Below are 260,113 nucleotides of genomic sequence, written 5' to 3' on the forward strand. Positions count from 1 at the left end.
AGGAGTTCAAATGAAAACTATTAAATAAAATGATAACAGAGAATTATTCTTAGTTTTTCGATCATGAAAATTCATGATAGATACAACATCTAAAAGTTCAAGAGGGAGAGAGTTTTTTTTTTGGGTTAATTGCCGAAAAAACCATATACTTTTTCGATTTTTGTTTTTTTCCCATGAAAAAAAAATTGAACAGAAATCCATGAATTGGAAAATTAATTGCAATTTTCCCCCACGTCCATTTTCCGGCGATCTCCGATGGAGCTCCGATCCAACGTGGCTGCCACATAACCTTAATTTTCCACCTCACCTAAACCCAAGGTAGCCAGAGCTGACCAAAGCAGCCAGAGCTGCCTTGGTCAGCTCTGGCGTACTGGTCAGCTCTGGCTTCCTTGTCCGCTCTGGCGATGGACATCTACTCTGGCGAGTTGTCAGCTCTGTCATCTCTGGTGGCCTTGGTCAGCTCTGGCTGCCCAAGGTAGCCAGAGCTTACCAAAGCAGCCAGAGCACTGCTTTGGTCAGCTCTGGCTACCATTTTTTGAGCATTCTATTTTCAGATTTTTTATAAGAAATTAGTAATCGACACATTATGCTAAGATTTAATTTATTCTAGGCCCATATAAATCCTAAATAAATTCTACCAAATATTCTAGAAAATAATTTAATATTTTTCTATGAAAAAATCGGGGTGTTACATTTTTGCTCTGCATTAAGAACTACATTTCGAGCAGATTTTTGAGGGCATTCCATTTCCAGATTTTGAGCCATTAAAATCTACAAACCAATATTTTGGCACATTTTGCTCGACGAATTCGAGCTTCCAGTTAGGTTTTGGGACATTTTGCTCGACGAACCCTATGCTTAGACGAACCCTAAATCGACGAACCCTAAGCTTCAGATTTTGTAATTCAATTGTCAAAAAACCATAAAACGACGTCGTTTAATTAAAATTAAAACGGCGTCGTCTCGTTCAATTCCCGACGATGACACGTTGGAAATCCGATTGCCACCTCAGATTCAATTTGGGAAAAAAATGGACGCGGGGGAAAATTGCAATTAATTTTTCAATTCATGGATTTCTGTTCAGATTTTTTTTTTGTCATGGGAAAAAAATCAAAAATCGAAAAAGTACATGATTTTTTTGGTATATGATTTTTTCAGCAATTAACCTTTTTTTTTCCAAAAGCATTAAATCAATATTAAATTTATTAATTTTATACAATTATGCATTATTCTCATATTCTCACGAAAAATGTATTTATCACGATCACCACATTCTATATATGTATATGTATAGATGCATGACACTAGCTAGTGAGTGGTGATGCGTGCAGCGCAGGATTAATTATCCTAATCCAATGATGAGTTCGAAGGATTAATAAAGAGTAAGTTAGGTGGGAAGAGGCTTCGAGACTATAAAATACAGAGAATAAATAAATAAAATAATACTATTACTACTTTTTTGTGGCACTAAACTGATGCTAGTTGATCCTGACGAATGAATAACGAAAGCAGAAACTAATTTAAAGCTCTCATTTTTAGCTAAATTTTTTTTAAAGCTCTCATTCTAAAATATTCTCCTCATTTCCAACAGAATTCGGTGACCCCATTACGGATTTTTGTTTTGCAAATCACTCCTTTTATTTCTGATATAAATTTTTATTTAATTTGATAATTATATAATTATGAATCTATTATCTCAATCCTAAATAGATTGTTATTTGAGAGTGTAGAAAATAAATGACGATAAATGGAAAAAGATGTAGAATCGAGGTGAGATTTAGTCCCTTTCCGTAAGGCAAAAGTACTTCTGCTCTATGCTCGCGGATCTACAGTAATTGCCCCCAAGATACAACGGTTTAGAGAATGATAGACGAGTCCTTAGCACTAGAAGAGTTATCTGATCGAACGGCTTGATACTCGGGACTGATTATGTAAACTAAACTAATATGACAAGTTGATTATCTGAATTCGTTAGTGTATTTAACCTCATTCTGGAGGGCCCTATTTATAGTGTTCCAAGGGTTCATTGAACAAACGTGACTCTTCAGTTCGAAGAGGTGCACCCTTCTGGTTCGAAGAGGTGCACCCTTCTGGTTCGAAGAGATGTGTCTCTTCAGTCCGAAGGGTTGTACTGTTTGGGCAAACAGGTGGTCCGAACAGTGGCTATTTTTGGGCATTAATTACTCATTCAATTCTTTATAGATTTGAACAAGTAAATATACTAAATTAATCTACTCAACGTGTAGATTCTAAAAATACTTTTTAATTCCATTAATTACAAAGTAATTATGACATTAAATAAGCTATTTATTCCAACATATATATACCACAAAATGTAATAAATTAGTTGACATGTAATCGAACTTATAGTGTTCGTTCGGATGCTTTGATAAGGACTTTTTTTGTTTACGAAGTCGGTTTAAAAGTCAAAATGGCTAAACATTATATAGCTTCGACTTATTATTATTATTATTATTATTATTATTATTATTATTATTATTGCCAAAAAAAATACACGAAATTTTGAAAAAAATTGTAATTTTCACATGAACTTTTCAATTAAGCCAAAAAATACATAAATTTATATTTTTGTTGCAATTTTCACCCGAGTGTGACTTTCAGCAAATTAAATTAGAGCATAGTTGACAGTCGAAAGTTCACCTGATGTTGGTCTAACTTCTGATGATGAGGGGTATTTAGAGGTTGGAAGTCTAAGAAGGCAAAAATTAATATATTTGACTTAATTTCAACTGTCAACTAAACTCTAATTTCGTTGAAAGTCAAACTTAGATAAAAATTGCAACAAAAATATAAATTCATATACTCCCTCCGTCCTTGAAATAAGTTCCTATTTTTCCTTTTTGGGACGTCCCCCAAATAAGTTCATCTTTCTTTCTTTCCATTTTTGGACAACTACCCCACCACTAATAATACTTTATTTATTCTTACTTTTCACTTTTTAACTACTCACAATACTAATTATAACACTTTTTCATCTTTTCACCACTCCCAATACTAATTATAACATATTTTTATCCACTATCAATACACTTGACCAATTTTCCTTAAAACCCGTGCCGTCCCCAAAGAAGAACTTATTTTGGGGACGGAGTGAGTATTTTTTTTGCTTAATTGAAAGTTTCGGTGAAAAGTACCATTTTTTCAAAGTTCGTGTACTTTTTTGCCATAATCCCTTATTATTATTATTATTATTATTATTATTATTATTATTATTATTATTATTGGTGTGAAAAATATATTGGATATAGTGAAAAATTAATAATTGTCTATTCAACATATTTTCAATAAATTATAGTCAATTTTAAGTATTTTGAACATAATCCAGTGAAATATGAATTTTGTGAGTTCTAGGAGTTCAAGATCTACAAGAGTTATGAGATGCAATCCAGTTGTAAGAAGATATAGAATGAATGGAACAAATTCGTACCATCCATGTGAAAAATTGTTGTGTCAGTCGGAGGAATATATGGTCCACATCTACCTATTGGTACCATCCATTCTTGAAACATTAGAGATCCATTGAGCATATATGCAGCACAAATGGTACAAAATTTGTCATTTCACACTAATTGTACCAAGTGTACCAGCAGATACTTTTTTGGGGTTCTGTCGAACACTACAACACTAAAAATAGTCTTTAGTGACGACACTTCTTGTCACTATATGTACCAAATTTGTCACTATAAGTGCTTAGTGACGACTTTTGCGTTCGTCGTTGAGTTGAGACTATATGCACCGACACTAAAAGTATTAGTGACAACGACAAAATAACGTCACTACATATTGAAGTATATAGTGACAGTTGATCTTGTCACTGAAGATGATGATGTTGTGACAATAATTAGTCATCGCTATATTTCAATTTTATAGCCACGTTCAATGATCGTCACTGTGGTTCATTGTTTCAGTGACATGAATAATTTGTCATAAGAAATCACTTATGTAGTCACACATTTTAATTGACACTAAATTACTCGATATATAGTCACATTTCTTTATAGTCACTACAACTCCATCAATTAGTCACGTCTTTTTACTGTCACTATATAATTTGGTATGTAGTCGCATGTTTTTATCGTCACTAGAACCTTATCAATTAGTCACATTCTACATTTATCGCTAAAACAATTTGTATATAGTCGCATGTGGTTACCGTCACTAAAACGTCTCAATTTAGTCACATGATACAATCGTCACTACCACTGCTACACTATTTTGCAACGGTATATCGTATTGTCACTACATGCATATTTACAGTGACAACACTCAGTTCGTCACTGATACATAGTGACAATAATTATCGACAATAATAAAATTTGTCACTAATACATTATTTTGTGACAACGATTTTGTTTGTCGCTGAAAAGCTATTTCTAGTGACATAAATACGATCCTCACTCGTATTGTTGCCACTAAAAACTAACTCTTTTTTTGTAGTGGAACCAATCTTCAGGACCCCCCATAATGTGTGTCAAGAACATGTATTCACATGTACAGTCGGTGGTATCCGTTTAAAATCATTACAGATTTAGTTTTTGCAGTTTCGTTTTATTTTATAAGATTTGTACTTGTATTTATAGTTGGATTTGTTGTAAAATGAAGAAAATGAATAAAACATTACTTTGAAATTGTGTTATTTCAATTTATAATTATTTTGTGTTATTTCAATTTTTTGTCACGCAAGCAAATGGTACGAATATTTCATTTCGTAACATTCGTCCCAATGTATGTTTTTGTCAACTGTTGGAACATATGATACGAAATTACCTATTCGTACCATTCATTTCAAGTGTTGTCGTACCAAATGTTTGGATGAATGGTATGAATCAGGGATGGAGTTAGGGGGTCACTAGACCCTCTAGGGTTTTTAAAAAGAGTAGGGACATTTTTATAAGTATATTATAAAAAAAAAATAGAAAAATATGATTTTATCTCTACTGTTATCAAGTTAAGTTACTTTACATTGTGATTGACGTGCAAGCTTTAGTAGTGTATATATTTATATAATAGAGTGGAATTTGAAAATGGTCACTTTTGAATAATAAAAATAAAAATTGTCCGCTAGGGGACAAAAATAATTAAAAATTTTGTTACAATTACGATTTTACTCTTTACATAAAAAATTTAAAAACTATCCATTGATTTTTAGTTGTGAATTCGAGAGAGTGTAGTGGCCATTTTTCAGTTTTTTATATTATGGGTAAATTTATATTTTTGTATAAAAAATAGCTAACTTTTTTTATATAAGTGGATAATTTTTATTTTTATTAAAAAGAGTGGCCATTTTCATATATAGACTCTATAAAATAATAATTATTCATTATTTATTATAAGGCTCACTTATAAATAATAATTAAAGTGTATAATATAATTACTGACGCTCTAATATTTTGTTTGGATTCAAAATACAGAGCTCTCTGTGAAGTAAGGGCTCATTATGTGTTTTGCAGATCTTTAAGAATGTGTACTGCCTCCTAGGAAAGATACATAGTACACATCCTCATTATATTATACATTAAATTTATAATTGATTAAACTATCATAATTTTATATTCGTACCATAAATTAATATATTAAACCATCAAAATTTCATTCTACTATCATATTTTATATAAGTAACACATAATTTAATACATCTAACTAAACATAATACTAATAACTTATACAATAAAAAGTTAATTGATACAATATAAATTATATTAATTAAATACATCAAATTTTATAGTATCATTATAACTAAAATGCGATTTATTGGAAAATAAAGAAGAGAAAAACTAAAAGGAGGGAGGAATTTATATCATACTTTTTTTTTTTTTTTGATCGGGCAAAGTCATGTTAGATGTTATTAGTTAGTTCTCCATCCACTCCAAGAACCACCTTATCTCTCCATTCACCAAAATCCACCTTATATCACCAATCTCCAATTCGCTCCCAAGAGGGATCGAACCCGGGTCACTTCACTTAAGTGAGGACCCGGTGGCCAGTGGGCTAAGCCCCCTGGTTGAATTTATATCATACTATCAATTAAATAAGTTCGTAAGTAATAATGTGAAGTGAAAAAAAAAATAATAATAATAATAATAATGTGAAGTGAAATGTGCGTGAATATCTATTAGCGTATAATTTTTCGAGTAGTGATTTTCGGACACTGCAGTGTCCGGACACTACATGAAAAACCGGTTTTTTTTTAAGGTTTTTTGATTCAGTCGGTTTTTTGCTAATTTATGGTTTTACTAAAATATCCTTTCCTTATATTTTTCAACTACTTTTAATCTTATTCAAAATATATTTTATTAAAATTTTTATTTTATGTAAATTTCATTTTTTTTTGCCATTTTTTTTCCGAAAAATATATTTTATTTTTTAATTGTTTTTTTTTGTTTTTTTTCTTTTAAAATATTCTTTCCTTAAATTTCTCAACTACTTTTAATCTTATCATAAATATATTTTATTTACATTTTTATTTTACCTAAATTTCATTTTTTTTTGCCAATTTTTTCCCCTAAAATTATATTTTATTTTTAAATTGTTTTTTTTTCATTTTTTTTTCTTTTAAAATATTCTTTCCTTAAATTTATCAACTACTTTTAATCTTATGCTAAATATATTTTCTTTACATTTTTATTTTACCTAAATTTCATTTTTTTTTGCCAATTTTTTTTCCGAAAATTATATTTTATTTTTAAATTGTTTATTATTTTTTTTCAATTTTTTTTATTTTTATTTTATAATATTTTTTCCTTAAATTTATCAACTACTTTTAAATTTTATATTTTTTTCGAAATTAATATTTTAGTTGTTTTAAGAGTAAATTTTTATTTTTTTTTCAAAATTATGTTTTATTAATTTGTTTCCAGATTTTTTTTTATTATTATTTATTTCTTCGTAAGCGGCTTTACTAGCGATTTGTTGCCATGAAAAAAATCGCCCCCTCTAAGGAACAAGGGGGATTCGAACCTCTGACCTTCTTCTAATGTATATGATACTTTACCACATTGCCCTAATGTCGTGTACTTATGTTTATTTTAGCTCATTTTAGCTTTTTCATACATTCAATTTAATTCTTATGTTGATTATAAAAATATTACTCAATTTAACTATATTGTTGATTAGTGTTTTAAATCTGTAATTAATAAAGTATAAAATTGATAAAATAAGATAGAGAATGTAATAAAAGTGATAAAGTAGGAGAGAGAATGTAATAGTTATTACCCAAAAAGGAAACGTGTCAAGATTCGTGAGACAGCCCAAAAAGAAAAACGTGTCAAGATTCGTGAGACGGAGAGAGTATATGTTAAATGGTCTTGCAAGAGAAATCCAATCGTATAAATTTTTTTATTTTTTTCAAATTCAATAATTAATTTCAATACATTGCAAAATGCCATCGTATAATGCATTCTTTCTCATCCAAAAATATATTAAATAGTGTCGCGGCCGAAATCCAATTGTATGAATCATTTCACTTTATTTCATTTATTTATATATTATATTCACAAATTTAACTTAAATTAATTAATGACTCATAATTTTATAACAAATAGTTATATCGACTTCGTTAAACTATAGTATAGCAGTTCATTGTCTTATTGGCATATCACGTTTAATTGTTTTCAATAAAGCATTGTATTTCCCACAAGTATATGTTAAATAGTTTTATATGTTAATTTTATTTGCAAATTCACTAATTAATTTCAAATAATTTATTAACTTTATTTCATTGAATATAATTTTTTCGACTTCACAAAGTATATGGTACATAGTTTTCCAAACAAAATCCATTCGTTTGATTCATTTATTTTAATTTTCTTATCGTCACTCACACAGTAGTAGTTCATTTTCTTATTATTACATCACCTTTAATAAAGTATATGTTATTTATTTTTTCGATCTATTTCCCATCATATGATTCATAATGTAACTAATTTAGTTTAATCAATTAGTTCTACTTTATTTCATTGAGTATAATTATTTCGACATCATTATTTAAACTATAGTAGTTCATTTTCTTATTATCAAATTGACATCAATACTATATTATGATACATTTTCTTCAAGTATATGTTATATAGTTTCCCGAGCGATGTCTCATCGTATGATTCATTTTGTTTAAGTAAGATTTTTAATTACACAACATAATTCCATTGAGTAATATATTTATTCATTTATAATATATTTTATGCAATTTTATGTTTTTTAGGCTAAAACATATTCAATTGTTTTGACAAAATATACATTACTTAAAATATAATATATTATAGGCAATTTTATTTTTGGTAAAACAACTTCAATTGTTTATACAATATAAATATTCCTTCATTTATATAATATTTAATTTTATAATTTTCATCATTTATATTGCCCACATACATATTCCTTCATTTATAATATATTTAATATTATATATGTCTTCCTTTAATTGGCCAACATATATATTCTTTCATTTTTAATAAAATTTCCTTCATTACATATATATCTTATACAATTCAATTTATTTCATTTTTTTTTTCAAATTCACTAAATAATTCAACTTTATTTCATTGAATACACTTATTTCGACTTCATTAAAAGTAGTTGATCAATTTAAGGAAATAATATTTTAAAATAAAAAAAATAAATCGAAAAAGAATAAGAAACAATTTTAAAATAAAATATAATTTTCGGAAAAAAAAATTGGCAAAAAAAAATGAAATTTAGGTAAAATAAAAATGTAAAGAAAATATATTTAGCATAAGATTAAAAGTAGTTGATAAATTTAAGGAAAGAATATTTTAAAATAAAAATAAAAAAATGAAAAAAAAAATAATAAACAATTTAAAAATAAAATATAATTTTCGGAAAAAAAATTGGCAAAAAAAAAAACGAAGTTTAGGTAAAATAAAAATGTAAATAAAATATATGTAGGAAAAGATTAAAAGTAGTTGAGAAATTTAAGGAAAGAATATTTAAAAAAAAAACAAAAAAAAACAATTTAAAAATAAAATATATTTTTCGAAAAAAAAAAAAACGAAATTTACATAAAATAAAAAATTTAATAAAATAGAATAAGCTTAAAAGTAGTTGAAAAATATAAGGAAAGGATATTTTAGTAAAACCATAAATTAGCAAAAAACCGGCTGAATCAAAAAACCTTTAAAAAAACCGGTTTTTCATGAAGTGTCCGGACACCGCAGTGTCCGAAAATCTTTATTGTAATTTTTCATGTACAGATATATATACGATAGAATAGTAGTCCCTTTCATTAGGTGATTAAAGTCACGTGGTCCATAAAATTACCGACACCCAACCCATCAACCGCCAATACTTATTTGAATTCAGACACACAAATTTTCTAAATATCTTTGATTCGTTGACTTTGCTACACTCCCTACTATTATTATATACGCCACCAATTAAACCATTTCTTCCACAAATCATTGCCAATTATAGTATTATACTATGTGCAATTTTATTTTATTTTATTTTATTTTATTTTTTATTTTTAAAAAAATTACGATGAAGCTTGAACTCTAAACCTTATGATTTATAAATAAAAATTAGCACCGCAGCCGCTTAAATATTCCCTTAAAAACATTGCGTGCAATGTTCAATTTTGTAGAGCAATTTTTTAGAGGCCGCTTTGTATGATAACCATTTTTTAAAAACTTTAAACAATGATAAAATCTAGTCTTTTATGAACTTGCATCAACTATTTTGATATATTTAGGATGAACTTTCACATATCAAAATTGGGAGTACGGCTGCTTATATTATCATAATATTAATGTTGAGTCTCTCCCCCATAATTGGGAATTTACATATAAGCATGCATATTGCTATTTTCTCTTTACATGGCCAAAATACTCTATAATAATGATATTAGTTAAACAGTGTTTTATGTTTTAAACTTACAGTATTTTTCATAAAATATTTTGATTTTTTTAAAACACTGAATTTTCAAAAAAAAAAATCTCTCCATAAAATGCCCTGTTATACAAATTTTGGTGATGGAAAGATGATTTATTTCACCGGATGAAACATTTTGGAGACCGTCATTGCTGGAAAACCATATTAAGAATCACCATTGTTGGAAAACGCTGAAAGTTCGAGGGTTTTTGTCATCATTCCATCACCGAATTTTGTATAGCATGACATTTTATGGAACACGTTGAATGCTTGAGATTTTTAGGACAAAATGAAAGTTCGAGATATTTTATAGAAAACATTGAAAATTTGGGACATAATTAAAACACTATTAACCCTAATGATATTTCCATCATTTCTGAAACACATGTCTATTTGAGAATTACATGAATTTTAAGAAATTGATTTAATGTATTGTGAATGAAATAAGGGTCTTATTTTTATTTTTAGTAATAAAATTATAATTGAATATGTTGTGAGTGAAATTAAAGCGGAACCTACAATAATAAAACATATAATATTAAAAAATATAAATTAATGAGTTGTGTGGAATATATTTACCAAAAATAAAAATGAACATGCATTTCGAGAACAAAGAAGTTGCGATATATTTATCTTTTGAAAATGGTGTATTTGTTTAATTTATATCTCAATTAATGATGGAATTCTTTTCCTAATACTATACCTCACTCAGGTTAATACATAAGATGAGATTCGGTGTAAATTATTCTTATTTAATTAATTAGTTTGAGACTAATCTGATTCACAGATTTTGATTATTAAATTAATTATTGAGATTAGTTTTAACACAGTTTTCACATATGGATACATATGCATGCACTATGCAGTAATTCTTTCTTTGAATATAATGTTTTAATATATTACAATGACATGCACTTTATTTTATGACCATAATCATGGATATATATATAGGGTTAGATTCTATGGAGAACAACAAATATTCAAATAACAGAGAACATTGAACATGTCTGTAATTTCCTTTGAACGTTAAATGTTCATAACAGTCATTTCGTTGAACATGGCGTGAATAAATGCTGAATTTTTGGGGGTTATGGGATTCGATCCCATATATGTTCAACATAAAAATCCGTTGAACATGGCGTGAATGAATGTTAACCGTTAGATTAGATAAGATCAACGGCTGAGATTTGTTCTCTGTTCTTTGAATATTTAGTGTTTTTCATATATATATATATACATAGGGGCCGCTCCAATGAGACCCCCTAATTTTAGTGAGATCTAAGGCACGATCTGGTGCGTTTATTTTATCAATCCTATGGCTGATATTGTATCTGAAGGGTGATTTTTTTTTCGCAAGGTTCGAATCCTGGAGGGAGCAGAATATTTTAAATTTGTTATTCATCAGTATATACTGCATTGTTCATCAATATATACGGCCCTGTTCATCAGTATATATGTCTTATTCATTATGAATTTTTAAAATTTTATTTTTCATCAGTATATACATCTTGTTCATTAGATATACGTTTTGTTCATTAGTATTATATGTCTTATTCATTGTATTCATGTTACACGAAAAATAGGGGGTCTCACTGAAGCGCGCCCCTATATATATATATATTTCTAATTATTTTACATTTAGTTTGAAACTCTTTTACCATAGTTTTTCTTGTAAACATATAAAAACAGTGGATCTCTCTCATATTTTTTTAAGTCCACCAATATGAGTATAAAAAATTAAATCACTTTGAGTGTCAAAAGAAACAATGAGAATTACAAGCTATTGACAAAGAAACGATCATCTAGTTAAACATTACTAGTTAACAATCCACGACTTGTTTTTTGAATAAAACCATTTCATATTATTATTTTTTTATAAAATAAGATTTATCATACGATGCATTATTTTTAAAATTATAAGATAATTATTAAAGCTCATAAGCTTAGCCAAAAATTTATCTACCTTTTTTTTGACGGACTCTTCTTTTTGTAATTATTGTGTTTAACGGCTAAAATTTTTGTGCAATAGTGCTAGTTGTTATAAAAATTTTGAACAATTATATTTTATCTCTTTTTTGAGCAAAATTATATTTTATCTTTTTTTTTTGAAACCCAAAATTATATTTTATCTTCGTATGAAAGAAGAAAAACCCCGACAGAAAAACAAAATGCGACGACTAAGTTTGAAATAGAGTTATAAAACATAAAAATCTCCAATAAATCAATCAAATTGCCCTGTCGTTTCAAAGCTACCCAAAAGTGACTACTTATTTGTTTTATTTTAAATGTTAAATAGTGAAGCGCATTAATTTCATTATATTTTAACCGCCACCGTCACCTCCAAACAAATTAACATTTCACTCAATTAATCACCGAATAATTGAAAACCCAACGTGGCTTTAGTATATGCCATGTATTTCCTCCGTCCCACTATTTAAATCTCGTTTCTTTTCGGCACGGAGATTAAGGAGACTAAAATTAAGATTTAAATTGTGTTTTCAAAAAACTTAATGTTAGTTTAATTAAGGTAAGTGGAACCGCCTGCACCACCACCGCACCACCGCCGGTAAATCACCACCGCACCACCGCCTGTACCACCGCACCACCGCCGGTAAATCACCACAACCCCACCCAAATCGAGCTCATAAATCTGCAACCCACCCAAATCTAACTTAGAAATCAAACGATTTCCCCCAACCAAATCTGCAACCCAAATTAGGGGTTATGGTTTTGCAGAGGGTTAGGGGAGATCAGAGGTGAGAGGCGGGGGCGAAGGACAGATCCGGCGGGGGCGGTAGGTGAGGGCGAAGGGCGAAGGGCGGCTTCCTCCCTTGACAGATCCGGTGAAGGGCGAAGGACAGATCCGGCGGGGGCGGCAGGTGAGGGCGAAGGGCGAAGGGCGGCTTCCTCCCTTGACAGATCAGGCGGGGGCGAAGGATAGATCCGACGAAGGGCGAAGGACAGATCCGGCGGGGGCGGCAGGTGAGGGCGACCGGCGAAGGGCGGCTTCCTCCGACGACGAGCAGGGGAAAGGCAAGTGGAGGAGAAGACGGCTAGGGCGGTGAAGGTGGAGGAGAAGGCTTCCTCCGGCGACGAGCAGACGACGGCGGTGGAGACTCAGGCGCAGAGAGAGAGACGAGAGAAAGAGAGAGACGAGAGAGAAAGAGAGAGATAGAGAATAGAGGGGAAATCAATTAATTAAGGGTTTATTAGTTGAATAATTAGTGATCTCATTTAATGTTAAGCATCCCCTTATTATTTCCTTTTTAGGAAACGGGACATTATCGGTGGGACAACCCAAAAAGGAAAATGGGACTTGAATAGCGGGACGGAGGGAGTATATTTTTTTTGGATGGGGTAACTCTCAGCTCAGCCTCTCTCTAGATTTTTACTACTATATTATAATTACAACATCTTATTGTATTTTTCTTCTCATACTTTCACTTTTAATCCTTTTCAAATTTAATTTTTACTGACATTATTATGAACCTCATTTTTCACCAATTTTCAACTCTCTCTCTATATTTATAAAAGTTTTATTTAAATTTTATATTATTTTTATTATTTATAAAAAAATCCATTGAGAATTCAACAGTAAAAAAAATCTCTCACAAAGCATCATTTTGACATAAGAAGAAAAAAGAATGGAAAAAATTACGAAAAAAATAAATTGAAAACAAAGAAATTCCCCGAAAGAGAGAAAAGAAAAGAAAAGAGTAATAGTAATAGAAATTTTCAATTGGAGCTCAATTTTGAGATATGAACACTAAAGCATGTTCTAACATATAAGGATTTACTTTCTCTGTCCCGTTTATCTTGTCTTATTTTCTTTTTTTGGTTGTCTAATTGATCTTGTTCTTTTTCTATATTTGGTAATGATTTTACACTACAAACAATATGGTTCCACACTGTTACACACTTTTACTACACTAATTATACTCTCATTAATAATCGTACCCAAAAGAAATGGAATAAATCTAATGGGACAAAGGGAGTATATATCAAATATGTGAATAACAAGCCATCTTTCTCGCACTCTCTTTAATATCGTTGTTCTCGTCGTCTGCTGGAACAAATGTCTTATAAGTACATTTATGATTGAAATGTGGAAAATAATTCGTTACATTGGCCACAAACACAATATTTTATTAAAATTGAAATAATAAGTAAAATTGTGAGCTAGTTGTTGAAAGCCTTCAATTAAATTAATAATAATAAAAAAAATCAATTTATCAACTTAGATAGCAACTAATACTCCCTTCGTCCCACTGGAAAATGGAATACATTAGTTTTGACCAAATATGTAGGAGGCTTTTCTGTTTCAAAAAAATGTAAAGGGGGTTTTAATTAATCAAACGAATGGATTTAATTAAGGAATAATTAGGGTGTTTAAAATGTTAGAACCGGGTACACGATCGAGATATTACAAAATAAATATTTTGAGATATTACAACTCAAAATAATTGAAAATATTACAAAGAAAATAATTTGAGAAATTACAACTCAAATAATTTTATACAAGTGAAATATACTGTATAAATAAATTATACGTATAGACTAAGTCGAGTCGAGATAAATCTCTTCCCGCAAGAAGATTATCGCCCCGGTAGTGCTCTTCGGTTTAGGCGTATCTTCCCCAAAGGTAAAACGACTTCGTCTCGTCGGATGTAGCACCACAATCCGGCGAGCTCCGGCGAACTGAATAGGATCAAGAACTGAGCACAAGTGTTATGCAGAGAGTGTGAGTGTATATGGCAGAATGCAGAATATATGTTAGTGTTTTTTTGCAAGCTCTCCAGAGGCCTATTTATAGGCATGTGGTAAGTATGAATTCAAGACCTTGAATTCTACTCCGACGGCTGGAAGCCGTAAATGTTGAAGATGATGGCCGGTGGGCGCAGTCATTGAAGAAACTCAGCTGCAAAATTGAAGTTGCCATGCAGAAGTCGTAGCTGGCGTGCTTCTTTACACTATTAATAAGTTGTTTTTAATCTATTTAGACAACCAAAGTTCAAGAGGTTTTGATAACTAAAACAAAACTAAATAAAGCAAGAAAAGTAAATAACAATAACATAAACTTAGTGAATAAATTGGGGAATGACTTGAATGAAAGTTATCCTAGGGACTAGATTTCGATAGATCGTAATGAACTTCAATCTAAATCAATTTAAATCTTGATATGGCCTACTTATCTAGGGCGATCTCCCCACTAGTTATAGCCCCCTCCCGGACGACTAAAACAGTAGATTACGGGTCATAATTGCCGTCCCCGGTCAATTTCTAACCTATAACTCCCAAGAGCACAAAGGATCAACAAGCCCTCACCCAACTCTCAACCTCCCGGTTTATTGAGATGATATGTATCAAACTCCTAATCTATTGTAATTATCCTCTCCCGATTCAAATCACAAATTAGAAATGCACAAAAGGTGGCCAACCAATCATACAAGAGATAAATCTAGGACTTGAAAAGACAACAATAAGCACAATCAAGATATATATTGAACAAAGAAATCAATCCATTACAAATCCATCTAATCTAATCCCTAAGATAAGAGATTTTAGCCAAGCATATTCATAATAAAAGCAAATCTCAAGTCATAAGAAAACATAAATAAAGATATAGAGAGATAGAGATTCATAGACAAATCCTATAATCTTGATCTTCAATCATGTAGTCTTGATGAGCTCCTTTCCAAGTCTTCCCCTTCTTTATTTGATTTTGGTGTTGTTTTTGTGTGTGAAAGAGAGAAAAATGGTAGAGATGAAGGCTAGGGTTTGGAATTGGAGTGTTGGGGAAGATGAAGTGGGTGTGTGTGGTGAATGATATGAGAAAAGAGGGGAAAAATGGAGTTTTGGGCTAAAAATCACGTCTGGGCCCACCAAAAGGCGGATCCCCGCCTCTTCCCCGCGGTCACGGCATGAACCGCGGTTGAAAACGCGGCTGGAAGCAGGGGAGGCCGCGGTCATGGGCCGCGGCCGCGGCTCGGACCGCGGGTGACTGTAAAAAACATTCTGGACTGCTCTGGAGCAGAGGCCCGCGGTCGGGCCCGTGGCCGCGGCCCGGACCGCGGGTTACTGGGCAATTTTGGAGCAGAGGCCCGCGGTCGGGCCCGTGGCCGCGGCCCGGACCGCGGGTTCCTGGGCTTTATGCGCAGTCCGCTTGTTCGGCTCCGTTCTCCCTCGTCCGGACTCGGATTTGGTCACCGTTTGCGCTCACGAATTCCTATCGATACGTACTTCGATCTCATGTCTTCAAAATCCTCCAATTAATCTTTGATTTTCCCTGAAATCACTCCAAAACTACACCAAGGAATCAAAATTCAACAAAACTCAAAATTGGGATACAAACACATATTAGCAATCAATTCATGGGGGAAAATGACAACAATTCATGCGATATTGAGGTACGAAAACCATGTTTGTCAACCCCCCAAACTTAAAGCGTTGTTTGTCCCCAAACAACAAAGAGAAGAGAAATAAAAGATAACAAACATGTGAGAATGGATTGGTGTCATTTCAAGGGCTTCAAATTTTTCAAAAATCTTTAAAAAGTGTATCACAAGTAGAAATGCATTCCAAGAAGTCACAAGTGATAATGAGTTCAACATTATAGCCTCCAAACTTGAATCCTCACAAATGTGGATGTTTCAATGATGCACTCAACTCTCAAGTGTTTAGATTGGACGTGTTTGCACTCAAATTGAATCATGTATGCAATCTACCATAGGCTTGCCATTTATCCTAACTCTCTATACTTCAATGTGTTATAAATAATGATCAACAAGGGCTTTCATAAGGTTGTAATGAGGGCTCTTTGGTGAGGTGAGGTGTTTTTTAGGCAAATGACTCATATCCCACAATCTAACAATCACAATGAACAATTCAAATTCACCATTTCTCTTTTCTAATCAATCAAAAACCAATATCCCCACATTTCTTCTTTTCACCCTTAGTGATACTTATCATGATATGATTCAAAAGGCAAATCACTCCCCTTTATGCTCTTTTATTCACATTCATTTTTATTTTTTTTTCTTTTTTTTTCTTTTTCTTTTTAAGCTCATAGGGAACTAGTGATTTTCACTCAATCAAAGCTTGATAAGCAATTTCAATCATTTCCCAAACATTTTTATCAAAGTAACCACTAACAATCTAAGTTCTACCCATCATTGGTTAATTCAAAGAAATGCTACAAGGCACAAAGAGGGTAAACTAGGATCATATGAGAATTTGGACACAATTTAAGTCAAGTGGCTAACAAGGATGGCCTTAAATCACTTCAATATTAACAACACATCTACTTTTATTTTCAAGAGAGGACTCATGGCAAGTTCTAGAGACCAACATACATGCTCAATTGATTTACACTCAAGAACAAAATGAGATTGTAATTGGATGACAATCAAGGGCTCAATTCTCACAAGCTCATTTTATTTGCAAGTTCTTGGAGGTAAAATATTTAGCTCATTTGTCACAAATTCAAACTCTACATGCAAAATCAACAAGTGAAACACAACAATTTATTTTCAAAAGCAACATTCATATCATAAGCCCATCACACACTTCATCCAACTCATGTTTTTTTCAACAATCAAGCTCAAACACAAAAGACAAGGAAAAGCTTAAAAAAAAAAAAAAAAAAAAAAAAACGAGACACAATCTCATTATTCGAAAACTAAACTAACTAAATAAATAAACAACGGATAAACGAGATAAGTAACCCATCTTCACCCTCCCCCCAAACTTATTTCACACAAAGGAGAAATAAGTTTGGATGAAGGATAAAATGGTTACTTGTCTCGTACTCACAAGCGAGGTGGAGGCTTAGGCGGTGGCCACTTCTCATCAAATTTGAATGCTCCATCTGTTGCCACCCAAAAATATGGTGGCTTTGCAATTCTTGAGACATCTTGGGCGTCATGGTAATCTCGTTCACCATCTAGAGTACCACCACACTCAAACAATTCCTTATTAGACAAATCAAAGTGAAAATCAAAAGATGAAGATAAATAAAAGTGAAAGAAGCAAGCATTCATAGAATCGCCCATGCCGAGGTAAGGATCGACAAAATTTTTGACTTTGCATTCTTTAAAGCTTGTGAAATCTTCATCTTTTTGGAATTGTAGAGGTTGTGTTGGAAAAGTTGGGCTCTCAACTTCAAGGGGTTTGGAGAATTGATCCTCATCTTCTTTATACTCTTCTTCAACTTCTTGAGGCTCTTCACTTAGCATCGGCATTGGTTCCTCATACAAGGTTCCATTCCGTAGGCTAATGGCCATGCACAAATCATCAATTCGCTTTTGATTTTCCATAGTGGTAGCCAAAGACCTCCTTTGCTCATCTAGCATAACCTCCGATTTTGCTAGACTTTTTTCTATCCAAGCTTGTGTAGTTAAGAAGCATTGTAGGAGATCGTCTTTCGAATTCGATTTCTCCACTTGATAGTATCGATTTCCCCCTTGGAAGCCTTCTTGAGTGGAATAAGAATTTTCATAATTCCAACTATTGAAATGGTCCTCATACTCCAATGGTGATTGCCACTCCATGGCATTGCACCCCATGTCATAGTACTCACCATAGGAAGGTGTTGGTTGGAACGCTTTTTGGATCATTGGTTGCCTACAATTTCTTTTGGCTTCCAAAACACGCAACTTAAGTTGCATCAACGCCAATTGTAGTTGGAGTTGCTCAACCAACTCATTCCTTCCATCATCCATTTTTGGTGCCGCTTTTACAGTTGTGGAGCAATTTTCTCTAACAAAAATAAATAAACATATAAATAAACAAACATAAAAACAATATCTAAATTAGATAAAAACAACTTTTCACAATATCAAAAGTAAAAACTCAACCAATCCCCGGCAACGGCGCCAAAAACTTGTTCGCTAATATTTTCACCACGCCGCAAGTATACGGTGTAGTTGCAATATAAGGGAAGCAAGGTCGTATTCCACAAGGATTGGTGAATTTAAACTTCTTTACACTATTAATAAGTTGTTTTTAATCTATTTAGACAACCAAAGTTCAAGAGGTGTTGATAACTAAAACAAAACTAAATAAAGCAAGAAAAGTAAATAACAATAACATAAACTTAGTGAATAAATTGGGGAATGACTTGAATGAAAGTTATCCTAGGGACTAGATTTCGATAGATCGTAATGAACTTCAATCTAAATCAATTTAAATCTTGATATGGCCTACTTATCTAGGGCGATCTCCCCACTAGTTATAGCCCCCTCCCGGACGACTAAAACAGTATATTACGGGTCATAATTGCCGTCCCCGGTCAATTTCTAACCTATAACTCCCAAGAGCACAAAGGATCAACAAGCCCTCACCCAACTCTCAACCTCCCGGTTTATTGAGATGATATGTATCAAACTCCTAATCTATTGTAATTATCCTCTCCCGATTCAAATCACAAATTAGAAATGCACAAAAGGTGGCCAACCAATCATACAAGAGATAAATCTAGGACTTGAAAAGACAACAATAAGCACAATCAAGATATATATTGAACAAAGAAATCAATCCATTACAAATCCATCTAATCTAATCCCTAAGATAAGAGATTTTAGCCAAGCATATTCATAATAAAAGCAAATCTCAAGTCATAAGAAAACATAAATAAAGATATAGAGAGATAGAGATTCATAGACAAATCCTATAATCTTGATCTTCAATCATGTAGTCTTGATGAGCTCCTTTCCAAGTCTTCCCCTTCTTTATTTGATTTTGGTGTTGTTTTTGTGTGTGAAAGAGAGAAAAATGGTAGAGATGAAGGCTAGGGTTTGGAATTGGAGTGTTGGGGAAGATGAAGTGGGTGTGTGTGGTGAATGATATGAGAAAAGAGGGGAAAAATGGAGTTTTGGGCTAAAAATCACGTCTGGGCCCACCAAAAGGCGGATCCCCGCCTCTTCCCCGCGGTCACGGCATGAACCGCGGTTGAAAACGCGGCTGGAAGCAGGGGAGGCCGCGGTCATGGGCCGCGGCCGCGGCTCGGACCGCGGGTGACTGTAAAAAACATTCTGGACTGCTCTGGAGCAGAGGCCCGCGGTCGGGCCCGTGGCCGCGGCCCGGACCGCGGGTTACTGGGCAATTTTGGAGCAGAGGCCCGCGGTCGGGCCCGTGGCCGCGGCCCGGACCGCGGGTTCCTGGGCTTTATGCGCAGTCCGCTTGTTCGGCTCCGTTCTCCCTCGTCCGGACTCGGATTTGGTCACCGTTTGCGCTCACGAATTCCTATCGATACGTACTTCGATCTCATGTCTTCAAAATCCTCCAATTAATCTTTGATTTTCCCTGAAATCACTCCAAAACTACACCAAGGAATCAAAATTCAACAAAACTCAAAATTGGGATACAAACACATATTAGCAATCAATTCATGGGGGAAAATGACAACAATTCATGCGATATTGAGGTACGAAAACCATGTTTGTCAGGTAACTCTCAGCTCAGCCTCTCTCTAGATTTTTACTACTATATTATAATTACAACATCTTATTGTATTTTTCTTCTCATACTTTCACTTTTAATCCTTTTCAAATTTAATTTTTACTGACATTATTATGAACCTCATTTTTCACCAATTTTCAACTCTCTCTCTATATTTATAAAAGTTTTATTTAAATTTTATATTATTTTTATTATTTATAAAAAAATCCATTGAGAATTCAACAGTAAAAAAAATCTCTCACAAAGCATCATTTTGACATAAGAAGAAAAAAGAATGGAAAAAATTACGAAAAAAATAAATTGAAAACAAAGAAATTCCCCGAAAGAGAGAAAAGAAAAGAAAAGAGTAATAGTAATAGAAATTTTCAATTGGAGCTCAATTTTGAGATATGAACACTAAAGCATGTTCTAACATATAAGGATTTACTTTCTCTGTCCCGTTTATCTTGTCTTATTTTCTTTTTTTGGTTGTCTAATTGATCTTGTTCTTTTTCTATATTTGGTAATGATTTTACACTACAAACAATATGGTTCCACACTGTTACACACTTTTACTACACTAATTATACTCTCATTAATAATCGTACCCAAAAGAAATGGAATAAATCTAATGGGACAAAGGGAGTATATATCAAATATGTGAATAACAAGCCATCTTTCTCGCACTCTCTTTAATATCGTTGTTCTCGTCGTCTGCTGGAACAAATGTCTTATAAGTACATTTATGATTGAAATGTGGAAAATAATTCGTTACATTGGCCACAAACACAATATTTTATTAAAATTGAAATAATAAGTAAAATTGTGAGCTAGTTGTTGAAAGCCTTCAATTAAATTAATAATAATAAAAAAAATCAATTTATCAACTTAGATAGCAACTAATACTCCCTTCGTCCCACTGGAAAATGGAATACATTAGTTTTGACCAAATATGTAGGAGGCTTTTCTGTTTCAAAAAAATGTAAAGGGGGTTTTAATTAATCAAACGAATGGATTTAATTAAGGAATAATTAGGGTGTTTAAAATGTTAGAACCGGGTACACGATCGAGATATTACAAAATAAATATTTTGAGATATTACAACTCAAAATAATTGAAAATATTACAAAGAAAATAATTTGAGAAATTACAACTCAAATAATTTTATACAAGTGAAATATACTGTATAAATAAATTATACGTATAGACTAAGTCGAGTCGAGATAAATCTCTTCCCGCAAGAAGATTATCGCCCCGGTAGTGCTCTTCGGTTTAGGCGTATCTTCCCCAAAGGTAAAACGACTTCGTCTCGTCGGATGTAGCACCACAATCCGGCGAGCTCCGGCGAACTGAATAGGATCAAGAACTGAGCACAAGTGTTATGCAGAGAGTGTGAGTGTATATGGCAGAATGCAGAATATATGTTAGTGTTTTTTTGCAAGCTCTCCAGAGGCCTATTTATAGGCATGTGGTAAGTATGAATTCAAGACCTTGAATTCTACTCCGACGGCTGGAAGCCGTAAATGTTGAAGATGATGGCCGGTGGGCGCAGTCATTGAAGAAACTCAGCTGCAAAATTGAAGTTGCCATGCAGAAGTCGTAGCTGGCGTGCTTCTTTACACTATTAATAAGTTGTTTTTAATCTATTTAGACAACCAAAGTTCAAGAGGTTTTGATAACTAAAACAAAACTAAATAAAGCAAGAAAAGTAAATAACAATAACATAAACTTAGTGAATAAATTGGGGAATGACTTGAATGAAAGTTATCCTAGGGACTAGATTTCGATAGATCGTAATGAACTTCAATCTAAATCAATTTAAATCTTGATATGGCCTACTTATCTAGGGCGATCTCCCCACTAGTTATAGCCCCCTCCCGGACGACTAAAACAGTAGATTACGGGTCATAATTGCCGTCCCCGGTCAATTTCTAACCTATAACTCCCAAGAGCACAAAGGATCAACAAGCCCTCACCCAACTCTCAACCTCCCGGTTTATTGAGATGATATGTATCAAACTCCTAATCTATTGTAATTATCCTCTCCCGATTCAAATCACAAATTAGAAATGCACAAAAGGTGGCCAACCAATCATACAAGAGATAAATCTAGGACTTGAAAAGACAACAATAAGCACAATCAAGATATATATTGAACAAAGAAATCAATCCATTACAAATCCATCTAATCTAATCCCTAAGATAAGAGATTTTAGCCAAGCATATTCATAATAAAAGCAAATCTCAAGTCATAAGAAAACATAAATAAAGATATAGAGAGATAGAGATTCATAGACAAATCCTATAATCTTGATCTTCAATCATGTAGTCTTGATGAGCTCCTTTCCAAGTCTTCCCCTTCTTTATTTGATTTTGGTGTTGTTTTTGTGTGTGAAAGAGAGAAAAATGGTAGAGATGAAGGCTAGGGTTTGGAATTGGAGTGTTGGGGAAGATGAAGTGGGTGTGTGTGGTGAATGATATGAGAAAAGAGGGGAAAAATGGAGTTTTGGGCTAAAAATCACGTCTGGGCCCACCAAAAGGCGGATCCCCGCCTCTTCCCCGCGGTCACGGCATGAACCGCGGTTGAAAACGCGGCTGGAAGCAGGGGAGGCCGCGGTCATGGGCCGCGGCCGCGGCTCGGACCGCGGGTGACTGTAAAAAACATTCTGGACTGCTCTGGAGCAGAGGCCCGCGGTCGGGCCCGTGGCCGCGGCCCGGACCGCGGGTTACTGGGCAATTTTGGAGCAGAGGCCCGCGGTCGGGCCCGTGGCCGCGGCCCGGACCGCGGGTTCCTGGGCTTTATGCGCAGTCCGCTTGTTCGGCTCCGTTCTCCCTCGTCCGGACTCGGATTTGGTCACCGTTTGCGCTCACGAATTCCTATCGATACGTACTTCGATCTCATGTCTTCAAAATCCTCCAATTAATCTTTGATTTTCCCTGAAATCACTCCAAAACTACACCAAGGAATCAAAATTCAACAAAACTCAAAATTGGGATACAAACACATATTAGCAATCAATTCATGGGGGAAAATGACAACAATTCATGCGATATTGAGGTACGAAAACCATGTTTGTCAACCCCCCAAACTTAAAGCGTTGTTTGTCCCCAAACAACAAAGAGAAGAGAAATAAAAGATAACAAACATGTGAGAATGGATTGGTGTCATTTCAAGGGCTTCAAATTTTTCAAAAATCTTTAAAAAGTGTATCACAAGTAGAAATGCATTCCAAGAAGTCACAAGTGATAATGAGTTCAACATTATAGCCTCCAAACTTGAATCCTCACAAATGTGGATGTTTCAATGATGCACTCAACTCTCAAGTGTTTAGATTGGACGTGTTTGCACTCAAATTGAATCATGTATGCAATCTACCATAGGCTTGCCATTTATCCTAACTCTCTATACTTCAATGTGTTATAAATAATGATCAACAAGGGCTTTCATAAGGTTGTAATGAGGGCTCTTTGGTGAGGTGAGGTGTTTTTAGGCAAATGACTCATATCCCACAATCTAACAATCACAATGAACAATTCAAATTCACCATTTCTCTTTTCTAATCAATCAAAAACCAATATCCCCACATTTCTTCTTTTCACCCTTAGTGATACTTATCATGATATGATTCAAAAGGCAAATCACTCCCCTTTATGCTCTTTTATTCACATTCATTTTTATTTTTTTTTCTTTTTTTTTCTTTTTCTTTTTAAGCTCATAGGGAACTAGTGATTTTCACTCAATCAAAGCTTGATAAGCAATTTCAATCATTTCCCAAACATTTTTATCAAAGTAACCACTAACAATCTAAGTTCTACCCATCATTGGTTAATTCAAAGAAATGCTACAAGGCACAAAGAGGGTAAACTAGGATCATATGAGAATTTGGACACAATTTAAGTCAAGTGGCTAACAAGGATGGCCTTAAATCACTTCAATATTAACAACACATCTACTTTTATTTTCAAGAGAGGACTCATGGCAAGTTCTAGAGACCAACATACATGCTCAATTGATTTACACTCAAGAACAAAATGAGATTGTAATTGGATGACAATCAAGGGCTCAATTCTCACAAGCTCATTTTATTTGCAAGTTCTTGGAGGTAAAATATTTAGCTCATTTGTCACAAATTCAAACTCTACATGCAAAATCAACAAGTGAAACACAACAATTTATTTTCAAAAGCAACATTCATATCATAAGCCCATCACACACTTCATCCAACTCATGTTTTTTTCAACAATCAAGCTCAAACACAAAAGACAAGGAAAAGCTTAAAAAAAAAAAAAAAAAAAAAAAAACGAGACACAATCTCATTATTCGAAAACTAAACTAACTAAATAAATAAACAACGGATAAACGAGATAAGTAACCCATCTTCACCCTCCCCCCAAACTTATTTCACACAAAGGAGAAATAAGTTTGGATGAAGGATAAAATGGTTACTTGTCTCGTACTCACAAGCGAGGTGGAGGCTTAGGCGGTGGCCACTTCTCATCAAATTTGAATGCTCCATCTGTTGCCACCCAAAAATATGGTGGCTTTGCAATTCTTGAGACATCTTGGGCGTCATGGTAATCTCGTTCACCATCTAGAGTACCACCACACTCAAACAATTCCTTATTAGACAAATCAAAGTGAAAATCAAAAGATGAAGATAAATAAAAGTGAAAGAAGCAAGCATTCATAGAATCGCCCATGCCGAGGTAAGGATCGACAAAATTTTTGACTTTGCATTCTTTAAAGCTTGTGAAATCTTCATCTTTTTGGAATTGTAGAGGTTGTGTTGGAAAAGTTGGGCTCTCAACTTCAAGGGGTTTGGAGAATTGATCCTCATCTTCTTTATACTCTTCTTCAACTTCTTGAGGCTCTTCACTTAGCATCGGCATTGGTTCCTCATACAAGGTTCCATTCCGTAGGCTAATGGCCATGCACAAATCATCAATTCGCTTTTGATTTTCCATAGTGGTAGCCAAAGACCTCCTTTGCTCATCTAGCATAACCTCCGATTTTGCTAGACTTTTTTCTATCCAAGCTTGTGTAGTTAAGAAGCATTGTAGGAGATCGTCTTTCGAATTCGATTTCTCCACTTGATAGTATCGATTTCCCCCTTGGAAGCCTTCTTGAGTGGAATAAGAATTTTCATAATTCCAACTATTGAAATGGTCCTCATACTCCAATGGTGATTGCCACTCCATGGCATTGCACCCCATGTCATAGTACTCACCATAGGAAGGTGTTGGTTGGAACGCTTTTTGGATCATTGGTTGCCTACAATTTCTTTTGGCTTCCAAAACACGCAACTTAAGTTGCATCAACGCCAATTGTAGTTGGAGTTGCTCAACCAACTCATTCCTTCCATCATCCATTTTTGGTGCCGCTTTTACAGTTGTGGAGCAATTTTCTCTAACAAAAATAAATAAACATATAAATAAACAAACATAAAAACAATATCTAAATTAGATAAAAACAACTTTTCACAATATCAAAAGTAAAAACTCAACCAATCCCCGGCAACGGCGCCAAAAACTTGTTCGCTAATATTTTCACCACGCCGCAAGTATACGGTGTAGTTGCAATATAAGGGAAGCAAGGTCGTATTCCACAAGGATTGGTGAATTTAAACTTCTTTACACTATTAATAAGTTGTTTTTAATCTATTTAGACAACCAAAGTTCAAGAGGTGTTGATAACTAAAACAAAACTAAATAAAGCAAGAAAAGTAAATAACAATAACATAAACTTAGTGAATAAATTGGGGAATGACTTGAATGAAAGTTATCCTAGGGACTAGATTTCGATAGATCGTAATGAACTTCAATCTAAATCAATTTAAATCTTGATATGGCCTACTTATCTAGGGCGATCTCCCCACTAGTTATAGCCCCCTCCCGGACGACTAAAACAGTATATTACGGGTCATAATTGCCGTCCCCGGTCAATTTCTAACCTATAACTCCCAAGAGCACAAAGGATCAACAAGCCCTCACCCAACTCTCAACCTCCCGGTTTATTGAGATGATATGTATCAAACTCCTAATCTATTGTAATTATCCTCTCCCGATTCAAATCACAAATTAGAAATGCACAAAAGGTGGCCAACCAATCATACAAGAGATAAATCTAGGACTTGAAAAGACAACAATAAGCACAATCAAGATATATATTGAACAAAGAAATCAATCCATTACAAATCCATCTAATCTAATCCCTAAGATAAGAGATTTTAGCCAAGCATATTCATAATAAAAGCAAATCTCAAGTCATAAGAAAACATAAATAAAGATATAGAGAGATAGAGATTCATAGACAAATCCTATAATCTTGATCTTCAATCATGTAGTCTTGATGAGCTCCTTTCCAAGTCTTCCCCTTCTTTATTTGATTTTGGTGTTGTTTTTGTGTGTGAAAGAGAGAAAAATGGTAGAGATGAAGGCTAGGGTTTGGAATTGGAGTGTTGGGGAAGATGAAGTGGGTGTGTGTGGTGAATGATATGAGAAAAGAGGGGAAAAATGGAGTTTTGGGCTAAAAATCACGTCTGGGCCCACCAAAAGGCGGATCCCCGCCTCTTCCCCGCGGTCACGGCATGAACCGCGGTTGAAAACGCGGCTGGAAGCAGGGGAGGCCGCGGTCATGGGCCGCGGCCGCGGCTCGGACCGCGGGTGACTGTAAAAAACATTCTGGACTGCTCTGGAGCAGAGGCCCGCGGTCGGGCCCGTGGCCGCGGCCCGGACCGCGGGTTACTGGGCAATTTTGGAGCAGAGGCCCGCGGTCGGGCCCGTGGCCGCGGCCCGGACCGCGGGTTCCTGGGCTTTATGCGCAGTCCGCTTGTTCGGCTCCGTTCTCCCTCGTCCGGACTCGGATTTGGTCACCGTTTGCGCTCACGAATTCCTATCGATACGTACTTCGATCTCATGTCTTCAAAATCCTCCAATTAATCTTTGATTTTCCCTGAAATCACTCCAAAACTACACCAAGGAATCAAAATTCAACAAAACTCAAAATTGGGATACAAACACATATTAGCAATCAATTCATGGGGGAAAATGACAACAATTCATGCGATATTGAGGTACGAAAACCATGTTTGTCAGGTAACTCTCAGCTCAGCCTCTCTCTAGATTTTTACTACTATATTATAATTACAACATCTTATTGTATTTTTCTTCTCATACTTTCACTTTTAATCCTTTTCAAATTTAATTTTTACTGACATTATTATGAACCTCATTTTTCACCAATTTTCAACTCTCTCTCTATATTTATAAAAGTTTTATTTAAATTTTATATTATTTTTATTATTTATAAAAAAATCCATTGAGAATTCAACAGTAAAAAAAATCTCTCACAAAGCATCATTTTGACATAAGAAGAAAAAAGAATGGAAAAAATTACGAAAAAAATAAATTGAAAACAAAGAAATTCCCCGAAAGAGAGAAAAGAAAAGAAAAGAGTAATAGTAATAGAAATTTTCAATTGGAGCTCAATTTTGAGATATGAACACTAAAGCATGTTCTAACATATAAGGATTTACTTTCTCTGTCCCGTTTATCTTGTCTTATTTTCTTTTTTTGGTTGTCTAATTGATCTTGTTCTTTTTCTATATTTGGTAATGATTTTACACTACAAACAATATGGTTCCACACTGTTACACACTTTTACTACACTAATTATACTCTCATTAATAATCGTACCCAAAAGAAATGGAATAAATCTAATGGGACAAAGGGAGTATATATCAAATATGTGAATAACAAGCCATCTTTCTCGCACTCTCTTTAATATCGTTGTTCTCGTCGTCTGCTGGAACAAATGTCTTATAAGTACATTTATGATTGAAATGTGGAAAATAATTCGTTACATTGGCCACAAACACAATATTTTATTAAAATTGAAATAATAAGTAAAATTGTGAGCTAGTTGTTGAAAGCCTTCAATTAAATTAATAATAATAAAAAAAATCAATTTATCAACTTAGATAGCAACTAATACTCCCTTCGTCCCACTGGAAAATGGAATACATTAGTTTTGACCAAATATGTAGGAGGCTTTTCTGTTTCAAAAAAATGTAAGGGGGGTTTTAATTAATCAAACGAATGGATTTAATTAAGGAATAATTAGGGTGTTTAAAATGTTAGAACCGGGTACACGATCGAGATATTACAAAATAAATATTTTGAGATATTACAACTCAAAATAATTGAAAATATTACAAAGAAAATAATTTGAGAAATTACAACTCAAATAATTTTATACAAGTGAAATATACTGTATAAATAAATTATACGTATAGACTAAGTCGAGTCGAGATAAATCTCTTCCCGCAAGAAGATTATCGCCCCGGTAGTGCTCTTCGGTTTAGGCGTATCTTCCCCAAAGGTAAAACGACTTCGTCTCGTCGGATGTAGCACCACAATCCGGCGAGCTCCGGCGAACTGAATAGGATCAAGAACTGAGCACAAGTGTTATGCAGAGAGTGTGAGTGTATATGGCAGAATGCAGAATATATGTTAGTGTTTTTTTGCAAGCTCTCCAGAGGCCTATTTATAGGCATGTGGTAAGTATGAATTCAAGACCTTGAATTCTACTCCGACGGCTGGAAGCCGTAAATGTTGAAGATGATGGCCGGTGGGCGCAGTCATTGAAGAAACTCAGCTGCAAAATTGAAGTTGCCATGCAGAAGTCGTAGCTGGCGTGCTTCTGCTGCTGCTTCTTCTGCTGCTGATGTGGGCTGGTGCTGGGCTTGGGAATTAAACAAACAGTTGGGCCAATAATAAATTTTGTTGGGCCAATAAATAAAAAGCCCAGTGGAGTTGGTCCAAAAAATAGTTTGGGCCCCAAACACCACCCCAAAGCACCAATTGCCAAGATCCAAGTCCTTGGCCGCGGCCCGCCCGTCCGGCGGCGACGTCGTCCGTCCGATCGATCGTCGTCGGCGGCGGCGCGCGTGTGTGTGTGCGCGCGAGGCTAGTACTTAGATCAAGCCCACAAGTCAATTTATTAACTCCATGTGCTTTGCTATTCTTATACATGAAAAACATCTCTATGTTTTCCAATGTGGGATAACATATATTTTTTCCTCTTCAACATCCAAACTTTGACATACAATATCTCACTCATCGGAAATCGGTTTTGAGACTTCAAGTATATCACGTTGATCTACTCGAGATGTAGATTAACATCCAATAATTATTTTAATTAAATAATAAATATTTAATTAAATAATAATTTTCAGATATGGCATAAAACCATATTTCCAAAACCATATTTCCAACAATCCCCCACATGAGTGAGAAATCAGTATGCGAAAGTATGCAAACACTTAGCTCAGTCCTCTTAAGATACAACATTGCATTTGGAAAGGTAGCTTGTGGCTTTGAACCTGCCATAGTCAATATTATCGAGTATACCGGCGGCCTAGTGGATTGTGTTCCTTGAACTAGTCCTCCTCGGTGTATACTTAGTCAACAATATTGACACAATATTGCTTCAATCCTTATTCGTTCTCACGTTTGTGTCCATTACAGGCCTTGGAACACCTCTTTGGATTCATAAGTGTTTCAATCGAAGCGGCCCCACTTCACACTTACATAGGTGACTCTTAACTCAAGTATCCTGCTATACTTGTCCTCTTCGAGGAGTTCTAGAGTCATTAAAAGTCAAAGACTTAACCTCACCACGTGCAGGTTTCCGAACACTCACTGTTCTACAAGGAATAGGCAATTCGAGTGTTCAACACACGGATTTTCATAGCTTAGTTGTCCCATTGAACCAAGTTCTTGGGATCCTCCAGTCATCATGGTTGGGTTGCCACTATGATTATCCTTAATTTGTGGACTTCAAACCCATTCCCCCTAACAGTTTATACATCTGATCTCGATGGATACTTTTTGTCAAAGGATCCGCTATGTTATCAATTGATCTTATATAATCAATTGAGATAACTCCACTAGTGATCAAATGTCTCACGGTATTATGACGTCGACGAATATGTCTCGACTTACCGTTATACAAATGGTTTTGTGCTCGTCCGATAGCAGCTTGACTATCACAATGAATTATTACGGACGACACAGGTTTCGACCAACATGGAATATCCTCGAGGAAATTTTTAAGCCACTCGGCTTCTTCACCAGCTTTATCCAAAGCTATGAATTCTGATTCCATGGTCGATCTAGCAATACATGTTTGCTTCTTGGATTTCCAAGACACAGCACCACCCCCCACAGTGAATACATAACCGCTCGTTGAAAACGAGTCTTTGGCATCAGATATCCAATTTGCATCACAGTACCCTTCAAGTACAGAGGGTTCCCTAGTATAATGAATCGCATAGTTTTGAGTATATTTCAAATATCTCAAAACCCTTTCAAGAGCTTTCCAATGTTCATTACTAGGGTTAGCTGTAAAGCTGCCCAACTTGTTGACCGAGCATGCTATATCGGGACGAGTGCAATTTGTTAGATACAACAAGCTCCCAATAATCTTCGCATATTCTATCGCGTCAACAGGTTCTCCCTTGTGTACACTCAAATGCACACTAGGTTCCCATGGTGTCTTAGCTATTGGCTTGTCAAAAGCGTTGAATTTCTTTAACACTTTCTCAACGTAGTGAGATTGTGTTATAGTAATACCATCAGGTCTTCTTAGAATTTTAATTCCAAGGATAACATCAGCTAAGCCCATATCTTTCATGCTAAAATTTTTACTTAGCATGCCTTTGGTTTCTTGAATCACTCGGGAATTACTTCCCATGATGAGCATGTCATCTACATAAAGACAAACAATAACATATCCGTTATTAGAATTCTTAATGTAGATACATTTATCGCACTCGTTGATTCTGAATCCATTTGACAACATTACACTGTCAAATTTTAAATGCCATTGAAGCGGTGCTTGCTTCAACCCATATAAAGACCTTTGAAGTTTGCATACTTTGTGCTCTTGCCCAGGTACTACAAACCCTTCAGGTTGCTTCATATATATTTCATCTTCCAACTCGCCATACAAGAACGCAGTTTTCACATCCATTTGGTGAATCTCGAGATTGTGCAAGGCAGCAATAGCGAGAAGCATCCGAATAGATGTTAGTCTGGTCACAGGTGAATAGGTATCGAAGAAATCGTACCCTTCTTTCTGCCTGAAACCTTGAACGACAAGTCGGGCTTTGTACTTATCTATAGTACTGATGTGTGTGATTTAGTTGTCTAGATTCGAGTTATTTATCGTGTGATTTTATTTGATATTACCCAAGTTGTTGGTATTTTGGGGCAGGAATTGCGTGGATGGAGAATGAAGATGGCAGATGTCGGGAGATGATGAAAATCGGGAATTTTGGATCAAGTTGAATGCTTTTGGAAGAGAATTAGAGATTGGGCTTGAAGTTATTTATTTTACATTTAATTGAGCCCAAAACTCTTATTTTAGTTTGGAACTTATATTTTAGGGGCCGAAGCCCATGTTGATTAAGAAGGCGGCGACTTTAGGGGTTTAATCCCTATATATATGCTTGTTTAGAGAAGGAGCCGCCACATTAGGATCATTAGATTAGGAATTAGTTTTATGTTGATTAGGTCAGCCGCTAGTTAAGTAGATATAAGTTAGGATTGGTTTTAATTCTTGAAAGCATACACGTTAATTAGCATTAGAGTTGTGCAAGTTTGACTTTGCCTTTTGCTTTTGGAACTTGGCGGCTTGATCAAGACTTGGAGCAGACGTGTTTTCGGTTAATTCAATTAGTAGTAATTTTATTTATTTTCGATTTCCGTTTATTTATTTTTTGTGTTTATGATTGCTTCAATTCCTTTGCTTATTTTTAGTTTAATTATGTGTAGCTAAATTTTTAATTCGGCGAGAATAATGAAGTATTGATTTAATAATCTGTGAGACCTAATTGAGCCTATAATTGATTTCTGTTGATTTCGATTTGTTCCTAGTGTTTAAAGATAATTCTGATTTTATTTAAGTCTGGCCAACTTAGGTTTAATTGGATTACAGTCAATTAGCACCTCCAATCCGTAATTGTTGGAATAGGGCTGATTAGTGATAAAGCTACCATGTTCGTAGTAGGAATAAATTGGTGGATTAATTATTACTAGCGTATCTAGGATAATTGGTCTAAACTGGGTTCCTTCATCTTAATGCTATTAGAATATTAAATCTAAGACTGGCGTATCCAGCTAGGTTATATTTTAATAAGGGAAATAGACAAGACTAGCGTATCTAGCTGTCTATCGACACAGTAAGTAGGAATTGGGGTATGTCAGTGCGTATCACGGTATCCTATAACTGGTTGGTTGATAGGGATTAATTAATCTTTGCGTCGATGAACAGAGTATTAAATTGATATGGATTTATTTGAGCCGAGTTACCTTTTTATTGATTTATTACAAGAGTTATTTTATTTGATTTAATTTGCTTTCTTAGTTAATTAATTTTTTCTATCACTTTAAGGCGTGGTGGCTACACCAAAAATTAGATCTTTAGGAATTTGATTGCAATTACCCGTTCTCTGTGGTTCGACCCTGCTTGTTGCTATACTAATGTAATTCTTGGTAAGATTGCAGGAATTATTTGGTGGAATACGACGTCCACCAAATTGGCGCCGTTGCCGGGGAACGGTGTTAATTAATTTCTTTTTCCTATTGATTCTATTTTTTTTCCTGTTGTTTTTGAGCAAGTTAAAAAAAAAAAAAAAAAAAAAAAAAAAAAAAAAAAAAAACACTCCAGGTTGTGGAAAGAAGTAAAGGAGAGGAAGCTGCCCGGACATAACCGTTTTTCATGGCTAATCTAAGTGCATTCGCTGTTGAAGATGATCTGTTTGCCCAAACGGATCCTGACTCTGAGGCAGAAACAGAAATCAAAGAGGATCCTGAATCTATTTTCATGACTGTGATTGATCCTTTGATTGATGATGCTGTTGAGAATTTCAGGGAAGAGGAGCTCGATCAAGTTATTTTCAGTGTGCTGAATGATGAGGATGCCAAAACAGAGGAGAATGATGCTATTCGAGAGATTATCATGCAGCTGTACTCCACGGACGAAATTCCAATTCGGCACCTATCGAGCAGGATGCCCAAATCGACCAGCACAGAACCGATTATGCCAGCTGTTGTGAAGCCATCGAAGGTAGACTTGAAAGAGGTAGGGTTTGAGTGTCATTTTGAAGATTCTGGAGAATTTGGGGTCAAATTGGACACTATGCTAAGTGTGGTGGAGTCAACAACAATTCTGGGATTTGATGGAGGATTTGACCTAGTCACAATTTCCCCCATCGTTTCCCTCTCAATTCCACCTCCTTCAAAACCCACTCCAGCCATCTCCACTCGCATATCTCCGCCTGAAACACCACCACTGCCGCGACCTACTCCAGAACCGCCGCCGCAGCCACATACCTCCAACCTCCATCTCCAACCTGCACCCACCGCTGCTCTCCAATTCCACAATCCAACACCTCCCTGTTCCCGCTGTCATATCTTTTCATTTGCATCTGGAAATCACCACCGCCAGTCTCCATTGCCGCCCTCTATCTCCACTAGCATCTCTCCTCCTGAAACACCGCCGCCGCCACGACCACCTCCAGAACCGCCGCCCTCCGCCCTCTGTCGGCATCTCCACAAGGAAGCGTGCACGGTGATATCCTTCTCTTGTGTTTGATTTTTCTTTTTGTTTATCTTTGTCTTGTTTATTGTCTTGTGTTTTTGTTAGTTTTTTGTGTGCTTCCCTTTTTTATGTTTTTTCTTGTTTGCTTGAGGGCAAGCAATGTCTAAGTGTGAGGAGGGGGATGCATCTTTGTTTTTGTGTGTCTATGTTGAGTTGTTGTTTTCTTGCATGTTAGCCAAGTGAGTGTTAGTTTGTTAGTTTTGTGTACGCATGCTGCCAAGTTGCACTTTGTAATGAAGTAGATGACTTGATACTTTTGGGGGATGCATCTTTGTTTTTGTGTGTCTATGTTGAGTTGTTGTTTTCTTGCATGTTAGCCAAGTGAGTGTTAGTTTGTTAGTTTTGTGTACGCATGCTGCCAAGTTGCACTTTGTAATGAAGTAGATGACTTGATACTTTTGGAATTGAAGAATTGTGATTTTTTTGGATGAATCTTTATTAGATGAAAATTGGGATGACAAATAAAGGCAATAAGTGAGTAAAAAACCACACATAAGTGAGATTTGAGCTTAATAGAGTAGAGCATTCTCTACTATATTCCCTTTTGAGTGATTTGATGTTCATGAGGTCGTGATATTAAGTGTGTCATATGTGACAAATGATAGAAGGCACTAGCTAGGAAAGCCCATTTGGCCTGCGTTTCATTGCCTACCCATACATTAACCCCTAGTGAGCCATTTTTGAAGCCTTGACCATTTTTGTTCTTACTAGTCACTAAATAATTAGACATGCATCACTGGGCCAAAGAGAGAGTCCAAAACAGGCCTTGGCTAATTATTTAGTGACTAGTAAGAACAAAAATGGTCAAGGCTTCAAAAATGGCTCACTAGGGGTTAATGTATGGGTAGGCAATGAAACGCAGGCCAAATGGGCTTTCCTAGCTAGTGCCTTCTATCATTTGTCACATATGACACACTTAATATCACGACCTCATGAACATCAAATCACTCAAAAGGGAATATAGTAGAGAGTGCTCTACTCTAGAGAAAGTTAAGCTGTGGTTACATATGCTGTTTGCCCAAACTGCTGTCTTGTGCTAGATGATAAGGGTCTGTGATCCGTTTGGCCAAACAGTGGCAGTGAATTCAGATGGGTTTGGGAGATGATTTGTGGGGATATTTTTGTAGATGATGATTGCATGTTGATTGGGGATATAGAAAAAAGAAGGGTGCTGCTGTTTAAAAAAAAATGAAAAAAAAAAAGAAATAAAAAAAAAAAGAAAAAAAGAAAAAAAAAAGAAAAAAAAAGGAAAACAAAATCGAAAAAAAAGAGAAAAAAAAAATGTTGCACCAATTTGAGTTGAGCATGTAGTATCATTATTATTGTTGGAGTTTTCCCCAAGATTAGTTGGTTGCTTTCTTTCTCTATGAACTTGAAATTGTGGATGATGATTTGGATTAGATGTGCACACTTTGATCTTCATTGCTTGAGCCTAGGAACCCCTTTAGATCCTTCCAATCTTATGAATGGTCCCTAGCCCCATTACGCCAAATGAACAAAGTCCTTTTTGAGTCACTATTTGACCGCGATATATCTTGATCGAGTGGATCTTTTCTTGTGTGTGTGTGAATTACCTCATATCTTATGGAGAAAATTGAGCGAATGAGTGAAACCGTGAGCTGTACTTGCTATTGCCTTATTTTGACTAATTTGATGATAGAGATGCGTTCTTGAGATTCTAAATTTTTCATTTTGAAGGTTGAGAGTTATTTATGAATTATTTAGTTCATCTTGGCAGTATAAGTTACAAGCTAGCAGTTGGCATTTACTTGGCTGTTGTGTTTTCGTGTCTCACTTCTTATCTTCCATATTTCTTTTTCCTTTTCGTGTGTTTTTGTGTTGAGTCGAGGGGAGGTCGTGTCTAGATAGTTTTTCCACTATTGAGTCTTTTCTTCACTTCATACTTGAGGGCAAGTATGATTCAAGTGTGAGGAGATTTGATGTGTGTGATTTAGTTGTCTAGATTCGAGTTATTTATCGTGTGATTTTATTTGATATTACCCAAGTTGTTGGTATTTTGGGGCAGGAATTGCGTGGATGGAGAATGAAGATGGCAGATGTCGGGAGATGATGAAAATCGGGAATTTTGGATCAAGTTGAATGCTTTTGGAAGAGAATTAGAGATTGGGCTTGAAGTTATTTATTTTACATTTAATTGAGCCCAAAACTCTTATTTTAGTTTGGAACTTATATTTTAGGGGCCGAAGCCCATGTTGATTAAGAAGGCGGCGACTTTAGGGGTTTAATCCCTATATATATGCTTGTTTAGAGAAGGAGCCGCCACATTAGGATCATTAGATTAGGAATTAGTTTTATGTTGATTAGGTCAGCCGCTAGTTAAGTAGATATAAGTTAGGATTGGTTTTAATTCTTGAAAGCATACACGTTAATTAGCATTAGAGTTGTGCAAGTTTGACTTTGCCTTTTGCTTTTGGAACTTGGCGGCTTGATCAAGACTTGGAGCAGACGTGTTTTCGGTTAATTCAATTAGTAGTAATTTTATTTATTTTCGATTTCCGTTTATTTATTTTTTGTGTTTATGATTGCTTCAATTCCTTTGCTTATTTTTAGTTTAATTATGTGTAGCTAAATTTTTAATTCGGCGAGAATAATGAAGTATTGATTTAATAATCTGTGAGACCTAATTGAGCCTATAATTGATTTCTGTTGATTTCGATTTGTTCCTAGTGTTTAAAGATAATTCTGATTTTATTTAAGTCTGGCCAACTTAGGTTTAATTGGATTACAGTCAATTAGCACCTCCAATCCGTAATTGTTGGAATAGGGCTGATTAGTGATAAAGCTACCATGTTCGTAGTAGGAATAAATTGGTGGATTAATTATTACTAGCGTATCTAGGATAATTGGTCTAAACTGGGTTCCTTCATCTTAATGCTATTAGAATATTAAATCTAAGACTGGCGTATCCAGCTAGGTTATATTTTAATAAGGGAAATAGACAAGACTAGCGTATCTAGCTGTCTATCGACACAGTAAGTAGGAATTGGGGTATGTCAGTGCGTATCACGGTATCCTATAACTGGTTGGTTGATAGGGATTAATTAATCTTTGCGTCGATGAACAGAGTATTAAATTGATATGGATTTATTTGAGCCGAGTTACCTTTTTATTGATTTATTACAAGAGTTATTTTATTTGATTTAATTTGCTTTCTTAGTTAATTAATTTTTTCTATCACTTTAAGGCGTGGTGGCTACACCAAAAATTAGATCTTTAGGAATTTGATTGCAATTACCCGTTCTCTGTGGTTCGACCCTGCTTGTTGCTATACTAATGTAATTCTTGGTAAGATTGCAGGAATTATTTGGTGGAATACGACGTCCACCAAGTACCATCAGATTTGTACTTCTTCTTTAGGATCCATTTGCATCCTAAAGCTTTACTTCCAGGTGGTAGATCCACTAACACCCAAGTATGATTCTGCATAATGGAATCAATCTCAATATCGATGGCTTCTTTCCAAAGAGCTGCATCTGAGCCAGACATAGCTTCTTTAATCGTCACCGGTTCGCCATCTAGCATCAAGACAACATAATCCGGTCCATAGACATTAGCTTTTCTAACTCGTTCCCCACGTCTCGGTTCTACATCCATAGGTTTAGACCTTGGTCTTTTCCTATTAGGTGGTACATGATTAGAACCCGTGGCATCATCTACTTGAGTAGAATTACTAGCTACTTCCATAGGTTTAGAACCTGTAGCATCACCATCAACTCCATCATTAGAGTTCGATGTACCTTTATCCTTGTTAGGATAGATATTTTCAAAGAATATAGCATTCCTTGATTCTATCGTTGTCCCAACATGTATATCAGGTATCTCCGATCTGTGCACTATAAAACGATAGGCACTGCTATTAAGTGCATGACCAATGAAGATACAATCCACCGTTTTAGGTCCTATTGTAACTTGCTTTGGTAAAGGCACTTCTACCTTGGCTAAACACCCCCACACTTTGAGGTATTTATACGAAGGTTTCCTTCCTTTCCATAGCTCATAGGGAGTTACATCTTTCCCTTTGAGTGGAATCTTGTTCAAGATATAGTTGGCCGTTAAGACAGCTTCCCCCCACATGTTCTGGGCTAATCCTGAACTAATCAACAAGGCATTCATCATCTCCTTAAGAGTTCGATTCTTGCGTTCAGCAACGCCGTTAGATTGTGGTGAATAAGGAGCCGTCGTTTGATGGATTATACCACTTTCGTTGCATAATTCAGCAAACGGAGCTACATATTCTCCACTTCTATCACTTCGAACCATCTTAATTCGACATCCAAGTTGATTCTCGGCTTCATTTTTGAAGTTTCTAAAAGCTTCAATAGCCTCATCTTTACTTTTCAATAAGTAAAGGTAACAATACTTTGTGCAATCGTCTATAAAGGTGATAAAGTACTTCTTGCCACCTCTAGTTTGCACGAACTTTAAATCACAAACATCGGTGTGAATAAGTTCCAATGGTTGAGTGCTCCTTTCTACCGATTTAAACGGTAACTTAGCCATTTTGGCTTCAACACAAACTTCACATTTTACTTGTGAGTTGTATTCATCAACTTTTAGTAAATTCATTTTTACTAATCTCTTTATAGCATTTAGATTAACATGTCCAAGTCTACAATGCCATAAATCTGAACACTCAATCAAGTAAGCAGAAGAGGTTGATGCATCTTTATTGATTTTAGCCTTGGCAGGCTTACAAGCTCTTACACCAAGTTTGAAAAGTCCTTCGGAGGCATAGCCTTTCCCTAGGAACTTTCCCCACTTGCGTATTACAACATAGTCAGATTTGAAAAACAATTCAAAATCCTTATTCGTAAGCCTAAAGCCCGAAATTAAATTCTTTCGGACAGTTGGAACGTGTAATACGTCTTTCAATGTGATCTCCACGCCCGACGTGAGTTGAAGAATCACATCTCCCATGCCAAGGACTTGGGATGTCCGCTCGCTAGCCTCCATTATCGTTTTGTTTTTCACTTCCTTGTAGTTGTGGAACAACTCACGATTTATGCATATATGGACGGTAGCGCCGGTATCCACGAACCAAGCGTTCGGGTTGTCCACATGATTCACCTCGGAGATCATGGCAGCAAAGTCATCGTGGTTCCAATCGTCGAAGTCCTTCTCGATGTTGTTCACGTTGCTCTTTGCCTTCTTCCGCTTTGGCTTGCGGCAATCCTTAGCCATGTGACCTTGTTTGTCACAATTAAAACACACACCATCAAACTTTGATGGTTGATGTCCGCCTTGCTTCCCTTTACCCTTATTATTAGGGTTAGGGCGACCACGTTTGTTGGAGGGACCGCCTTTCTCGGTGAGATTGGCCTTTGCCTCCATTGGAGCTTTTCCCTTTTGATCACGACTTCTCACGTGATCCTCCATTTGAAGCTTGGATATTAATATCGGCACGGACATCTCCGAGCGCTCATGCTTCAAAAGGTTTTGAAATTTCCTCCAACTAGGAGGTAATTTCTCTATGATGATTGCAACGAGCAATGCATCCGCCAAGGGCATCCCTTCGGCTTGAACCTCATGTGAAAGATTTTGGAACTCTTCCACTTGGTCCATCAATGGTCGGGAGTCGACCATTTTATATTCCAACCATTTGGCAACGACATACTTGGTAGTATTCGCCTTGTCCACTTGATACTTTAGATCAAGGGCCTCCCACAATTGTTTCGCGGTTTCATGAACCTTGAAAACACGGTAGAGCCGTTCGTCCAGAGACATGAGAACGGTGTTACGGCACAAGTAGTCACCGCGACACCAGTTCAAATATCCGGCACGAATTTCTTGGCTTGTCTCCCCTTCCCCTTCACTCGGGGTTGGAGGTTTATCCTCTATTAAGAATCCGGCAAACCCCACGGTTGTGAGGTAGAATAGCATCTTCTCTTGCCAATATTTAAAGTTCTTGCCTGAGAACGTTGATGGTTTCTCGGCAAGACCAATAGTTCTAGATGTTGACGATGAAGCCCCCGTTGATGCAAACGAGGAAAATATTGACGACGTGGTTGAACCGATGGTTGCAGAGGTGGTGGAGCCGTCCATATTGACGTCGGTGTGAGCCATTTCTCGAACGTGTATCAACGGCAGAGAAATAATCTTCTTGCGATTGTTAGAACCGGGTACACGATCGAGATTTTACAAAATAAATATTTTGAGATATTACAACTCAAAATAATTGAAAATATTACAAAGAAAATAATTTGAGAAATTACAACTCAAATAATTTTATACAAGTGAAATATACTGTATAAATAAATTATACGTATAGACTAAGTCGAGTCGAGATAAATCTCTTCCCGCAAGAAGATTATCGCCCCGGTAGTGCTCTTCGGTTTAGGCGTATCTTCCCCAAAGGTAAAACGAATTCGTCTCGTCGGATGTAGCACCACAATCCGGCGAGCTCCGACGAACTGAATAGGATCAAGAACTGAGCACAAGTGTTATGCAGAGAGTGTGAGTGTATATGGCAGAATGCAGAATATATGTTAGTGTCTTTTTGCAAGCTCTCCAGAGGCCTATTTATAGGCATGTGGTAAGTATGAATTCAAGACCTTGAATTCTACTCCGACGGCTGGAAGCCGTAAATGTTGAAGATGATGGCCGGTGGGCGCAGTCATTGAAGAAACTCAGCTGCAAAATTGAAGTTGCCATGCAGAAGTCGTAGCTGGCGTGCTTCTGCTGCTGCTGATGTGGGCTGGTGCTGGGCTTGGGAATTAAACAAACAGTTGGGCCAATAATAAATTTTGTTGGGCCCAGTGGAGTTGGTCCAAAAAATAGTTTGGGCCCCAAAGCACCAATTGCCAAGATCCAAGTCCTTGGCCGCGGCCCGCCCACCCGGCGGCGGCGGCGGCGTCCGTCCGATCGATCGATCGTCGTCGTCGGCGGCGGCGCGCGTGTGTGTGTGTGCGCGCGAGGCTAGTACTTAGATCAAGCCCACTAGCAAGCCCACAAGTCAATTTATCAACTCCATGTGCTTTGCTATTCTTATACATGAAAAACATCTCTATGTTTTCCAATGTGGGATAACATATATTTTTCCCTCTTCAACATCCAAACTTTGACATACAATATCTCACTCATCGGAAATCGGTTTTGAGACTTCAAGTATATCACGTTGATCTACTCGAGATGTAGATTAACATCCAATAATTATTTTAATTAAATAATAAATATTTAATTAAATAATAATTTTCAGATATGGCATAAAACCATATTTCCAAAACCATATTTCCAACATAAAATTGACTGTGGTGAGTCCATCAATAGCAATTAAAGTAAATATTAAAGTAAAATAAGGGTAAAATTGTCAATAAAGTGAAACTTGACTCTTTTTTCGTGGAAAAAAAAAGGAGAAATAGGAGGGAGTAAAATCTAATTTTTATTATAATTTAAAGGATGTGGGTAATTTTTGTTAACCTATTTTTTAAAGGTTTGAATTTTTGTTATAAGAAAATAAGAATAAAAATACATAAAAAGGACTTTTTCCATAATAAATAGGAGTAGCTTGTTCAAAGAAATTAAAAATCGATATGGCAAATTTTGAGGTAAAAGGGTTTTCAATCAAACCGCCCCAGAAATCAGAAACAATTGTCTGCAGAAATTTTGGCCACTTATCTGGCGACACGTCTGAACGCAAGCCAATCCAAGTCAAATTTATGTGAAATGAGATCCTAACCACCAATCAATAGTATAGTGTCCCATAAATAAAAATAATTTATTCTTCTACTACTCTCCGGCTTTACTCATGTAAGTTTAGTCTTTTTCCTTTTTTTTTTTGAGAAGCCAGGATAATTTATTAATCACAAGAACATGGGATATGGAAATGACCCACCACAAACGACGTATGTTCATTCCAAACATGAAGTGAATTAATATCTCTCGCGGCCTTTGCTAAACCATGAGCAATAGTATTCCGTTCCCTCTTCACATGACGTAGTCGTATTCCCGGAAGCACCGAGAGCTCGTGACGGCAGAAGTTAGCAATAATCCCCAACTCCAAAATATTACCATCAGCCGAAACAACCACATCATAAGCATTCTTACAGTCCGTTTCAACAAACCCATGCAAGAAAGAGTCTTTTTCCTTTTTATTGAAGTAAATTTACTTAGAGCACACTCATAAATTACAATTTAGAACTAGTTAAGAAGTTTTTTTCATGAAAAAGTTCAATATAATTATATGAATGAGGAGTCTTATGATATCCATATCCATGAGGACCATGATACATAACCTCACTATCCATATATTATGTGTGTTGACCAAGCGACAAAGTGATTAATATTTAAGGCTGAAGGTCTATGATGCGATCTTTAAACTTTTTTATTAATACTATATATATATATATATATATATATATATATATATATAAGATTTAACGATACAATAAGATGATAGTGTATTTTAAATAAACTTTGTTAATATGTCAATCACATATAAATATTCTATCCATTCACAAAAAATATTCTATTTTTATCATTTTGGGACGTCTAAAAAATTAATCCATTTTTATTTTTTATTTTTTTTATTACATGGTGAGTCCCTTTCTCTACTTACAATACAATTAATTATCATTATTGGCACTACTTTTTACCTCCACTCACAATACACTAAATTATTTTTATTAAAATATATATCGTTCATTTTTAGGATTATTTTTTATAGACGGGTGGAGTATAATATAAGGTAGACAATTCTTGAAAATAGCTCATTTCAAAAAAGAAAAGAAAAAAAAAAAACAACATAGAAATTTTCTTGGATTTCCTTCTAAGTTTAGATTTTTAAGCGACCACAGCTCTAACCTAAATTACTGCAAAATTCAAAATCGACATTTAAATATTCAAGCTAACAGGTTTCAATCAAAACATCCTAATCATATGAGTATTATCTGAATAAACGTCATGCAATACTGTATTAGTGTATACATTATTCGCTGCATACGACCTATGCATTTGAAGAGAATTAAAAAATACTTAATAATTAAAAAAAAAAAAAGGGAATGGGGCCGAATAATTTCGTGAATTGTGAAAAAGGAAAGGGAAAACATGATCCACGTGTCGGGGCATGATTTAACTTTATAATAAATAATTCGGGAAAAAGCCACGCTAATCTGTCACGTGTCGGTGAGGTGAGTCGTATTAAAATAAGTCGCGACTGCCATAACGGCTAAAGGCATCGCTTTAACTCAAACCCAACAAATTTTAGTTTTCTCTCTCTACTCTCTCTCTCTCTCACTCACACACTGTGTGTTTCCCTGCATGTTGATATACTCCTGTGGCTGCGTCTAGCTAGAAAAGGGAATAGTTCTGGCCGGGTTAAGGGTTTTCACTCGACTCGGCGGCGGAAACCGGCGGCGGAGGGTCAAGATTAAGGTCATGGAGTGGTGGCACAAAATCGTCTTCCCTGTTAGACGCGCTTGGTTTGCCGTCTCCGCCCGCGTCAAAGCCCGAAAAGATGGTGAAACTCCTCTCTCCCCCTTTTAGTTGCTTCGATTCTATTTGTTTATTGAGGTTTTCTGCAATTTAGAGTTGCAACATCATTATCCACTGTGTGTGTGTGTGTGAATGATTTGGTGTACTGGCGTAAGCGGGAGATTAAAAAGCAGAATTAGCTTTTTTCTGTTTTCACCGATTTACGAGTATTTATTACGAATTTGACAATTTTGATTTATCTCTTTCTTCTTCTTTTTACGCGTAGTTGGTAGGAGTTGCAGCTGCAGAGTTTCTAGTTTTATGATTGTTTTTGTTTTCTGATTTTATTTAATTTTTGCAATTTCGTTTACCGATTGATAGTTTTACCCCCTGTTTTCCTTTCTGTGTTTATATGAAGAAATTATGTGTAATTTAGGTTTTTACTGGATTAGATTGGAAATTTGGGTGACATTCCTTCTTTCCTTGTTTATGGAATTTATTATCTCTATGGAATTTACTAGTACTATAGAATAAAGCAAAAGACTTTGATTGGGGACCTCCTTGTTCTTCAAGGATATAGTTCATCTCTCTCGATAGATTCCTTCGGGCGTAGTATTTATCGTTCATTTGAACAATGTCGCATCCGAAATGGAATCCATACGAGGCTTTATTGAAGACCATCCGATTAACTCTGCTTCACTCACTCTAGGAAGATTCCTTGCTGCATTTACTAGTAAAAGGGCCACTTTTTCTCTTTTGCTTGTTTCTTTAGCTATCATTGGATGCCTCGGCAAAGAAGTCCGTTTTGCGAATCTAGAATGCAGATATAGGTCGCGTTGGAAAGAATTAAGAGGCGTAGACTTTGGTGTTTAGAAGGATTGGTTGATGTCACACTAACCGACTCTTGCTAATTGGGTGTAAAGGTCTCGTTGACATAGATGGGGCGCGTTTTGTTTAAGCTTTTACTAGTTGTGGCTGTTGTTGTTGCTCGGTGGAAGATGATGAAACTAGCACTAAGTAGAGGTCCCCGACCCCGAAACTTGTTTTATGCAACCAACATTAGCAGGTTATGCGAGTATATGATATAAACTAGTGATACTGTTTATAGCTATTTGATCAAAATGAAGTGTCTAGAATATATGAAAAGGATAGGTTCTTGATTTGGACACAATGTGGGTGAAGTGCTTTGCCTTGTTCTTGTCATCCACTCGTGGATTAGTGCACTCTTAGCCATTTAAAACGGCATTTTTGCGCACTAATCATAGGTTTTTGGAATATAGTTCCCTTTGGTTATTATATGTTATATGCTCATTATACCTAAAGATTCCACTTATAAGAAAACATTAAATTATGAGATATTGGCCCCCTTAATATGACAAGAGCTAAAGCAATGTCCCACTTTACTTTTCTTTTCTTTCTCTACTTCGCTTTCGTTGTCTGTTCTTTTCTTCAGGACTTCGTGGCACGAGGATCATCCGAGTGTGATGTAAGTTGTCTATCAACTCGTTGATGTTTGACATCGACCGAGTTGAAGTGGGGTTTGAAATTTGAGTAGGATAAGGTTATGGGGATACTAATGTAACCCGAAGAATCGGATTCTTTGGTTGGTTGTATCATGCACGCGCGCTAATGTTCGTGTTGCTTCAGTTGATAAACTCGAAGATCTTGTGGTGGTTTTGATGGTTTTCGCGTTGTTTTGGTTTAGGTGCGGGGCTTCTGAAGCTTCACGATGACATCCAGACTTGCGGGTACGAGGATGTGCAGATCATGTGGGAGATGTTGAAGAAGACGGAGACGGAGGTGATGGCAAACCACAGCAAGCGAAAGCGGTGGTTCGTGAGGAACTTTTCGTGGAGCGGGCACGGCGGAGCCGCTCGGACGCTGTCGATAAATCAAAGCCAATAAAGAGAGAGAAGGCAGCAATAGATATGGGTGCAGCAGCTGTTGCAAATAATGGTATCATCATCCCTTTTGATGTTTTACAGAAAATGTGCATCTACTTCACATTCACTTTCAGCTTGTAACGACTTCATTATTGCAGTGAAAGTCACTTGTAAATATGGCTTTGCCATCATCATCAATTACAGTGAAAAAAAGAAACATTCTCTTCACTCTCTCTCTCTCTATCTCTCTTTCTCTCTCATAAAATACATGATCCACTAATAAACATATAAAAACGATAAGATGGTGGGGTTGGACTGGGCTCCAAACAAATTGGGCCAGCTTATTTTATGGATTCATATGATGGGCCGGGTTGGATTATTTCAAATGTTGGGCGGCCCGGCCCGATCTAACTGGTGGAAAGACCGAGCAAGGCTTCCAAAAAGTTGACCATAAATGGGAGTCAAATAATCCATATTAATACTGAATTCAAAGAGTGATTCAATAATTCTAAAAAGAAAGTATCACAGTCGTCTCTTACAGAAATCGGTATTGAGTTTTCTTCATCCTAAATAAATGTAGCAAATAGATTTTTCGGAACTTGTATTGCATTATTTTATTTCCATATCAAAGAATGTAGAAATAAAACAGGGTTATTGGCTAAAAAATACACGAATTTTGGAAAAAGTTGTAATTTTCATCTTAACTTTCAATTAAGCTAAAAAAATACATAAATTTTATTTTTATTGTAATATTCACCCGAGTTTGATTTTCGGCGAAATTAGAGCTTAATTGGCAATCGAAAGTTCGCATGATATTGATCTAACTTCTGATGACGAGAAGTATTTAGAAGCTCGGATGTATAAGAATACAAAAATTAATATATTTAACTTAATTTCAACAGTCAACTAAGCTCTAATTTCGCAGAAAGTCAAAGTCAAATAAAAATTGCAACACAAATATAAATTCACATATTTTTTTTGGCTTAATTGAAAGTTCAGGTAAAAATTGCAATTTTTTCAAGGTTGGTGTATTGTTTTGGCCATCACCCCAAATAAAACACCATTTTGCTTGAAAAGAGAAGCTAAGAAGCAGAAGATGTACCTCAAAATTTAGGAATGCAGAATCTGTTATTCACTTATTTCACTCATCTTCTCTCTCTATCTCTCTCCTGCAATAAAGAAGAAAGATAATATTCACAATGAAGCTTCCTTCGAAATTCAAAGAAGAAGAATAGTGAAATCATCAAGACACAATGCAACAACAACGAAGCCACGTGCAAAACTAAAACAGAAACTAACATCACGTTTTTGTATTTGAACCAATACACATTTGGAAATCATCAGAATCTATAAACCAGAAACACTATGAACAAACGTGCATTTCCCAGATAATGCCAAGTAAAAATGGTGATTAACAAACTTTTCTAAAGCAAAAATTAGCATCTGAAAATAACTAAGGATTTGAAAGTAAGTTTTCTAGATGGCCAAACCTCAGTTCTTCTTTCCCTTCATTTCTTTAAAGAAATTAAGCTGCAAAAATACCTCCACACCTGTTGAACAGCTCGACTCGCATGAATATTATCATAACACAACGCTCCCCGGACCTGCAGAAGGGTTACATGAAGTAGCAACGAGAGAAGCGAGAAAAAAGAATTACCATATATTCCGAAGTTTTTAGGCAGTGAGCAGCATCTCTGTTGTTGCACAACCTGCAAAATACATGATACACAGAGAAACTGGATCGACGAAAAAGGTAAGACCTTACCATTTGAAGTAAACCTAAATTATTCCACCATAAGAAAAAGCAGTAAATGCAAATAGTGCAATGAATTATGGTAATATGCTTATCACAGAATGGAAGCAAGTGGTTAAACTGTATTGTTAATATTAAGATCCCAACCAATCTTGATGGTACATACACATGACTATTGCATCATGCAAGCCCCACCACTGTTTCCACTGAACTACACAAATTATTCCTGCAAAACTGTTCTAGAAATTTCTCACTGTAAATTACAGGACAAAGAAAGAAAGAAAGACAAAAAATGAACTGGGATAAAGCTAATCATACAACAGCGCAACCATATTCGTGCATTCACCTCATCACGGTGGTTGCTGATGATGGCTTCTTCGGATTCAAGAGAAGCCCTGAGCAGAGTGGAATCGAGATTCCCTGCTTCGGCCCTCTTCTTATCCTGGGCGCAGCCAAGAGGCCATGAATCGCAAGGGCCAGAAGATCGGCAGTGCAAAGCATGCCTTGAGATCCAGTGGGACCATTCACTCAATTATGAGCCAAAACAATGTGCTATTCTTCGAATGCATGTGTACATATCTTCTCCAGCAACAACGGCCAGTCTTCGCCAAGTTTCCGAGGATTCAGCTCCATGGCAACTCTGAAGTCCTGTAACGAAATGGGGCAGTGACTTCTTTGTTCTTGCACATCCATAGTCTTTCCACTATGAAATTGATGACCCGGTTTTACACCGTTTATGAGCTTCATATAACCGGGGGGCTTGTTGGTTTTACTCGTTGTTGACTCATGCCCCGATCTTGACCCTACAAGCTCGATGCATGACCTAATCAATCCTTTCATGTAAGCGTCTAAACCATGGTTCAATATGTTGGCAGAATCCACCGATACCCCTTCAAGACCCTGTATCAGAGCAATCTGCTCCATTCGTTCCCTTAATGTTAGACTGTCCAACAAAGCACCATTATTATACGAGCCAATGCATCTACGGCTACTCGATAGAGGCAGAGCTCTGTCAGGACATAACGGAACCCCAAGGGGGGCTCGAAGTGGACTCCTAGCAGAAGCCTCTTTCCCGTCATCTCTGACAACCAACTCAGTTTGGTCTTTGCTACATGAAGGAGCCGAGACATCCGGAGATCTCCTAACGATGGACATTTTAGCAGCATTTGGAACCAAGATCTCATTTTCGTTCCCTGATTGCTGCAGTGGCCTTCCCATATCAGGTGGATTTGAATCCCCATTCTCCAACACAACACTAGCCTTCCCATTAGGTCCAAGTGCACTACGACGACGAATGCCTGTCCTGACCTTTCGAGGTGAGAGAGGTAGCAGCATGCCACCACCTCCATTTGATAAACCGGGTGAAGCAGAAGCCTGAGCTACGTTGGCGTGGGACCCGTTTTGCAGGAAACCATCGGCGGATATATCCTTGCCACCAAGGTGTCTCAAAACATCATCCTTGTGATTGGCAGGCGGTGGTGTCTTTGCACTACAAGCATTTCTCAGTATCGAACGAATGAAGTGATTGTGAAGTGGAATATTCTCCCGACCAATAATTCTAAGACAAAGCTTATTGAACTCAACCTTACTCACTTTCAAACTCAAGAACCTATGGAGGAAATAGAAATATTGCTTTGACCCCTCTGGCCCAAGTTTCTTCACTAACTGAGCTTTCAATTCAGCAAGATTGATCCGCGAATGGTGATGTGGTGGTTGCATCTCTCTCTTTATTTCTCTCTCTCTCTCTCTCTCTCTCTCTCTCTCTCTCTCTCTCTCTCTCTCTCTCTCTCTCCACACTAAAAATCCATATAACAGAAACACACACTTGCACACAACCCTACAGCAACTTCAATCAGTTAGGGTTTTTTGCTGCTACATCTCCAAAAACCCAGTTTCAAGCATCTAATCCCTCTAAAAACAACCCTAAAACTGTCAAAGCTGTGGCTCATCTCCAACGCCTCAATTTACACACCACACTAATTTGAGGGCCGAGTCCAAGCCCTGAGATCTTAAACTTGCAATAAAAATGAGTCTCCCTCCAAAACCCCAAATTCAAGATATTTCTCAAATTCTTCAACACCAACGACGAAATTCACAATTACCATACAAACAAACCCTTTATTGAACTCGACCCTAAAAATCAGATACCTCCATGCAACTCCAAGTAAACCGCCCACAATTTCCACCTGTATTATACAAATTCAACAATAACCAAAATGCCACTCCCTCAATGAAAGATTCGAGCTTCAATTCCGAACTTCAAGCTCAGATTTTTACGCTCAAAATTCAAACTTGAACCCAAAAAATTGAATCAACTAAGCATAAAGATTCAAACTTTGACAAAAATTTGAGTTCAAGCCAACAAGAAAACAAATGGGCTGACCTTATTGAAGCTCCCCAAATTCAGATTCAACACAGGATATTAATCACATAACACCTCCAGCCTTAATTTCCTTCAATCTTTTTTTCTGTTAACTACTAACTCTGAAACCCATGTAGCTTCTCCCACCATTGCTTCAAATTCTTGCTTCGCATTCCCCAATTCACTCTCTTCAAATTCCTTGCAGAATGATTCTGAATCAGAAAATTGAGAAGACCCCCTTTCTTTGTTTTCCTCTCTGATCGCTCTCTTCTTCGATGCTCCCTTTCTCTCTCTTCGCCCTCTCTCTTTCTCTCTCTCTTTTCGATTTCTGTCTGTTTGAAAAGTAAAAATGTTTTTTGTGTAATTTCGTGGAGAGGTACAATCTTTGATGCACGGGATACAACTGATGGTTGTTGTACGTTGCGCTGAAGATATTGTATTTGGATCTGGCAGAGGGAATAACAGTTTGGCATTATAAATTTCTTCTTTTAGAAGGTTTTCGATGCCACGCGGAGGTCGGAGCTTGAACGCTACTCGCCTTATCATTGGTTAGTTTTGAGTGACGTGCTCTTATATTATTGCGCCGAGAAGAGACTCTCCTAAACTGCGAGTGTGAAATAATAACTCATGTGGATTTTTATACTTATTTTCCGATTAATCTTTGGGTAAGAAATGAGATTCTTCACATAAAATTTGAGAGGGAAGAACAAAATTCATTGTGCCGAGCACAAAATAGCTTCACAATCTTGATTCTAAATTTCACAACAACAAAAAAAAAGTACATATAAGATTAAATTTATTTCTAAAATACACTCCCTCACAATTTAACTCTCTCCGTTCCACCTAAGTTTATCCACATTTTTTCGACACGAGTTTTAAGAAACTATTGTTTTAAGTGTGTTTGGTATTAAAGTGAATAAATGATTAGATTTTTCCTTGATTGTTTTTATTTCATATAAGAAAATTGATAAAATCAGTTGGGACGGCCCAAAAAAAATATTGATCAAGTTAGTTGAGATAGAGGAAATATACTATTACGATGATGTTTACTTTGATGATCAATCTACCATTTATTTTAACTGATTATCTTATTTTTCAAATATTCGAACATATGTTTTGTCAAATGGATCGTATCACTCAAGAATACACAAACTACTGTTTTTTCTAGTTATGAGATGAGATAAAACAAGCAATTAATACAATTGTTTGTTATGATGAACAAGTAAATTTAGTGTTATTGTTTCTATATCACGTTTATAGAAAATAAAACATGTTAAAATTTGGATCCTTTTGAATTTATCCGATTGGAAATAGGATGAATTGCAGACCTTGCTTTGAGTGATGAAGCTCAAGTTGAATTCATATCTAACGTTAACAAGTGCATTCTTTATTTGTTTTATTATCAAAACTTAAGGATGAATGAGATGCATATGCATGGAGATATGATTACTACATAAGTTTATATACATTATTAAATTAAAACCAATGACTATTGACTATTGACTAGTAGCAAATATCATGTTTATTTACAACAAATATTTAAAATATTTACTATATAACTGCATTCTGAACAAATTCTTGATGAGCTCGATTTAGAGGGTATATAAGAATATCAGTAATGGCGAGCCAACATACCAGGTTCGGAAGTGGGCCCCTCCACGAGAGCCACTAGGCTCGGTATTGTCTGTGCACTGCACGCGCCTATTTCTCTCTCCTTTTAAACCGAATAAATTGAATCACTAGGGCGGTACTAGGTTTGATAATTATTTCTTTTTTTATATAAAAATAAATAATTATGGTGTACAATTGTGATATGATTAAGTGGTGTGTGTAGTTAAATAAATTTCATTGTTCTCATATTTGAGTGCCTTCAATTCTAGTTTCGTTGTATTTTCGACATGACCTATTCGAAATTTGTACATTGCTACTTTATTTCTTAGCGTCTGAAATCTCTATTTGTAAACTAAAAAAAAATCTCAATTTGTTAGAGTTACTTTTAAAATATAGTACTTAGTTTGCATGTCGTATTATTAGACATAAATGTTAAATCAAAGAAGCTTAAATTTTAGAATAAAGTTTATAATAATTGTCCAAAAACGAAGTTGGTATGAACTCGGACAAGCTTTACCAAACTTACTTTTTTTAGATATTACGCATAAGTTTACAAGTACGAATCTACAAGAAAAATAGGACAAACTATACACGCTAGTAAACTAATTTTCAAATATGATGAGGTACAAAAACGTCCTACACATTTTTGGTGATTTATATAGATAGATTCTAAAGTATGTCTTCACGTAAAAACTCCAAACCCGTATAATTGTTGTAATTAAGTGAATCTTAGAAAGGGTTGCAAATAAATCAAGCCCGTTCGCAAATTATTTGGAGCTCGGTTCGAAAAAAGCTCGCTCAATTTCGTTTAGAGAAGCCAATAAGACATAGTTCAAGTGGTAAAACTGAGGCACCAAAGACTCTTGTTTGTGAGAGGTCTTGAGATCCAATCTCGCATGCGTGCGTGCGAGTAATTTTTCCACTTTTGTGTGGGTAATGGTCCCGCCTACGTGCGAATAGTTTTTCCACCTTTGTGTGATGTAGGGGTTCTGCTTGCATGCGAGTTGCTTATTTGATTATATAATAGATACATCTTTTAATTAAAAAAAAATCGTTTATGGAAGTTCGATGAATAAATAAATCAAATTTGATCTTGGTAGTATTCGGCTCATTAAAAGTGATTTGGCTTGAAAAAATAGTATAAATTATTAATAGTTACAATTTATATTTATCTACTAAAATTGACAATAAATAATATATCTATTATTTTGAATGAAATAATTTATTTTTAAAATAAATTGATTAATATTTTAAATATAAATATAAATATAAATTTAAAAAATTCGTATAGACTCGATTAAGCTCATGAACCTCAAAGTATTCGATAAAGAAATTATGACAACACAACTATTCTGTTCGGTTGGATTGAATTGCAAACTATTGTATGCCCCTAATATTATTTAAGAGAAATAAAGTCCAAAACTTCAAATTAATGCTATAATAAGTACGTCTACAAATTGGAAGACTCTGCTGACGTCCCTAACAAATATTTTTCACGTTTCTAATACAATATTCTCATCCCCTTTTAATTACTCATATGTCAGCTAAATTAATAGTACTATCTCACAGTTGAATAACTCACTTTTGGCTTTTAAAACTCTACATCAATTATATATTAGAATGTATTTTTATTTTTATTTTTTGTTGAAAAAGTTATGATGGAAAAATGAGAGATCATAAAAATTTATCATTTTAAATATCTTTTTCTTTTTCTCCATTGTTTATAAAATAGAAATCTACTATTTCTCATTTTTTTTCTTTTTACTTCAAAAAGGAATAATATTATCTCTCTATTTTTTGTCTGATAATATAAAAAGATGGATGAGAAATAGTGAAATTCTCTTTTAGAAAATAAGGGAGAAAAGAGAAAAAATTCAATTTGATCATAGAATTTTACCATTCCAATTTCCAACCTATTTGTTTATTTATGGGTGGAATTGAGACCCACAACCGGAATATCTTTAATTTACTTGAATTAGAAAACTCTCAAACCAATTTATTGGAGGGTGTTTGGTTAAGTTCATATCAAAAAGCTTATAAATTATCAAAGTGTTTGGATATATAATTAGCTTATAAGTTAAAAAGAGAATTTTTAATTAGAGAGAAAAAATATTTGTTAGAGAGAGAAAATAAAATTAGAAGATATTATGATGAAAATAAAAAGTCATAGTTGAGTTATTTTTGTAAAATAAGTGTTGCTTATAAGAACTAGTACCTCCATTCGTGCGATGCACGATGAAGATCGAAATTAAATGATATTTTAAAATAAATAAATATAAATATTAAACATAATCAAAATATAAACAAATACAAAATATGTTCTAAGAATAAAATAAAATAATCCACAACAATTACTCCATAAAACCCAGATTTGAAAACGTATATATTGAACTTTGTATAAATGTAATTATAGTTATAGTTATTAAAAAAATAAATTATTTGATAATTAAAATTAGGGAAATTTGCACCAAAATACACAAACTTTGCCGAAAATCCATATTTGACGCGATGTTAGGATTTTACATTTTAATACACCAATTTAAGAAGTTGTTCAATTTTGACACATTTTTCAATTCCGGCGACCGGCATTCTGACGTGGACGCCGGAATGCCAATGTCGCAGCCACGTCACACACCCACTCTCTCTCACTCTCTACATGTCACCTCCCCCCCTCCCCCCCTCCCCCTCCCCAGAACCGCGTCGCACCACCGCCGCCGAGCCCAGCCTCCCGCCGTCAGCCACTTCCCCCTCCCCAGAACTGCGTCGCACCACCGCCGTCGAGCCCCACAGCCACAAACCCTCCCTCCCGCCGTCAGCCACTTCCCCCTCCCCAGAACAGCGGCGCACCCACCACCTCCACCAACCAAACCAACCTGATTTCCCACCACCACCGTCGATAGAGAGAGAGTGAGGGGAGGCAACTGGACAGCGGGGCTGTTCGGCGGAGAAAGCGATGGCGGCCTCAGCCTTTGAGGTCGACCGACGGTCCAGAGAGGGTGAGGTCGACGGCGGTGGTGGCCGATGGCTGTTGATGTTCGTCTGTCAAGGAGAAGGGCAGAGGCGAGGATGAGGGAGGCGGCGATGGCGGCGATCCGGCTGACTGCTGCTGTCGGCTGGAGCAGAGGGGGCGAGTCCGGCGGTAACCTCGCCGGAAATCGTAGGAGAAAGAGGGTTTAGGGATTTAGAGAGAGTGATTTGTGGATTTGGGGATTTTTGTGAGGGAGGAGATAAGGGGGACGAGCGAGAGAGCGAGAGTCGGGGGAAGGAAGGAAAGACAGAGAGAGCGGCGGCGGCACTCGCCGGCCGTCTGTCGACGGGAAATTGAGAGAAAAGGGGGAGAGTTTCATGAGTTACTTCATCTGGTTCGGTTTTGAGAATGAAATAACGGGATTTGAGTGAGTTTGATGAGGGGAAGAAGGTGGTGGTGGCAGCTGGTGGCGATTTCGCCGAGAATGGAAGGCGGCGGCGCCGGCAGGAGAGAAGAGGGAAGAGAGGTAGGGAGAAAGAGGGTGGAGGGCGGCGAGAGTGATGAGAGAGAAGGGGGAAGGTGACGTGTATAGAGAGAGAGAGAGTGGGGTGTGAGAGAGAGAGAGTGGAGTGTGTGTGTGTGTGTGACGTGGCTGCGACATTGGCATTCCGGCGTCCACGTCAGAATGCCGGTCGCCGGAATTGAAAAATGTGTCAAAATTGAACAACTTCTTAAATTGGTGTATTAAAATGTAAATTCCTAACTTCGCGTCAAATATGGATTTTCGGCAAAGTTTGTGTATTTAGGTGCAAATTTCCCTTAAAATTACACATACATGTCATAATAACTAAATAAATATTTTCATACACGAATATAACATAAAATATAAAATTTTAATGAAAAGAGAGAAAATAAAATATTTTAATTTTTTCATGATTTATTTATTTTAAATTCATTTATGATGATTTTTATATAATATTAAAGATATTTTCACGAACTTAAATTTAAGATGTATATTGAATAAGTATTTTTTTTCTATGAATCAAATTTGATGATGTTTAAATAAAATAAAAAATTGTAAAATAATTGATGGAAGAAGAGAGAGAAAAATTGGAGGGAAAAAACTCTTCCTTTATATATTATATAGATGAGAAAATAAATTAGGATAGGAAAATTATTTTTGGGATAGCTTATAACTTATAAGCTCTTTGAACTTATTTTTACAACTTATAAGCTCGTTAGGAGCTTATTTTGCTAATCATTTTGAAAGAGCTTATAAGTTGTTTTAAAGATCTTATAAGCTCAACCAAACACCCTCTCAGTGCGACATCAATTTGACTTTGTGAAATTAGAATTATGTGATTGTTTGAGGTGAAATTATGATGTTAAATAGATACAATATTATGAAATTGGCTTGTGGATTTTGTAGTTCAAGTCAATGAGATTCTAATAGTGATTTCAATTTCAACGATGGATGATCATATCGATTGGAATTGATGCGATGATAAAAGAAGGTTGCCTTTTTCTATTGATATACTAGGTTAACAACAATCATAATATAAGTATTAATTTGTAACTTTACATATATTAGGATATAATTGTGAAAAAAATTAAACATTAAAATATGAAACGAGAAATTCCCTTAAATTAAAGATGTGTAATTGCACCATTTATTTTGATATTTGGATTTTTTTTAATTACATCAACACAATTACACAAGTACTTCAATAATCGCTGATGACTTCTTCTTCTTCTTTTTCTTTTCTTTTTTTGCATTTTTTCCTTCCAAAATTATGATAAAGTTTTGATTTCAAAAACGTTTTATAAATTGTTAAATAATGGAGTATAATTTTTCAATTTATAACAAAATAAATATTTAGATTTTTTTTCAACAAACGGAAAGATGATGTGACATAATTATTTTGCATACGATAGTGTGTGCTCATCAAATATCACTAAAAGAACGATGTCATATGAATATTGAAGTCGAAAGTACACGATCAAAATATATTAAAACTATTTATTATGCTACAAAGCCTACAAATCATAAAATAAAATAGAATTATTACCACTATTCTATTTAGTCTATTTTATAGTAAAACGTACTTAAAAATAAGGTAAAAGTTTGTTACAATTAAACCCTACAATTTTCAGGTGAACTCAAAATCAACTGTGCAATAATGTGACCAAACTTTTTAATTGCAATTAATTATTTTGCCAAAGTAGTAGTGATCGTTACACTAAAAACTGCTGTCCAGTTCTTGCCCACTTGATTTTTGGTTCATCTCAGGAAGGTTTCTACTAAACCCTTACTTTTCGGCTCAACAATTCTTTATAGACACTGAAAAAAATCCATTCTTTCTCATACAAACGCTCTGCTCTGCAAATGGAAGCTTTTGAAGGTTACATTCATCCATTCCCACTTCAAAATTTTGATAATTTATGCATGATAACTATTTCTTGCCAGTAGAGTAACAAATTCTTTATATATTGAGTTATTTTTTGTCACAACTGGGATGCTGAAAAACAAATCTGGTTTCTCGAAAGGTTGCTTTTTTGGTAGATTAGTGAATATTTTTTTTACTACCAGTGGAATGTTGACAAAATTATTACTATAATTATAATTCTTTTCCTGTGGTGTCTTGAAATTGTGCTTGAATTTCTGTGTATGGCCTCTAGGTGAATTTATCTGTTAGGGAATCAAATAAAGATCAAATTTTTTAGGATTGTTGTTGAATGTTTGCAGTGGATGGAGGAGAAGAGCGTCTGTTAGGCTTGGTAGATGGGCAATCGGGTGATATGAAAATAGAGGTGAGGAATCTGAGCAAGGTTTCTGACAAGGATGTAAGAATACTGAACAAACTCAACCTAGACATCCCCAAAGGAGTGATCATGGGGGTGATGGGGCCGAGTGGCAGCGGGAAATCCACATTTCTCCGCGCCCTCAACCGCTTATGGGAGCCCGCCTCTGCCACCGTGTTTTTGGATGGTGTCGATATCTGCCAGCTTGATGTTCTCACTCTTCGTCGAAAAGTTGGTATGCTCTTCCAGCTTCCTGTGCTGTTTCAAGGTAAACATGTTTCTATGTTGTATGGTATAGCCTTTTCCTTCTTTGTTCATCTGCTTAAATGAGAATTGCTTAAGTTGGTAGTGAATTTGCTAGATGATCGTAAAAGTTGGTTAGTTTGTGTGCGTTTTCATCCGTTTCGATTACAGTCAAACTAAGGGCCAATAGAGATTGAGATGAGAGTTGTAATTGAGGTTTTGATGGTCATAACCAAAAGGGAAGTGAAAGTGAAGAATCAGAGTAAATTGGTTCTGAGGCATGCTTTGTGATACGTTTTCCACGTAGTTGTGGTAGCTCGTTTAACCGTCTCGCTCTGTTGCATATCGAGTGAATGGGGTGAACTTGTTGCAGGAACTGTTGCAGACAATGTGCGTTATGGACCACAGCTAAAAGGAAACAAACTAGACGATAATGAGGTCTACAAGTTATTGGCTCTTGCAGATCTCGACTCCTCTTTCTACAGCAAGTCCGGTGGAGAGCTGTCTGTTGGTCAAGCACAGAGGGTTGCTCTTGCAAGAACCTTGGCTAATGAACCGGAGGTGACCTCGAACGAGCCTCTTGTAACTCTCGAGTACATTGCGCTAGAAAAAAATATTCTGCAATCTAATCAGAAAATCTCCTTTGTACATGAAGGTTCTGCTTCTTGACGAGCCAACGAGTGCATTGGATCCGATATCGACTGAGAATATTGAAAATGCTCTGGTGAGGCTGAAGCAAGAACAGGAAATGACTATCATTATAGTGTCTCACAGCATCAAACAGATACAGCGGATTGCCGATGTGGTGTGCCTAGTTGTAGACGGGGAGATTGTCGAAATCTTGAAACCTGATCACCTCTCCGAGGCTAAGCATCCCATGGCACAAAGGTTTCTGCAGCTTAGTTCTTAAACTTTTGTATTTGTCACAGCAGTAAGCCACGAAAGGTTGTGCCTATAAACCTATGCAATATATAGATATAATTTGCCATTTTGATCATCTTTAGCCCAATTTTTATTTTGCCAATGTTGATTTTATATTCATAATTTAGGTAGAGGTATGAATTTGACAGTCTACATTGTTGAGAGAAGTTGATTATTGTGAATGCCATCAAGGGAAGAATTACAACTCTTTCAATGACTTATTCTAGTTGAGGGGCTCCCCACCTCATGACAGATCCGAACGACTCTAGAGAAAAACAGAGTCGTAAAAATTAACTTTTTGATACTGGTTGGTGTATCAAATTGTTGATGCTAGGTAAAGGGCGGATAACACCATTGTGAACACGACAGCAAGGCCGGAGTCGAGAGGTGAGGCCGCACTTTTCGGCTTACCTCCGCTTGGAGTTGCTTCTCCCGCTCCTGCCTCTGATACTGACCCCTCTGATACTGGCCCCTTTGCACCTGGACCCATAGCTGGACCAGGGGAGTTTGCTATCGTTGAGGCTGGGGATGCAGATGGCGTGGCGGAAACTGGTGGGACGGTTGAAGGTAAAGGGGCCTTGCTCGACGTTGGTGGTACTGCAGATTGAACAGGAGCAGTGCTTGTCTGTGGTGGGGTGGTAGATGGAAGGGGAGCAGCCTTGCTTGGTGTTGGTGGAGCTGTGGATGGGACGGCGGCTGCGCTTGGTGTTGGTGGAGCCATGGATGGGACCGTGGCTGCGGTTGGTGTTGGTGGAGCCATTGATGGGACAGGAGGCGAGCTTCCTTGTGCTTGTGGTGGCGCTGTTGGTAGATTAGCTGATGTAGTTGGCGGAGGGGTGGTCGACTGTGGTGGCGTTGTTGGTGGGGAAAGTGACGTGGTTGCCGGTGGGGTTGCGGTTGCGACGGGGGTGGTCGACTGTGGTGGCGTTGTTGGTGGGGAAAGTGACGTGGTTGCCGGTGGGATTGCGGTTGCGATGGGGGTGGCCGGAGGCGAGGTAGACGGCGGAGAGGAAGTTTTGGTGCCATCAATCCCCTGAGGTATGATTGCACCGCTCAATTGTAGTATTGAGATGTTGTAAGGCTGTAGGAAAACAGATTTGACGAGATTCGAGTTGAGTGGCGATCCGGGCATTGCTGAACCGAAGGCGAAGGTGCCGGGGGCCGGGCTAGCGACGCTGAGGAAGCCTTGCTGGCCTCGAGCGAGGCCGGTGGTCTGGAAGAGCGTGGTGATGAGGTTGCGGCTGGCCGCTTGAGTCTGCAGCCGGGGGGCATCATAGTAGTCTAGGAGCACATGAACGGCGAGGATGCTCCTGATGTGGTCGACCGGCTTCCCGGCGAGGGGGGAGAGGCTCCCGTTGTCGAGGACGAGGACGGTGATGGTGTTGCGGGCGTTGATGTCGGCGGCCAAGTTGGTCTGGGTGAGGTAGCTGTTGAAGGTGGCGAAGTCTGGATACTGGTTGAGGAGTTGAGTGATGTCGAAGGCGTTGGCGGTGTGGAGAGAGAGGAGGAGAGAGAAGAGGAGAGAGAGGGGGAGAGTCATCTTGAGAGAGGGAGAGAGAGATGAAGGTTGAATGGAAGTGATGAGTGAGAGAGAGGATGGAGATGGAGTGGTATTTGTATGAGTATGTGAGCATGTGTTTTGGTGGTTTGTAGGAGAAAGGCTCCCTCTCCTTAAATGGAGGAGAGGGTTGGTTGAGAAGGAAGAGGAAAGGTGGTGGTGTAAGAATCAGTATAACTACTCATTTCTTAAAATAGGTGCTACTAATTTTCTTGAATTTCTTTGTCCAAAAAAAAAAAAGATTCTTGAATTTCTTCACTTAGAAGAAGAGTAGTTATATATTTTCATATTTTCATATTTTGGCTACATATTTTCATTCCCTACTCATTTCTTAAAATAGGTGCTACATATTTTCATATTTTGGCTTCATCATTTTATTCAAATTTTAGTTTTTAACAAAATCTTCATTTTTTGTCGAAAAATAATACTCCGAAGGTATTGTTGGAGTATAAACTTCTATATTTTTGGAAGTTGACATGAGTTTAAAGTTCGATGGCTAATAATTTGATTGTTTGGAATCGGATGGAAAATCCGAAGGTATTGTTGGAAAGCTCTTGACATAATCTTTTTAATTATATTTATATTGTTGGGTTTTTTTATCGCTCGAAGTGAGTTGAAAAATGTGATGAGACTCTATATTTTTTTTCGACCACTTCTCGTGACCAAAACAGCAAAACCTAACAATATAAATATCATCATAAAAATATTGCCTAGAACTTTCTAACGGTACCTTCGGATTGCTCATTAGACTCCTGACAATCAAATTATTAGTTAGCAAACTTTTAGGCTCGGGTCAAATTTCAAATAATTTAAAATTTGTGTATTTTTTATTTGATTAAAAAATAAATTTGTATATAATTTGTGTATTTATACGGAATTAACCCAACTAATAATAATAAGTTACTTCTCTACACGGATTCCCTCTAGGCTATCCATGTTCTACAGGATTCGCATCATGGCTCTGACTCACTGTGTGATGATTTATGGGAGGTGTTTCAACATGCTAGAAGGAATGTAGTTCTTGAGTTTCTTTACGCTCGGCGTGATGCCAACAGAGCAGCTCATAAGCTGGCTCGTTTTGCTCTTTATTCTCATTATATAATGATCTGAAAATCGAGTTTTCCTTCGTAACTAGTACTTGATATTGGTCATTCCGATTTATCTTAATGAAAGTTCCCTTTTAATTTCAAAATAATAATAATAATAAGTTACTTGGCTTGACAAAAGTGCTTCCGAGCTCTTTGGTGAAGCTCGTTAACGAGTAAAGCTGGAGTGGCAAGCTCGTTAATTTAACTTGTTTACAAATATAAAATTATTGATCAAATGCAACTTATATATTGATATTTTAACTAATAATAAAGTATACTAGGGCCCTAATCAGCTTTATTCGTTATAAAGTTAATGAATTAATTTTAGTAATCCCATAATGTATATATAGTTTTCAGCTTAGAAATGTTATTGTTTGTTTTAAATCCTAACTTACAAATATTTACATATATCAAGAATTCAAGATCCATTTAGACTTTACCAAATAATTTCGCACATTTCTAAAAAAGAGAAATCATACATGGTTAATGTGGGCGATCCTTGGATATTATTTTGTGAATATTACGATTTTATTTGCCATTCTTAATTTATACACAAAATTTAAAAGATTACTTTATTTTGCCCTTACTAAATTCAAATTTTAATTTGAGATTAATTTGGAGATTTATATATAAGATTGTATGCATATTTTAAATTTGTTAGGAAAATACTATCATATTATTAAACAACTTTAAGATTTAAATCAAAATTTTATAAACTTATCCAATAGTTTTTAGATTCTTTTATCGAGATTTTATAAACAACCATTACAAAACAATATACTGCAAAATATAATACTTTTTCAATTTCTTGGGATTATATATATTTGTGTATGTATATAGTTTACACAAAAACTCCTGTGAAACTGGTTTTATGGTGAAACCGGCTTCACAATGACATTACTTCAACATACAAATGATACTTTAAAATGTTAAAGTATCATTTGTATGTTGAAGTAGTGTCATTGTGACGTCGATTTCACTATACAACCGGTCTATATTGTCCAAAAAAAGTATATTGTTCGAAGCAAAACTAGGCTCTTACAGTTGCCAACAAAGCATTATTTTATTACATATATGTTTATTGCATCCTTGCCAGCATGTGTTAGGAGGTAGAATTCCCATATTAGAAATCACACTGCAATTAATTTCCATTTCAAGAAGAAATTTGAGTTCTCCTCAAATCAGGAAAAATTGAGAAATTTAGATAGTATTATTGAGCTCAAGTTTGATCACTTTAACTTTAATACGAATATACTTTTTTTCAAGATGAACTTAAATTCCTTAATAATGGAGATAAAGTTTACTCTGCTTCAAATCAATTTCATTCTACCTAGAAGTCGATGATTTGCTTCCCATCACACTCCCTAGAATTTATTTTTTATTATTATTTTGTTTGGCTATGAAATAATGCAGTAAGTAACTAGAGGTGATGGCACTATTCTTGATATATGCATATGTGGAAATAGAAAATGAAACACAAGGTAAAATAGAGTGATTAATTATTGTCAATTCCATTCGTCAAGGAAAGAATTACAACTTTCAATGAGTTATTGTAGCTGAGGGGTTGGCCGCCTCATGAAATGATCCGACAAATATAGTTGCTCACAACTCTACAAAACAGAACTAACTAACACCTATCAAAAAATTTCACTCTTGTCTCAAAGTGTTGATGCTAGGTAAAGAGTGGACAGCGCCATTGTGCATACGACGGCGGCGCCGATTTCGAGAGCTGCGGCTGCACCCTTGAACGTAGGTTTGCCGGCAGCCGGCTCATCCGTCGTCGGAGTATCTTCAGCCGACGCAGCAGGGGCCGAGGCTGAGCCAGGGGCAGCAGATGGAGTGGCAGCCATGGTGGGGGCAGCAGCCTTGGTTGGGGGGGCTGATGTTGGTGGGGTGGCCTTGCTTGGTGTTGGTGGGGCCGTGGTGGACGGTGGTGGGGCCTGGCTCGACTGCCTTGGGGCCGGGGCCGTGGCCGTGGCGGGTGCTGGGGGCGGGGGAGTGGCCGTGGTTGTGGCGGGTGCTGGGGGCGGGGGCGGGGGCGTGGCCGTGGTTGTGGCGGGTGCCGGGGGCGGGGGGAGTGGATGTGTTTGTGGCGGGTGCTGGGGGTGGGGGCGGGGGCGTGGTGGCCGCGGGGGCCGAAGTTTTCGCGCCATCAATGCCTTGAGGAATGATGGCATTGCTGATTTGGAGGATTGAGATGTTGTAAGGCTCCGCTGCGACGGACTTGACCAGGCTCGACCCCTGGGTCGAGCCGGGCATGGCGGAGCCGAACGCGACGGTGTCCGCGCTCGGGTGCGTCACGTTCAAGAACCCTTGCTGCCCCACCGCGAGGCCGGTGGTCTGGAAGAAGGTGGTGGGGAGAGGCGAGGCGGCCGTGAGCTGCTGGAGCTTGGCGACGTCGTAGTAGTCGAGGAGGACGTGCACGCTGAGGATGTTCTTGATGACGTCGAGCGATTTGCTCGAGAGGGGGGCGAGGTTGGCGTTGTCGACGACGAGGACGGTGATCGTGTTCCGGCTGTTGATGGCGCTTGCTAGGTTGGTTTGGGTGAGGTAGCTGTTGAAGGTGCTGAAGTCAGGGTATTTGTTGAGGATTTGGGTGATGTCGTAGCCATTGCTACTATGGATCAAGAGGAAGAGAGAGAGGAGGAGAGAGAGGGTGACACTCATTTTCATGTTGTTTGTTTTGGTAGTGAGAGATAGATAGATAGATAGTGAGAGAGAGGATGATGAGTTGATGTTGAATGGAGAAGAGGTGATGAGTGTATTTATATGTGTAGTGAGTGAGTGAGGTGTGTGAATTGAGCACAAGTGTAGGTGGTTTGTAGGAGGAGGGCTTCCTCTCCTTAATTTGAGGAACTAAGGTTTATAACTGATTCTTAAAATAGGTTGTAAGTTTGTAACATTCAACTGCAGATGTTTGATCTACAATACTAATGTTTGTGACTTCAATTAGAAATCTTGATTTTGTCAAAATTTGTACATGTCTAAAAGCCATGATGAGTTACACGAATGTAATGATTATTGAATTATATTTGTCATTCTATTTCGCAAGTGATATTGATGATCGTATATTACTATAAGGGTTAATTGCCTACGATGCATGAATATTTAAAGTTTGGTTTTTAATCAAATTTATTTTTTTTTTGTCAAAAAATATATATAAATTTTTATGTTTTTAGAATTTGACCTGAACCCAAAGTTTGGTGATTAATAACTTAATTGTTCAGTCTTGTACCGTTGGAAAGCTCGTGACATTATCTTTCTGATACTTATATTATTGGGTTTTGATCACCGAAATTAATCGAAAAATAACATGAAAATTAATGTCACGACACTCAACATTTTTTCTTTTTTCAAACCACTTACAGTGACCAAAACCCAACAATATAATTATGAGTATCATTAGAAAGATAATATCAAGAGCCTTTCAACAGTAAATTCGAATTGTTCATTAGACTCCAAACAATCAAGTTATTAGCCAACGAATTTTTGAGCTTAGGTCAAATTCCAAATAATAAAAAATCCATGTATTTTATAACTAAAAACATAGATCCAATTAAAAACCAAAATATTATCCCTATATTTATAGACAATTAACCCTTATTATAACTAGCACTGCGTTCATAATGAAATAACAGTAAAATATCCTCAATTAGGCCACTAAGATAAACCAAATCATGTGAAATAAGACTTCAATATATCACAATTTAAATCTTCAATTTTTTTGTTTACCTCTCCCAATTCTATAGTCCCTTGATCTTGTATAGTATCCTCACCCTGTAGTTAACACTTTTATTTGTAAAATTAATTCCCCCCCCCCCCCCCCCCCCCAAAAAAAAAAAAAGGAAAAGAGAGTAGTATGCTACAGATTCAACTAGTATAGTATACAAACAAGAATTGTATGTGTGCATAATTCTGCAGTCTTGACATCTACAATGGCTTCAGGCCATGTCTCAGTGCAGCCTCCCACACAAGATCAATCTGATCGACGTCGATCGCCCCGACCTCGTGATGCTTCCACCCTTCAAGAAAATGTACAACTCCTCCTGCATGACAAGCATGCACCACACCTCTTCCCATTGTATACTTGAAAGACAAAAGAAAAAACAGTTTTTAGTGTTAGGGCAGTAGTAAAAGGTTCACGAATGATGTTTCATCTCGTGTTTTATGCGTTCGCAGGTGCGTACCTCGCATGATCCGAGGCCCTCGACATCATCTGGGAGCCTCATTGCTGCCAGCTTCCCATAAGTACAGTCTCTTCTAAAAGGGATGATGGGAGGAACTACAAACTGGTGGAAATGTGTTCCTGAAGGGGCCCAGTACTGCTCTCTGGGCGTCGTCCACTTCCCGATTATCCATGTCTGGAAGGTTCTAGAACGATCAGTACGCGCGCACAAGGTTGAATTTTATGTATAAATTCAAGAGCTGAGGTGGATCAGTAATCACCTTACAGTGCTGTGCTCCTTGATACTTAGTGACTTGAACCAAGTATTTTTGGCAGTCTAGTGGTGCCTCTTTCTGAATCTTGCTGAATCTCTCTGTCGACAGCGTCAGCATCTGCGTTTCAGACACATTTTTCAGTTCAAAGACGACGAAATTCTAGGATCAACAATGAGTTTATATGGTAAGAAGCAAATGGCCTCATCAGCTGATCTATGTACAAAAATGTGATTGTATATGTGATTGTGTAGTTACCAAGACTTTAACCTTGCGTCGAGCAAGGTAGAGAGCGATGGCTCTGCCGAGTTTAGAAGTAGCACCGGTTAGGAAAACTTCGTCTACATCACGAGGAATCTCATGTAGGATCACAGCAGCTGTGAGGGTGTTCCCATGTACCACTCTCACTCTGAGGTCGGGATGCTTGTTGGTAAAGAGCGTCCCGCCTCCATTAAGGCTCTCGTTCTATCAAAACAACAAACGCGTCATCCTCATTGTCGAGAGACGAGGCCGGAGTAAGGACATGGAAGAGACAAGGCTCACCTTATTTAGTGCAGCAAGGCTAATAACCTTAACTCCAAGCCTATCTGCTTTAAGGATAGCATCTTCTATCTGACTATTTATGCCTTTTGTGGCAAAAGGTAAGAAATACTGCCAAAAGAAAGGAAAAAACATTCAAAATTTTCCTTGTCTTTGCCAATCTTGGAATATGTGTATTATGGGACCAAAACGTACCTGAAAACCGAATCTTGGGACGATCCACGTCTCGTGCAGTTTGCCTCGAAGATGGTAAAGGCTGAACAAGAATGTTTTAGCCTTTGCCCACATCACAAGCATCACCAAATAGGTAAAAGGCCACATTGGAAATAAGAAGGGCTTTATACTGAAAGGCATTGAGCTGAATGATCGGAAAACGAATGGAGAGTGCAACGCTGACATAACATCAACGACGTGGGCAAGAAACACAAAATCTGCTACTCTGCTCTCTGAAAATTTCCATTTACTAAGTGTTAAGGAACTATTTCTGACAAGAACATTCATATATAAGAAAGAAACCTCACTTGTTCTTGAACTAATCTCTCGTTGGAGCTCCCACGATTGGGCGTTTGTCGTCTTCCATAACTTGTCGTAGAAGGGCATAAAGAGGCAGAAATTAGTTGCCATGTCCGTGTGGTGAAGACTGTGGTATCTGCAGTAAGAAGCAGGAAAATGGTATTTGATCAGACAAACAAGACTATGATGCTCGAAACAAAGGAAACACGAAAAAGAGGGCCTTACGTTGGTGTACGAATAATATGCTTGAGCAGTGGGAAATCAACAAACAAGTGACTGGGAAAAACTTCAACATTGCAGTGAGCCAAACACTGAAGAAAATCGAAGGCCAAAAGATAACTGTACATTAAGCTTATCGAGCCGTATCCAAAGTAGGTAGTTCCCAAGGTTGGGATTCCTACAACCACACAAAGCAGCAGATGTTCCAAGAATGTTGCATGTCCAGCTGCAGACAAGCACAGTTCAAAATTCTTGATGAATCGAAGTTAAAGGACACGAACAAGTTAGCTCGTCTCGTGTGGTTCCTAACCTGTGAAAGGGTGCAGAACTCTAGAGCTATGGTGGAGCCAATGATAGTGTTGGAACAAAGCAGGGGAATGTAACAACCTATGCAGCCAGTAATACAATGGTTCTGAAATTCCTATGTGGAGAATTAGACACCACAAAAAACCTCTCGAATCGAAGATGGGGAAATCGGATAAAGGTAAACTCAAATACACTAACGAAGCAACAATCAGTTGAAGCATCAAGAAATTGTCCCTGTTGCATGATCAACACAAACATCAAGATTCAAGATTCAAGTCCAAGAACCAATTTTTATTCGATTTTTTTGCGTAGAATTGAATTTTACCAATGCCATTCTGAATCAATTTGCTTGAATTCCAAGCCCTTTTGGTCGATTCTTCGATTTCGATTAAGGAAAAGCATGCTAGAATAGCTCCCCCAAAGTTGATGAACAAGGGCTCTAGCCCCAAACAAGATGAGAATATGCAAGCACCATGCCCCATTCTTGATCTCACCTCTATACATAGCGTAAAGGGCATTTGCAACTAATGGAGCATATAACACATACTGCTCAAGACAGATAAAAAAAAAAAACACAAACAATAAAATTCTTGAAAAATATTCATAAATAGACAAATTCTTGCAGAAATTTGAAGCTCTCACCTTTAAACTACCCAAGTTCTCCCACGGCCAAGAAAACAAAGAAGCTTCACTCCTGCATGGAACACTGCAATCTTTCTCACTCCCCATCTTCTCCTTTCTGAAATCAAAACATAAAAATTGAATCTTGGAGGGTTGTAATAAATGAATCTTGGACTATAAGAATGACAGCATCAATGTGAAATGTCATTCCACCTTTTTCTTGATCTTTTTGGCACTCCTCTCAAGCCTCAACGCTCTAGAGGCCTTGTACATTTATGCTGCGATATAATTCATTAATCAGTTGACAGCTGGGGGCGTTGGCACCCCCAAAATCAAAGAGAAATTTAATGGGGAGTGAGAAGAATATTGAGATGGTTGGCTGCCTAAGCTTTTATGGGAGTTCTAGTTAGTGGATTGCAGATTGTAGTTGAGAGATGTGGATGTGTTAGTTTGTCCTACACTATCACCTTTATATGACGGTTATTGCTTTAATTACCTTTTTTATATTCCCATTTCTTTACTGTCTCAAACTTTTGGCTTAGATTTTCTAGGATCAGCAACAACATTAAATAAATACCATGTCAGAAATCAATTCTTGAAATATACTAGGTGAGATACTTGCGATGTTGAAGCTCTTTTGTTCATAGATTTTGTGTGTGTAGCCTTGTAGGGTTGGGACCAGTTGCCTAGGAGTCATTGTGTCTTATCCGATTTCTTACCTAACAATCCCATGAACTTGGGATACTCGCTTTACATTAATTTTTTTAAATAAATTATAGAGATTTAAATTATACAAAACTTGAGTATAATCGTGTACGGTAAAATAGAATTGACCCGCTTTTAAATCCTAACTCGCATCCTGATCCAAACCTGCATCCTGTCCCAAATCGTGTAAATGCTACTATTCGGTTATAGAAATGACACTACCTATAATTGACATTATTCGGTCATATAAATGACATTGTAATATTTTAAAATGTTATAGTGTCATTTAAAATATTATAGTGCCAATTACAATAAGCGTTTTTTATATTTTTGAATAGTGTCAAGTATATACAGTGTTATTCATACGTAGTGTCATTTGTATAACAGAATAATGTCATTGTATAATCGAATAGTGTCATTTACATGATTTAGATTATGATGCGAGTTTGAATCAAAATGCAGGTCAGAGTCTGAATGCAGATCAACCGAATTATACGATACATCCAATTGTACTCAAGACCACCTCTTTAAATTAATAGTCCCACTTTATGTGGTGATTAAACCTTTTCTTTTTCTAGAATAACTTGAGATTGGAGGAGTCGGCAAGATGCTGAGCTATATATGCTCTAACTCATTTATTGCAATCAATTCTCTATTTTTTGTTCTCTAGAGTGATCATATGTTAGATCATTGTCACTATAAGACGATGAAGCGCAGTCTGTTGATAAGACGCTTCCCCTCCAACCAATAGGTCGGGGGTTCGAGTCACCTTAGGAGCTAGAGTGTGAGTGTGTTTTTTCCTTTCTTTGGTTGTAACAAATTAAAAAAAAAAAGATCATTGTCACTATAAAGATGGGTGATAAATAACTCTATAAACTTAAAGGTACGGTTAAGTTTTAAGTTTTGAACAACATCTATTTGATAAACCAAAAATACCATATACAAACATCCTAATATTACCTAGAATTAGAGTGATTCGATCCTTTATACAAAAATGAAAAAGTATATCAATGTCAATATTTTAATATTTTCTCATAAAATAACAACACTGCCACCCTTTGTTTATTTTGCTAGAAACCAAATGAATCTTATCTATATTTATAGCTATATGAAACTAGATTTGTTTATAAAATTTAGTTGGTGAATCCATAAATGTTTGATGGAGGGGGCTGAACTTGTTGCAATATGGAATTCGAAGGTATTTACACAGTGTTCAAGGCAATAGTCTATAAATCAAATGTTTTGGATACTTTGTATAGTTTGATTTTTATACTCAAGTGGAATCATAATGTAATTATGCTTATAGTTTTCTCACTTATTATAATAAATAGATTTGCTCTATTTCTTTTATTTCAACAATAGGTATATTGCAAGCACAGAAAGAGTCACCTTTACTTTCTTTAAGAAACATTATTTCATCTTATATAAAAATAAACTAATTTTTATTATTAATAGTTTACAATCTTATTTAAACTAAAGAATTAACTCAAATTCAAAATTTAAAATTAATATATATTAAACAATATTATACTCCATCTCTATCATCTTATTTCTTAAATGTTTTTATGTGCATATACTAGTAGCCAAAATGTAGAAGTGTTGACGACATATGTTGCACATGATTACGTGTACATGACATATACTTATAACCATGGCTTCCTCCATGCATTCTCATTCAACAAATAATATAAAACATATATTATATACATAATATAGTAATTCCATATATACCATCAATAATTTTTTTAGTATTCTCACTTCCGATCTTTCGATCCTCTCAACTAATTCAATCTAATTTAATACAAGACAACAACAAAATCTATCTATATCATGACAATTGATACTATCTTAACCATTTTCTGTTATACATCACCCTCACCATTTATAATTGAACTTAAAAAATATATATATAATTTAATTAAGATGTTACAGTTAGGCATAATTTACCAACTGATTTAAGAAAATAGAGCTCACTCACTCTTATTTATTTTGCTTTGGATTATTAGTAAAAAGTACCCAAATTTTGATTTCATATTCACTCTTTATCTCAAATTTATAAATATTAGTAGTATAAAAATAATTAAATTGAACTAATCTCCATTATTCGATTTGTAACTCCAAGTTAAAATTTTGACTAACTGAGAGTGACTTGTCTCGGCGGAAGCTGATTTAGCAATTGAAAATAGGGTTAATTGCATATTAATTACTTAACTTTAATCAAATTCTCATTTTGCACATGAACTTTAAATTCTTTATTAAAATTAATTTAACTATTAACTTTTTTTCATTTTGCATATTTATCCATTTGTTAACTAAATTTTAGGTATGAAACGATGTCATTTTCATCCAATTATACAATATGACGTCAATTTTATTTTTTCACATGGTCATATTTTTGTCACGCAAGCATATTCATGCCAAGCGAATATTATTTATGCCATGTCGCCTCGATGAAAAATGGGCGAATATGTAAATCATGTCAGCTCACTCAACACGTCATTTCGTTTAAGACGTCAGGTTTTAATTTTATTAAGAGAAAGACGTTTTGCGTAAGTGTTAAAATCTCATATGAAACGGAGATATTGGGAGAGCTAATATAGAGATTAAAAAAAAAATACTACAATTTTTTTAATTGTCAATTTTGGGTAGGACGCATCACTTTCAGTTGGCTGCAATTTTAATTCAAATTATAAACAAAAAAGGAAAGATAAGTCTAATTTTTTCTTTTATATACTTTTTATAAATTTAAACTACAAAAATAAATATAAAGTCAAAATTTAAGCTATTTCTTAAAAATAATACTATCCCTTTAATTTTATGCTATTTTATTTTCGGTGACGATTTTAGCGGTAGAAATTTAAATGCCACACAGTCGGTCTTCAGGTGTGGCAGAGGCAGAGAGCAGAACAGCCAAAATCAGTTTTGGGCGGCGGCTTTGGCACATTCTTACTTCAATTGATAATGTCGGAAATATGCAATTCTTTCTTGTTTTTTTTTATATATATATAAAAATTTATTTTAAAATATAAATTATTTTTATATTATTAATTTTATTTTAAATTATCATTTTTAAAAAATACATATACATACTATTATACCAATTATACCCTTGCATCCATCCTAAATTTGTGCCTTACATTTTTTATAAAGAAAATTACATAAATTCAAAGTGGTTTGTTTATTCAATTAGCAAGGCACAAGTAAGTTAAAAATGAAAAGAATAATTTTAAATAAATTATGTCGTTTCAAAAGTCACGTTAATTTTCTGGAGTCATAAAATTGACGGCATGTGCGGTTGATATAAAATACTTCCTCCGTTTACAAAATAATCCTAGTAAAAAACGGCAAAAATTTTAATAAAAATGATTATTGTATTATGAGCGAAGGAATGGTCCCACTAAAATGTGGTATTTATAATGATAATTAATTGTATTGTGAGTGAGAATATGGTCCAACATGTGATATATAGTTTCCAAAAATAAAAATGAACTAATTTTTGTGGACATCTCAAAATGACAAAAAAATGATTATTTTTTTGTGGACGGAGGGAGTAGATAATTCATAATTTAAAAAATATTTTTGATAGTTTATGATAAATTGATAGTGGAAAAGTAATTTAAGTTTATAATGATATTTTATTTTTGTTTTGTTATTAAAATTGAATTTTTGTCATGTGTGTGTGTGTTTTATTTTTTCATTTTCCATTTCATTATTTAAAAAATAATAGCAATAGATTATATATATGCTGGGCCAAAGATCAACAATCAGACGGTGGTACAAAAACAAAACAGAAATAAAGTCCTTGAAAAGTATAGAAGAGTTCATATATTACCAAAGATCAACAATGAAACGGTGGAAGAAAAACAAAAGATAAATAAAGTCCTTCAAAAATATAAAAGCTTTAATATATTGATGTCGAAAGTGGGACATGACAACATTAATTTTTAATAGAAAAATGTTTGAGAGCGAAGTTTCATGAGTCACATATTCTTACTATGGAAAAGGACATCCGACCGTCTAATCAATATCAAAATAAATGATGTACAAAAATTAAGTAATACTTACATCAAAAAGATAGCTAAGGGTACTAGCATGATATTTTTGACATTTCTTCATTTGAAATTCCAAAATTCAACTTTCATTAATCATTATCATTTACTAGTATCATTTACTTTTGATGAAAATTTTGAAATTCAACTTTTACTAGTATCATTTACTTTTGATGATTAGTGCGAGGAAACAAATGGGTACTAACTATTACTATCAACTAATAAGGTGGTTTTCATGTTTGATAATTAGTAGATAAAATTAGTAAAATTAATTTCTTCTTTATTAAGATAAATTAAATTTTTGGTATATTCTTATATCTTTGATATTTTCTATCATAAATTCATGGTGAAGCTTCACGCTCAGTGATTTTCGTAATAGGAGAGACTTTGGCGATAAGTCTGGAGTTGTTTGAAGTTATCAATATAAATAATTAAAATATGTTGTTTATAAAATATTCAGTCAAATAAGCTCATGCATGAGGAGCGAGGTATTGTAATATATTTGAGAAGTGAGAAATCCGCCATCACAATAATGTAAAAATTAGATTTGGATATTTTTTCCATGTAGTCTAAATTTGTATAATTATTAAATTTATTATGACATGCGCATTACACTGAAACACGTATTAATAATGATTGATAAAATAATTTTAGAGTATGCATGTGTTGGCCAAACGATAAGGAGTTAAGTCTATTGTTAAAGATTTTGGGTTGAAGTCGCTTGTGACGTGACCTTTAAATTTTTTTACTTAATATTGTTAATTTATATATAAAAAAAAAATTAGATGAGTGGGGATTAAAAGATTATGAATTTGAATACCTCCACCGCCCTCTAAAAGTCTAAGACCCATCCTAATGATCCTATATATATTATTAGTCCTAATAATTTGCAAAATTTTGGGTTTGGCTATTATTGATAGATTCTTGTAGTGGGGAGGTGTAGACTCTTAAATGCTAATCAGCTCCATTCATTGAGTTCAGGTCAATTTTATCGGATTATCGAATCATTCAAATTTAAATTAATCAAATTAAAAATTAAGTTGAAATTTTTTCGGAGTAATTGGATTGACCAACATTACGAGTCATAGTGGTGGTCAATCGACACAAGCATTATCTGGAGCTTATTAATTTTTGTTATTACCATTATTAAACTTGATATTATTATTATTATTATTATTATTATTATTATTATTATTATTATTATTATTATTATTATTATTATTATTATTATTATTATTATTATTATTATTAACCGAGCATTTCTGTATAGACCACTTGAAGTAATTACTACCAATGAGGTGTCAGTGTCGGCATATTAGAGGTAATTGTGGGTCAAAATATGTAGCCTAACACGAAGATTAGAAGATGGCCACATCTATAATAATTAATAAATAATAACCTACAAATAATATATATAACTCTATATTGAAGATAAATGCGTACTCAATCCAAATATTCAGTTTAGAATTTTGGAATACCTTTTTTTATTTATATTTAATTTATATTGTCTTCTTTTGCTTTCTATTTATTGTTTTGGGCAGATTTCTTTTTTAATTCTTCGAGAGAATTTGAATGCTCAGTAGTATTTTATTGGGGATATTTTGCCCAAAAGTACACAAAATTTTAATCATTTTTAGTTCTGCACTAGACTGTTAAATTGGAGTAACAGTTACTTTAAACTTTATCTCAATATGAAAAATTAACCTTAATACAAACTATCTGAATAACTCCATTGTAACATGACTATGTAAGATGAAATCATAAATTACATGCAGCTTCTAAAATATTCCTTCCTGTCTTATTTTATTGACCTATTAGAGGATTAAATTTATAGTATAAAAATATACAATATGTAGACTTGTATCTAATATAGTGTAAAATGGTTATAAAAAAAAAAAAGTCAAATTAGACAATTGAAAAAAATCAAATATTTTATCACACTTTAAATGATCTTATAAGCTCATAAACAACTTATAATTCTGTTTTAGAAAGCTCAATTATAAGCTCAGCAAATTACACCCTCTTACAAGATGTGTTAAAATCGATGTGTGAATTTAAATTCATAATTGAAGGACTCTTTTTTTCGGGAATATAATAAAGCATTGTTCAATATTTGATTAAGTATATACTCCTATTTCTTAATATATTTACAACTTTTTATTCCAGAAAAAAAAAATCAGCTTTTATGTTAAGTGATCGATCAATTATCAAGTTACTAATTACTTACTATGACACCATGATTAGCTGCATTAATATTTAATATTAATTGTTCTGGGTTTTTGTGTTTTGTTTATTTTTTATTACTCTCATTTTTATTTTGAGAGAGAACTCTTTTAAAAACCATGATATATAATTTCGTATGTAACTCAAGTACTATATATGTGAGTCACATGGTATATACTAATAAAACGAAACACTTTATATAACAGAATTTACGACAGAGATCCCTACTTGGAAGCAAGATGGAATCGTCATTGAATATCTCATTTAAGTTTGTTACACGTTTACTTCAAGCCAAATGTTAATATATATATATATATATATATATATATATATATATATATATATATAGGGGCGCTCCAGTGAGACCCCCTAATTTTAGTGAGATCTAGGGCACGATCTGGTGCGTTTATTTTATCAATTCTATAACTGATATTGTATCTGGAGGGTGATTTTTTTTCTCGCAGGGTTCGAATCCTGGAGGGAGCAGAATATTTTAAATTTTGTTATTCATCAATATATACTGCATTGTTCATCAGTATATACGGCTCTGTTCATCAATATATATGTCTTATTCATTACGAATTTTTTGATTTTTATTTTTCATCAGTATATACATCTTGTTCATTAGATATACGTTTTGTTCATTAGTATTATATGTCTTATTCATTGTACTCATGTTACACGAAAAATAGGGGGTCTCACTGGAGCGCGCCCCTATATATATATATATATATATATATATATATATAGAGTGAGTGATTAAAGTAAGAATCACTCAATAAAATAAGAACGAAGAATCATTTTCAGTCATTCGATCATTAAGATTTATGGTGGATGTATCATTTTGGTGAATGAATACAACATTTGGATTCGAATTCTGAAGAGAACAATTTTTTTATTTTTTTCGAATCAAATAAATTTAGCAACAGATGCATTAATTTTTACAACATATGCAATAATTTTAATGGTTAGCGCGTTCTTACAAAAAATTATAGTTTTCATTAAAACCACACCCTATATATGTACATAATTCAATTTCAATATTTAATAACTGCTTATGAATTGTGATAATGAAATTAATTAAGAAATTATAATTGCATTCAACTCAAAGAAAGAAAAAAGTTTTATAATTTCGTTCCTTTTGCATTCCATATATAGACACTAGTCATCAAAATTCTACATTTACTTCATTAATTTCCTATTTTCATTCCATGTCCTCGTTCATTCTATTACTATATTATCTAGTTTAATTTAATTCCTACCTAATAAATTATAGACTATGGGGGTTTGGGCCTTTTTCTTATTTTCTTATCAGTGATATATAGGCCAGGCTGTTGGGCTCATGTTTTGGGTAGTCCAATTTGTATCTTTAGCAATACACAAAACTTTTGTGATTATTGAATGACTTGCAGATATGGATAGCAGCTTATGAAAATAAAGTCCTAAAATATAGGAAAGTTTACGAAAAGAGTACATAAAATAAATCAAATCAAATCTACATAAATCATTACGAAACAAATTTTAAATTAACTGAAAAATCTGCCTGTCATCAGTTGAGTAATGAAAACTTTTTGTCACTGAAAGAGAGAGAGAGAGAGCTATTCTTCTAGCATCTCTCTTCACGGAATCTCATGCAGAGAAAGAGGGGAAAAAATTGAATCTAAATGGCACTACTAATAGCGTTTGTATAAATTATACAACCCTCACATAATGACATAATTAAGTTGCTTGACTATAACTAGGTTGTAAACGAGTTGAGTTGAGTAGAGTCGAATACTAGTAGGTTCAAATTCGGTTCGAGCGCGATTCAAATTTTTATCTTATTGATTGAATTTGGCTCGTCACTCAATTGCCTAGTTCAACTTGTGTGATATTCGATAATGTCGAATTCGAACTTGAGCTCGATTCGTTAGATATTCATATACATGATGTTCGAGATCTAACTCGTTAAAAATTTAGAAAAAAATTCTAAATTAATATATTACTCGAGCTCGAGCTCATTTAACGGTTTAAAGCTCGTGCACTAACTCGATTGAAAATCTGATTGAACGTTTGTGAACAGACTCGCAAACATGTACACGAACAATCAAATCCGAACATGTCCACGAACTCAACAAGGTGAACACTGTCAAGTTTGACCTCAGTTTGATAAAATTATCGAGTTTGACTCGTTTAGAATAGCTTGTGAGTAGCTTTAGTCATTTACAACCCTAACCACACTAAGTTGTAGATATAAAAATATAATTCTAAATATAATTTACTGACTTGTAAAGTTAAAAACTTAAATCTTTCAAAAATTTACAACATTAGAAATCACAGCTTACCAAAAAATATGATGATTGAAAGAAAAAAATGAGAAACATATGAAAATGTCTGAATATAAAAACAAAATCACTTTCAAGTTTCAAGTATGAAGTATGCCGAGGCTTGATTCCTCGATACTTAATTAGAGTCGAAAATTTGTATGTGTTATAATGCCAGTACAATAACGACACGATATAATAAGATAAGATACAACACAACAGATACAAATACATCACGAGCATGATGCGAACACACATGTTAAATGTTTCATCCATATAAGAGCATCCGCATTGGTGTTACATGATAGCTTACTTTATGAGGGGGGACCACATGGTGTAAAGAGACTGCATTGGGGTTACACGATAGCTTACATGATATTTGTTATGTTAATGGCGCGTGTTTCACACGCGCCTTTTATAAATGAACAAATGGGCTACACGATAGAACGTGTAGCCCTCGTGTAAGTTGCGCCCGCAACGCTTACACGATAGCAAACTTACACGAGTAAGCTGCTATCGTGTAGGCGTTGTGGATGCTCTAAGTCTCATACAAAATTCAAAAATAAAAGCATATTTCTCGAGTTGAAACTTCGGAATGATAAAACTACAATGCAAGACACATGTTTTCCAATTGAGTATTAGCCAGATTTTCAACACAGTAATTTTTGATGCAGGACACAATTACACAAGTTTATAAAATTTTAAAATAAATTTAATTAAATTACATCGTAGGTAAAGAAAAAAAATCAAAATTATAGTCATAGACTTAAATGAGTTGGGGAGACAAAATTGAATTAAAATATTAAGAAAAAAGATGCATGTCACGTGCAGCAGACGTGCCAAATTGAGTGTAAAATTGAATTGAAAAGCTCTAAAGATTTTGTTGCTGCACACTTTTTCGTTCCCTCAATTCCCCTCTCTCTCCTCTCTCGATCCATAGTGTGCTTCTAGGGTTTGGATATTTCTCAACAATTTAGTATTTTTCAGATTAAAATTGTTGATATGAAGCTCACCGTCAAAACTCTCAAAGGCAGCCACTTCCAAATTAGCGTTCATGCTACCGATACCGTCAGTAACATCTCTCTCTCTCTCTCTCAGACCTATCTATCTTCTCCGTATTTTAACTTACGTGAAAAAATTGCATATTTAGTGTTGAATTTTGTTTTATTTTGGAAATTATATTCTTAGTCTGCGTCTAGCTTGAGCACTAGCCCAATTTTTTCAATTCTTCTTTTTCCTTCTAAATTTTGAAATTATATTGGACAATGTGGACTAGTTTATGGACTTTTGTGGTTACTGGCTAAAGCAATTCAAGGGAAAGTAGTAGTCTTGATTCATTTTTTGTTAAATGCTAGGACATGTTAAAAATAGGAGTTGAAATTGTTGAAGGAATTCGAATTTGAGAGTATTTTCTAGAATTTTGATGTATATTGAATCCTTATGAGTTGTCTGTAGGAAAATTTTGGTGCATTTTTTGATGTACTATAAAGTTTTGAACTTTTTGTGGGCTTTGTTTCGGGATTTTAAATGACAAGGCACTCAGTAAAAATTGTGGTGGATGTGGATTTTTTTATTTATTTTTTACTTTGCTTAGATGGATCTGTTATTTCTATTTGATTACTGCATTTTCACTGTTTGAAGAATAGTTCAATGTCATGAAGGGTGTTCTGTTAACATCTGCCTCATTGTTTTCAACTGATCAAGGTCTGGATACTTTTCTATTCTAGATAATGGCTGTTAAGAAATGCATTGAAGATGTGCAAGGCAAAGATAATTATCCATGTGGTCAGCAGTTGTTGATTTATAACGGGAAAGTGTTGAAGGATGAAAGTACCTTAGCTGATAACAAGGTCTCCGAAGATGGCTTTCTTGTTGTCATGCTAAGCAAGGTAACCACTTTGACCTAGGATATTACAGTATGGTAATCATGCTACTAGGTTTTATGCTGATGTACGGATTGTAATGTACTACACTAACCGTGCTGGCTAGTTCTATGTACTTTCCTTGTTTTTGCAATCAACAGTGATTCTCGAAACAATGATCAAAGAGCCTCATTGAACACCTTGTTTATTTTTTCTTTTTTTTCTGCCAAATACAGAGCAAAAGTTTGAGTTCAAGTGCTTCAACTTCTTCTCAGGTGCAAATGTCGGAATGCACATGTTCCTTTTTCTTTGCCCTCTTTATTTTCTTGTTCATTATGTTTTGAGACATTTCACACTTAATTGTTCCTGCAGCCTGCTTCTACTGCTGCATCAGCTAGTAATCCGGCTGCACCAGCTAGTAATCCGGCTGCACCAGCTAGTACTCCGGCTGCACCAGCTAGTACTCCGGCTCCACCAGCTAGTAATCCATCTCCTGCAGCTGAAGCTCGACCATCTGTACTGTGAGTTGTAGTAGAACATCTGTATATGATGCATTACTAATGGTTATATATACCTATTTACGATGTTACTTTCATCATGTAGGGCTCCTAAGAGCACGGGACCAGCTTCTGTTGCTCCGTTAGCAAGGTATGGAACTTTTTTTGTTTGTGGTTCCACATGCTTGTGTAAGTTCTCAGGAGATTTGATAACATTGGTAATATTGATGTCACAGTGATCAATCTGGTTCGTACGAGGAAGCTGCTTCCAGTTTAGTTGTTTCTGATAATCTTGAGCAGACTATTCAACAACTGATTGATATGGGTGGTGGTAGTTGGGACAAAGAGACAGTGAGACGTGCTCTTCGAGCTGCATACAATAATCCAGAACGAGCCGTTGATTACTTGTATTCAGTATGGTTTGATTCATCTTCGTGTTTTACTTTTATCTACGGTGATTAGAATGGATATTGAATCTTTATTTTCCTCTATCAGGGAATCCCTGAGAACACAGAAGTTGATGTTCCATTGGCTCAACCTCCCGTTGATTCCATAGTTGCATCTGGTCCACCAGCTTTAGGAGGACCGAACTCCTCCCCGTTGAATTTGTTTCCTCAGGTTCTTCTTCATCCTGGTGCTGCTTCGTATTTCTTGTTTTTTCATGTTTCTTACCGTCCATCGGAAACTCTCCAGGAGACTATTTCTGGTGCTGGATCCCTCGGTTTCCTCAGGAACAATCAACAGGTGAGTTTTTTCCTGTACTTTGTTCATGGAACCTTTCAAATCTGCTGACACTCCTGAAATGCCTTTTGAGCTCCTATTTTTGAATATATTGTCTATTCCTCTTAGTCATCCTAAAATAATGAGCTATGTAACCAAAGTTTCTTTCATTGGGTCCAGTTTCAAGCACTGCGTTCACTGGTTCAAGCTAATCCACAAATTCTACAGGTTGTCATCGTGTGACTATATATTTGTCTGTGTTGATGGTTTCTTTTTCTTAGAGCTAAATCTGTTTTTTTTTTTTACAGCCCATGCTTCAGGAGCTCGGAAAGCAAAATCCTTCACTCCTGAGACTCATACAAGAAAACCATCAGGAGTTCCTCCAATTAATTAATGAACCCGTTGATGGTTCTGAAGGGTGAGTATTAAGATAGTGCTATATAGATCAGCATGCAGGATTTTGGTCACATAATATTCAAGTAAAATACCTTACTGCTTGACTTGTGTGCTTTGAGCTGTTTAATCTGTGAAATCCGGTACTAAGCTGCATTTAGTATTTTTTTTTTTTTTTTTGATGAAATTACATTATAAATAATACAAACCACACACACACCCCACCTAGTGGTTATTGTGGCCGAGAGTACTCGAACCTGTGACCTCTTGGACAACAGGCAACCACCCTAACCACTAGGTCATCCCAAGGGGACCAAATTTAGTATTTTTACTTTATCCTATGACATCATGAGCAGGGTTTCCAAATTTAAAACATTATTGTGCCCATCACCTCTCTCTTTTCCTCTCAAATTCTGCTTGACCTATGCTTCGAGCTATTTGTTCTGCCAAATTCGTTAATGCTGTGAGGTACTTGTGTTCATCACTTTCACTTTTCCTCTGCCATTGTGGATGGAGTTTCCTAAGCACTTCACTTTAGTTTTCCCCTCTCTCTCTCTCTCTCTCTCTCTCTCTCTTTCACGTGTCGATTTCCATTTTGTTGCAAGGTTTCCTTGCATCTAAAAGTTTATGCATTCTACAATTTCGAACATTATCTATATATGCCTCGTGTGTTGATGTGAACTACATTTCCTGATACATATGTATGTAGACCTCTGAGTAGCTTTCAAATGTTATAGGGATATATTTGATCAGGCTGAGCAGGACATGCCCCATGCCGTGAGTGTCACACCTGCGGAACAGGAGGCAATTGAAAGAGTACGAAACGTGCCAAATGCCCTGGTTCTTGTATATGCTTTATTTTGTGAATTATGTTTGCAGAGAGCAACACTAATTAACTAACATCATTTTTCTAGATGGAAGCCATGGGGTTTGATAGAGCTCTCGTGATCGAGGCATTTTTAGCTTGTGATCGCAACGAAGAACTAGCAGTGAACTACTTGTTGGAAAACGCTGGAGATTTTGAAGATTGACAGCGCTGACAGGTTTAGATTGACGATTTTTAAAGTTCAACACAACAAGGTTGAAAGAATTTTTCCTTGTTATACTCGTAACATTTTGAAAGATATATATGTTTGGTGTTGGTTGAGGGTGTGGATTGATAATTTATTGATGATGGTGATCAACTAAAGTTCGATTGTTTCTGCCTTTTATTAGCTTAGTATGTTTTGACAGTTTGAGAATGTTACAAATGAGAAAAATGGCCTAACACCTAATACAAGTAAATGAAGAAATTTTAAGTGATTGAAAATGCGCCTAAAGGGGCTTTATTTGTTTTGTAATGTTTTTTGGGGGCGCCAGAGAAAATGAGAAATCACCAGACTTTCTAATACTTCCATTCCATCTATATACTTTAGCCCAATACTTGGTGCTTATTTACAAACAAAATAAAATTCTGGAGCAACATTAAGCCAAGCCAAATTGTATCTTGTGAAATCTACTACACACTTGCATCAGACGCCTCGATTACTATGGTTCATCAGAATTCTCTGTCGGGGAAGAGAATTGGTGCGATGAGGGACCAGATGAACAAGGCAGCGGTAGCCCAACCAGTTACAATGCGAACCCAGACAGATGGCCAACCTACATCGACCAACTTCCCGCTCTCTCCAACTGACGTTGACCAACCTGTGAGCAGCATGGCGGAATACATGCTAGCCAGAGAGAAGATTAAGTGGAAAAATGAGTATGAGTATGTGACTGGCTTCGACTTCTCTTTCTCTTTCTCTTCGTACTGCTCGTCTGCCTTGTCTAATGGTAGCAAAGGCCTCCCAGAACCTATGCACGATGAAACCAAAACTGAACTTCAATTCAGGCAATTTCAATGAGGAAATATACATTCAATTCGTAGACATCGTGAGTTACCTTCTTGCCCCTAAACTAGTTAAGAAAAGAAAAAATAGGAGAGATCAAATAATATGCAAGAGAAAAGCATTAGAACATGTGTTTTGGCTGAAAGGGGAAAAAGGCATTTCCAAATAAAAAGCCTACTCGAATATGTAGAAGTTAAATTCTTTTTCTGGAAACATAGGTTTGTAGTGGAAAGTAACTCCAGTTTGACAGAAAGCATTATTTGAATGCTCCACCTAGTAGAAACCACTCGTAATTTCATAATGAATGAAAAACAAAATTAAAAATAACTGACCTGCACGTGGAGAGCTTGGAGGAGAAAGCAACATTGTAGAAGATCCTGCTCGGACAGCAGAATAAACAACAGATAAAACTGTTGTGAGCAGCCCAAGGGCAAGACTACTGGTTGAAACTGCTCTAGAATGCTTGTGAAGACCATTGCATTCGTAATCCCTAGGTTCACTGGCAAGTCCACTGTAGCAGAGGTACATGCAATATAAAGATATAACTGAAGATGGCAAAATGCTTCCACATACCTATGTTGCGTCAAAGAAATAAGATTAGAAATCTACTGAAAACAATAACCACAATAGACTACTATTTTTGTACTAACTTGAACAACAGAAAGAATTTGATGACTGAAGATGAGGAATATAGTAAGCATAAGGATGCAAGACAAGTTCATGAAGTTATATGGTGAAACCTTTCATATCAGCATGTGACGACATAATCTTCATACTCAAAAGCCAACATTGTTAATCCAATGTAAAGTAATGTTTCAAACAAAAGTAGCTTTTTTGAAAAGACAAATATAGGATATCTTATAAGCACTTCCATGTCTAACACCATTTCCCTGATATATATGAGGCCAACACAAGAGCCTGGATAATATGGCAAATGTCTAAAGTAAGGAGCAGATTTAGTGTCTATGACCAAATGCTAGAAGTATTAACAGTTTAACATCTTTCAGGAATAATGCAATTCCAGTAATAGTTTATGGTCACCATTTTGATTAATAGAGGATTGGTTTATGTAACTACAAACATAAAGTTCAGAAACTTACTGATGGATGCAATGTGACAATAGTAAACACAAAAACGAAGATCAAAGTTATCACAATGAAAAAGGTATTGAGTCCACAATCAACTCCGGATGGGGTAAAAAGATAGAAGAGCAGTGCAGAGAACAAAAAGGTTGCCACGTAGCAAACAAGTGAAACCACAAGCAATGCAGCAAACCTGCAAAAACACAGGAAACAGAAGTGAGGGGAAATAAATTGCTATATATATTTTCCTTTTAACTAACAAACCTCAAAGTCAATAAACAAAATGCATAACTCACCAAAATTGTTCACCATATCCAACCCATTTGTCATTCCATCCATGAACAAAATCGAGTAGAAGTACAACTTGAACAAGAAGGAACAATCCCGATCCAAACTTGGAAGTTGCCTCTGCATTTATAATTCAAAAACATACAATAATCAGGAAAATTATCACATCTAGACCAGCTATTATGTTGCTGGTTTCCTTACTTAGAATCTTAGACGTTACTAAGTCTAGTGATAAAGTGACTCAGCAGTGTTAATTGAGTCGGTGTCATTCGTTAGAAGAGAAACTATAACCATATCATTTCTCATCATTATAAACAGAAATTCCCTATTCAGTAGGACTGCTTCATCTTGTTCCTGTTCCTTCCACTTGTAGGTTGAATTCAAAAGAATTTAAGCAAGCTCATCAGGCAAAATAGAGACCAAGTTTATCAGCTCAAGTTTTTTAAACAATATTAAGTGAAAGGACCATCCAGATATTTAGCTCAATTCTAAACTCCAAATATCAATGTGAATACAAGGACAAGAGAACAATCTGGTTATCAAATTGTATTAAAACTTCAAATTCTGACGATGTCAAAGGAGATAGCAGAATGAAGGGAACATGATACAGAATTATTGGCTTCACACACATAAAACTTACCGTAGAAGCTCACGATCCCATTGGGGAGAAAGAACATCAGTATCACCAAAATGCACCAGCAAATGATTTTCATCATCCAACCCCCATGGTGCAAATTGTCCCGAGGATCCTTCTGGTTCTTCACACCAATCATAAAAATAGCAAGGATGGTGAAAAACAAGAAATTTCCCAAGCTCACTCTCAATACTGCATCTGTCTCAAACCATTCTCTATCTGGAGTTTGGTGAAAATGATTGATCCCTTCAAAAAGTTTACAACAGACTATCAGATCACACTGCATCACAAAAAGTAACAAAAAACTGCAACAATCACAGAAAATATATCCCTTATTCCTTGTCTCTACAAAAACCTTCAGAGTGTGTTTAGTTTATCTGTTAACCTTCCTTTGAGTCGGAATAGATTAACTCAAGTTTCTCAAGATAAAAGGCAATATCACATATAGCAACGCTACACCCATAACCCATTATATTGAGGAACTCCCTTATCATTTCCCTACAGAAGTACAACTACAACATCAAAACATGGAAATACTGGTTTTTACATATTAAGTTTTTCTACAATTCAAAGAATTTTTTTTTGCTTACGTGTGATTTGAAAACCCCCGACTGATTTGGCATAAAATCATATATCAACATCAACATATCAAGGGGGGGACAATGCACAGAGTCTCGAGTTTGAGTTTATAAAAATCAATGATACAAAACAAATTGAGCTCCCAAAATCCCATGATACAAAACAAACACTTACATGGGATCTTCTCCATGAGGGGAGCAGCCACCTCGCGGAGAATCCACGAAACAATCAGCGAAAGCGCGAAGAGACCGCAGTAGGCAATGCGAGCGGATCGCCGACTAATCCCTGACACGACCGTGCGGCACGCGTCGCAAGCACAGGCAGCGCAGCATGATGCCAGGCACGAAGCAGCCCACATCTTGCTTCTATGCGAGACCTCCGCGATCGATGATCAAACTGGTGTTGCAGATATAATTCAAACCCTACAGCTGCGGCCGAGTCAAATTGGACATGAATTCAATTCGTCAGCATCATTCGAAATACAACCACGCTCACGATTGTAAAACCCTAGCTAATTCAACCAAATTCGAAGCCTAACAGATAATTCAACAATTTTTTACTACCTGCAAATCGAGCACATGCTCTCTCTCTCTCTCTCTATCGCACACACACACACTGACACACGTATAGATGGTTCAATCATACCTTACTGGGCGAGGAGGAATGGAAGATTGAGAAAAGGCGTGTAAGCTGCAGAGAAGAATAATAGTCCTGATCAATTCTGGAATACCCCAAATTCATGTTTTCCATATATATTACATATGCACCCCTGTACTTTTATGTTATTTTGAGTTTACCCCAAAACGGATCCTTTTGCAAATGCACTAATTGGTTTGAGAGCATCCACGTTAGGTTTTGGGGTGACCTGATAGCTGACCTGATAGAGGGGAGACCACATTAGATTAAAGAGGCTGTGACATGATAGCTGACCTGATTTTTTTAGTTTTGATTTTTATATTTTTTTATTTAAATTTAATTGCACAAATTTAAATAACACAATTTACTTAAAATTAAACTTCATTAATTTTAAAATCCTAAAAATTATATTTTAAAAAAACCTAGACATATTTTAAAAATACTTAATTAAAATAACACAATTATTTAAAATAAAAATCGCATTAATTTAAATTACTAATATTTAAATATAAATTTAAAATTAAAAAATAGAAAAATACAAGCCCAAACATTTTTAGTTTTTCTTTTGCTATTCATTTAAAATAGAAGCCCACATAAAACCCTAAACTAATACTATAACCTAAACCTACCCATGTTCTTGCGTTCCATCTTCATCCTTCATCTTCCTTCAATGGCGCCGCAATAGGTATGTTCAGATTTTTTTTTCTTATATATATAATAGGCGCGTGTGGTGCACGCGTCTTCAACAAAGGAGATCAGGCCAAACCTACACTCGAGTCCCCCTTAGCTGCAGTGGGTGACCCAATCTTGTGGGTGACTCGAGTCCCCTCTATCGGGTCACTACTGTAGATGCTCTAAGCTCATCATGCCTCACTGGCCTCCTCGATGCAATCATGCAAGCATACAAGAGTATCGAAATTGATCGAGCTAAGGTTTAAATTTGAGCTTATTTTATTTGAGATATATTTTAGTTCACAAAAATTTGCGTACACCCGAGTCGTACCCGACCCGAATCCTGACTCAGATCCGACTTAATTGGACTATCCTACCCGAATATCAAGTGTTAATGTTATTTCGATATAATGTTAGTGTCATTTACATGTAGTGTTAGTGTCATTTCAATATAGTGTTAGTGTCATTTTACACGTAGTGTTAGTGTCATTCCAAAATCGTGTTAGTGTCATGTCAAAAAAAATATTTGAAGGCATAAATAACTCGATATTAGAGAAATTATAATGTAATAAGGATTATTTAACTGTAAATACACTAATTTTGGAGGTTTTTTAAAATTACACATAACTTTTATCATGTAACAAAAATATTCTATCTTTCAATTTTTCTAGTTTTCTTGTGATTTTAAATTTATTTGTTGAGTTGTCGGTCAGAAATACCAATGTACTTTATATATAAAAAATGTAAAAAGTTTGTAGATTTTAAAATAAGTTTAATATTTATGTACAAAAAAAATCCAAATTTTATGTATTTTGAGGCAAAGTGATAAGACATGATTGATAAAGGGTTAATTGTCAAAAAATCCACATACTTTTTGTTTTTGAGTTTTTTTTCATGACAAATTTTTTTTATTTGACAATACATGAATTGGAAAATTAAAAGGAAATTTCCCCCGCATTCAATTTCCGGCCACCGCCAAAATGACGCGGATCCAACGTGTCGAAAATTAGTCCAGGTGTTAAATTTAAAATATTACATAAAATCTTTTTTCCATTTGTACATCAATCTTAAGATCTAAAAACCCTAATTTTAGAAATAGGAGTCTGTAACCATGGATTTGCCTTGGGAAGCGAGTTGCACAAAATGCGGCGCCGCCCAGACGCGTGTCTTCGATCCGCTCTCTGATCTGACCGGTCAGATGCGCCGCCGAACTGTCGAAATCTCCTCCATCCAGTCATCGGGCCGTCGGAGACCACTTCATCCGTAGCCAAGAACCATCGCCTGCCGCTGCTATTTCACTATCATGTGAGAAATAGACCACCACCGGCTCCTTCCGCGTCGTTTGCCCGTCGAGCAGGCAGGGATTTACCAATTCATGTATTGTCAGGTAAATTTTTTTTGTCATGGAAAAAGACCAATAAATGGAAAAATATGTGGATTTTGTGGCAATTAATCCATTGATAAAATAATCAATCATAATCAAGTGTTTTATTTGCATGATTGAGTCGTGATTCGTGAAGATCTTACTTGCATTTAATAATCTAATTGAACAATTATTTATCACTTTTAAATTAGATGAATCATGTAATCATTTGTCCAATTCTATCAATTTTATTTATCTCATTCATCAAATTAAACACTCAAAAAAATTGATCGATAAATTATAGTATGTGATAGGCCCACCGCCCAAATCTCAAAATAGTTAAAAAAAAAGATTATGGGCATCTAACTAGGTTGCATTGCTCGTGAAGCTAATAAATAACTTTTAACATTTCCTCCAAAAAAACGAAAAAAAAAAAAATCCACAACTATTTCGAAAAGGTGATGTTATATGGCACTTGGCCAAAGAAAAAGTGAATTTATTTTCGATTAAAGGTGAAAATGAGCATAACTAAAATCGCAATTAAAATATCGAATCGAATAGTTTATCAGTTCCATCGATAACTATCGATAAATGAATTGATTTGGATCTAATCGTAAAAAGAAAATTTAAAATAGATTTGCAATACAACTTAGTATTATTTAAAAAGAATTAGTACATAATAATTTCTTAGTTAATACTTTGATCATTTCCTAAATTTGGATAATCTAATTACTCAAAAGAATCCATTGTTTATATTTGAGATCTAGAAAGTAACATTTACTCGAAAATAATCCCTAGTTTGAGATGTAGAAGCTGATAGTATTTATTAAATCTTGACCCTATACACTTTCAAGGGGTGGAATTAAGTGATATAGTCTTGCCCCCAACCCCATCACTATCAAAAGCTCAATCCCCCAACTTTCTAGAAGATAGAAGCCATGATTGGATAATAAACTTAATTAATACATCAAATGCCAAATCTATGATTGTTATGATTTTATTTAGCTGTTTGTTTCAACAAGGAACTGTATAATGACCTTTTTCATAAATATCGAGGAGTGTCGAATGTTATAATGACCATTTCAGAATAAGACGTAAAATAGTACTCCGTGGTACATATGTTTTTGAGGTGGTTTTGGGTACATTCAGCTGTATCGTATAATCGGGTTATACTTTCACTTAAACTTTAACCTGCAACTATGATTTGAACCCATATATTGACCCAACCTATATAAATAATATTACTTTGAGTACGAGTCAATCCAATTGTACGGTACATCCAGGTGTATCCAAATTTTTGTGTATTTTTTTAGTGAGTCAAGTTTCTTATTTTGCGATCTTTTATATCTAAATTTTTTATCTTCGCAATGACTCCAACTCTTAACTTGTTAGTTGAAGAGGAAGCATCTTACAAATTTAATTGCATTTTATTGTCGATCTTTATATTAATTTATCGTTACATATATTCAATTGTGGTCCACTGCTAATATGAATACGTGAGATCGGATATCATAGTTCGTACATGCAACTTTAAATATCTAAAATACACTAATATCATTACAAATAAAATACTGAATATCTAAAATACACCAATATCATAATTAGTACATACAATACAACGGCGCGACATCTAGCAGCAGATCTCCAGCAGCGGCGCGTCATCCAGCCGGCGCGACATCCAGCAGCAGATCTCCAGCAGCGGCGCGACCTCCAGCACCAGATCTCCAGCAACAGATCGGCGCCGGATATCCACACCATTGGCGCGACTTCCAGCAGCAGATCGTCGACGGAACACAGCAGACCTCGGGCGACCTCCAGCAGCAGATCGGCGCCAAACACAGCGGACCTCCAGCAGCAGACCGGCGCCGAACACAGCAGACCTCCAGCAGATCTCCGCCGGAAATCGGGATTTCCAATCTCGGTTTTTCTCTGCACTTGTCATCTCGGATCTACTCTTTCTGCTGTAGCGATAAAGATCTCCACTACTAGCAGACCTCCTGCAGCAGAACTCCAGCAGATCTCCGCCGGAAATCGGGATTTCCAATCTCGGATCTACTCTGCACTTGTCATCTCGGATCTACTCTGTTTGCTGTAGCGATAAAGGCGACGCCGCCGCCGATATTGCCGCTTGTGCTCTGGTTTCTATCCGAACTCGAGAACCTTCTCCGCGGCGACGACTCTCGACTGCTTGGTTCTTCTGTTTGGTTCTGTGCAGTTGGATTGAGCCGTTTTGAATTTTTATGCTGCCAAATTAACATTGGTGGTTTTAATGGAATGGAGAGAGGTGAGGAAAAGAAGGGTTGGCCAACCCTTTTCTGAGAGAATACCGGCAAGGTACCAAAGATATCCAAATCCTAGGAACACAAGCCTCAGTTCGAGAAGAACCTTCAATGGAACAGACGGTGGTAGATTTGGGCGGCAATCGACGGGGGGGAGTGGAATGGGAGGGATAAGGCGATCACCACTTTCTTCGTCAACAATTTGCCAGACGGTTGCAGCGCGGATTTCCTGAGAAGAAAGTTTGCCACGGTCTTGGAACCTACCGAAGTTGTTTGTCCAAAAAAGAGGGATTTGCGTGGGAAAGCTTTCGGTTTTGTTAGGTTCGGGGGGGTGAGTTTTCCCGATAAGTTACTTGCGGATCTGAACACGCTATGGATCGGCAGTTATAAAATCAGGGTATATAAACCAAGGTTTGAGCGAGAACTGAGGGCTGAAAGGCGGGAGGATTTGAAGCTTGAAGGAGTGGTTGATAAGGGTCAGGAGAAAGTTCGTGTTTTGGAGAGAGCGGATAGGAAAGCTGGAATTTCCTTCAAAGATATTCTCACGGGGAACGAAGGTAAGGAGACACGAGCAGAAGAAGTACTTCACTTCAAGCCAACGGAGGAGGAGAAAGCTTGGATACTTGGGGCGGTTACCGGTCATTTGAAAAATGAGTTCTTGTGGGAAGAGGTCAAAGACGAAATCATCGGAGAATGTTCGGGGAAATTGAAAGTTTCGACACTTGGAGGGAATCTCGTTCTCTTTCAGAGTGCATGCGGACATCCAATTGAAGAAATCCTTAAAGAGATGGACGAATGGTTTCAGTTCTGGTTCTTGTGGAGTAGGAAATGGAAGATCGGCGATGTTTCGCATCAAAGAGTGGTCTGGACCAAATGGGTGGGTGTGCCTTTACATGCATGGAATCCTCGTTTTTTCAACGATGCATGTGCTAGCTTTGGTGCGGTACGAAAAATTCATGAAGGCACCGCGACAAATGAAAAGTTCGATGAAGCCTTCATTCAGGTTGCCACGGGCCTCTATTCATGCGACAGAATTTTGGATTGCGTGATCGAGGGGACGTGTTTCAAAATTCGTGTCGAGGAGGTCCGAGATGCACCCAATCTCTGTGCCGGATGTAAGGCGGAGGAGGAGAGGACGGAATCGGACTCCGATTGGTCTTGGGAGGAGGACTCAACGGGGCCGGCAAATGCTATTATCGAGGATGACGACAAGCAATCTTACAACAGCGGCGGGGTTTCATTGTCCCAAGGAACAGTCTCTTCGCTTCCACCATCGCGTGAGGGGGGTAGAACAGAGGCTCTGATATCCAATGATGAAAATGCGGCGGAGGTTGTTTCGTGCGGGAAAAAGGTGCCTAAAGGGAATGTGGGTGGCAATGTCAGAGGAAGACCTGTTGGGCCGAAACAAAGGAGTCCCAGGTCAGGTCCAACCGAAGCCCAGTCCAGTAAAGAAGATGAAGGCCCACATCATCTAGAGAGTGGCCCAGGAAATCAGGAAGCATTTTTGGCCCAGCCCTTTCTTGACTCTTGCGGTTTAGTCTCCCAGAGCCACCAAACAAGTGGAAAATCAGCGTCTCTTTTTGAGGAAGAAGTCACAATGGGAAGGGAAAATGGATTCGCGGAAGGTCAGGTGGGAGAGAGTTCATCCTGTCAAGTTTTTGCCAAAGAAACGAGGCTTTCAGCCGAGTCTGGATCGGAGAAAGACAAAGAACGCGAGGGCCAACCACGACAGTCAGAAGGTGAGGAGAGAAGACTTTTTCTTCAGGAAATGACCGAGAAAGATATCGCTGGTAAAGCTCTCGAAAATAACAAAAAGAAAAAGAGCAAGAAATCGAAGAAGGTGTGCGAAACACAGGGAGAAAACAATGGTTGGGGAAACTTCATTGCGGATTTGGAAACCGAAAGTTTGGAAATCTGGAAATTAGGGAAAGCTTTGGGCCTTTCAAGCCAACTTACAGATCAGGAGATGGCCGCGCAAATTGAGGACCAAGAGGAAGGCAGAGTGAGGACAGAAGCTGGGAGTCAACCAAGTAAGTGTTCATGAATTTACTGTCATATAACATTCGGGGCCTTGGGAGTACTGGGAAATAGAAAGATGTTAGTGAGATTGTAAAAATGCAAAAGATTGACTTCTGTTGCCTTCAAGAAACAAAAATGACTGAGTTTGATTCATTGGTGTGTAACTCTTGGTGGGGTTTTGATAATTTTGATCTTGCGGTTCGGAATTCTGAAGGGCGGTCTGGTGGTTTGGTTAGTGCTTGGAATAAAAATGTTTTCCAAGCTTCTAGCAAATGGGACGTGAGCGGGGCTGTGGTGGTGAATGGAAAATGGGTTCAAGATGATGTTGGGTGTTGCATCATTAATGTCTATGCACCAGTTGGTTCGGAAGAGAAATCTAGACTTTGGGATGTTATCAAAAATATAGTGGAACAAAATGTCGATTGCGGTGTCTGTGTGATGGGGGATTTTAACGCGGTGCGGAAGCGGGGAGAAAGAGTCGGAAGTGGGGATTCTTATGGGGCAGCAGATGCAAGAACCTTCGACAGCTTCATCGGTGATAGCGGCCTTACAGAAATCAGATCTCAAGGGCGCAAATTTACGTGGTTTAAGCCGAATGGGATGTGTAAAAGTAAACTGGATAGGTTTTTGGTTAACAACGCGTGGCTGCGTCAATGGGAGGGGTCGATGGGACGTGGTCTGCAACGCACCATTTCGGATCATTGCCCTATTGTTTTGGTGTCAAAAGCAGAAGATTGGGGACCAAGGCCTTTCAGATTCCTCAATGTGTGGGTGTCACATCCGGAGTTTGAACAACAGGTTAGGAAAGTGTGGACAGCGGACGGAATGACGGGATGGAGATGCTTTGTGGTCAGTGAAAAATTGAAGAAATTGAAAACGGAACTGAAAGAATGGAATAAATCCACTTTTGGGAATATTGATGAGAAGATACAGGTTTTGAAGACTGAATTGCAAACTCTTGACCACAAAGATGAAGAGCATGGAATTGAGGAGTCCGAAATCATTCGAAGAAATGAAATCCAAGCGAATATTTTCCTACAGCTGAAAGACAAACAAAGGGTCTTGCAACAGCTTGCTAAGGTTCGGTGGCTCAAAAGCGGTGATCTTAACACGGGATTCTATCACCGAGCGATTCTTGGGAGAAGGAAAAAGAATGAAATCTTGGGATTATACTTTGGAAATCAGTGGGTGTCTAATCCAGGGGAGGTCAAATCCAAAGTTCGGGAACATTTCGAAGTATTCTTCAAAAAAAGGACACGGCTTCTGCCAAACCTCCCCAACGATTTCCTCAAGAAACAACTCTCTGATGAAGAGCGGAATTGGCTGTGCAGGGAGTTCGATTTGGAGGAGATTAAGGAAGCGGTGTGGAGCTGTGGTGGCGACAAGAGTCCTGGTCCAGATGGGTTCACGTTCTCCTTCTGGAAAAATGCATGGTCGACAGTCAAGGATGATCTTCTCCAAGTTCTGAAAGAGTTTTTCGAGAACGGGAGGATCCCCAAAGGAAGTAATACTTCGTTCATTGTTCTAATTCCGAAGAAGGAAGGGGCAGAGAAGATGGATGAGTTCAGACCGATCTCCCTGATCAATAGCTTATACAAAATCATTGCAAAAATCCTTGCAGGGAGGCTGAAAATGGTGATGGGGTCTATTATCTCGGACAAACAGTGCGCTTTTATCAAAGGACGGTTCATTCTTGATGGTGTGGTTATTCTCAACGAAGCAATTGCGGAAGCAAAGAAAAAGAAGAATGGTCGTATTTTCTTCAAGATCGACTTTGCTAAAGCTTACGACTCCGTTCAATGGGATTTCCTTGATGCTTTATTCGGTCTTATGAACTTCGATCAGAAATGGCGTAATTGGGTTAAGGGATGCCTCGACTCGGCGTCAGGCAGCGTGCTGGTGAACGGATCGTCCACAGGTGTCTTCAAAATGGAACGAGGTCTAAGGCAGGGGGATCCGTTGTCCCCTTTCCTCTTTTTAGTCATCGCCGAAGGGTTAAATGCCTTGATGGAGAGAGCTACTGATCTCCAGCTCGTGTCTCCGGCTGTTTTGGGGATGGATAAAATTTCTGTGTCACATCTTCAATATGCAGATGACACAATATTCCTGTTGGCAGCTAACGAGGGGAATGTGACTTTTATTAAAAGGATCCTTCTTCTCTTCCAATTCCTTTCAGGGCTCAAAATCAACTTCGACAAGAGCAACTTGATGGCAGTGGGTGTCGAAAATACGTGTTTAAGGAGGTGGGCAGGTTATCTCAACTGTAAGGAGGGATCTCTTCCTTTCAATTATCTCGGTATCAAGGTTGGGGGACGGATGAATAGCAGTGTGGAATGGAGTTGCGTGGTGGAAAAAGTGTTGAGGAAAATCAGAGGTTGGAAGAAGAAATCTCTTTCTTTGGCAGGGCGCATCGTTCTTGTGAAGTCGGTCCTTCAAGCCATCCCAGTGTTTCAATTGTCTTTTTCCTTCATTCCTAAATCGGTAATTCACGACCTCAACTCCGTTTTTGGAAAATTTTTGTGGGGGGGAAGTGGCGTGTCTAGGTCTATTGCTTGGTTCAAATGGAAAGACATGTGTGTCGACAAGCTTCAAGGGGGATTGGGCTTTCGAAACATTGAATGGTTTAACAAGGTCTTGGTGTTTAAATGGGTGTGGAGGTACTTGGTCGAGAGGGAGGCGTTGTGGGTTAGGGTGATTAATTCCTTGTACGGGGATTTGTCAAGAGGGGAGGGGGGGGAGTGGAGGGTGGAGAAAAGAGGCGGGATGAAGGGATGGTGGTCGAAAATTGTTGGGAGGGTGGGGAGGGAGGAAGAAAAGTGGTTTAGTGGCAATATTCAAAGGATTATGGGGAATGGTAGAGAGGTTAGTTTTTGGGGTGAGACGTGGGTGGGGAATAGCAACCTCAAGATCCTCTTCCCTAGACTTTTTAATCTTAGCCTCTTTAAAGATGGTAATGTGGAGGAGGCTGGGAAATGGACGGAGGAAGGGTGGGTGTGGGATCTCAAGTGGCGAAGGGAGCTGAGGGAGAGGGAGAAAGAGATGGAGGAAAATTTGCGGTCAGTCATTGGGGCGCTTTCTCCTTGCCCAGACCTCAAGGACGGCTGGAGCTGGAAGGACGCAGCGGGGGGAAATTTCTCGACTAAAGCGGCCTATGAGGAGTGCGCAAAGGCGGAAGGTGATCATTTTGGGAGACACATTGAAGCTAGCGCACAACTGTGGACGGCACCGACCCCTAACAAAGCCAGAGTGACAGCTTGGAGAAGCATTTGTAACAGGCTGCCAACATGCGAAAACCTTCTCAAAAGGAATGTCCTCATCCCGGCCGAAGAACAGTGGTGCAATGCGTGTGTGTGGAGGGAGGAAACAACTGAACATTCTTTTCTCCATTGTCCGAAAGTCGATCGCGTGTGGGACAAAATCAATCAATGGATCGGAATGAAAACGGCTAAACCACAAAAAGTCGAACATCATTTCATGTCTTTCATTGGAGGAGGAAGAGGTAAGAGAAACAAGAACTTCCTTAAAGCTCTTTGGATCGGGACTGTTTGGCTGATCTGGAAGTATAGGAATGAGAGTAGGTTTGAGAACAAGAATTGGGAGGTGTCCAATCTTGTTAATGAGGTCAAAGGGAGGCTTTGGAGCTGGAACAAAATCTTCCATGTGGTCGAGTCCAATGTTCCTTTTACCTTGTGGTGCTCTAACGAGTACGCACCACTTGTATGATGTTTTTGGTACTCCTGGTACCGTCCCAATTTTTTAATAGATTTTTAATTGATCAAAAAAAAAAAAAGTACATACAATACTAATATCGCAAATATTTATATATTTTTTAATTATTTTTGGTATGAAGTGAAACTTATTACTCCCTCCGTCCCCAAAATAAGTTTCTCTTTAGGGACGGCACCGATTTTAAGGAAAAGTGGTAAATTGTATTGATAGTGGAGAAAAATATGTTATAATTAGTATTGAGAGTGGTGAAAAGGTGAAAAAGTGTTATAATTAGTATTGAGAGTGTTGAAAAAGTGAAAAGTAAGAATAAATAAAGTATTATTAGTGGTGGGGTAGTTGTCCAAAAATGGAAAGAAAGAAATATGAACTTATTTGAGGGACGTCCCAAAAAGGAAAAAGATGAACTTATTTCAGGGACGGAGGGAGTATATATGAATGTATAATAGTTCCTTTCTTTTGGTGGAATCTACTTCATATTAAATACTTCATCTATCCCGTCTCACGAAATTAGTTCCTTTTTTTGGAATGTTCTAAAATATCATTTATTTTTAATAGAATTAATTGCATCAAAATACTCGAACTTTAGTCACTTTTCCATTTTATACATGAACTTTGCAAGTGTTTCAATTTTTCCTTTAAATTGAATTTCCCCCAATTTGATGTTGATGTGGATCTTATGTGGCAGCCGAAAGTGTGTCACTTATTTCACCATCCAACACACGAAATAACGTCATTTTAAAGGTAAACGACTTCGTTTTGTCTCAATTGACGAAATTAGGTTTAAATTTCAAAAGCCCCGATCTCTCAATCTTCAAGCCCTAAATCACATACCACATTTTGATGCGGATTACGAATTTGTGGCGAATTTGACGTGGATTTCTAGTCGGCCCATGATTTCCTCAAGCTCACTGTACCGCCTTTGAGGTATGTGATGAGATCTTCTTCGTGTTTGGGAGAAGAAGAAGATTACCGATCATGACGGCATGGTTGTTTGGGCGCAGGGAAAGCCGGAATTAGGTCTGATGCAGATACGTTGGACGTTCGTGAACAAGGACGAGAACTTGATGACTAGGCTGCAGAACATCAACATGTGCTTCCATTTTGAGGTGGAGCAGCATGTGAATGGCGTGTTGTTGAACTTCTTTAGGTTCAGCGTGTGGAGGATCAAGGCGTTGGAAGACTCTGCCTCCTTCACACTCAAACCCTTCCCATTCTCATCCCCTCGACAAATCGTACCACCGAAAACCTCAAATTCCTGCTTGATGTCAACTAATTCACATCCCAACGATTTGAAATCGACCACTTCTCCTCCCAAATCAGCGTCGAAATCGACCACTTCTGTTCGAAGTAAGAATTAGGGGTTTTTTAGATGACCACTCTCAAAACAACGTTGTTTTGTATTGCCACGTCAGCTACAATGACGTGTTACATACGCGTGACATCTACAATGACACGTTAGCTTTTCGACTGCCGAAATTCAATTTTAAGGAAAAAATGAAACACTTGCAAAGTTCATGATTAAAATTGTAAATTTCAAAGTTTATATGCAGAATGGAAAAATGACTATAGTTCGTGTATTTTGATGCAATTAACCCTTTTTAATTTGAATTGTCTTAAAATTATATTTTATTAACATAACTTTATTTAATATTTATGAAAATAATATATGAAATAATAAATAAGGAAAAAGTAAAATAATTACATAAAATATATTTGCAAAAAATATTAAATGTATTTTTTAATATATGTGAATACACGTAAAAGGATAATGGTATTTATGTTTGTTGGATTTCTATCAAGTTGCAAAAGATACATTTGTTAAGAAATGATTAAATAATCTAATAGAGTTGTATAACGAACTCCATAACTTAATGAAATAAATTACGTCACCCATAAAAACAATACATAATTTTCTCAATAATTTCGAACGAATATAGTACTTAATTAACGACCGTAAATATTATCTAATCGTAGAGGGAAAAAGAAAAAAAAAACAAAAAACAAAAGATAATGTGAAAACAAATCTTGGGATAGTAATAATTAGGCATTAAATATTGATTTTCTTTGCTAAGAAAAGGCATTAATTAGAGAAAGAAAATACTGCTATATAAATTTGTCTCATCCCTTTTCCCAACACATTTCTGGTTGTTTTGTTTCTCTCTCTCCACAGTTGGAAAGTGCGTAGCGCGTTCTCGCCGGCAACTCTCCTTATATCTAGCCGAGTCACAAGCGCCAAAGAAATGAATCACAAAATCACAGAAAAAAAAGTTGGTTGAATGATAGATACGCACAGAAACAAATTCAATCATTTGGGTTTGTAGAAAACCCGGGTCAGTAGCTTTCGGTTGGAGCTTCTTTTTTCTGCCCCTTTCCCCCTCTCGTCAGCAAGGTATGTTCTTGATTAATATTAGATCTGCCGCTATTCTTGCTTCTCGTGTGTGCGATTTTATTGATTTGGGTTGGGGAAAGTTGGCGCTAATCGTATTGTGTGTTTGATTGCGCGTTACTTTGGAGTTCATTGCGTTTAATTGTTTATGATTTAGCGGAAAGATAGGATTTTGTGATTAGGGCTTCGGATCGAGTTGAATTTCTGGGAGATTGATAATGCTGCTGTGTAATTGGTGGGATATGCGTGAATTTTTATCCTGAAATATCTAGCAGTCTGAGCTTTCTTGATTTGATCTGGCAAATGTAATGGGGGAAAGGAAGATTTTTATGGAATTTGAGGAGATTATTTGATCGAATGAAAGTTTGAGTCATATTGAGGGTTTTCTTTTGTTATTTCTTGATGCTTTATTGATCTGTTTATGCTGTAGTGTATTGCAACTTATGAAAGAAAAGGGAAAGGTTTGGTGAGATTAATGACATTCTCACCTTATAGTCTTGCTAGGTGTTAATTATTGTATTTAAGTTATGCCTACAACTCATTACTATACTGTACTTTCCCTTGGACTGCATTAATCTGAATTTAAGCATTATTACTTTAGTATCACCTATAATATGCAGCTACAAATCGAACTGTATACTTCATTTGTAGATAGTGTCGATAGTGGGTATGTGGTCGTGAACTCGTATCATCGGATAGTTGTGATAATTAATATTTTGTCCAGATTGGATTTAGGGCCTATTTCTGCACATGCCTATGTAGCTTTTGGCCTTTAATCTTGATTACATTGAATTAAAAGCATTGCTTAGTTATCCATCTTTGTTTGTGTTAAGTCTGGCAGTTGCTCTAGTTTCATTTATCTGTATTTGAAGTCCTTTTTGGTCTTTGATATGATCCTGCATTTTGAATGTCATATGCAGCTGATATACTTTACTTATGACACGAATAAAACACGTCGTGCAGGAATTTTGATTCTTGGTGCGCGAAGCAAATTCTAAAACATGGCTCTCGACAACATAATAACTTCACCTCATCGGAGGTCGCAGACACAGACTGCGTTCTCTCCACCTTCACCTAGAAAGCAACACTTGCGAGACACAGAATTGGGGAACTGCGCAACCCTTGTTCAGAGACATCGGTTTCTCCTGACTGCTCTTGCCCTCCTCGTAGTTCTGTGCATTATTTATCTTTACTTTGCTGTGACTCTTGGGGCTGCTGCCGATGCATGCTCCGACTTGGCGGGGGCTCAAAAGGCGTCGTGTCATCTTCAGTTGTCGAAAGCATCGGCAGCAAAGGGAAAACTAAAATTCCTTTAGCAAAATGACTATTTAACGCTACTTTGCCCTGTCTCCGGAGTTAGTGCCAAAATTGTTTGAAATACCCTAGGCTTATTTTATTCCTTGGCAAGCTCACTGATTTTTGGTGTATATGCTATGCACAAAGCAATTTGCTTTGTAAACAATTTTTCTATGTAACTTATACTTGTGAAATTTGTATTTCTAAATTTTCTTTTTAATTGTATTCAACCGATGATAGTATTTTATTTCTGCCCTTTGTTTCAGTTATCATTTTCATGCTTTTTAGCATTTGATAGCAAATTCTATTCATTTTGTATACAAGGAAAGCCATTGAACTCTTGAGGTAGACAATCATAAACAACAGAGTAAGCATATTTCCTATACTACACACAAGATGAATAGAACTCTTCTGCCATACTAATCAATCCATAATCACCCCCATGAGAAAGCATTTACATTTTTGTTTTCATGATTTATACAGAAATCCACAAAATATGTGACCACAAATCATGCACCCAAAGAGGGAAAGCATTCGGATTCGACTATACAAAAACACCATAGTTTCCAGAATTCATGCTCGGAATCAAAACAGCATAAGTGATTCATGCGGCAGAAAACAGGGGAAATGCAGAATCTGCGCTACAAAGCAGAAATGCGAACAGGTACCAATTTAGTACACACTACTAAAATTGTCGGTGTAGCAACTGCAAAGAATGCTATTAGACAAGTGGTAAGCTTTCTTTGTACATAAGCGCGCAGCATCGTGTTCATCCACGCGTGTAGCTGTAGATAGAGAAGCGATCTTCTATGAGCACAAGAGGTTGCAGAGGTCTTCAATCCTTGCGTGTGAGACATTTGCGTAGGGGAGCACCCTAAAATTGCCATTGATGGAGCAAGTCAGAGTCAACTGTGCCGAACTCATCATTGTCTGCAACATGCACAAAACAATAATCTATATCTCACATGCTGTTCTAGGAAGTTTAAAATGCAGGCTTGCTGAAATGAGAAGCAAAAATTCTGCCTTCTTCAGGTTACAAGCACAACATGGCTGTTAGTTTATCAGATATGATAAATATGAGTTTACTAGTCATTAACCAAAAACCACATAGATGATATAAACATGAATCTGAAATACCTTGAACTAACACTCTAACACTTCACTAGGAACTCCTGAACAGTAACACAACTCTGCGCTATGTGGTTTTTTGAGGAAATCTTGATAAATGTTAGTTTATCAGACGGATTATATGTTAGTTTAATAGTCATTAACCAAAAACAACATCGGTAATGTAAAAATGAGATATCTAATTTGAATTACATAGATAACTGCCACTATTAACACATTTTCACTAAGGCTCTTCTGAACTGTAAGACGGGATACTCATCTTGTGGTTTTTGAGGGAAACTGATAAGCTGAATTTGGTGGGAAACTATGAAGCAGTACTTGTTGGAAATACTAATCAGAGAGGTTTATCTTAATTTTTCGGTCATTAGCCTAAACTTGCTGCATCTACTTAAATCCCACTATGTAACATTTTCATTAAATACTCTTGAATAATTACATAACATACATCTGAAGTGGTTTTGGCAGGAAGACAGCCTTGATTCAACTCTGGTTTATATTATGTATAGATGTATAGATACCTGGCATTCCATTGTTTTGTCACTGCAGCTCCACCATCTAGAGGGGACACAATCAATGTACTTGCACCAGCCACAGTATTTGTTCAAATTCGTGTGTTGAAGAAGGGCCACAGCACTTCCTGCAACTCTGCATGAATAAGAGAATTATGATAAGATTTCACGTGAAGATGGTGCAGATACAAAGCAGCATGCTGGAAAGAATGGCATGGACTCACAGAAGACTGAGGACGACAAGAGAAACAATCCTTGAGGTTGGCCGGTCCAACTTCCTCTCAAGGTTGACGGAGGAGCACTTGACCTCATAATCAAATATACCTCTTTTGTTCTGGTGCAGTTTCCTCACTTGAGGCTTGAACAGGAGTATAAAACCAGCAATGAAGCCCGAGATAAATCCTCCAATGTTTGAAAAATTGTTGATTAGTGGCATCAGGCCAAGGATGAAGTTTAGCATTAAGATTGTAGCAAAAGCAATAAGAGTTGCAAACTGCACATTAGCAGAAGAATGCCATTAGTCTATGCTAAGATGTGATCAGTAAACAAATAAACGCAGATAAAACCATCTAGAACCTTTTTAGAGTAAACTTTCCAGTTTTGGATAAGCCCAGATAGTGTGGCACCAAGCAATCCAAATAATGCCCCGGAGGAAGCAACTGAAGGCCTATCTTGGAGAAATAGGGCAGCTACCAAACAACCTGTAAGAGCAGAAAGTATGTAGATAGCTCCAATCCTTACTGCAAAGCATAGAATGAGCAGAAGTAAATGAATAACTGCATCAAAACAAAAGTACAATTTTTAATTGAATGAGTTTGGTTGGAGAATTACATGGTCCAAACTCTTGCTCCAAGTGAATTCCAACAAAAATCATGCTAGAGAGACTGATGATAAGGTGGACAACGCCTGCATGCAAGCATGGACTTGTGAAAAGACGCCATAATTGATGATCATTTTCCAGATACCTCAGTCGAAGAGCCCCCATCGTGTCAAGCCTGTGGCAGGGAGCAAAATTTCCTCGGTTACTATACGTAAACTCACAACAAAAAACTGCAAGCAAATTTAAATCTTCAGCAGATATGACTTGTAGGCGAACCATGCATGATCACTGAACTACAAATTCTTACTAATAGTGGGTTGAGAAAAGAAAATCAACTACAATTTTCAAGGACCCACTATATGTAATGAGTAACTTAAGGATATTGGAACATAATTGTATAGCTGAGAACAATAAACCACGTTTACTTATACTCACATATGCCCTTTGCCAATACAATCACTGTTATGGAAATATTGATGGAAATGAATGGATCAGTGCCTATCAAAATATTTGAAAAGCTCATAACAAAAGACTGCAAGCAAACTTAGATCTATCCTTAATCTGATGGTGCCCAGTCATCAAACTTAAGCGATACGAAGAAAGGTGAATGATTATAGATGACATTTGGTAGGGTATATGAAGTTTTCTGAAAGTTGCTTGTTTAGAAGATGAAATCATTCCTCCAAACGATTGATCATTTATCAATTTATCAGACAACATATCCCAATTTTCCATAAAGTAAATAAATGAAACAGGACTAGCATAAGCCCCCCTTGAATTGGTTGATTCATTCAAGATGTTTTAACAAAGCACGAATAATGCATAAATCCTAACTCATTAATCTAAAAAACCAATCAAATAAACAAAAATTTCATTTGAACTTATCAGACAACATATCCCAATTTTATAAAGTAAATGAATGAAATAGTCCAGGACTAGTGTAAACTCCCAAGAATAAGATGTTTTAACAAAACCTACAAATCTCTACATCCCCTCAAAGCAGGATTAATGCATAAATCCCAACTCATTCATTCAGAAAAACCAATCAAAAAGCAACTTTTCAGGAAATTGAGAAACATCGATCAATTACGTAGCTTCAAATTTAACAAAATGTTATCTACCCAACACGCTAAGCAGATACGCAACAATTCAACATACTCTGAAAATCAATCCGTACAAAAAAGTAATGTGAACAAACAGACGCAAATCTCCTCTAGAGCACCTAAATCAACTCAATACACTACATTTCGAAAACTCAAATCGTGGAAACTCACGTAGAAGACGAGGGGCCGAGCAGGGGGTTCTCCGACAACGGCTGGAACGAGAACCTCCCGAGCTGGTCGAGCGCACATTGACCGTGAGAATTTCCCCAACAGTCATTCACGGCCATGGTTGCCGCGAAAGCGATCAAATGCAGGATCACGAACAGAGAGATGATCCATGTGCTCTCCTTCCTCTCGGAAATCCGCCTGAAAAAGGGGAATGGGGTTTTGTACTCTTTGAGCAACTCTTCCGTGCTGAGTTCAGTCGACATTCGCGCAAATGAGGGTGGAATCGACTTGATCTCCACGCAGGTTTGGAGCTTTGAGATCGGGCTCTCCGCCATCCGGAACTTGATTGAAGGGTTATGGGAGAAAGAGGGGTTTATTGAGAGAGAGAGAGAGAGAGATGAATGAATGTGGAGTTGTGGCGGTTACAGCTGTAGCTCGCCGAAGATGCTTCATATGGTTGCATATGGCGGGAAATAATCAAGCGTTTCAAATTATAGTTGGAGTCGTTTTGAGGTTTTACATTTTACATTTTACTACCTAAGTTCCTACATAATTTCATACAAGGGATGTCACCTAATGCCATTAAATTTTCTTTAATAGGTAGCTTGCTAATCTCAATCAATTTCAATTCGTGCAAAAATTTACAAGGTACAAAATTATTAAAAAATTCAAAGTTGTGATACCATTGCAACGTTTAAGAAGTTAAAATTAATTTACTAGAATACTAAAAATTGAGATTTAATTTACAATTAACCTTAAAGTGACGAAAGTTATCTACATATTATTGTGTTAATTTGGACATGCTTTGTTGTTGTTTTGTTTTGTTTTTAATATTTATATCCATGCAAGCATAACTGTTCATGTAATCATCGTGAGCAAGCATGACGTGCCCACCAATGATGTGACAATTTTAATTGAAATAAAATATGTCAACTCTCTTTCTTACGTGACATTGTCACACCAGTGATTAGGGATGTCAATGCAACCCGAAACCCGTGGGCCAACCCGAATAACCCGACAAAATTAGAGGGTTAGGGTTGAAAAATCGCAACCCGAAAAAACCTCCAGTCCGATTAGCCCGCACCCGACTAACCCGAAACCCGATAGGGCTAGCCCGAAAACCCGGTGGGCTGACGGAATTGTGACTGATGCATCCAGTTACAACTTCTGCTATGTTTAGATCTATGGTATTTGCTTAAATATATATAAGTAGCCTCATTAAAAAAAGTGAAATTAATTAGTTAGAATATGTGTGTGTGTGTGTGTGTGCAATCTCATTAAAAAAAGTGAAATTAATTACGAATTTTTTGTAGAAATTGATTATTAGTATCTCATTAGTTAGAAATTAATTATTAGTATCTCATTTTAAAGTGATACCATTTTTTTTTTTTTTCTGTCAATGAGACGTGAATGGCAAATCCACTAATTATTCAGTAATAATCCAGATTGATTCTAGTGCATTGATACATGTTAAATTTTACTATCTCATTTTAATATAATTTTGTTTATGTAATCTTGAATATCTTATATTTTTGCATTTCATGCTTTGCTATATAATTTATATCTTTAATATCTATGTATATTTTATACATTATACATTAGATCATTAGGAATAATAAAATACAAATGATAATTTTATTTTTACGCCTTTAACCTGATTAGCCCGATGAGCTAGCCCGAAACCCGAAAGTTTAGGGTTAGGGTTGAAGATTTACAACCCGAAAAAATCTTCAACCCGATTAGCCCGCACCCGACTAATCCGAAACCCGATAGGGCTAGCCCGAAAACCCGGTGGACTGGCCTGATTGACATTCCTACCAGTGATGGACACGTTATGCTTGCCCACGATGAATAGATGAACAATTCTGGCAATGCATAATAGTCTAGAAAAAGTAACATAGCAAAATAAGATATGGTTCATGGGATGTGCATCATTTAGCCTTGCACTAAGCCAGTTTTTTTGACATTAAACTTAATTTAGGGCTTTTAGGTTCAATGGGGCTCTACTGGCCGGCTCAAGCCTGGTCTAGCGAACCCCAGACTCAAGGAGGAGCTCGCAAAAGCGAGTCAGACGCGAAGGTTAAAATCGAAGGCGCGTGCTTGCACCACTAAAAAAAATTGAAGTTATTAGCGCTGCAAAGCCTGGTGGCTCGAGAAGAGGGGACCACTTAAGAACCTGAGATGGGGCTCGACGAGTGAACATGCCCTCGGAAAAAATCTCATGAGCCATTATTTATTTTAAAGTGTGCGTATATTGGCCTAATGATAGTGTGGCTAATGTCTGACACGATTCTTTGTATGAAATATGCATTCGTTATCTGAAACATGGTGTAAACTTAAACTGCACCATCAATTTGAAGTCACAATTCTACACATAGAATGACAAAATCCAAACAAAAAACAAAAAGAAATCTCATTAAACTATCTTGAGTTCTTTGAGCCAAACAGTGTGTAAGGGACATGGATCTTGTTTGCCTTGAGCAATCGCCTTCTCTGAGAGAGAATAGAACCATCCATTCCTCCATTTAAACTGCAACCACATATCTCCATAATCAAATTTTAGCATAACAATCAGTATCTGAATCAAGATATCTCCATACCTCTTTCACTGCTGTAGGGAAGTGAGCAACTGCACGCGAGTAAGCGCATAGCCTCTCCTCAATCGCGTCCTCAAAGACTAAACCTTTCTCCGCGGCTGCAGCTGCAGCGAGTTCACCTATAAGGCTTGATACCTGCAAGTATTGATAACCTCCGGATTAGCATACACCTTCGTGTTTTTCTTCCCATCACCGCTCATTACCAATGACGATGCCATTTCTTCCTATACTAGAGAATGATCATTATCTACCTCAGAACGATATTCCTTCTCCACAGCACCTACGGTCGCTCCAGGATGACGGGCTCCAACGAGCATGAAGGCACATATCCATATAAGCTTCTCAAGCATTTGTTTCTGGAATGCCTCTTTTTCAAGAACCTGAAAGAATTTTCTCAAGAAAAGAACTGAATCCATAAAAATAGACTGATGATCATCACACCATCCAAAAACGCATCGAACACTACAAAATCATCAAACCCCTCGGCTCTTACCTTGCAAGACAGGCCCCCAGCACGCAATCTCCCAGCAACAGCAGAAGCCCACTTCCCATACGCGGCAGTTAGTCCCTCTGGATTAGTGTCGGTTATCCCGTCCACAGGAGGTTCGCCAAGCTTTGACACAGCAAAATATGCCAGAACTTGATCAGCATCTCCGAGGCCTTTAGTTTCAAACCACGGCTCCAGCATTCCATTCTGGAAAAACACCAAATCTGCTACATTGTTAAGAATCATCACCATCAACTGATGAGCATTACAAATACCAATACAAACGCAAAAAGATGTTACTCTACACATTATACTCGATTGATCAATCTTTCTACATATCTTCCACTTAGATTGGATACTAAAATGGCCTCAAATGATTGCAATCTGCAAAATGTATATGGAAACAAAACATAGCAAAATACACACACACACACAGAAACTTGCAGTAATATCTTCTTCTGCTTGACTGATGGAAACTAGTTTTGTCAAACAACTAATGCAAAATCACAAGCCCTAGTTTACAAATAACACAAAATGCACATATACATACAGGTATTGTGTATAAGTATAATGCTGCTCCAGACCACTAATTTCAACAACAATGGCGGAGTTACACAAGTTAAGCACACTCTCAAGCTCAAATCACTTTCAAAGTCATAAGCAATACTCAGCATTAACCAGAACAAAACAACCACACAGAAAGTATAAATACCCCCCAAAATACAACATTTCGAAACACAAAATGGCCAAATCATACCGCTCCATCGAGATTTCGGAGTGGATTCAAGCACCGCATCTAGGTCATCATTGCGGGTGCAAACCAGAATCGGGCCGGCGAAATTTAGCGGCACGGGATCCCCTCTCTTAACTAGAACATCGTCGCCGCCGCCCATGTCTTGAAGGGCTCTCCCGACGCGGCCGCCGCCCACTATGACGGCGGGGACAACCTTCTCCGCCGTGGCCGCCATGGATGACGGGGACGTCGAAAGAGAAGCTCTGAGTTTGAAGCTGGAGCAGGTTCTTGAAGTGGATTTGGCGCAGTGGTGCAGAAATGAGGAGCTAAAGAGAGAGAGCGTGGTAGCCATGGATGATGTTGGAAGAGTGAGAAGAAGCCATGTCTGGATTGGAATTTTTGGTCTGGGGGTGATCGTTCGGGTCAAGAAGAGAGCCACTCGTTTCTCAGAACCATATCCGGATCGTTTTTCGGTTAGGTGCGGGTAGTGCCCGACCCGATATTTGTTTTTTTTTTTTTTTTAATTCTAATTTAAGAAACAAATCAAGGGAATTTTTGTTAGAAAGTAAAATAAAATTGAAGTATTAAAGTCTCTTTCTTTACAAATTACAATAGATTTTTAGTTCAAATCTCAATGATATTATTGTATGTGTTGTACTTTTTATTAAATATTTCTCCCTCCGTCCACGAAATAACTTCCTATCTTTCTTTTTTGGACGTCCACAAAAAAATTTCCTACCTATTTTTGGACTATTCCCCACAACTTATAATTACTAACTTTTCATTTTTTCACAACTCTCAATTAATTATAACACATTTTCACCACTTTCAATTAGGGCTGTAAATGAATAGAGCTACTCGCAAGCTATTCGAGATTCGGCTCGAAAAAAGCTCGTTCGGAACTCGATTCGATAATAAACGAGCCGAGCTCGAGTCTAATTTTGAGCTCGAAATTTTTATCGAGCCGAGCTCGAGCCTGACAGTGCTCGGCTCGTTGAGCTCGCAAACATGTTCGCGAGCTTGTTCACGAACCTTCAGTCGAGCCTTCAATCGAGCTAGTACACGAGCCTTAAACGAGTCGAACTCGAACTCGTGTAACATATTAATTAAGAAGATTTTCTTAAATTTATAATAAATTCGAGCCGAGCTCGAGCTCAAGCTCGAATTCGATATTGTCGAGTATCACTCGAGCCGAACTCGAACCGAGCCCGCGAGCTTAGTAAGTGGATGACGAGCCGAGCTCGATCATCAAGATAAAAGCTCGAATCGAGCTCGAGCCGAGCTCGAACACCATAATATTTAAACGAGCCGAGCTCGAGCCTGCTAGTATTCGGCTCGGCTCGTTTACAGCCCTACTTTCAATACACTCAACAACTTTTTCTCCACTTTCAATATACTCAACAACTTTTTTTCTTAAAACTCGTGTCACTTTCTTCAGGAAGTTCTTTCATGGACGGAGGGAGTATATGATTTAATTTATACTACTAATTTGATTGTTAGTTTAAATATAATTTAACTTGTACTAGTTTAATTAATTTATTGTAATATATAGTCAAATTTGTATCTTATATTTCAAAAGAAAAAATAATGCAACAAAGCCGATTTGCGAATTATTGTTGTTGTTGTTTTAAGGACATTGTTTTGCCCTTTTAAATTATAATTCAAATTATCATTATTTTGAAAGAAAAAAAAAATTGTTCCTATTTTAGAGAAAAACTTGACCGCATGATATGCAAGTCAATAATTAAGAATAAAATAAAATAAAATAAATTTGACCGCATAAATGCATAATAATGCCAAGTAATAAACAAAACTAGTTGAGATTTACATTTAGAATATGACGAAGAAAAGAACATTAATTTTATTATCACATTGAAGCAAAAATGAATTTCTACATATGAATCCATGTTTACAAACCAATAACCAAATAAAATCTTAAAACATTCCCAATCTCCATCTATAATTGAGATAGAGTGTACAAATAAACTAATTCATCCAATCACCTAAGTGTAGAAAATCGTTAAAAAAAACCTCACTTTCTTAATTATTCATTTCTTCTCCTCTTTCTTTCTTTCTCACCCTAGACCAAATAATGTACATTGATATCATCATCAATGATTAGGAAAAATAAACTATATATGTAACCAAAAAAAATCACTCGTCGAGGCCACATTGAAACATTGACAAGAAATCATAGTCACTGAATATGATGTCGTTTTCATCGGCATAGGTGCTCGAATCTTGAAAATCGAAGGATGTTTGTATGTCGTCGGGGAAGCTACTACGCGGCGGATTCGGCTCCATCATTTCTTTGAACTTGCTGGACTGCAAAAGGAGCCCTAACGCCTCGCCGCCGCTCCCGATGGGGAGCGGCGGAGACGCGGCGGCCTCGGCCTCGGCCGCGGTTGGGCTTTCCCGGGCTATGGGGCTATTATCATCCATGTTACAATTAATGTAACGGCTGAGGTCAAAATTGGTAACTGCATTATTTCCACGGTATTTTATTGCTGCCATGTCATATGCAGCTGCTGCTTCTTCTTGAGTGGCTGCATAAAAACAATTTGGAAAAAGGAAAAGGTCAGGGGCACTTTGGGAAATTCGGGTGGTTGGTTATATTGAATGAATTCAAGAATTTAATTTGCATGACAATTTTGGTGGGAGGGGGGAAAATTATGCCAGCAGACCTAGAGTAGTTGAGGGTTGGTAGTTTATACTTCCTAGCCAACCATATTTGTTTGCTTTTTATTTAATTATATTTATTGTACTTTTATTAACGTTGTTTAATATAATTCCAGTCACTATACACGGGTACAATATTATACAATAATAGACATATTGTCCTCAAACTATGCATATGCATGTCAGGATATCAATGGACATTATAATTTAATATTTTATATATTATATTGAAAACAAGTTGCATATTGTACTTTAGAACTTTCTATTATATAGGACAATTATATTTGGTTTATTAACGTAACAAGGTGTGATTTTAGTGAGAATTGTAATTTTTGTAAGAATTCAAGAATCATTAATCCGCTAAAATAATGCATACATCGTAGATTTATTGAAAATGATTATTACTTGAATTTCTCGCTAAGATGTGAATGGGTTATTGTAATCCACTTTCTTAGCTAATTAACTTATGGAAAATAAAGGACATATCATCTAAAGTTTGCTCATCAATAACAAACCAACTTATTAGATTTTTTTTTTGCATTTAAAATAATATGGTTGAAGAATTAAATAATTAGGCTACTTAAAGTATACGATAAATAGTACTTAAATTAAATGCAAGGATTTTGGCCTACCATATGTGCCAAGGTAGAGGTACTTGTTGCCAAACACCCTGCCAATACGAGCTTCCCATCTTCCATTATGATGATGCCTGTCCACACACAATATCTAATTCAAAATTTATTATCTAAAAAGATTCAATAAATTCGATCCACCAAATCATTAATTTTAAATAAAAACTATGAGATCGTAGCTCCACCAAGATAACTTCTCGAGGTTATTAATTACTAGTATTACATAGTAGTAGTATTTTACTATTATGGGGTAGAAAGCGTACAAGAATATTGAATGATATAAAATCCAATCATTGCCACAATTGGGTGTGCGGGATTTTCCCTAAATGGAATTAAATAGTAACAATTTTTGAAGACTTACATATATATACAATTTATTGATTAATTTTTATTTTTATTTTTTTGGATTGTTGTGTTACGTTACATGCTTCATTACCATCAAAGTATACTACATATATTTACTATTGTACCAAATTTTATTAAATAACATCATAAATATGCACATAAATTCATAATATGGAGTATTAATTAAAGTGGATAATAAGTGTAACAAAGAAATCCAACCGTAATATAAGAGCTATAATTCACTACGGAGCATTAAATCTCATTCCCGTACATAAATACCAAAGTTGGTGCTGTAATTTAGCATATATGTATCTTTTTCTTTCATATTTCAATATTAATATTTATATATAGAATTTCCTTCATTTGACATCAATGCCACATATAACAAATTAAACATCCATAAAATAAAATATTAGATCTTACAAAATAAATTAGATACATCACACATTTAATAGAATACAATCCAAAATTTGAACAACCACAAACTAAATTCCCCTTATATTAATCTTCCACATTTCAACATCCAAAAACTGTTGATTAAAAAAAAATCAAATTTTGAATGCGAAGAAAAAGGTTCCTATTTATTGAATTAGGTACATATATTTTGGGGATAATAACTCAAATAATACTCTTAATTCTTCTAATACGTACCTTGCTACGCCTCGGTATTTTGATACGCCACGAGAAAAACCACTGCTTTTTCTGCTATTTCATTTAAAAATAATAAACTTTAAAAAAAAATTAAAAATAATTATAATAATTATTACTAGTATCTAGCATTAATACCTTCTTAATGAACTTATGTATTCTTCCTTTGACTGCCCCTCCATTTCTTGAAGCTCTTTTTGATAGGTGGGCAGCTACACAAATAAGAAAATACTTATTTTTTATAATCAGAAACTTTATTAATTTTAATTATTATGTAATCTATAAAAATTATTTACTTACTGGGAAATTTAAAGTGGTGTCTTGCCCCCAATATTTCAGTGCAGCCAAGTCGTAAGCACGAGCTGCTGCTTCCTCGTCATTGTAGGCCCCTAAAATATTTTCATAAATTACAAGAAAAAATAAAATATTTTTATTGGATATTGGATAAGGTGAATTGGATAGAGCCAATGGAAATAAAAACAAATGCCACATCATCTACACTTTTTTTATTAATTTATATTTTGGAATTCACTTTTTTAATTTTATAGAGAAGCCAGGAAATACGTACCTAAATATACTGCATTTTAATAGCATCCCGCAACCATCACCATCGAAACAGACCAACAAATTCATTAGTAAGCATTGAGTTCACAATCGTGTCATAATTTGATAATTATAGTACTCCTCATTTTTATCACAATCAAATTCAAAATAATTAAATCGTATCTTCTATTTATGGTTTCTGATCTACATTAATTAGCAATATTAGAATACAATATTTAATTTTGGAAAAATAATAAGGGATTATTGAAAACGACTAATGTGAAACCTTGTCTTCCTTTTTTGTTTTGTGACTCATTCCAGCAATCCTTATCCCATAAATGAGCTTCAAAACGCCCTGTCCACCGGTGCCTGAAATCGTCATTTCACAAATTTAAATAAATAATTCTACAAATTACGAATTCCAAACATGCATGAAAAAAGCAGAGTCTCGTAATATCCGGCGCAATATTTACTATATATATATATATATATACACATTACCATAAATATATTATGATAAATTCTTATTGAAAATGTTTAATTGGTGGAATGCGTTGTCTCGTGATTAAAAATTTATGAGTTAATAATTCCAAAAAAATAAAAAAAAACCTCGTAACGCCTCTGTGAATGGAGCTGCGTTGTTGCGGAGACTCTCTAGGTGCACTTTTCCGCTTTCTCTTCCCGTCGCGGCGGTCATTGTCGGAAATCTCGGCGGCGGTGGCGGCGGCGAGGGGGCGATTCTTCTGCTTTGAGGACCGCGCCATGAAATTACAGTTTAATTGGAAGGGAGGTCGGCAATGGCGAATGAATGAGGGTAGGAAATGGCGGATTAGGGCGGAGGAAGGGTGGCGGATTCAACGGCGGCCGCGTTTATGTTGAGTGAGATTGTATCTAGCTGTGGGCTATATATATGTGTATCACACTTTCCCTATTTTATTGTTATTGTTTGTAATGTAAATTAATTTAATTTTTGGAAACAATTAATATCGGCTTCTAGTAAAATGTCCACTTTTTCAGTTCAAAATTTAATTCCCAGCTGCAATTTCTGATCCAGTAGTTTTCTGACTTTCTCTCTATTTTTTATAGGCCGCAAATTACACGCAAGATACCGTTGCGGATTCCTTTAATTTTTAATTGCTGGGCTACTCGTACCATTTAATTTAATTATTGTGATTATGGATGTACATTATCTTTTATTTCATTTCATAAACAACATTATATTATACTAGTATTGCAAGTACCCGTGTAATATATGAGAAACGTTTTATATTTATTTATGTATATATAATTGATATCAATTTAATTGTTATATTTATAAATATAATAAAAATATAATTTTAACTGAATATTATTGAGTTGCATATAAAAATAAATAAAAATTCACAATAATAAAATTAATATGATGACAAAGCAACAAAAAAGTTGAATAAAAAAATAGAATTATTCAAAAAGATGAGAGAGGATGGATAATTTCGTTAAGTTATACTCTTGGAATAAATATGAATTTTACATTTTAAATATAATATTTACATAAAATATATATCAAATTAAAATTCTTGTAGTAATGGATGAGTTATGATAAAAATCAAAGTTACTGCTATAAATGAGAACCAAATATCGTAAATGCATAATAACATAATTCATGTTGCATTTTACATCAGTTGTATCTGTATTTTTACATTTCACATATTCCTATATAATATAAAAAAATTAGTTGTTGTAATCGTACATCTATAGTTATAATATATTAAAAAGACATTTTCAATTATTAAATTATATTTTTTTTTCTTTTTATTTCCTATTTCTTTATCTTCTTCTTTTTTCTTTCTAAAATTATGAAATTCGACTAATTATAAATTATTTTATATGCATATCAAATTAAAGATCACGATAAGAGCTTCAATTTGATATATTTTATATAAGTATTTGATTTAAAATGTAAAAGTTATATTTATTTAAAGATTAAATTTGTTAAAACAAATCTCTCTCCTCTCTAATTTTTTAAAAATAAATATATTTTAAAATTATCTTTTTTTTTCTTTTCACTTTTTAACTTTATTTGCCATTTCATAAAAATAATTTTTATAATTGTGAATTCTTCTTTATTTTTTAATTTTTAAATATTTAACTCAAATATATTCAATTAAAATTATTATTATTTATTATATTTATAAATATCATAATTGAATTGGTATCAATTTTATATAAATAATAAAATTACAAAACCATTTCCAGAGTATTGCGCGGGGTGCAAATGCTAGCATATATGAAGATGAGAAAAATAAGAATGCAAATATAGCTATTGTAAAATACAATAGGAATTGTGTTATTATGCATTTACAAAATTTAGTTCTCATTTCTCACAATAACTTTGATTTTTATGTTAACCCAACCCCTTGTAGCAATCTTTATTTGATATGAATATCAATATTTTATTTTTTTAATGCATTCATTTTAACAAGGAATGAATCAATTTTTACATATGATAGATTAATTAATGATAATGATTCTTACGTTCTCACTAAAACTATATATATAGATATAGAGAATGGTTCCAATAAAATCCATCATATATGGTGAGATCTTAAATTGATTTATTAGTGTTGATTTAATGTATCCTATGGCTGATATTTATACAAAGTGGAAACTTTTTACATGTGATCGAATCTTGGAGGGAGCAAATTTTTTACTAATTTTTTAAATATTGTTATTCATTAGTCTCACGTCTCACGAAAAATAACAATCTCACTATAATCTAATATATATTTACTTTTTCACCAACAAACGAAAACAAAATGAAAAAAAAAATATGATGTGCTCCCTCCATCCCATTGATCTTGTCATGATTTCCTTTTTGGGTTTTCTCATTGATCTTGTCATGTTTCTATATTTGGTAGTGATTTTACACAATAAACAATATGACTCCACATCTTTACACACTTTTACTACACTAATTATACTTTCCTTAATAATCGTGCCTGAAAGAAATGAGACAAACCTAATGGGACTAAAAAAGTATAATAAGAGGGATAAATAAGAAATATAAATTAATTTTTGACATTTTAAATTATCATAATATAATTTTGACACTTTAAACTATCATAATTACGAGCTTCTGCGCCTGAATTTTGCTATATGGACAAACCTATATAAAAAGTCTATTGAATCGAATAATCCATTAAATTATCATTAAGGTAGCCGGAGCCCCAACACCAGCCCCTTTCACATTCTTATTCACACACGCGGCACGCCCTTTTAATTCTTTTAAATTGATGTTATTTTTTTTAAAATGTTAATATCAACTAATAACACATAATGATAATCATATATGTATTCATATGTAGGATATATAAGGTTTACATAAAAAATCCCATATAGTATAAATTACTCCCTCCGTCCCATTAAAGTTGGCCACATTTTCTTTTTGGGCGTCCCACTAAAGTTGGTTACTTTCATTTTTGGGTAAAAATTACACCAAATTAAACTCTATAATTAATCAACTAATCTACACCTAATTAAACCTATCTTCTACACTCAATTAAAATTTTCTAATTAAATCTAAATCACCTTTATTTAAAAACACACACACAAAACACACACTAACACACGCACACAGCCACCCCACCTCCCCCAGCGCCCCACCCCCTTCTCTCTTCTTCTCCGGCGGGTGCCACCCCCATGGTCGCCGCCGCCTCCTCTCGCCCCTCCGGTCGCCACCGTCGTGGTCTTCGCCGCGACCACCGCCGACCCTTTCCCTCTCCTGGCCTCTGCTCTCTCCCTCTCGCCCCACCTCTGACCTCCATGTCACCGGAAATAGGAAGAGCCGCGACTCCCTCCGGCGAGGCAGCCGTCGACCGGTCTCCATCTCCAGACACTTCCGCCTTCTGTCTTCTTCTCCGGCGGCACGCCGCCCCCATGGCCGCCGCCTCTCTGGCCTGCGCCGCGACCGCCGCCGCTTCTGTCTTCTTTCTCTCTCTCTGTAATTCCGGAGTCGCAAGCCCTAAGCCTCTTCCGAATTCCACCTGGTCTCTGTAATTCCAGAGTCGCGAGCCCTAGCCCTCTTCCGGGATCTGATTTTGCGATTTGAGATGCCCGGTGGTCGCGAGCCCTAGCCCTCTTCCGGGACCTGGTCTCTGTAATTCTTGAAGTTTTTTGCATGTTTTTGAGATGCCCGATGGTGGGATCTGGTTTGTGATTTGAGAAGGGGGCGAGGGGCGCCGGCAACGGTGGTGGTGGTTGTTTTCAGATTTGAGGGTGGTGCTCTTGAATCTGAGGGTGGTCGGTGGTGGTGGTGCTCCGGTCTCCGGTCGTCGGCGACGGCGACGGCGAGTTGCTGGCAGATTTACTAATTAAGCAAATAAACAAAAGTCATTTAAACATATGAAACCACTTAATTAACTCATAACAATATATTTTTTAATCTTCGTGCCGAAAAGAACGTGGCCAACTTTCTTGGGACGGAGGGAGTAAGAACTTAGATCTAATTAGACAAAAGTTGATGAGTTGCGCGAATTGAGAAATGAGCTTCATTTCTTGCGTTATTTTTAACATGGAATCAAAAATGGAATTTGAGTGAATTGACTTTTCGAATTCCAAGCCATGAATCACGAATTTTATTCAAAATGCGATTCACGCAAACGAAGTTATGTAGATAAGAAAAATAAAAATAAAAAGAATGAAGGAAACACTGCGGCCTAAATCACGAATTATGACAATTTTGTTAGGATTAATGATAGGAATTAGCTTTAAAAAAAGTGTGTAAACACAAATTTATGTATTTAATTTAATAAATATAAAATTGTGTACAACTTTAATATTTGTAGATCAAATATATTTGTGCGAGTTACCATCTCTGTTTGATCATTTGATTCTTCTCTTCAAGTTAATTCTTGGATGGTCTTTGAGCAGTCCTTAAGATTTGTTGGATAAATATGCCTCCGATCTTCTTGGACTAGATCTTTGAGCTTTATGACGTTGACGTGGAGGGTCTCCGCCTTGTTTCTGGAATAGACATGGGACTTTACTTGGGCGTAGAGTTTTGGAATGTTGATGCAGAGGGCCTACGCTTTGTTTCTGGATCGAACGTTGGGTTTGATTTGAGCTTTGGACTGCTTCCACAAAGAACACCTTGAACCTTAAGCTTTGAGCTTTATAACATTGATGCAGAGGGCCTGCGCCTTATTTCTGAATCGAACGTTGGGTTGACTTGAGCTTTGGGGTGCTTCCACAAAGAACGTCTTGAACCTTGAGCTTTGGGCTTTATAACATTGATGCAGAGGGCCTACGCTTTATTTATGGATCGAATGTTGTGTTGACTTGAGCTTTGGGCTACTTCGTCTTGAACCTCAATGGGACATCATGAATATTAGAGAGAAGTTCGTTGTAGAGAATTCTCCTTCAATTCTTGAGCTCTTGAATTGTAATTTGGTGTGTTTGGAACTGATATGGAGACCTTTAACACAACATGAATTACTAATTTGCATAATTCGTTCCAGTATAAATCGCGTCAGAACTTATAACAAATAATACGAAATAGCCTTCGCACAATTTATTCCAATGAGTCAATGAAGTATCAATATTTGAGACGAATGATACAAATAAATTATTTCGCACTATTCGTCCCAAAATTTGTCACCCTGCAACGTACCACATCACATTCAGTCGCCGTAGAAGATCACTAATGATTAAATTGGTACATTTGGCTCGTTCATCTTAAACAAATTATTTATAATTGAACCGACAACATTAAGTTTCTTTTTTCCCCTAAATTTTTTAACGCTAAATAACATTACGCTTCGAATATATCGGCTTTTGATAAAAACTAGTGTATCTCCCGCGCTATGCGCGGTGATTGTGATCTTAGACTCGCATAAATTGTGTATAGTCTTAGAAAAAGATTATACAAATTTTAATAAAAATGGTTAGTGTATTGCGAATGAATAAAGGATCACACTTGACGATGAAGCGCAGTCTGTTGGTAAGACGCTTCCCCTCCAACCAATAGGTCGGGGGTTCGAGTCACCCTAGGAGCTAGAGTGTGAGTGGTTTTCTCATTTCTTTGGTTGTAAAAAAATTAAAAAAAATAAATAAAGGATCACACTTAAAAAATAGTATAAATAATGGCAATTAATTATATTGTGAGTGAAGAAAAATATCCATCAGATCCATAATGTGATGCAAACTTTTCAAAACTATAATAAAATTAATTTTTGTGGACATCCTTAAATGACAAAATAGACTATTTTTGTGGGCGTAGAGAGTAATTATCAGTATAATCTAAAAAAATTAATTTTAATATCAAATTTATTATTTGCAAATTGATCTAATATTTTAATATAACCAATGTAATTTATGCAAAAATATAACATTTGTTTATATATAGGGCTGTAAACGAGCCGAGCCGAGCTGAATACAAGCAGGCTCGAGCTCGGCTCGTTTAAATATTCGGGTGTTCGAGCTCGGCTCGAGCTCGATTCGAGCTTTTATCTTGATGTTCGAGCTCGGCTCGTCACCCACTTACTAAGCTCGAGCTCGGTTCAAGTTCGGCTCGGGTGATGCTCGATAATGTCGAATTCGAGCTTGAGCTCGACTTCGGCTCGTTAGATGTTCGTATATATGATGTTCAATCTCGAATTTGTTATAAATTTAAGAAAATCTTCTTAATTAATATGTTATTCGAGTTCGAGTTCGACTCGTTTAAGGCTCGTGTACTAACTCGATTGAAGGCTCGACTGAAGGTTCGCGAACAGGCTCGTGAACATGTTCGTGAACAATCGAATTCGAACATGTTCGCGAGCTCAACGAGCCGAGCACTGTCAGGCTCGAGCTCGGCTCGATAAAAATTTCGAACTCGAAATTAGGCTCGAGCTCGGCTCGTTTATTATCGAATCGAGCTCTAAACGAGCTTTTTTCGAGCCGAATCTCGAATAGCTCGCGAGTAGCTCTGTTCATTTACAGCCCTATTTATATATAGATATAGTATCATTTATATAATAAGTTGCAAATGATATAAACCAGATTAAAAAAACTACTTTTGGATTTAAAATTATACTAATTAATAGTCAAATCAATTAATATATATACATAAGGAAAATATAAAAAATAAAAAATTATTTCATTCAAATAATATGTTGAAAATTATGCATAATCTGTAAATACACTTCAAATATTATAGTTAAAGGAATTTGATAGTGTATTCATCAATAATTAAATATTTAATACTCAATTAAATTAGCAAAAATATTATTTAGTATTGAATTAATTAGCTTATTTGGAGATATAACAGGCTAACAACATAGTAAAGAGGTTCAATTATTTAATATTTATACTTATATTTATTTATTTATTTATTTATCTTTTTGAAAGAGACAATAATTTTTTTCCCCACATTTAAGATTGGGTTTTTGCTGCCGAACTCATTTTGTTTCCCTTGAATGTTAATTAGGAAATTTCAATTGTTTTGTAGTACAATAGTAATTATCGGCAGTTTATGCATATAAACATTTTATTGTCAGTTTTTTTTTCCAATATTTTCGGCAATTGGAATTTAAAGTAGTGGGATTTTTTTTTTCCAATTTCAATTATGTCCTTCAAATTGAAAGAAATTACATTTACTTTGCTCTTTATATATATAAAGATATACACTACTAAAAGTATTTCATTTGGTTTAGCTTTGGTTAATTAATTTTTTAGGTGCGAAAAAAAATAAATAAATGAAAAATATTGCGTGGTGTAACCTGTCTAATGGGATATATACTTTTTTTTTGGACTAATGGGATATATACTTGAGACATGTTTTTGTAAAAATTAATTATTAAAACAAATAATTGGACATATAATTCAAGTTGAGTACATCATTAACTTATAATGTGTAGCTATTAATTAAAACTGATTTGTTGGCGGGATATAGCTATTAATACTATAATATATGAAAATGATTTCTCAAAACGTCAACTTTATTTAATTTAAAATCATAGCTACTCTAAGGAAAGCACAACCAAACTTACATATGGTAATCTTTATTTATTTGGGAAGGGGAGGGCAAGTAGGTCAAACTCATTATCCTAATCTCCACAATTAGAGGGATGCTATTCACTGGTCGGCCCATTCAATTTTGTCGGCCCACTCAATTTTGAATCAGTCCATTTAATTTCGAGTTATTTTCATTTTAAATTAATCGATTTTTTTATGTTTCAAACTAAATTATTTTGATTCTAACCTTTACTTACTATGTCAGAATTATAAATAGGGTTAAGTATCCATTTCACCCCTAACATGAAGGCCCTAGAATATTTAGCACCCTATGGACAGAGGTGGGAGTATTGTCTTGATCTCGCCGAAAGTGCTCTGCACTGTTCATCCAAAGTGCTCTGCACTGTTCATCCTTTCGCAAGAAAAGAGAAGCCCGACGCTGAAAATCGCATTTCGCCGCTGTTGGGTTCCCGCCCACTGCACGGCGCGCAGCTTTCGCATCTCGCCACCGCTGGGTTCATCTGCTATTAGAGTGAGAGAGAGGCTCTCGCTACAGGAGCAGCAAGGGTTTGGGAATTGGGTTTGCAGCAGCAGCCGCTGCTCCCTTCTCGTCAGCCCGTCGCTGCCGCCAGATCCGCGACGCCGACGACGTCGCGCGACCTGGCCTGACAAAGCCCGCTGCTATTCAGCACGCTGGAGAAGCCTGCGTCGAGGGGAGGCGTTTTCAGCAGGGAGAAGCGCCGCTCTCGCTGGACGGAATCCAGCCGGTCGCAGCTCGTAGGCGAGTCGGAGGTTACACCGGCGACCTCGATTCCAGCCCAAAATCCGCAACAGCTCTGGGCGGCGGCTCAGATCTGGTCCGTTTCAGATCTGGTTCTCTGGTTTCCGATCTGGTTTCAGTTCGTCAACGCCCGCTTGCCCAGACCCTACGCAGCATCTCCTCTGCTGGTCGATGGGTCTCCGTTCGCCGGCCGGAATTCATGACAAGGGGGCTCTCAACCTCCCTCCTATCTCCACAAACTTCGATCCTCCACGACCTCTAGACGCCTCTAAGAGGCACTCTCTTCAGCCGTTGCCCCTAGCCGCTGCTGTAAATACAAGCATCGCCACTTCGGCCGTTACTAGCGCCGCCGAAGCTGGTTTGCTGTTACAACTCGATGCTACTAAGATGCACTCTCTGCAGTCGACGCCTCATGCTGATACAGAAAAGCCTTCTGGAGGATTACACGACTCAGAACAGCTCATCCAGTCGTCCAGCGAACCTATCTCTTATGCCGCGAAAGTTCGGCCTACCATTATCAAGAAGCCGGATTTTCCTGCTTATGGCCTTCGTACCCTTCATTCGAAACGTGAGGGGGAGGTCGCTACTTTATCGATCCCGAAATCAGAGTATCAACAGCGTCTTGATGAATTCCAGTTTGCTTTGATCGGGAGGATGATCCTTCGCAAAGGCGACAAGCCGCGTTCGTTCGCGGATATTACGCTAGAGTTGCAGCGTATCTGGCAGTGCTCGGATTGCCAATTCATTCCTATGGCTAAGGGATTCTGGACTATCAAATTCAAGACGCTGGAAGCAAAAAAAAAGGCAAAAGGAAATGCGATCCTCCAGCTTTCAACGGGTCACATACGTCTTCGAGAATGGTGCCGATACTTTGATCCTTATAAAGAAACCTCATCTCTTGCGCAAGTGTGGGTAAGGGTGTATTACCTCCCGGTGGAATTATGGACTCCAGTTATCATTGCTAATATTGGTCGAGCCCTAGGACATCCGTTGCGTATTGACAACGTTTCTGCTAATGGCCAAGTGGGGCACTTCGCCAGGGTCCTTGTGGAAATCAATATGGCGCTGCCCCTTCTCAATTCAATGTACATCGATGATGGTAATAATTCTTTCTACATTGAATTTGGTTTCGAATCTTTGCCGTTGTTCTGTTCTCGTTGTAAAATCACTGGTCATTCCACGGACAAATGCCGGAGAGTTGCGAAAGCAAAAGGCAAGCAGAAGAATGAGGAAGCGGCTGATCAAGTTGAGGAGAATCATGAAAGAGCTACTAAGGTGGATCCCAAGCCTGCTTGGCAGCCTAAGGAACAGGTTAATAAACCTAATGTCAAGGATAGTGATCTTCAGCCGATTGGATTGGAAAAACGTTACGGCGTGTTTCATAAAGATGATGAGAAGGTGGCCGAAACAGATAGCGACAGGGTGGACGAAAACTTTGTTGTTGAGTCTCCCGATATGTCTCTAAATGATGTTGTGCCTAATTCTAGTAGTGGCATACCCACAGCCGCTATTACGACTTCAGCATCTCAGGAAGAGCCTGGCATCGATCGCACCCCTGAGTCTGGTGCTTCAATCGTCCCTCTGCATGATGACTCGACTCATGCAACTGTGCCTCTTGATCAGGTTCGCCCAGCCTCAGACGCAACAGTCGAGCTCACTGAAGCTCCTACGGCCAAGCGAGGTCGAGGGCGTCCTAAGGGCGCTACCAAGCAAGTCGGGAAAGGGGGGATTTCTGATACCTCTATAAAGCAAAGGTTACGACATCTTGCATCTATCTCCACTCCCGGGGATGCAGCTGGTCTTGCGATGACGGCGGTCTCTTCTCAACGTTGGGGGGACATCATGGATTCTGATATTCAAACGGTCTATCCTCAACGTTGGGGGGGCATCATGGATTCTGATATTCAAACGGTCTATCCTCAACGTTGGGGGGACATCATGGATTCTTATATTCATACGGAGGATGATGCTCTTGAATTTTGATTGTCATGGGGTTCCTGCTATGGAGCTCCTGCACATTTCTTGACTCTTTTTTTCCTCTCACGGTGTTTTTCCCTATGGGTCCTCGCCGTTATGGTTTCGTAGCCCGTTAGTTTGCGTATGTTGTGCCTTCAACGGGTTTTCTTTGTTACTTTCGTTTTTCTTTTTCTCAATAAAATTTCAATTCAACAACAACAACAACTATGGACAGAGGTGTGTCAACTAAGCCCCTGAAGTATCTAATTTTATCCAATTAAGCCCTCCGACTTAACGGGGAGCTAACACCGTTAATTTTTTAATTTTTTTAATTTGTTGGTGGTAGGACCCACACCTTCTTCTTCACCAAACTCACCGGAAACTTAAAAATTTATCACGGATGACGATGCCAAATACGGCTTCGAGCACAGCGAGATGTACCAGACCACCAACAAGGATATGATTTCCTGAACAATTCGATCACGAAGCAGCCGTCCAATTTCATAGACTCAACCACAATCTCACTGTCAAGCCCCTCAACTCCTCTTCCCAACCTCTCTCTATGGCTCCGTTTCACCAACTCCACCACAAGACGAGGACGAAGACGATGAAGAGCCCGCCATCGGTGACTGCCTCATCTACGAAGAGGGCATTTTCAACCGCCCATTTATTGAAAACACCAGAAATTCAAGGCGCTTCGGTGCTCACATCACCACCAATAAAGACGCCGATGTCTCGTCGGAAAACCTAATTCCGAATGAGTGGCTGGATGTCCAGAATGAATTGAACATCACGAAGAAGGAATGGTGGAAGATGGCGCAGGAATTGGAGTACGGCACGCGGGTGGAGAAGCGGAGGCGGGCTCTGATGCCTCTGAATTCGGAGGGATTTGAAAAAACGAGGCAAGATAAAATTGAACAAATAAGGCTGGAGAAATTTGAGAAAATTAAGCAGGAGAAGTTAAAGCAGTTGAGCCCCGTGGTGCCTGAGAATGAGACAAATGGAGAGGTTTCGGTCCTTGTCGACTTGCCAGATTTCGATGGTGTGCGAGTTGATGGCGTTTGATTCTGCCGAATCGTTGGCCATGACGGCGAGCTCGGTGGATTTGGATAGTGAATTGTTTTAGCGACGAGCATCAATTTCATGGAAATTTAGAGAGAGGAGTAGTTGGGAGATGGACTGGTAGAGGCAGAGCCAGAAGGAGAAGTGGGCGAACAAGGATAGGATTAGGTTTCCGACGTGTTTCCGGCGAATTTGGTGAAGTAGAAGGTGTGAGTCACATCACCAACAAAATAAAAAAATTAAAAAGTTAACGCTGTTAACTCTTCATTAAGTCGGAGGGCTTAATTAGAGAAAATTAGATACTTCAGGGGCTTAGTTGACACACCCCTGCCCATAGGGTGCTAAACGTTCTAGGGGCCTCTACCTTAGGGGTGCAATTGATACTTAACCATTATAAATATGAGTTGATAAAACACTCACATTATAATTAAAGAGAGTAAAAGAATTATTATTATTATTGTTGTCGTCGTTGTTGAAGACTTCTTGAGAGTAATGAAGTTAAAAATAAATATTGATTTAAAATCTTTATATATATAAAGAGCAAAGTAAATGTAATTTCTTTCAATTAGAAGGTTAATTTTGGAATTGACAAAAATAAATAACTAAAAGATAAATTGGACGTGAACTACTTTTTCCTTAAAAAAAGAAAAAAAAACTACCATTTAACTAACAAGCATTTAATAAATTGGACGTGGACTATAAAACTAACATAATGACTACATTTAAGTTATTTTGTTTTTCTTTTCTTAGTTTATAGATAGAATGCAATTTTCTATTTTCAACTAATTGTGTGTTAGACCAAATATGTAATACTATGTCTTGAATAAAACATCATAAATTGATCTTTGTGTAAAAATTAAATCTAAAATAAGGAAGTTATGATAATTGAAAATTATAATTCATATTTGTAAACATTGATATAAAAAAGTAATGACATTTTACTTGAAATTAAAAACCGTGCTCAATTTTAAAAATTGCCAAATTATGTGTTTTTATTTAGTTTATATCAAAAAATTATTAATAGCATATTATGTAACTATCACAAAATTGTACTACTATATATTACTGATAATTTATTTTAAGGCAGACTAATTCAATAATCTCATTTAATTAATTAAATTTTAAATTAATTTTTTAATTTACTAAAACTTGAATGAATATTAAAACTTGAATTCACAACCAATATTAAAATATGATATTTTTTATAAATAAAAATGAGATTGTGCACAAAAATAAATGATAGTACATTACATTTTAATTATGCAAATGACAATTTTAATAACAAAAAAAATATTTTGTTCGATTGATCGGAGTGGAAAGGAAATAAATGGGGGGAGGAATTGGGCAGGCTGTGCACAGTGCAAGCACACATTTGACCCTACCGCTTAATTCTTTGTGATTGAAAAATTTGCCAATATTAAATACTATAAATCTTCAAAAAAGTATATATACAATGCATGTATATTTTTTAAAAAAATCACATTTCATTATTACTTAATAAAAATAATATATTTACAAATTTTATATTTACTAATATAATAGTAAATTTACAATATATATAATATTTTTCGTGCATCGCACGGGAGGCGTACAAGTAAAGCTGTAAAAGAATGACATTTTGGACATGTTATAATTGCACCATTCAAATGTGTATCCTAAATTAAAGCTGTTAGCGCTAGCTTAAGCTGGCACGCAAGAAGGGATGCAGCGCTAGAGTGCCGCTTAGTATATATAAAAAGAGAAATAAATGTCAATAAAATCAATTTAAATGGTAATTTTTTAATTGTAAAAAATCTTAATAATTAATATTTAATTAGTGGTTAATTTATTTGTTTCAATCGGTTCCACTTACTTCTCAATCTATTTTTTGTTCACATTCAATATATAAAATATATTCCGTCTAAAAAAATACATAACACATATTTTCTTTTCTATTTATTTTATAACTTTATTATGAATATAATAATATACAAAATGCATCTTAAATTAAAGATCATAAAAATATCTTCAATTTGGTATATAATATATCAAAAATTAATCAAAATTAATCAAAAATAAAGAAGTTGTTATCATTTAAAGTTTAACCATATTCAAAAAATAAATATTTTCTAACTTTCCTTCAAATGTGTATCGCATTTAAATATCTTTCAAACTATTTTTAAATTTATATTTCTTCTTTCTTTTTATGAATTTGATTTATTTTTTTATCCTATTTTTTATATTTTTAAAATTACATTCACCGCGCATAGCGCGGGAGGTACACTAGTAATGATAATAATCAAAACAACATAGTTTTGTTGTTGCTTTAATTTAATTTGACACGTTAAAAATTCTAAAGAAGTAAATTTTTTATATATTTTTGACACGGTCTTTAAATTGATATTATCAATAACTATAATTTCAATTTGTCACGTTAATGTTACATCAGTTTCGATTTAGTAAAAAAAATTACTATAATAAATTCCAAACAAATTAAAATTTTCATACTATTATTTAACATTATTTACAATTTATATTAAAAACCAGAATTCATTCAAAAATGATATACTTAGATATCAATAATCATAATTAATTCTACCATTGGCGTGTCTCCCATCAAATATAAAAATATCCTAAATTTAGAAATCTTCAGTTCCATTTCCCACTTGTCCACTCCACCTAACTCAACAATTGCATAAACTGATAAACCCCATTTCAACAACCCAAAATCTTGAACCAAAATTCCCTAATAAGTCAATTTTGCTAGAATGCGCAACTGTTCCAACTCAAGAACAAGAACAGGAACCTGAGTTCAAGAATGGATCAAGAAGAGGGATTCCCGCCCCAAGCCCAGATAGAAAGAGGCGCAAAAAATGGAATCTTTGGCCTAATTCTGAGCCCTTTCAGCTGGTTGAAGAGGCTGAGCGATGAGCTGCACTGGAGCTTCGTTTTGGGCGTTGTTATCGTGTACGGAATCAATCAAGGGGTTGGGTTAGGGTTGAGCAAAGTGGGCACGCAGTACTACATGAAAGATGAGCAGAAATTGCAGCCCTCCGAAGCTCAGGTCTACCACGCCATGATTATGATGCCTTGGATTGTCAAGCCTCTCTGGGGCCTTCTCACGGATATTGTTCCCATCTGGGGGCGGCGCCGGCGGCCCTATTTCGTGTTTGCTGGTGAATGTGTAGTCGTAGAGTGATGTTTGGTCTTGATTTGTGTTTAGCTATGTGGATGAGTTGATGCATTGTCATGAAATGAATGAATGGGTGCTTGTGCTTATCCGTTTTCTTGATTTTATGATGTTGCTTGCCTGATAGTTTGTTATGTCTAACTGTAATTAGTTTAGGTTCTTTTGATATTGTTTTGAACTTGGAAATATTGTGCTAATTATGGGGGCATTATAGTGCAATGTGGAGTTTTTAGTTAGTTGCTAGATGTGTAGTGAAGATTGAGCTATTTGATGATGTGAAATTTTTTATAGCGTTATGTATCATGGCACAGTAAGGACTTTCTCACCCATAGAAGTGTGAAAAACGAGCCAGCCGCTGTAGTTTTTTCTCTGGCGTGAGGGTAGAAGATAATATAACATAGTTTCTTGAAATATTAGTAAGATCTTAGCTACAGTTCGTGGTTTATAATGAATAGCATTTATGCTCGAGGATAAAGAGCAATATTTCTCAAGTGGCTGCATGCATATCATGTTATGGACAACTAGTTTGTTATATAGTTTTTTAGCTGAAAGCATGTAACTTGTGACGAGCTTCTTGGCTGATTAGGCTCATGCAGCTAAGAATTGTGTATGCTAGTTGTTTAGCGACAACCTATCAAACAAGACCTAGGCAACACGCTATACCAACCAAGCGCAAGTGACACAGTTTATGAAGAGCTTCTTGCAGAGTACTCATGGAGGCTATATAAGATATGCATTTTTATTGAAAATTCAAGATGAAATTTTGTGCTTTTACAGACTTGCATTTATCAAGTTACAAATGGTTCATAGGTTTTCTAATACCTGTTTCCCCAATTTTCAAGCTCAATTCCGTTGTATTGAGAAATCTGGAGATGTATTTAGAAGCACCCAACAGAAAATTCTGAATAGCTGCCTTTTCTGGGAAGAGCATTCTATTTGTGAGATTTAGGGTGTTATAGACACACACTATAATGATAATAGTTAGGGTTATAACTGAGCTCCTCATGATTTCAGGCACAGTTGGCGTCATATCCATGATTATTCTATCACTCAAAAAGGACATGTACCTTGGATTGGCTTTGCTACTTCTAATATGTGGGAGTGCTGGTGCTGCAGTGGGTGATGTTACTATCGATGCCTGTGTTACCGAGAACAGCATTGCTCATCCTTCTCTTGCCGGAGAGATGCAGAGCTTGTGCGGATTGTGCTCTTCGGTGGGGCAGTTAATTGGATTCATAAGTAGTGGCTTTCTAGTCCATCGAATTGGATCCAAGGTTTGCTAGTACTATAACCATTTTTATTGTATTAAAAGATTTGTGCCTCATTGCTGTATACTGGGAATTTATGAGAAGTGTGACTGATAATTCCACAAATAGTGGAGACTATGATTAGTGATTTTGAAAACTTCAATTGATCCTTTCCGGAGAATTAGATGCTTATACTTAAAACTATCTTCGAGCTATTGCTTATTTACCTAACTCCTTATGTTTATTTGGTTCTGTGCTGATTATTTACAACGATTTTGCCTCGAAGGGTGCGTTAGGGGTCCTTAGCATTCCAGCTGCACTCGTGATTGTTGTGGGAATCATAATACAGGAGCCCGTGATCAGAAATGTTTCTTATAAGCGAGTAAGAAACTATTTGCCAAAGGTCATTCAGTTTATTTCTTGTGTGGAGATAACCTAGAAAATGCATTTCTGAATAGGTTAGTCAGAAGTTTCTGGATGCTGGTCGGGCCATGTGGATGGCTCTCAGATCCCCTGTTGTTTGGAAGCCATGTTTATACATGTACCTTTCACTAGCCGTCAGCCTGCACATACATGAAGGAATGTTTTATTGGTATACCGATGCTCCAAGTGGTCCTTCTTTTTCACAGGTACTTCTTTATTCTTCAACTTTTTAACCCGGATCACGGCGTCTGCAAAATTCTCAAACAGTATACTTACTATTCATCCTCAAATGCTCAAAAGCAATATCGTTTATGTAATTGGATTGTCATACTAGTTTAAAGAATAAGCTCAATCTTTCCCAATTGCAGGAGGCGGTTGGATCAATATCAGCTGTTGGTGCAATTGGCTCTCTTTTAGGTGTTCTGCTCTATCAAAATGCTTTTAGGAATCAACCTTTCCGCCGAGTGCTTCTGCTGGCACAGTTGCTATATGGTGCTTCAGGAATGCTAGACTTGATATTGGTTTTGCGTATAAATTTGATACTTGGGGTTCCGGATTATGTAGTCGTTGTATTTGATGCAGCCGTGAGTCACATGATTGGGCGTCTTAAATGGATGCCTCTTCTTGTGCTCAGTTCGAAGCTCTGTCCCGCTGGTATAGAAGGCACATTCTTTGCCTTGCTCATGTCAATCGACCATGTAGGTACCTTCTCGGCAGCTTGGGGTGGAGGCCTCTTGCTTCACGCTCTAAACGTTACAAGGACAACGTTTGATAATCTCTGGTTGGCCATACTGATAAGGAGCCTTTTTCGACTGCTCCCTATTGGGATTCTTTTCTTGATACCCAGTACAGATCCTAACGTGGCTATTCTTCCAACCGACATGTTGAGATCAAAGAGAGATGAGGGCTTATCTGAACCTAACAACACTGAAATGGAATCTCTCATCAGCAGGACTGATCATAGCTCACCACACTCATGTAAGTATTGGAGCCGGCTCTTTAAAAAAAAAGAATGTAAGTATTGAAGCTAAGCTTTCTGTTAGATTTTCTCTTGTTTTTCTTTCTGTTAGATTTTCCCTTGTTTTTTACTTGTGCAGAAGAAATAGATTGATCCATGGCCACTTGAGCACGCTTTTCTCTAGTCGAATACGGAAGAGGATAGATACACAAGCTGGAGAGTGGTGGCTGTAACTATCATCTGCTTAAATTTCATATCTCATAGCAGTTCCTTTAGCCTTCACCTTCTGTGAATTTTGCCAGATAACTTTGATTTTCATTTAGATATTAAGCGAGACGTCAGAAGCTCTAACATCGAGACATGCTTTATAGGCATAAAGAATTCGAGAATTCAGAGATTCCCCTTGAAAAATTTATTAACATCATTTGTGGTGAACATGCAGAAACAATTCCCTTTGTCATTTCATTTGTCTGTAACTGATGTACTTCTATGATTAATATATTACTACCTTTGTCCATTTCTGTGGAGTTTATGTGGTCTGGTCTGAGAATATCCCATCTTCATAATTTTTTTTGCCTAGTTTCTTTGATATCTCCCAGCAGGATTCTTTTCCTAAGATCAGAAAGGCTCGAAGATCGAGACGTCATGGAGGTGGGCCCGTAAAATTCCTTATGTTCGTATCATTCTATCTAGGTTCCCTCTTTTCTAGCAAACTTTCTGCTGCATAATGTTCAATTTCTTGTCATAATATGACATTACATCAGTGCTTAGATAGAAGAATTTGTCGTTTTATTTGTTTGTAGCTGATATAGTTTCCTATTATTGTTTTCGTATATGATGAAACATACGATACATATCCACACAAACAAGCATTATACATAGAAGTTCTTGATAATATATCATGTAGACCTTGTATGGAGTATTATGTTTGGACATTAAGCAAAAAATAAGACTAAATCAATCTTCATATATTCTATACCACTCCATACAACAAATTCAAATTGTGGAAATCAAACCTTTCTAGCTGTATGTGTCCATATTCATATGGCTTTGCCACTGAATTTTCTGAATCACAATCTCTCTCATTTCTGTGTCTAATTGAAGCTGCATACTTCCTTTGCAAATCCCACTTGCATCTGCTTGGTATCATATATGACTCTTGTGTTCCTCTGCTGATAATTCCCTATGATTCCAATCTCGTCTTCATAGGCGAGGCTCGTAAGTGCCAAGCACACCTGAGACGCGTCCCTCTTGACGAAGTAGAACATCCCGGTTACGTCCACACTCATCTCTGCATCTCCTTCAAACTGCATCTTAAGTGTAGGTATGTTGACCTCCTCATATGCTGACAGGTTGAAGCAGGTGTCGAGAATCGAAAAGCTCGGTGCAGAGGGGTAACCGGTGAACTGTCTTAAGAACTCAGCCTTCACAGATGTGTAGACAGACGGGGGCAGCCTCGTGATCACGGTCCCTGAGTCGATCAAGACCCCGTTTCCCCCAAAACTCAGGGACTGCAGAGGCACCCCTCCCACGGTAGCTCCTGTCATGTTCAGAATGTAGAAGCTGTACAGCTGAGGATTCGGAACGAGCCTCGTGTAAGAAATAGGAGTGGTGTTCTTGAAAACTGATGTATCGTTTCCTAGTATCAACGAACCCGATGTTCCGGAATCCGAATCGGGCAAACAGTAGGAGAAAACTGCACCAAATACATCACTAGTTTGAGAAATGAGTGAGAGATCACTCCTGCCTAGTCCCATTAGGCCAGAAGCTGCACCAAATAGACCCCTGTTGTTTCTCCCACATCCAAACACGAAGTCCTCGACCGGAGTTGTTCCAAGAGTGAGCCGGTCTCTGCCTAGCTCACCGCGGGTATATGATCCATCGCCATACGTAACTGCATAGTTGCATCTAGGTGCATTGCTCCCACATAACCCCGAGTTTCCTGTGTTGGACTGCAGAGTTTGGCAGGGCTGCGAGTTGCACTGCACCGACCTGTACGAGGGCGACACCAACGGGTTGAAGAGGGGCTCCGGCTGAGTGTAGCACAGCCTGCAGGGCTGGCATTGCACCCAAGAGAGGTCGCTCCCCGTGTCCACGATCACAGTTAAGTTTCGACTGCCTAATGTCACTGTCACAATGTAGTTTAGTGTCTGAAGCTTGATGCCCGAACTTATAGGAACACGAGCTTGTGATGATTCTACATGGCCGGAGACGATGTTCTTGATTCGCGATTGAATGGATTCAACTCGAACATCATCAAGAATCAGCCCTTTCTGGAGGTGCTTCCTGTGCCTCATTTCCAGTATGGTTGCACCACTCTCTGTTCAATGTTCATTACATAGAGAATTAACCTCAGTTTTTTGTCTATATTTTGAAGCTTATTGCTTTTGGTTCTTGAAATCACACACACACACACACACAAACACACACAGTAAACATTTTAGATACCTTATCTTCAACAACCTTAAACGAGTTTAATGATGCAGATTCCTAAACAGACATGCTTTCTTGCTTATATGCAGATTATTTGTACTCACTTGATTTGTGCAAGAAGCGGGGCGGGGCGGGCGCCGTTGGAAGCCGTTTGAGCGAGAGAAGCTCCTTCTCGGCAAGGCTCAAGACCCCATTGGAGCAACTGCAGGCAACGAGAATGAGGAGAAGCAGCATTGTTTTTTCCCCTCAGAGAGATAAGAGAAGGGTGAAAATGTGGAGAGGGAAAATGGGGTGAGAGAAGGGGTTTAGAGGGAGAAGAGATTCTTAGGAATTGGAGTTTGGCATGACAACAAAAGGAGGGGTTGGCTGACGACCCCACATTTGCATGAGAAATTATTGGGATTTCACGTGCAGAGACTTCAGGGGATAAATAAATAAAAACCAGAAAATAATCTTGATTTTTTGGGTATTGGTTTTGATGATGTTTGAATGGATATGGGCACTCTCGCCACCTTCACGGATTTTAACTGTCACCAACTTACTAACGAACACCAAAAGAGCTTTGCGTACATGCTTGTTCCTATCATTTTCTCACTATATATATTTACAACACACACACATACATATGTATATATATATGGGCCTAGGTTATAATGAGAATAACAAATCAGTTAGCATATAAGATTGAATAAGCTGTTTGTAATATATGAATAATCATAATTCAGTTTAGGGGCCGTTTGATTTGAAAGATTAGATAGCATTGATTAGATTAATTTTATACTCTCTTCGTCCCATCTCACTTGGCCTAGTTCTTTTCAACACGGTTATTAAGGAGAGTAAGATTGCAGTGTAAAGTATGTGGGCTCCATATCTATTATAGTGAAAATTTGTTACTCAAAAAGAAAACAGGCCAAGTTGCGTTGGACTGTCCAAAAAGGAAAGTAGGCCAAGTGAAGTGGGACGGAGAGAGTAATAACTTGTTCGGTTGGGTATGTACGGCCCGGTATTCAATCTCGGGACAATACCACGTAGGAATAGTCTTGGATTGTGAGTCATGGCTTATCCCTTATGATAAAATTAATCTCGAGCCAACTTAATCTCAAATAATCTCAGGTTTATTCTATCTCGACAATCAAACACCTCCTTAATTGGTGGAATTTTTGTCTTTTCTATGATTTGAACCCTGATTTGAGTGATTATTTGTTTATTCGTGCATTATAACCAATTTATTCATATCAATTATCATTCTCATTGGATCATTCCCCCCTCTCTCTATATATATGTGTATGTGTGTGTGTGATTGATAGTTGGTTTGATCAGAATCGATCACCTTCGACTTCCTTTCTATTTTACATTATACTATATGGGTGCGCTTTTTTTGATGGAAAAGGGTGGAGAATAATGTATATATATATCTATATAATATATAAAAAAAAGGGTTTTTTCGCTTCATTTTTTTCCTTTTTTTTCTCTCTTCTCCCATCAATTTTATTTTCATTATTTTTATCTCTATTTTTATATAATTTAATGTTTTTCTAAACATCGATTTGATTTATGAATAGATATTTAATATACATTTTATATATAAGTTCGTGACAAAATATTTAATATGGTATAAAAACATCAAAAATGAATTTAAAACAAATAAGTTATGAAAACTTTAAAATATTTTATTTTCTCTCATTCGCTAAAATTTTACAACTTTTTATTTATGTTTGTGTAAAAAAATATTTACTTATTTATTTTATGATGTGTAATACTCTATAAAAATAATGTGTAATGTTAATTTACATTATCAAATAATTTAATTTTTTAATAATTATAATTATCATTACATTTTATACAAAATTAAAAATTTACGTTTTAAATTCAAAATTTTATTGAGGAATTGGTGTTTATTTTATTTTTAAAATATCTTTTGCATTTATTTATATTAAAATTTTATTTAATTTTTATATTTATTTATTTAAACATATTATTTAATTTCGATATTCACCGTGCATAGCACGGATGGACGTACTAAGTTTGATAAATTTTCACTGTTTTTATACGTTCTTTATAGTAGATAATTTTTCTCGAAAATTATGAAAACAATTTAGGCAGCCCGAGAACATGGTAAAATTAAAAAATGTTGTAATTTATAATTAGTGAGTGTGTCATCATCATGCATAGTAATTGATTAACCTTCTTTGACACACTTACTTGCCTTTGGTGTTACTTTAAGCTTTTCTTGTTGTATACAGTCAACACTACTATTTGTTGTGTGATCTAAGAATGATGATTCTTCTGCACAACTTACTAAAATTTGAGACCAAATCAAGCATTCAACATTTATAAATATAGTAAAAAAAAAAATTCTCTTTTATTTTTGTTTTTCCAATCAATGGGGATATTCATAAGTGGGGATAAAGTATCTAGATTTTGGGTACGTTTGTAAAAATTGAGCTATACTCATTCGATTAAGAGATTCCTTTTATATGAATGCAATGTAATTATAGTATTTGATTTGAATTAATTGATCGGTGCAAAATCAACATACGTATTCAAATGTAGTTTTATTGAAAGCCTCCTAATTATCGAAGCTGCTTAATTTAAAAATGAACCTTCTAGTTTTGGTTATTCTTCGACATAAAATTTAACCATATATGTTCGACTTCTTATTTAATAAGTGCAATATACATATTTATATATTCATATGTTTTATTCAATCCCACTGTTATCACGTGGTTGTTTTGTCTACGTTATATATACATAAAGTATTTTTTTCAATTCATACACACTCTTCACAGAGTAATCTCTTTAAACGATTGAAACTCTTAATCTATATATTCCCTCCATCCACCAAAAATAGTCATAAAGGTGGATGACACGAGTTTTAATAAAAATGATTATGTATTGTGAGTGGAGAAAGAGATCCACTTAGAAAATAGTGTTTATAATGATAATTAATTGTTTTGTGCGTGGAGAATAGGACCTATCATGTGATAGATAATTTCTAAAAATGAAAAGAGACTCATTTTTGTGAACATCTCAAAATGACAAAAAAAAACTACTCCATTTTTTATGGACGGAGCTAGGAAGTATATTACTCAGCATGAACACGTAATATGACAATTCCAAAGTCTTTCTCGTTAGCTACCTTGGGGCTTTGATCGATAATTACCAATTAAGTTGCGCTTCATTCTCGTCTATATAAATTGTTGACCAACATTATATATTAATTACTATCCTTTTTCATTTCTAGCTCTCTAATCATTATGTCCAGGAAATAAAATTTATTTTAAGCTTATCCGATTTGCCAATGGAAAACAAAATTTATCATTATGACAAAATATATCATGGTGTACACTAATCCAAATATACACCTGAGAGAAGAATGGGCTTTGGACTTATTTTAAGCTCTCGAAGATTATAATATCTTATCTTGTAAAGATTAATTAAGTTTATTTTATTAGGAATACATTGAAAGATATTGGTTCGCGGATATAAAGATTAATTAAGTTTATTTTATTTATTTATTTTACCAATTTTTAAAGACTTGGCTTCGAGCCTTCAACTTCGCAAACATGATGTTTTTCAACTTAAAATTGACCTTTCAAGATAATAATAATAATAATAATAATAATAATAATAATAATAATAATAATAATAATAATAATAATAATAATAATAATAATAAGAATAAATAGTCCTATCTATTAAATATTGACGTAACTATCAGTTCCAATAAATTTCCAGCATCTCTAATCATATGGTCAAACTAAATACATGAAAGCTATATCCTATCTACCAGCTCTTAGAAACAGAAGTATGATACATTTAGGTCTATATCTTACTATTTTCAAGCAATAGTGCAATTTTTTTTATTGGATTAAAAAGATTAATATCGACCCCATTGGGCCTACCAATAAATTAATATGAAAACAACAACTTATGAGGGTTCAACGTATGAATACATGTTCAGAAATAAGATTAGATTATAGTGAGAATGAACTTATCCCATACTACGCAGCAAACGAGCTATAATAATAAATTTGTAACATTTGCTCGCAATGTAGTCACATTATAAAGTATGAACTAGGTCTTCTCACAACAAGTATTAATCTTTGTTTATATATGATGATTGTAATATGCAACTACTATTTAAAGTGTTACATTAGGTAAATTTTATTTTTATGCAATAATAACATGTGAACTACAGAAGAAAACTATATATAACCTACATTAAATAAATGTGATATGGTAGACTCAACTTATAATAAGATATTGATGGAATTCGGAATTAAAACTTTTTGCCACTAATATTTACTTTGAGGTGTATTTAATTATTTATCCTTGTGTAAGTGATATAACAAAGTGGGTCCAATTTAACTAATTGTTGGCATGCAATTCTTGAGTCATTATTTCCCACGAGAAATAAATAAATAAATAAAATTCGAGTCATTATCGGTTTGCTGGCTATGGACCACCCTTAGTTTTGAGCACTATGGATGTTCCCAACTTGTCAAAATATCCTTCTTCTTTCCCAACGATGGCCATATTTTGTTGGATTAATTTAAAGAAAAACAAAATCTACTTTGTTGGCTTATTTGGATAAAATCGATTCATATTATAAGTTTAATTGTTTAAACATGTTTAAACAAAATCTGATAAAAAAAATGTGAATAAATGGATTTCAATTATCACAAAATCATCACAAAAGTTAGGAATATCAATCCAGCCTGAAATTCGTGGGCTGATTCGGCTAACCCATCAAGTTGATAAGATTATGATGAAAAAATTTCAATCCAATAAAAATTACAACTTAAAAATTTCAATATTAGAAATATAAGAAAGTTATACTCATCATTTCACTTCTCTATATTTTTAATTCAATACTTAACGTAAAATATTTAGATGTAAAAATTAAAAAATTATAATTATTTAACAAAAATGTTGTATCTTTATATCTCTAAGAGTTGTATATTAATTTTTATGTAAGTCGTCGTTCAAATATTATTCATTTATGCATGCATTTGTTTATTACAAATATAATATTGTCAAGAGAAATATATTATTATATTTCTTAAATAAATTTTTGAGTCTGACTATCTCGAAACCCGAACATTTAGAATTAGGGTTGGAAATTTCTAACTTAAATTTTTTTCAATCCGATTAACTGCACTCGAATATCAATGCGATAACCTGATAGGACTAGCCCGAAACATGATGAATTGATCCGATTAACATCTCTAACAAGAGTATAGTGTCTTGTGCTAGCACGAATTTCTAAAATATGTATTTTATAATTTTTACAATGTGGGCTTAGCCCAATTTTGTGAGGTCTCGCCAATGGGCTGAATTTAGACCTTAGATTTGTATTTGACAAAATAATTAAATCTGTTGAACTCAATGAGATTAGGGAAATCACTCTTTATGGTGGTTTTGGTTTGAAGATTTTGCAATCAGTTTGATTTTTAATTAATAACATAAAAAAAAATGAAACAATAATAATTAAATCTGTTGGACTCAATGAGATTAATTTAATTCGATAGGGGATTTTTTGTATTTATTATTTTTCACTCTTTATGGGTCGTTTTGGTTTGAAGATTTTGCAATCAGTTTGATTTTTAATTAAGAACATAACAATAAAATGAAACAATAATATGATACTTTCAATATCTAGAAGTCAAACCATGACAAAAAAAAATAATTGAAAATTATAAATTTAAAATTTACAAGATCAATATATAATGTGCACGCCCATATCTACAACAAACAACTATAAATATTTAAAGTCTTTTATGACAAATATGATAAGACTTGATTACCAATTAAATGGATCTCAATTTGGTCAATCCATTCCGTTGAGACTTTTAACATGTTAAAGCTATTTTAGGTTTGTGGCAATCAAATTGAAACTTTTAAGAATTTGAAATTTTCAGTCAGAACCCTAAATTAAATCTTCAATTTTCAAGCTAGTCCGTAGGATCAAATATTTTATGAAAAAAATGCGTATAAATTTCCTTTATAATCATATTCTTGCAACAAAATAAATTGGCATGTATGAATTTCCTTTATAGATTTAAACAACAAAAAATTAAATTAAATCAATCAGACGAACCCACTCAAGTTCGGGCTAACTTTTATCAGATAAGGACTTTTTTATGTTCCGATCAATCAAGTTGAATTTTTTCTTTTGTACTGTAATTTTTAGACCCTACCCTATTTTTTCGGCCTATTCAAGCCAATTCAGATTTGGCCTAAAATTTGACGATGAAGCATTGTACGTTGGTAAGATACTTATCCTTTAACTAATAGATCCTCTAACTAATAGATCGGGGTTCGAATCACATACACCGCTGGGTTTATATCTTTTTTCCTTGGGTAATAACAAATTGAAAAAAAAAATTGCCTAAATATCTGACTAATTAAGATAACCATTAAATGTGGTTCCGATTTGAGCTGGACTCCCAATTATGATATCGATATAATATAACCAAAAGGGATAGATGCTCATATTTATGCATTGATATACTATTCCATTAGTAGAAGAAAATGAAATTTCCTTAGATGCTCTAAGCTTTCAAAATGTATTCCACAACTAGAATAAATAAACCCTTTTTTCTAGCTAGATGCTCATATATATTGTTTCAATAATGCATTCCAATAATATTTCAGACCAACATAAATAAGCTTTTCCTTCACAAATTCATACCCAACAAACTAACTATTGTCCCATCTCTCTTGAGGCACAAGCAAAATAATTCAAGTTTTAAGAACTATATATGTTTACTTAAGAGTAGTTACAACTACTTTAGAAATATTATCTTTGAAATATTCCAACTTTTATTAAACCGGATAGTTCAACAATGTTATTAATTTCAGTATGGCAGCACCCAACTTTTTATTTTTAATTATCTTTTCTGCAAATAACTCCAAAATTATTTGTTTGATAGTCAGAATTTGACTGAGAATAAAAGGAGGATATGCTTAAGAAGTAGGTACTTAACAAGGCAAATCCCATAATTAAAAAGTGAAATTATGTAAAAAAAATAGTAACACTTGATGTTCAATTCCAAATACTTGTTTTAACACGACGAAACACAATTCAATTGGTAAAATGGTTTCCCTTCAATTAATTGATCGGATTGATCGGGAGTTCGAATTATTCAGTGCATGTGTGTAAGCATAATGGGTGTGCAATTATGAAAAAAATAGCCTACTTTCTTTGACATACTCTCATATTAAAAATTTATAATTTGTTGTATAAATTCTATTAATCCGATATCTCAAAACTCTATAACAATTTTTTATTTATTTTAATAGTTATATCTAATTTCACTTTATATTTCACAGATAATTATGTGAATACGTAGAAACATATGAATTGGCTGCAGTTTACTCCTTCCGCCCAAAAAGATACATATACTATATTATCCATTTTTTATAGTGAAAAAGAGAAATGAGTAATTAAGGGTCAAATTCTATTTTGTAGGAAATGATGAAAAAGAAAATAAAGATTTGAAGGGTAAACATGTTCACCCCTCATTTTCCATGATAATTTTACAAGCAAAGAGAATTAGAGAATGCACCCTAAGAATTAAGAACATAAAACTAAATTTTACTTTTTAATTATTTTGTCTCAGTTTATTATAAGATTAATTACTTGTAACTTTTCGAACTTTCATTTTTCCGAATGTTTCCCACAATTCTATTTTTACGGCGGGAATATTAAAAACAAATTTTCAAGTGATGAATTACTATATAAATTTAGAAAAGTCGTGAAAAATATTTGAATTTTTTTTTGAAATTTCATAAATTTGAAGGTAATTAAACTTTATTATAAATATAATACTTTGTGAATGATATAAAATTTTAATTAAATAATTGATAAATGTGTTTTTAGTGGAGAAATGGGATCACTCTACCGAATTAGAAGCTTGAATTACAAAGGTAAATTAACCAAGGCAAATTACAGGATCACGCAATTTTTTGAAGATGTTTGACGTAAAATCAGTAATGATTGGGTCTAAAAATAGACAGCCGCCGGAATAATTTAATAAGTGTCCCACGCCGTTTAATTTTACACTAGCCGACAAAATTCACAATCATTATCCAAGCGAAGCGAGCATCCGCCTTATTTTCTTACGTGTCTCTTAACGCTACCAGATTCCTCCACGTGTCGTCCCGGCCAATCCCCACCGTTCCACTCACGACAACCGGCGGAAGCTTCAAGAAAAAACTCGCGGCCCCCACGCTTTATCCACTACCCTCACGTGACTCACACCACCACTTCACCCCAAATTACTCTTCTGCCCTTCACTTCACCCAATTCCCAATTTAATTCATCTTCTTTTACTGAATCAAATAAATTTAAGTGCAACACCAACTTAATATTTGTTGGAATTATTGTCGAAAAACACATAAAACACTTTTCTAATTTATATTATGACTTTTTTCAATCATAAAACACATGAAACTAAGATTAATTATAAATCGTCCCATGACAGGTAATGTCTCTCAAATCCAATCTGGCGTCACAGTGAGAAATCGCAAGTCGTGGAACTTGTTTAATTGAATTTGAGAAAAATTGTCATATTTCACCATGTTATTGATCTATTTGTTTGAACCTTTTAATCAATGAATTATTGGTATTGAATTTGGACGAAATTGCTGAGCTAACACACCCCCACACACACATTATTTTTGAATGTTTTATTTGTATAAAAGAGAGGCCATGTGAATCTTGTATACTCCTTTCGTCTCATGTATCCCGTGACACTTTTTTTTTGGCGTCTCATTCATATTGAGACATTTTTTTACTTGGCAAAATTTTTATCCTTTATTAACATTTTTAACTTTTTCACATACGTATTTTTTAATTTTCGTGTCCAAGAAAAATGTCCCAAGACTAAGGGAGTATATGTCTTTTTCTTATTAGAATATTTTTATATTTGAATTGTTACAATTGCAAAATGCTATGAGAATATATAGATTAATTTTTTTGAAGTTAGGAAAAGAACAGCGGAGGAGTTTGAATCCTAAACTTCATTATTCACTTGAATAAGTTATTAGGATATTTTAGTGAGTGTAATATAAAAGTTGATTATCGCTACACGACAAGATTTCATTAATTTATAGGTGTAGCCAAAAAGTCAATATAATTAAATGTTATTAATGTAATTTATTTATAGTATCTCGTTTTTTATATGCTGTGTACAGTAAAAATCAAGCATCGTTTCCAATATTAATCGACACACGAGGTAACTCGGGTTAGCACGTGCGAGGGGCACCGAAAACCCCGAAGCACGTAAAGGAGACACGTGTGAGTCGCCGCCCTCGAATAAAAATAAGTAATTCCAGTTCAACTCGCCCACCATTATTTCGATCTTCTTCTTCAGATAAATTATAAGAAATTAAAAAAAAAGAGCGAAAAATTTCCGTACAAAAATCCATTTTCCAGCCAGAGTCTCTTCGATCTGAAGATCCTATAAAATGGTGCAGTTGATGAAGAACGACGAATCAGCATCGCAGGGCGAGAAGACGGCGGCGCCGCCGGTGAAGATGGAGGTGGAGGATTCCTTGGAGGAAGAGCACGGCCCACTCCACAAGCGCCCCAAAGTACTCATCTCTTGTTGTTACAATTTTTAATTATTGCTACTCTGATTATTGTTGTGATTATTCTCTTCGAGTTGTAGAGCTTGTATGTAGATGGCTAGATGCGTGGTGTTCAGAAATCTAATCAAACACGAGGCGTGCAATAAATCACTCGTTTGATTTCCGGAATTCCGCTAAGAGTGTGACTGTGTGAGAATGTACTAATTTATCTGCCGAATGAATTTTACTTTGGATGTTATTAACATTTTAGGTTTACGACAATTTTAATTTGGTTTCCATTAGAGAGGCGGATGGCATCGGGAATTGTTTATTGATTAAAAAATCTCATATCTAAGCTAGTTAATTTTGGAGAAATAGAAATTACTGTTTTGATAAACCAGTGGAAGGTAATACTGCTTTGTCACGGCTAGATGAGTTGGAACTGATTGTTTGTTGCGATTATTTTGGAATAATTGGTAATTTCTTTGTTCATTGGAACGGTTATATAAAATTCAGATGCCATAATGGGTTATAATGGTTGCCTGTAACTCATTGCAGCAGCAGCAGCAGCAGAGTTTAGGAATGGATGGTTTCGGAGTGCCACCTTCGCAATACAATCCTCTTGATGAGCCAAGTCCCTTAGGTTTGCGACTGAGGAAAAGCCCATCACTGCTGGAGTTGATTCAAATGAAACTGTCCCACTCCTCTGTTCCTAAAGTCGGAAGTCAAAGTAATAGTAAAAAGGAATCCTCGAGAGCTGGTGGTGCATCTGGTGATAAGTTGAAAGCCTCGAATTTTCCTGGTTCAGTCCTGAGAATCGGGACCTGGGAGGTAAGTTTATTATTGCATGTGTGGAAAAAAAATTAATAACGCTAAATTTTAGTGTGATATTTATCATAATGTTTTGAATTTGCAGTATAAATCAAGATATGAAGGAGACCTGGTGGCAAAATGTTATTTTGCAAAGCATAAGCTGGTCTGGGAAGTTCTTGATGGGGGTCTGAAGAATAAAATTGAAATTCAGTGGTCTGATATTATGGCATTGAAGGCAAATTACAATGATGATGCTCCTGGATCTTTGGATGTTGTGGTAATAAACATCATCTTATGATGTAAATGTGTCTTTCACTTTGTTATGTTTTAGTGCATCTGCAATAAGCATTGCAGTGTGATGGTGTCCATAACACCCCTTCTTCTGTTCATTTGTCAGCTGGCACGGCAACCTCTTTTCTTTAGGGAAACTAATCCACAACCTAGGAAGCACACTCTTTGGCAAGCAACATCAGATTTTACTGGTGGACAAGCTAGTATATGCAGGTAAGCTAAGGCTTTTCCTGCTACCAAACAGCATGTTCAAACAAAGTTATCCAGTAACCCTCAACGGGTTTTTGAATATCCATTAATGAGTTCACTGTTCCAGTTGTTTCCATGCTCACTGGCTAGATATTGGTTTCCTTTGTGTATTTATCTCATGGATCACATTTTATGTTTCATCTAATTTTCTTAGGGAGTTTTATATTCGGGCTAGACATTTAGTGGGTTTCTCTGAAGATGTCCTGGACATGATTTCCTATGTGTAATTGGAGATGGTTGCATGACATCATATTTCATAAGATGTTTTCTTTATTATTATTATTAGATTTTCATTTCTTTCTGTTTTTTATTTCTTTGTTTCTCTCTCTCTCTCTCTCTCTCTCTCTATATATATATATATATATATATATATAGAAAAAATATTGGCTTAAAACTGTGTGTTACTTCTGAATTGAAAGACAGACTAATAGAGCTAAGGGCCATGAACAGCAGAAATGAGTAAACAATGATGTCAATATTTGTTTCCGAAGTGGCTAAACACGTTGTGATGTCCTACATGTCTTGGGAAGTGCGTAATCGACTTTTGAAACAAGTTAAATAAATTATTTTAGTAAAGCAATGATGAATGCTAAGTAGTTGCAAGCTGCTCTGCTATACAGTCTAGGCTCAGGGCTATAAAGGGTCTTGAAACCACCCCAAAGGTCTGGATGTTAGTCTAGATGTGGATTGGTTTCAATGTACTCTTCTCACAACTTAGCTGACTCATGTGAGCAAAACGGGGATGGATGTCAAGGAACTGTTGGTAGAGCTTATTGCGCCATCCTAGTACTATTATGATGTATTAGTAGCGTAGGGTGTTTCTAATCCACCTTAGGGTACTATCTCCTGAGACTAACTTCATAGGGAGAAACATGATGAGAAGTTGAGAATGTTGTGTCAAGAAAGGAGAATCATCAAAAGTTCCATTTCACTTGGGACAATATCAAAATAATATTTAGTGAGTTTGTATATAGGCATAACAAACTCATCTAAGGGGGTGTTTGGTTTGGATTATTTGAATTATTTAAATGTGTATTTGGATTGATTGATTGTGGTTTGGGATCAATTGAAGGATTGTGGCTAAAATGTAGAGAGAGCTACAGTAGAAAAGTTAGGGTTCTTTTTTTATAATCCCACAAAAATGTAAAAAACTGAGGACAAACAAAACCAATGATAATTTTAGTGTGTATTTTTGGATTTTTCATTATTATTTTGCATTGTGGACTGGAGGATGATTAAATAATCAACCCAACTTTTGGGTGATTAATAATCATCCATTTGGATGATTAGAGTGCGGGCTGAGTTATCCATCACGGGCTGAATCATACAAACCAAACATTTGATTGAGTTGGATTATTTTATCAATCATGCCTCAAGTCAAACTCCTCCCAATAGTGTGGATTGACCATTTTGGCAAAGCAAAAGTGGACCTATGCAGTTACTAGTGGAGGCTGTTGTTCCTATTGTATATGTGGTTCCTACCATTGTGGGCTTGGAGCGTTACACAACAACAAAAGATAATTACAGATAAAAAATGACTTATAAATAAAGATGACAATAAACCTATCCACCGTAAACTATAATCTTTGATAAGCAAAGATAGAAATGAATTTAATCTTCCCACTAATAACCTAGCCAATTGATAAGATGCAAAACTAAGAAACATAATTACTTATCCTTCTAAATGTTGTTCTTTCAGCATCTGAAAGAACGGGATGGCAACAAAGATTTTTTTTATCAACAAACCAGTTAAAATCAATTCCTTTGAGTTATTATTAATTTTGAAAAAAAAATATTGTCCGTTAATATTGGTCTTGTTATTGCTTGAGCTGATGGTGAAGATCTTGTTCTGGAATCCTTTCTATGGTGAACCAATTCTTCTTATGAGTTCTGTTTATTGAACTAATGCTCGTGCTTGTATGGTGGTTAATTCTAAGTCAATTTTCCAATTTATCTATGGGCATCTACTTTTCGCTTCTGTAGGATGGTGGCTTGAAATGAGTGTATATTTTGGTTTTCCATATTTATTGTTTCTAACTTCAGAATTTTCTCTCAGATTATAGCTTATTAGTGCCATGAAAACCTTGCCATACCACTGACCCGGTCTTTTTTGTTGCAGACAACACTTTTTGGAGTGCCCACAAGGCTTGCTCGGGAAACATTTTGAAAAACTCATTCAGTGTGATCCCCGCTTGAACTTTCTTAGTCAGCAAGGGGAAACAAAATTAGAATCTCCATATTTTGAACCCAGAATTCCCGTTTTCGACGATCAGAGTGAAAACAATAATGAATTTGATTTGAATAGGGAGGGAAGCCCTTCCTTCTTCAGCTTGCAGGATACTGCTTCACCATCAGGGCCTCAATCTTCATCCTCAAAGAATGATGTAGATGTTCTTGGCAGACATTCAGAATCTTACCCCCGTGAAACGCCATCTCCAAGCTCAGGTATGGTTATTACTTGAATGAAAGTGCTTTATTTTTTATTTTTACATATCTCTTACGAGTAAAGCTGAAACTGACTTGTTTGGAGTTAAATTGTTAATATACTCCTTCTGAGCCTTCTTGTCTGGTTGCGCTGTGTAAATGGGTTCATCTGTTGATTCTTTCATACATGCTGTACTTTTGTGCCAATGCGAATTGGCGAGCTTTTGGGGTATTAATTGATGAACTTTTTGTGTCCATTAGTAGTTTTAAGTTTGTTAAATATGAAACTGGACTTGTAATTTGTTCACTGCGATTTAGAATGCATTGACAAGTATACTTGAAGCTGGTGGCTACTAAAAAAGTTCATTATGTGAGTTCCCCAACTAAGTTGTGCATCTTGTGAGTGGCCATTCTATTACAAGTCTCCAATCAAAGCAATTATCCACATAGTGAACCTTTTGGTTAGCTCGAATAATGCGGCATCCGTGAGAATTTATCCTTTAGATATGATTGGCGACGCCAAGAGAATTGATAAGCTGTAAGAAAGTTAGTTGTCAGTTTTTTAGCAAACTGAACCATCTCCCTATACCTAATTAAACACCGATGAACCTGATGCTTTTCTAGCATTCTGTGCAGAGTGAAATGATCTGACCATTACCGTCTCTTTTTTAGTGGTACATATCTTCCCCTTGAGATAAACAAATGCCTAAAGGAACTATTTTGACATTCTGAGATCTTAGTTTGAGCCAGAAGTTTGTTTATTCAAAAAGCTTCTACTGGGGGTCTTTCATACCTTAAGGTGTAGTATCCTGGCATAGATTTCTCTCTTTGATGTATAATGGTGTCATGTCTATGAACCAAGTGAAAACATTTTATCTACCCATTGAAAAAATGTGGTAGTCTGGTATGGAATTGCTTGATTATGTCATTTTGTATTTGGGCCGGAGACTTGGCTGACATGGGGAATATGTGCAAAATTGGAAATTTTTTGTAATTTCTTTAGTTCCAGGCATCTGCATTGTCTTGTACCTTAATTGGCAATTATGGTTTACACAATTGTGCATACTGCTACCCCTTTTTCTTCTCTCTCTCTCTCTCTTGTTTGACTGATTAGTAGGGTTGCATTCTATTTTATGTTTTCAGGTTCTCCTTGTTGATATTTGGGGAATCTCTTTTTTTTTTTTTTTTTGGGGGGGGGGGGGGGGGTATATTCTTCTTCTTTTCTCCAGCTGGAAAACCTTGAAGTCACGGGTAGTGATGTGTAGCTTTAACTTGTCTCTGACTGCTATAACTGTGGGTATCATTTTGAAATTTTGTTATCCTGTATAATTATGCAATAATGGTGTGTACTCATGAGGTGGAATTAAAGATGACCTACCGTATTAAAAAAAATTGGAACTGTAGTTTCTGTGGAGTATGTTTATTTATGATTTGAGAATAAATACAGCTTTTGAGGTTCAGGTCCTTAATACTGATCCTATATATTTACGCAGCTATGGGAACACTGACAGTCGAGGATATCAAAAACAGCAGAATTGATCAACTGAAGGAATTCAGCAATTGGGATCAGATCAAGGCTCCTGGTCTCAACTCCTCTATGTCGATGAGCGACCTAGTGAGCCATCTCGAGAATAGGATATTAGAACAGGGTACATCTGACAATCCTACTCTCTCGAGTGAGGAATGGGAGAGCCTTCAAATCTTGGATGGCATAAAACGGTGCTTGTTTAGTGAAACTCAGCACTTGCCAGCCTCGGATGAGAAATCACTCATGTCCAGGGTCGATTCTCTTTGCTGCCTCCTTCAGAAAGATGCCCCAGCAGGTTCCAGCAGCGTGCAGCTTAAAAGGGACAACAACCTTAATCTGTCATTGATGCAAAAGGGAGATGAATCGAGTAGTGATGGCTCGCTGTCTACGGAAAAGAAGGCTGGAGTTGGTAACGTCCATAACGAGGAACCTGAAGATGTCTCTGGCCCCAACCAGGCGTCGTCCATGTCAAGGAAAGACTCGGTTGGAGAGCTGCTGCTTAATCTCCCTAGGATAGCTTCTCTACCACAGTTCTTGTTCAACATTTCTGAAGACTACGAAAACCAAGCTAGATGAGTCGGAGGCCGGGGGTGCGCGTGTCTGGGTAATTTGTACATGGGTGTAGTTGTATGTTTGGTGTCAACATTTGTGTAGTTTGAGGATTCGGAAATTAAGATTGATGATGAATCCTGTAATTATTTATGTTTTGAAGTTGGTATCATATTTCTGCTTTTGTTTCTTGTTATGATAATCATCCTGCTCAAAATCTGTACTTTGCTCATATCCTACTATGATACTCGTATACTGTAAGAACATTAAATCAATGTCCAATAAAATGTGTATGGTGGTAGGGGGTGTGGCTCTTCCTTCTGTATCATTTTGTTTTTTTCGTTGGGTGGTGGTTTTCATTTCTTTAATTATTTTCTTTAAATATAACTACCAAAGAATCAAGGTTTTTTTGGAATAAGCCAAGTTATCTTAAAATTTGTCTTTCCAATTAAATATTTGTACATATTATATAAATATATACTCCGTCTATATATATATATATATATATACACGTTCACAAAAAAACTTTGTATTCAATTTTTAGATTATACCCACTATTTATATATAGCATTTATTTTTATATTTTATATTTTCACTACTTTTAGTATTAATTATAATATTTTTTTCACCATTCTAATATACTCGACGACTTCTTCCTAATAAGTTTTTATCATGGACAAAGAGAGTATATGTTACGTCATATAAGTACATTTTATTATTATTATTAGGGGTAATGGCCTATAAATACTCAACTTTTTCAATTTTCTGGTTTTGCACCCCAAATTTAAAATCTGCCTATAAATATCTAAACTTTGTATCTTTTCTGATTTTGCACTCAACGAATTTTTACCCCCAAACCGTTGCTAACAAGGCAGTCGGATTCTAAATTCACATTGACAAAAAATTTATCTTTTTCATTATGTACTTCAAACTTCCCTCTCAATCCGACTGCTATGTCAGCAACGATTTATAGGTAAAAATTCATCGGGTGCAAAATCAGAAAGAATACAAAGTTCGGGTATTTATAGGCAAATTTTAAATTTGTGGTGCAAAACCAGAAAATGAAAAAATTTCGAGTATTGACAGACCAATGGCAATACTTATTATTATTATTATTATTATTATTATTATTATTATTATTATTATTATCTAGATTGATAGGTTTGCACAATATTTATTTTTCCTAACCAGAAAATAAAGACAATAACATTATGTGCTCCTCTTAATTTCAACGAAATAACATGTATAAAACATCATATAGAAAAACATTGTCCCAAGAATTGCTAAATTAACAACTTAGAACAAACTGTATACACATGGACAAATGTAGAGATACACATTCAACACTGGCAAATACCTCATCTCTCTTCACTCTTCAGTCTTACACCTTTTCTTTTCTTTTTTTGATAAAAGTCTTACACCTTTTCTATTAGTACAATATTTTCTTAAAACATATACAAAAGAACAGAGCACATATATATATATATGACCAAACAAAATAAAATAAAATTTATGAGTCTGCCTGTGTCTCTTGATCCTCTACTGCTTCATTCTCCTGCAACATGTCCATGAGCATCGTTATCTGGCTCTGCAGCATCGTGTTTTGTCTTTCCACGTCTGCCCGTTTGCTCCGTTCATCGAGCAGCTGCAGCTGTAGGTGCTCCAGGCATCGCGCGTCCTCTTCCAACTGCTCGTTCAGCCCATCAATTTCCCTATCCTGCACACATTGTACCAAACCAACTTTCATGTTCGGTCACTCAAGGTATGGAACGAGAGTCGAAGGCCTTAAATTTACTCGAGAACACCACCTTCCGGTTCATTTCCTGCACTGCGATCCTCCGCATGCTCTCCACAACATCCACGTTCACTAGCTTCCGCTTCTTCCCGATCAGCCACCCCTTTGGATAGCTCGCTGATTCGAAGTCCGGAGGCGGGAGTAGGGATTCTGCAGAAGGTCGTTTCCCGTTTGCGTTGATCACCGGTTCCAGTGGTTCGAATAGAGCCTTGCGTTTCTCTGAGAGGCTGTTCAGTTCTTCCTGCAGCTTGTCCTCTGCTGACAACTCGGGTTGTTTCTCCGGGGTTTTGTCACTACTCAAACCATCTAACGTCTCGTTTGTGTTCTTCACACTGCCTGTAGGGACAGTGATCATGAAGCATGAATCATAGGAGCAGTTCAGTTGATTAGTTCCCCTCAACGAGGGAAGGCTAGCGACGAAATTTATAAAATGCAATCCTTCAAATGCTCGATCCTATGTATTCACAATCCAATCCACGTACAAAGTAAACGCCCTACCAAAGCTCAGCCCTCTTTTCAAACAGAAATGAGTACATTATGTAGTCTAGAACTGAAGACAAGTTTGTATCAGAGACGAGATACGCTCCTAGTTTCAGCACCGTGTAAGCAAACGAGTTCCCCTAGTTTCCTATATGCTTTGCTAGAACAAAAGAGCAATAGATCAACTACTCTGTAAAAACCGTGTAAGCAAACGAGTTGCCCTAGACGTGGATAACTTGAAAGCACTATCATACTCCGCGACATAGTTTACAAACAAGAAAAGCAATCAAACAATGAATACAATTATACAAGACAATACGGATTCCACAAGTTTCCCTTTTTCTTCTTCTTCTTCTTCGTTGTGTTCCCTAGATTATCGGATAAGCTTCTCGAGTGCCCCATTGAAGAAACAGAGGTGATTGGCTGTGTGAAGAAAGGTGTTTTGGGTAAGGTGAAGTGGTTCAATCAGAAGGAGTGAAAGTAAAGCAACATTTACATGGGGTCGGATTCGGATGCGAACATCATCCATTGCAGACAAAATGGCTCATCATTGAGGAGGTTATAACTAATCACAAATATTTTGGTGAAAATTTCCATCTACTGATAACTGATTTCCATGTAAATGAAAAGTCTCAAGAAAGTCATAAAGTTTCCTTCATGTTGAATTTGGACTTGATCATTAAGCATATATTGATTGCTTCAAACAATATCTCTGTTCAAACTTGATCAACAAGCACTAATTGACTGCAGATTTGAGTGAATAAATATGTAAGGTGTTGCAACAGCTAATTCAAGAAGTCGCCGCTTGCTAAATTCTTCAGCTGATTTAGTCAAATCTAAAGAAATTGATCTCTCTCTCTCTCTCTCTCTCTCTCTCTCTCTCTCTCTTCAACAGGGCAAATAATTGAAGCAAGACTCCATCTTCAAGAACCCCAGAGCCCCAATTAAAATATGTAATCAAAAAATTATGCATGCAAATAAACAAGAAGAGATTAGAAGAAGACAATGCATTTTGACAGTAATTGAGCAACAAAACATGAAGCAGAAAATTCAAGAATAGGAGGAAAAGAGCAGAGGTGTTTACCAGCTAATCTTTTCCTAGATTTCCAGAGAACCGGAGCAGAAGAAACCGGAGAGAATAATCCGTTGAGACTTCCCCCCTTATTTGGCGCTGCTGCTTCTCCCATAACTCGAAGATCCACACACACAACAACACTAGTTTTTCAACAACTCAGCATCGGGATTTTCTTGCCCACAAAAATATTTCTGGCTGGTTTTCTTCGTACAGCAACTTTCAAGAAATGATGCAGGGAATTGTAGAGAGAGAGAGAGAGAGAGAGGGGTGAAATGGGATATTGTTTGACGGCATCATCAAAGGTTGTTTGGACGGTTGGGATTTGTCGCTTTGGTAGTTGCCTCGTTTCGTGTACCTCTTTCTTGTTTCGGTCCCATTTTTATTTTACAGAGTTTATTCACGTTTCCTTTTCTTTTTTTTAAACCCACATTTGCCATATAATTCAACCCTTAAATTGCCCCATTTATTATTGAATAATAAGTTCATGTATGGTAGTACTTCTAATTTTAAATAGTTAATATTTAAGTAATTTAAGATTATTTATGTATTGAGTATATTATAATCGGGGGTATCATACAATCGAGTTGATCCGTATTCATAATAATGTTATTTATATGGTTCGGGTCAGGATTTTGGTGTGAGTGCAATCCGATTGTACGGTACACCCGATTGTACCCAATACCAGCTCTATTATTAATCAAGAGGATTTGAGATTATATCCGTGTGTTGGTCAAGCGGTAGACCTTTCAATAATAATAATAATAATAATAATAATAATAATAATAATAATAATAATAATAATAATAATAATAATAATAATAATAATGATAAAGGAGTTTGAATCTACCATTACACGGTCTTTAAATTTCGTTATTTAATACTCTTTTAAAAAAAGAGTCTGGAACAAAAACAAAATTCTCTCTTTTTTACTATTTTAAAAAAAATAATTTTATTTTACCTCTGAGATAATTAATTTTAATGATACAATAATTACTTATCACTAATTATCGTATTACTTATTTTACTTTGGGGCATTGCCCGTAAATTCTCGAACTTTTTCTATTTTCTGATTTTGCATCCCAACTTTAAAATCTGCCTATAAATACTTGAAATTTATATTTTTCTTTTAATTTTGCACCCGACGAATTTTATCCCTAAATCGTTGTTGACATGACAGTCGAATTGAGAAAAAAAGTGTGAAGTGCATGATGAGGCTGATAAATTTATTATCAATATGGGATCTAGAACATGTAATTATAAATTTTGAGATGTCAATTTCTTTGCCATGTCAGCAACAATTTGTGAATAAAAATTCATCGGGTGCAAAATCAGAAAGAATACAAAATTGAGATATTTATAGACAGATTTTAAAGTTGGAATGCAAAACTATAAAATGAAAAAAATTCGAATATTTACAGGCCAATGTTCCTTTTACTTTAATAATCAATTTATTTTAAAACTTGAATACCAAACAAATCGGTAAACTATTTACGGCTGGAAAATTGAAGGAGTATATCCAACGGTTTATTCATTATCTTCCGTGGGGACTAAATTACTCTTTTGCCCTTGAAGAAACACAGAAATTTCTGATGTGTGATTAAAGAATTTTTATTGAGGATTAAATTATAGTTGGAGCTATGTTATAGGTGTTGGTTGGGGCTTCATGCAACCTCAAACTCATCAAACATTGAAACATGGCCTACTCACTTAATTGCCACGTCTTTTCTTGTAAGAAACTACTCCCATGCAACTTAAATTTATTTGGATCTTCAACCAAGCATCACAAAGAGCCACCACACCCACTACTCTCTACATAAATTTTATGGTTATAACAAATTTTAAATATAATTTATTAGATTAATAAATTGTAATTAAAACTTTATTTAGTTATTAATTACTAATACATAATCAAATCTTAAAACATAATTGTCACGTATGTGGCCTTCCAATGATTTTGATTGAACGCACAAATATCGTCGGTTTATAATACCTAGAGAAGTTAGTGGAAGAAATTGAGCGAAAACAAAATTTATTAACATACTTTAAAAAGGTTATTTTTAATTTTAAAATTAAGAGATAATTTTGTTATTATAATAAATTATTTTTTTTCTTTATCTTCTTATTTTTTTAATTTTTTTTCTTCTTCTAAAATTGTAAAATTCAATTAATTATAAAATATTTGATATGCATAGCAAATTGTCTAATTGCGTTTTCTTAAAACTAAATTTTAGTTGTTTTGTGGTTTATTTGTTATTTTATTGTAGCACCTTTAACTAGAGCTAATTGTTAAAATATGATCGTAATTTTAAGTGTTTTCAGAAAAAGGATTATATGTTTCGAAATTTAAAAATGAGGATTATATGTTATAGAATTTGAAAATGAGGACTATACCTTCCATTTTTTACATTTACACTCCTATTTTGGACAATGATAGAAGCTATATAGTCCTCATTTTAATGTGTTCAATAGGAGTGTAAATGTAAAAAATGGAAGCTATAGTCCTCATTTTCAAATTCTGTAACATATAATCCTCATTTTTAAATTCCACAACATATAGTTCTCTTTTTGAAAAACATTAAAAATTACAGTCCTATTTTAACAATTAGCTCCCCCTAACGATCACAATAAAAATCAAATAGGTCTTTAACACTCTATTTTGTGCAACTAAATAACTTATGTTCATAAATTGGGATAAATATATTCCCAACATTCACAAATTGGGACAACTAAATTCCTCGTCTAATAGCTGTGAACCTTAGAGTACCTATTTGATTTTTGCTACTTAACCTTAAAACAAAGGGGTTAATTAGGCTAAAAAATACACGAATTTTGATAAAAAAAAAAAAATTCAATTTTCACTTGAACTTTAAATTAAATAAAAAAAATACACGAATTTACATTTTAGTTGCAATTTTCACCTGAATTTGACTTTCGACGAAATTGAAACATAATTGGCAGTCGAAATTAAGTCAAATATATTAATTATCACCTTCAAAAACCTTCGAGCTTCTAAATACTCTTCATTATCAGAAGCTAGACCAATATCAAGTGAACTTTCGATTTCCAATTAAGCTCTAATTTCGCCGAAATTCAAACTCGTGTAAAAATTGCAACTAAAATATAACCTAATGTAGTTTTTGGTTTAATTAAAAGTTTAGGTGAAAATTACAATTTTTATCAAAGTTTGTGTATCTTTTAATCATAATCCCGAAAGTAAATAATAAATTTCAGTCTGTTGGTAAGACGCTTCTCCCCCAACCAATAGGTCGGGGGGTTCGAGTCACCCTAGAAGCTAGAGTGTGAGTGGATTTTTTCCTTTCTTCGGTTGTAGCAAAGTTTTTGAAATTTTTTTTTTTTTCAGAAAATCTTAGTCCATTCATCCAAGAAACATGTTCCCAATGGGAGTAAAGAAAATCAAGTTGTGTATTTGGTGAGTGAAAAAAGAAATCCACAAATTAGAAAAAAGTGATGATAGTTAATGAGATTATTTCTAAAAAGTGTGGATCCATTAATAGCAATATGTATGTAAATATATGAAAATTGTAAGAGTGATAGTGAAGTTATTTTCAAAAATGCACTAGGAAGATATTTTAATGGATGAATGCAACATATATTTCTTGTGGAAAAAAAATATATTTTCAATAAAATACAATAAAAATCTATTTTAGTTTTTTTAAAAGAAAAAAAATCTAAATTTAAATATAGTTTGTTCACCAAGTAAAAAAAATAGTTTTCATATTCGAACAAACTCGTTAATATTGGAATATTGTTCGATAAATAAAAGTCGAACTGGACTTAATAGTAAATGAATGAAATTTTAATATGACAATATTTGAGTGGGCTGAATATCACCCTTAGTCCCATGAAGAACAACTGTTTCAAAAGCCCAATAATCAAGCAATTGATAACCCAATACAAATTAATACGGGCCTAGTATTACTACAAACATTGAGAATACAATGGGCCATAAACAATTAGACAAAGTCAAATTCGAGAAGCTCAATTTAGCCTACAAATTAGAAATGGTTGATCCAATGATGTACTTCCTCCGTCCCGCGAATCTTGGGTCAATTCTTTTCGGCACAAAAATTAAGAAAATACTACTCCCTCCGTCCGCCAAGATTATGTAAAAATTACTATATTTGGCGTCCGCCAAGATTATGTCACTTTCCTTTTATGGCAATGGCCCCACCATCCTCTTTAATATTTTATCCTTACTAACACTATTTATTTACAAAAAACTCACTCAAAATTCAAAGATTAACCACACATTTCATAAAGTGGTGGGACCCTTTCTTCACTACATCAAAATCATCACCAATTTTATTAAATCCTGTGCCCAAGCAATTTTACATAATTTTGGCGGACGGAGGGAGTAGTATTTAGTGTGTTAAGTGTGGTAGGTAAAAAAATGAAAAGGTGAATAAAGTTTGTTTTTTTTTTTTTTTTTTTTAAAAGAAATGACTCAAGATTCATGGGACGACCGAAAAAGAAAAGTGACTCATGATTCGTGGGACGGTGGGAGTACCTTTTATTGAGAAGAGTTAACAATTACCCAATAAAACGATTTAGTCAACAATTGAATTAGATGTTAATATAGTAGTGATCGAATTTCATCATTGTTTTAAGACGTGGTCTTGGGTACAATGGGTGTATTGACAATTGGGTTGATTCGCACTCAGATCTTGACTCGCATCCTGATCCAAATTATGTAAATGATATTATTCGGTTATACAAATGTCATTGCCTGTAATTGACACTATTTTATTATACACATGGCACTGCGTATAAATGATACTATAACATTGTAAATGTTATTGTGTATAACTGATACTATTCAAAAATATAAATTACACTTCCTGTAATTGACACTATAAAATTATAAATGACATTATAATATTTTAAATGACATTTGACATTATAACATTTTAAAATATTACAATGTTATTTATATAACCGAATAATGTCAATTATAGGCAGTGTTATTTGTATAATCAAATATTGTCATTTACACGATTTGAGTCAGAATGTGAGTTCAAATCAGGATAAGAGTTAGGGTTTGAATGCAGGTCAATCCGATTGAACGATACACCATATTGTACCCAAATTTTTGAATTGTTTTAGTTTAAACGTGGGTTAACTTTTACAAAGTCAATCAATGCAAACTACATTGAAAATACTGAAAATTGAAAATGTAATTGGAAATTAAAATTAAACATGATGAAATAAAATAATATCGTAGTTTGCACGCCTGACCTTCAATTTCTTTATTCATAACTCTCCCAATTAAAACAATGTCATTTTAATTCTAAATATTAGTAGTAATTTCCCCATTTTGCAGGACTACTATCCGCACGCAAGTCAGATTAAACTCAAAATCAATCATAAAAATGAGTCTTTGTGTGTGCTTTAACTTTGCCACTTGAATTAAGCGTAATTACTCCCATTCAACCTTTATACTATGTTTATTGTACATATTTTGAAAATTCCCATTAATTTGTAACATAAATTTTAATTTAATTACGCTATATATTTATGGCAGCTGTTATCAAACAAGGTGAGTGCAGTATCTAGTGATAAATCTTTTTTTGGAGTAAATCTAGTGATAAACCTAATGTGGGGCATGGAGAAATTATTAAAGGTAACCCAAGACATAATTAATCCCACATATTAAAGTGTATTATGTTCCCCACTTTTCATATTGCTACATATTTTCTTGTCTGTTTCCCCATTCCTTATTTTAATACTAATTACTATAAATTATGTGTACATTTATATATGGATGATCATATGCTACACCTATTTGTGAGCAGCACTTACATGAAAGTCCATATATTTTTTATTCTATTATATTTTTTTTTCTTTTTAAAATCCCATAAACTACACAAACATTCAAATTTACAAATTACCTACAACTCAAAACTTATTTTTATTTTATTTTATTCCTCTCTTTAATGTTAAAGAGAGAAAAAATAAATCAAACTTTGAATTTTATACAATTTGTAAATTTGATGATTATGATATTAATTAATGTACTCGCAGTAAGTGCTTATATAAATTCTGTGTACGTCGCATATATAATGAAACCTAATGTCATATATAAGTATAATATACATATTAAGATATATGGTATGCTACCTACCTATTGTGAGCATTGTTCACGTTTAGTCCAGTACTTAAGTATTTTTGTTTTGTTTTGTATATTTATTTTGATTCTAATATATGAATTATTATTGACATCACTAATTTTATAAATTCATAAAAATCAAAGTTAGATTTATTCTTTTAATCAATTTATTTGAGGCAAAAGAGAAAAGGAATTACCATGCTTTAATTTTTAAGTAATTTATGAAATTAATATGCTTATTTTGCATATATTGTGGACCATATGCTTGCTAGTGCTAAATTATTTCTGTCCACATAGTGGTTTAACTCTTTATTATTTTACCATTCCACTTAATCATAGATCTCTATTATTTTAATTCAAATTGGTGGGTAAAAATCATGAAATCTAAGACATAAATACTTCTTTTTGTTGATAGCAACATTTTCCTGCCTGGCTCCCCACCACCAGGTAGATGGAGTACATAATGATATACTCCCTCCGTCCACCAAAAATATGCCACTTTACTTTCGGCACGGGTTTTAATAAAATGTGAGTGAAGTTGGTAGTGGAGTAAGGGTCCCACTTTAAATGTGAGTGGAATGGTGTGGACCCTACTACTAAAAATGGATGTGGCATATTTTTTGTGGACGGGCGAAAAAGGAAATTGTGACATATTTTTGGTGGACGGAGGGAGTATTACTTATAGCTTTATGTTCATTTTATTTCAAGACACTTTGTTATTTTATGTTTCTGGGCATATTATATGTATTGTTGAACGTCAATTTGTACATTAATATATAGATTAATAAAATAAAAAATCTTTCCCTATAAATTAATATACAGTATATCATGATTATAGCAAGGGAGTCGGTGTTGGTTCTTTTGATTAAAATATATTTATCGCTGTTCCACAAAACATATTGATCATTGCTTATTAAGAATGATCTTAATTAATTATCAATCAAATAAGAATATTATCCAAAGATGCCTTGATATAATGATGGACTAAGTGAATTTGTGGAACAGGTGTTAAGTTGTGAAGCAGTTTCTTACCTTTTTTACACGTTTTTATGTGAGCCATTAAATGCACAATGTATTGTTGACTACTAAATGTGGCATATTATCACTACCTTAATTACTTCACTTTACGAGAATTAAGACCAATCCAAACGTGTTTCACGTTTAAACCGTCAAGGTTGAAGCATGCATACAACCATATTAGCGGCGGAGGGGTATAATTTGAAAATATAATATTAGGAAAAATCTGAAATATATGAAAACACAAGTGGGAATGTAATTTGTGATTCTAACTCTATTGTTACTTTGTGGTCAATTTGGTAAGGTATAATTTGTGTCGGTTTGATGTTATTAGACTCAATGTTGGGACCAATGTTGATAACATCCGTGTTGTCAATATTGGGTGTAATGTTGATAATATTCATGGTGTCAATATTTCTGGACTTTATCCAACAATCCGGAGACTGCATTGACTCCATACTTTGACTCTCCATTGGTAATTGTATATATTAATTAATCTTTACATTCCTTTTATGTTTTATTATTATTTGGTTGTGGAATAAATGTTTTATGCTTGTTGACCACGTTTTCAATAAGTGGAAAGACAATTTTTCATGGTCCAAAGTAGTGGGGTGTTAGTTCCTACTTTTAAGGAGCCATGATCTTTCAACCAACATTTCAGATTGGTCGACTAGTAGTTTTTGAAGATGGATTGTAGCGGTTATAGGAAGGTTCTGGAAGTGGGAAGTGGATGAAACCAACCACGACATGAAGGCCTATAAAAGCAGCAAGAAGCTTCAATCATTCTTACGTTTTGGTAGTGCAAAATCAGAGACCTAACATTCACTCACAACCAACTCGTCATTTTCCTGCTGCAAACGTGACACCGGTTCTTCAAGGATTGTTATGACGAAGGAGACTTAGGCAGTCATTCTGTAAAGTCTATCTTTGTATCGACAGGAAGTCAAGAGCAAGAATTGAAGTGCAAGGCCATTGGAGCGTAGTAGGTTGTCTGCTTTGTCCGTCTAACTTTTGTTATTTAGCTGATTTGGATTCTGTGTTGTATCAACATTCTAGTGCAGAAAGTAGATAGGTTGATTTGTCTTAGACAGAAAAATCTGTAAAGATAGATCTCCAAGAAATCCAAATCTGTACTTTACTTTGTTGATTCAACATAGTATTTTTAGCCTTGAGGCACTTACGGGTTATTTATATAATCCGTGAAAAAGTATTCATGTGTGTTATTCATTTCCGCTGCGTGTTGGTTTCAATGTTATTAACATTCTATTGATAACATTCTTCCCAATATTACTCTTTTATTTGCACAGTTTTACTTTGTTGGTAATTTGAGGCACTAAACTCTTTGAGATGTAGCTAATTTGGAAAGTATGTAATTTGTGAATGAATTAATATCGATTTTTATATTAAATTAGTTTTACTTTTATAGGAAATGAAATTATTTTTTTTCAAAAAAAGTAGATGAGGATCTTCATGTCCCATTATTTATAATGTATTGAAATTATTTGATATATGAAAATATTATTATTATTATTATTATTATTATTATTATTATTATTGTTGTTGTTGTTGTTGTTGTTGCTCTTTTTTTTTTTTTCAAATAAGAAAGAACAAAAATATGAATTATACATTACAAATACTACATCCGTCCACCAATAGTATACCACTTTGAGTTTGACACAGTCACACAAATTTTAATCAAATTATTTATAAATGTATTTTTAATGAATAAAAGGTCTCGTTATGCATAAATAAGTGGTTGTGGTAAAAAAAAAATTTGAGACTGCGTCCTGAAAAAAGAAAATAATACTACTGTTTGTGGACGCTAAATCAGATAATTATTGTATGCTCTTAGTGGAGAGTAGTTTTGTTTTAACAAATCTCTCAACAAAGTATGTATATTGTTGTGTGTATGTTGGCTTAATGATAGAAGGTTAATGTTAAAGATCTGAGGTTTTGAGTTTGAGTCCTTCGTCGCGCGATTTTTAATATTTTTTTATTTATTTATGTAATTTATCACACATATATATATATATATATTATATATATAAGTACATTATTTGTGAGAACGTGAGAACCATCAAATCTAATGCATCCACTGTAAAAATTAATGCATTCGCTGTTAAAATTAATGCACTCAAAAAAAAAAATTGCTTCCTTCAGGATTCGAACCCAGGATCTGCATTAATCCAACAAGATGATGCATCCACCGTAGATCTTGATGATCGAATGGCTGAAATGATTCTCCGGTCTTTTTTTATTTAGTAGTTCTTTCTTGAACCTCTCCATATATATATATATATATATATATATATATATATATATATATATATATATATATATAGGGGAGGGCTAGAATAAAAACACTCTTAAGTGTATAAAATATAAATGATTTTCAGCCCTTAGATCATCAAGATCTACGATTGATTCGTAACCATGTTGGATGAATTCGTGGTCCTGAGTTCGAATCCCAAAGGTAACAAAAATTTATTTTTCGCAATTCGTAACTCTGTTGGATAAATTCATACGTGTTCTACATAAAATTCGTACATTAAGAAACGTTTATATTTTATACACTTAAGAGTGTTTTTATTCTAGCCCACCCCTATATATATATATATATATATATATATATATATATATATATAAAATGCATTAATAATCTTATAAATTATCTTGAAATTGTTCTGAAAAATCCAGAACTTGACGATTTCATTAGATACGAAGTTTTTACTTATAAATTAAAAAGAGCTAAACAAAGCTTTAAAGCCTTTGAAAAACAAGGTTCATATTTATCTGCTGCATAAATATTTGCTTAAATTAAGCAAATTTTATATATTCTCTGATAATATCAATTCCTAATTAGGAATTTTAGATACCACGCCTAGTGGTATCAGAGCCAAATTGGTGATAGTAGAGGAGAGAAGTAATATCTTCATTTTTCATAAGAAAATTTCTATCTAATTTATAAGTTGAAGTTTTTGATTGCTCTACACGAGCTTTGCTCCAAGTCAGGTACCGTAAAGCCTGTAAAGAAGAATAAATCAGTCTTTAAAACAAAATTTTCTAGTGGAAAAATAGAGTGGGAAAAACTCACTTATGACGATTTATCTGCAGAAATTACTACAGAAGGAATAATTCTTTGTAATGATATCAAGCTAAAACGGCAGCTTGAGTTACAAAAGAATGAGAATAAAAACATTATTGGAAATTTCCGTGAACAGATTGGACTACAATCTGAACAGTATTCTAAAAAGATAAAGAGAAAACATAAATTTAAAAATAAACAAAAATTTTATTCTATATATATATATATATATATATATATATATATAGGGCCGCTCCAATGAGACCCTCTAATTTTTGTGAGATCTAGGGCACGATCTGATGCGTTTATTTTATCAATCCTATGATTGATATTGTATCTGGAGGGTGATTTTTTTTCGCAGGGTTCGAATCCTGGAGAGAGCAGAATATTTTAAATTTTGTTATTCATCAGTATATGGTGCATTGTTCATCTGTATATACGGCCTTGTTCATCGGTATATATGTCTTATTCATTACGAATTTTTTAAATTTTATTTTTCATCAGTATATACATCTTGTTCGTTAGATATATACATCTTGTTTGTTAGATATACGTCTTGTTCATTAGTATTATATGTCTTATTCATTGTCCTCATGTTACACGAAAAATAGGGGATCTCATTGGAGCGCGCCCCTATATATATATATATATATATATATAGGGAGAGGTTCAAATAAGAACCACTAAATAAAATTAGAACGGAGAACCATTTTAAGCCATTCGATCATCAAGATCTACGGTGGATGCATCATCTTGGTGAATGAATGCAGATCCTGGGTTCGAATCCTGAAGGGAACAAAAATTTTATTATTTTCGGATGCATTAAATTTAATAGCGAATGCATTAATTTATATAGCAGATGCATTGATTTTAATGGTTCTTATGTTCTCACGATAAGTGTGGTTCTCATTATAACTGCACCACATATATATATATATATATATATATATATATGGTTGGGTTCCGGTGGATCCCTATGCTTATAATAGATCCGTAGATCTAAATCTAAACCACATATTTATGACATGTGGCGCATCAAGATGGTGACACGTGGCAAGACATTTCAAGGCAAAATCTGGAGAGGGGTAAAATTGGAATGTAATTTTCGAAATTCAAAAAAAAAAAAAATTATATTTTCTCAAAATAGGTATATTTTAGATGCATAAAGTTTCATACGAGAATGCATGAACTTTCATATAAAAATGCATAAAGTTTCATATAAATATGCATAAGATTTCACCCCACCCCAACCCCACCCCCCACACCCCAGAACCCCACCCCACCCCCTACCCCCCCACTCCCCCCCAAATTTTTTTTTTTTTTTAAAAACTGATTTTCTGACCACTGACCCACCCCTACCCCCACTCCCCCACCCACCCACCCACCCACCAATTTTTTTTTTTTTTTTATTTTCTCAAAAACTGATTTTCTGACCACTGACCCCCCCACTGACCCCCCCACCCCCCTCCCCCCAAAATTTTTTTTTTTTGAAAATCAGTTTTTAAAAAAATAAAAAAATAAAATTTTTTTTGGGGGGGTGGGGGTGGGGGTGGGTCGGTGGGGGGTGGGGGTGGGGGTGGGGGTGGGCCAGCAATTAGAAAATCAGTTTTTGAAAAAAAAAAAAAAATTTTGGGGGGTGGGGTGGGGGTGGGGGGTGGGTGGGGTGGGGGGCAGGGGTGGGGTGGCGAAACTACCAGATTTATTAAAATGAAATGCATTTTTTGTATAATTTAATGCATTTTTATGTGAAAACTTTATGCATTTTTGTTTGATTTTATATGCATGTGAAACATGCATATTTTTGGGGGTGGTAATGGGGAGGGTTGGGGGGTGGTGTGGGCTGGATTGGGGGGTGGTATGGGGTGGGGTGGTAAAAATACCAAAACTGGAAAAATTAAATGCATTTTTCTGTTCAAAGTTATGCATTTCATGTGAAAACTTTATGCATATTTGTGTGAAACTATATGCATCTAAAATATATCTATTTTGAGAAAATCTAAAAAAATATATATTTTTTTAATTATTAAATCCGAAAATTACATTCCAATTTTACCCCTCCAAATTTTGCCTTGGAATCCTTGCCACGTGTCACCATCTTGATGCGCCACATGTCATAAATGTGTGGTCAAGATTTGGATCTAGGGATCTATTATAAGCATTGGGATCTATATGATCCCATTCCTATATATATATATATATATATATATATATATATATATATATCTCGTTTGGCCAATCACGAAAGTGACCAATTATTAAAGCCGCCAATAGTGAGGTAAGTGCAACTTTATTTGAACGTAAGAATTTTGGTTTATGCTTTTTGATGTCTTCTATAAATACTCCTAATTAATAGTTATTAATCATATCATAATTGAACACTACTAAATATTACTCTAAGTTAGACAATGAGATCCTTGCTACTCATTTTTGTCAGCGCTCTTGTGATCAATGCTCAAGCCAGAATTTTAACAGGTAATAATCACCCCCCTCAACTTAAAATATGCATCAACTAATTTTTTTATCCTTTTTGTTTGCTAGTTTTCATTACAGAATAAATTTCCTAAAACCACGTACATAAAAAGGTATAAGTCATACATATTACATATATAGCTAGTTAGCCATGCCATAATTGAGATTTAGCGTACCACACTTAATATTTTACTTTCATTTTTTTATATATATATTTTCCTCAATTTCAACTTTCATATTTTAGTTTAATTTTGTGATTATTAGCTAGGGTTTATTCGATCTAATTAGAGTATATAATTATTTTTTATCTTTTAATTTCACTTTTATTAGCTAATAGTAAGTTGATAAATTCAAAATTATATATAGTATATAATTTTTTGTAATTTTAATTTTTTGAAATAAAAAATAAGTATAATTCATAGTATTATAATAAATTTTACTTTTATAACAAATATTATTAAAATAATAAATATAAAAATGAGACAAAGTAATACACGTAAAATGACACTGGATGTCATCCCAACTATAATTACATAACATACTAATTGTGAAGCAGAAAAACACGACCAACTCGATGAGATCAGTCGGAAACCGCCGACCGGAGTGGCGGACTACAGCCGCCCCGGGACTCCGCCGCCACCGGCTCCGAAGCCGGGGAAACCGACTCTTATTGAGATGATCACCACCAGATCAACGGTAAAAAATTATGGGAGGGATGAGCATGAGCTCGCGCCGCCGAGCCCCAAGGAAGCGCCGCCTACTCACCAAGTAACCGGCGGCGGAGCGGCGGCGGAAGGAAACTATGGGAAGGAGGGCGGTGAGCTGCCACCGCCGACTCCCCACCACGCACCGCCAGCTCATGACCAAGTGCCAGCTGGTGGTGGAGCGGCAGCGTCGGGAAATTATGGGAAGGAGGGCGGTCGGCTGCCACCACCGACTCCCCACCACGCACCACCAGCTCATGATCAAGTGCCAGCTGGTGGTGGAGTGGCGGCGTCGGGAAATTATGGGAAGGAGGGCGGTCAGCTGCCACCGCCGACTCCCCACCACGCGCCACCAACTCACCAAGTAAGTGGTGTCGGAGCGGCGGAGATGGAAAAGACATGGGCGTTGTTTGAGCTCTCAGCATCAGCTTAATTAATTAGCAGAAATTAATTACTATATGTATGTATATAGAGAGAGGAGCGTATATATGTTTGTTTAATTACTATATGCTTTTGTTATGTAAGATAAAAAAGTTGTAGCCTCATGAGCTTGTTTCTGCAATAAAAAGGAATATATTTTTGTTGTTTGGCGCCCCTAAATCTTAATTTACGCTTTTGTGTTTCTTCACAACAAATGAGATATTGAGGTTTTGTTCCAATTATCTGCGGTATATATTACATATACAACCAGGGGCGGAGCCAGACTTTTGATTCAGGGGGTCCAAAAAAAAATTTAAAAGAAAATTAATAATTAAATTACAAAATAAAATAAAATTAAATTTAAATGATAATCAATAACACAATTATAATATTATTTAAATTACAAAAAACACATTTTAACATATTTTCAAGCTTATATTCATTTTACGATGAATTTTGCAATAAAATTACTAAATATTGAATATTATATAGAGTGCAAATACATGATACAATCTCTTTCTAATTTGAAGAAATTTTTAATTGAAATGGTACGAAACGATGTCGTTTAGGCCTCACAAAAATGTCGTCGTCTTTACTAATCCACGTAAGCTCCAATTCGACACTCTAGCGATCGAAAAAAAATGGGGGACAAAATTGCAAAACTTGAAAAAATAATGATTTAATTCGCCACACTAAAAAGACGTTAAAATTGCAAATTTAAAATAGTCCGTTATTTTATTTTCCAAAATCCCATGAAATTTTGTAAGGCAAAATAACTTTCAATATAAAATTCAAAGAATAAATCTCTAGATTCTAATCCAAACATGATATGTATAAATTAATTACGTGTTTACTTATTCTAAACGTCTTAACTCTAAAGCTTACATATCAATTACAGTATAAAATAGCTCACCAAGATAATGATATTTATATATTTTTTATTTTTAATATAAAATTACAAAAATATCCTAGTATTTTTTAAAATCCCAGGGGGCCCAGTGACCCCCTGCCCCACCCCTAGCTCCGCCCCTGTATACAACCATATTAACATTACAATAGAACATAATTTTAATTCAGAATAAAAAATAAAATATAGTAGAACATAATTTCAATTTCATCTCTAGCGCTTAATTTATTATACAATAAAAAAAAGAATATTTCAAAAAATATCCTTTTAATTAGTCTATTCTTGATTAATAGGTGAAATTTATTGGAATTAATGAAAAATAAATACTACAAATAATAGTATAATCTAAAAATTAATTCTAGCTGGATATATTTGAGCTGAATATTGAAAAAAAAAAAGATGAAGAAGAATTCACAATAACAAAAATCAATTTATGAAAAGGAAAAAAAAAGGTTAGAAAATAAAAAAAATAATTAAAAAATTTAAATTTATTCACAAAAAGATGAGAGACGAGATAGATTTTTTTTTAACTTTTAATCTTTAAATAAATATAACTTTTAAATTTTATATCAAATATATTTTATCGTTATCATTAATTTGATATGCATATTAAATATTTTATAACTAGTCGAATTTGACAATTTTAGAAAGAAATAAAACAAAAAAATAAGATAAAGAAAAAAGAAATAAAAAGAAAAAAATATACTTTGTAAATAAACTTTCAATTTTATTATAACCATAAAATTGTCAATTTGAAATTGATTTCAATTTGAAATCTTGGCTTATTATTATAGTATAGATATTTGAATAAAAATAGCTCAATTGTATTAAACTCATATGATGTATTTCATCCGTTCGATTTTAATAGGCCGTGTTATTTTATTTGGACCTCCTATTTCGATAAGCCACTATTTAAAATAAAAAAAATTCAATATATAACAAATACTCCAACATAACTCATTATTTAATTACTTATATGTCATTGTGGCCCATAAATTATTATTCAGTCTTACCCGCAATTAGATTTCTCCTACTTGCTTTGATAAATATACCCTAAAAAATTACATTTACTTTAATATTTTATTATAAACTACTTGTTTCTTACCATCTGTTAGATATTCTTCAACAGACACTTACCTAAGCTTGTTCAAATCCAACGCTAGTCCTAATCAATGGCACCATGCATGATCATTTAGCCAGAAATCCATATTCCCCAATGGCACCATGCATGATCATGACATTACCAAATCAAGGAGCAAACCACCAAGCCTCGCCCTTGTCGAACACAATCAAAACAAAACAAGAAATCACCAACATCAAAAATCATAAAACTACGAGGTTGGGCTCGACACAAACACGAGCATACATAAACGCGCGCATTACAACTTCGAATCAAATTGTCATACTTTTTATGGACGGAGGGAATATGATTAAACAACTTGCATGTGAAACGCCTCCATATGCGGCTAATTGAGCAGCGTGATCTCAAGCAATCAACTCTCATCACTCTCCGTATCAACGACACAATGACACATATAAAATTATGGGACATTGGATCTCATCCCATAATAAGAAACGGTGGTTAGAGTGAGTCAGAGAGAAGGGAACAGTTGTGAAAGAGACATGATTGAAAAAGAGAATAACCAGAAGATTGTTTGTATATGCTAATTAAGATATTAGGTTGTTAATATTTAGTTAATTTTATGATGAATTAATTAAAGTTGCTTTTTTGGATTTCAAATTGTGCTTTTCTAGTCATCTCTAGAATTCTCCAGATAATGACTCTTATAGTTTCTCTACGTGCATTAATTATTCCACTTTATCTTTTCACTTTTCTAATGCACTAAGTAGGTGGTCTAGATGTCTCCTTTGAGTAGTATAAATATTTGAGTTATTTGTGTAATATGTAGATCTACGAGAAGTAATACAAGTCTCTCATTTTTCCACTTCTCCACAATTTTTTCTCATCTATATTTTTGAGGATTTCATTCTTGTCTTCGATTGTATTCTTGCACTGTTGGGTTGTTCGTTCTTGGGCCAACAGATTCATACACTGTTGTTTATCCAGTTTCTTCAAATTTATGTTCAATTATCTTGTTTTTGACATGAGATTGTGTTATAATTATGGCCTTAATAATCTATTAGGAACAGGGTAGTTGGTCTTACAGCCCATATATAAAGATTAATTGGGTTAATGCCCCAAACCTGAGGTCCTGAGTTTGAGTCATTCGTCGCACGGTCTTTGAATTTTTTTTATTTAATTATGTAATTTATATAAAAAAAAGATTATTTGGGATATTGTTTGCTTATATCAATCCATAATATATTGTTCTATGTTCTTAATTGAGTTCTAGCTAAGTGCTTTTACTTTTAGGGATTAGTCTAAATAGATAAAAATTAGGGTATGCATTTAGTTTTCGATTCAATTCTTTTGTTAAAATCAAATCAAATAAAAAAATTGAATTAGAATTACAAAAAGTATTTAAATATAATCAAATAAGCAACCCGCACGCAGACGGAACCTCTACACCACATAAAGGTGGGAAATAACCGCACGCAGGCGAGAGCACTACCCACACAAAAGTGAGAAAACTATACCATACCACATTTATATTTGATTTTAAAAAAATTAATCGAATGGAATTGATTGGGATTTTCAGAATTGAAACCGAACCAAATTGAAAAATCGAGATAATCTGAAAAAAACCAAAAAACCGATTCGTTTATCTAACAAGCTACATTGAATGAGCTTCTATCGAACCAAGATTCAATTAACACCCGAACATCTGGATTCATTAATTACAATCCTACTTATAAGTCCTTATACTATTATCATTAAGACTTTAATTAGTTGATTTTACGAACTTCTACAAAGGATATTTTCTCTGCTTGTAACCATGGCATTCAAAAACTCTAGGATTTTCTTTCTCATGTTATCGTGAGAACTGACAGTTTTTCTCGAGCTATATCATGGAGCTACATTGTTTCATTTTTGAAGCATGCAGGTTTAATCGACGTGCCTTTCTATGATGGCTGCTATATACTCCCTCCGTCCCTTAAACATTTTTTTAATGGGGTTTTAATAAAAGTTAGCTGTGTAATATTTGATAAGTGGAGAATGAGTCCTACAAAAAGTGAAGATTGTAAGAGTAATAGAACGTATAATTATTTCCAAAAGTAAGTTAGAAAGATGTTTGAAGATTGTAAGAGTAATAGAAAGTATAATTATTTCCAAAAGTAAGTTAGAAAGATGTTTGAAGATTGTAAGAGTAATAGAAAGTATAATTATTTCCAAAAGTAAGTTAGAAAGATGTTTACGGACCAAAATGAAAAAAGAGGAAGAAGTTTGAGGGACAAGACGGAGTAATTAAATATTTGAAGTTTGGTTGTTAAACATTCTTAATTATCAGAGAAAATGACAACAACCACTTTCAAAGAATAATTGAAATCACTTGAATGTTCATTAATTAAAAGACTAAAAGATAAAATCGAATCTGTTTCTGCTTCGTGCGTGCCTCATTGGCACATGACATAGCTGTTGCACACCGATTCGAACATATATTCAACCAAAAAAAATGTGTATATAATAAGATCCGACATCTCATTTTTCATTACGCCAAACAGATTTAAATAAAAACAAAAACTAAAACAAAACAAAAGAAATAATAAAAAAATATGCACATTGCACATTCGCGCAGCACCGAGAGATTTTGTATTTTTATATAATTATACAATATAAGACTATTTTGGCAATTATTTCCAAGAAATTAAAATCATTCTTTAATTTGCAGAGAATAATAGGTGCCTCAGCTCTATAATCAATCCGATAATATCCATGATCAATTAATAAATCAAAAATACACGCACGCATGCACAATGTTTATTGAGGTGGTCTCCCGTGAAACCGATTTCACGGTGAAATCAGTTTTGCGAATGACACTACTTCAACATACAAATGACACTTTAATATTTTCAATAACACCACTTCAACATGCAAATGAATGTTGAAGTAGTGTCATTGTAAAACCGGTTTCACCGGAGTTTTTGCGATGTTTATTGACATTACAACTTGTGGCGAATGCAAATTGTCATATTTTTTGGAGGAATGTCATAAAACAAGTTGTGAAACGCTTCCATATGCGGCTTGAGCAATGTGATTTGAAGCAACCAACCCCCATCACTCTCGGGATCAACGAGCAAGTAAGCCTTCCCTTCGTACTGAACCGCTGCCGGTCCGAAATAAACCGGCTTCCCCCACCCGAAATCCGGGTTGAAAGAGAACAGCCGCACCCAGCTCGTGATATCCAAATTAGGGCACCTCACGCTCTTATCGCTGCGGGAGGCGGTGCTCATACTTGGCGGCTGCACCTCCAAGTAGTCGATAGCCGACCTCAAATACTCGTCCTTCATTTGGGCCGCCGCCTCGTGGACTTTCTCCACCGCCAACTCCACCGGATTCGACACCAGTTCGCCGCACAGAGCAGTCGACGTGGTATAGAAGTTCACGTTGCCGAAGAAACCCGGCGGCAGGGGCGGCCGCAGCCTCGGACGCCCGTTCACCGAGAACTGCAGCTTGGTTTGTTGGCGTGGGGGGAGGCGGCGGGCTGCGCAGACGCAGCGCCACACGTGGCCGACGACCGCCTCGTACGTGGTGTAACCGGATTTGCATCTCTGCTTGAGGGCGTGGAGTTGGGCGGGAGTGAGTTTGAATGTTGAGTGTGATGTGTCGGTGTTGGGGAGAGGGGTTGTGAGCGGCGGCGAGGGCTGGAATTCGTCGTGGGGGAACCGGGGCCGCGGCGGGCAGCGTGCCGAGAGGAGGCGGCGGTCCAGCACCGGGGGGACAGCCGCAGCTGTTACGCCGTGGGTGGTGTCGGACCACGTGTTGATGAAACGGAGGGCGGAGGTCCCGTCGGAAATGTGGTGGTCGTTTGCAACGCCCAAGGAAATGCTACCGCATTTGAACCGAGTCAACTGCAAGAATAGTATCACACTCATAAAACTCGAGATGAGATCCTCCGTCCCATAATTTACTATATTCATTCTTAATTTCTCTATTTTATACTCTTTAAAGATGACTTATTAATTAACCTAAATAATCTATCATTAATTCAAATAAATATAAAAAAAATAATTATAAACTCAGTGAAGCTTTGTTAATTATAAGAAATTAAAATTAAAAATTATAATAAACACAACAATAAATTGTGGGACGACAAAACTCTTGTATTTATAAGGTTATTTCCACTTGTAGGAGAAGTGAGAAGAGGCGTACCTGCAGCAACAAAAGTGGGAAGGTGGAAGTCCCCCGGGAATAATCGACTTTAGGGACGAGAGAGAGGTCGGGGGCGTGGGCCGCGAAACCACCCAAGTCATCGACGGCGGCGTCGCACTCCGCCTCCACGAACAACACTCCCTCGGCGTTGCAGTTAATCTGGAGGCGCCCGTCATCCGCCTTCTCCAACCTCCCTGCATAGGGGTAGAAGTCAACCAGAACCCGCCCAAGCGCCGCCTTCAGCAAGCCAACGTCGAAGAAGTTGGCGGCGCCATTGGAACGGTACAAGTAGACGAAGCGGCTGTGGTAGTTAGCCGGCATTTGTAAGTCCAAATTCGACAGCCACAGACTCCCACTTGGCGTTTCTGCCATTGGCCTCACCATCGTCGATTCTTTCACATTCATCCTCATGTTGTGTGTGTGTGTGAGAGAGAGAGAGAGGGGAATTTCCTACCGTCCCACAACAGAAGAAACAAACCCTTATAAGGAAGTGTGGTTAGAGTGAGTGAGAGGGAAGGGAGTTGTTGTGAAAGAGACGTGATTGAAAAAAGATAATAAAGATTATATTCAATTATCTTGTTTTTAGCGTGGGATTATACTTCTTCATTCTATAAACACTAGTACACTCGCCCGTTCGATGCACTGCGAATATAGCTTTGCATCAAAATTAAACGATGTAGTGTGTGTATCGGCTAAGTGATTAGGGGTTAATGTCTAAAACTGAAAGTTTTGGGTTCGAGCCCCCTGTGGTGCGACCTTTAAATTTCTTTATTTAATCATATTAATTTATTAAAAAAAATTAAATGATGTATCAAATGAATAAAAAAACAAATATTAAATATAGTTAGAATATAAAGTAAATGTAAATTATTTTTTCTTAAAAAATTAAAATAATCTACATCAATTACTCAGTAAAGATCCTTAATTTTATTTTATAATTTTCAAAAGTATCGATCATTTTTAATTTTCTACCTATTTGATGGAAAACTTAGTTTTCTTCCCTAAAATTATAGAATAAACACATCATTCAAATTAAAAGAAACAAAGAAAAATAAAATAAAAAGTATTCACATCACAATATATATTAATTTTAAAATATGAGCTAATCATGCATAAAATAATTTTTTCTAAGTTAGCTCATTACCTATGTCATTTTATTAGAAAAACTTCAATTGATCAGTAGGAAAATAAATTATATTATTATAATTTTTAGAATACTAATAAAAGAATTGAATAATTATTTGATGCCAAAAAACAAATCTCAATAAAAATGAAATACATCATTTTGCTTTAGCTTTCTCCTTCAAACATACTTATTTAAATACATTTCTAAAATCATTTTTTTCCTAAAAAGGTATAATTTCAAAGTTCATAAAATTTTATTGATTATAATATTGAACATGGTATATAAGTGTATATTTATATTATTTGTAAACTATTTAAATTACTTATAATGGCAATTGACATCACACATTATTATTATATTGTAATTAAATACCTTCATTCACAATCATAAAACAAAATTATTTTTGAAATTCTATTTTTCATATAATCCCAGCTTGACATAAATATGATTGTGTGTAAAATAGATATAACGTCAGTTGGATGGAAACAACGTCGTTTCAGGCTGTTAGACAATTAAAAACCCTAAAATTATTTTAATTCCTATTTTTCGTTTTCTCCTAATCCTTATATCTAATCATATTTTTTTGCAGCAAAAAGAGTTTCTATCTATTACTTTGATTTCTTGGATTACTTCTTGTCATTTTCTCTCATCGGCTTCATTCATCTCACTTTCTCTCAATTTAATACTTCGATTCTTAATTTATTTAGTTAGATGCTAATTTTCAACGTAAATGACATTGTTTTAATATGCCCAAATTAATATTGTATTAGTAATCGATAAATATGGTACGTAGGATTTCATATAGTATTTCAGCACAAAATTTGACCAAAAAATAAGCGAGTATGCAAAATAAAAAAATATATAATAATTGGATAATTTTAATATATATTTCAAAATTGATGGGCAAAGGCCACTAAATTTATATACAATAGTAAACCAAAGAGAAAAAGTAAACGTTTGTTTAGTATTAAGGAGATGTGATATTTCCACAAAAGAATTAAGAATATCTTTATGTTATGCTTAATAAAATAATTCAACATATAAATATAATGTTTCAATGATATTTATTTTTTTTATCAAAAGAGAAGAGAGTAGAAACAGAATTTTGTAGTAGAGAAGGAGAGAGAAAAAATATTAATAATAACGACAACCTTAAAACAACCATATAAATAAGAAAAGACAAAAAATATGAAAATTTGATTAAAAAAAAGAGGAGAGAGAAAAAATAAACATCTTAAAATTTTAAAATATAATAATTTATTTATTTTAAATTCATATTTGATAATTTTTATACCAAATTAAAGATCTTGCATTTATCTTTAATTTAAGATATATATAATGAATATTTTTTTAAAATAAAATTTGACTTTTTTAAAAAAAATTACAAAAATATGAAAAAGAGAACATGAGAGAGAGAGAGAGAAAGTATGTATGGAAAATTAAAAGAAATCGTGTGATGAAAGAGGAGAGATGAGAGAGGAGAGAGAAAATATATGAGATTAGAATTTGTTGAATTTTGTAAATATCCTTAACATGATTCTTTAATTACCATTTTGCTACAATCCGTGTTTTCATATAATAAATAGATAGTCCTATATTTTTTTATTTTTGGGTGTGCATAAAAAATAGTCCTAATCTATTGATGGGTATTAGCCATCACACAATAGATTATCTTCTATATATTAACTTATTTACTTATTCTACCACTTGGTGGGATTCCCTCTCCACTCACATTATTATTATTAACACTACTTTTATGGTGAGACTCTTTCTCAACTCATAACATATTTAACTAATTTTATTAAAATCCATGCTACTCTCTTCTCTAGAACAATTTTTACATGACGGAGAGAGTATATGTTATAATTACAACCTTCATCTAGGAATTTAGCAATGGGGTCACTGGACCCCCCTGAATTTTTCCAAAATTTCTAGGGGTATTTTTGTCATTATATATATATATATAATAATTAAAAATAAAAAATATAGTTTCTATACTAATTTTTAACAGGAAATAATATAACACTCAATTCATAGTCTCTGAAAATTTTCTCATTCTTGTTTCTTCCCTCTCTCAATTGTTTGTAGTGTTAATTTGGCCATTTTTAGTTCTTGTCTAATACTTGTTTCCTTTAGAGCAAGCTTTACAATGCCTATTAATATTCAATTTGAGCTTGCATAATAATAATAATAATAATAATAATAATAATAATAATAATAATAATAATAATAATAATAATAATAATAATAATAATAATAATCAACAATTAATGGTCCTATTAAAAGTGTTGAACCTGAAGCATCACCAAGATTGCTTAGTACCTTACATCGAAAAGAATGTGTATTTATAAATATTACTAATGAAGCTATTATGGAGATGTTTCACAACATGAAAAATAGGATAGAAATATTATGTTTATTTTATTTTTTTGACTTGTTATGTAATTTTATACGATATTATAATTGTGTTAATAATGATTATTTATTTTTAATTTTAGTTTTATCGAGGAAAAAAAAATTTGGACCTCCCCTGTGTCGAAAGTCTGGCTCCGCCATATAAAAAGATTAATTGGGATATTGTTTGCTTATTGTAGTGGGCAAATTCCGTATAGCCTATTTAAATATATATTCGCGGCCCCAAACATTATATTAGGCCCAATCACAGAACTAAATCAATCTTAATTAATTTATCTCAACACTAGGTTGTCAGGCCCAGCGACTCAAACCCTAGAGAGGGCAACGACTTGAGGAAGAGGGCAAGAAGAGAAGAGGGACGTCAATCCCACGAATATCGGAACAACTAGGGTTTTAATAGGCGTGTCAGCTAAACCCTAGCCGTCAGAATACCACAATATAAACAAGTATCAAATAGGTCAACAGCCCGAGGATTGGTATTCGCAGCTACTCCACCTACTCACGCTCTCAACTCTCTTCACTTGTTCGATCTCTACGCCTCCACGCTCTCACATTCCGGATTGGGGCTTGCTTTGACCAGTCAGACAGACCAGCTAGACAGACCAGTCCGACCGACGAGATTCACTATCTCACCTTTGCTCTACTAATTTAATTATCTTTACGCTTTATATTCGTTTTTCTTGTCAATTAATCCGAATTGTTTGACTGACTTGAGCGTCGGAGGCCCTTCCATCGACACCTCCACCGGTGCTTCTAGAAGGGCTCTAATGTGTTTGTGGTTTCAGGTTGCTAGTGCCCGCCGACCCGGACGTACCCGACGTCCTATTCAAGTGATTGTTGGATCCATCCCTAACACTTATATCAATCAGTAATATATATATTGTTCAATGCCCTTAATTGAATTCTAAGTGCGTTTACTTTTTGGAATAATTAATCTAAAAAATAAGAATTAGGGATATGCATTTGATTTTCTTTCGATTTTTTGCTAAAATATATTAATGCAAATTAAATTTATATTTGGTTTAAATAAATATAAAAAAACAAACCAAACCGTATTGATTGAAAAATTTAGAATTAGAACCGAATCAAATCGAAAAATCGAAAAAAAAAATCGCTCTATTTTTCTAACAAGCTACATCGAATGATCTTATAATAATCTAGTCAAGATTCAAATAACTCGCGAATATCTTGATTCAACAAGTGTGATTATTGCCACCGATTGATTATGTTCCAAATATTAACAATGGGTATCACCGTATCAGGTCAAGATTCGCTTGATTAATTAAAAACAATAAAAAAAATTAGAATTAATGAAAACCGAATCAAAAGCTACGGGTATCAGATCAATATTCGCTCGATTATATTAACAGAAGTCAAATGTTGAAGGAGTTTATATTACGCGTAGTGAGGGGATATTGGACTTTAATTTTCAAATAAATAATACTCCCTCCGTCCCACTTAAGACGCAACATTGCTTTTGGGCACAAGATTTAAGGAGTTATATATTAAGGAGTGATAAAGTAGGAGAGAAGAAGTAATAAAGTGATAAAGTAAGAGAGAGAATGTAATAAGAAAATATTTAATTAGTGATAAAGTAAGAAAGAGAAAATAAAAAAGTGATAAAGCAGGAGAGAATGTAATAAGAAAATATTTAATTAGTGTTAGTTTTTGCCAAATAAAGAATGTAGCATCTTGATTGGGACGGCCCAAAAAGGAAAACGTTGCATCTTGGGTGGGACGGAGGGAGTATGGGATTAAACCAAGGGTGGTGCGTGCATATTTTCAAATGAATAAAGATAAAGAAGACGAGGATATTGCCAACGAGCCTAGCTCAAGTGGTAAAGTTGAAGTACCCAAAAAGACTCTCGTTTATGAAACGTCTTGGAGCAAGTTGGCTCACAAGGATTAGTTATTGAAAGGGTCAATTGCTGCATTAAGGCTGGTGGAGGGAGAAGTATCAAATTCATTCTAAGAGAAAATCGAATCTTGTCATTTTGCTTAATTAGTGAAAAAGAAAAGTAGTCGCATTTATGTATATATAAATAAAAAAAATAGTCAATTTTACCACAATATCTCTATCTCTTTCTGCTTCGTGCGTGCCTCAATTGGCATATGACATGCACCTGACCTAGCTATCATGCTCGCGTGGTCTGTGCTGGGTAAATACGTGCGTTCGTGCACACCCATTCAAACAGATTCAACCAAAAAAAATGTGTATATAATAAGATCCGCCATCTCATTTTTCATTACGCCAATATATATTTCGGATTTTGAATTTTGAAAGTATCAATCTGATCCGATCATAAAATTTGAAATTTTCATAAAATTCAATCCGAAAAAAAAATTCAAAAAATTCAAATTAAATTTTATATTTGGTTTGATTCGAATCAAATATTTGGATTTCATGTATTTTGCTCTTCTTACATTCTCTTAGCCTTGCCCCTGATGCTGCGCCTGCGCAAATGTGCTATGTGCATATTTTTTTATTTGTTTTGTTTTTATTTTTATTTAAATCTTGCGTAACAAAAAATGAGATGTTGATCGGATCTTAATATGGAGTCAGAAGGTTTTTTAGGAATAATTTATGGCTTGATAGCAAAAAGGGGAAGGAGAATATGTCACATATGAAATCCCCGTCAATTGTTAAAAGATTGCGTAGGGGCTGAGGAAAAATTATTCGATAGGGTGTGAAGTCTTTGCAAATCAAAATATCAACATTGACATTGTGATGGTGACAGATAGTATCAATGCGTAAAAACAATAAAACTTACTATGTTTAATTTAAGTTACTTAGGCTTGTCCCATTTCTTTTGGGCACGTTATTAAGAAGAGTATAATTAGTGTGAATTTTGGATTTAGTATAAAATCATTACCAAATATAAAAACAGGATAAGATCAATGAGACGAAGGAGTATTAGATATTATGAATTTTGGATTCATTTTTTCATGATTGTTTTCAATGGAGTTGAATAGTAGATGTTGGTTTTTCTTTGTAACATCAATAATTACTTTTAAATAAAAATCCATACAGTATAGTTCATATGGATTCATATTTAGAGGGTGTTTGGCTGAGCTTATAAGCTCCTCATGACAGCTTATAAGCTCATTCAAAGTGTTTGGCAAAATAAGCTCCTAACCAACTTATAAGCTCCTAAACAACTTATAAGCTCCAAGAGCTTATAAGCTCTCAAAAAAATAAGTTCCTCTACCCCAACTTATTTTTTTATATCTCATATGCAACAATCTTTTTACAAATATTTTTCAACTATAATTTATTATTTTCATCATATATCATTCAAGTTCATTTTTTTTCGATTTTCTCTCTGTAAAAAAATATTTTCTCTCTCTAGCTAAAAATTATCTTTCTAGCTTATAAGCTCAATTATCCAAACACTTTGACAACTTATAAGATCTTAAAAATTACATCTTATAAGCTCTTGAAACATCTTATAAGCTCCAAGAGCTTATAAGCTCTTTAAAATAAGCTTAGCCAAACGCCCTCTTAGTTTGTGTAATTTAGTGCGTATAAATGCTTTTGAAAAATAGAATGTGTCATATGGATTCGTAATGAGAATCTGAATTAGAATCTGAATCGTATAATTCATAGCTTATATCGTTAAAATTCAGAAAATATATGGCTGTAATCTATAGCCTCTAATTTAAGCAACAACATTTTAGGTAATAATTTATGAGGGAAAACGAATTCATGCATTTTCTAATTAAATTTAGAAATTTGTGCATAAAATTTATATATATAATTTGTACTCCCTCCGTCCCACGAATTTTGACATGTATTTTTTTTTGGGTCGTCCCACGAATCTTGACACATTTACTTTATCACTTTTATTACCTTCTATCTCTTACTTTATCACTTTTATTACATTCTCTCTCCTACTTTATCACGTTTATACTTTATTACCTACACACTTAAAACACTAATCTACAACTCCTTAATTCTCGTGTCGAAATCAAACGTGTCAAGATTCGTGGGACGGAGAGAGTAAGTAAAAGATGATGAACTTATAGTGTGTGTAAAATACGTTTGGTTGTGAATGGTGAAAAAATAAGAGCTAAAATATGACTTAAAAATAAAGCTAAAATATAATGTAATACTTCATACTGTTATGTATTCTTGTAGATAACACTATATACATAACGGATATTTATAAAAACTTTATCTATTAAAAAAAATGCTCATACATAGACGTTTTTCAAAATATCCGTTATATATGTAGTGTTATGCATGTGAGTTTTTCTAGTAGTGTCATAAACAACTTCTTTAGTGCTACTATAGTTGTCTCACTTACCATTTCGTGATACCCTAAAAACAGTGAGAAGAGACCTGGATCAGCGAAATTGGAAAAGTGGAAAATCCCCTGGAATAATCGACTTTAGGGACAAGGGAGAGGTCGGGGGTGCGGGCCCCGAAATCACCCAAGTCATCGACGGAGGCGTCACACTCCGCCACCACGAACAAGACAACGTCGAAGAAGTTGGTGGCCCCGTTGGAGCGGTACAAGTAGACGACGCGGCGTATCTGCCATTGGCCTCACCAACCTCGATTCTTTCACATTCATCCTTATTTTTTCTCAGAGAGAGAGCCATTGGCCTAACCAACTAACTGTTTGTATATGCTAATTAAGATAGGGCAAAGGTGCACATTGGTCTCTAAACTTGACACCCCTATAGCCTTTACACCCCAGGATCGGTCAAGGCGCGTTGACCTCCCTGAACTACTGAAACAAGGGTGCAAATAAGCCCCTCCGTTAAACGGCGCTCAAACGCCGTCTACTTTATTTTTTATTCTTATTTTTATTTTATTTTGTTCGATGAGCCCCACCAAATTCCGATAGGTTCTTCAAAATTTTTAAGATTCTGACTGGGTGTTCTTCCCCAAGGTTCTTCCCCAACCCGTCTTCACCGGAAAAGATTCCTTCATTTTTTCTAGTAGTCATGCCGCCACCAGTCAACCACCACACCCATCTCCAAATTCCTTTCTATCTATTTCTCTCAAGAGAGTCTCTCAGTTTCTTAGAAAAATCGAAAGTCTAGTACCCAAATCTGAAATCGTCAAAGAAAATCACCAAAACTCGAAACCCCAACACAGATCGTCTCTCTCTCTCTCACACACGATTGAACCCACACAAAACAAATCCCTCTTCTTCTCTCGACCCATTCTCAGTCAATCTCTTTTACCCTCTCGTTCATCTCCTGGCGAAACAGCCTCCGTTTGAATCCGACGCCACCGCCTGCGGTATCCGGTGGAGCTAGTGCCTCGCCGCTCTTTCTCACGTCCTCCATAATCTCTCTCTGGAATCACATGTTTAAGGCAGAGGGGTAAGCCCTGATTCTCACCCACCATGGACTACCGCTGCTGCCGTTGGAGTCCGACGAACGACCGCCGCCTGCGTTGCTGCTGTACTCGGAGTCCGACGAGGCAGCAAGGGTTTGAGCGCCGAAAAAAAAATTAATAATTAAAGCAGACGGCGTTTAAGGGGCCGTTTAACAGAGGGGTTTAAGTGCACCCTTCTTTCGAAAGTTCAGGGAGGTCAACGCGCCTTGACCGATCCTGGGGGGTAAAGGCTATAGGGGTGTCAAGTTCAGAGGCTAATGTGCACCTTTGCCCATTAAGATATTAGGTTGTTTATATTTAGTTAATTTATGTTCAATTATCTTGTTTTTGGCATGGGATTATGTTATAATTACGGCCTTAAATCTATTAGGAGTATGATTCTAGTTGGTCTTAAAGCCCATATATAAAGACTAGTAGAGATGACACGCATTCGCAAGTAAAAAGTAATTATTTTAATAAATAATTTTTTTATGAATATAAATTTATATTTTACTTTATATTAATATTTGTCATTTAATATATTTTTTTGAATCAATTATTGGATAATTTTCTAAAATTATAATATTATAAAACTCATAAAATTGAACAAAATCATCTAAATTTAATACTCACTCCGTCCCAGTATAAATGGCTCAAAACTTTTCGGTACGAGAACTAAGGAGAAATTGTAAATGAGTTGAAAGTGATAGGGTCTACACTTTTTTAAAGGTTAAAATTTTTCATTTATGAAAACATGCCACTTGTAGTGGGACAGCCCAAAATTGAATACATGTCACTTTTAGTGGGAAAGAGGGAAAATATTAAATTGACCAAAAATTTTAGAAATAGAATCGAACCTAATTGAAAAATCAAGATAATCCAAAAAAACTCAAACAACCAATTCATTTATCATAACAAATGCTATCATGGAGAAAGCAAGTCATCAGGTATAAGAGCAAACCCAATTCACCCTGAAGACAATAAATGAATCAAATAGGTGCAAGGGGCATAACTGTACCCCCAAATCTTTTTATTTATTTTTACTATATATATATACAAGAAAAAATAGTATTTTAATAATTATAATATCCACTTTAATTGTTTAACAGTTTATAGTTATTTGTTCTATTAGTTTGTGTTATTTTTGTTTTACTTTCCTTTCTAATCAATTAATTTTTAATATTGAATTTGAGTCGATCCTCAAGTTAAAGTAAATTATGAACTATTAATAATGAAATTAGTTTATTTTTTAGAAGATAAAACATTTTTTCAAAAAAAAAGAAGCATAGAAGTAGGTCTTTATGTGCTTTTAATGTACTTGTCATTCAATTAATGAAATTGCGAACAATTATTTACCATATTAATTGACTGATTCTAATTCTAAATCCATTAAAATTCTACTTGGATATAAAAAGAAACTGACGGAATGCTTAAAAAATATTGGCTCGGGGACTTCCGCCCCCGAACCCCCGTGTAGATATTTTCAAACGTTGTACTTCAATAAATTTCATACCCCCTAATAACAAATCTTGGATCCGCCACTGTAGAAATGGACCAACCAAAAAAATATAAATTTAAAAAGATAAAATTGCAACTTATTAGTTATATTTAATTATTATCTACTATTTTACTCAACAAAACATACACGCATAATAAAAAAAAATATGGAGCAAGTTGACTCACAACGATTAGCTGCATTAGGCTGGTGGAGGGACAGGGAGAAGTATCAAATTCATTCTAATTAAAAAGATAAAATAGAATATTATATTATTCATTTTTCTTAATTAAGTGGAAAAGAAAAGAAGTTGCATTTATCAAAATACATAAAAAAAATTACCGCAATACCTAGGGCTGTGAACAAACCAAGCTGCTCGCGAACTATTCGGAGCTCGGCTCGAAAAAAGCCCGTTCAAGTTCGTTTAAAGAAGCTCGATAAATAAACAAATCAAACTTGAGCTTAGTAGTATTTGGCTCGTTAGCTCGTGAACATGTTCGTCAAGTGATTCAGCTTGAAAAATATAAATTATTAGTAGATACAACTTATATTTATCCATTAAAATTAATAATAATTGTATTAAATCTCTAATTAATTTTGTTAGTTATAAGAAAATAATTATTATATTTATTATTTTGAATAAAATAATTTATTTTTAAAATAAAATAATCAATATTTTGAATATAAATATAAATTTAGAAAGTTCGTATAGGCTCGATTGGGCTCGTGAATTGCTCGTGAGCCTCAAAGTATTCGGTAAGTAAAGTTCAGGATTCGATTTGATACTAAACAAACCAAACTTGAGCACACCACTATTCGGTTCGGCTCAGTTCGATTACACCCCTACAATACCCCTTTCTGCATCGTTGCGTGCCTCATTGGCACATGACATGCACCCAGCTGTCATTGGCGCACCGACTATGAATTTTGAATTTATGATTAGATTTATACAAATTTTGTAACGCCCCGCTTTTCCCTAGCTAAATTTAGAGTAGATTTCAAACTTAGAATTTAAGATGATTCACGCCAAATAAAAGAAAATGAATTTACTTTAATTCCAACAAAAATAAATTTTGAAAGTTTATGTTATTTAAATTCTTGTGCATCTCATATTTATGTAAATTGAGTATTTAAACAGTTGCACTAGTATTTCAATTAGCAAACTTTAAAGGATTTTTACATATCCAAAATTTTCAATATTATAGAGATTTTAATTGAAGTCTTCAGTTATTTATGTGTGCTTGATTTAATTATTCACATTTCGAGCCTTAGTTTAAATTATTCTATGAGCACATGCTACCACTTGTCATCTATCATCATGTCTTCCCATGATCAGCATGCTTCCTCCCTCACCTTATATACGCCACCTACTCCTTGTCAAAATAAGCTGCTGCCATCATTATCATGATTTTTTTTCAACCCTTACCATCAACTACAGTGCACAAGCCATACAATTACAAATCTCACTCCAACAAATCAGATTTTTCTTCTATCTATAATCATTTTACTCATTCGTTGTGAAAGACCAAGCAACCAAAGCTCAACTTTAGTTTTTCCTCCACTAAATATTTCGAGCAGGCCAAGTTTGTGGTGCACCAGATTAACGAACCAGCAACTTCGTTCTAAAGGTTTTACTTCTTTAAAACATTCAAATTATGTATTCTAGTTACAACTATTTTCCCTCAATCATTGCTTTCAAATCAAAACTCCAATTGGAGACCCAACACACACCATTGCAGACATACATGTAGAGGCGCATAACTCACATAATTGTTCATACATCCATCACACCAGATCAAAACAAAATGCATACACGTTATATTGATGTCAAGTTACTGGCATGATAAGTACAATCTGTGTATGTATACGTATATGAAGCATGACTGTTTTAAAAGAAAGAGGAAAGGAGTTTTGAGTTTTGGTTTTGCTTGTTGTGTTTGTGTGTCTGCTGATGAGTTGAGTTGAGGGTGGAAGGAGGCAGATGCGGTCGGCGGCGGCTCATCGCTGCTGTCCGTCTGGTGGTGGTGGTGATTGGCCACTGTCACAGAGAGAGTGAGAGATGGGAGTCTCGGTCGGCGGCAGCCTCGCTGCTGCAGTCGCCGGAAGGCCGAGAGGAGAGGAGGCCGAACCTAGGGCTCCGACGGGCGGCTCCGGCTGCTGCTCGTCGGCGGGAGTCACAGAGAGAGTTCCGAGGGAGAGAAGAGGGCGGCGATGGTGGCGGCATGAAGCTGCTGCCGTCGGCCAAAGTTCAGCGGAGGGAGGCGGGGTACGGCGGTAGTGCCGCTGCTGCTCGGCCATGGCCGGAGGAGATTCGACGGAGCAGAGAGAGAGTTGGGAAATGGGGTGTCGGATCTGTTCAGCGAGAGGAAACGAGCGTCGGGTCTGCGGCGGACTCCGCTGCTTCGCCGGAGAGAGAGAGAGACCGCGTCGGCGGGTTTCGGCTGGAGATGAAGGGCACGATCGGCGACAGCCTGAGGGCTTTATTTACCACCGGAGTTTTGAGAGAGAGAGTCGGCGGACGGCGGCTGCGTGCTACCTCCGTCTATGTGTCCTGGTGTGTGTGTAGAAAGCCGAGGGTGGCGCGGCTTGTCGCTGCTGCTCCTCCGGCGAGCTCCACGGTGGGCGGCGTGAACGGAGAAAGGAAGAAGGGGGAGGGGGAGCGTGCTGCTGCGCGCAGCTTTGTGTGTGTGAGTATATGCGTGTGTTTGTGTGTGTGAGGGTGTTAAATGATGGGCTAGGTTTGGGCTTGGGGTGTTGGGCCGGGTTATTTCTTTATGTTGGGCTGAATTTCTATTTTTAACTGGTTGGGCTGATTTTTTATTTAGTAACTTGGGCTCAGTTTATTTAATTAAAACAGCTGGGCCTTGTTACTTGGATTGTGCAGATTTTTTTTTAGTAAATGGACTGCATTATTTTATTAAATGGACTATACTTATATTAATTAATTGAACTATTAAATAGTTTTATTTAAAGAATAATTTGCATAATAATAATATTATTATTATGTGCATATACGATTAAGCATGAGATGATTTGCATAATAATATTATATTATTATTATGTGCATATTTTAAGAAATTACTTACCATATGTTAAGTATGCATTTGCATCATGCAATAAAAGTATTTATGATTTAATTGGTTTTATTTATAAATCCAATTATTTAAGAAAATCGAGTATGGATATTGTTGGTGTCCTTAACTCAAGAATTTAGTTTTCAATTATTTATTTATTAAATTTTCAAAACCCGGCTAAGTGAATCATAGGATGATAAGCACTACACTATAACTTAATATTAGATTCAGGAGACCTATTAAGATTATAGATTTCTTGTAGGCTTTGTGGATCGTGAGGAGTAACACTGCTATACCGATTTAGAGTTAAGAATAAACGACAGGCATTGCCTAATCAGGTGGGCATTACTTTCATATATATCAAATGAGTTTAAATGTTACGTTTAAGCAAGTTATTTCATGACAAAATCTCTGAGTTAAAGTTATTTCAAGTATTGTCTTGCCATAAAATGTTTAAATTTTAGTATGATATCTATCTGCTTTGGCTTTGCCAATGATGCAATCGAATTCGGGTCCTGAGCAGTTGATAGCTATCCTGCCAGGGCTAGTGTACACCAGTGACCGTGAGTCATCTAGCGGGTTGGCCGGTCAAGTGACCGTGAGAGGTGGCCACCTCTCCGGCACAAAGTTCCAGATATGATAGATTACAAGAGAACTTAGTCTGCAGACGAACTTTAAGAATCACAAATGAACTTAGTAAGCTTGGGCCTTTTAGCGAAAAACTCCCTTGCTGTACTGTTTATGATGGCATGACAATTTACAGTTTTGAGCATGTATTTTTATACTTAGGCATACGTGCCCACTGAGTATTTTTATACTCAGCCCTGCATGTATTTCTAAATGTGCAGGTTGAGCAGCTGATGGAATGGAATGGTGTTGAGCATGTGTTCCTTTGATCATTTCAAGAAATGTAACCTTGAGTATACATCTTCATATGTATATCTCACACGTTTTCCGCTGCAAAATACTTTGATTAGGATAGCTCTATGTTATGAAGTTGGGATACATGTTATTGGGTAACCCACCTTAATCAGTTCTCATTTATGTATGTGTTTTATAAGTATCCAAATAATCATATATGATCCTAGCATTTTATCTATGAGTGACATCTCCATATACTTTAATGTTAAGTAATTGTCCATTTCCATTTTTTATTGTTCACCCTAAGTCATAACCCCGGTTAACCCGTCATTGGGATAGTGGGCTGTGACAAATTTAGAATGTGTATTCACAAATTTTATGTATGTATATTTAAAGCATTCTAAAAGAGGGTGTTTGGCTAAGCTTATAAACTCTTGGAGCTTATAAGATGCATTTAATTAAGAGCTTATAAGATTTAGTTTCTTAAAAACTTATAAGTTGTCAAAATGTTTGGGTAATTGAGCTTATAAGAAAAAATCTTTGTTATTGAGAGAAAATCAAAGAAAAATGAAATTAGAATCATATATGAGAAAAATAAAAAATCATAGTTGAGTTATTATAAAATGAGTGTTCATTACAAGATAATGAAAAAATAAGTTGGGGGAAATGAATTTATCTTTTGGGGAGCTTATAATTAAGTTCTTAATTAGAGCTTATTTTTACAGCTTATAAGCTATTTAGGAACTTATTTTTCCAAACACTTTGAAGGAGCTTATAAGCTGTTTTAAAGAGCTTAATTATAAGGTCAGCCAAACACCCTCTAAATATATTTTTTGCCTTCTTTATATAGCTTCAATACATATATAATTTTTTTCATTTAATCAAGCTTATATATAAATTTTATATGTATATTATTATATCTACAAATTTATTTAATATCAAGAAAATAAAATGATCCCCGCGCATATTGCGTGGGTGATATACTAGTAATAAATAATAATAAACGGCTGCCACGCTTCTTATTTTATTTATACGTTTGTGTTCTTAACTGTATTGTTAAAGTTAAACTATTCCATGGCCATGCCCATGTGGGGATACTAAATCGTTATAATATACCAAGAATCACGCAGTGGCAGATCCAGTTAAGAACGTGGGGTGCAGCTGCATCATATTCCCAATTTGAAAATCGTGAATCTGCACGGTCTGTGATATGATATATGTATAATACTTTATGTAATAATGGAGCGTGGTGCATAAATTATGTATTGCTTTATATAATTAATAGATTTCATGGGATCTGGCATTGACAATTTGCAGGCTAATTCTCTTTTTTCAATCTCAACTACTTCCTTCTCTCTCACTCACTCTAACCACCCTTCTTCTTTATATGGGTTTGTTTCCTAGGTTGTGGGACGTAGGAAATTCCCCTCTCTCTCTCACACACACACACACAACATGAGGATGAATGTGAAAGAATCGACGATGGTGAGGCCAATGGCAGAAACTCCAAGTGGAAGTCTGTGGCTGTCGAATTTGGACTTACAAATGCCGGCTACCTACCACAGTCGCTTCGTCAACTTGTACCGCTCCAATGGCGCCGCCAACTTCTTTGACGTTGGCTTGCTGAAGGCGGCGCTTGGGCGGGTTCTGGTTGACTTCTACCCATATGCAGGGAGGCTGGAGAAGGCGGATAACGGGCGCATCCAGATTAACTGCAACGCCGAGGGAGTGTTGTTCGTGGAGGCGGAGTGCGACGCCACCGTCGATGACTTGGGTGGTTTCGCGGCCCGCGTCCCCGACCTCTCTCTCGTCCCTAAAGTCGATTATTCTTGGGGGACTTCCACCTTCCCACTTTTGTTGCTGCAGGTATGTTTGAATATTTTTATCCTTTTCTTATACTCCCTCCGTCCATGAAAAAACTTCCTATTTTTCTATTTCGGGACGTCCACGAAAGAACTTCCTACTTTTTCCTATTTTGGGACAATACCCCACCACTTAAAAAATATTCCCATTTTAAGACAATTCCCACCACTCAAATAACATTAATTAAAACAACACAATAAATTATTAATACTTTTTCACAATTCCCAATACACTTTACAATTTTTTCTCCACTCTCAATACACTATACAACATTTTATTAAAACCCGTGCCACTCCCTCCTAGGAAGTTCTTTCATGGACGGAGGGAGTATAATCAAATAAGCAACTCGCACATGTTTCACAAAAAGAAAAAGCAATTTGTACGCTGGTGGAACCTCTACTCACACAAATGTGAGAAAACTATCCGCACTCAGACGGGTTTGAACCCAAGACCTCTCACAAAGGAAAGTTTTTCTTGCAGTTGACACGGTTCAAATGTGGTAGCATTTCCTTGGGCTTTGCAAACGACCACCACGTTTCTGACGGGATGTCCGTCCTCCATTTCATCAAAACGTGGTCCGACGCCACCCGCGGCGTAACCGCTGCTGCCATCCCCCCACTCCTCGACCGCCGCCTCCTCTCGGCTCGCTGCCCGCCGCAGCCCCAGTTCCCCCACGACGAATACCAGCCCCTGCCGACGCTCATAACCCCTCTCCCCAGCACCGACACGTCACACTCAACGTTCAAACTCACCCCCGCCCACCTCCGCGCCCTCAAGCAGAGATGCAAATCCCGTTACACCATGTACGAAGTGGTCACCGGCCACGTGTGGCGCTGCGTCTGCGCGGCCCGCGGCCTCGCCCCGGACCAAGAAACCAGGCTGCAATCCTCGGTGGACGGGCGCCCGAGGCTGAGGCCGCCCCTGCCTTCCGGTTTCTTCGGCAACGTGATCTTCTACACGACGTCGACCGCTCTGTGCGGCGAGCTGGTGTCGAATCCGGTGGATTTCGCGGCGGGGAAAGTCCACGCGTCGGTGGCCCGAATGAACGACGAGTATTTGAGGTCGGCTGTTGATTACTTGGAGGTGCAGCTGCCGAATATCCCCCAAACTGCCCGCAGAGACAACACCATGAGGTGCCCTAATTTTGATATCACGAGCTGGGCGCGGCTGCCCTCATTCGAAGCGGATTTCGGGTGGGGGAAGCCGGTTTATGTGGGGCCGGCGGCGGCTCCGTATGAAGGGAAGTGCTTTTTGTTCGTTGGTGCGGAGAGTGATGGGAGTTGGTTGCTTGAGATCACGCTGCTGAAGCCGCACATGGAGGCGTTTCAGAAATTATTTTATGATATTCCCTCCGTCCATGAAAATTATGACACTTTCATTTGGCCGAGGTTGTAATATTCGGCACCGAAGAAGATGGTTGGGGTCTGCGCGCGTTTGTGTTTTATTTGAAATAAACATTATTGACTGCTCGAATGTGTGACAATAAAGTTAATTAATACGGATCATGTGTTATTTTATTAAGATGGTTAATGCATTATGCATGCGTGTACGGTCGAATATTCTATTTATTGATGTTTAGAGTAGGGCTGGGAATTTCGGGATCGGGTAATCGGGTACCCGATACCCGACCCGAAAAAATCGGGTATCGGGTACCCTATACCCGAAAAATTAGGGGTCGGGGTCGGGTTCGGATAGTTAGGGTGTAAAAAAATCGGGTATCGGGTATACCCGAAATACCCGAATTAATTGACTTAAAAGGCAATTCGGCACAGCTGTAATCCACTTCCCTTGTTGAATCCCTTCGGCCTTCCCAATCCCATTTCCCAAGTTCCAATTTCGCAAACCCCAAATCCAATTTCGCAAACCAATTTCGCAAACCCCAAATCCCAAATTCCAATTTCCAATTGAAATCCAATTTCGCAAACCCCAAATCCCAAATTCGGACACGCACGCCTCCGTACCTGAGCGGCGACCCCGTCGCCGGTCTCCCCCACCTGACCACCGCGCAGCAGCAGTCTCGAGTCGCCTCCGCGCAGCAGCAGCAGCAGTCTCCAGTCGCCGGCGCCGCTTCCTAGCTCCGACAGCAGGCGTTATGTTCGATTCGCCCCTCTGCACCCATCGACGGCCACCACCAGAATCAACCCCCAGTGTTCCGCTGCCCTCCCTTCCACCGCGACGCCGTCGAGAGGTTTTCGTGCCACCGTCCCCTCCGGCATGTTCTTTTCTAGATCTGCCTCTTCTCCCATAGCAACAGCGTCGCGCCGCCTCCGAGCTCCGAGCCTCCGACCATCGTCCTCTGCCTCTTCTCCCACCCCTACATTTCTGGATCTGGAAGCATTTTGATTTTTGGGCATCCAATTCATTAACAGCTCGGGTAAATTCGGGTACCCGAATACCCGAGTCGGGTATTAGGGTACCCGATTTAGTAATCGGGTTCGGGATCGGGTACTATTTTTCACTGATTTTCGGGTTCGGGTACCCGATTTTTTCGGGTAGGGTACCCGAACCCGACCCGATTCCCACCCCTAGTTTAGAGCTAGGCAGCACCTATTCTGTTCAAAATTATGTAGTAAAAGGAAATTTTATTCGCATAAATAAAAACATGGAAATAGTAGCTATTGTAATCTAAATATTCTTATTTGGTATAATAGTGTATTTTATATTGTTACATATTTTTTTACACGATTTTATAAAATCGTGCAATAGTCGTGAAAAGTATGTAATTATAGTATTTTACATTATTACACACTTTTTATTGAGTGAAAATTTAAAATGTCATATTCATTAAGTTAGTACATGAAAAATGTTCTCTTTTATAAACATAAGCATTATATGCCCTATTCTTTAAATACCATTTGATGTTGATGGATTTACTTGGATTTTTGTGAAAGTCTTACATACATTTGACCGATATCGTTGACTTTTATGACTGATAGCTGTCAAATCGGTCAAATGTGTAAAACTTTCACAAAAAAAACAAGCAAACCCATAAATATCAAGAGGTAAAATAGGTTCTTCACATAATTTAATTGGGCATAAAATGCTTAAATTTATAAAGTAGGGCATTTTTCATATACACCTTAAGTAGGGTATTTTTTCCTATTAACACCTTTTTACATTGTTATACTTTTGCCAAATTAGCGTTTGATAATAATTGCGAAAACAGTGCAAAAGTATTCATCATTCTTGTTGAAAATATAAACAAAGTCAGAAATAGCAGAAAAACAAACTCAGAAATAGCAGCAAATTCAGTCAAAAGTTAACCAAAATCCCTGAAGATCGGCTACCTTGTATGACTTTGTAGCTCTTCAAAACGTACACTTATACTATAAATCAGAGGATGATTGTAATGAGAAACATCAAGAAATACAATAACAATCATTTGCTTCTCTTTATCTTTCTCTATGCATTATGATAATACCATGTTTTAACATGGTATCAGAGCAAGTTCAATCCTAGGAACTCAGAAACAAATCATCATCGTTCATAATCCCAAACCAAAACCTTTCTTAGCCAATTCACCAAATCAAGGCAGCCTCTGTTCTTCATTTCCTGAAAAAAAAAAATGCCAGGAGAGATTGAAACCATAAACCAAACAGATTCAAATAACCCAAATCCAAACAGAATCCACAGAATGGGTCGAAGAGACCCAAATCCAATCAACTGCAATGAAGAAGGGATTAATAAGCACCGAAAATTAATCGGAAATTGCCGATTATTTCAGTTCCTCCCTGGATTAGATGGCAGATATGATAAACTTTGTCGGGACATTCTCAAGAAAGTTCCCGTTACCTCAGTCGAGTCGGCGTTCTCAAAAGTGAAAAGGGAGGCCGCCCGACTACAAAACTTGCAGCCGGCAACCAATCGCTCCGACATCGATGCCTCATCATCGGGAGGGGTCGGAGCCGGACTCGCCGCCACCCACCGCCCTACTCAGCGGCCTGAGGTCCAACCGCCACACACCGCCGCCGGTCCAGGCAACACACCGGAGTGGTGGGAAAACAATTCCAAGGTTGCGAAAGGGAAAATGGCGGACGGAAGTGGAGGAAATTCGGAACAGATCGGAGCAATACCGACTGGATCGGCAGTGGCCGAGAACCGACCGGCGTGGGCCGCAAGAGCGGCGGCCATGGCTGTCGACCGACTGGCAGCCTCTGGACCGTGGGGCGCGAGGGAGATATCGGCGGTTGGAAATCAGTCGCCGCTGACCGTGGGGGCGGCGGCACCAGCCGTGGACCGAGCAGCTGTAGATCGTCCGGCAGAGGCTGCAGGACCAAAGAATGGTGGAGGCCGATTTGAGGGGGAGGCGACTGGAGAGAATTGGGGAGGCTTGGTGAGGCAAAATTCAGGTATAGGGTTTGGTGTTTTCACACCAAACCCTCCCACTTCTCCTGAATTGCAAAAAGAGCCCCACTTTATGCAAACTACCCCCCTGGATTTCCATAAATTACAAAACCACCCCAAACCTCTACATAATACTAAAAACACCTCTCAATTATGTAGAAATTCCCTAAATACTTCCGCTGCATATCAAACCTCTTGTGATAATAGGGATAGAGGTAAAGGGTGGATTTTTGATTGTGGAGCCACTGATACAATGACTTTTGATAAAACTGATATTATTAAGTCATCAACATCACATCGTACGCATGTTCAGACTGCAAATGGTGATTTGACTCGTGTTAAAGGAGCCGGAACTATAGAAATTTCCTCTACTTTACGTCTCTCAAATTGTCTTTATGTCCCGTCTCTTTCACACAAACTCTTATCTATTAGCCATGTTACTAAAGAGTTCAATTGTACCATGCTTATGCATCCTCACTTCTGTTTACTTCAGGATATCAGAACGGGGAAGATTATTGGGTGTGGCACTGAGCGGGATGGATTGTACTATGTGGATGAGATAGCTCAACAAGGCAAGGTGATGCTGGCTCACGGAACTGCTGACCGGGAAGCCTGGCTTTGGCACCGTCGGTTAGGGCATCCATCCACGGGTTACCTTAAACTTTTATTCCCTAACATTATGCAAAATAATACTTTGTCTTGTGAAACTTGTGTTTTGGCTAAAAGTCATCGACAACCTTTTAAACCCAGTGATACTCAAGTCGATTCTATTTTTTCTTTAGTTCACTCTGATGTTTGGGGTCCTTCACCTGTTGCCGGGGGTCAAGGGTTTAAATATTTTCTGCTTTTTGTTGATGATTGCACTAGAATGACATGGACATATTTTCTCAAAAATAAATCTCAAGTTTTTGATAAATTTACTCATTTTTTCGCCATGGTGCAAAATCAATTCCAGAAAAATATCCAAGTCCTTAGAACTGATAACGGGGGTGAATTTGTCAATCATAACATGCAGAACTTTTGTCAACAAAAAGGGATAATTCATCAAACCACTTGTCCCCATACCCCTGAACAAAACGGTGTTGCCGAACGAAAGAATAGAATCTTGCTTGAAATGACCCGAGCTATGATGATTGAGTCTAAGGTACCCAGCCATTTTTGGCCCGAAGCTGTCGCAACCTCAGTTTACCTTATAAACCGCCTTCCCACTAGAACCCTCAAACTTCAAACCCCATTACAAAAATTATCCACTTTGGCTAATATACCCACTGCCCTTACGCTGCAACCACAAATCTTTGGTTGTTCCGTATTCGTTCATGTTCCCAAACATGAGCGGACAAAACTCTCTCCGTGCGCTATCAAGTGTGTGTTTGTGGGCTATGGGGTCAATCAAAAAGGGTATAGATGTTACAACCCTCAAAACCGTCAAATTGTGACCACTATGAAATGTGACTTTCTCGAAACTGAGTATTTTTACAGTAACCACCCTAACAGTCAGGGGGAGAGTGAAAGTGAGAATAAGAGTGAGATCGACTTGTTAAGTTGGTTACCAATGCCAGTCCTGGAAGCAGATCCAACAGAAAAAGTTAACCTAACCACCGAGCATGTTTCATCCACTCCAGAACAATCTAGTCCGCTGCATGAGCCTATATCTTCTCCGCCACTGATATCTGAGGTAAGATCTTCTGAACCTACTATTGTGGCTTCTGATTCTGCTGATAATATTTCTCAAGTCATTGAAGAAGAACAGGAGGATAATACAGTAGATGGAGATACTGGGAGATATGTGCTACCACCCAGGAGTAATCGGGGTGTACCTCCTAAACGGTATGCCCCAGAGAAAATTGTGAGGAATTCGCGATACTCAATTGGGAATATCGCCAAGGGAAACTTGTCCAAAAATGCCACAGCCTATGAAGCGGCCTTATATGATGAGGAGATTCCACAAACAGCAGAGCAAGCCCTGAAGATCGAGCATTGGAGAAATGCTATGAAGAAAGAGATAGGAGCCCTAAACCGGAATCACACATGGGAGAAGTGTCGGTTGCCAAAAGGGAAGAAAACTGTGGGATGCAGATGGGTTTTCACAATCAAACGAAAACCCGATGGATCTATTGAGCGATACAAAGCTCGGCTGGTTGCAAAAGGCTACACACAAACATATGGGATCGACTATGCAGAAACTTTCTCGCCTGTGGCAAAGATGAACACTGTCAGGGTGCTCCTCTCCATTGCTGCAAACAAGGATTGGGATCTTCATCAGTTTGATGTTACAAATGTCTTTCTTCATGGTGAGCTTGAAGAAGAACGGGAGGTATACATGGATGCACCCCAAGGTTTTTCAGATGAGTTCGAGGAAGGGAAGGTATGCAGATTGAAAAAAACTTTATATGGACTCAAACAGTCTCCCAGAGCTTGGTTTGGAAGATTCACCACAGCTATGAAGAAGTTCGGGTACCAGGAAAGCAATTCAGACCACACCTTATTCTTGAAGAAACGAGGTGATCTTATTTCTTGCTTAGTCATTTACGTTGATGACATGATCATAACAGGGGATGACTTAGAAGAAATCCAGAAGTTGAAAGCAAATCTTTTCAAGGAGTTCGAAATGAAGGACCTTGGGAGACTAAAGTACTTCCTCAGGATCGAAGTACTCAGATCGAGGAACGGGATTTTTATCAATCAGAAGAAGTATACTCTTGACCTTCTTGCAGAAACTGGGATGCTAGATTGCAAGCCAGCTGAGACGCCTATGGCTGTCAATCATGGGCTACAGATTGTGAAGGGAGCTGAATTGGCGGATCGAGGAAAATATCAACGTTTGGTAGGGAAACTTATATATCTTTCCCATACTCGGCCTGATATTGCATATGCTGTTGGAGTTGTGAGTCAGTTTATGCACCAACCACAAGCTGACCATATGGAAGCAGCACTCAGAATTGTGAGATACTTGAAAGGAACCTTTGATTATGGAGTACTGTTCAGGAAGACTGGACATCTCGAGATACAAGCCTACACTGATGCTGACTGGGCTGGAAACCCAGTTGACAGGAAATCAACAGCAGGATACTTTGCCTTCATTGGAGGGAATCTTGTATCATGGAGAAGCAAGAAACAAAAGGTAGTGGCACTCTCAAGTGCAGAAGCAGAATTCAGGGGAATCAAGAGTGGGCTGACTGAAGTTCTTTGGTTGAGAAGGCTACTAATGGAGTTAAGTCTTCATCCAACAAAAACATGCCAAATGTTCTGTGACAACAAAGCCGCCATCAGCATATCTGAAAATCCGGTGCAACATGATAGAACCAAACATGTTGAAGTTGATAGGCACTTCATCAAAGAGAAGATCGAAGGAGGGATCGTGACCCTACCCTTTGTCAGATCCGAGGACCAACTTGCAGACATTCTTACCAAAGCCGTCAATTCCAAGAGTTTTACAGAAGTTCTCGACAAGTTGAGCATCGGAAATCCCGTCACTCAACTTGAGGGGGAGTGTTGAAAATATAAACAAAGTCAGAAATAGCAGAAAAACAAAGTCAGAAATAGCAGCAAATTCAGTCAAAAGTTAACCAAAATCCCTGAAGATCGGCTACCTTGTATGACTTTGTAGCTCTTCAAAACGTACACTTATACTATAAATCAGAGGATGATTGTAATGAGAAACATCAAGAAATACAATAACAATCATTTGCTTCTCTTTATCTTTCTCTATGCATTATGATAATACCATGTTTTAACAATTCTTTATTCGTTTTTTTCCTAAAATAATATTCATGAGTTTTGGCCTTTTAGAGTCGATCGCATTTCATGAGTGTATTGCTTTGGTGATATTTCGATTGTTAAACTTCCCGTTTGAAGGTTTTGATTGTGAATTTTGGATGAATTAATGTTGTCCTATGGATATAATAATATGAACATGTTAAATGAGAAATTTCAAACCATGTTTTCTTCATTAGCACATTGAGAAATTTCACTTGTGATTAGTCTGCTTTGGATGCTAATATCAATACAAAAATTTATCTTCAATAAAAATACAATAAGATGCATAAATACTGAGAATGTGCTCGTTCACATCTTATCACTGTTTAGCAAACAAATTCATGGTTAGTTCGAGTTCTGGTAGACATGTTTTATAATTTCGGGTCAAAGTTAATTATAGTGTCGGTTTCAAAGATAGGGTATTAATATTGAAATGTTGATATGGTTTGTAATATATAGTTGTGTAATACCCCGCCCATTAATATTAAGTTTAGAATAATTTCTGAACTTAGATTTAAGATGATTCACGCCGGATTGAGAAAAAGAAATTATTTTAATTCCAACAAACATGATTTACAAAAGCATTTGTAAATTTAGTAATTAAATTTATATGCTTTGCATATTTATTTAGTTAAGCATTCAAGCATTTTTATGAGTGGGCTTTAATTTTATTTGGGCCTTAAGCTTTTAATTGCTTGAGTTTGAGTATTCGAATAATTCGAGATAATTATTTGAATGAGAACGGTGAACTCGGAAGTGAGATCTGAGTCCGTTACGACGTTTTCCGAATTTTTGACTTTTTGACGATGAATAGTAAAATACTGCTATTTCGTCTTTTTGTCGACTTTCAAAAATCTTACGTGCACGTCGTCGAGAAATATTCTTAGTTTTTCGATAGGAGTCCAAAAATGAAAATTTTTATTTTTGGACGATGAGTGAATAGTAAATCGGAATTTCTCGATAAACGTGTAAATCTCGTTTATCAGAATTTCGAGAACGAGCTTGCATTTTCTATATTTATATAGAATTACGAGTGTAATGAAAGTGAGTAGAGGTTGAGAGGGCGAGTAACGAAAAGTACGGGTAGTTAGTCGTTAAGACGAGACAAGACGAAACGAGATATTTAACGACTAAATATCTAACCTACCCTACCCTTAACCACCCCCCCCAACCGCCCAAAGGCTTTTCCCCTTCTATAAAAGGCGGTTGTGGGTCAGCCCCACAGCCATCACTTTCACGCCAAACACACACACAACACCAAGAACACACACCACCCCATTGAAGCTTCTTCAAGCTTTTGAGCTCCGATTCGAGCACCGAGACGAGCGCTGATAACCTTTTCGAGCACGTATCTACGTAGGTAACATCTCAACCTACGTTTTGACAGTTTTCTTTTCGATTTTCGTCGACGTCGAAAAATGTCGATTCTCGACTTTATTTTGAAACGACGACGGATCGTCGTGAGTTTTTTTAGTATGTTGTTCTTGGGTAGATGTTGAGCATGTTTAATGAAGGAGTTAAGGTTGGTTCGAACCATAGCAAGGGAACCCAAGAGGGCAGCCCGGCTATATTCTTCGTCGTCGTCACTTGTTCTTCGATTTTTGTTAGTCGATGTAACTTGTGTTTATGTTTTAGGAGCATGCTAGGTTTGTTCATTGTTTATCATTGTTTTTACCAAGCATGATAGAGTATAGGTTGTACAAATGGCTGTACTGTGCGTGAAACTTAAAAATGCATAATAGGGTTTTCTTGAGTTTTGTGTTCTAAGTTGAAGTTGAGCATGATAGGTTAAGTTTAAAGTTTTTGAGGAGTGTTAGATCAAGAGAGAGCATGTTTGAGTGTTATTATTATTGAGTCTGCTGCGTGAGTCAGCTCTGGCAGTTGATGTGATGTTGAGTCATCTCTGGCAAGTCAGCTCTGGAGGTTAGCTCTGGAAGTTAGCTCTGAAGGACTTCGCTGCTCTGGCGGGCGATTTCTCTGGCTGGCGAGTCAGCTCTGGCTGACGAGTTCAGCTCTGGCTGTGAGTCAGCTCTGCCGAGTCAGCTCTGACTGCCAAGTCAGCGCTGACAGGGCAGTTGAGTTAAGGTGTTAAGTTTTATTTCCCTATTTGAGCTTAAGTATATAGGAAGTTAGTTTTCTGTTATGATGATCCTTCTTCTTATCGATTCTTCATGACAATGAAGGTTCGTTTGGAAGTAACGACTCGAGAGAGAGAGTGACGTTACCTGTTTGCAGAGGCGCAACGAGGTGGGCTTATTTTCCAAATGTATGATTTAGCTATTGAGCTTAAATGTTTCAATGAAATGAAAACTATTTATCCGATAAAAATATTTTTGTGCACTCTGCTCTGTTTAAGGCTCGCAATAATGAATCGATCGAGGTTCACTCTTGACCTAACACGTTATTTGAGAATTGTGTACACCTATTAGCTGACTCGGTGGATTGATCTCCATTCGGGCACTAATCATGTATGAGGCGTTATAAGGGTGCTCGACGGGATGTGTTCCGGAGCATTGGGTCCCAAATGGGAACTTGACTGGGTTACGCCCTCAGTTCCAGTAAGCAGGAGTAATGGATCCGTCGGTGGCTAAAAGGTCCGGGATCACAGCGAGTAACGGAAAGGGAGTGTGACAAATGCGCGCAATATTATAAAATGTTTCAACATGTTTAGAAGTTATTCACTTAAAAACCTTCTAAGTCATGTCAAGTATAATTGGATAAACTGCTCTTATAATTATGAAATGTTTATAAAAATGCTAGCCCACTAAGTACATTAGTACTTAGCCCAAAAATATTTTCAAATGTTTTTCAGGTTGATTGGTCGGTGCTGACGGGGCGGAGCTGAGGCTAGGGTTCAACTCCGTATTTTGTCTTCCGCTGTTGTACTAGCTCTTTTGTCTCTTGTTTCTCTAAACATAAGACCTTTATGTAAATTCTGAATTATGTTTCTTATCGAGCTTAGACTCTCAACTTCTATATATTTTGTTGAGCCGAGACTATTATTTCACAAGTATTTCATTCTAAATATGGGTTATCAGAAGCATGACACTAAACTTGTGATCCAAAGGGGACTAGCCCGACTTGTTATTTTATCCGGGTTTTAACAAGGTTTTTCCTTGTTTATTTCTATGATTTTAGTCGCACATCGATTATATTTATTCATTCAAGAATTGGGGTGTGACAAGTTGCACTACTGAAACCAAAAGTATGAAATTTTAAGTGTATAAAATATAAATGATTTTCAGCCCTTAGATAATCAAGATCTACGGTTGATTCGTAACCCTGTTGGATGAATTCGTGGTCCTGAGTTCGAATCTCAAAGGTAACAAAAATTTATTTTTCGCAATTCGTAACTTTGTTGGATAAATTTATACGTGTTCTACATAAAATTCGTACATTAAGAAACGTTTATATTTTATACACTTAAGAGTGTTTTTATTCTAGCCCACCCTATATATATATATATATATGTATATATATATATATATATATATATATTAATACTATAATTATTTAACTATGTTATTGAAAATCTCACATGTACAAGTAAAAGTCGAGACTGAAGATTCGAAAGAAGAGGAAAATGAACTTCGTTGTTCTGTGATTGTTGGGATGATTGTGTAATATACTGAAACTTGAAGGTCTTAAAGGATATTTTTCTTAAGGACCTATCAGCAATATTGTAATGAGTCTGTTAGTTGAATATGGAGCCGTTGGAGCAGACTTCAATCTCAGCCGTTGATGAGTTTCTTTCTGTTCAAGATAGGTCTTCATCAACAAAACAGAACAAGTGCAGCTGAATTTCAGTTAGAGAGTGATCATCTTCGTTTTCCTTCTTCATCTTTTACTGAGTGGAAAAAGTAAAGTGGAGAGGTGTGTGTTTTCATAAGAGATTGAGATGTGTTCTGATCTGCTCGTGTGCTGTAACTTCACTCTTGATTCTTGGCAATAAAATCTTCGATTTACTTCCCGTGGATGTAGGATAAGAGATTATCCGAACCACGTAAATTCCCATTGTGTTGCTGTTGTATTTTTGATTCATATTGTTAGATAGAATTGATAGTTGTTGCATTGGTGTTGTGAGAATCCGATTGAGTGCAGTTGGTTATCTTTCAATCTACAATTGGCGCCGTCTGTGGGAACCTCCAACCCGCGGTGCGATCTTTGCGATCTGATCTTGTCGGCGATTACTGTGATTACAAATCTTGTAATTGCTTTCGATCGGCGATGGCGACAACAAGGTATGAAGCGGAGAAGTTCAATGGCAAGAATGATTTTGCCATTTGGCAAATAAAGATGCGAGCCTTGCTGGTGCAGCAGGGGCTAGCTGGATTTCTGAGGGAAGAACCAAAGGATGCGAAGACAATCGATGATAAAGCCGGAGTGGTCGATGCCAAGAATGCCGAATTGCAGGAGAAAGCTCATAGTGCAATTATCTTGAACTTAAGTGATAAAGTTCTAAGAGAAGTTGCCAAGGAGAAGACTGCAGCAGCTGTGTGGAGCAAGCTTGAAAGTCTGTACATGGAGAAATCTCTGGCAAATCGACTGTATTCGAAGCAAAGACTTTACTCATTTAAGATTGTGGATGGCAAGAACATACTTGAGCAGCTGGATGAATTTAATAAAGCAATAGACGATTTGGAGAATATAGAGGTGATTCTTGGTGAAGAAGACAAAGCAATTGTTTTGTTAAATGCATTGCCCAAGTCATATGAGCACCTAAAAGATGCAATGCTGTCTGGCCGTGATAAATCCATCACACTGGAAGAGGTGGAGTCAGCCATCAAAGCAAAGGAACTCCAGAAAATGTCAGGATCAAAGACTGAGGCACAAGCTGAAGGATTGAATGTAAAAGCCAAGTCCAAGAAAGAGAAGAAGTTTAAGAAACCTCAAGAATCTGATAAGAAGTTTCAAAAGAAACCGAAGAAAGAGGATGGTGATAAGGAAGAGAGAAAGTGTTTCTTTTGTAAGAAACCTGGACACATCATTAAGAACTGCTACTCTTGGAAAAAGAAACAAGCAGAACAACCCAAGGAGTCAAATTCTGCAGACATCACTGAAGGATGTGAAAGTGCAGAAATGCTGAACATTGTGAATCGTAGCATTGGTGATGATTGGATAATGGACAGTGGGTGCACATTCCATATGTGTCATGTAAAAGATTGGTTTACAGACATTGAATTTGGGGTGAAGGGATCTGTTATTTTGGGGAACAATGAGTCATGCCAGGTGAAAGGAATTGGTTCTGTAAAGATAAAGAACCATGCTGGACAGATTAAGATCCTACCAGAAGTCAGGTTCATTCCCAAATTGAAGAGGAACTTAATATCACTAGGAATGCTAGAAAAGAAAGGATATAGCTTCATGTCTGATGCTGGTTTTCTTCATGTGAAGAAAGGTGATACTGTGGTATTGAAGGGGACAAGAAAAAACAGCCTATACCACCTTATAGGCACCACCATTGTTGGAGAAACAGAGATCAACACTTCAAGTGAAACTGAGCTGTGGCACAGAAGATTGGGTCATGTTGGAGAAAAATGAATAAAGCAACTTCAGAAACAAGACATTCTCCACATAACAACTCCTGTCAAACTAAAAGTTTGTGAAGACTGTATATTGGGAAAAAGCAAGAAAACATCATTCCCAACTGGAAAAATGGTTTCAACAAGGCCATTGGAATATATTCATTGTGATCTATGGGGACCAGCAAAAGTCAGCACGATGAATGGAGGAAGGTACTATTTCTCCCTTATAGATGATTATAGTAGAAAATTATGGGTTCATATCATCAAGCAGAAATCAGACACTTTTTCTAAATTTGAACAATGGTGTGCTGAAGTAGAAAATGAAACTGATCTTAAGGTTAGATGTATAAGAACTGATAATGGATTAGAATTTCTATCTGATGAGTTTGAAAGCTACTGTAAGTCTAAGGGGATTAAAAGGCATAAAACTGTACCTGCAAATCCTCAACAAAATGGGGTTATAGAAAGGATGAATAGGACTATATTGGAAAGGGTAAGATGCATGCTCACTAGCTCTGGATTACCTGTGAGGTTTTGGGGGGAAGCTGTTAATACTGCATGCTATCTTATTAATAAATGTCCCTCATCTGCTGTGAATTATAAAGTGCCTAATGATCTGTGGTCTGGAAAGAAATCTGAATATTCTCATTTGAGAATATTTGGATGCCAAGCTTTTGCTCATATTAGGCAAGATAAACTACAGCCTAGAGCATTGAGATGTGTTATGCTTGGGTATCCAAAGGGAGTTAAAGGCTACAAGTTATGGTGTCTTGAGCCTGCAAATCAGAAATGCTTGATAAGCAGAGATGTGACATTTATAGAGGAGAAAATGCCTTTCTTAGAAAAGGAAGATGCTGAAGTTGTAAGAAAAGAAGCAGCTCACTTCGAGGTGGAGTTTACTCAGGAGGAGCTTGCTCAAAATCAGCAACATGATGATGTGGAAATAGAATCAGATGCAGATGAAGCATTATCAGATGAAGGTGAACAAGAAACTGATCTGGCAGACTATCAATTAGCAAGAGATAGAGTAAGAAGAGAAGTTCATCCACCAAACAGATTTGGACATGCAGATTTGGTTTCATATGCTCTCAACATAGCAGAAGAGATCAACTATGATGAGCCTAAAAACTATAAAGAAGCAGTTCATTGTAAGGAAAAGGATCAGTGGATAAAAGCAATGCATGAAGAATTGGAATCTATGTATAAGAACAAGACATGGATACTGGTGGACAGGCCTAAGAAGCAAAAATGCATTGGATGCAAATGGATTTACAAAAAGAAGGTGGAGCTAATTGATGGTGTTGAGAAACTGAGGTACAAAGCTAGATTGGTGGCAAAGGGATTTACACAAAAGGAAGGTGTAGATTTCAATGAGGTTTTCTCCCTTGTGGTGAAGCATACATCTATCAGATTACTGCTAGCTATAGTTGCTCAAAATGGTTTGGAATTGGAGCAGTTGGATGTTAAAACTGCCTTCCTAAATGGAGACTTGGAAGAGAATATATACATGATCCAACCAGAGGGTTTTATAGCCGAGGGTAATGAAAACAAGGTGTGTTTACTTAAAAGATCAATTTATGGCCTGAAGCAAAGCTCGAGGCAATGGTACCTCAAGTTTGATGAACACATGAAGGCTATAGGGTTTATAAGATCTAACTATGACAGCTGTGTATACATCAAGAACACAGCTGAATATGGAATGACATATCTTCTACTATATGTAGATGATATGTTAGTGGCAGGAAGCAGCAAACATGAAATAGAAAAGGTGAAGCAGGATCTGAAAGCTAAGTTTGAAATGAAGGATCTGGGACAGGCTAGGAGAATTTTGGGTATGGATATCTTAAGAAATAGAGAGGCTGGTACATTGTGGTTGTTCCAAGAGGATTACATAAGAAAGGTACTCAGAAAATTTCAGATGGCAGAATCCAGACAAGTGCAGGTTCCTTTGGGGCAACACTTCAAACTCAGTTCAGATCAAAGGCCAAAGACTGATGAAGATAAAAGGTACATGAGAAATATACCCTATTCTAATATTGTTGGAAGTATTATGTATTGCATGATATGTACTAGACCAGATCTATCTCATGCTATAAGTGTCACAAGTAGATACATGAGTGATCCAGGAAAAGGTCATTGGGAAGCTTTAAAGTGGATACTGAGGTATCTTAAAGGAGCATCATCTGTTGGTATTATGTTTAGGAAACATGATTATGTAAAAGAAGATATATTAGAGGGGTATGTGGATTCTGATTACGCAGCTAATGTGGATACAAGAAAGTCACAAACAGGTTATATTTTCACACTCTATGGATCAGCTATTAGCTGGAAATCTGTGCTCCAATCTGTAGTAGCTCTTTCAACTACAGAAGCTGAATATATGGCATTAACAGAGGCTGTGAAAGAAGCATTATGGTTAAAAGGGATACTATCTGAATTTGGACTTGAACAGAGGTGTGTGAAGATAAACTGTGACAGTCAAAGTGCTCTACACCTCACCAAGCATCAGGTGTTTCATGAAAGGAGCAAACATATTGATGTTAGGTACCACTTCATCAGAGATATTGTGAATAAGGGGAAGGTTAAAGTTGTTAAGGTTGGTACTGAGGATAATGCCTCAGATATGCTAACAAAAGCTTTAACTGTTGATAAGTTCAAGCATTGCTTGAATCTTGTAAGTGTGCTGCTTAGGCAGCAGTAAGTTCTTTAACATGTTGATAGCCCTGTAGTGGGGCAGATTGGAAGGAAGTTGAAGCTTTTATTACACAACCAAGGTGGAGAGTGTTGGGATGATTGTGTAATATACTGAAACTTGAAGGTCTTAAAGGATATTTTTCTTAAGGACCTATCAGCAATATTGTAATGAGTCTGTTAGTTGAATATGGAGCCGTTGGAGCAGACTTCAATCTCAGCCGTTGATGAGTTTCTTTCTGTTCAAGATAGGTCTTCATCAACAAAACAGAACAAGTGCAGCTGAATTTCAGTTAGAGAGTGATCATCTTCGTTTTCCTTCTTCATCTTATACTGAGTGGAAAAAGTAAAGTGGAGAGGTGTGTGTTTTCATAAGAGATTGAGATGTGTTCTGATCTGCTCGTGTGCTGTAACTTCACTCTTGATTCTTGGCAATAAAATCTTCGATTTACTTCCCGTGGATGTAGGATAAGAGATTATCCGAACCACGTAAATTCCCATTGTGTTGCTGTTGTATTTTTGATTCATATTGTTAGATAGAATTGATAGTTGTTGCATTGGTGTTGTGAGAATCCGATTGAGTGCAGTTGGTTATCTTTCAATCTACAGTGATCATGAATAATTTACGGCTTGATAACAAAAAGGGGAAGGAGAATATGTCATATGAAATCCCCGTCAATTGGGGCTGAGAAAAAATTATTGACATTGACATTGAATGATGGTTATTAAGAAGAGTATAATTAATGTAGTAAAAGTGTGTAAATGTGTGGGGTCATATTGTTTGTATTGTAAAATCATTACCAAATATAAAAATAGGACAAGATATTATGAATTTTGGATTCATTTTTGAATGATTGTTTTCAATGGAGTTGAATAGTAGATATGTTGGTTTTTCTTTGTAACATCAATAATTACTTTTAAATAAAAATCTATTCAGTTTAATTTATATGGATTCATATTTAGTTTGTGTAATTTAGTGCATATAAATGCTTTTGAAAAATAGAATGTGTCATATTGATTCGAAATGAGAATCGTATAATTCATGGCTTATATCGTTAAAATTCAGAAAATATATGGCTGTAATTCTATAGCCTCTAATTTAAGCCACAAGATTTTAGGTAATTATTTATGAGGGAAAACAAATTCAAGCAGTTTCTAATTAATTAAATTCAGAAATTTGTGTATAAAATTTATATAATTTGTAAGTAAAAGATGATGAACTTGTAATGTGTGTAAAATACATTTGGTTGTGAATTGTGAAAAAAATAAGAATAAATACACAACTAAGCTATCACGACTAGATTGGACAATGAAGCGTAACTCATGTTTGTAAGGCACTTCCTCTCTAATTAATAGGTCGGGTATTCGATTCACCACGAGGGGAAATGGGGAACTATTATTAATCATCTTTAAGAAAAAAACTAGATTGTGAAGTATCCTTATTCTTTCACAATTCCCAATGGTTTAATCAGATAATGAGGCATAGTGAATTTAAAATTAATTATGAAATTAAGAATAGTAACATCACAACCTCTTCCGATGTGAAGGAGAATAACCTCTGGTGAGTCAGATTTGTCACATTGATTCGTTGTGAAATTGCTAGTGTCTATCAATTATCATCATGTCTTCTTCAACCAACACTGACCTAAGCTTGTTCAAATCAAACACTAGCCTTTGTTGGCTTGCAGTGAGCTGCTATTGAAGCCCTACGGAATTTATTATTTTCTCTGCTTTTGTTGTGATTTTTGTTCTGACATTTTGTCGAACAGTTTATGTGCTTGTGCTGTTTCTTTCTTGTTACGCATCTGTTTTTCTTTTCCTTTTGGGACTTTCGTCGAGAACCTGGCAGGTGATAAACAGGCTGAAGTTTGGACGTCTAGCTTGCAAAACTAACATTAAAAATAAAAACAAGAAATCACCAGCATAAAAAATAACAAGAAGATGGGAGTGAATTTATTCGGAAATTAACGACCGAAATAACCATCATTAAAAAAAAATATCGTTAACGACATAAATAACCAAAATTATAATTAATTTTTATTAAAATGATATTTAACGACAGATTAAGACGAAAATGACTATATTCGATTCTATATGGTTAGTTGTCATTTTCTCTAATAAGAATGTTCAAGAACCAAACTTCAAATATTTAATTATGTAGCAGTCATTAGGGCTGACTAATTGGTTATCGGGTTTTGGATAATCCGTTAACCGAATCGAAATTCTTGGGTTTGGGTATTCAATAACCGAATTTTTGGTTATCGATTCGGTTTCGGGTATTACTTTTAGAAAAATTTCAGGTATCGGTTAACCCGATAACCGAAACGGGTTAACCGAAATAACTTAAAATTATTTAATATATATATTATATACATTTTAATTATTAATTCATTATTTTTTTTTATTTTTTTTAGAACGATTCTTAGCTAAAATAAAATTATGATATATTTAAAGTATAAGAATGAGCTTTAGTTTAGTGCATAAATTGCTTTATGTATTTTTTGGAGACCAGGGTTCAAATATTCTATCTAGCAAATTATTTGAATTTTATCTAGCAAATTATTTGAATTTTAATTTTTTTTAAATGGGTATTTCGGTTACCCAATAACCGCTTCTAAAACGGTTCGGGAACAGTTAGTGAAATATGACAATACCCGAACCGATAGATAGCCCTAGCAGCCATCATAGAAAGGCACATCGATTAAATCAACTTCAAAAACGTAACAAACACAATTACTACTCCAGCCCAAATGAGTGTACACCCACATGAAAAGCCCAAATTCATCATCAATCACGAAAGTTTGGCCACTCACGAAAGTGACCAATTATTAAAGCCGCTAATAGTGAGGTAGGTGTAACTTTACTTGAACGTAAGAATTTGCTTTATGCTTTCATGTCTTCTATAAATACTCCCAACTAATAGTTGTTGATCATTAACACTACTAAATATTTCATCTGTCTATGAATAAACTTTTTATTTTTTGTGTTTCGGACATCCACTAAAAAACTTCTTACTTATTTTTGAACTATAGAGTTCGAGGGTTTTTTAGAACAGTAACTTAGATTGATTTGGAAATTAGGACAATAACTTTCGGACTTGTAAAAATAGGACACTAATTTTTCTTAAGAGTAAAATAGGACACTAATTAATAAGTGTTGCATCCGCAGGACATTTTTCAGTCAATCGGCCGAGAAATGTCCTATTTTTACGACGCTTATTAATTAGTGTCCTATTTTTACTCTAAAAAAAATTAGTGTCCTATTTTTACAAATCCGAAAGTTTTTGTCCTAATTTTCAAATCAACATAAGTTATTGTCCTAAAAAATCCCCTGACTCTGAACTATATCCACCACTTATAAATATCTCATTTACTCTTATTTTTACTTTTTCGCCACTTTTAATATTAATTAAAATATTTTTTCACTATTCCAAATACATTCAATAACTTTTTTTTCACTCAAATACACTCAACAACTTTTGTTTTTTTAACTCGTGTCATTCTTTCCTAAAAATTCTTTCGTGCGACAGAAGTATTATTATAAATTACACAATGAGATCTTTGCTACTCATTTTTGTCTGCGCTCGTGTGATCAATTCTCAAGCCAGAACTTTAACAGGTAATAATCATCCCCCTAAACTCAAAATATGCATCAACTAATTATGGACCCCTTTTGTTTTCTAGTTTTCATTGCAAAACAAATTTCCTAAAAACACATGCACTCTTCGTATACAAAAAATAATTTCTTTTTGTCATTTTGAAATGTTCATAAAAATTAGTCTATTTTTATGTTTGGAAACTATCTATCATATGGTAAACTATATTCTCCACTTACAATACAATTAATTATCATTATAAACACTACTTTTAAGTGGTCCATTTCTCCACTCACAATACAATAACCATTTTTATTAAAACTTGTGTGGTTCCTTACTAGGATTATTGAGAGATTCGGTGTACTACACTTGATGTCCTACTTTCAGTTTTGTTTATATAATTTCTTATATATATTTTCTTCAATTTCAACTTTGTATGTTTTAATTTAATTTTATGATTATTAACTAGGGTTTATTGTATTTAATTATAATATATAATTAATTTAATATCACCTTTATTAGCTAATATTAGGTTGATAAATTCAAAGATATGGTATATATTTTTTTGTAATTTTAATTTTTGATCATTCTTAGAGAGTGAGACATAGTGACTAACATAAATATATGAGACACTGAATCTCAGCTAGGAAATTCAGGCATAACATATTAATTGTGAAGCAGAAAAATGCGACCAACTCAATGAGATCAGTCGGAAATTGCCGGCCGGAGTGGCGGACTACAGCCGCCCCAGGACTCCGCCGCCACCGGCTCCGAAACCGGGGAAACCAACCCTTATTGAGATGATCACCACCAGATAAGCGGAACATAACATGTTTTGGATAGTAAAAAATTGTGGGAGGGATGAGCATGAGCTTGCGCCGCCGAGCCCCAACGAAGCGCCGCCTACTCACCAAGTAACCGGCGTACGTCAGAAAATTATGGGAAGGAGGGCGGTGAGCTGCCACCGCCGACTCCCCACCACGCACCACCCGCTCATGACCAAGTGCCAGCTGGCGGCGGATCAGCGGCGTCGGGAAATTATGGGAAGGAGGGTGGGGGGCTGCCACCGCTGACTCCCCACCACGCGCCACCAACTCACCGAGTTAGTGGCGTCGGAGATGGGAAAAACATGGGCGTTGTTATCGCTCTCAGCCTAATTAGCAGAAATTAATTATATGTATATAGAGAGAGGAGCTATATAGCGTATGTTTGTTTAATGTTATGCTTTAATTAATCATAGTATGCTTTTGTTATGTAACATAAAAAGTTGTAGCCTCATGAGCTTGTTTCTGCAATAAAAAGGAATATATTTTTGTTAGGGCATCTTCAATTATTTGCGGTATTATACAACAACATTAACAATAAAATAGCACATAATTTCAATTTCATCTCTAGCGCTTAATTTATTATACAATAAAAAAAATTGAAAAAATATCCTTTTAATTCGTCTCTTCTTGATTAATTAATAGATAAAATTTATTTAAATTAACAATAATAATAATAATAATAATAATAATAATAATAATAATAATAATAATAATAATAATAATAATAATAATAATAATAATAATAATAATAATAATAAATTATAGCACAAGCTAGTACATTAACTCGACCCTTACGTTTATGTCTAAGAGGGTGTTTGGCGAGCTCTCCTCAAAACAGCTTATAAGTTGTTTAGGAGCTTATAAGCTCTTTCAAAGTGTTTGGCAAAATAAGCTTATAAACTACTTATAAGTTCCAAAAATAAGCTCCCCAAAAAATAAGTTCCTCTACCCCAACTTATTTTTTTATAATTTTATATGCAACAATCATTTTTTAAATATTTTTTAACTATAATTTATTATTTTCATCATAAATCATTCAAGTTTATTTCTCTTCGATCAAAAAATCTCTCTCTAGCTTATAAGTTCAATTATCAAAACACTTTGACAACTTATAAGCTCTTAAGAAACTACAACTTATAAGTTCTTGAAACATCTTATAAGTTGTGCAACTTATAAGCTCTTTAAAATAAGTTTAGCCAAACACCCTCTAATTGAGATAAGATTCTAAATGGTGCGTGACGGTTCGTTAACACATTTTACCTAATGAAAAATGTTAGGGCGTGTCGATCTACTCTAACATGCCAGATGAGATCCTTTGTCCCACAAGTGTGTATTATCGTGTTTAACTTTTAATTTCTCTGTTTTATAATTGTTTATATAAAATTTTTAAATATTATTATTTAATAAACTCTAATTAATATTTATCATTAAAAATTAATATTTTAAAAAATTATATATCCTAACTTTGAATTAATTAATCAAAATAATCCATTATTAATTTAAATAAATATAAAAATAATAATTATAAACTCTAACTGGATGATCAAATGACTGAAAATAATTTTCCATTATTATTCTATTTAATGTTTCAATTGAAATTTCTAAATATTTTGCGAAATTGCGAAACGTTGAACAAATCAATAATAATTGTGATGAACATGTTAATAATTTTGATGAACAAGAGTTCGAAGCTTGGAGTGAACATATTAAATAAAATATATCGCATTCATTAAAATTATATACTTGTTCACAAAAAAAAATTCAGCGAAATTGATAGCCATTAGATTACATAAAATAGATGGATGAGATCTAATTTCAATTATACAAATATTTAGAAATCTCAATTGAACCTCTCTCTCTCTCTCTCTCTCTCTCTCTCTATATATATATATATATATATATATATATATATATATAGGGGAAGGCTATAATATAAACACTTCTTAACATATAAAATACGAACTACGGCATGAATTTGTTGTGTAAATGTATGAATTGCGAAAAATATTTTTTTTGCTACTTATGAGATTAAAATTTGGAACCATTGTTAGGTCCGGATGGTCTCGAATAGGTGTATGGGGGGATACACCTATGGGCTATTTTTCTCCTCTTAAATAGAGGGATCTCAAGATAGAGATCAAAACGAAACTTTACAAGCAAACTAAGACAACTGTTAACAGAAAGGAGTTTTGACCAAACAGAGTTGACGACTGATACTGAAATACTCTTCAGTAAGGAGTTATCAGTTAAGTCACTGGAACTTAACTAATACACGTTAAGGCTTCAGTCGAGTTTGCTAAGACATAGATGTTACAAGTCTTCCTGACTATCAGAGGATAGATCAGTCAGACTGATAACATACGCAGCGGAAATAACTTTGTTTCGTAATAGCCTCGGTTGAGCACATTGTTAGACTTAGGTTTCTCTTTGCAGTTAATCAGAATTCAGTTTATCAGATGTAAGAACACAAGTAATAATGTAAAACTGAAAGCTCTAAATAACACATAGAATTTTACGTGGTTCGGAAAAACCTTCTTACATCCACGGTTGGTTGATCAGACCAACAACTTCACTCCGTAAGTGCTTAACTGATGCACTGCAAACCGAACTGTGTGCTTACCGGGTGCACACAACCGAACCTACTGAAGATACCAATCTTCAGTACCAACACTTCACTCGCGTTGAATTTCTCACTCCTAGCACGACCTTGCACTAGGATCTCACGGAGCCAGAGTACCTTCCTGAACTCCTTTTTCACTCAAACACTGGATTCAGTATCTCGAAGAGAGGTTTGAAATCCTGCCAACTAAACTTCAAAGAACAAGTTCTTTGGAGCTAGTTTGACCTAGGCTTCTGGGTGAACAGAGGTTTGCCTAAGGTCTAAGAGAATGTGTGTAATCAGCAGTGACTGATTTTTTGTTTTGGAATTCTCTTCTTCGATTCAAGCTTTGGGGAGGTTAACCTTTTGGCTGAGAAACTATTTTGGCAGAGTTCCAGCTTATGTTGTTGAATCGCTGAAGATTGAAGTGATCCTCGAGCGCTATTTATAGGAGAGGTCTTTAATAGATCCGTTGGCGGAGAACGTCTTCAAGATTTCTTCCGTTGGAGAGCTTTTCGAATTTGGGCTGAGGCTTCAATCTTCGAGGTTCCTTGTTTTGTGAGAACGGCTATGTTGAAGAGCAGGAGATGTGACGTCTCTGATAAAGTAGCCACCAAATAGGAATTACCTCTGCAGAGAGGGATGATCCTGAGATCTCTACATTTAATGCGGCTGTACTTTTTGGAGTACGTAGCTTCCTTTGAACGTTGGAGGTTCAGTCCGAGGAAGAATGTTTAACTGATACTTGACTTTAGTATCAGTCCGTTGAATCCACGTGGCACGCATTAAGTAATCAGTTCCGAACTGATTCTTCAACTGATACTTCAGTTGGTATTTTCAGTCTTCAGTCTTCAGAACAACAAACTAAACTAGAAAAGAACTCTAACACTTGAGTTCGAACAGTTCTAGTCTATTACAATTAAGACCTATGGATTTTGGTATCATCAAAACAAGGATTAGGATATTCCATTAAGTTTTCAACAACCATGAATTCATTCAACAAGGTGATGAATCAACCGTTCATTTTGATGATCTAAGGGTTGAAAATAGTTCATATTTTATATTTTAAAAGTTATTTTTATTTTAGCCCACCACCGACTATTAGCATGTGTGGATAAATGAATTAATCACTATTAACATATTTGGGCTACCAATTAAGGGATATTTGCCGTAAAATACACGAATTTTCAACAAATTTTGATTTTTCCCATGACTTTTAAAATTTGAAAAAAAAAATATATCACCATTCAATTTTTTCTAATTTTTCCTACGGGTATGAAATATCCCAAATAAAAGCTGATTTGAGGGCTTTTGACTTAAATTTTTTGATATCTAAGTGTGAGGGATAATAAAGGTGACATAATAAAGCCGATGTATCTGTTAATTGAAAATCTCTCACACTTAAATATCAAAAAAATTAAGTCAAAAGTCCTAAAATCAGCTTTTATTTGAGAGTATTTCATACCCGTGGGAAAAATTAGAAAAAATTGAAAGGTGATATTTTTTTTTCCAACTTTTAAAGGTAATGAAAAAAATCGGAATTTGTTGAAAGTTTGTGTATTTTACGGAAAATATCTCATCAATTAATTACTACTCCCTTCGTCTCTGAAAATTATTACTATATTGAGTCGTCCCTTAAAGTTATGACATTTTCTTATTTTAAAATGACCCCACAAACTTTCACTCTTACTATTTACAAAAAAGCGTCGGAATCAATCTCCACTCAAACACAATTATTATATATATTTTTTAAACTCGTGTCATTTCTTTTGAGTCTCAATTTTTAGGGACGAATGGAGTATATTTAATGCTCTAATTTTTTTTTTTTTTTGAATTAATGCTCTAATTATATACATGTATTCCAAATTTAAGATAGAATTAAATAGTGATTGATACGGACAGTGGCGGATCTAGGATTTTGAATTTGGGGGTGCGACAGATAATTACATAATCATACACTTTAAAATACAAAAGAGAAATATATAAATTAAATATCTAATTTATTCTTAGACTAGTCCTTGTTAGTTGAAAGCGATTTTCACATATCGTCATTAGAAACTTACACTTTAAAATACAAAAGAGAAATATATAAATTAAATATCTAATTTATTCTTAGACTAGTCCTTGTTAGTTGAAAGCGATTTTCACATATCGTCATTAGAAACTTGTAGAATTATATCTTTCGCAATGAAGGTGATCAAATAATCTTTTAAAACTAAATCTATCATTCTATTTCACAATTTATTTTTGACATTATTTAAAAAAAAATATATCATTGAAGGTTGAAGGTTAAGTTGTTGTCTATTTTGTTCATTTTCTTATTCATTTCGGTGATAGATTGTTTCTTTGGATTGGAATTTAGAACTTTTTTTAAGTTAGATTTATGTTTTGCATTGAACTTATAATTCTATTGGGGTACAAACACAAAATATAAAATAATTTATACTCCCTCCGTCCCACTGTAAGTGAGACTCTTTCTATTTTGGGTGTCCCACCATAAGTGAGACTCTTTCCCTTTTTGGTAAAAGTTTTACTCTTTAAACACCTTTTCACTTTTTCACCTACACACAAAATACACTTTTCTTAATTTCCGTGCCCAAAAAAAAGGTCTCACTTACCTTGGGACGGAGGGAGTAGTATATAACTATTAATACTACTTTTTTTTTTTTTTTTTATTGGTACAGCTGCACCCCTTGCACTTAGCTGGATCTGCCAGTGGATAGAGACATTCCTTAGGAGTTGTATCAGCTTTCATTTCAGCTTTCAATATAATACTCCATTATGCCTCCGTCCTAATATAATACTACTAATAAATACTACTTACTAAATATAGATAGATTTATGAATATGCAGCGCTTCTCATGATTTCTCGGGCCACTACTGTAGGTGTGCATTTAATTTACGTGTCGGTCCCTCCCTACATATTTAATTTATATCAATTCCTCTCGAGTTGGACCAGCTGCTTTTAATATAAGCAGCACGAAAAACATTTTTATATTTTATTATATATAAAATTGATATTAATTTGATTATTATATAAAATTTTTAAATATAATTAAAAATACTATAATTTAAAATAAATATATTTTAGTTTAATATAAAAATAATAAATAACAATTCATATTAATAATATGATATTGTAAAAAAAGAAAATTAAAAGATAATTGAAAAAAATAAATTTATTCAAAAAAAAAGAGGAGAGAGGAAAGAGATTTTTCTTAAGTTTTAATCTTTAAATAAATACTCCCTCCGTCCCGCTATTCAAGTCTCATTTTCCTTTTTGGGTTGTCCCACCGATAATGTCCCGTTTCCTAAAAAGGAAATAATAAGGGGATGCTTAACATTAAATGAGATCACTAATTATTCAACTAATAAACCCTTAATTAATTGATTTCCCCTCTATTCTCTATCTCTCTCTCTATCTCTCTTTCTCTCGTCTCTCTCTCTCTGCGCCTGAGATCTCCACCGCCGTCGTCTGCTCGTCGCCGGAGGAAGCCTTCTCCTCCACCTTCACCGCCCTAGCCGTCTTCTCCTCCACTTGCCTTTCCCCTGCTCGTCGTCGGAGGAAGTCGCCCCCGCCGGATCTGTCCTTCTCCCTTCGCCGGATCTGTCCTTCGCCCCCGCCGGATCTGTCAATGGAGGAAGTCGCCCTTCGCCTGCCGGATTTGTCCCTTGGCTGAGCGACAGCAATTCTCGTCGCCGCCCTTTTCCTCCCTCTGATCTCCTCCGCCTCTCACCTCTGATCTCCCCTAACCCTCTGCAAAACCATAACCCCTAATTTGGGTTGCAGATTTGGTTGGGGGAAATCGTTTGATTTCTAAGTTCGATTTGGGTGGGGTTGTGGTGATTTACCGGCGGTGGTGCTGTGGTGGTGCAGGCGGTGGTGTTGTGGTGGTGTTGTGGTGGTGCAGGCGGTGGTGCTGTGGTGGTGCTGTGGTGGTGCAGGCGGTGCTGTGGTGGTGCAGGCGGCGGTGCTGTGGCGGTGCAGGCGGTGCTGTGGTGGTGCAGGCGGTGCTGTGGTGGTGCAGGCGGTGGTTAATTAAACTAACATTAAGTTTTTTGAAGACACAATTTAACTCTTAATTTTAGTCTCCTTAATTTCCGTGCCGAAAAGAAACGAGACTTGAATAGCGGGACGGAGGGAGTATAATTTTTATATTTTAAATTCAATAATTACATAACATATATCAAATTAAAGCTCTTGCCATGATCTTTAATTTGATATGCATATCAAATATTTTATAATTAGTCGAATTTCACAATTTTAAAAATAAAATAAAATAGAAAAATAAGAAATTAAAGAAAAAGAAAAAAAGAAGATGTATAGCTTATAAATAAACCTTCAATTTTATTCTAACTACAAAATTAGCACTCAATTTTGAAATTGATTTGAAATTAATTTGAAATTGAAAACTCCCTTTTTAATATAGTATAGATACTACTCCATCCGTTCCGGTCTAATAATCTTATTCCTTTTTAATACAGAGATTAAAAAATTTATATTTTGGGAGAAAAATAGTGTGATTTATTTTATTTTAACCATTTAACTATAGTTCTAAAATGAAAATAAAACTATTTTAATAGGACGTTTCAAAAAGAAAAAAAAATAAGACTATTAGAATGGATCAGAAAAGTACTATTCCCTCCGTCCCACTGTATCTGAGACTCTTTCTATTTTGAGCGTCCCACTGTAAGTGAGACTCTTTCTTTTTTGGATAATTTTTTTCCCTTTTAAACACCTTTTCACTTTTTCACCTACATACAAAATACACCTTTCTTAATTCTCGTGCCAAAAAAAAAAAGATTTCACTTACAGTGGGACGGAGAGAGTACATAGTATAGATATATATATATATATATATATATATTTTTTTTTTTTTTTTGAAAACGTAGTATATATTATTTTTGAATATACAGCTAGCAGCGCTTCTCATGATCTGTCTCGCCATTATAGGTGTGCATTTAATTTACGTGTCCCTCCCTATACTCATTACCTATATGGTATAAAAGTAATAACTTAGTAATAAATTTTCTGACATCAATGACGACAGAGGATTCAACTTGTAATGAAAAAGTAGATGAATAAGATTTCTATGATTCTAATCTATACTCCCTCCGTTTTTTTTTAAGTGTCCTATTGAGCTAAATTTATTGTTCCTTTTTAAGTGTCCTATTTCAAAATTTGAGAATAAAAAATGACAAACTTCCTACTTTACCCTTTTTCTTTAATATCTTCCAAATTCTTCATGCTTCGTAATAATTAGATACATGTATCTAAAAGAATGGATTAGTTCATGTATTTTAGGAAAACATATTCGAAATCTTCCAAATTCTTTTAGATGCTAAAATGTTTGTAAATAAGTGATCAAGAACAAGTATAAAAAATTAAAATGTACCTAATGCATTGTTGAACCCATTTAGATGCTCATGATCAACATCTGTTGTAGCGTCAGAGTTGAGATCAAAACTATGGTGGTTACCAGTTCTTATTGGTGAATTTGGGTTCATTTTGCTCATAATTTTTTAAATCGTGAGAAAGTTTATATTATTGATTGAGTACTCTCTATTTTATATCATCATAAAAAATTTGAATTCAAACAAATTTTTTGATTTTGGCGGTGGACGAAATATTAGCGGCATTTGATTTTTTTTTCAACTTTCTGTAGATTTTGCATACGTAAACTTCCTTAGAAATTTTAGTGGAATTTCTACAGTTTGTATTTTAACAAAATCTAAAAGGTCAGCAGCTCATTAGTTAGTTAGTCAAATGCTCACAAAAAAACTTTGAAGAATAAATTTATTACACTTTGAAAATAATAAATAGGGGCACAAAGGTAATACTCTCACTTCCTTAATATATGTGCTTTTTTTCCATGGGACACTTAAAAAAAAAACAGAGGGAGTATATAATAGTAGGATTTTTTTTTTCTCTTCTCAAATTTTCCTACTAAATTTTCAATCTCTTCTTTTTCTATTTTAATTATTTTCAAAATATCGTTAACTTGGATTCATAAAATAAGGAGTATTGAATATGAATGTTAAATTTTGAAATGTAAAAAAAATCTTTAATTCAATTTGAAAATTGAAAAATTAAACTTTAAAACGAATAAATTATGATTTAATATGTTAGAAATAATTTTTATTCTCTCTCATTTATCTCTAATGTTAAACATCATACTCTTTATATATTTTGTTTTCATTTTTTGATGAAAAAAAATTAAGTAGATGTCATTTTTTTGTTCAAAAAAATTTACATGATTGTTTAATTAAAAAAACATTGAATTATAGTAGTTTTTAATGCAATTAAGGAGAATTATTTTTATGAATTTGTAAATAAAAAATTCGTTGTATATCTAAAAATTAGAATTTAAAATATTATATAGATTTATTTAATTATGTGTACGAATTATTTATTTATATAAATATAATTTTTTGAAGGCATTTATATAAATATATTTGTTGTTAAATTTTTCTTTTTATATTATTCGAATTTTTCTTGATTTTTAATTAGTTTTGGGCTATTTAAATGTGAAATTTTAAGAATAATATAGTTTGAATTTTTAACAGCTGGGAATTGTTTTATTAAATGACGACTATTAATTTCATTATCTTGATGGTTTAATGTTATTTGTTCAAAATGTAATTGACTTAAATATACAATCTACAAATTTAATTATTGTTATACATATTTAATTAATATTATACAGTACTTATTAAATTTAATATTATATTCTTTAAGTTAATAATATTGTTATTATACACTATTTTAAATCAAATACTAATATTTAAATAAACATGATTTTACTTGTTACCAATTAATCTAACTCATAAATAATGACCTTAAGATATTTTTACATAATTTAAAAATGTAAAAATAATAAATCTAGCGTAGCTTGTGCATCACACGGGAGGGCTCATTTTATATATGAGGTAATTTTGGGTGCAAAATGTTGCACAATGCAACATAATAATGTAAAAGGTCCGGATCGGAGTTTCATACTGCGGATCAATCATGTTGCATGGTTGCAACATGTTGCACTCAAGTTTTTATCTTTATATATTTATAAGCTGAGTTGTACGTTGAAGCATAAAGTTTATTCTTACGAATAATATAACTAGGGATGATAATGAATATTGGATCTGGCCCAAATTTGTGGATCGGATTCATTTTTCAGGGTCTGAATCTCAAAATTTTGGACCCGATTGATCTGAACTGGATTCTGAATCTCAATATATAAAGCGGATGTAGATCTGAATCTTGAATTTTTAGATCCGGATCCACCCCAAATCCAACCCGTGAACTTGTTTTTTAATATATATTATTTATATTTTATATTTACTTTTTTGATAATATAAAACATAAATATAAATATTAAAAATTAATACACAATACTAATATTTTACACAATATAAATATTAAATATAAATATATAAAATATAAATAAATATTACTCCCTCCGTCCACTAATTCAAGACCTAAGAGGCAAAACACAGATTTTAAAAAGAAAATGTATTTTTATTAGTTGGGTGGAGAAAGAGACCCACAAAGTGTATTATTTATTAGTTAAGTGGAGAAAAAATGTATGGGACCCTCCAATTAAAATATAAATAAAAAATTACTAAAAATAGATAGGTCTTGAGGTGGTGGACGGACAAAAAAAAAGTATGTATTGAATTAGTGGACGAAGAGATTAAATAGGATTATATATAAAAAAGAAAAGAGGAAAAAACAGGAGAACCTAAACCCTTGAAAGCACAGGGAAGCAGACTAAGGGCCGAGCCTCGTTAAAACCTCGGAGTGAGGAAAAAGAGTACTCGTCTAAAAAGCAAAAGTGTTAGAAGCGGAGAAGGGAAAATCTCAGAAACTCCGGCCGAACCATCGCTCCTAGATAAACCCGGCTTCCCAACACAGAAAAAGAACAAGAAAAAAACCCAGACACAAAGAGAGAGAAACCCAAAACGGAAAAAACCAAAGGCTGTCATAGAAAGAACCCCGGCCGGTAAGGACCCGTCACCGAGGCTCTCCTCCAGCCCACGAAAAACAAAGAAACACGCCACCACCTCAAAGACGACAGCCAGCTGCCATCGCAAAACAGCCCACAAGACCCGACATCCCAGACCCCAACGCCGAGCAGCAGAACCACCAAAACCCAACCCAGCAACAAACCAACCCCAACCCACACAGCCATCAAACACGAATACGAACAAAACTGTGAGTGGCCATATCCAAGGCAACCGCCTTCTTAACTTCCTCAATCGCATAAGGCCACCAACCTTCCGACCTTTCAGGGTTAGCCATAACGTCAGCAGCCGCATTACCTTCCCGGTAAATATGGGAGACCATAATCTGCATATCCGAAAGAAGAGAAAGCGTACGATTCCAAGCCGCCACAAACCTCCAAGGAACATCCCGGGAACGAGAGCTTAACAGATTCACCACATACGTCGAGTCCGCCTCAATCCAAAGCCACGTCCAGCCCCGAGCATGAGCAATCGCAATCGCAGTAATAACAGCATGGAATTCAGCCTCAAACGCAAACCCACGACCACATTTCATGTGAAAGCAACCTCGGACCCAACCAAACTTATCCCGAAAAACCGCACCAGCAGCCAGAAAACCCGGCGAACCCGAAGCCGAACCATCAGTATTGACCTTGATCCACTGGCCAGCAGGAGGCCACCAATACACCTCAATCATTAACGGAGGCGGAGACGCACGAGAAACAACACCAAGACTACGGGTAGTCAAATAATCCTTCCAAGAATGAGAGACAGAACCGATTTTAAACGAAGACGCATCGAGCTCCTTAAACGCCACTTTAACAAAGCTCATCACAGCCCGAGGGTCAAAGCAAACGTCATCGAAGACGACCCGATTCCTCCCTTCCCAGATACGCCAAAGAAGCGAGAGAACACCCAACTTCCATAAAGAATTCACCTGAGAGCTAAATTTAGCGTTCCAAGCCGAGACCAGGAAGCTATGAATATCGGGGCAAAGCCCAAAATCGCCCTGATGAAACCAGCCCAAAAAATCCGACCAGATCGGACGCACCACCGGACACTCCCAAAACAGATGGGATATAGTCTCCTCCGCCGCACCACAAATAGAACACCGATTGGGCCCCAAGGTACCCTGACGAATGAGGACATCCATAGTCGGCAAACGGTTCTGAATAATACGCCAACAAACGATCGAACGCCTCACAGGAATATAATTCTCCCAAATCCAGTCTCCCCAATGGACTTTGGGGAAGCTATGGCAAGCACTCGAAAAGGCAAGAGCCGCCGTAACATCACCCCTAACAGAATGCTTCCAAAACCTCGAGTCCTCACTGTCCCCAATAGGCAACAAAAGAATATCGCAGACCGTGTCAGGAAACTGCACAACAAAATCCTCAGAAAAATGCCAAACTCCCTCAAAATAATAATCCGACACCGAATGATGGAGAAACTCATGCATGAAAAACGGAATCTGAAGCTTATCAATCAACTTATAACCGAGCCAATCATCAAGCCAGAAATAAGTAGAAGAACCATCCCCAATGAAGGAATAAGAATTCTCCACCAGCTCACTCACATTCTCACGAATACTAGTCCACACCGGCGAAGAGGCCAGAGAAGACTTCGCATGACCAAAACAATTCAAATACCTCGTGCGAAGAATAGAGTGAGCAAAGTCAGTCCCTTTAATACACTTCCAAGCCAGCTTCATCATAAAACTCTTGTTCATGAGACCAAAATCTCGAAACCCCAAACCACCTTCCTGATGAATAGCGCAAACACGAGCCCAGCCAACCGGGCAGGAAGGCCGCTGGTCGATCCTGCCAGTCCATAAGAAATTCCTGCACATTTTATCTAAGCTGTGGAGCAGAGATTTAGGCCATCGATAAACCATCATTGAATGAGTGACAGAACTCTGAATAACCGAACGTATCAAACAAAGTCTTCCAGCGATAGAAAGCTGCAGCCCTTTCCAGCGAGAGAACTTCTGGACAATTCTGTCATAAATGCTGGCAAAAAAAGAAGCACGAGAGCGACCCGTAAAGATAGGGACACCAAGGTAAGTAACAGGAAGGCATCCCACAGCAAACCCCAACTCCCGGTTGATATTACATCGCATGACAGCGGCAACCCCCGAGCCAAAGAAAACATGGGACTTCTCGACGCTGCAAACTTGACCAGACAAACGCCCATAATAATCAAGAATCTCCTTAATTTTACGCGCATTCTTCAGAGAAGCTTTACAGAAAATAAGGATATCATCCGCATAAAGTAAGTGAGTAGGAAAGTTCCTCGCCCTGCTGAAACTCATAGGCTGAAGATGACGAGAATTCACACAATTGATGAAGAGATGACTGAGAACATCTTCCGCAATGCCGAACAGAATGGGAGATAAGGGGTCCCCTTGTCTGACTCCCCGAGAGCAAGCAAAGTAACCGCTAAGATTCCCATTATACAAAATAGAAATTCTAGCAGAGCTCAAGATAATAGAGATCCATCTGATAAAAGTTTCATGGAAGTTATTCGCACGAAGAACCTGCAAAATAAACTCCCAACCCATCGTATCAAAAGCTTTGCGAATGTCAACCTTGCAGGCAATGTTCGAACCACGACCCGATCTATTCATACAATTAAAACCCTCAGAACCCAGCACAATACAATCATGAATCGATCTGCCTTTGATGAACCCGAACTGGTTCTGAGAGACCCCCTCTGCCGCCACCAAACTCAGACGAGTCGCCAAAATCTTAGAAATAATTTTGAAAAAGAAATTGGACAATATAATGGGTCGAAGATCAGCCACAGTCTCCACAGCTTCTTTTTTAGGAATCAAAATCAAAGTACTCGCATTACAACCAGCCGGAAGATAAGAATGCATAAAAAAGCGCGAACCGCCGCAATGATATCCGCTTTAACCGTCGACCAGCAACTCTGAAAGAACCGACCAGAAAACCCGTCCGGACCCGGAGAACTATTAGCATCCATACTAAACACCGAAGCAGAAATCTCATCTTCAAGGGGGATACTCGTGAGCTGATTGTTCTGCGACTCAGAAACCCAAGGGTCAATATTAGCTTCCAACTCAGCAAGATCCACCGAGTTCAGTCTATCCTCAGTAAACAGAGACGAGAAAAAATCCGTAACATGCGCCTCGATAACCGCCGGATCATGCACAACCACCCCATCAATTTTCAAGTGCCCAATCGAAAACCCTCGATTGCGGAACTTGATCATATTATGAAAGAAAGTCGTATTCCTGTCCCCATCAACAAGCCAATTCATACGACTCTTCTGCTGAAGCAAACTATTCTTTCTAGAGAGAAGCACATTAATCTTAGCCTGAGCCGACACCTCCTCGTCAAACAAGTCATCTGTATAACCCGACTCAGCAATATGCGCTTGGATATCCAAAAGATTGTGCTGATTCTCCTGAATAGCAGTGTCGACGTTACCAAAAACCATCTTATTCCAAGACTGAATCACCCCCCGAAGACGGCGCAATTTAAACATAACACGGAAAATAGGGCAGTTCACGTCCACCTGATAATTCCACGACGTAGCCACCATATTTTGAAAATCAGGGTGGAGAACCCACATATTAAGAAACTTGAAGCGACGCTTACCCGTAGGCGTGGCGAACTTACATTGCAGCACCAACGGAGAGTGATCAGAAGAAATCCGAGGAAGAGCATGGGAGTTAATGGAATCCCACATATCCGCAAACCCTTCAGAAATCAATGCCCTGTCAAGCACGGATTCCACATGTCTAGGCAAAAAAACGACGTCCCGACCAAGTGAAGCGCAAACCCGAAGTAGTGGGCTCACCAAAACCAGAAGCTTCAATGAAATCCCTAAAATCCTGACAAGCACGCCTGGACGGACGAACCAAGCTGATTCTCTCATTAGCTCCTTTCACCGCGTTAAAATCCCCAATAAACACAGTATTCATGCTAATAACCGAGAGTAAATCATTCCACAAGGTACGGCGCTCACCAACATCATTCGAGCCATGAATGATGGCCACACGAAAACTACGAGTCTGCCAATAACAATCCACCACCACAGCTTGAGAAGAGGAGAAGACAACGCTAGTCTGGACCGAAGGGTGAGTCAGAAACCAAATATTAGAACGACGAGGCAGCCTGCAATTCTGGTGACAAGGAACCATATTCAGAGACAACCAAAAATTCTGCTGGATTTTTTGAAATTTAGATTTCGGCTCAATAATACCCAGCACAATAGGAGCAAAAGAATGACAATACTCCTTCATCAACCGCTTAGACTCGTCCGTGAGGCCCCGGACGTTCCAAACGAGCATATTCATCAAGAATTGAAAGAGTGCGTGGACTGGTTCTCAGCCAGCTCCACTTCGTCCGCCCAACTTTTATTAGCAACAGAATCCATCACCCGCAGGCTCTCACGATTACTGCGATCCACCACATAAGAGGTCGGTTTATGCCCCGATTCCGCCGACTTCCTAAGTCGCTGTTTGATATTTTCTTCTTGTTGCTGCAGAGAAAGGTTATGTTTGCGCGCCACCTGGACCTGCTCGTGCTTCGGAGGTCTCCCACGACCCCGTTTCCCCACGGTTTCAGTACTAGTCTGCCCCAAGGATTTTTGCAAACGCTCAACTTTTATTTGATTCTCCAAGGCCACCCTCTTTTTAGCAGTAACCTCCTCAGTTGTAGGCTCACTCATCTGCACTCCCTCGGAATCCAGAATCCTATGCTCAACAGCGAAATCCTGTTGTCCCTCCGGGTGAGCCATCTGAGTCTGCACCGAACTCATACCTCCCGGAGAGCCATGTCCAACCATCGAATTCATCTGCCCCGAATCAGCTTTCAGCCTGCCATCAAACACTTGGTGTGCGTGTTCAGTATGCAAGTCCAAGCTCTGGACCCGCTCATTCTGCAGCAAGGGCTCGGAATGAAGAGCACCAATTTGTCGCTGCTCAGCCGAGGAAGAGCGCAGCATGCTCGAATCGCCTGTCTGTCGCTGGTCTGCCGAGGATGGGCGAAGTATGCTCAAGTCCGAATCCACCGGACTTTCCCCAAACACCTGGCGTGTAGGACTGCCGTGCTGCTGTTGCCTAGTCAAAGTCCCCTCATCAACATCCACAATCACTTTACCGGCAGATATGCTCATCGAGCCATGGACCAATTCCTCATCTTCCGAATCAACCTCCTCAACCACACCTTCCCTATGAGCATCGCTATTCACAATCGGCGTCTCATTGCTATGCGACTTGTTCTCCGACCTCCCACGAGTCAATTTATCCAACGACTCCGGACCAGGCAAAAGTTCAGGTTGTTCATCCCCTAACACATGAAAGGAATTTTGAGATCGTCTACCCTTAACAACCTGCCAATCCTTGTGAACAAGATCTTGTTGCTTATCAGGAAGCTTTTGTTCCATATTCTCCCTTCGTGGGTTTGGAGCTTTATTACCAGAATTCCCCTTCAACAGTTTATGGCATTTATCAACAGAATGTCCCACCATTTTGCAACGAGGACAAAACAATGGAAAGTTTTCAAAACTGAATTCCACCGAAAAGGAACAATCACCACCGTCCACAATCAACGTTTCAGGTATATGCTGCGTTAAATCCATCTCAACCAGCACACGCACAAAATGCCCAACCTCACCGCTTAAAGAAGCAGCATCAGTACGGAGGGGCTGCCCCAGAATCCCAGCGATACCCGCAATAATTTCCGGGTGCCAATATTCCACAGGTAAGTAGTAAATGCGAACCCAAATCTGGGCAAACGAAGAGGACGCTTTGTAAGGATTAAAATTCCGCACCCACTCACGAATAAGTAACTGCCCCGAAGCAAGATCCCAGACCGATCTATCCATGGCCAGAATTTTATCCTCGTTCGACTGGAATTTGATAGTAAAGAAACCTTTACCCATAGGCATAAGGGTCCATGACGCTTTCGTCTTCCAGATTCTTTGCAATTCATCCTTGAGCTCCAGAGAAGTTCGAGGCTTGTCTCCTTTATTGAGAAGGTGCCTGCCAATAAGAGAGAATTTGAAGTTGGAAACCTGTTGCATGTATAAATCACGAGGGATAGTGATCGACGCCGACTCCCCATGTTTGACCGCTTTCAAGGCATGAAATCTGTGGAGAGGGATATCCGGTTTGCGCGCAGGCCTTGGAGCGACTTTATCAGCATAGGACGCCTTGGGCAGCACGTTGGTGTCATGCAGATCAACGGAGGGCTTCTGCCCCCTGAACCCTTGATTTTCCAAGTTCTGGTTTTCAAGCCTAGCAGGCGGCTTGTTAAGGGCAATCTGGTGTTCCATTGTCATCCCCAAAGAAGAAGCAGCGGACGAAGTCGGTTTCGTATTGTGCGTCCCGGAACCGGGAGGGCTGTTGCCAACAAAATTAGAAGAGACCGGTGGCAGATTGAGCCCACCTCTATCAGGAACAAGTTGAGGGCCGCCGGAATCCATCACCGGCGAGAGCAAGGCGGCACAGAAGCTAGGTTTGAAAAGAGACGGTAGAAACTAGGGTTTTCGTCATGCTCCTTTCAGTATGAGTGGACGAAGAGAATTATTTAAAGAATAATGCTAAATACACATAATATGTGCGCACATAATTGGATTTTTTTTGTTATTTTACACATTTTTATAAATTAAGAAAATAATCAAATTTTAATTGAATTTGTAATTTACATATTTATCCTCTAGCGATAATTAAGGAAGGGACAACTCATTGAATGCTATATCTTTCCTTAATATTAAAATATTTTATTTCCTTAAATTGAAATAACCTATTATCTACATTCTAAATTTCTAATTTATACAAATATTAATTTTTTAGACATTAATATATCATGAATTTTAACATATTATATATATAACTTCCGCTATATGTATCATTGAATGCTATTGACATTTATTAAGTATGAATATGAAATTATTATTTCATATTAAGTATGAATACTATAATTGAGAAAAAATATCATAAGTTGACCACATTGCATTGATTAATTAAAATAGTAAAATTGTATCATAATATATTATATTTTATGAATTAGTAAAATTAAAATAAAAAATATAAAGGAATTACTATAATTGTGAGAATAATGTGTCGATCGATTACGCAATGAAATCATAATATAGCCATATAAGGTATTATAATATGATTAATTGGTGAACTTGAAATAATAAAAATATAAATTAAAAATGAATGAATGACTATAATGGTGAAAATAATGTCATACATATATTTAAAAACTCGAATAATGTCATACGCTGACACATCGATCGATTACTAAATCAAATTATACTATAGGACATTATATTAAAATAAATTAGTGACCTTGAAAAAAAAATAGGAAGGGATAGCTAAAATATTTAGAATAATATCATATGTTAACTACTTTCTTTGATTATTTCATAAAACTATATGTTAATAAGTAAATAAGAAGTAACAAATTAGTGAACATAAAATTTATTAAACATAAATGTATGACTATAGTTGTGGGAATAATGTCATACGTTGAGCACATCAATCGATAACTCAATAAAAATATACTATAGGACAATATATTATAATAAATTAGTTAACTCGAAAATAACAAATTAAAAAAATTAAAAATAAATATAATTATGAAATAATATCTTACGTTGAGAACATGGATCAATTACTTAATAAAATTATACCATAATAAATTTAATGAACTCAAAATTTAAAATATAACATATGAAGGAATCACTATAGTTTTGTAAATAAATTAATAAAAATAACAAAAATAAAAAGTAAAACACAAATGGAAAGGAAAAACAAAGTAAAAAGTGTACTATTGTACTGTAGTACACTAGTACGCCATCCGTGCGATGCACGACTAACATAACAATAACCGACATATTTAAATGAATAAGTATAAATATTAAATAAAATCAAAAATATAAATAAATGCAAATTATGTTTTAAAATAAATAAAATAATTCATACAATGAAAATTAACATTACACGTACATTATCATCATCATCATCATCATTATTATTATTATTATTATTATTATTAAACTGCGATTTTCTATAAAAAGAAAAGAAAAAACCATTGAAAGCACAAGAAAAGCAGACTAAGGGTCGAGCCTCATTAAAATCTTCTTACGAAAAACCCAAAGGGAAAAACCGTAAAAAGGAAAAAGAGTACTCGTCTACAAGACGAAAAAGAAAGAAGGAAAGAGCAGAAGAGAAAGTTTCCGGAATTCCGGCCTAACCATCGTCCCCAAACAATCCCGGCTCTCACCCTACAAAAACAAAAACCCAAACAGCTCGGAAGGCAAAAAGGCCGGTGAGACATCGTCGCCAAAAGTCTGCCAACCTCAAACGAGCCTAAACCAAAAGAAGGGAAGCTACACGGCCGGTTATACGTCGTCGCCGTAAGCACCCCCACAACCCACAACCCAACCAAACCCCACGAAGAAACGTAAACTACAAGAAAGCAGAAAGGGTAGCTACCCGGCCGGTTATACGCCATCGCCGTAAGCACCCCACCGCCGAAAAACCAAGCCAAAGGAAGTCGGCTCAACCTAACTAAACTCCACGAAGGATTAACAAACTAGAGGCAAAAGTTTCGGCCGGTGAGAAGCCGTCGCCAGAAACTAACCATCCTCAAACGCACAAACCGAAGAGACGTAAACCACAAGTAAGCAGCAAGGGTAGTTACACGGCCGGTTATATGCCGTTGCCGCAAACACCCCCACTGCCTAATAATAATAATAATTATTATTATTATTATACGTCATAATAAATAAATAAATATTTTCGTACACAAACATAAATAAAAAGTTGTAAGAAGAGAGAAAATAAAATATATTAAAATTTTCATAATTTATTCATTTTAAATTCATTTTGATGATTTTTTATATCTTATTAAATAATTTGTCACAAACTTAAATTTAAGATGCATATTCTTCATTAACCAAATTTGATGATCTTTAGAAAAGAATTAAATTATATAAAAAATAGAGATAAAAATAGATTTAAATAAATGGGAGAAGAGAAAGAAAAAAATAGAGAAAAATTGGAGGAAAAAAAAACTCTTATTTTATATATATTATATAGATTATATAGTTTGTACAATTAAATATTGGAAGAATATTGTGACATTGCTTAAAGGATATTTTTTAAAAATAAATCGTAGTATTATCTCATCCATGAATTTTATTGTTTAAAACAAATATTAGTAGATAGGATAATGATTAATGAAAATATTTGTATTTTAAATAAAAGAATTAATAAAATCGTTTAACATCATTTCTAAAACAAAGTGGTATCTTGATTAGTGGCCATGCATATCAATATTTTGTTTCCAAAATTGTGTTGCAGTAATAAAAGGAAAAAAAATCTTTAGAAATTTTCCAATATAAATTAAGGGTAATTTAGTAACAAAAATAATTTAAATTAGGTAATAAATTTTCAAGGGCATTATGTGTGCACATATTATGTGTGTTTAGCAGTACTCTTATTTAAATCAATACAACAGTAGAACCGTGGATCTAGATCTGTAGACTCATGAATCTTATCAGTATCTAAATTATTTAAATCCGTGGAATCTGAAATAAATCTACACTTGTAAAAATAAAACGGATTTGAATCTAATATATATAAAATTCGATCTAGATCCGACTCATTTCCATTCTTAAATATAAAATTCGATCTAGATCCGACTCATGGGTCTACGGGGACCTTGCACGTTCTAATTTATTAGTTCTTTTGTGTTGGTAAGTAAAGTATGTGGCCATTAATGTGGACACATCTCCCGTGAAATGTACCTTTATTTATTGATAGCAACATGTTTAAGTTATTGATAGCAACATGTTTAAGTTATTGATAGCAACATATTTAATTTATTTGTGTGTCAAATTTTGAACATTTTTTTTATAAAATGTATCTATTTTTATTTTTATTTTTATTTTAAAATAATAATTTTCAACATTTTTTAGAAAATATTACCAACTTCTAGTTTCTACTTAACTCTTTCACAATTGTTAAAAAAAAAAAAAAAAAATCCTAGATCACAATTACTCCCTCCGTCTAATTTATCTTGGCACATTTATTTTGAGCATGAAAATTAAAAATAAAGGATTAAGGGTGTAAAGTGAGTAGAGACCATTTATTTTATGAGTACTGCTAAACACACATAATATGTGCACACATAATGCCCTTGAAAATTTATTACCTAATTTAAATTATTTTATTACTAAATTACCCTTAATTTATATTAGAAATTTTCTAAAGATTTTTTTTCCTTTTATTACTGCAACACAATTTTGGAAACAAAATATTGATATGCATGGCCACTAATCAAGATGCCACTTTGTTTTAGAAATGATGTTAGACGGTTTTATTAATTCTTTTATTTAAAATACAAATATTTTCATTAATCATTATTTTATCTACTAATATTTGTTTTAAACAATAAAATTAATGGATGAGATAATACTACTATTTATTTTTAAAAAATATCCTTTAAACAATGTCACAATATTCTTCCAAATATTTAATTGTACAAACTATATAATCTATATAAGAAGAGTTTTTTTTTCTTCCAAATTTTCTCTATTTTTTTCTTTCTCTTCTCCCATTTATTTAAATCTATTTTTATCTCTATTTTTTATATAATTTAATTCTTTTGTAAAGATCATCAAATTTGGTTAATGAAGAATATGCATCTTAAATTTAAGTTTGTGACAAATTATTTAATAAGATATAAAAAATCATCAAAATGAATTTAAAATGAATAAATTATGAAAATAATAATAATAATAATAATAATAATAATAATAATAATAATAATAATGATAATGTACGTGTAATGTTAATTTTCATTATATGAATTATTTTATTTATTTTAAAACATAATTTGCATTTATTTATATTTTTGATTTTATTTAATATTTATACTTATTCATTTAAATATGTCGGTTATTGTTATGTTAGTCGTGCATCGCACGGATGGCGTACTAGTGTACTATAGTACAATAGTACACTTTTTGTTTTGTTTTTCCTTTCCATTTTCTTTTTCATTTGTGTTTTATTTTTTATTTTTGTTATTTTTATTAATTTATTTTCAAAACTATAGTAATTCCTTCATATGTTATATTTTAAATTTTGAGTTCATTAAATTTATTATGGTATAATTTTATTGAGTAATTGATCCATGTTCTCAACGAAAGATATTATTTCATAATTATATTTATTTTTAAAATTTTTTTAATTTGTTATTTTGAGTTAACTAATTTATTATAATATATTGTCCTATAGTATATTTTTATTGAGTTATCGATTGATGTGCTCAACGTATGACAGGTCGATGGATTGAGCGCAATGAAACCTTCGAAACTTTGTCCAAACCCTAGCCTTGCCGCCTTCCCTGCCGATTTCTGATGCAGCCTTCGTCGGACTCCGGCGGCCGCGCTAACATGGTGAACGTTGGAGGCACCATGACTGTTTCCAATAACTTTTCTCTGAATTCCGCTGGTTTTAATCGCACTGGGCGAAACCCTAGCCCACCCCATAACTCTCAAACTGCTCCACAAGGGAAAGCTTCTGGCTCTTCGACGGACTCAGGTGACCGCGCCAACTCGGTGAATGTTGGAGGCGCCAAGAATACCGCTGGTTTTAAGGTCAAAGAGCGAAACCCTAATCCTCCACATAACTTCCAGACTGCTTCACACGGAAAAGTCTCGGGATATTCGATGGATCAACAGCATACCACAGACTCACCCAGTCATGGTGAAAACACGTTGACTGAGACGACAGTTCCTGCTGTTGAAATTCCTCCGATGAAATCTTATGCTGATATTACTACGAATAGGGTTCCTCGTCGACCTGATATAGCTGCTCATCACTTCCACGCCCTTAGGCCTACTAAAGAGGGAGATCATGTCTGTTTCAAGATGCCTAAGGATCTGCTTTCAAAACAATTGTCTCTGTTTGAACATGCCATGACGGGACGACTTTTTCTACGTAAAGGAGAGAAACCCAAGCCTGCGATGATTATCAAGAAGGAGCTTTCTAAACTTTGGAACATCAATGAGAACTGGCAGATCATTCCTTTGGGAAAAGGATACTATACGATGGTGTTCAAAAATGCGGAAGATAAACTACGTGCCAAGACTAAGCCGATTTGGGAAATTTTTGAGGGCTATATTAGAATGCGGGAATGGGTCAAAAACTTTGATCCTTTTAAGGAACACTCCTCTTTAGCCAATGTTTGGGTTCGTATTCACTATCTTCCCATTGAATATTGGCATGCTGAGGTGATTTCTGGCATTGCTAGATACATAGGGCATCCTCTCAAGATTGACGGGGCTTCTATTACTCGCGATTTTGGGCAGTTTGCGCGAATCCTGGTGGAACTAGATATGTCACAACCTCTCCCTAATACCTTACTCTTTGATGCGGATGATTTTTCTTTTCACGTAGAATTTTCTTATGAATATTTGCCCTTCTATTGTTCTAGGTGTAAAATCACGGGACACTCCCCGGATAAATGCCGCAAAGCTCAATCTAAGGCCGGGGGAGGTGCTAATGCTGAATCAAAACAGCCTCCAAAAGTTTTGGGGAGGCAATGGCAGGAAATTTCGGATTCCCGGGGAGAGTTGGGTCCGGGTGGTTCGAACCGTGATGGTGAACGTAGACAAACGGCTGGGAGTCCTACTTCTTTGAAAAAGCAGAACTCGGTGACTACGAATGAAAATAGATTTCACATCTTGAATGATGACGTGGGGATTATGATAGAAACCGAGGAGGGTTTGGTTGAGCAGCAGGGAGCTCCACATGAGGAAAAATCTACTCAGAAGAAGTCAAAGGAAGTTGTTAAGGAGAATCCGAACGCTCCAATCAAGTGGAGCGTGCAACCTCAGGAGCAGGCACCCAGGGCAGAAGATGATTCGCGAGGAGCGATTGTTATTGAAGATCAGATGGTTCAGCTGGGAAATCAAGAACAAATCTGTTCAGGTTCGGACCTTTTGGAAGCCATCTCCAAACCGGTTCAGAGGTCGGTTGTTGATAACAATCTTACAGATTACAGCTCGGAGGAGGAAATTGAGACTATTATTGCTGATGTTGAGACAGCTGCGACTGGAGAGAAGTCTGTTAAAGCTATGGAAAACGCCATGAAAGCTGAGCGATTGGAGCAGATTCTCGCTCTCGCCAAGGCGCCCATTCCGGAGGTTAAAAGGGGGCGTGGCCGTCCCACGAAAAAGGAGCAAGCGGCAAGATCTGTTGGTCAAGTTGTTTCACAGCAGGCGGATGAAACGATTAAAAGTCGTTTGAGGAAATCAGGAGACAATGGAACTAAGCCTCGGGAGTATGTGATTGACAATAGTGGCAAAGCGTGTTTCCAAGCGATGGATAATGTTGTTAAAGAGAGCTGGGCTGATCAAGTGGAGAGAAGCGGGGCTTCTCCTGCTAATCCGAATTGATTTTATGAATATTATGGCCTGGAATGTCCGTGGGATGACGGACGAGTCCAAGCGTTTGCTCAAAGAGCATTGTAGTTCGTTTTCTCCTGTTATCTTGGGTATTATTGAACCTAAGAAAGCTCTTCGTAAAATTCGCCAAAACTTCTGGACTTCGGTGAATTTAGTCCCGGTGCACCAGAACTGTAGAGATCCTAGTTGCCCGAACATTTGGATCCTTGCTCAGCCTTCTGTTGTTACCACTGTCATCTTTTCTTCGTCTCAGGCGGTTATCGTTGATTGTATCTGGCAGAATCTTTGCTTTCGTGTTGCCATTATTCATGGGGCTAATGAACAAACTCTTAGACGTGATCTTTGGAGAGATTTGCTTCACTTTACTTCTGGTAACACCGTTTTTATTGGGGATTTTAATGCCGTGAAAGGTGCCAATGAAAGAATCAGCACTGCTTCTCCGGCCAGAAGCTCGTGTATGGAGTTTTGTTCCTTTATTGATGATACTTGCTTTATCGAGTCCCCTACTGACGGGTTGCGTTTTACTTGGTCGGGTCGTCGATTTCTTCCTCGTCATGTGGAATCCATTCTTGACAGAGCTCTGTTCTCTCAAAGCTTTGCTGATCTTTGGGACTCGGTCACCACTTCGATCCTTCCCCGGGTTACTTCTGACCACTCTCCTCTCGTTTTAAGATGCAATCGTTTTTGCTATTCTGGCAAACGTCAGTTCCGTTTCTTGAACATGTGGGTTCTGCATCCTACGTTCCAGGAGACGGTCCGTACTTCGTGGCAGAATGCCGTTAGCACTAGCTGCCCGATTCTTCTTGTGATGCTGAAGCTGAAGCGGCTTCGCTCTGTTATTAAGAACTGGAATAAGGAGATCTTTGGAAACGTTGATCTGAGGATTGCGGAGTTTCAGCGACAGTTAGCTATAACTCAGGGAAAGATCTCGGATACTGGCTATACCGATACTTTATTTGATGAGGAGGTAAGTTTACAGGCTGAGCTGAATATTGCGCTTACGCAGAAAAATAATCTCTTACAGCAGAAGAGCAGGGCTACCTGGTTACATGATGGGGACAGAAACACTTCTTTTTTCCACAGATTGACGAAGTTTAAAAAACGGAGAACGTCGATCACTCGGCTTCGTGTTAATGGTGTGGACACTTATGATCAACACACCATTGAACAGCATGTTGTCGAGCATTTTTCTGCTCTGTTTTCTGATGATGGCAGCCCGCACGCTGACCCTATGGAGGTGGAGGCGCTCATTGAGCATTCTGTTTCTGAGGAGCAGAATCATACTTTGGTCTGTATTCCTGATGAAAGTGAGATTGCGGCGGCGGTTTTTGGTATGGATTCCAACAGTGCTCCTGGCCCGGATGGCTTTTCGGGAAAGTTCTTTCATAGTTGTTGGGAGACTCTTAAGACGGATGTGGTTAAGGCGGTCCAGACTTTCTTCTCTAGATCCTATCTTCCCACTGGTTGCAATTCGAGCACTATGATTCTTATTCCTAAAAAGGAAGCTGTTGCTTCTGTGGCTGACCTTCGTCCCATTGTGCTCTCGAATTTCTTATTCAAAATCATTTCGAAGATTCTGGCTTCGAGGCTTAGTGTGGTGGCTGCCACTCATGTTTCTGCTAACCAATTTGGCTTTATTAGCGGGCGGAATATTCATGACTGCGTTATGCTCAGCTCTGAGGGGTTCAACTGTATGCAAAGGACAAATCGGGGATACAATATGGCCTGCAAAATTGATATCAAAAAAGCCTTTGACACTATTCGTTGGGAGTTCATTGTGCAAGTTCTGAGGGCGAACGGATATCATGAGACTTTCATCAGGTGGATTTCTATCATCTTTCAATCTGCCAGGCTTTCGATTTTGTTCAATGGCAAGATCAGTGGTTATTTTGCTTGCTCTCGTGGCGTCAGGCAAGGGGATCCTCTTTCGCCTATTCTTTTTGGAATTGCTGAAGATGTTTTAAGCCGTCTCATAAGCAGCTGTGTGGACTCTAGACATCTCGTTCCTATGGGATTCAGTAGGAATGCCCACTTCCCTACGCACCTGTTTTATGCGGATGATATCATTCTTTTCTGCACTGCCACTGTTCGGAATGCACGTAAGATTCAGGATATTTTGACCTATTATGGCTCCATCTCTGGGCAGATTTGCAGCCAGGAAAAGTCGAACATTTATTTTGGCTCCAAAGTTCCCACTGAGAGAAGACGGGCTATTCAGCGTGCCATGGGATTTGCTATTGGGAATCTGCCGGTGATCTATTTGGGCGTTCCTATTTTCATAGGACGTCCCCGTGCCTCTTATTTTATGCCCATCTTCGATCGTATTGTGCAGAAATTTGCCAGGTGGAAAGGTCTTCAGCTCTCCATTGCTGGTCGTCTTTGTCTTGTTCGCTCGGTGATCCAGAGTTCGATTGTGCATTCAATGATGGTTTATCGGTGGCCTAAATCTCTGCTGCATTCCTTGGATAAGAAGTGCAGGAACTTCGTCTGGACCGGGAACATTGATGAGCGACCTAAATGCTCGGTTAGTTGGGGGCGTGTGTGTGCGCCTAAGGAAGAGGGAGGACTTGGAATTAAATCGTTTACCTTAATGAATCAATCCTTCTTGATGAAGTTGGCTTGGAAGATGATTAAAGGTGTTGATTGGGCTCACAAGATCATGAGGTCTCGTTATCTTACTCCGTTCGGTTATGCCAAAGAACAAATTGCTAATTCTTCTATTTGGCTTGGTGTCAAGCACGAGATAAATAATTTGGTGGAGGACTCTTACATTTATGTTAACCGTGGAGATAGCACGTATTTTTGGCGGGATGACTGGCTCGGCTACAAACTTGTGGACAAGCTTTCTATTCCTCATTTTATGCATGATTATCTCCAGTTTTCGGTGCAGGATTATTACTATGATGGTCTCTGGCACTTTTCTGCTTCTTTTGTCAACAAGTTCCCTGATATTGTGGCGGACATCTTGCTTGTCCCTATGGGAGAGGAACAAGACGCACGGTTCTGGAAACACTCGCTTAAGGGAGAGGTCTCGGCGGCTCTTGCTTTTTCTAGCAAATGTCACCGTTTTCCCAAAGTGAAATGGGGAAAGTGGATTTGGGAGGGCTACATTCCGGTCCGCCGTTCTATATTATGCTGGCGTGTTCTTCATGAGAGACTCCCCACCATGGACATTCTTATTCGGCAAGGTTTGACAGCTCCTAATGGCTGTCCTATTTGCTACTTGGAGGCGGAATCCATTTCGCATATCATGTGGAGTTGCTCCAAAGTCAGGCCTTTGTGGATTGCTTTGCTCTCTTGGTTCGGCAAAGAAGATTTTCTGAATTCGTTGGATATTCATTCTTTTTTGGTTATTGCTTGGAATACTCACTTTAGTGCGCAGGTTCTTGCGATCTGGAAAGCTGCCATTCTCACTCTCATGTGGAAGATTTGGGATGCCAGAAATGCGACGATTTTCGAAGACCTCCAGTTTAGCAACCAATCTATTCTTGCTTTTGTTAAAGCTTTCTTGAAAGAATTAGATGTCAATTTCCAAAAGCTTGGTACGATGGATAATACTTGGAGTGATTACTTAATCACTAGAGAGCTTGGGGTCAGAGGTCGGGTCGCACCTCCTCCTCGTATGATTGAGGTTCATTGGTGGCCTCCTGTGGATCATTGGATTAAAGTAAATACTGATGGCTCGGCTGATGGGGCGCCTGGTAACATTGCCGCGGGTGGGGTTTTTCGTGACAATTGGGCTAGTGTTCGTGGTTGTTTTCATATTAAGGGAGGGACTGGCTATGCTTTTGAAGCGGAGCTTCTAGCGGTCATTACCGCTATCAACATTGCTCATGATCGTGGTTGGCATTACTTGTGGATTGAAGCGGATTCGATGTATGTTGTCCATCTTCTGGAGTCGCGGTCCACGGACGTTCCTTGGCGTTTTATTGCTTCCTGGAAAAATGTTCTAAAAATCTTGAATGATTTTCAGCTGATGGTTACTCATATTTACAGGGAGGGTAATCAACCTGCGGATGTTATGGCAAATGGCAATAGGCAGGAGGGATGGTGGCCGTTTGCCATTGATGAGATCAAGCTTGCGGTTGCGCGCGATATGTCGTCTCAAAGTCATGTTAGAATTGCTCGCTAGATTTGTGGGTCTTGTTGTGCCGCTGCTCCAGTTTGGGAGTGTTTTTCGCGATTGGCGTTTAGGATATCGGGAGTTTTGCGGGTGGCGGATTGTGTGGGGATGTCTCTCCGTCTTTTTAACAGTCGTCTGGCGAGCTAGTGGCTGGGGGCGGGGAGGTCGGATCTCGTCTGGTGGAGCCGCGTCGATTCTGGTCACTCCTAGAATTGATGGTCGGCGGTTTTTATTTTTGCAGGGAGCAGCTTTGGTCGTTGATGTGCTCTCTCGCTGGTTTTTACCTATGACCTATGTCTCTGTTTGGAATAGCTTGTGTGAGGATTCTGTGCTTGATAGGGACTTCGCGGCTTTGGTGAACAGGTGGCTTGGGAATGACGGCGGTAACGCCGAGAGTTGGGTTCAGGCGAAGTATGGGGTTTGGGGCTGTTCTGATGTGAGCTGGAGTTGGGGTTGGAGTGGCAGTGGAGCTCTTCCGTGTCCGGGTGAGCTCGGCTCGGGGGTGAAACTGGTCGGACTCTTTTGGATCTCGACTTCCTCTCTTGGAGTCGGGTTTTGGTGGGATTCAGCGGAGGCCGTCATTGACGAGCTGAATCTCGGAAGTTTTATCTCCTCCTTTGTTTTGCTTACACGATACACCGGGTTTACGTCACTCGTCTTTGGTGCGCGCTGTTTGGTTTCCGTGTTTGATTTGTGTCTTTTGTCTGTTGTTTCTTTGTGTTGGGAAGCCGAGCAACTTAGGGGTGATGGTTAGGCCGGAACCTTTGAAGTTGTCTCACCTCCGCTTCCTTTCACCTTTGTGCTTCAACGAATACTCTTTTTCCCCTTTAAGGATTTTCCCTCGCGGGTTTGCCTTAGAGGGGTTTTAATGAGGCTCGGCCCTTAGTTTGCGCTTTGTGCTCTCAAGGGTTTTTTGTTTTCTTTTTTCAATAAAATCTTAATTTAATAAAGTGCTCAACGTATGACATTATTCACACAACTATAGTCATACATTTATGTTTAATAAATTTTATGTTCACTAATTTGTTACTTCTTATTTACTTATTAACATATAGTTTTATGAAATAATCAAAGAAAGTAGTTAACGTATGATATTATTCTAAATATTTTAGCTATCCCTTCCTATTTTTTTTTCAAGTTCACTAATTTATTGTAATATAATGTCCTATAGTATAATTTGATTTAGTAATCGATCGATGTGTCAGCGTATGGCATTATTCGAGTTTTTAAATATATCTATGACATTATTTTCACCATTATAGTCATTCATTCATTTTTAATTTATATTTTTATTATTTCAAGTTCACCAATTAATCATATTATAATACCTTATATGGGCCATGGCTATATTATGATTTCGTTGCGTAATCGATCGACACATTATTCTCACAATTATAGTAATTCCTTTATATTTTTTATTTTAATTTTACTAATTCATAAAATATAATATATTATGATACAATTTGTGGTTGATCATAGCAACAATAGTGCTATGCGGCCGAGGGACTTTGTGGTTGATCATAGCAACAATAGTGCTATGCGTGCTATGAACAATATCGCGCACGGCCGTTGGTCGGATGAAATGGAGTTGGACGACTGATTTTATTGCCAAGCATTGTCTTTTGACTTAAGCTGTCCTATGCGTTGATGTTTTTGTTTTACGAGCTCTTTTCGAGTCTCGGGCCCTAAGTTTGCTTTCTTGTGCCTTCAAGGGTTTTTTCTTTTTCCTTTTTAATAAAACTCAATTTCATCATGATACAATTTTATTATTTAATCCATCAATGCAATGTGGTCAACTTATGATATTTTTTCTCAATTATAGTAATTGATTTTATTATTTAATCCATCAATGCAATGTGTTGACCAAACGGTAAAGGGTTAGTATAATTATAATAATAATAATAATAATGTAAAATAAATAGGGTTACATAATATGAAAAATCAAAATTGCTAAAAGTTCATACCTAAACTTCATTTTTGACGCTTTTTATAAATTATATTACAATAATAGCCACTAATTAAATTTATAGCAAAATAAACATTCCTTTATATACTTTATAATTTTTATTAAATTCTTAACATTTCAGAATGTAGCATGCATGATTACCAATTAATATCCTATATCTTCCATCTTTAAGTTTATTGTGAACTTTTTCTTTCTATTGACATTTATTAAGTATGAATATGAAATAATAATTTAACCTCATTTTATAATCTATGCATTCCGATTTAAATTTTGGGGTGATATGTTGGATGACGAAGATGTTGGGGACGAGGATTCTTTTTTAAATTTTTCTTCTTAGCTTTCGTTTCCTTTGTTTTAGTCTTCCCGTGGTATATATATATATATATATATATATATAGGAATTGGTTCAATTGAGATTTATATATATTTTGAGATTTTGAGATAAATGAACATATAAATACATTTTGATGAACTTGTCAATTAATTTTTATGAACGCGCGTTGGTCTAGGGTTCAATCCCTACAAGTGGCGTGTTTTTTAAATAAATTAAATAGATTCATATGTTCATCAGTTATATTGGTTATGTTCAAAGAATTTATTTATATGTTCATTTATCTCAAAATCTCAAAATATTTAAAATCTCAATATAAGCTAACCCTATATATATATATATATATATATATATATATATATATATATATATAGGGAGAGGTTCAAATAAGAACCATTAAATAAAATTAGAACAGAGAACCATTTTAAACCATTCGATCATCAAGATCTACAGTGGATGCATCATCTTGGTGGATGAATGCAGATCCTGGGTTCGAATCCTGAAGGGAGCAAAAAATTTATTATTTTCGGATACATTAAATTTAATAGCGAATGCATTAATTTATATAGTAGATGCATTGATTTTAATGGTTCTCATGTTCTCACGATAAGTGTGGTTCTCACTATAACCGCACCCTATATATATATATATATATATATATATATATATATATAATATGTTAAAATTCATGATATATTAATGTCTAAAAAATTAATATTTGTATAAATTAGAATGTAGATAATGGTTATTTCAATTTATGGAAATAAAATATTTTAATATTAAGGAAAGATATAGCATTCAATGAGTTGTCCCTTCCTTAATTATCGCTAGAGGATAAATATGTAAATTACAAATTCAATTAAAATTTGATTATTTTCTTAATTTATGAAAATGTGTAAAATGACAAAAAAATTCAATTATGTGCGCACATATTATGCATATTTAGCATTATTCTTATTTTATATGTGTAGAAATAATAGAGATCATATATTATTTTTGAAAAATATTATTATAAATTGGACAAAAAAATCCCAAGATATGTGGGACGAATAGTTTCTTGTGTGTTTTATTCTTAGGTTGTGTGATGTAGGAAATTCCACGCACTCCTCATATTCTGTCTCTCTCAGAGACATCATGGGCTGAATGTGAAAGAAGCGCCGCTGGTGAGGCCAATAGTAGGAGTATGTAGCTGTCGAATTTGGACTAGCCGCTTCAAATTCTTGATACTATTAAATATAATTTTATTTTATTTTATTTTATTTTCATTTTTTTTTATTATTTATTGGCTTTTTAAAACAAAATAGATTATTTCGATTTTTTTTATTTAATTTGATTGTTATTCTAAAAATTTCGATTTGATTTTAGCAAAAACCTGGAACCGAAAATTGAATGCACCTTATCTATCTAAATTAATTAAAAAAAAAAAAAAACAACAACAAATATATGCAGCCACATTATGTCACCCCACAAACTAGTTTAATAGAAAAAATCTTGATTTATTTAATTTATTTTTTAAAATAAAAATAGGATTTAGCTATTTTATTGTATTCTCTATATTATAATTATTTTTTTAAAAAATTTGCATTATTTATTTTTAATTTATTTTTTTAATAAAAATAAAGAAGTTACAAAAAAATTGTAAAAAAAATAACTACAATGTAGAGAATACAATAAAATAACTAAATCTTATTTTCATTTTAACAAATAAGTTAAATATGTTGAAAGGAAAGAAAGTAATTTTGGGGATTGAAGATCATTTAATCAATCAAAGATCCTTAATGGAAGTTTCCTTTTATTTACTTATCTTGTATGATTCTTTGTAACCCTATAAGGGTGTCTGTAATACACAATCAAAAAATAAGAAATACAAATACAATTTTACAGCCATCAAAACCTTCTTTGTTCTTTATTTCTTTTCCTATGTGGATACCATGTTTTAACAAAATAAATTAATTTTTTTTCTATTTAAATAATTTGTGGATGGCCACCATGTGTAGCATCAAATCTATTCAGCAATGTGACGATGCACAAAAGTAAATTAGTTCTTTTTACAGCTTTACAATGCGCTGAAATCTGGAACTATTGTAATCAATCATGCCTCGTACGTGACCACTCGGTGGTGTCTCCTTGACTTCCTTCTTCGGTGGAGTATCTTATGGGCATATGTGTTTTTTGCTTTCTTGTTAGTTTGTCTGGGGGGGGCTTCTTGATGATTTTTTGTTTTTTGCTCCTTGTTTTGCTTTCAGTTTTATTTTTCTCGTCTTTTCTATGTAATAAACGAGTACTCTTTTTTTTTTTAGTTTTTTTTCATTGAATCTTTTCTAAAAAAATGTTTCGAAAAGTGTCAGCCCTTAGAGCACTCCCAGCAGATCACCTAAATGCATTACTAACTCTAAATTTAGGCTAAAACAATTGAAAATGAGATAAAAAATGCATCCAGCAGATCCCCTAAATTGAATGGGGCCCACAAAAAATTTTACACCTACCTAAATTCAATCTTAAATTTACACCCATCCTAAATTTATTTTAAGCTTATAATTAATAGGGCCCACATATAATTATTGCTTTTATGTAGAAAATAGGAGATCTGGTGTATGCATTTATAAAATGGAGATCCTAAAATTAAATAGGGAAGTTTTAGGGAGGAATATAGGAGCATAATTTTGGGATTTCTGCTGGGAGTGCTCTTAGTATGTATTTCTGCACTTCAAAGGTTCTTTAGATTTTTCTGTTTGTTTATTAATAAAACATAATATATATATATATATATATATAGGGAGAGGTTCAAATAAGAACCACTAATTAAAATTAGAACGGAGAACCATTTTAAGTCATTCGATCATCAAGATCTACGGTGGATGCATCATCTTGGTGAATGAATGCAGATCCTGAGTTCGAATCCTGAAGGCAGCAAAAAATTTATTTTTTTCGGATGCATTAAATTTAACAATGAATGCATTAATTTATATAGCAGATGCATTAATTTTAATGGTTCTTATGTTATCACGATAATTATGGTTCTCACCATAACCGCACCCTATATATATATATATATATATATATATATATAGGGGCGCGCTCCAATGAGACCCCATATTTTTCGTGTAACATGAGTACAATGAATAAGACATATAATACTAATGAACAAAACGTATATCTAATGAACAAGATGTATATTTTAAAGTTTGATTCACAACTATGAATAGTGTTAATTGTGAATTCGCGTGAATTCACAACTAGAAATAGTGTTGGTTGTGAATTCACAACCAACGTTGGTAATTCAATTGTGAATTCATCGAGTTAGTTGTGAATTCAAGAACATTAAATTGTGAATTCATAAATCTAATTGTGAATTTAAGAATATTAATCAATTATCACATTCAACTCATTATAATTTTATTTTATTAGTTTGCAATAATGCAGCCAACAAATTTATGCCTAAATTTAAACTAATTCCATCCAAATTCCAGAACTACACAAAAAGTTATTCTCAAAATTAATTATGAAAACCGATGCTTATTCACATTTATTAGACCGAAATCCACAAGTCTAATTAACAGAATATTTTCAGATATTGCGAACTATACAACCAAACACACAAATGGGTAAGGATCCTCTACTGTGCACAGCATGGTGCTGTGCACAAAAACAGGGGGAATTGGTATTTTTGGATTTTTTATTTTTATTAAAATTTTATTATTTTCTTCCAATTTGAATGCATTTGAATGCACATCACCCTGCTGTGCACAACAGGGGATCTTTTTCCCACACAAATGCGTAGATATTTGAAAACACAAACTGAACCACACAAACACAAGATGAAGAGTAAACGCTAACATTCGAAGGAGCAGAGAACGGCGGTGGACTCCATGGTGAACTTCCAATAACCGTAGAGATCCAACAGAAATCAAAGCTCAAGAGAGCTAATTTTCTGGGTGTAGAGTGAGAAATGAGAAGTGAGAAGACGACGAGTATTACAATTTGAGCTTGGTGAGTAATGATGATTCCTCCACTCCCTCTCCCGCGAGTCCAACTGGATCGGCTACATCGCCGCCCTCGGCCGCCGTGAGATCTATGTCATCGGCGTCGTACCTCAGTCCGCTGTGCAGCTGGCCGGAAGGAGAGAAAGCGAGAGAGAGAAACAGAGAGAACATAGAGAGAGGGAGCGAGAGCGTGAAGAATGAGAGAGAGACTGGGAGGAGAGATAGAGATTAGGGGTGGGTAATTTTTTAATTTTAATCTTAGGACCGGACAGTTTAGTTATTTAACATAAAAAGTGGGTATTTTTTTAAATTTTTATTTGAGTTGATAAATTTTAAGTTTACTAAAAAAAGTGACTATGATATTGACTCAACGTTTATTATCTTCTTCTTATTACAAATTCCCAAACAAAGTTCTCAAAATTTAACAATATCGAATTAAGGATTAATTAGCATTGATTAAGGTTAATTTTGGTAAAAGAAAATATTATTAATCTTTGTGTAATAGCTTAGGACGACTTATATAATGAATAGGAGGGAGTACATTTTTTCTTAAAATCTGTGCCCCTTCCCCTAGGATACTAATTGGTGAACATGGAGAGTAATATTAATAAATAATTTTAAATATAAAAAATACTTTAAATAATATTTATTGTTAAAAAAATATTATCTCTCGTGCATCGAGCAAAACTAGTGCAAAACTAGTTTAATAACAATAAACAAATAATATCCCAATTAATTAATCTTTACATATGGGTTGTAATAAAGACCAACTAGAACCCTACTCCTAATAAATTTAAGGCCGCAATTACAACAAATCCATGCCAAAAAAACAAGATAATTGAACATATAAACAACCTAACTCTTAATTTAGCACATATAAAAGTAATTAGCGTGTGATCAGCTCACGTCAACATAATTATTCCACTCCCTCGAGTTATAAAAAATTTCCACAAAAACTACAAATTCAATTTTAGGCAAACACAAATGGAAAATAGGAAACACAGCCACTGAACTTCAAAAAAAAAAAAAAGAACAACACACAGCCACTGACCAACGGCGGCGGGGCAGTGCTACAACGATGTGGTGCGGTGGAATGGAGAAGAAGAAATAGGTGAGTCGCGAGCGGCCGGCTGCCCTAGATATTTTCTAACTCTGTCTTTGCTCTCAACGTTTTTACATTTTTTTTCTCCCTCTCTCTATTTATTTATTACTGCTAGTATTATTTATGAATAATAGTACAAAAAATCAATCCTCTTTATTCAGTCACATCTCTTTCACAATTACTCCCTTCTCTCTCACTCGCTCTAACCACCTTTCTCTTATATATTAGGGTTTGTTTCTTAGGTTATGGGGCGTAGGATATTCCTCTCTCTCTCTCTCACACACACATCATGAAGATTAATGTGAAAGAATCGACGATGGTGAAGCCAGCGTCAGAAACTCCAAGTGGGAGTCTGTGGCTGTCAAATTTGGACATACAAATACCTGGTTACTACCACAGCCGCTCCGTCTACTTGTACCGCTCCAACGACGCCGCCAACTTCTTCGATGCTGGCTTGCTGAAGGCGGCGCTTGGGCGGGCTCTGGTTGACTTCTACCCCTATGCAGGGAGGCTGGATAAGGCGGACGACGGGCGCCTCCAGATTAACTGCAACTCCGAGGGAGCGCTGTTCGTGGAGGCCGAGTGCGACGCCGCAGTCGATGACTTGGGTGATTTCGCGGCCCGGGCCCCGGACCTCCCTCTCGCCCCTAAAGTCGATTATTCCGGGGAGGTTTCCACCTGGCCACTTTTGCTGCTGCAGGTAGATCTTTTCTCACTTCTTCAATCCTATTAGTAATGTCCCATTATTTTCGGACACGAAGATTAAGTAAAAGCAGCTTAAAGTTTTTCTAGGCCCGTTACTTTGATTGTTTTGCATAAGTAGGACAAATTGAGCCTGAAAAAATAATTTGCCCTAATATTTTATGTAAACATTTGATTAAAATTTTAATAGAATTCTCTCTTTTCTCTCGTTTTTTTAGGCCCATAACTTTGGTCATTTTGCAAATGTAGAAAAAAAAAAAACGGACTTGCAATTGTAGAACAAATTTTTAAAAATTCGGCCTAAGTAGGACAAATTGATATTTACAAAACAGCCAAACTTACGGGCCTAATAAAACTTTCGGCTCAAGAAAAAGTGTAGTTAGGGTATAAAAGGAGAAAAAAAAAAGTGAATTGAGCCACCATTGTTGAAATAGAAATTATATAAAAGGAGAAAAAAAAAATCTAGCAAACCCTTGAGCCTCATTAAAATCTTTCTCGCGAAAACTAAATGGATAAAATACCAATAAAAAAAAATACTCGTCTATTACAACGACAAAAAAAAAAAAAAAAAAAACAACAACAACAACAACAAGAAGAAGAAGGAATAAAACAATGATAGCAAAAACCCAAGCCAAAATTTACATTCTTAATGTCATGAGTTGAGCTACCATTAATAATATTTTAAATAGTACTCCATCCGTCCACTAATTTGTGTTGTAATTTGTTATTTTGGTCCGTCCACCAATTCGTGTCCTACCTATTTTTAGTAATTACTAGTAGAAAGAACGTACGTTGTACGTGTAATTAATGTTATTTTAATTGATTACCTATTGGACCTACCTTATTACACCATTACTTATGTAATGAGTCTCCCTTAAACTAATTATTATTATTATTATTATTATTATTATTATTATTATTATTATTATTATTATTATTGTAATTGTAATTGTTATTATTATTATTATTATTATTATTATTATTATTATTATTATTATTATTATTATTATTATTATTATTATTATTATTGTTGTTGTTGTTGTTGTTGTTGTTGTTATTGTATTGTTATTGTACGTTATTGTTATTATTATTATTGTTAATATTATTGTTATTATTATTATTATTATTATTATTATTATTATTATTATTATTATTATTATTATTATTATTATTGTTGTTGTTGTTGTTGTTTTTATTATTATTATTATTATTATTATTATTATTATTATTATTATTATTATTGTTGTTGTTGTTGTTGTTGTTGTTGTTGTTGTTGTTGTCGTCGTCGTCGTCGTTGTTGTTGTTGTTGTTGTTATTGTTAGTTTTATTATAATTGTTATTGTTATTGTTATTGTTATTGTTATTATTATTGTTATTGTTATTGTTATTGTTGTTATTTTTATTGTTATTGTTAAATACCTTTAAGCTAATGAAAAAAATTAGTAAAAGTAATCAAAACACATTAACACTACTCTTTTAGTCTTTTACACCACCTTTTTCAGCTTTCTTAGTTTCCGTGCCGAGCACCAAGTGTGAACTTGTTTCGTGGACGGATGGAGTATTATTTAAAGAAATATATTAATTCATTACTTTTATTAGATAATTTATTGGATGGATATATTTATTTATAAGATTTATCAATAGCTATAGATATATATCGCATAGATTTTGTGTAATATCTGATGAATTAATATATTCTTATAATATATAGTATGTAATAATATAACCTTAAATTAAATATGTAACATGGGCAAAATAGGAAATTCATATATTGTACCTTAAACTATCTTATGCTTTTTTTTCTATTATTAGTATAGATTCCCTTAACAAATGAATCAATTTTTTTTTAAAAGTTGTGCTCTCTTTCTCCCCTCAACAAATAAACAATATATTTTTTTTTAAAATTGGTGCCCCTTTCCTTGGAACACGAATTAGTGGACATAGTGAGTATATGTTTTACTAAAAAAGGATATGAAATATTACTAGTGGAATGAATGTTTCAACAAAATAATTGGGACGTTACTAACTATTTTGCAGTTGACTCGGTTCAAATGCGGTAGCATTTCCTTGGGCGTTACAGCCGACCACCACGTTGCAGATGGGACCTCCGGCCTCCATTTCGTCAACACGTGGGCCGACATGGCCCGCGGCGTAACGGCTCCGGCCGTCCCCCCGGTCATTGACCGCCGCGCCCTCTCGGCGCGGCAGCCGCCGCAGCCCAAGTTCCCCCACGACGAATACCAGCCCCCGCCGCAGCTCATAACCCCTCTGCCCAACACCGAAACATCACACGCAGTACTCAAACTCACTCCCGACCACCTCCGCGCCATCAAGGAGAGCTGCGGCGGCTATTCCACGTACCAGGCGGTCACCGGCCACGTGTGGCGCTGCGTCTGCGCGGCCCGCGGCCTCCCTGCAGACCAACCAACGAGGCTGAAATTCTCGGTGAATGGGCGCCCGAGGCTGCAGCCGCCCCTGCCGCCGGGTTTATTCGGCAACGTGAACTTCTACACCACGTCGACCGCTCTGTGCGGCGAGCTGGTGTCGAACCCGGTGGGGTTCGCGGCGGGGAAAGTCCAGGCGGCGGTGGACCAAATGAACGACGAGTATTTGAGGTCGGTGATCGACTACTTGGAGGTGAAGATGCCGAGTATCCTCAACACCCCCGCCCGCAGCGAGAACTTCGTGAGGTGCCCTAATTTTGATATCACGAGCTGGGTGCGGCTGCCGTTTTACGAAGGGGATTTCGGGTGGGGGAAGCCGGCTTACGCCGGGCCGGCAGTGGCTCACTATGAAGGGAAGTCTTTTTTGATGCTGGATCCGGAGAGCCAAGGGAGTTGGCTGCTTCAGATCACGCTGCTCAAGCCGCATATGGACGCCTTTCACAAACTGTTTTATGATATTCCTCCGTCCACCAAAAATATCACAAATTAATTGTGCTTTCATGTCGGTCATTCTTGTTTCGATTATGTGTGTGCTGGTGGAGATGGTTGGAGTCTGCGCGTGTCTGTACGTGTTGAGTCCAACCACTTTGTTTTTCCGTATCTTATTTGAAATAAATGATCCTCGTGTTGGGAAAATTGGTGAATAAATATCCAAGAATGTCAAAATAAATGATACTTACGCAGCGAAATCAGGATAATTTTTTTCCCTCTTACTAGATTACAAAATGGAACCAAACCAAGAAAAAAAAAATTGCTACAAAATATAAGAAAATCCAAATTGGGAAAAATCACGAGACTATATTCTAGAAATCTTGCATCTTCTTTATAATAGGATTAAGCCTTAACCTATGTGGCATGCTTAGAATTGTCCCATTTCAATAATTTACCATATGTAATCTTCATCATTTATCAATTAATTAACTATTACATTCCATATAAAGATTATAATTAATAATAAACTTCCCTTAGTTTATAATATAATCCATATATAGGGTGGTGCTATTCAATTAACTTCCCTTAGTCTATAATATATATATATATATATATATATATATATATATATATATATATATATATATATATATATATATATATATTAACTTACATATAATCTAAATTAATAAATTTTATTATTTATTTTATCTCGATAAAAATTAATCTTAATAAATATAATTAATAATAAATGTATATATATAATATTAACTTACATATAATCTAAATTAATAAAGTTTATTATTTTATCTCGATAAAAATTAGATTTACATGTCTGACAAGAAAAAAAAAATTATAATTTATATACAATAAATGATTTTAATTGAATGTTAGTGATTAGATGTAAATTTGTTATTAATTTTATATTTCTCAAAAGTGTATATATTATATGTATATTTTGCAATATATTATACTGTATGAATTTATATATAATATTTAACTTCTTAATTTTCAATAAAATTAATTTTAAATTGAGTTTGAATTGAGACATGCACGTGTATGTAAATTAAAAACGGGTTCGGTCATTGATTTACATGTTTGAATAATAAGGCACATATTCTATAACCTGATTAATTTGAAACAAAATATTATTTTATGTCTATCAAAGTAATTAATTTTTTTTATTTTTTATAAATATATCCGTACATTTTATTTGTATAGGGAAGAAAAATATATTTTTCATATCTAAAAACTTTATTTGTTTCAGTTTCGTCAATAATAATAATAATAATAATAATAATAATAATAATAATAATAATAATAATAATAATAATAATAATAATAATAATAATAATAATAATAATAATAGATCAATTATGAAATTAGTAATGCATAAATGAAGAATTTAGATAAAGAACATAGAGGATATGATGTTAAAATACATTAGAAATCTTTAATTATGTATTAAATTTATAATAATCCCAATCGAGTGAAGAATTCATATAAATCACCCCATTTCACATTGATTTTTTTTTTTATAAGGTTTCACTAAAATAAAACTTATACAAGAAGAAGCTCTTGCTCTCCAAATTAAAAATCTATATTTAATTGGCAGAATGATTGAGACTAATACAATTTGAATTGCTACAAGCGAGACGATTCTCGGAACCCAATTAAATGATGATACTCACAAGTTAAATTTATTCTTTCAAACTCCAAACGAGATGATTCTTGGAACCCAATTATAATATTTTAAGCTAATAATGCATAAAAGTTTGTCAAGATGTTTTCAAGTTCCATACAAAATGATGTTTACAAGTTAGTTATGATATTAGAAGCTCCAAATCATACGATCTCACAAGTCAAATTTGATTTTTAAACCCCCGGATAGTGATGTTAAAAAAATTGACGCATAAAAGTTCATTTTTTGTATTTTAAGGTCTAGACGAGATGATGCTCAAAAGTTTGGTGTTCAAACATTAGATATCGTCTTCCGGATTTTAAATGATGATATGATCCTACAGGGTGGTTTAGACAAGATGATGCTCAGATGAAATAAAATCTTTAATATTGACCTTTTTTCAAAATATATATTACTATTAAATAAAAATTTATATAAAAAGAATATTTATTATTCTAACAAAAGGTTAACATTTAATTGAGGAATATGATTCAAATTAATATAATTTCAACTATATTACTTTAAATTAAATAAATTTCACCCCGTAGTGGTGCCAAGGGCCAACTGGAACCGGCGGTTCGACCTTGAACCGGCTCGGTGGTCAACAGTGTCGGTCCGAACCGTTGACCATCGGGCCGGTTCAGGGCCGAACCGCCAAACGTTAAGGGCCGATTTAGGTTTATAGAAATCTCAACCTTGGACCACCGGTTTAGGTTCATAGAAATCTCAACCTTGGACCACCGGTTCGGACAGTCGGTTCAATATTCGCCTATAGCCACCCTAACAGTCGCAATTGCAAAATAATCTTATAGGCAGGGGCGGAGCTAGGGGTGGGGCAGGGGGGTCACTGGGCCCCCCTGAGATTTTGAAAAATACTAGGGGTATTTTCGTAATTTTATATTAGATAATGAAAAAAATATAATTTTATCTACATCATTATCATATTGAGCTATTTTATACTGTAATTGATATGTAAACTTTAGAGTTAAGAAGTGAACACATAATTAATCTATGCATATCACGCTTGGATTGAATTCTATAAATTTATTTTTTGAATTGGATATTGGAAGTTATTTTGCCTTACAAAATTTAATGGGATTTTGGCAAATAAAATCACGAACTATTTCGAATTTACAATTTTAACGTGACTTTTGAGTGTTGAATTGGAATTTACGTGGATTAGTAAAAAGACGACGTCGTTTTTGTGAGGCCTAAACGACGTCGTTTCCTACAATTTCAATTAAAAAAAATCTTCAAATTATAGAAAGAGACTGTATCCTGTATTTGCAACATAATTTTCAATATTTAGTAATTTTATTGCAAAATACATCGTAACATGAATATTACGTGGAGAACTAATCCACATAAACTCCAAGTTAACAATCCGATGATCGAAAAAAATTGGGGGGACGAAATTGTCAAAATTGAAAAGATGGTGATTTACTTCGCCACATTTCAAAAGTTACGTTAAAATTGTTAATTCGAAATAGTTCATGTTTTTATTTGCCAAAACCCCAAATTTTATCAATTTTAATTTTTTGAAGTTGTTTTGTATGAACTTGAAAATATATTTAAAGTGTATTTTTTAAAATTTAAATGGTATTATAATCGTGTTAATAATTATTTTAATTTATTTTTATTTTTTAATTTAATTATTAATTTTATTTTATAAAAACATTTGGACCCCCCTGAATCGGAAGTCTGGCTCCGCCCCTGCTTATAGGAAAAGGCTTTGGCAGATCTTTCATCTGCCGCATTGCCGAGAAACAAGGTAGGCTACATCAATGTTGATGCTGCAAATTAATTTCATTCTAAAATAAGTAAATGCTGCAATTAATGCAGCACTATTCATCCACAACTACAAGCAAAGTCAATTTTTGTAGGCTTGTGGGACATCTCAATGTGAGGTGGATATACCTCAACCTTATGCATGCTCACATATTCGATTTGTTGATATGGATTTTATCTGATTTATTATAGAGGCACCACCTATTCTCTACAAATTATATACTGCCATCGTACGTTAAAAGTATGACACTTTAGTTGGACACAGAATTTAATAAAATTAGTGATAATGTTGATGTAGTGGAGAAATGGTCCCACCACTTTATAAGATGTGTGGTTGAGATTGAATTTTGGGTGAGTTTTTTGTAAATAAAGAGTTTGTAAGGATAAAATATAAAGGTGGATGATGGACCATGGCTTTAAAAGAAAAATTGAATACTTTTTGCGGACGCCAAATATAGTAATTGTGCCATACTTTTGGCGGACGAAGTATTTTTTTTATATAAAAAATAATAGCCATTGTAATCAAAATACTCTTATATCTATAATCTATACTAATAGAAAAAGAGTCTGAGGTAGTCTAAAGCATAACTTGTGGATTGTTTATTTTACCCTTGTTATATATTTATTATTATATTTATAAAAAATATATATATTGATATACATTTATTTGTACAACGTAATAGATTAATAAAAGTAATATATTCACCCAATAAATTATTTAATAAAAGTAATGAATTAATAGATTTTTTTAAATAATAGATTATCAATTAAAATAACATTAATTACACGTACAACGTACGTTTTTTTGCTAGCTAGTTATATAAAAACACAAAATCTCCCAGGCGGACGACGTTCATGAGAAATCCGCCCATGGCGACTGCGTACGTGATGTGCCGAACACGGTGCTGCGCGAATGTGCAATGTGTATATTTTCCCATTCTAATTACTTTTTCAATGTAATATAAATCAAGTAAAATTAACTCAAATGATATAAATTATCAAGGGCAAGTTGCAAATTTAGGATATATTAAAGTTTCAATTCATGCCTCACTGTGACGATCATCATCGGATTAACCAGTGTATCGATCAGTACTCTCATTTACTTCCTTATCGATTACATCATCTTTTTCTTTTACATTTATTCCTTATATTTTATCTCTAAAATCTCAGCATATGACTTGCAATTGTTGAGATAATTCTTGGTGCAAGAGTTGTAATCAGCGAAAAAAAACCCCATGGAAATCATGCCTTATACTCGACCAAGTCCCTAAATCAAAAAATAAGCAGAAAATGCCGACAACCCATCGAGGAGCATACCTGATGTTCAAATCACCGGTATGAAAAACAGTATGAGTGCATTGACATGAAGAGAACCCATGCACCAAGTGTATACGAACTGAGCCGAGCCGAATACCTTTAGGCTCGAGCTCGGTTCGTGAAATTTTTATTCGATTGATTGAGCTCGAGCTCGACAAATAAATATTGAGCTTCAGCTTGGTTCGAATTCGGCTCGATAATTATTCGATTAGAGCGAGCTCGGGCTCGAGATCGAGCTCGACTCGTGTTTGGCTCGACAATTTTTCACGAATTGATACTCTCGAGCACGGCTCGTGAATAAAATATAGAACATGTTATTCGAGCTTGGGCTCGATTGACAATTGTTTTCATCTATTATTATAACTTAATTTTTATTTATTTTAAATTTTATATAGTATTATATAATACTAAAAATATATATCCTTATCTTATACTCCCTCCGTCCCATTTTAATAGGCTCGTTTTCCTTTTTGAGATGTCCCACTAGAATAGACTCGTTTTTCATTTTGAGTAAGAAAAATAATTAATTGGTGTAGACCACATCATATTCCTCTTAAAAATTATGTTTCTTAATCTCCGTGCCCAAAGAAAATGTGAGCCTATTAAAGTGGGACAGAAGGAGTATAGATGTATCTTATTTCAAAATTATAACAATAAATTGTTAACTTTTATGATTTCCATTTTAATATATATGAAAATATATAATTAAATTAATTGTTGATAATTAAGTATCGATGATATTATTTTAGGATTGATTAAATAAATACATATACAATTATAAAAATTTAAAGAATAAGTTTTGATAATTAATTAGTAAAATAAATATACTAATTGATAATATACAAAATTATTTACATGAACATATTCGCGAGCCTAGGTTTGAGCCGAACCTGTTCGCGAGCTTACGAGCCGAACCTGTTCGCGAGCTTACGAGCCGAACTCATGCAAGTTCGAGTTCGGCTCGATAATTTTATCGAGCTTGATTCTAAGCTCGAGTTCACCTAGTTTAGGAGGTGAACGAATTCCGAATAAGCTTTTTTTGAGTCGGAATAGTTCGCGAACGGATTGATTCGTTTACATGCCTGTAAGCAGCCGATCGCATGTTAAACCAATCCATACGCGAATTGAAATGTATGTGTATCCCAATAAATGGAACAAACCCCACCTTTGAGAAAATACGTCCAACACCAATCCGCGGGAAGCCAAAGACATAGCTCGAACTCATGCACACCAATCATCCACCATGAATCATTGTTGATGTTAATTAGTTAACTTAGCGAACAAAACTATGCGTTGAAACATCGCGGTTAACATCTTCAAGAAAAACCCCATCAGCCGCAATATGACTTTCATCTGAACCATCAGTATTCACTTTAATCCAATTCGGAAGCGGAGGCCACTAGCTGGCAGAAACAAAAGAAGGCGGAGGAGGCGCACGCGAGCGAGAACACCTAACTTGCGAACAACAAGATAGTTCTGCCAAGTGTTCGACATATAACCAAGCTTAACATACATTTTATCAGCTTAATAATTATAGGAAAAACATTAGATTGATTAAGCTGTGCTTAGTTATCAAACAAAAAAGTTTATAGAAAACGACTATCACAAAAGATATGGAGCTATTAACATGACAACATTTTACATATATATCCAAGATTGCTTTTATATATTTATTAATTTAAATATGAAAATCAGATCATCTACTGAAAGAGGAGTACTTTATTTATTCATTGGCTTAACATGTGTTGTACACTAGTTTTGTCAAAAATACTCCTTTTAAGAAACTGTAAGAAACTTCACAGTCATTTGTCTTTTTAATATTATCAATTTCTCTTCTTTTACTCTTTAGTTCTTGGTCAAATATTCGTTTATGTTTATCATGTATCTGGACTAGTCCTAAAAAGTAAATGCCCTTAGTGGTGACTTCTACCCCTATGCAGGGAGGCTGGAGAAGGCGGATAACGGGCGCATCTAGATTAACTGCAACGGCGAGGGAGTGTTGTCCGTGGTGGCGGAGTGCGACGCTGCAGTCGATGACTTGGGTAATTTCGGGGCCCGCACCACCGACGTCTCCCCCATCCCCAAAGTCCATCATTCGCCGGGGATTTCCAGCTTCCCACTTTTGTTGTTGCAGGTCTCTTCTCACTTCTCCTATAATAGTCCGTTTACTTTCATGAAAAATGAGAGAATACATACATTTTCACAATTTTTTCATTATTTTCATATGTGTACGGGGTGTTTACTTTGGAGGATTAGGCTTGATAGATAAAAAATAGTAAGGCTAATCCTTTATTTACTTTGATGGATTGCAACTTTGAAATATCCCAAGGCCTGTAATTATTTTTATCCTTCAAACAAGTTTTGCTTGATTCTTATCCCATGAAAAGGGTGGGATTGAAGATATCCTACAATTGAGGATAAAAATACTCAATCCTACATATAATCAATCATGCAAAGTAAACGCCCCCTGATAGAAATTTTTTTCTTCGAAAAAGATGAAATATTTTATCGGACAGCTCACTTTCACTCATTTTCTCTTCAATATTCAATAATATTATCTTTGAGTAGTGGTGTGAAAATATTTTTCAATACTTTATTTTTTTAATTTTCCACTTTACCTTTGAAAGTTCCGACTAAGATCACTACAAAAAAATAAGGGATTACCGGCGGCAATTCCCGTCGGTAAAAAAGGGGCGGCCGCCGGCTATTCCATTACCGGCGGCCCTCTGCCGCCGGTAATAATCTCGTCGGAGATGTGATTGCCGGCGGCCCTACCGCCGGTAGATTTTATCGGGAAACTCAGGTGGTTTCCCGAACATTTACCGGCGGTTCTCGCCGCCGCTGATTACTGGCGGCAACGTCCCGCCGGTAATCAGCGGCGGTAGAGATGCCGCCGGTGATCACCACCACCACACCGATGGTCGTCGATGTTGGGAGATTACCGGCGGGCCCATGCCGCCGCTAATTACTTAAATAATTATTTTAATTATATAATTATTTAAATTATTTATTTTATTTACCTTATTTATTTATTTATTTATTTATCTCCACTAATATTTTCGTATTTATACAATATTTCAAACCTTAGGCGAACTTTTCAGTCGGTCACCCATCTTAGTTGTGCTCTAAGTCAAGCACGCTTAACCTCGAAGTTCCTTTTGAATTGTCCCCAGTAGAGAACACTCGTATAATTGATATATCTATTACCTATTAAATCATTTAAAGGCTATTTCAATATACAATATATATCATATATTCATAACATTTGAATATGACGAGATAATATCCAAGTGATGTTGTTAATTACGGACCAGTCTCGTGCCGCCCTTATTTTTATGGCAAATAAATATTTATTATTTTTTTTTTTTTATCAATATAGTTTATTAATCATAAGTATTTTAGTTTGATAGTTTTAATGTATTTTTGAATTCATTTGCATATATGTCCTTATTTTTATGTCGAAACAATATATCTATTTATTAATTAATATGTTATTAATTTTTTTTTATCAATCTACGTTATAGAGTATAAGTATTTTCATTTTGTAATTATAGTGTATTTTGAATTCATTTGCATACCTTGAATTCACTCACAATAAATAGGACGATTTGAAAACATAAAACAATTAAATTGTTCAACAAAACACAAATGTTAAACAAAGTTCAAGTGTAATTGTGTTTGTTCAGAAACATAACATAAATAAAATATATAGTTCAACATGATATAGATACATAGAAGTGATGCTCAAGGTAGCTGACCCGACCGCCTCAGTATCTCCTCAAACTGACTCATCCGCTGCTCAAGGGCCTCACGTGCTGCTCGTTCGGCCTCACGTGCGGCTCGTTCGGCCTCACGTGCTGCTTCTTGGGCCGCCCTATCCTCCTCAGCCCTTTGGAGACGCTCCTCCAGTGTGGAGATCCGAGTCTCATACATCAGCTGAGACATTTGGGAAGAGCCTGTACTGCTAATAGACCACCTACTAAACTGGCTCACACCGGCACTTCCAGTGCCGTACAGTCGTGACCTACCGGGACGTATGAGCTCCAAGTAGACCTCATCGAGTCGGTCCTCTCGTCCTGTCTCAGCAGCAACGCGATGAATCTCCGCCTAATTCATACATAACAATACACAATTATTATAAAATAAATACATTTTACTATGTATTACTAATATTTGTTCAAACTTAAACATTTACATCAAGGTTGGCATCCTTTTCTGACACAAAAGTTCCATCTGCGTACATGTGTAGGCGGAGGAAAGTGCTGTAGTTAGATGCAGTTGGGGGGACTTCACCATCCACGAGCTGTTCATGCATTTATATAGGATAAATAAGGTAATATATTTATAGGGTGTGGTTCTAGAGAGAACTACATTATTTGTGAGAACGTGAGAACCATCAAATCTAATGCATTCACTGTAAAAATTGATGCATTCGCTGTTAAAATTAATGCACTCCAAAAAAAAAAAAATTGCTCCATTCAGGATTCGAACCCAGGATCTGCATTCATCCAACAAGATGATACACCCACCGTAGATCTTGATAATCGAATGGCTGAAAATGGTTCTCCGTTCTTTTTTTATTTATAGTTCTTTCTTGAACCTCTCCCTATATTTATATATATATATATATATATATAGGGGGCCGCTCCAATGAGACCCCCTAATTTTAGTGAGATCTAGGGCACGATCCGATGCGTTTATTTTATCAATCATGTGGCTGATATTGTATCTGGAGGGTGATTTTTTTTCGCAGGGTTCGAATCCTGGAGGGAGCAGAATATTTTAAATTTTGTTATTCATCAGTATATACTGCATTGTTCATCAGTATATACGGCCCTGTTCATCAGTATATATGTCTTATTCATTACGAATTTTTAAAATTTTATTTTTCATCAGTATATACATCTTGTTCATTAGATATACGTTTTGTTCATTAGTATTATATGTCTTATTCATTGTCCTAGTGTTTCACGAAAAATATGGGGTCTCACTGGAGCGCGCCCCTATATATATATATATATATATATTTATTTATTAGATAAATACTTAATATATATATATATATATATATTTATAATATAATATATATAAGGTAATATATATATAATATTAAGTATTTATTACATTGTGGACATGCCAATTTCCCAGTTGTACCCCACCCAGACAACATAGCGTACGCTGGAAAATCACTAATAGTCCATATCAGAGCTGCCCGCATCTGAAAATTTTGCTGCAACGATATGTCATAAGTGTTCACACCAACCTCCCACAAATATTTCAACTCTTGTATCAGTGGCTGTAAGAAAACGTCCAACTTCATCTTTGGGTTAGATGGTCCAGGCACGAGGACTGTGAGGAACATGAATTGTTCTTTCATGCACAACCACGGAGGCAAGTTATACGGTATGACAATAACCGGCCAAGAAGAATATTGACGCCCTGATTGTGCAAATGGGGCAAAACCATCTGTAGAGAGGCCTAATCTCACATTTCTTATCTCCTCGGCGAATCTAGGATATACTGAATTCAAGTGTTTCCATGCCGGAGAGTCTGCTGGGTGGCTCATGATCCCATCTTCTATTGAAGTCGCATGCCATCGCATATTTTCGGCTGTTGCCGCAGATGCAAACAACCTTTGCAGTCGAGGCGACGGCGGTGACCGGCGACGGCGACAGGCGGCAGCAGCAGGGCAGGGGGGCTGGAGGAGGGGGGCTATTCTGGTTGCAGTTAGGGCTGGAAGCCCGAATTTGGGCTTAAAATTAGCGGCGGCCCATTGCCGCCGCTAAAGCCCGACCCGCATACCCAATTACCGGCGGCAATCTTGCCGCCGCTAATCACCGACGGTAAATTGCCGCCGCTATTTCTAAATTAAAAAAAAAAATTAATTGACCTTTATCGGCGGCCTTTATTTTTACCGGCGGCGATTTTGCCGCCGATATCAACGCCTTATATTCTAAATCTACGGGTCGGCAGCTCCGCCGTTGGAAAGCCGCCGGTAATCGCCGGCGGCGAAGCTGCAGCCGGTAAATCTTGCCGGTAAATCGGCGCTTTTTTGTAGTGGATATTGTTTCAGCAATTTATATAATAAGGGCAATATGGTATATTTAATAATTTATCCACTCATTTCCAATAAAGTAAATAAATGTATATGATAAACAAAGTATACATAAATAAATATTTCTCTAGTAAATAGGAGTATATGATAAAAAGAGAGGAAAATATAATATTTTCTCATATTTTCTTATCCATCATTTTTCAATAAAAATTTACAATCAGGGTGTGTTCTCTTTGATTGATAGATTTATCATTGTAAAATAAGGGATGACAAAAAATTCCCCTTTTAAATGCTTCATTTATTTTCCCTCATTTTTTACGAAAGTGAATTTCATCCTTCCTTATTCATTCTTTTCACTTCAAAAAGGAAAAAATGTCATCTCTCTATTTTTGATGTGATAATATGATTCCTCATTCAAGTGAAAATGAGGAATGAAAATTGGTGATTTTTTTTTTTTTGTAGAAAACAAAAAGAAAAGATGGAATTTAAAGGAAGAATTTTTTTGTTATGGCTCTCTTTTTCATGATAAATTTATCAACTAAACAGAACACACCCGAAAAGTAAACGCATCCTAATTGGAAATAACCAAATCTAGTGTGATACTATTCTTGCAGTTGACTCGGTTCAAATGCGGTAGCGTGTCCTTGGGCGTTGCAAACGACCACCACGTTTCCGACAGGACCTCCGCCCTCCATTTCATCAACACCAACACGTTGTCCGACACTGCTCGCGGCCGTCCCCCCATTCCTCGGCGGACGGGCGTCCGAGGAAATAGTAGTCATTGTAATCAAAATACTCTTGTATCGTATAATTATATAAAAACACAAAATCTCTCGTGTAGACGTTCATGAGAGTTCCGCCCATGGCCACTGCGCGAATGTGCAATGAGCATATTTTTTGTTCAAACTCGCTCTGGCCTTTCTTCAAACAGTTGGCGGATGGCCTTTCTTTCGCTCGTGAATTTCTCTACATTGTGAATTCGTGTAGGAGAGAGTTATTTTTTTGTTTCTATGATCATCACTTGGGCGATCCTTCGTCTACGCATTGCTCATTTTCATTGCATAAATTGTTGGAGGATGTTTGATAATGGCGTCTTTCTGTCGAATAGTTGGTCTACGGATTCTGCTTGGGGGCTTATGGCGATTTCTTTTTAGTTTTTGCGGCTGTTTTCAGTTTGTTATCATAAGAAGGGTTTAATTTTTGCTTTATCAGATTCCCCTTATTATGATCTCTTTAGGGCTCTCGTTGGTGTTTGCTTTTTGTTTAATTTTTTTTTTTGTAGTAGATGAGTACTCTTTTTTCCTTATGGTGCATTTACTTTGATTGTAAAAATTTTCATTGGAAAATGATGAGCTAATTGTTAAAATAAGACCATAACTTTTAGTGTTTTTGAAAAAGTGGACTATATGTTACGAAATTTGAAAATATAGACTATATATATGTTATGAAATTTGAAAATGAAGACTATAACTTCCATTCTTTACATTTACACTCCTATTTAACATATTAAAATAAGGACTCTAGCTTCTAGCATCATGACCCGAAATAGGAGTGTAAATGTAAAAAATAAAAGCTATAACCCTTATTCAAATTTCGTAACTTATAATCCTCATTTTCAAATTCCATAACATTTAGTCATCTTTTTCAAAAACACTAAAAGTTACGGTCTTGTTTTAACAATTAGCTCGAAAAATGATGGATAAGAAAGATGAGAAATATTATTTTTTTTCTTTGTTTTTATATCCTATATTTACTAGAGATAAAAAGATAAAAAAAAATGTTGAAAAATATTTTCACACATCTATCTTAGGATAATATTATCAAACATTGGAGAGAAAATGAGTAAAATTGAAAATATGTTTTTTCTCTCATTTTTCATCAAAGTAAACGCACCCGTTACTAGTGTTTTTTCAATTGGGTCTTCGCCAAAAAAGTTTTGATGAGGCTCGACCTTGAGTCAGGGCCGGCCCTGACATTCCGGGGGCCCTGGGCGAAAAGGAAAAAAAGGGGCCCCTATAATATTAACTATAAAATGCAATAAACTAGAAAACAATGATGAAATAATTACAAAAATAGCTTAGATCTTCTAGCATTTTGAGAAGCAAAATCATCAATAATTTCTTCAAGATCAAGCTTTTCTAATACCTCATGTTCAATGCACAAAATCGCTAATCCATTCAACATTTCTTGAGACATAGTAGAACGTAAATATGATTTTATCAATTTTAATTTTGAAAAACTTCTTTCTGCTGAAGCTACAGTAACTGGTATAGTCAACAATATTCTATATGCAATAGAAACATTAGGAAAGCAATCTGAAACTTTAACAAATTCAAGAACCTCACCAAGCGACTTTGTTTCAGATGGTAAACACATTTGTAGCACTTGCAATTCAGAATATAAATTTTCAGCATCAATGTCAAATTTATCATTATGTTTCAGGGCATCTTGAAGCTTAACACAACACTTATGCAATTTATCACTATCCCATAAAGATAACATCTTATGAGGAAACAAAAACCCAAAAATATCTTCAAAAATTGTCAATTGTTCAAATCTAGTCTTTAAAGATAAAATAGCAATATTCACTATAACAAGAAAATAATTGATCCTAAAAGACTCCTCATCAGATAATGGAATCTCTTCTTGACAACTTTCATCAAATTGTTTCTTCCTACGAATAATACGTTTTGGTGGAAAAATAGGATCAATTTCCATCTTAGATGCAAGCTCCTTAGCTAATGTCAAGGCAGATTGAAAATCATCCTCTCTATATTTTTCAAAATAAGAAATCAAATTTTTCAAGATAACTATTGCAACATCAATTTGCATATCTTTATATTGTAGGTTTTTACTAATCAAATTTCTATATGCAAAGCAACAATAACAATTAACAATTTCAGACAACTCCAAACAATTTTATGCACAACAATTTCAAAATCAAATTAAGCAATTAAACTAAAACTTGGAACAACACACCTATAATTAAATTATGCCCTTCTGCCGTGGAAGTTAGAACCGCCGTGAGAGTCACTGAGAGAGCGTATTTCTTTTTCCTACCGTTAGACTTAGTATTTACTAACTTAGTGAAATAAAAAAAAATCTAGTTGGTGGGCTGCACACTTTTTCCTACCGTTAGTAACTTAGCACAATATTTTTTTTTTCTAATTGCTGGGCTGCACAGCTGCACTGTTATGGGCTTAGT

At 35.8% G+C, this 260,113-nt stretch overlaps 22 protein-coding genes and 3 long non-coding RNA genes across 32 annotated transcripts; 13 read left to right on the forward strand and 12 right to left on the reverse strand.

Annotated features, from left to right (window-relative positions):
- Window positions 1-43,174: 43,174 nt before the first annotated feature.
- LOC130988016 (uncharacterized) lies at window positions 43,175-45,546 on the forward strand. The gene is made up of 2 exons (XM_057911758.1): window positions 43,175-43,481; window positions 45,141-45,546. The coding sequence occupies exons 1-2, from the start codon at window positions 43,400-43,402 to the stop codon at window positions 45,338-45,340; spliced, it is 282 nt and encodes a 93-aa protein (XP_057767741.1). The 5' UTR covers window positions 43,175-43,399; the 3' UTR covers window positions 45,341-45,546.
- Window positions 45,547-47,183: 1,637 nt separating this feature from the next.
- On the reverse strand, window positions 47,184-49,774 carry LOC130988015 (uncharacterized). The gene is made up of 2 exons (XM_057911757.1): window positions 49,455-49,774; window positions 47,184-49,257 (listed from the first exon to the last, which is right to left on the reverse strand). Exon 2 carries the CDS (start codon window positions 48,788-48,790, stop codon window positions 47,624-47,626), a length of 1,167 nt encoding a protein of 388 aa, XP_057767740.1. The 5' UTR covers window positions 48,791-49,257; window positions 49,455-49,774; the 3' UTR covers window positions 47,184-47,623.
- Window positions 49,775-56,244: 6,470 nt separating this feature from the next.
- Window positions 56,245-58,192, forward strand: LOC130988018 (ABC transporter I family member 17). The gene is made up of 5 exons (XM_057911761.1): window positions 56,245-56,414; window positions 56,759-57,082; window positions 57,431-57,618; window positions 57,713-58,002; window positions 58,107-58,192. The coding sequence occupies exons 1-4, from the start codon at window positions 56,399-56,401 to the stop codon at window positions 57,965-57,967; spliced, it is 783 nt and encodes a 260-aa protein (XP_057767744.1). The 5' UTR covers window positions 56,245-56,398; the 3' UTR covers window positions 57,968-58,002; window positions 58,107-58,192.
- Window positions 58,134-59,518, reverse strand: LOC130988017 (fasciclin-like arabinogalactan protein 14). Its single transcript, XM_057911759.1, has one exon. It carries the CDS (start codon window positions 59,516-59,518, stop codon window positions 58,295-58,297), a length of 1,224 nt encoding a protein of 407 aa, XP_057767742.1. The 3' UTR covers window positions 58,134-58,294.
- A 2,591-nt stretch (window positions 59,519-62,109) lies between these two features.
- LOC130988019 (fasciclin-like arabinogalactan protein 14) lies at window positions 62,110-63,426 on the reverse strand. The gene has a single exon (XM_057911762.1). The coding sequence runs from the start codon at window positions 63,295-63,297 to the stop codon at window positions 62,416-62,418; it is 882 nt and encodes a 293-aa protein (XP_057767745.1). The 5' UTR covers window positions 63,298-63,426; the 3' UTR covers window positions 62,110-62,415.
- Window positions 63,427-64,302: 876 nt separating this feature from the next.
- On the reverse strand, window positions 64,303-67,869 carry LOC130988020 (very-long-chain aldehyde decarbonylase CER3-like). Its single transcript, XM_057911763.1, has 12 exons — window positions 67,474-67,869; window positions 67,282-67,378; window positions 66,965-67,185; window positions 66,644-66,873; window positions 66,340-66,559; window positions 66,123-66,250; window positions 65,797-66,047; window positions 65,605-65,712; window positions 65,320-65,526; window positions 65,071-65,181; window positions 64,812-64,985; window positions 64,303-64,710 (listed from the first exon to the last, which is right to left on the reverse strand). Exons 2-12 carry the CDS (start codon window positions 67,366-67,368, stop codon window positions 64,555-64,557), a joined length of 1,893 nt encoding a protein of 630 aa, XP_057767746.1. The 5' UTR covers window positions 67,369-67,378; window positions 67,474-67,869; the 3' UTR covers window positions 64,303-64,554.
- A 9,529-nt stretch (window positions 67,870-77,398) lies between these two features.
- Window positions 77,399-81,210, forward strand: LOC130988022 (ubiquitin receptor RAD23b). Of its 2 annotated transcripts, XM_057911766.1 has the most exons (12): window positions 77,399-77,608; window positions 78,268-78,429; window positions 78,639-78,677; window positions 78,775-78,923; window positions 79,006-79,050; window positions 79,136-79,313; window positions 79,395-79,517; window positions 79,593-79,643; window positions 79,800-79,847; window positions 79,928-80,037; window positions 80,750-80,828; window positions 80,927-81,210. In XM_057911766.1, the coding sequence occupies exons 1-12, from the start codon at window positions 77,543-77,545 to the stop codon at window positions 81,041-81,043; spliced, it is 1,167 nt and encodes a 388-aa protein (XP_057767749.1). In that variant the 5' UTR covers window positions 77,399-77,542; the 3' UTR covers window positions 81,044-81,210. The 2 variants fall into 2 exon arrangements, with proteins under 2 accessions (XP_057767749.1, XP_057767748.1); XM_057911765.1 differs by having other exon boundaries at window positions 77,401-77,608; window positions 79,395-79,643.
- A 101-nt stretch (window positions 81,211-81,311) lies between these two features.
- LOC130988021 (uncharacterized) lies at window positions 81,312-85,274 on the reverse strand. The gene is made up of 7 exons (XM_057911764.1): window positions 85,112-85,274; window positions 84,641-84,894; window positions 83,894-84,133; window positions 83,262-83,373; window positions 82,984-83,158; window positions 82,216-82,456; window positions 81,312-81,848 (listed from the first exon to the last, which is right to left on the reverse strand). Exons 2-7 carry the CDS (start codon window positions 84,822-84,824, stop codon window positions 81,550-81,552), a joined length of 1,251 nt encoding a protein of 416 aa, XP_057767747.1. The 5' UTR covers window positions 84,825-84,894; window positions 85,112-85,274; the 3' UTR covers window positions 81,312-81,549.
- A 12,012-nt stretch (window positions 85,275-97,286) lies between these two features.
- LOC130988025 (uncharacterized) lies at window positions 97,287-99,097 on the forward strand. 2 transcript variants are annotated; one of them, XM_057911769.1, is made up of 2 exons: window positions 97,287-97,553; window positions 98,471-99,097. In XM_057911769.1, the coding sequence occupies exon 2, from the start codon at window positions 98,552-98,554 to the stop codon at window positions 98,864-98,866; it is 315 nt and encodes a 104-aa protein (XP_057767752.1). In that variant the 5' UTR covers window positions 97,287-97,553; window positions 98,471-98,551; the 3' UTR covers window positions 98,867-99,097. The 2 variants fall into 2 exon arrangements, with proteins under 2 accessions (XP_057767752.1, XP_057767751.1); XM_057911768.1 differs by having other exon boundaries at window positions 97,290-97,553; window positions 98,514-99,097.
- Window positions 97,302-103,037, reverse strand: LOC130988023 (RHOMBOID-like protein 8). Its single transcript, XM_057911767.1, has 6 exons — window positions 102,578-103,037; window positions 101,315-101,478; window positions 101,060-101,223; window positions 100,708-100,976; window positions 100,493-100,619; window positions 97,302-99,776 (listed from the first exon to the last, which is right to left on the reverse strand). Exons 1-6 carry the CDS (start codon window positions 102,907-102,909, stop codon window positions 99,654-99,656), a joined length of 1,179 nt encoding a protein of 392 aa, XP_057767750.1. The 5' UTR covers window positions 102,910-103,037; the 3' UTR covers window positions 97,302-99,653.
- A 1,830-nt stretch (window positions 103,038-104,867) lies between these two features.
- LOC130988026 (uncharacterized) lies at window positions 104,868-107,027 on the reverse strand. 2 transcript variants are annotated; one of them, XM_057911771.1, is made up of 5 exons: window positions 106,416-107,027; window positions 105,665-105,865; window positions 105,423-105,551; window positions 105,175-105,306; window positions 104,868-105,104 (listed from the first exon to the last, which is right to left on the reverse strand). In XM_057911771.1, exons 1-5 carry the CDS (start codon window positions 106,452-106,454, stop codon window positions 104,991-104,993), a joined length of 615 nt encoding a protein of 204 aa, XP_057767754.1. In that variant the 5' UTR covers window positions 106,455-107,027; the 3' UTR covers window positions 104,868-104,990. The 2 variants fall into 2 exon arrangements, with proteins under 2 accessions (XP_057767754.1, XP_057767753.1); XM_057911770.1 differs by having other exon boundaries at window positions 105,665-105,882; window positions 106,416-106,856.
- A 1,202-nt stretch (window positions 107,028-108,229) lies between these two features.
- On the reverse strand, window positions 108,230-112,163 carry LOC130988027 (AP2-like ethylene-responsive transcription factor At1g16060). Of its 2 annotated transcripts, XM_057911772.1 has the most exons (8): window positions 111,848-112,163; window positions 111,525-111,607; window positions 111,264-111,272; window positions 110,996-111,084; window positions 110,834-110,907; window positions 110,699-110,749; window positions 109,703-109,779; window positions 108,230-108,937 (listed from the first exon to the last, which is right to left on the reverse strand). In XM_057911772.1, the coding sequence occupies exons 1-8, from the start codon at window positions 112,000-112,002 to the stop codon at window positions 108,546-108,548; spliced, it is 930 nt and encodes a 309-aa protein (XP_057767755.1). In that variant the 5' UTR covers window positions 112,003-112,163; the 3' UTR covers window positions 108,230-108,545. The 2 variants fall into 2 exon arrangements, with proteins under 2 accessions (XP_057767755.1, XP_057767756.1); XM_057911773.1 differs by lacking the exons at window positions 111,264-111,272; window positions 111,525-111,607; window positions 111,848-112,163 and having other exon boundaries at window positions 110,699-110,752; window positions 110,996-111,221.
- Window positions 112,164-125,632: 13,469 nt separating this feature from the next.
- Window positions 125,633-129,322, forward strand: LOC130988028 (probable folate-biopterin transporter 3). 3 transcript variants are annotated; one of them, XM_057911775.1, is made up of 6 exons: window positions 125,633-126,163; window positions 127,192-127,451; window positions 127,711-127,806; window positions 127,883-128,053; window positions 128,216-128,861; window positions 128,945-129,322. In XM_057911775.1, coding segments are annotated over exons 1-6 (1,533 nt in total). In that variant the 5' UTR covers window positions 125,633-125,805; the 3' UTR covers window positions 128,947-129,322. The 3 variants fall into 3 exon arrangements, with proteins under 3 accessions (XP_057767758.1, XP_057767759.1, XP_057767757.1); XM_057911776.1 differs by having other exon boundaries at window positions 128,216-128,825; XM_057911774.1 differs by having other exon boundaries at window positions 128,216-129,322.
- A 430-nt stretch (window positions 129,323-129,752) lies between these two features.
- On the reverse strand, window positions 129,753-131,477 carry LOC130988030 (aspartyl protease family protein At5g10770). Its single transcript, XM_057911777.1, has 2 exons — window positions 131,343-131,477; window positions 129,753-131,125 (listed from the first exon to the last, which is right to left on the reverse strand). Exons 1-2 carry the CDS (start codon window positions 131,470-131,472, stop codon window positions 129,900-129,902), a joined length of 1,356 nt encoding a protein of 451 aa, XP_057767760.1. The 5' UTR covers window positions 131,473-131,477; the 3' UTR covers window positions 129,753-129,899.
- On the forward strand, window positions 130,982-131,696 carry LOC130988031 (uncharacterized). The gene is made up of 2 exons (XR_009089954.1): window positions 130,982-131,107; window positions 131,328-131,696. It is a non-coding gene; the product is annotated as an uncharacterized LOC130988031 (long non-coding RNA).
- An 8,804-nt stretch (window positions 131,697-140,500) lies between these two features.
- LOC130988032 (uncharacterized) lies at window positions 140,501-146,867 on the forward strand. Of its 2 annotated transcripts, none has more exons than XM_057911780.1 (6): window positions 140,501-140,841; window positions 141,379-141,648; window positions 141,734-141,907; window positions 142,028-142,134; window positions 144,290-144,615; window positions 146,088-146,867. In XM_057911780.1, the coding sequence occupies exons 1-6, from the start codon at window positions 140,716-140,718 to the stop codon at window positions 146,696-146,698; spliced, it is 1,614 nt and encodes a 537-aa protein (XP_057767763.1). In that variant the 5' UTR covers window positions 140,501-140,715; the 3' UTR covers window positions 146,699-146,867. The 2 variants fall into 2 exon arrangements, with proteins under 2 accessions (XP_057767763.1, XP_057767761.1); XM_057911778.1 differs by having other exon boundaries at window positions 140,506-140,841; window positions 141,376-141,648.
- A 1,072-nt stretch (window positions 146,868-147,939) lies between these two features.
- On the reverse strand, window positions 147,940-150,428 carry LOC130988033 (protein HEADING DATE REPRESSOR 1). Its single transcript, XM_057911781.1, has 3 exons — window positions 150,031-150,428; window positions 148,480-148,802; window positions 147,940-148,388 (listed from the first exon to the last, which is right to left on the reverse strand). Exons 1-3 carry the CDS (start codon window positions 150,131-150,133, stop codon window positions 148,182-148,184), a joined length of 633 nt encoding a protein of 210 aa, XP_057767764.1. The 5' UTR covers window positions 150,134-150,428; the 3' UTR covers window positions 147,940-148,181.
- Window positions 150,429-162,565: 12,137 nt separating this feature from the next.
- Window positions 162,566-164,007, forward strand: LOC130988034 (protein TRACHEARY ELEMENT DIFFERENTIATION-RELATED 7A-like). The gene is made up of 2 exons (XM_057911782.1): window positions 162,566-162,722; window positions 163,276-164,007. Exons 1-2 carry the CDS (start codon window positions 162,656-162,658, stop codon window positions 163,854-163,856), a joined length of 648 nt encoding a protein of 215 aa, XP_057767765.1. The 5' UTR covers window positions 162,566-162,655; the 3' UTR covers window positions 163,857-164,007.
- Window positions 164,008-168,603: 4,596 nt separating this feature from the next.
- Window positions 168,604-170,470, reverse strand: LOC130988035 (rosmarinate synthase-like). Its single transcript, XM_057911783.1, has 2 exons — window positions 170,023-170,470; window positions 168,604-169,721 (listed from the first exon to the last, which is right to left on the reverse strand). The coding sequence occupies exons 1-2, from the start codon at window positions 170,431-170,433 to the stop codon at window positions 168,813-168,815; spliced, it is 1,320 nt and encodes a 439-aa protein (XP_057767766.1). The 5' UTR covers window positions 170,434-170,470; the 3' UTR covers window positions 168,604-168,812.
- A 15,195-nt stretch (window positions 170,471-185,665) lies between these two features.
- Window positions 185,666-187,705, forward strand: LOC130988036 (rosmarinate synthase-like). Its single transcript, XM_057911784.1, has 2 exons — window positions 185,666-186,191; window positions 186,669-187,705. The coding sequence occupies exons 1-2, from the start codon at window positions 185,781-185,783 to the stop codon at window positions 187,581-187,583; spliced, it is 1,326 nt and encodes a 441-aa protein (XP_057767767.1). The 5' UTR covers window positions 185,666-185,780; the 3' UTR covers window positions 187,584-187,705.
- An 18,142-nt stretch (window positions 187,706-205,847) lies between these two features.
- On the forward strand, window positions 205,848-207,429 carry LOC130988037 (uncharacterized). The gene is made up of 2 exons (XR_009089955.1): window positions 205,848-206,122; window positions 206,756-207,429. It is a non-coding gene; the product is annotated as an uncharacterized LOC130988037 (long non-coding RNA).
- Window positions 207,430-217,713: 10,284 nt separating this feature from the next.
- On the reverse strand, window positions 217,714-221,694 carry LOC130990060 (uncharacterized). The gene is made up of 3 exons (XM_057914258.1): window positions 221,352-221,694; window positions 220,419-221,251; window positions 217,714-220,272 (listed from the first exon to the last, which is right to left on the reverse strand). The coding sequence occupies exons 1-3, from the start codon at window positions 221,692-221,694 to the stop codon at window positions 217,714-217,716; spliced, it is 3,735 nt and encodes a 1,244-aa protein (XP_057770241.1).
- A 9,315-nt stretch (window positions 221,695-231,009) lies between these two features.
- Window positions 231,010-235,861, forward strand: LOC130990061 (uncharacterized). Its single transcript, XM_057914259.1, has 3 exons — window positions 231,010-234,860; window positions 234,981-235,098; window positions 235,349-235,861. The coding sequence occupies exons 1-3, from the start codon at window positions 231,010-231,012 to the stop codon at window positions 235,859-235,861; spliced, it is 4,482 nt and encodes a 1,493-aa protein (XP_057770242.1).
- Window positions 235,862-242,732: 6,871 nt separating this feature from the next.
- LOC130988038 (rosmarinate synthase-like) lies at window positions 242,733-246,324 on the forward strand. The gene is made up of 2 exons (XM_057911785.1): window positions 242,733-243,189; window positions 245,229-246,324. Exons 1-2 carry the CDS (start codon window positions 242,779-242,781, stop codon window positions 246,123-246,125), a joined length of 1,308 nt encoding a protein of 435 aa, XP_057767768.1. The 5' UTR covers window positions 242,733-242,778; the 3' UTR covers window positions 246,126-246,324.
- Window positions 246,325-252,685: 6,361 nt separating this feature from the next.
- On the forward strand, window positions 252,686-258,161 carry LOC130988040 (uncharacterized). Its single transcript, XR_009089956.1, has 2 exons — window positions 252,686-252,987; window positions 257,523-258,161. It is a non-coding gene; the product is annotated as an uncharacterized LOC130988040 (long non-coding RNA).
- The last annotated feature ends 1,952 nt before the right edge of the window (window positions 258,162-260,113 follow it).

This window comes from Salvia miltiorrhiza, chromosome 6, assembly GCF_028751815.1.
Source record: "Salvia miltiorrhiza cultivar Shanhuang (shh) chromosome 6, IMPLAD_Smil_shh, whole genome shotgun sequence".
NCBI lineage: Eukaryota > Viridiplantae > Streptophyta > Magnoliopsida > Lamiales > Lamiaceae > Salvia > Salvia miltiorrhiza.

What these genes read in the sequence shown, in the direction of transcription:
- LOC130988016 (XM_057911758.1), top strand. Translation starts at nt 43,400, where the DNA reads ATGGAGTGGTGGCACAAAATCGTCTTCCCTGTTAGACGCGCTTGGTTT. An exon ending in CGTCAAAGCCCGAAAAGATG is followed by an intron (nt 43,482 to 45,140) that starts GTGAAACTCCTC and finishes GTTTTGGTTTAG; the next exon opens with GTGCGGGGCTTCTGAAGCTT.
- LOC130988015 (XM_057911757.1), bottom strand. Translation starts at nt 48,790, where the DNA reads ATGCAACCACCACATCACCATTCGCGGATCAATCTTGCTGAATTGAAA.
- LOC130988018 (XM_057911761.1), top strand. An exon ending in GCTTCCTGTGCTGTTTCAAG is followed by an intron (nt 57,083 to 57,430) that starts GTAAACATGTTT and finishes AACTTGTTGCAG; the next exon opens with GAACTGTTGCAGACAATGTG. An exon ending in CCTTGGCTAATGAACCGGAG is followed by an intron (nt 57,619 to 57,712) that starts GTGACCTCGAAC and finishes TTGTACATGAAG; the next exon opens with GTTCTGCTTCTTGACGAGCC.
- LOC130988017 (XM_057911759.1), bottom strand. Translation starts at nt 59,518, where the DNA reads ATGACTCTCCCCCTCTCTCTCCTCTTCTCTCTCCTCCTCTCTCTCCAC.
- LOC130988019 (XM_057911762.1), bottom strand. Translation starts at nt 63,297, where the DNA reads ATGAAAATGAGTGTCACCCTCTCTCTCCTCCTCTCTCTCTTCCTCTTG.
- LOC130988020 (XM_057911763.1), bottom strand. Translation starts at nt 67,368, where the DNA reads ATGGGGAGTGAGAAAGATTGCAGTGTTCCATGCAGGAGTGAAGCTTCT. An exon ending in GACGCAAGGTTAAAGTCTTG is followed by an intron (nt 65,182 to 65,319) that starts GTAACTACACAA and finishes TCTGAAACGCAG; the next exon opens with ATGCTGACGCTGTCGACAGA. An exon ending in AAGGAGCACAGCACTGTAAG is followed by an intron (nt 64,986 to 65,070) that starts GTGATTACTGAT and finishes AGAACCTTCCAG; the next exon opens with ACATGGATAATCGGGAAGTG.
- LOC130988022 (XM_057911765.1), top strand. Translation starts at nt 77,543, where the DNA reads ATGAAGCTCACCGTCAAAACTCTCAAAGGCAGCCACTTCCAAATTAGC. An exon ending in CCGTTGATTACTTGTATTCA is followed by an intron (nt 79,314 to 79,394) that starts GTATGGTTTGAT and finishes TTCCTCTATCAG; the next exon opens with GGAATCCCTGAGAACACAGA. An exon ending in AACAGGAGGCAATTGAAAGA is followed by an intron (nt 80,829 to 80,926) that starts GTACGAAACGTG and finishes TCATTTTTCTAG; the next exon opens with ATGGAAGCCATGGGGTTTGA.
- LOC130988021 (XM_057911764.1), bottom strand. Translation starts at nt 84,824, where the DNA reads ATGTGGGCTGCTTCGTGCCTGGCATCATGCTGCGCTGCCTGTGCTTGC. An exon ending in GGATATGGTGAACAATTTTG is followed by an intron (nt 83,159 to 83,261) that starts GTGAGTTATGCA and finishes GTGTTTTTGCAG; the next exon opens with GTTTGCTGCATTGCTTGTGG. An exon ending in TTGTCACATTGCATCCATCA is followed by an intron (nt 82,457 to 82,983) that starts GTAAGTTTCTGA and finishes GACGCAACATAG; the next exon opens with GTATGTGGAAGCATTTTGCC.
- LOC130988025 (XM_057911769.1), top strand. Translation starts at nt 98,552, where the DNA reads ATGGCTCTCGACAACATAATAACTTCACCTCATCGGAGGTCGCAGACA.
- LOC130988023 (XM_057911767.1), bottom strand. Translation starts at nt 102,909, where the DNA reads ATGGCGGAGAGCCCGATCTCAAAGCTCCAAACCTGCGTGGAGATCAAG. An exon ending in CTCGGCCCCTCGTCTTCTAC is followed by an intron (nt 101,479 to 102,577) that starts GTGAGTTTCCAC and finishes TCCCTGCCACAG; the next exon opens with GCTTGACACGATGGGGGCTC. An exon ending in CTTGTCGTCCTCAGTCTTCT is followed by an intron (nt 100,620 to 100,707) that starts GTGAGTCCATGC and finishes TTATTCATGCAG; the next exon opens with AGTTGCAGGAAGTGCTGTGG.
- LOC130988026 (XM_057911770.1), bottom strand. Translation starts at nt 106,743, where the DNA reads ATGGCTACCACGCTCTCTCTCTTTAGCTCCTCATTTCTGCACCACTGC. An exon ending in TCCGAAATCTCGATGGAGCG is followed by an intron (nt 105,883 to 106,415) that starts GTATGATTTGGC and finishes ACAATGTAGCAG; the next exon opens with ATTTGGTGTTTTTCCAGAAT. An exon ending in AGAAGGAATATCGTTCTGAG is followed by an intron (nt 105,307 to 105,422) that starts GTAGATAATGAT and finishes CAATACTTGCAG; the next exon opens with GTATCAAGCCTTATAGGTGA.
- LOC130988027 (XM_057911772.1), bottom strand. Translation starts at nt 112,002, where the DNA reads ATGGCGCGGTCCTCAAAGCAGAAGAATCGCCCCCTCGCCGCCGCCACC. An exon ending in ACACCACTTTAAATTTCCCA is followed by an intron (nt 110,908 to 110,995) that starts GTAAGTAAATAA and finishes TTATTTGTGTAG; the next exon opens with CTGCCCACCTATCAAAAAGA. An exon ending in CCTCTACCTTGGCACATATG is followed by an intron (nt 108,938 to 109,702) that starts GTAGGCCAAAAT and finishes GTTTTTATGCAG; the next exon opens with CCACTCAAGAAGAAGCAGCA.
- LOC130988028 (XM_057911774.1), top strand. Translation starts at nt 125,806, where the DNA reads ATGGATCAAGAAGAGGGATTCCCGCCCCAAGCCCAGATAGAAAGAGGC. An exon ending in GCCCTATTTCGTGTTTGCTG is followed by an intron (nt 126,164 to 127,191) that starts GTGAATGTGTAG and finishes TCATGATTTCAG; the next exon opens with GCACAGTTGGCGTCATATCC. An exon ending in GTGGTCCTTCTTTTTCACAG is followed by an intron (nt 128,054 to 128,215) that starts GTACTTCTTTAT and finishes TCCCAATTGCAG; the next exon opens with GAGGCGGTTGGATCAATATC.
- LOC130988030 (XM_057911777.1), bottom strand. Translation starts at nt 131,472, where the DNA reads ATGCTGCTTCTCCTCATTCTCGTTGCCTGCAGTTGCTCCAATGGGGTC. An exon ending in CCGCTTCTTGCACAAATCAA is followed by an intron (nt 131,126 to 131,342) that starts GTGAGTACAAAT and finishes AACATTGAACAG; the next exon opens with AGAGTGGTGCAACCATACTG.
- LOC130988032 (XM_057911778.1), top strand. Translation starts at nt 140,716, where the DNA reads ATGGTGCAGTTGATGAAGAACGACGAATCAGCATCGCAGGGCGAGAAG. An exon ending in TGAGAATCGGGACCTGGGAG is followed by an intron (nt 141,649 to 141,733) that starts GTAAGTTTATTA and finishes TTGAATTTGCAG; the next exon opens with TATAAATCAAGATATGAAGG. An exon ending in GGACAAGCTAGTATATGCAG is followed by an intron (nt 142,135 to 144,289) that starts GTAAGCTAAGGC and finishes TTTTTGTTGCAG; the next exon opens with ACAACACTTTTTGGAGTGCC.
- LOC130988033 (XM_057911781.1), bottom strand. Translation starts at nt 150,133, where the DNA reads ATGGGAGAAGCAGCAGCGCCAAATAAGGGGGGAAGTCTCAACGGATTA. An exon ending in ATCTAGGAAAAGATTAGCTG is followed by an intron (nt 148,803 to 150,030) that starts GTAAACACCTCT and finishes CTGTCCCTACAG; the next exon opens with GCAGTGTGAAGAACACAAAC. An exon ending in TGCAGGAAATGAACCGGAAG is followed by an intron (nt 148,389 to 148,479) that starts GTGGTGTTCTCG and finishes CAATGTGTGCAG; the next exon opens with GATAGGGAAATTGATGGGCT.
- LOC130988034 (XM_057911782.1), top strand. Translation starts at nt 162,656, where the DNA reads ATGAGATCCTTGCTACTCATTTTTGTCAGCGCTCTTGTGATCAATGCT. An exon ending in TCAAGCCAGAATTTTAACAG is followed by an intron (nt 162,723 to 163,275) that starts GTAATAATCACC and finishes ATTGTGAAGCAG; the next exon opens with AAAAACACGACCAACTCGAT.
- LOC130988035 (XM_057911783.1), bottom strand. Translation starts at nt 170,433, where the DNA reads ATGAGGATGAATGTGAAAGAATCGACGATGGTGAGGCCAATGGCAGAA. An exon ending in TCCCACTTTTGTTGCTGCAG is followed by an intron (nt 169,722 to 170,022) that starts GTACGCCTCTTC and finishes CTATTCTTGCAG; the next exon opens with TTGACTCGGTTCAAATGCGG.
- LOC130988036 (XM_057911784.1), top strand. Translation starts at nt 185,781, where the DNA reads ATGAGGATGAATGTGAAAGAATCGACGATGGTGAGGCCAATGGCAGAA. An exon ending in TCCCACTTTTGTTGCTGCAG is followed by an intron (nt 186,192 to 186,668) that starts GTATGTTTGAAT and finishes TTTTTCTTGCAG; the next exon opens with TTGACACGGTTCAAATGTGG.
- LOC130990060 (XM_057914258.1), bottom strand. Translation starts at nt 221,694, where the DNA reads ATGGTTCCTTGTCACCAGAATTGCAGGCTGCCTCGTCGTTCTAATATT. An exon ending in CATTGAAGCTTCTGGTTTTG is followed by an intron (nt 221,252 to 221,351) that starts GTGAGCCCACTA and finishes TGATTTCTGAAG; the next exon opens with GGTTTGCGGATATGTGGGAT. An exon ending in AAGCGGATATCATTGCGGCG is followed by an intron (nt 220,273 to 220,418) that starts GTTCGCGCTTTT and finishes ATTATTTCTAAG; the next exon opens with ATTTTGGCGACTCGTCTGAG.
- LOC130990061 (XM_057914259.1), top strand. Translation starts at nt 231,010, where the DNA reads ATGACGGACGAGTCCAAGCGTTTGCTCAAAGAGCATTGTAGTTCGTTT. An exon ending in TGGATTGAAGCGGATTCGAT is followed by an intron (nt 234,861 to 234,980) that starts GTATGTTGTCCA and finishes TCATATTTACAG; the next exon opens with GGAGGGTAATCAACCTGCGG. An exon ending in ATATGTCGTCTCAAAGTCAT is followed by an intron (nt 235,099 to 235,348) that starts GTTAGAATTGCT and finishes TTATTTTTGCAG; the next exon opens with GGAGCAGCTTTGGTCGTTGA.
- LOC130988038 (XM_057911785.1), top strand. Translation starts at nt 242,779, where the DNA reads ATGAAGATTAATGTGAAAGAATCGACGATGGTGAAGCCAGCGTCAGAA. An exon ending in GGCCACTTTTGCTGCTGCAG is followed by an intron (nt 243,190 to 245,228) that starts GTAGATCTTTTC and finishes ACTATTTTGCAG; the next exon opens with TTGACTCGGTTCAAATGCGG.